The 288,358-nt window shown below is 37.7% G+C and overlaps 2 protein-coding genes across 2 annotated transcripts; both read left to right on the forward strand.

The window, feature by feature from the left end:
• Nucleotides 1-36,703: 36,703 nt before the first annotated feature.
• Nucleotides 36,704-110,443, forward strand: LOC103036871 (protoheme IX farnesyltransferase, mitochondrial). The gene is made up of 7 exons (XM_007248742.3): nt 36,704-36,840; nt 39,156-39,295; nt 40,066-40,354; nt 41,409-41,533; nt 93,782-93,852; nt 102,594-102,826; nt 107,696-110,443. The coding sequence occupies exons 1-7, from the start codon at nt 36,810-36,812 to the stop codon at nt 108,121-108,123; spliced, it is 1,317 nt and encodes a 438-aa protein (XP_007248804.3). The 5' UTR covers nt 36,704-36,809; the 3' UTR covers nt 108,124-110,443.
• A 12,277-nt stretch (nt 110,444-122,720) lies between these two features.
• LOC103037172 (heparan sulfate glucosamine 3-O-sulfotransferase 3B1) lies at nt 122,721-159,600 on the forward strand. Its single transcript, XM_022685450.2, has 2 exons — nt 122,721-123,539; nt 158,589-159,600. Exons 1-2 carry the CDS (start codon nt 123,046-123,048, stop codon nt 159,205-159,207), a joined length of 1,113 nt encoding a protein of 370 aa, XP_022541171.1. The 5' UTR covers nt 122,721-123,045; the 3' UTR covers nt 159,208-159,600.
• The last annotated feature ends 128,758 nt before the right edge of the window (nt 159,601-288,358 follow it).

Here is a 288,358-nt window from a genome sequence, read left to right on the forward strand (position 1 = left end):
TGTAGTTTATAGAATAAAACAACAATGTTAATTTTACTCAAACACAAACCTATAAAAACAATTCAGCAGTTAAAACAGGAATATAATACTCTTAATAGATAATAGACAATACTCTAAGTACTCTCAGCACAGCCTGGATGTTTCGTAACAGAAAGTCTGTAAATGAACTCATTATCAGGCACAATAAGAACAACATCTGCTTGAAGAACATTTAATATTTACAGCCAGCGAGTTTCTGAAATGTCTAAACAATCGCTGTCAATAATCAAAACCTGATTTATGTCACATTATTCCACCATAAATGCCACTTTAATAAATCTCTCCTCAGAGAAAGAGAATGTGGTTTTGGAACTCTAGTCTGTTTTGGTGAGTTTTTTCTCTTTTTTTGTTTTCAGTTCCTCTTTTTTAGGTCTTATAACACAGTAGACAGACAGACACATGCCCTGATCTCTTTTACTCCAGACGACATACGGCTGCTCAAAAATATAATCAATTAAAATGTAAAAGGAAGCAGAATTGTTATATTTTCCTGGAACTGATCATGTTTTGGACTTTAAATATATTCACAACTAAGATATATTTTCAAAAATGGTTAGACTAGAGTGTTTATGAGTTGAAAGCATAAGAATATTGATGATTTGAGTTCATTACATGGATTATTAATTATTACTTTGACAAAATACATGGAGAAACAGCATCAGGCGGATTTATTTTTCTGGATAATTAATAATCACACCTCTAGGAAACATGTAGATTAACTTATTAAAATTCTGACACTCAGAGCAGCCTATGCCTTTCGGTATTTTGAGGATAAGGACACACAAAGAAAACATATATATACAAAAATGTAAACTTTTTAGTCTAAATAAAAAAAAATGTTTAGTGCAAAAAAAAAATACTGCAAGTAAAGTAAAAACTATATAAAGTAGTGCGCACACCATACCTAGCTTTAGTTTGAGTAAAGCAGGTAGTTTCACACCTTTTCTGTGGACATTTTTGAGTCTTTATTTAACGATTTTATTTGGTTTTAGAAACATCATATAAATATTGGGTTTGAAGCACTAAAGGTAAATAATATTGGATGGGGAAGGAGATTTTTAACTTTTTTAGGTGTTTTTCTCAATGGGTTTATTGTAGATTTAGCTTTACAGCACTGGGATGTGATCACTATTTTTAGAAAGAGTAAGTTCCGCCCTTTCTAACCATATATGGATGATGTTTATGTGTGAAGGGGTTTTTGGGTAATTAAGCTGAGAACACAAGGTGAGATTTTGAATGGAAAATCCGTCTGTAGGGTTTTAAGGGTTTTTTTTCTTTGGGATGTTTTGAAGAATATCTGCAGGCATGTATTGATGTATTGTCCTACTTTGGCTACAGTTTTGATGAAAAAACACTATACAGACTATACACTACACGATCTCAGCTTACACACACTGTCACACATTTCATCCGACAAGCGGGGAGAAACAATTGGATAAAGTGCAGAAATTTAAGGCCTTTAAAAGCTTATTTTGCGCATGTAATTACCCTTCGCCCAAGTTTGAATTCCTACTGCTGGGGTTTGACCACACATGCCAGGCTGAGGAGACGGCTCATTTTCAGCTGCAAAAATGACAACTATGCGTGGGAAGCGGCGAAAGGGACGGACAGCCTGTTTTTCCAAAACAAAAAAAAAAATCTTACAACATAAACACGAGTGCACTCGGCTGCAGAGGAAGGTGGAGGGCGGGTGACGGGGGTCGGACCACATTCTAAATATTATGCTAAAGCATCTGTTTGCAATGCCTCTCTCACAGCGCTTTTTCTTCCTTTTTTTAAATGTTAAAGGGTGTTATGAAAACAATGGTCTCTTATGGGATTAGCTCGAGACGTAGCGCTGCTGTGGATCGTAGAGATGCACATGTGCTTTATGCTAGTAAGAAAAGCTATTTAAGCATTTGCTATTGTAAATTCAGATATTTTAACCCTTCTGTTATGTTCATTTGTCAGGAACAGCAATGGTGTTCCCGGGTCAGTTTGACCTGGTGCATGTTTAAATACTTTTCTAAAAAAAAAACAAACAAAAAAAATTAACTATTTTTCCTAGATCTTCAACCTTTAAAATGGGTCAATTTGACCCAGAACGTAACAAGAGGGTTAAGGTAGCTTGGGCTTGCATCCACACTTCCACCAGAGAACTCAAGAGGCAAGTATACAAAAGAAGATCTTTTTCATTTTAGATTAAAAAACTTCAGAATTTTATTGGAAATTGTATCGTGTTTAAAAGTAAAAGTTGTGGCTATGTTTCCTACACCTTTAAAATGCTCCTTTGGAACTGAAGAGAATTGGTTCAGAAAGACGTCTTGCTGACCCACATGGCAACAGCACCATTAGCTCAGATTAACGTTGGACTAAGATTCAGGAATGCTGTTCTCACAACACCTCAGCCTCAACACCACAGATCTGCGACAAAAGGAATGGCTACAATTTTTGTTACTTATTGTACAGTGCATTTATTTATAAAAGTTGACAAAAGTAGTGAGTAAATCAAATGTTTCAGAACAGCTAACACTTTTTACTAGAATGTATAATGATGAAAGCAGAATGATTTCTGAATGCTACCTGCTTAATCATGCTCATGTCCTTACAATGTTAAATCCATCCATCCATCCAGCTTTCTGGATGTTGGAAGAGTTTTAAAAAGTTATTTTACCATTACTGCAATTTAACAAGTGTCAATATTTCAATTGTTTAGAAAACTGTTGCTAAACATTCTTATAATGTTCTCTTGTAATGTTTTCGGCCATGTAAACCATTGATCTATTATTACATGTTAGCTACAGTAGCCTTGTAGCTTCAGCATACAGTTAAAGATAATGCAAACATCCCACAAAAAAATCACGCTTTTATTAGATTTTTTTAATATGGAAAAATTGTGTCATTTATTGTTTTACATGCATACCTTTATCCAATGATCTCTCAACTTCTCTCTGTGATGATCTCCTCTCTCTCTCTCTCTCCTGGCTCTTCAGATCCAGCAAATGATGATTAATGTGTTTGCTTTAATTAATATGTGCTGCCTGATTAGGAACAGGGTGCTACAGTCTTGTTCATGGGCAGGAGATCGAGGGAGAGGATAGAGTGTGTGTGTGTGTGTGTGTGTGTGTGTGTATGTGAGTGTGTGTGTAAGGAAGGCAGACAGGTGGTGTCGATGGGGATGCCTGATTCAGAGAGCACCTGATTTGCATACATATGACAACCATCTGTGCTAATAGTCTCTGAGATGTCTCTATTAGGCTCTGTGCCACATGGCAGTGCCAGGCAAGCCGTGCCCACCTTGTGCCAATGTTGAGCCAGCATTTCCTCCACCACTGTAAACACTGGAAGGTGCTATCTAGTGCACGATGGTGGGTGCACTGTAAAAAATAGCACCAAAATACAGCTCTGGAAAAAAATACGAGATCAGTTTTTGAATTTTGATTTTGCTATTTATAGGTTTATGTTTGAGTAAAATGAACATTGTTGTTTTATTCTATAAACTACAGACAACATTTCTCCCAAATTCCAAATAAAAATATTTACAGCATTTAGAGCATTTATTTACAGAAAATAAGAAATGGCTGAAAACAAAAACAAAAAAAAGATGCAGAGCTTTCAGACCTCAAATAATGCAAAGAAAACAAGTTCATATTCATAAAGATTTAAGAGTTCAGAAATCAATATTTGGTGGAATAATCCTGGTTGGTGTTTAATCACAGTTTTCATGCATCTTGACATCGTGTTCTCCTCCACCAGTCTTACACACTGCTTTTGGATAACTTTATGCTGCTTTACTCCTGGTGCAAAAATTCAAGCAGTTCAGTTAGGTTTGGTTTGATGGCTTGTGATCATCCATCTTCCTCTTGATTATATTCCAGAGCTTTTCAATTTGGTAAAATCAAAGAAACTCATCATTTTAAGTAGTCTCTTATTATTATTTTTTCCAGAGCTGTACATCTAGATATCTTCTTTAAATACACAGTAATTACATACATATTTAATAATATACAAATAAAGAACAATCTACTTTAACTTAGAAAACATGGAAACAATTTTTATTAAAAAAATATGTGAAACGTCATGTTTCTATAAACATGATGAATGAATGTCAGGCTTCCTTCTGCACTGCTCCCTCCGTCTCTCAGGCCAGACACATTACGCTCACTCTGTCCACATTTTTATACTCTCAGTTTTCACAGCTATGACTCCCTCCGGACGCTGGCGGCTCTCAGAGCAGCGCAATCCTGCAGATGGACAAGAATTCCTCTCAGAGACCAGCAGCAGCAGCAGCATCCAGACACCAGGAACACCAACTGACCTCAGATAAGACCAAGAGCAGCAGTGAGGAAGAGAATGTGCTCTTCACATTAAACTTTATGGACATAAAACTTAATTTGTATGCATTATTTTGGATAATGATCCAAACAATCCATGCTGTATTGATGTAGATGGCCCCTTCAATCCTGAAATATGAGTTAAATGTTTATTGGTCTGTATGTGTTACAGTTCCTTTGCACATCTCTGCTGGATTTCCTCAGTCAGTTTTATGAGGAAGAGTCTCCTGGAATTCAAGCTTTCAGTTAACAGCTGTGCTGAACTCATCAAGAGTTAATTGCTTGAATTTCTTGTCTCTTAATAAAGTGTTTGAGAAATCAGTTAAAGTAAAGTAGTGAAGAGGTAGAGTTACAGGTATACAGAGAATAGTGAATATTTGAGTAATGTTCTAATCCAGATTGTGGGAAGCAAGAACTACTCAACTAAATGAAGAAAAAAGGAACTTTAAGAGAAAAGTCAATCCGAATAAAAAACTTAATGAGGGTGGTTTAAAGCTCTCTTATACAAGGCGCCTTGTCTTCACTGACATCACCCCAGGAGTGATGAGTGATGAGTAGAGTGCCATCTATTCACTCAGAGAGAACAAGGCCAATTGTGCTCTCTCAGGGCTCTGGCAGCTGATGGCAAGCTGCATGACCAGGACCAGGAATCCCCCAATCATAGTAGCAGCACTTTAGGCCACTAAGTGCCCTGCTGGTGCTCCAATACTTTTGGAATGAGTTTAGTAGTTGCGGAATGGAGGTGAGGTGCAGCTAGGAGTGTCGTAAAATGTTATCCAAAAGCAGTGTGTAAGACTGGTGGAGGAGAACATGATGCCAAGATGCATAAAAACTGTGATTAAAAACCAGAGTTGTTCTCGTTTTCTTTGCAATATTTGAGTTCTGAGTGCTTTGCATCTTTATTTTGTTATTTCAGCCATTTCTCATTTTCTGCAAATAAATGCTCTAAATAAAAAATAAAAAAATATTTGGAATTTGTTAGAAATGTTGTCCTTAGTTTATAGAATAAAACAACAATGTTCATTTTACTCAAACATAAACCTATAAAGAGCAAAATCAGATAATTTGATTCAGAAACTGAAGTGCTCTCTCAACTTTTTTCTGTATTAGAAAATATTCTGAATTAGAAAATATTCGCAGATGTTTGATTTTAGTAAACTGAAACATAAGAGGAAAACCCCCAAACTTCTAACAGGAACTGCACTTGGAAAAGATGCCTGTTCACTCAGAGAGCCCACAAAGGGTGCACTGTTGCTTGTGGAAGAAAAAAAAAGCAACACAAAAAAGCGATTGAATGAATGAGTGAGTGTGTGAGTGTGTGTAAGAGTAAGAAAGAGAGAGTGGGAGATGGGCAAGGAAACAAAGCTCTAAAATGTATATCAGCGAGAGCTGCCAACATCAGCACACGCGCTGGCAGCCCGTCCTGCGCTATTGCTCACGGATTTCCATCAGCTTTATGAAGAAGTGCGTCTGTGCTGTAGATGTTGGAGCTACTTGAGAGGCCCTGCAGCCAGTAAATTGAGGAGGAATCTGCAATTGGGCTTGTCAGACCAGCTCCGTAAGTGCTGGGAGGTGCGGGCTGCGAGAAAAATGACTCAGCGGGACAGAAGCAGGATATCCAGGACAATCTCCCCTGCCCTGACTCCAATTCCTCCTTCTGAACCTTCAACAGGCTGTGAGATGACCACCAGAAGCTCACATGCTTTTAAGCATACGTTTTTTTTACTTTTTATTTTTTGAGGGGGCCACCATCTGTGTCTTTGGATGAGCTCCGATTATAAAAAAAAATCTAAAAGCTCAGGAAAACAGTAGCTGAATTAAACTGCAAGAAAAACAGATGAGAAAAATGGGACTGTGGTCACCTGTGGTCAGGAACTCTGGGTAACGACCAGAAGAACAATATTGTGGATGAATTTTCTCCACTGGGAAGCTCACTGGGCTCTGAGTGCTCCTTCTTCACGTCAAGATGGGGAACTTTGTAGCTGAGATTGGAGAACTTTCTGCTTTGTATTGAGAGGAATAAGCCGAGATGGTTGGGTGATGATAATGATAAGGTTTAGGATGCCCTCCTGGTACCTTCCTGTTGGAGATGTACCAAGCAAAACCAACTGGGATTGACCAATGCCTCTTTTTGAACTGCTGCTGATGCAGAGTAGCATCACAGCGCTAACGCTCGGAGGAAAGTGCAGCGACTCGGTTCCGATACATCAGCTCACAGACGCAGCCTTGTGCTGATCCTCATCACCCTAGGAGTGATAAAGGGAAAGAAAGAGCGCCATCTACTGTACCCACCCAGAGAGAGCAAGACCAACTGTGCTCTCTCAGGACTCCGGCAGCTGATGGCAAGCTGCATGACCGGGATTTGAACCAGCGATCTCTCGATCATAGTGGCAGTGCTTCAGATAAGCGAGGATTGTTTAACAAAACCTTCGAAGCATCCAGGTAAAACGCATTTTCTACAGGTGTATCTAAAAATATATAAATAACAGTCAATGAAAATGCAAAAGTCAGTATCTCAGAAAATTAGAATATTCTATAATATTCTACCAATTCTATAATTGGTACTTTTGGCAGTGTGGGCAGTGTGCTAAGTCCTGCTGGAAAATGAAATCCGCATCTCCATAAATGTTATCAGCAGAGAGAGGCATGAAGTGCTATTTGGACTTGATAATAAAACACAGTGGATCAACACCAGCAGATGACATGTCTCTCCATCAAACCATCACTGATTATCAGTAAATTTTACATTTCATTTAAAGGAAATCAAGGGTTTAGAGTCTGGAGGAAGAGTTTCCACCAATCAGTGATGGTTTGAAGAGACATGTCTGTCATCTGCTGGTGTTGATCCACTGTGTTTTATTATCAAGTCTAAAGTCAGTTGAGATGTGGATTTCATTTTCCAGCAGGACTTGGCACACTGCAAACACTGCCAAAAGTATCAATTGGTCTTATATATATTCCACCAGTTCCACCAATTACCGTTAGCATAGTGCTGCTAACTATATAATCTACTATACATGACTGCAGCCACACATCACCTTGCTTCATCTTCACTGTTGCTTCACTAAATTATAGTTTATTATATGTCTCCTGTGTTTTTATTATTATTTTTTTTTGTTAAAGCACGTCCCCTCCTTCTTCCTTGTCTTCCTTTTCATTTGCTCAGGAGACAGAATGAAAAATGAAGGCCCAGAGTGAGGAGGACACAGTCGAGACTGGCAGCTAAAAGCAATTTCCTGTCAAAATCTGCGTGTCACTTACAGTCAGCTGAAGGACAAGGAGACAATAAATCATTAACGTTAAGCAGGAGAGGGCGGACCCGATTAATCTGAGCAGAGCTCGTCCACTGCACTGCACTTCCTACCTCACCACCACCGCGACGGCGCTAACAGGCTAATGAGAAAGGCCAGGGTTCAGCTCTGCTTTAAACAGAGAACTAACAGATAATTTACACTTTATTGGGTCATAAATAGAGCTGCCAGAAATAATCAGCACCATCAGAAAAGTCAATAATAAAAAACTGCTGGCATCAGTCATATTATTGATTAGCTGGTTTGATTACATTTGCAACTACCTATTATATTTTCTTGCTTAGGAGAGAAAAAATACAGATGGCAGTGTTGTTTCTTCGGTGGTTTTACCTTCCTCTCAAAAATACAGTTTTCTGAAACGTATTCTTTATAGTAACGCTTTAAAAAAAAGTTAATTTTTATAGTGAAAATGGGAAACATTGACACTAAAGTTTCTGCATTTTTTTTCAATTGTTTATTTATTGTATGTTATTATACAATAATTACAATAGTTATTTTCTGTTACAATATACAACAAGAATAGACAGGATGGTTGTGTACACAATTTTTGGAATTTCTTGCATGATTTTTCTCTGTGAATTTGTTATAAAAAACAAAGATACCGACAAATAAAATGTGCCTAAAATAATAGCGCATAAAAATGATGATGATCATTCATCATGTCTTCATTGAAAACAAACTCATAGTGCTAGTGAAAAGAAAAAATATGTGGACCCTTTTTTTAAAGATCTCGAAAAGCTAATTAGAATCAAGTGTTAACATACCTGGAATCTTGCTAGTTTGGAGGTTTGGATTAGAGCTACAGTAATTTGACTACTAAAAATCACTTTAACTTTTTGATTTAAAAAGATATAAGCTTATGTAAGCCATTCCATGCCAAAAAGAGATTTCAAAGGATCTAAAATAAAAAAAGATGATGATTTACGTGAAGCTGAAAAGGTTACAAATTGATTTCAAGGACTTTAGAAATTCACAATAAGGCATTAAGGCAAACAATATACAAATAAAGACAATTTGGGATTATTAGTGGGCGTCCAGTCATAAAGAACATGATGGAGACTTATCAATGATGCAAAGAAAGCATCATTGGTAGAAGCTAACATCTGTGTTAATGAGTCTATAATCTGCAAACCATGAATGAGCAAGGCTAACTGTGCTCTCTCAGGGCTCTGGCAGCTGATGGCAAGCTGCATGACCAGGATTCAAACCAGTGATCTCCCGATCATAGTGGCAGCGCTTTAGACTGCTGGACCGTTTGGCACCCATGATGTGGAGGTCTGACCTGGTTGAGGTTTTTGCTGCCAGGAAGGGTCAACCTGCTGTTGATTCCTAGAGTTATTATGGTACCACTTTAAAATAAGACTACCTTTATAAAAGGTTTATAAATGGTTTACAATGAGTTTATTAAAGGTTACTAATTAGGTTGTAAATGCCTTAAAAATCATTAATAATCAGTTATAACACATATGTGGAAAGGGCAACAATATAGATGGCTGTGGGTTCACTATTTGGCAAACCACAGGTCATTGTTGCCCTTTTTACATATGTGTTATAACTGATTATTACTGATTAATAACCATTAATCATTAATAATCATTAATAATCATTAATAACCAGTAACCATTAATAAACTAATTGTAAACCATTTATAAACCCTTTATAAAGGTAGTCTTATTTTAAAGTGGTACTGTTATTATTTTAGGAACTTCATATCTGTCAATCTATTAACTTGGATGAAGATCACATCACATTTTATGACCAATTCATTCAGAAAAATAATTATTCACATATTTTTCTTGCTTTGTATTATGTAAAAATTATTATGGTATAGGTTGAAAGCACCCTAAAACTCAGACGACTCATTTTCAGTTTCAGCGTTGAGTTAGAAAAACGAATAAAATGGCTAAATTTGAGTTGCAGACATTGTGCTGCCTGGTTCCATTCACTATTTACCCATGTCAAACAAAGTCAGTGTGGGTAATTCTCTCTTTATTGAGTCACTTCACATCAAAATCAGACTGAATGACTTTGATTTTTCTTTTCTACGACTGAATCATTAAAAAAAAATAGTGAAATTCCTCTTTAAAGACTTTAATTCTGCTTTAATTCTGCTGCTCGTCGCAGATCGTGTTAAGCTCTTAATTGAGTTGTGCACTCCCAGTTTTGATCTCTGGGGAGGACGCAGAGGAGATACACACACTCAAATACACACACAAATACACAAATACACAGACACAGACACACACACAGTAAAGGGGAAGTTGAGCTCTTTCAAGGACAAAAATTATTGACAGTCATTTTTCATCCCGCTGTTTTATGCAGGAAGTTGTTAGAGATCATTAACAAATGGAGATGCTTTTTGTAGTTTTTAATTGGCTGTTGTTTTATAATGTCTTTTATATCACCACTTTACTTGGTCGGTGGTCTCGGACATTGTGTGAATGTGTGTAAGCATGTGTGTGTGTAACCATTTGTGGGTGTGTGTGTGTGTGTGTGTGTATAAGGAGGACAGGCTTGCCAAGTGTTTGGATTAATTAGATATATTCATCCCCCGGTGTCCTCCTGGAGGACACTCTGTCTATCTGAGCAGCTCTATCTGTTTATTAAAGCAGAGCAGAACAATCTGCTGTAGAGAATAAATGAGAATATATGAAGGATGTCTGTTTAACCCCCACTCCTCCCTCTCAGCCGCACAGGCCTCGCACCACAGTAATTCAGTTCAATTAAGAGTGATTGATTCATTAGGAAAAGAGAAAGAGAGAGAGAGAGAGAGAGAATGTGAGGGAGAGAGAGAGTCTGAGGATTTGAACAGAACTTGTACTGTAGCATAACAAAATTAACCCTATAAACTCTAGGCTGTTTTGGTGTGTTTTTTCTTCGTTTTTGTTTTCAGTACCTCTTTCAGGTCTTATAACACAGTAATTATATCAGACAGACACATGCCCTGATCTCTTTTACTCCAGAAGACATACGGTTGCTCAAAAATATAATCATTTAAAATGTAAAAGGAAGCAGAATTGTTATATTTTCCTGGAACTGATCATGTTTTGCTCAAAATTTTACCAAACAGCTGTTTTTTTTTACTTATTTTTGAATGTATAGACTTTAAATATATTCACACCTAAGAGATATTTTCAAAAATGGTTAGACTAGAGTGTTTATGAGTTGAAAGCATAAGAATATTGGTGATTTGAGTTCATTACATGGCTTATTAATTATTACTTTGACCAAATACATGGAGAAACAGCATCAGGTGGATTTATTGTTCTTGATAATCAATAATCACACCTCTAGGATACATGTAGATTACTAAATGTCTGTGCCTTTCAGTAGTTTCAGTATCAGGGCACACAAAGAAAACTATATACAAAAAAAAAATAACTTTTTAGTCTTAATAAATAAAAATGTTTAGTGCAAAATAACTACTATATATTTTACAGTAGCATATAAAATAGAGTCTCCTTTTCTGTGCTTTACAGACAGAAAAACAGCATTCTTACTTTTTTTTGTCATGTCTTGGCCTCGTCTCATGTCTCTGTGTGTCTTCCCCACGTGACCTGTGCTCCACCTGTGTCTCATTTGTAGCTCCGCCCCTTCTCCAGGTGTTTCTAATTATAGTGTGTTTCCTGTTTCTTTAAATAGCCCTCCTCTGCCACTTTGTCTCTGTCGGTCTTTGCACCTTCCACTGTTGTCTGTCTCTCTGCGTTTCTGTGTTGCTTAAGCCCTAGTTTCGTGTTTATTCCTAGTTTGTTTCCCTTGCTCCTTATTCTGTGTTTTTCTGTTTATTTCTAGTTTCCTGTTTTTTTCCATTGTTTTTCCTCCCTTGCCCTGCTTAGTTTAGTTTTACCTAGTTTAACTTCTTGTTTATTTCCTTGTTTAATTCTAGTCCTTCCCTTGTGTATATATATCCCTAGCCCTGTTAGTCTATTTCTTGTATCTCTTGTTTGTTTAGGTTTATGTTATTTGGTTTCACTGTTTATTTTGGTTATTGGTTTTTGGTTATTCTTTGTTTATTTACTCCCTGTTTATATATATATATATATATATATATATATATATATATATATATATATATATATATTTAGTACTTCTTGTTTGTTTAGTTTATGTTCACTAGTTCCTCTCGTTTGTTTTGGTTTATTATCTTTGTTACGTGTTTACTTGTTTCTTTGTTATTTATTTAATAAATTATTTATTTATTTCGCCCTACCTGCACTTATGTCCGCCTCCTCGTCTCCCTGCCTGGGTCTACGTGACATTTTTCCCCATCCCTATATATAAATCAGGTCTGAAAAATGGTTATTTTTATATATTTTTTATTTTACTGTTGACACTTAGGTGTGGGTTTTTCTTAATATTAGTGTAAATTGGGATTCCACTAACTTTATGATAAATTAGCTTTCAGTTGTCATACAGTTTTTTTTTTTTTTTTTTTTTTTAAGATTTAGGCTAAAGCAATATTTTTTAGTTTTTAAATGCATATAAACATACAGTACCAGTCAAACATTTGAAGACGCCTTAAATGCGGTGTTTTTTCATGATTTTGAATGTTCTTCATTGTATATCAATACAAAAGCTATGACATACTATGACAGAAATCATATGAAATCATTTAGAAAACTAAAAACAGTTTTATATTTTAGATCCTTCAAAGTGGCTCCTTTTGTTTAGATGGTCAGCTTTGCAAACCTTGGCTGGATTTTTTATAGTCAGTTTTATGAAGTAGAGTCACCTGGAATTCAGGCTTTCAGTTAACAGCTGTGCTGAACTCATCAAGAGTTAATTACTTGAATTTCTTGTCTCTTAATGTTAAAGTTTGAGAGCATCAGTTAAAGTAAAGTAGTGAAGAGGTAGAGTTACAGGTATACAGTGAATAGTGTATAGTAATGCAAATCTAATCCAGATTATGAGAAGCAACAACTACTCAACTAAATAAAGAAAAAAAATCACAAACTTTGACAGTATACTCTAGTGTCCATAAAAAATGTGTATTTTATCAGTAGCTACACTGTTTTTTACATAAGAGATTGTTAATGTGTAACTACACAGTTATTAGAGAACCTTATTATAAAGTGGGCCTTTATTTTTTCTGCATAGGGTTTAATATTATGATTTTAACTATTAAATGTTTAAATGTAAAATACAAGAATGAAGGCAAACGTTACAGTGGTGGTACAGGTATAGTGATGGGGTTCATAATTAAATATTCTTAATATTGTATATAGTGCATCCTCTCTCATGTCTCATGTTTACTGTGGGCTGGTTTTAGCCTTATTTTCTACAGGTAAAACGTTGAACCCTAATAAATGATTGAATTGACCTCATACTTTGCTCAAATGTCCGGTCAAGTAAAGGCATCTCCTTGCTGGTTTCCAGTTTTATAGAGGAGCAATTGAGCAGCAGAGGAGGGTCTTTTTTTAACCAGTACAATGACTGTCTGTCTGTGCCGCTTCCCCACCTCTCCCAGTCGCCCCATATGGTGCCCCTCCTCTATTCTCCTGTTCGCTTATTGATATATGGAGGATATTAAACATGACACCTGTGTCAAGCGGCTCCTCCCCATCCCCCTCTTTCCACTGGCGGTGTTTAACCAGCGTTTAACCAGCGTTTAGGCGGCGTTTTCTTTTATTCCCCCTCACGTCGGCGGCGGCGGCGACTGGCGTCAGCTGTGCTGCAGAGATTTCCGTCAGTTGCCGGCCACCCAGATGGAACAGTGTCTTTACATTAGCCCGGCTCAGCTCCTCCGTTCCTTATCAGTAATTACATTGGAGACTTCCTCGCATGGCGTACAGAGGAAGCGGGGCTAGGACCAGTCAGGAAAGGAGATTTCCAGTACAGAGCAGCAGCGGACGAGTTTAATTTAATTGGAACTGTTTTTCTAATTCATAAATCGTATTAACTCGCAGGTTTTAATGATGGTGTCCTGGGATTGCAGCTCTTGTGGACGCCATTAATGGATGTGTCTGGCATGGTCATGTGGTATGAGTGCAGAGAAGAACACTTAAGTTAGAAATTGTCACAGTATACAGTATACTATAGAGCTGTTGAGCTGTCCATGAGTTAATGTAAATAACTGGCTACATTAGGAATACATTGGTTTATATATGTACTTTCCTGTGTGCTAGGCATTATACCGAATGATTCCTCTAGATGGCAGCTCAGACATCGTCTGATTAGGGCATCTTTAGGAACATGAACTCCCACAAAATGGTTAAAAACAATAGTTTGGGAAAGAGTTAAAGAAGATATAGGCCCAAATATACTGTATTAATTAGAGTCCCGAGCCATTGAAGACGTTTGTGGCAAGGCTACGTTCACATTATAAGCTACTTTGCTCAAATCCGATTTTTTGGTCAGATTAGATTTGTCTATCTTGACGGTTCACATTCACAAATGTACAGTAAGTGATCTGTATCTGTGTGTAATGTGAACAAATCTGTCCCTGAAACGCATCACATGCTCACATTAATACGTGTATAAGCGTCTCCTTCTTTATCAAAAACAAAAAAAACTCATATTTTTGAAACGACTCATAGCTTTATAAAGGGAAATGAATGTGTGTATTTTACACACCAGCAATTTTTTTTAGACCCATCCCAAATCGCTCACTGCACCTTAAACTGCTCCTATAGAGTCTACTCTCTGGTGAAGTCAACAACACACACAGTGCTAACGGGTGAGAGTTCCGCAAGGGTATATGTTTTTAAAGAGGCACGCTTTCAAAAATACAGCCAATTTCTCTACACACAGTCCCCACCCCAGAAGAATACAACAGACCAAAGACATTTTAACCCCTCTTCACATTGACAATAAAATGTCATTTTCACTTATTTTGAGGGTTCCTCTTATCAGCTTATAATGTAGAAAAAAACTCACTGTACCCTGGTGGTTAATGTCTCATCTGAAAGTAGATACTTGGGCACCAAAAATGAACCCATTGTTTTTTAAAATTGGTAAATTAAATAACTTTTTATTGATTATATTTTTTGATAATTTTTCGAACAACTGAAAATCACATATTTTAGTCCAAAACAAATCGTCATACCTTGAAAGTACATGATGATATCAAATTAATTATTTTATATGAGCAGCCAAAATTTTCTTGAGCTATCCAAATGGTTTGAGTTTTATAAAGATTTCATTGATCTATAACCAACAATTATTTACGGAAAAAATGTATACTCTAGTTAATTGTCCACGTTTATTTTATCCAAGTTTAAGTTATCAACTTTTAAAATATAAGGAATTATGAAAAAATCATAATTGATGTTCTACAGCTTTCTTAATCATATTACCGTCATCTACAGATCCATTCATTGAGATTAATGCCAAGAAAACAAAGTACAGGTCTTGAAGAATAAGGCTAAACCAAATAACTGGTTTAAACTGGGCATAGATGACCCAATAATAAAATAAATAATAATTTCTTCACTGAATCAGTTCCACATTTCCCTCTCTTTGGCCGAGGCTGTGGGGGTTTCCATATAAGCTGTGGATGGAGGAAATCTGAGCATCAGACTCCAGGTTATGTCGTACCAGCAGAGGAGTTTCCCATCAGTTCCTGTCAGCAGGAACATCCAGCACTCTGCTCAATATCTCTCCAATATCTCCACTCACCTCTGAGCCTCCTCTGATATCTCCACCAAACCTGAGAAATCAAAATAACAGGTCCCAAACCAATCCCAATCACGCCGAGCGGATCTCACACCTTTTCCTCCTTCACACACAAACTCTTCTGCCAGATGTCTGTAGAGACGCTCATTCTTTTTCATTCCAGAAGCACAAAACATCTCAAAACAGTAAAAGATCTCAAGCATCTCAAAATAATAAAACTAAATACAAATAATAAAACTCAGTGTTTTAATATAATTAGATAAAATCTTAAAAAACACTTACTGTCTCAAGCATATCTCAAGATAATGACTTTGTATTTTAAAATAATCAGATAATATAATGTAACAATGACTGATAATCTTAAAATAACAAAAAAAAAAATAATAATGTAAATTCTTAAAATTCACAAAATTATAATTTGGTATGTTGCAATAATTATATAGTATCTCAAAATAAAAAGATGATGAAATAAGGATTTAAAGACTTTTAAAAACTTAGCAGTATAAAACAATGAGATGGTATCTCCATAATGGGATAACACAAAATAATTCATATTAAAGAATTTAGGACTTTTTCACACAGTTATGAGATACTATCTAAACATAATATGTCATTTTCTCAAGAATTATGAGATAGTATCCCAATAAACATATTATCCCAATAAACATATTAAATTACTTACAATATCTCAAAATAATGGTGTCTTAGTATGATGAATTAGCTTCTCAAAATAATGAGATAGCATCTCAAAATAATAAGATAGTACCTCAACATGAGTTAGCATCTTAAACAATGTCTTAGTGTCTCATAATAATGAAATAGTGTCTCAAAATACTGATAGTATCTCAACATTTTTCAAAGGTTTTTCAAATTAATGAGATAGCATCTCAAAATAATGCATTAGTGTCTGAATGTAATAAGAATAATTATCAAATTAATGACTTTGTAGCCTGAAATAATCAGACCACGTCTCAAAATAATGAGATGCTAAAATGAATATTAAAACAATGACTTGGTATCTGAATATACCATTATAACACTTTACAATACTTTAGAATGAAGAAAAAATGAAATAAAATGAATATAAGGAGCTGTATTTTATTATTATTCATTATTATTATATGTCAGCAGTGAGCTTTAATACTGCATAGTGTGCAGAAACAGTGTGAGAAAACAGTATCTGTGTGGGAAAATCCGCACTGTGGATCTTCATCAGCAGCAGTGTGATGGACGCTGACGTCTCTTTCGTGGTGCTGAAGGTTCAGCTCTGTTCTCTGGAATCGGCCATGCTCTTCAGAGAGAGTTTCAGTTACATGATGCAGTGCGGGCGACTTAAACCAGGCATAGGGTTTACTTAGGCTCTGTGCCACGCTCTCAGCCCATGCCCCGAGAAGTAGGTGCACATTGTCAGTGTTATCCACTCTGCCACTCTCCTGAAAGCCTCTCAGAAAGAAAGAGGCCTGGTTGGACGAGTGCCGGCCGGCACAATGCTGGGAGATTCCTTCTTCAGGCTCTGGAGGCCGGCAGTGGGGGTTCTTTAAGGGGAACATGCCCAAATGTGCACCAAAAAGTGCTGTATTTTATAGCAGCCAGGATAATACATGCAATATTTGCAATCTTTCATCGAACGTTAGCCATGCTAGCTAGCATTTTTGGAGGTCAAGCACTGCTTAACATAACAGCTTAACCTTTTAACAGACTCTAAAAACCATAAGATCCCCCTCTTGACCGTTCTCCATCACTGAATTCCAGTCCAGAGTTTTGGCACCAGTCTCTGGTAACCCAGCATAGGACGAGGTCCTCAGAAGCCTTTGGAACTCTAGAGGAGTTACAAGGCTACGTGGCCAATTAAAACGGCTAAGCTGCTAGCAGTAACAGTTTACACAAGGCCTGATGAGAGCCAATGCGTCCTCTGGTGTGATTCAGTTTCTCTTTGCAGTTTTAACCTTGAAATTAATAAGCTTCCACTAAATTTAACCCTTTAACTTCTGCTTTACTGTTGGAAAAAGCAAGTTTGAGTATCTATATATCTTATTAAAGAAGGTACTTAACTTAATCGAACTTGGTTGTGCCATCTGTTGTGACACCAATGGAAGGAAAGGCTTTTTAGATTAGTAAAAGAATGGGTCTTGGTTTAGCTTATTTACGTCTATTACTTTCCTGTTGCTATAACACTATGTGTACGTACAGTATACAGCTCTGAAAAAAAGTAAGAGACCACTTCAGTTTCTGATTATTTTAATTAGTTTCTCTGAACATTTCTCCCAAATTCCCCCCACAAAATATTGACATTTAGAGCATTTATTTGCAGAAAATGAGAAATGGCTAAAAAAAAAAAAAAAAGATGCAGAGCTTTCAGACCTCAAATAATGCAAAGAAAACAACAAGTTCATATTCATAAAGTTTTAAGAGTTCAGAAATCAATATTTGGTGGAATAACCCTGGTGGTTTTTAATCACAGTTTTCAGGCATCTTGGCATCATGTTCTCCTCCTCCACCAGTCTTACACACTGCTTTTGGATAACTGTATGCTACTTTACTCCTGGTGCAAACATCAATTCAAGCAGTTCAGTTTGGTGGGCTTGATGGCTTGTGATCATCCATCTTCCTCTTGATTATATTTTAGAGGTTTTTAAATTGGTAAAATCAAAGAAACTTGTAACTGTTAAGTATTCTCTTATTATCTCTTTTCCAGAGCTGTATTAAGTATATTTGTGTTTTATAATATCATTTACTGTTTCTACTGATCTTTTTCTCAATAAACTAAATGTTTTCCACAGAAATTAATTTACAAATTACCGGTAAAAAAGCCTTTTCCATTTTTCCCATCGTTTGGCTTCTACAGTAAAATGGTATTGAACTTTATGGAATATACTGTCCACCCCTATATACTTATACTTATATAAAAAAACACATTCCAGCATGAAGCTATGGAGTTCTTTTCTCTATTTAGTGTATTTGGCAGTCAGTCAATAGCATCTCCTCAGTATTTGTTCAGGTTTCTGACGTGCCTGTTTAGTTTCTGCTTGTTCTGCTTGTTTGTATGTGGGCTGACAGGTACGAATCCCACCTTCATTCAGTCGGAGCTCCAGAACAAAAAGGCCTTGGGTGGAAATGTCAGCCCATCATGCGTTCTCCGCTGCTGAACGGCTCGCCCGGAGTGATTGATACCATCAGTGAGAGTGAAAGCAAAGCTTCCAGGCCGAGGTGTTGTGAGAACAACATTCCTCAGGCCGGATAAATCAAACACGGAGACAGAAGCGTGACAGACAGCTCTCGCGCACTGAGCAAAGGTCAAAACATGCTCCAGAATGCTCCCAGCCCATCCTGTGAGGAGCTTTATCCCCCGGGAGAACATGAGGAACATGAGGAACATGAGGAACATCCTGAGAGACACCTACTCACATACCATCACCATGAAGTGTTTTAGTGCTGGACCACACAGGCTGCAGACCAGATATAAACATAAACTACAGTATATGGAAAAAAGGTCATTGAGACACCTGCTCATTTATTGTTTCGGTAACGCTTTATAAAACCAGCCCGCATTTTAGAGGGTAAGTACTGTGTAATTACAGTGTGGTAAAATGGTAAAACACTGTACACTACATAATACAGCCGTACACTCCCTGTTGCTTCTGAGTATTTACTGAGTAAATACTGAGTACTTATAGAGTAAGAACGGTAAAACACTGTACACTACATAATACAGCCCTACACTCCCTGTTGCTTCTGAGTATTTACTGAGTAAATACTGAGTACTTATAGAGTAAGAACGGTAAAACACTGTACACTACAAAATACAGCCCACTGCTCCATGTTGTTTCTGAGTATTTACTGAGTAAATACTGTGTACTTATAGAGTAAGAACAGTAAAACACTGTACACTACATAATAAAGCCCACTGCTCCATGTTGTTTCTGAGTAGTTACTGAGTAAATACTGAGTACCTATAGAGTAAGAACAGTAAAACACTGTACACTACATAATACAGCCCACTGCTCCATGTTGTTTCTGAGTAGTTACTGAGTAAATAATGTGTACCTATAGAGTAAGAACAGTAAAACACTGTACACTACATAATACAGCCCACTGTTCTCTGTTGTTTCTGAGTAATTACTGAGTAAATACTGTGTAATTATAGAGTAAGAACGGCAAAACACTGTACACTACATAATACAGCCCACTGCTCCATGTTGTTTCTGAGTAGTTACTGAGTAAATAATGTGTACCTATAGAGTAAGAACAGTAAAACACTGTACACTACATAATACAGCCCACTGTTCTCTGTTGTTTCTGAGTATTTACTGAGTAAATACTGTGTAATTATAGAGTAAGAATGGTAAAACACTGTACACTACATAATACAGCCCTACACTCCCTGTTATTTCTGAGTATTTACTGAGTAAAAACTGTGTACTGATAGAATAAGAACAGTTAAAAATCAGATAAGGTGTGGGTTTATTAATCATCAAGGAGAGTCAAGGGCAGGTAGGGTCAATAACAATGAGTTACTGACAACATTTCTCCTAAATTCCAAATATTTAGAGCATTTATTTGCAAAAAATGACTTCAGAGCATAAAAAAGATTCAGAGCTTTCAGACCTCAAATAATGCAAAAACAAGTTTATATTCATAAATATAAAGTTTTAGAAGTTCAGAAATCAATAATTGGTGGAATAACCCTGGTTGATTTTTAATCAAAGTTTTTTTCATGCATCTTGGCATCATATTCTCCTCCACCAGTCTTACACATTGCTTTTGGATAACTTGATGCTGCTTTACTCCTAATGCAAACTCCTTGGTTTGATGACTGTGATAATCCTCTTGATTATATTGCAGAGGGTTTGAATTTGGTAAAATCAAATAAAATTGTGCTCTCTTATTTTTTTCAGAGCTGTACTACTAATCTCTTTTCTTGCTTCCCTTCTATTCCACCCCTATCCCTCTATTCATTTTTTTTGGACTTTTTTAAGCCCTTCTAGGTCCCTTTATTGCTAATGTACTTCATTATTGGATAAAAGCGTCCTCTAAGTGCAATATAAAGTAAAGTAATGTAATGGATCTTTACTTTTTTAACTATTTAAGGTTTAAAACGTTAAAAGCTCCACTCCTGTCTTTGCAGGAGCGTTTAAACAAATGGTTTTCAGGCTCAGACAGGTGTGTACAATCAGCCAGAGCTTTCAGACAGCCACAGCGAGGAGCAGAAAATGAAACAAAGGCCTCTCGGCCCACAGCTGGAGAGCACAGGCTGCACGAAGAAAAGACAGATTTGCTGCTCAACCTGGCAACCTGGCCCGGCCGGCAGCCGCTGGTAATTTATGGGTCACAATATGTTTCCATTTCAGTTTCAATCAAATTAACCCTCAGCTATTTATAGCCTGCGTGTGTGTGTGTGTGTGTGTGCACATGGAACATATATGTGGCGTGGAACACCTGAGACAAGACAGATGGAGAAAGAAAGAGAGAGAAAGAGAGATGGAGAGAGAGAGAGAGAGAGAGAGAGAGAGAGAGAGAGAGAGAGAGAGACGCTAACTCAACACTCTTCCAAAACGCCAAAAACACGCCGCATTGGTCGACTTCAAAGCTTGATAATTTATTTCATTAGCAATCCAACAATTATACCTCACATCTCCACCACAGCTCCACCGTTCAGCACCTCCACAGCTCAACGATCTTCATCACGAGGATCAAAGTCCAAACCCTGAGCTGACAAAATTATTGAACTTCTTCAACAGCCAAATTGCACTGAAACACTTGCACAAATATTTTTACGTTTCACATCATGCTGTTCCTACGGTCTGCGAAGTGCTCTCACACATGCACATCATCAAACCTTCTTACATCAGTGTCTGGATCACAACTGCTCTGGTGAACATGCTGCAGTGTGTAACAAGAAGCCAGCTTTCTTTTTAACCCAACAAAGGCCTATACACTAACAATTCTTCTTTAAATTAGAATAATAAGTATCTGGAACAATAGGTTGAGTTGTTTGCTGAATGTATAGCTTATTGTGTATCTAGTGCATCTTAAAGAATTAGAATATCATTGAAAAATTAGTATTATTTCAGTAATTCAGTTCAAAATGTGAGACTCATATATTATATAGATGTATTAAATACACAGAGTGATCTATTTTAAATGTGTATTTATTATATTTTTGATGAGTATGGCTTACAGCCAATAAAAACCCAAAAATCAGTGTCTCAGAAAATTGTAATATTATATAAAAACAATTGGTACTTTTGGCAGTGTGGGCAGAGTGCCAAGTCCTGCTGGAAAATGAAATCTGCATCTCCATAAAAGTTTTCATCAGTGGATCAACACCAGCAGATATCAGACATGTCTCTCCAAACCATCACTGATCATCAGTAAATTTTACATTTCATTTAAAGGAAATCAAGGGATCAGAGTCTGGAGGAAGAGTGGAGAGACACACAGTCCAAACTGCTCGAGGTCTAGTGTGAAGTTTCCACCAATCAGTGATGGTTTGGAGAGACATGTCTGTCATCTGCTGGTGTTGATCCACTGTGTTTTATTATCAAGTCTAAAGTCAGTGCAGTTTTGTTTTCCCACTAAATCTTACAGCACTTCATATCTTACAGCTTCCCTCTGCTGAAAATAACTTTTATGTAGATGTCGATTTCATTTTCCAGCAGGACCAAAAGTATGCATTGTCGGTAATCACCAAAGTAAATATATTTACGAGAACAAGCTCAGGGTATTAGCTTCCGTTAACCCTGTTTTTTAATCACAGTTTTCTTTGCATCATGTTCTCCTCCAGCAGTCTTACACACTGCTTTTGGATAACTTTATGCTGCTTTACTACTGGTGCATTTTTTTCTTTTGGACAGAAAAAAAATGAAAATTTGACGAGCCCCAATTCACACCAAGCTTCCACCACACACACACACACACACCTTTGGTGTCTCTCACCGCAGCACACCCACTTTTCTCTGCAGGCTTGTTTAATATCTTAAGTAGTAAGTAAACACTTGGCATAAGGAAGCTTTTCACTCAGCTTGAGAAAGCAAACGGTAATTCGGAGTGGACAGAGCGCATGAAAAAGATCCTTCATGAGGATCCTAACAGGCTCCCTATCCACTTTCAAACGCTGACCTTTAACCCCCTCTACAGCACACACACACACACACACACACACACAGGGACCCACGTAACAGCGGGGGCACTGGAGCCACACATATGACGCCTGTCTCTTTTCAGAGGGCCGTCCTGCGCGAGGCTGGGAGTTTATTATAACAAGTGCTGGAATTCAGTCTAATGAAAGCTTTAATGATCTACAAATAAGGTCAGCTGGAGCCGGGAGTCGAGGCGCAGAGCGGCTGGGAGCAGCGAGGCCGGGATACAGATGATTGAGAACTGCTGTTGGCACTTCTGACTGTTGTTCTAAGCCGCTCACACTCCCATCAGCGTGACAGCAGCTCTCTGACACTTCACTCCAGCACCAGCCCGTGATTGGGATCGTAAATGTGAGCGTCTGTCACATCTGAATGATTTATTGTCCGTCATTCACATGAAGAAACACACTGGAGAGGAAAAGACCTGCTTTCATGAGACGTGTTGTAATAAACATGCGTATTAACCCTTCAGAAAACGTGACACTTAAAAAAAAATAGACCCAAATCAACAGTGAGGACTTAACGCTTCTTTTCTTGTTAACACTTCTATTATCTTTGGGGACAGTTTGATCTTACTCAATGTTTAAAGTCTCTAAAAAATTAAAATGTTGATATTAGTTTTGCAATTCATATTTATTGTGTCTTTTCTTAAATTGATGAAGACAATACGTAACAAATAAAATGTTTCAAATGTTTCAACTTCAATGTGTGTTTTATCGACATAAAACATAAGAAATATCAATATTTTACACGTATTTGCCTTTGAGTTTTATAATCTTTCTCTAAATGTCCCTTCACTTTAGGCCGTGACTTAAAAACACAATACTTATAATACTTATATAATACTAATAAAACACTTAGAATAATGTCAGATCCACTGACAATTCATCAAATAAACATAAAAAAAACTGGTGAGTAAACTTTTGTTTAAAAGTTTAATTTTTCGTCTTTAATTCTAATAATTTTCTAGAGGTTTAAATTGCTGGGATCATACTGACCCAGAGAATAAAGGGTGTTTCTAAATGTAAGGGTAGCAGGAAAGTTAACACTAACCTTAGTTAGTGTTAGAACACAGTTTTTATCCCACACTGAATGCATTCGATTTAACGGTGTACATAATGTCTTATTGGTCTTTCCATCATGCAAGAATCAAGCAGAATTTAGCCTTCTTACCATTAGAATTTTGAAAAATAAAATAAGCAGTAATTTAGTTTTAATTATGTCAGGACAGTGTGGGCAGTGTTGGCAGTGTGCCAAGTCCTGCTGGAAAATGAAATCCTCTTTGAAGGATTTTGGACTTTGAACTTTTTTTTTTTTTTTTCCAGAGCTGTATGTATACAGTAGTGCGTCTCAAAAAATTAGAATATCGTTACAAAGTTGCTTTTTTTCAGTAATTCAGTTCTTTTTTAAGCACTTTTTTTTTCTATTATATAAGAACAATTGGTACGTTTTGGCAGTGTGGGCAGTGTACCAAGTCCTGCTGGATAATGAAATCCGCATCTCCGTAAAAGTTGTGAGCAGAAGGAAGCATGCAGAGCTTTCAGACCTCAAATAATGCACAGAAAACAAGTTTACATTCATAAAATTTTAAGAGTTTAGAAATCAATATTTGGTGGTTTTTAATCACAGTTTTCATGCATCTTGGCATCATGTTCTCCTCCACCAGTCTTACACACTGCTTTTGGATAACTTTATGCTCAAGCAGTTCAGTTTGGTGGTTTGGTGGTTTGTGATCATCCATCTTGCTCTTGATAATTTTCCAGAGGTTTTTGATTTGATAAGTGGTCTCTTATTTTTTTCAAGACCTGTATATTGGGTTTCAATCTGAAACCTAATAGCAAACTTCATGGTTCTCAGTTTGGGAGTAAATTGGAATCATGTTATCTGTGTACCCTGATTCAGATGAAAGTTGAGTGTCGGCCAAAAGCTGTAAATGAAAAAGTGGATCAGAAACCACAGTGTATCACGTTTTTACTGCACAGAACCTCTGCAGTGCAATACTGAGGAGACATAGAGCCATAAATATTGGTTTCCTTTCTCAGACACTAAAGTAGAAGTGAGAGAATTGAGATCTTTGATTTGTACTGGGTAGTGAATCACTGGATGATGTACAAAGGAGATGGGAGACATTGGCTCCCTACATCCTAGGCCATTAAAACTGTACAATTCTGCCATCCATTACAACCAGACTGAGACAGAAAAAGAGAAAGAGGGAGAGAAAGAAAGAAAGAAATGGAGGGAGCGAGCTGGAGCAGCATATAAAGACTGATTTTCACCACCTGTGCTCCACCGGCCGAGCACATTCTTCCTGTGTGACACGCGGCGCTCAGATAATTCCCACTATGCAAATGTTTTTTGTTAAAACGAAATTATTGTGCTTGGTTCACAGAAATGTGGTGGAGAATGAACCCTAAAAAAAGGGGAAGTTTAAATGAGAAAAAGAGAAATGAATTATGGAGGTCTCTTGCATATCCACCTTTTCCCTATTATGTGTGACCGTGGGCCTGGTAATTAAAGTCATGCACTGATGGGATTGGCTCTTTCTCTGCCACCATATTCCTTTGTTGCACTCTGTCATTCTGGCACTTTTGCAAGTGTGTGTGTGTTTGTGTAATATGTGTGTTGGGAAGGAGGTAGTGCTAGTGGTGGTGGTAGAGTAGCGAAAAAAATAGTGAAAAAAATGGATAAATGGATGGAGGTAGGGATTTGTGGGGGTAGATAACCAAAGCAAGACTAATGGTGGTGCTTCATTGAGTTGGTACACAAAGTGCTGTAAAAAAGTATTTGTCCTGCTAAAAAGTTCCAGATTTTTTTCCCAAAGTCTTGTTTTTTGCCTTGGAACTCTCTCATGGAGCCCAATCTCTTATTATTTTTGAATCAAGAATACTGACATTAAATGAGGTTGATGTTGTTCTGGGTACTTTTGGGACCTCATGGATGAGTTGTTCATGCCCTCTTGGAGTAATTTCGGTAGGTCAGTCACTCCTTGGAAGGTTCACCAGTGTTTAACGGTTTCTCAATTTGTATATAATAATAGCGCTTACTGAGGTTCTCTGGAGTCCCAAAGCTTTAGAATTGTCTTTGTGACATTTTACAGACTAAAATAAGTCAATTAACATGTTTATTCATCTTTTTAAAATTTCTTTAGATTAGAGCATAACGCATTGCTTTTTGAGATCATTGATCCTGCTGCATGTTGTCAGACAAGTTTCTATTTAAGTGATTTCTTGACTGAAATGGCAGTAATGAAGTTGAGGCTAGTATTGAAATTGGGGCAATTATTTTTCACACAGTGCTAGGTTTGTTTAAATAGTTTTTATTTCCTGTAACAAATGAAATAACAATTGAGCAACTGCTTTTTTATATTTATTTAGGTTTCATCTGTCTGATATTTAAGTTTTAAGTTTGCTTGTTAATTTGAAAAAATATTAGTGTGAAAAAAAGGCAAAATAATTTTGTAAGGGGGCAAACACTTTTACACAGCACTGGATATTCATTTATTCATTTTTCAAAGCTGTGTCCGCCCTCCTTTGCTATCTCACACCACATCCCACCATCTCCCCCCAGAGTATAGAGTATCCCAGCTGTTGGGTTTGAGGCTGCAGACTGCAGACAGTGACCTTGAGTAAACTTTTAGTGGGTATCTGGGTGCACTGTACAGTAAAAGGCTGCTCTCAGGGCAGGCTGGATCTGTCCCTCCCCATTCTGTTACACAGCAAGATCCTCTTTTTTCCTCTTCATCTGGCTGAGTTAGAGCACTGTAAATCCTCAACTGGCCACAAACGCAAGCAGAAAAATATGCTATTGCTGCAGGATTTACAGCAGCCTGACTGACAAGTGTGGTGTCTTGCTCTAACCAGCAGAGACACATGCCGGTGTGTACGGAGATCTCGAGAGTGAGAGGACGCTGGTTTGATTTGTAGATTTGCGTGTAATGCGATGTGGGTTGTTAAGAATGAATTTCAGGAACGGTGCTTTGGTTTTATAGAGACGGCACTGCGACTTTTGCTCTTTTAAACCAGAGCGAGAGCATCTGCCTCACCACAACAGACATGTGGAAAATTCCAAGAGACAAAGGACTTTACGGCGACTGTACCACGGAACGAGGTTACGCAGCCCAAATCAATATTCTGCGCTTCGGATGAACAGGCTCAAGACGTATAAAAAGAGGTTATAGAGCGCCAGTAAATGGCTTGGGGGGATCCAGGCAAGAATAAGAGGGATTAGGTTCTGCTTGTCGGCTTTTATTGATCGGAAATTACCTCTCTTTCGAAGCAATAAATGTCAGAGAGATGTGGAGCAGGACTTCAATAAAGTCACTGGTTTGAAATGAAGGAATCTGTTTTTGACTACTTTTACTGTACTTTACTCTACGATTCAAGTTTAATTCATAGAGGACAACTGTAGTCTGTAATGGATAACCAGCAACATGTGTTTCCTGCTGAATCATTCCACTGATACTACGTGAAGTCACCACCTTGTGATCCTCCACCTTGTCTTGTGTTTTTGTGTCTCTGCAAATCCGTACAGAAAATAAGAGGTCGTTCTCAGGACAAGCTCTTCCCAGACTGATTATTCCGCATGGAGTTTCAGAACTTTAATAACCTAAAGTGATTCCTTAAGCTGCATTATAAAAACCTGATTTTATCTTAGAATACGGACACGGTCCACTTTGCAAAATTGGCTCTTTCAGAAGACCTCCGACTTGCAGTATACCTGGGTGCATCCGGCCCTTGCTGGGAGAAATATATATTTATATATATACAGCACAAGTACGATTCCGTAAAGATGCTCTAGGATTTATGGCGCTGAGACTTGTACACAGCGCCGCAGGAGCGTGTTTTTTCCGCCCGGGCCTTCGGCCACCGCGGAAACCCTGATTTACAGCCTCAATGACATAGCTGATTACTTTCGGACACTGAGGAGAATTGGACGTGGGATTTTTTTCCCCCTCTGCCTGTTCACCTTTTATGGCCGTAGATGAGTGGCCTTGTCTGCTCTCACGTAGGAGAACAGTGTCTGGGTCCCTGTACCTCGCTAAAGTGACTCCAACAAGCAAACTTGGACTCAAAACAAGTTCAGCGACGTAAATAATGTGGACTGGCTGATGAGAAAGCCACACAGAGGAGCTGGTATATTTTTGTGGTGGAGAAATCTTTCTAGAGACATTGCCGTGACCCCTGAATCGCTCAGAGGCCTGCGGAAGCCTCCTGACTCCTTCCCTCTTGTTATGACAAATTTGTGAGCCGTCCTGCTTAGACTGCTCAGACTGTTGCTGCCAAATCATGGACACGAAGAGTTCAGCCAAACCCAACGCACCCCGACGCACCCTCAACACAAGCTATCTGACCTCACGCTGAAATCTTGGTATGGATTTTTTATTTTTTTACATCATGGGGCATAGCATCGTTCCCCAGCATCTAGAGTATGATGGCTGGATGTTGTTTGAATTCGCAACAAACGAGATACTTTTCCCCCACATTACCCAACAGCGACTGGACGCCTCAAACATTAACCAAGTAAATAAAGCAAAATGAAAGACAACGCTGCCCAAGATTGTCAGTCAATAAATCAAGACGTATACTTGAGTAGAAACAGCAAAATGTGGGCTGAAGGAGTCAGGCAGCAGGTCATTTTTCCTCGAAACTGCGATTTCTCAAGATACTTTCGCTGTCGTGCAGAGAGAAGAAACCACGACGGAGAAATTTACATATGAGGGAGGGAAGAAAGTGTTTGATGATGGCGACAGGACTCCACCCAGACTTCTCCCTGTCTGTCTGCCACCCTTCCTTCAGGGAATGCATAGGATCTTCTATACTTTCGACACGAAGCACATTTCAGTGACATAAACCAGATGGACACTCTAGTAGGACTGCACATTGTGGTTTCTTTCTCACACACCACATGGCCACTCACTCTCTCTCACTCCACCCAGAGCTGCCTCCTGGCAACTGGAAGGCAACTTATTCCCATTTGTCTTCTCACAACTTGGATGGGTCTTTTAGAGAAAGGGGGTATAGCTTAGCGAGATTGATGATCCATGGCCAATTACTGGCTTAGCCTTCAAGTCTCCCCAAGAAAGAAGAAGGACTTTAGAGGTTTAGATGAAAAAAGTTCACTGAAGTATATTCCTTCAACGTCTTCCACAAGCTGTCTGGAGTGTCATGTACCTCTTGCACCACTTGCATGTATAGTACATACTGTAGCTTCTGAGGAGAAATACAGTTTAATTTCAATTTGACCCCATCAAATTCTTCAAACCAGAGCCAGACAGGGTTGTTGTTTTTCTTTTTTCTTTTCACCAAGTCTCTGAAGACGAGACCCCTAGACAATCCCTTTAACTAATTCCATTCAGTCGCTTGATCCTGGTATTCCAGGATGGTGCCATCCGGGTGCGAGGGGAGGGGTCCGCTGCACGTCCCGATGGTTGACGAGCTCTGGGCGCCAGCCTGGAGCTTGTTAGCCAAACTCTGACAACGAAGATACTGCCCTTGAAAATCAATTACAAACACAGGAACGTCATCGCCGCATCTGTTCCTGCTCGCCAGTGTGAGACACTGTCTGTCTCGGGCTTGTTTTTTACCCCCTCACTCAAAGCTGTTGCAGTTCAAATGACCATCCCTTCAAGGATTAAAGCTCCTGCTGAAACCCCACAAGACACGGCACATAAATCAGCAGGGCGACGACAGGTCGTGGTGTCTTTGCTCAATGCGTATGGTCAGTTTACAACAGCAGCAGAAGAAGCAGTTGTGTGTTTTTCATTGCAAATGCTTAGTGCTGACCCTTACCCCTAACCTACCCCCCCCCCCCCCCAAACCCCCAACAGTGCTGGACAACAGTAAAATATGACATTGCCTAGGAGGCTAGGAGGTCACAGGGGAAAGGGTTCACACTTAGCAGTGTCTATTAATGGCACTTCAGGCTACAGCTTGCACAACCTGGGGCCCAGAGTTACTCACAATTGTTTCAGCATGTCACCTTTACACCAGCGAGTGCCGGAGTCTGCTGTTTACATTATCAAGCAAGAGCGAATTCCCCGCTGCTTCGGCTCTCCCGTCAGACACTTTTTACTTTTTTATTTTGTGCACTACGCCAATTTCACAGTGACCCAGACAACTGTCGAGAATTTAAGCATGCACCCCAAACATCAGTCTTACTAATGAGCGCTTTTCACTTGCGCACGGCGCAGTATTTGTTCACCTTTAATCAAGGTGCAGCTCACTTGAAATTTTCAAACAAATGAAAGCAAATAAGGTAAAGTGGAGGAACTGCTGGAGTGTTTCACTGATTTCACGCGGCCAAGAAACAAAACAAGTATAATTTTATGTATAAATACATGCATACTAATGGCTGTAAGTAATCATTCATTGTCAAATGAGACACATGTGTGCTTCAGATCATTTTTAATACAAATGTTTTCTTTGACACCTTGCCACAACTTAATGTATTAAAGACTCAACAGGTTGATTATGAGGAAAACCAATTATCAATTATATGTACAATACACATATTTGTGTAATATAGCCATATTTGTGACAGTCCTACAGTGAAAATAACATCATACCCAAGACCTTATTGCTGTTTTTACATATTTACATATGTTCAAAATAAAAAAAAACATTCTTCAGCAAAACAGTTGCAAGAGTTTGCTTAGAATGATGTATATTTAATGAAATGTAATTGTAAAATTTATTTTTATTAAGTTTATTGTAAAAGAATACTGAAAGTCATCCTGACTAGGTTTCTTTAAGGACTATATAAGGAATCATATAGTAACTTTAAAGTGTAAAACAAACCAAAAATACTCTGTGAAGCATTTTGGTGGCTCTTAATCAATTAATGATGTCAGTAACGTGTTACCTGCTAATGTGGTACTCTAATCTGACCTTTTTTCCGTAAAGAGTAATCTAATGCATTTCTGTTTCCAATCCAGTAATCAGATTAAAGTTACTTATCCAAGTTACTGTACAATAGTTTGTCATTTTCCCTAGTAAAAAGATATATATATATATATATATATATATATATATATATATATATATATATATATATATATATATATTGCATCGGAATGAAAGGATAGAAGAGAAAGACGTTCACTGCGGGCGCTTTATTGCTGAAAGTGTCTGTCGTAACCATGCTAAAATAAAATAACAACAGGCTAATGAGCTAACAAGCTAACAGGCTAAAATTAGCACTCGGGCTGAACACACACACATACAAAAACACTTTCTCAAAATAACCATGCCATCTCTGCTCTTAATAGTTGGGCTGTTAACTTGTAAATTCTGAGGCTGGTAACTCTGATGAAATTATCAAGTACAACAGAGGGAACTCTTGCTTCTCCTTTCCTGGGGCGGTCCTGATGAGAGCCAGATCCATCATAATTATGTTTTTTTTTTTTTTGACACATTTGGGCTGCCTGTTCATACTAGACATTGAAAGCCATTTGATCATTTTTGCTGACCATGTGCATCCCTTCATAATCACAATTATTGTACCTTATTTTTCTAATGGCATGTTAGAAGCATGTTAACAATGTTAATAAGCAAAAGCTGCCCCAAACTGGCTTCATAAATGCTTTTCCACACTGTAAAAAACTAAACTTATGTTTTGTTAAACGTTTTGTGTAGTTGAGTGTGATTATATACTGGCTGGGTCCAGCTGGTTACATTTGCATTACTGTGAGCTTATATGACTGAGAATAAGACAGATATGTAATAGTCCTAAATTCCCAGTTGCTATATTTAACTAACAAAAATATAGTGTTGTACCCACTGGATGATTTAGATTTTTAAGTAAAACTTTTTCTTTTCTTTTTTTTTTGTTGTTGTTGATCCCAAAGGATAGTCAGCTAAATTTACAATAGACATTTTGAAGAAGTTAAATCAGACCAACCAAAGACACAAAGTTAATTTTTAATTTGGTGAGGTTTAATATTTGAAGTTTCAAAAGATATGAAAAATGAATTATTTGGGGAAAAGATTTATATTTAAAGATTTATAACTGCCTGTGGTTTTCTTTAAGTAAGTTGCCTTCGTGCAGTAAGTTGCCTTAAAAAAAATGTAAGAGTTTTTTTCAACTTGTTCATTTTTACAGTGTATGTTTTTAAAAAAATTAAAATTTTCAGCATGATGATGAACCGTGTCACAAACCAATATCAGCTACAAACTGCTCAGTTTAATCTCAGAGTTTTTTAGTGGTTGTTCTTTCCTGTCTCAGGACCTGTCTGAATCCAACAGAACACTTTTGGGGATTGGTGGCACACCAATTGCTCCGGTAAGATCTGCAGGTATTTGTAATGCAGTTATTTTAACATAAACCTGAGTTTCCAAGGAACTTTTCTGGTAACATTCTGATAAATCCATGTCATGAAGAACTGAACTGCTTTCAGAGCAAAGTCAAAGAAAAGTCCTGACATCCTGCAGGACTGCTGTGTAACATGAAGCTATAGTCATGCAAAAGTAATGCAGTAGCCCATAGCTGACTCCCCCCAACAAAGAGGATGTTTACAGTCTGTTTTCAAGATGCTCCGGCACGCCTTGATGAAAGAGCCGCTGGTACAGACCACCGCCGTGGATCAGCTCTCTGTGAGAGTGCACCGTTCTGAAGAACGCAGTATGTTGAACAGATCTTCTCCATGCACGGCCATTGTTCTACACTTCTGCATCCAACAATGCATCCATCTGCTGCCCAGGTTGTGTCCATTCTGGGGGGCTTTCGGGGGGCAGGATGTGGAGGCATGTCTGAGTTTATGACCTCTGCTCATCTTTAGTCCTCTTCCACTGGAGCATCTCATTCAATTATCCAAGTCCTTCATCAGACAATGGAGTCTATTGCCGCCCACTTCACTGAGCTGAGGACGGACTGGAGGTCCGGAACAGAGGGCCGCCGCATTCTCACTCAGTGTCCCTGGTAACTAAGTGGCTGTTTGAAAGACCAGAGCAGGGCATCTGGGGTATTGATGGTGTTGTTTTGTAGCCATATTGCTCAGCCATTCCACTGAAGGCCAACCTCGAGAGTTCTGTCCAACATTTAAAGCTTTAAGCTGCTTTGCGCAGTAAATTTTACTATTTAGTTTGAATAAATACTCATTAATCCGTACTTTCTCATCAAAAATGAAAGATATATAACAGGAAAGTCTGGGAAGTGTAGAAGAGTTAGATTGGAAAGTTTATAAAGGAGTTTATTAATGGTTATTAATTAAGTTCAAATACTTAAATTACTTGTTAATACATAATAAGCACATACAACACATGAATAGTTAGAGAACAACAGCAAGAATACAATTTTTAACATATTTAATATCATTTAAAGCTATAAGCTGCTTTACGCAGAAAATGTTACAATTTAGTTTGAATAAATGCTCATTAATGTTTACTTTCTCATTCAAAAACAATAAAGATACATAACAGAAACAACTTTATAATAAGGCTCTTTATAAAGGGTTTATAAATAATTAATTAAGTAGTTTATTAGTTATTAGTTTATTAGTTGTAAATTAAATTGGAAATACTTTAAATATATAAATGAGCACTTAAAAAAATAGTTTAAATAAATAATCATTCATCTATACTTTCTCACTCAAAAGCAACAAAGATACATAACAGGAAAGACTGGAGAGCAGATCTCCCTCTTATTAATGTGGAAGAATTAGATTGGAAAGTTATATGCAATAATGTTATTGTTTCTTTGGTACTACTTTAAAATAAGGCTCATTTATAAGGGGTTCCAAAATAGTTTATAAAGGAGTTTATAAATGGTTATACATTAAGTTGAAAATACTTTAAAAATAAAAATAAGCCAAAAAAAAAAACATGAATAGATAGAGAACAGTGACAATTACTTATCTACATATCTAATGTCATATAAAGCTATAAGCTGCTTCAGGCAGTAAATTTTATAATTTAGTTTGAATAAATACTCATTAATACTATGACTTCTCATCAAAAATTAAAGATATAAAACAGGAAAGGCTGGGAAGTGTAGAAGAGATAGATTGGAAAGTTTATAAAGGAGTTTATTAATGGTTATGCTTACTGAATATATATAAAATATAAAATAAAAAAACACAGTTGGAACAGAAACAGATGACGGGCAGATGAGTTATGTACCTTTCCCTGTGACAAGGTTTGAGGTGTGAGAGGTCACCCAGGTCAGAGAAGAAATCAAATCTCCTGGCTGAGCCAGTAATGGCATGCTGGGACAGCGCTGGAGCCTGTAGGCCCGGGCCGTTATTGCCCACCGCCGCTCTCTGTTGACATTTATCAGGCCTGCATCTGGATGGGAGGGAGATTACTGCATGTAATCTGCAGGAGAGGAGGGGCGGGCAGGAAGCCGCTGTAATGAATGAGATGAATCAGGGAAATGGGATGTCCGGACGGCCAAGCTTTTTACACTGAAGGAAGTCATCCAAGATCATAAAGGACTAACCGCACATATTTACTGATGAGAGGAAACACACTGGCCTCCCGCACACAACACACACACCCAGCACACAAACAGGAGAATGAAACTGAGAAACGGATTGAATGGCATCTAAAAATAGAACAGAAATTGTACTGTACGAAATTGATGCGAGAGGAAAATTGTTAAGATTTGATATTTACTGTAGGATGTGATGAACAACGTATTTAACCCTTAGAGAATCTCAGCTGAAACAGAAATATAGAGGAATCACAATATTTAAAATCCTTTACTTTTCCCAATTTTTCATCAGTGTGCCTTATAATTCCGGTGCTCCTTTTCTATGAATTCTACCAGTCAGGTATTAAGGAGCAGTAAAGCCATGTACACTGAAGTACAGCATTATAAGGGTGAGTTTTCAGTGAAGTTTCTCCAGCAACAAGGCTGGAGCATTATTAGCATTGCTAATAGCATTGCAGTGCTAGCTCTTTCTCTGTTTAGAAGTGAGTATATTGGACTGTAGTCTGCATGGTTACCATGTTAAAACAAGCTACAGGATGTGGGATGAAACACTAGCTGATAACACTTACTCACATGATTCCTCGGTCTAGTGCTAACAGGCAGCATTTACTAGTGCTAAGCACTGCTAACTGCGGCGATTGCTGATGCTAACTGCGCTAAAAGATTGGAAATCTAAGCTTACTGTAAATAAACGGAGTGTTATCATCTTCATTGGTCCTTTAAATACCTTTGATGTAGTGTAACTACTGTAGGGATGCATAGGTAGCATTTTCTACTGCATGTGAATATTCTCTTTTAAACAATGCTGGAAGATCTACTTTATCTATGTCTGTCCGTCTGTCCGCCCATCTGTCTATTTCTACTAATGAGAGGGATTGTTAATTAAGTTTTTATATTTATTTATTTATTTATTTGTTTGTGCTATTGGTTGAGATTGTTCACCATGTTAAGTTTAGTGCGAAATGCTCTGTTCCAGAAGTCAGAAAATGCACAGCCAAGAGAAGGTGGCTTTGGGTGACACACAACACACTCAATATACCAATGACAAAATGCAATGGTTCTTGGGGTATTGGATGTAATAAACTAAAAGTTGGCTTTTTTGCCTCAACAACCAATTTTTTATGTTTTAAACTCTTTGAGCTAATTTTAGATGATGTAGTTGTATTGGCTGGTAAGTTTACTCAACATGATGAAATTAGTTAATAAATCAGAGTGGCACACTAAATAATTTTTTTATTGTGTTTTTATGTGATTGTACTTTCTGACAGTAATCTGACAGTGAGGATATGGGATGCAGAAGAATGTATAATCTGTAGAAAACATATTGTGTGCTACATATCGTATGCTACATTACTCAGATGGTTATCTTGAGCTGAATTTATGCCAGCGCCTCTGAGCTCCTCCTGATTGTGTTGGGTTATCTGATCCCACACACACCTGCATTACACACACCTGCATTACACACACCTGCATTACACACTGCGTCAGAGCGGTCAGAGACGAGCCTGGCAACAAAAACTCCGAGCAGAATGAGGGACAGTAATCAGACAGCAGCCTATTGGCAGAGTCCCGGCCACCGACGCGATCAGGCACATAAATAACCGGCCACACGGAGCCCGAGCAGAGGACAGGCAAGGGCACAGAGGCATAGGGCCAGACATTGAATTAGATGCCAATTTAGAGTTAAACGAATCCTGTCTGCAACACAGATTTATTGGCAAGCGACAGGGGGTGTCTAGTGCCCCAGATATCAGATAACCACATGATAGGACAATGTAATATAGCAGCAGATCGTGGGCGGGATGGGGAAAAGGAAAATGAAATCGTTATGTAATCACACTTTCTGTTTACTGAATATCAGATACAGGGAGACAGAGACTGAACTTTGCAGAGACCCTGAGACGAGAGGACTCGTACTCTCATTCGATAACCACAGTAAAACCCTATATAGTATAATTTGTGCTGTATAAAATAGGTTTTAACCCTTAGAACCCCATTAACGCAAATGGCATTAAATAACGTGCATTGTATATACAGTTTAATAACTCAGAAATACGTCAACGCACCAACACGTTTCATGCATTGCGACAAACAGGGAACCCTATTGTTTCTAAAAAAAAAATAGCACTGACCTCTCACTGAAATGAACTGTTTTTGAGAAATCTTTTGTTAAATACACCTAAATAATAAGCTTACTTCTTTAATTATAATGTCATTCACTCAAAACACCATAATCCAGGCGTTTATTTTCACTCTGGGGTCTGCACAAAATTTCATGGCGTCATTGCTGGTGCTGATTTGTCAAAATAAATAAATAAATAAATAAATAAATACAAAATGTTAAATAAAAATGTGGACTATTTTCAGCTAATAATATTTACTTCTAGTGCTTCTAAATTTTTTAATATGAAGTATAAAATTAAATAATATTAAGAAAAATAAATGTTTAGGTTTGTTGTTTTATTTGGGTTTTTGTTTGGTTTTATTTGTGATATTGGTTGCATATGCTGTGAATTTCACCTAATATTGTGTCTTTTTCATTTGGTTGGAATGTATTGTATACACAAATAAAAAAAAAAAAACGAAAATATATATGGATTTATGACATTTCTTATTTTTAATTTGACGAAAATTAGTCAATAATTATATGAGTTGGAATAAACAAACGTTTTAAATAATGGTATCTTTTTTACTTATTTTTTTAGCACATTTCATTTTTGTATATAAAAATGTACTTCAAATTATAATACAGTGTGCTGTGTCCACTGGGCACAGAGCTATTTTACCTGTGAAAGCTGCAGATCTCGCGAGAACTCGTATCGTAACGCTCCTTGTGCTGCAGATCTCGCGAGAACTCGTGTCGTAACGGCCCCTGTGACAGGGGAAGCGGTTGCTGCGCGGGGTCAGTATGGCGGCCTGCGGTGTGTGAAGGAGACAGGGCGGAATCCGCTCCGCTGCGGGATAACATGTTAAAAACGCCGTGTTTCAGAGTGGCGGGTGGGTCCTTACCTTCTCCTCATATGGTGTTTATGAGTGTGTGAGTGTGATACAGCGGGGCGCGTTAGCTTGAGAGCTAGGCTAGGTTAGCTAAGCTAGCTTAGCCTCCATAGAAACACAGCGTGTAGCGAGCCGGGGTGCTCTGCCGAGATGCCGACCTGTCGAAACGGGCTACTTAGCTGCTATGCGCATTCGTTAATTCTCATGTATTACTTTTTTATGTGTTTTTGTTGTGATAATTTTGTTTTTCTTGGGTGCATTATACAAGCTGATCTCACTGACATGTTTTTTTGCTTGCGTGAGACATTTTTACAAACGTGTAAAAAAATAAAAATAAAAATATTTTAAATATAACTAAAAGTAACTATGCAACACCTTCTAATCCCTTATAATGCCTTAACATTACTCTAGTGCAGCGATTTAGACTATTCAAAAGTATTACCAAGACTTCTACCACGAGCATTTTCTGTGTTATTGTATTTTTTAACCTTTAAATACAAAAAGGTAGCACGGTTTGCCAGGGTGACACAAATTGACAGAACACCCCTGCGGGCTAACGGTGACCTTAGCCAGGCATTAGAGCAGCATTACAGCTGAAATTGGACATATTTATCTTAGTTATACAGCTCTTATTCATCTTTAACTCATTCATGAACGAATTTGGCGTGGTGTAGCCTTGTATTTAATCATATATGAGTAGTGTATGTAGTGTTAGGCTCCTCCTGTACATTACTGAGGGTTTATGCACAGATATTTTACTTGGTTTAGCTTGAAAGTTGTTTAACTAGCTATATTAAGTTGTTTTGGGTAGTTACTATTCACTCTGAGATTTTTAGATAAGTCCAGAACAGTGCAGAGGTTCTAATGAGAGATTCCTGATTATTTAAACCTCCTAACCATGAATATTTTAGCTAGGTTAAGTTAATGTTCACATTTATAGCATTAGAGCTGACACTCGTATCCAGAGTGTAGTATTAGAAGTCAAGCCCATGGACGCTTATTGGTGTAGTGCAGCATTCGGTCACCCAGGTCGGGAATTGAACCCCAGTCTCCCATATAATGTGATAGCTCACAGCATTCAGTGTTGTTATCCACTACACCACACCAACTACACTGTTTTAATACGACACCTAATGCAGCTAGGTTAATAAGCTAATACAATAAATAAATAAAATAAGCTAATCGTCTTCTGAGGCAGGAAGGAACCCAGGCATGTCTGAATCTCAGTTTAGTAATCCAGCTTTCTATTTTATTAGGCTTAAATGCTAACAGCCAATGACAACACAGCTAAACACTCATATCCAGCAGTCAGCTGGCATTACCATGGAAAAATCAGCACTTATTGTTAGATTCTGGTATAACTAAACTGAAGTAAGATATTAAATCAGCATTTTTATATGTTTCAAACTCAATCTATGTAAAAATAGAAATTTGTTTTAGGTAGATTGTTTATTTTCTTGTATCAGATAGTGCTGCAACTAATGACTTTTAATAGTTGACTAATCTGATAATTTTATTTTTTGCTTAGTCACGATTATTTGTTGCCGTGTCCTCTGTTTGCACTTCCTACTGGTGAGGCTCCCCAGGGTTCATACGGTCATTAAAAAAACTAGAAAAGTTATGGAATTTGAAAATAGCAATTTCCAGGCCTGGATAAGTTTTGGAAAATACAATTATCAAGAATTTTTTTGGAAAAGCCATTGAAAGTTGGTCTACAAATCATTGTGTTTCAGTTTATTGATAGAGAAAATCTGTTTTGAGCTACAAATACATAAGCTCAGATGTATTTTAGTTGATTTTTGTTTTTAAAAATCGTATGGTCATGAAAATTTGCCTTGAAGGCATGAAAAAAATCATGCAAATGTTTTGGTTAAAAAGTGTATGAATCCTGGCTGCACATTGACTGTTAAACATTTAGGGCCCTAGGATAATTGTGCCGTATACTATGATGCTTATATGTCTTCAATTGAGATGTAAATATTAGCAGAATATATATAGTAGTGAGCCCTGGTACCAGCATCTTCAAACTAAAGAGCAAGTTCCAATTAAAAGGGGATGTCAGAGACAGACTACAAAGTGGGTGTTTTGGAAGATGACAAACAAAGATGAAAAACTGAATTCTTACTCGTTATTAAATTTAGTAGACAGTAGTAACTTGCAGCTATGCAGCTATTTAAAACATTAACAAGCAATGTCATGTCAATTTTGTATTTTTTGACTATTCGTTTCTATTGGCATGTTAATAATGTAAACTCCATTACTCCAGCTGTGTTTAAATATAATAAATTTATGGCGTTTTTGTGTTGTGTCTGCAGGTCTGGTTGGTGCCAGTGTGAAGCATCAGAAGCTGTTGGTACCCAGAAGTCACCTGAGTGCAGGTAGCCTTATCCAGCTCTGCAGGAGTGATCCAGGACAGTGGGTCACATTCCAGCACCTGAGCTTCCTGAAGCGCCAGGTAAGATTTTCACAAGACGTACTGACCTCTTCAGGATCAGAAGCATTTTTCTGTAAGAGTTTCGCATTTTTTTTTACACTCGTCTGGGAAAATCAATCAAAGCATAAAATTAGCACAATCTCTTATACTGCCTAAAACTTTTTTAAGATATATCAAATAGGGCTGCAACTAATTACTATTTTAGTAGTCGACTAATCTACTGATTATTTGTTCAATTAGTAGATTATTCGTACTTCCTACTGGTGAGAACAGCTAAATATTAAGGCGCCAAGACCACTTTTGCAGTACATTTTGATAGTTGATGTACCTGTATTAAACTAAAAATAACAAAGTATAATTTAGGAAACATTCACACAGGCTGGAAATTTTAGGATACTTGTATGTTTTTTTTACTTCCTTTCTGAAGTGATTTTAAGAAAATAAAGTTTTCCTTTTTTTCATATATATATATATATATATATATATATATATATATATATATATATATATATATATATATATATATATATATATTGTTTATTTTAAGTCTGTAGTTACTATAACATATAGCTTAATATTAATGGAGTGGACAGAGTACCGTATCTTCCTAACACTTATCCAGCTAATGTTAGTGTAACTAATGTTAATGAAGGAGTGAAGCCTGTTTAAACTCGCCTCAGCAGCTCTCTGCAGTAATTTAACTAACCTAGGACCCTAATATTAACCCCTATATGAAATGTAAAAGGTGTTTTGTGTCTTTTACCCTGATCTCTCCCTTTTTCGTTTTTCAGTATGTAACGAAGAACATCGGTGCTCTGAGTCAGAGAGCGAAGCCTAGGCAGGAGCCTGTAACCGCAGTGCTGGATGACCAAGATGATTCAGTCATCCAGATCCAGCAGTTCCCAGCCATTAAGCCTGAGTCCGGCGTGGTGGTACCTGGCAGCGAGACCCCCAACCTGCAAGATGAACCCGAGGCGTGCAGGCAGGCCCGTCTGGAGGCCCGGCAGTGGAAGGAGCTGAGGGTGGAGTATTCAGAATTACCAGGAATTTACTCTCGTCTCTCCAAAATCAAACTCACAGGTACGATTAGGTTTACTGTAGATGTGAAATAGGCCTTTCAGGATAGTTACAATATGTGTTTCAACAAGCTTCTGCAATGTCACAAGATTTATTTAAATCCAGCGTTGCATTAATTTTAACCACAATGAGGTTAAGTTCTGGACTCTGTGGTGAACTCTCTCTCAATCCATGTGTGAAAATGATGATCTCATGCTCATGCTCATGCTCTCATGAACTCTGAACTCCTTCAAAATTCCAGCACCATGAATCCTGACATTGTCATCTTGGAATATGGCCGTGAATAACCTGGTCTATATTTAGTATATTCAGGTAGTCAGCTGACCTCCTTCTTTCAGCACATACTGTTGTTGAACCCTAACCTGCAGACCAACTGCATCATCATCCCCAGATCATAGCTCCGCCCCCACATGCTAGTACTGTAGGCACCAGGCATGATGAGAGCATCACTTCACCTGCCTTTCTTCTTACCCTGATGCTCCAACAAATCTGAACAGTGGTTTTCTTAAGACTACACAGCTGTTTAGTCCCAATCCCTTGAGTTCCCTTCACTGTTTTGTATGTGTGGAAATGCTCTTACTGTTTCTGTTAAACATCATAGCCCTGATTTCTACTGTTGTTTTTCTTCAATTTGTTTTCACCAAGCGTTTAAATTTACTTTTTTTATTTTGGCCAGGCAGTGTATTATTGTACAATAAATTAACATAACCGATTTGTTTAACACACTTTTGTTTACTAAATAATAATACTAAATACTAAATAATACTAAATATTGCTAAATAAAAAATAATCCCATGTGTTTTTCTTTACAGTTTGGGTGACTTTTAAAATATACTATGGGATAGTATATTCTAATGATATGTATGAAATAGTCACCATTGCACCTTTTTTAACTTCAACTTGTGTTTTTGTTTCATGTTGCTTTAGATACTGCAGTTAATTGTAGCTTTCAAAATTCAGCTCCATCAGTTAAATGTAGTCAAATTGCATTATACACTCAAATCTCTCACTACATTCATACAGAAAATGTTTTTCTGTCTCTCTTTTTTCCCCTCAGCTCTTGTAGTCACAACAGCAGCAGCGGGATACGCCATGGCTCCAGTTCCCTTTGACCCCGTGACCTTCGTGTTGGCCTCGGTTGGAACGGGACTCTCCTCCTGCATGGCGAACTCCATTAACCAGGTCAGTCATTCTCTATACAATCTCCATGATCTTATGAATACAGCAACCTACAAAGGTGCAAAAGTATCTACATTTATTACTCTGTAGGTAGAAGTATAGATACTAGGGTTTAAAATACTTCTGAAGAAGTTAAAGTATCAACTCAAGCTTTTTACTCTTTAATTAAAAGTGTTTAAAAAATAACTGGTTTCAAAACTACTTAAAAGTATGGAAATAAAAGTAATGTAAGGAGAAAAAAATAAAGCCATTAAGAACAGAAGCCTAGGCCACGCCCACACAGTCCTAATAACTATAATATATATATATATATATATATATATATAATAACAACACTGTCACTTTACCTGCACTGAGATGAGAAAAAAAACAATTTCCAGGCCTGGATATGTTTTGGAAAAATAAAAATACCCAGAAATGGAGGAAAAGTTATGAAAATTTGGTCTAATATTCATTGTGTTTTAGTTTATTGATGGAGAAAATTTATTTTGAGCTACAAATTACGTTAGTTAATTCAGTTAATTCAGTAATTTAGTAATTAATTCAGTAGTTTAGCCCTGCACACATTTTATTATTAAAGGTAGTGTGTTCATGTTTATCAGATTCGTTTTAGACCTATTATAATCAATTTTTGAGTTTTTGTTTATTTTGGTTTTATTGTCCATTTTGCACTGATGTTTTAAAAAAAAAATATATATATGGTCTTGAGAAAAAATCATGGGAATCTATTGGTTGAAAAAAGTGTATGAACTCTGCACTGCTCTTCATTCACACTATTATGTTGCTATAGCAAAACTTGCACTCTGGACACTCTGGCACTGCTGCTTGCCTACTTACCCTATTTTGTGTATTTATTTTGATATCTGTTTTATTTTATCTTATATTTATCCATTTTAACAATTGCTCTTGGCTGTAAACTTGACCGTGAGATGACGTTCCACCTCATTTCATTCCACCTCATGTACTTCATGTGATGTGAATGATAATAAAGTCTCCTTGAATCCTTGAATCTTTAAGTTGCAGCAGATTGAATCAGGCCGTGGCACGGTTAGTGAAAGCAAACGGTCTGTGTGAGAGTGCTGGATTACCACAAATGTGTCTGCTGCTCTGTGGGGGTAGCAGGCATTGTTTGGCAGAGGTCCGTTGTTTAGACTCAGAGCTCTGGGTGTACCGGACCTAATTACACACTTATTACTCAGTATGTTTTTCGTCTTTTTTTTTCTTTCCGAAAAACACAGTTGTTAACATCTCTCCTGCACTCAACCTCGACTGCACTGAAGCTCTCAAGCCACAGTAACGAGGGTTTGGCAGAGCTTTGATTTGGAGTATTGTTTTGATGGTTTTATTTAATTTTTTTTGCTGAGAGAAAAAGGATGAAGCCTGGTTTCAGCTGTTGGCGTGACTTCAGTGAACTTCAGTTTAGGAATGCCCAATAGAGTTTCATTGCGCTTTACACAAACACGAAACAAAGCTCTGGATGTGAACCATTCTGGTGCCATAGTTGGAAATGGAGATAGAATGAAAAGAAAAAGAGAGAGAGAGAAACGTGTTCATTGGAGCCGCCACATGCCGCGGTTGAACGCAGCCCCGCCCTCCGGCGAAAAAGTTAAGCAGCACACAACTTTTTCAAATGAATCCGACCACTGCACTGCGTCCAGCCAATCAGGAAAGAGAGACTTCACACTCACATTAAAATTCACACAATGTACCTGCACTGAGACACTTTATCAGAATGGGAATTTCAAAATAGCAATTTCCAGGCCTGGATAAGTTTTAGAAAAATAAAAATACCCAGAAAGTTTAGGAAAAGTCATGGACATTTGGTCTACTATTCTTTGTGTTTCAGTTTATTAGTTAGTTAGTTAATTCAGTAATCTAGCCCTACACACATTTTATTGTTAAAGATAGTGTGTACATTTTTATCACATTCATTTTAGACCTATTATAATTAATTTTAATGTGCATTGAAGAAAAGTGCCAGTGGACACGGACAGTTATGCCTTGGCTGTTTTACGTTTTTTTTTTTTTTTTTTCTGCTTGGAACTTAAGAAATGCTTTTGAGGGGCGACAGTTGTGTTAGCAGACGTCCTCTCACGCTGCTTAGATCGTGCTAAAAGCTTTTTACTGAGCTAAAAATAAACTCCTCTCGACTATAAAGCAGCTCATCTCCTGGCGCTGTAATCAGGCCGATTCCTCCGTGCAGGAATGCCGTCCGTGTCTTCAGAAATCGCCGGAATGGACGTCCCTCCCCTCAGCCCCGGCTTGAACTCCATTAAGGCGCAGTCCCGGCCTGTAATTGGGACGAGGCCGTGATTACGCCGCCGCATTCTGCCCTCAGGGCCGGCAGGCGGCTCACCTCAGTCCTCACACTGCACTGAGAGGCTTTCCGCATGCCGCCTCGCTCTTCCTGAACCTGAAACAGCATTTCAACAATGCAGCAGCAACCGCTTATTAGCGCTGTTAGCCTCTGGTGCACCTGATCATCATCATCCTCTGTGCTGTTGACAGTACAGGCTGCTGCTGTTGTCAAGAGAGACAGGTCATGCTACGTCTCTGAAGAAGAAATGTGGAGGAAATAAGATTGGAACAGAGTTAGTCATTGAACACAGGTTTTTATTCCACTTATAAATAGTTTATAAATAGATATAATAGTTTCTGGACACATTGATGATCTCTGATTGTCACAGTGGTTCATTATGAATGGGGTGTGGGTGATGTAGAAATATATGAATGAATGAAGTTACACTTATTCACACTTATGTAGCACCTTTCTAGAAACTACAGCTGCAACTAATGACTATTTTATTAGTCGACTAATCTGACTTACTTTTTCAATTAGTCACGATTATTTTCTGTCGTATATATGTCATGTGTCATATCTGTCATATAAATATATTTCTAGTTTCTTCAAAATAGCCACCCTTTGCTCTGATTACTGATTTGCTGATTTGCACACTCTTTTCTATATATATATATATATATATATATATATATATATATATATATATATATATACACACACACATACATACGCACATATATTTACACATACAATAATGTATGTCAGTAGCCAGCTTCTGACTGGTGAATATTAATGAAGGTGTTAACCCTGTTTAAACTTTATCATGCTTTCTCTACTAGTTTAACCACCACAGGTGATATAGAGGTCAGTGTTCAAACTGTGCATTACAACCATGTTTTACACAACCATTTAAACTCAGCACCCCTCCACACACGCAAATACACACACCAGAGAGAAGCGGCAGCCAATTGCATACAGCGTACTCTCAACCGAAAACTACCGTCCAAAAAAAAAAAAAAAATAGGTCAAAATATGCAGAGACAATTGTAACTTATAATTAATCAAGTGATTTATAATATAAATCAGGTAAAAGTATAGGTATAACAACGTTATTGAGTGGTTTAAACATCTGTACAGTATTCTGCGTCTCAGGTATGACAGAAATCTGATCAACAGAGGGGGGGATTTTAACTGTACCTGTATAGCTGTTGAAGTGTTGAAACATCTGCCGCCCCCTAAACAGGTGAGGTAGAGTGTGTGTGTGTGTCAGCCTGCTGTCGTCTACCTGAAGCTTTGATACGGATGATCACATGACGTAGTGCTGAGTCTCAGACAGAGCTTTATGCTTTCAGCGCCGCTGTATCCGGCTGAGCCGGGCCTCGGGGCTCGGGGTTAAAGCGAATTCAAATGAAGAGTACGGCTGGAAAGGTTGTTCCTGCTTGAACCGTAGCCAGCGCCGCGGGGAACGGATTGAAAAGCAGAGTTTGTTAGACGTGCAGAGCTCGTGGAATGACACACTACGACTAAATGGCTTCTATTTAGCTAATTAATTTGGCAGAGAGAAGGAAGTACATGAAAGCACTGCAGATCGCTGGAGTTCACATCGGTAATCCACTTTGATTTTCCTTGCGCAAACTAAAGCCATATTGGTGTTTTGACATTGGATTGGCTTTCATTACAGCTTGGCAGGGGCTGCTTTCTCTGCTGCGTTCAGAGGAATTTATTGGAGAGCATTTCAGCTATGCAGCGTGCGGACGGGAACCATCTGTTGTGTTGATCAACAGTTTTTGCTCACTAGGCACAAAACAACACCTGTCCTGCATGTTTAGTGTGACTGCAGCAGGAATCCAGTCCCAAATCTGAAAGATACAGCTTGATCTGTTATGATAACTGTTTTTAAATGCATTATAAAATCATATATTCCTTAGGATTGCATTGCAATACATACAGTCCCAGTCAAAAAGTTGGACACGCCTTAAAAATCCACCTTAAAAACAATACAAAATTATATAATCAACAAAAAAGTGTTAAACAGATTAGAATATGTTTTATACCTTTGATTCTTTAAAGTAGTACCTCTTGTTTAGAGCTTTAGGGCTTTCAGTTAACAGCTGTGCTGGACTCGTCAAGAGTTGATTGCTTGAATTTCTTGTCTCTTAATAAAGTGTTTGAGAGCATCAGTTAAAGTAAAGTAGTGAAGAGGTAGAGTTACAGGTATACAGTGAATAGTGAATATTTGAGTAATGTTCTAATCCAGATTATGAGAAGCAACAACTACTCAACTAAATAAAGAAAAAAAACTTGAGTCAATCTAAAAAAAAAAAAAAAAAATGAAGAATTTTGGAAGTATTCTCAAGTGCAGTCACTGCAAAGGCCATCAAGAGATTCAATTCAATTGATTTTCAAATGAAATGTAAAATTTACTGATGATCAGTGTTGGTTTGGAGAGACATGTCATCTGCTGGTGTTGATCCACTGTGTTTTATTATCAAGTGCAGATTTCATTTTCCAGCAGGACTTGGCACACTGCCCACACTGCCAAAAGTACCAATTGTTCTTTTATAATATTTAAGTTTCTGAGACATGATTTGGAGTTTTCATTGTTTTTCATGTTGGCAGCGATTTATACTTTTTATACATATTTTTTTTTTTACTTTTAATCTGTTGTGCACTTTGCAGCACTTAGTTTCATCTCCTCCAAAGTGCCTTCCTTTGTATTAAGTTTAAACACAGTGAATAGGATGAAAGTGTGAAAAGAAAGATGAATGCAAACATTGACAGACCAAAGAGAGGAAACACAGTGCTCTCAGGTTACAGTATGTGAGATGTAAAGAGAGAAAAGCAGTCATGCTGCTCAGTGCAGAAGTGCAGGAGGATGAATGGAGCTGCTGCTGCTGCTGTTTGATGTTCTCTTTGAAGTTGTAACTGAGCTACAACAGTGCTGCAGCATTAGGACGGTACTGTACACACACACACACACACACACACACACACACACACACACACACAGTAAGCCTGCATTTGTTTAATCAATCAATCAATCAACCTTTATTTTGATTTATGGAAATACATTGAGGGCATCCCTCATTTTCAGTGTAGCCGAGCAGGAAATGACAAAGAAAATAAGAACCAAATTGATACCACTTTAAAATAAGACTACCTTTATAAAGGGTTTATAAATGGTTTACAATTAGTTTATTAATGGTTACTAATTAAGTTAATAATAATAATAATAATAATAATAATAATAATAATAATAATAATAATCAGTTATAACACATATGTAGAAAAGACAACAATATAGATATATATATATATGGCTGTGGGTTCACTATTTGGCAAACAACAGGTTATTGTTGCCCTTTCTACGTATGTGTTTAAACTGATTATTAATGATTTTTAAGGCATTTACAACCTAATTAATAACCATTAATAAACTAATTCTAAATCATTTATAGACACTTTATAAAGGTATTCTTTTTTTTTAAGAGGTACCAGTAAATTTAATCATTTTAAAACAAACAGTAAATAAAATATAAAAATGGATAAAAATAAAAATAAAATTTGAATAATAAAAAATAATAATAAAACTTTGGTTTAATCAATAAGAAGTTAAGATAAAGAAGATAAGGTTAATACAACAAAAAGCTGTTAAAATTAAGCTAAAACTAACTTTTACATAGTACAATAAAAATACAAATAAATAAATTAATAAAAAGTAAAATAATAATAATAATAATAAGAAGAAGAAGAAGAAGAAAATCTAAATAAGTTCCCAATCCAACTTTATTTATATAGCACTGTAACACTTTCAAAGAAAGGACAAAGTGCTGTACATAAAAAATAAAAGAATAATTAACAGATAAATACAACAACCAATACAATTAAGAGGTAGGTTTTAAGAAGTTTTAAAACTCGGCAGCAGCTCGAAAAGAAGCGGTGGCTGACTTCACATGTATCGGAGGAAGCATGTGTTAGTCTTCACCCTCCTGGTGTGTTGAGGTATCACTAGTGATAGGGGGAGTCCTAATGAATGGGTTGGGTAATTGGCCGTGTACATTGGGGAGAAAATGGGAAAAATTAGAAATAAAATTATAAAAAAAAAAAAAAGAAAATAAAGAGCTAAGAAGAACTAAAATGAAAAATAAAGTTATAGTTAAAAATAAAATTTAAATAAGATTAATTAAAACAGGTAGAGGCTGTCTGGGAGGTGGTTAAATATTAATAAGGTGTAGCCGCTGCTGCTGGGAGTATGAGCGTCTGTAGTATACGCTGTAGTTTGGAGCGTGATGTGATGTTGAGCTGCTGTTTTGCTGTGTGTATGGATCTTCCTCTCCAGGCTGCTGGAGACTAATAGGCTGTCTGTGGCCTTTTGAAGAGCTGTGATCTGGGGGTAAAGGCCCAGGCTGTGGAGAGGCTTTCTTGTGGTTGGTAGTTGGCATTAACAGCAGAACTTCACTCCACACGTGGCAGAGCAGGACCTGAGCTCGTCTGCTCCTCCGTCTCACTTCCTGCTCACAGTGCCGCTCTGGCCCATGTGTACCAAACTCTTAAAACAGCACTGAACCCCCTGATTTTAGCTGACTCCACCCTCAGCTCATATTTAAAAAGGGCAAAAAATTGGGAGGGGTAGTTTGGGAGGGACACTGTTTGATGTATGGGTTTAGAGACAGAGCTGGTTGGCTGAGCTGATAGCTTCTGATAGCGGTGGGTGAGACGCAGATTGGATGTCAGCCGGGGGTGTCTTAAATTTTAACTTGTTTGCTTTACAGTATTGAACATTTGGAGTACTTCATCTCACTATGGAATAATTTGGTATTTCTCACAAATTGCCGATTGAATCTGAAATATTTTGATGATTTAAACTTGATACGCATTTTATTACCATATTTATGAATGTTTTACATCAAGACATTGGTGAGAAAAGCATTGATTAAAAAACGTGTTTTGCCAATATTTTGATAAGCATATTGGCAATTTTGCAAGCTGATTGGCTGAGAAATGTTCTATGAGTACCGTTATCAGCCGGTAATGCACTGTAATCGAAGCTCTCCGTGTATTACTCCTCCACATACAGATAACCTAGCAACAATGCAGCGCTTACAAACCAAACAGCGCAGTTACAAACAGAGCAGCAATGGAACTATTTTAACTGGCGGAGTTTTTATATCCAAACAGATCCTATTTTCTCCTCCTCTTTAACTCTTTAAAATCTTTTAATAAACAGCGATAATGGAACTGTGGTATATTGGCAATAATATAGTACAAAAGTAGGTGTATAGTTGTAAGAGTTAAAGTTCTGCTCTGGGTTGGTCAGGGATAAAAGCGGAGATGTAAAAGCTTGTGTTCTGCAGAGCAGTTTACATTCAGACGTGCTTACAGTGCAGTCTGAGAGATGTGCTAAGAGTTGTTTTTCTTTCTCTTTGTTTTGGCTAAGAGCGCAATTTTCCTGCTGCCATAATTACATACACACACACACACTCAGAGACGCGACGCCTGCCGAGTGACACCCAGTCACCTGCCGCCGGGTCGCCCTCGCCTCGCTTTGATCTTCTCCACACGTACAACACACTCCTCACCCAGATCCACCTTTACCTGGGTGTAGACTGAGGTGTCTCCGCACGCCACTCCACCTTTACTTCCGCAAATCCAGAGAGGAGAATAAAGAGGAGGAGGAGAGAGAGAGCAGCTCTGATATTCTGCCAGCTTGTTTTCTTTCTTCTTCTTCTTTAACCTCTTTTCTTTAAAGCTCTGTGCGGTTTTACACGATCAAAGGCGCCGCTCTTCATTTGAGGAACAGTACAGACATTAACCAAATCAAAGCAGAGGTGGATCCTGCTAAACACCGCCCTCTTTACGTTCAGCAGCAGCAGCAGTAGTGCTTAAGCTGCTAATTACTACATTGTTGAATTCGTAATAAATTACGAATAAAGTATATGTCTCTGTTAAAAAGTATTGAGACAGTATTGTAGTGCAGAAACCTGATGTAGTTACTGTATTAAGGATGAAACAAAATATCACTATTGATATACATTGTACATAGTATAGTTTTTATTTGTCTCTAGTATGAATGAATGAATGCTATGTGAGCTGTTTTTTGTGGAAAAAAAAAAATGCTCCGGTGATCTGGTATAACACTGCTTTTGTCCAGTAGTGGCGTGGATGGGGAGAAACTGTATAATTTTGGCTATTACTCATGAATATTCATACATGCAAACATCTCCTCTGACTGGCTAACAGAGCTGAGACACCAGGAAGCAGCGAGATGGACAACAGATGTTCCTTTACAACATGATTAATGCCCTGCAAAGTGCAGTTCAGCCCCTGAACTAGTCTTAGAGTCTTTGTAAAATGCAAAATCAACAGGAGATCCTATTTAAACCTATAGTTACTTACACACAGAGGTGGGTTTTTACTTATTATTACTTACTTATTTCATTAATTAGTTAATATACCCCTCTGTTTGCCCCTACCTATCTCTGATGTGTTATTCGCACAAATAACAAAGGAATGAACTGCATGCTGTTTCTAGCGCTGTTAGTTATCTCCTATCTGACGAGACGGCGTCACTGCCCGGCTTCAGCTCTGTCTGTGGGCGGTCCCGAGCCAAGGTGGGCGGGGCCATGTATACTAATTCACGGGTTGATGTAGACATGGTGCTTTTCCTGATTGACTCGTTTTTTGAATATTTTCTTTTACTAGCTGCTGCAGACTCAAATTCTGTAAAACTGACACCAATAAATCCCTAATTCCTTGTATTTACTTATTTAGGAGTACTTTATCCTCTTCAGTAACACAGATGCTGTGTAGAATCATAAAGAATTGTCTGATTTTTTTTATCGAAAACCATGATATTACAGTTATTGTAAGCCAGGTATCATGAGGGTAGTTTGGAAGGGGCACTGGGTGATGTATGGGTTTAGGGGTGGGGTTGGGTCAGGAGAGAGAGAGAATTGGGCTTGAGCAGTGTGCCTCTAAAAGCGGTGAGACGCAGATGGTATTACTGATTGATTGATTAATTGATTTATATGTATACATGTTTTGATTTGTCCGCATACCAAAGTTTATGGATGGACCTCATCCTTGCCTATTGCACAGTTAAACCTGAGAGGGTCCTATAGAGACGGAAATAACTGCAATAAAAGCTTCTTTTCAGGGAAATGTGTATAAAAAATTAGTTTAATTGCGTCAAAGGAACACATTTCAGCTATTATTTTAAAAATATATATATTGTTTAGGCTTTAGAGGCTCTTTAACTGCAAAAGGAATGGTTTAACTTTAATCTGTTGTGTTTACTTTGTGTTAAACCTCATTACTCACCCTGCTGCTCCACCCTGCACCGAGGTTGGAAGTGTTGAGTGTTTTCTGGTATCAGTCACCCTGTTCAGTTTTACCTGATGAGGTAAGCCTCCACAGGTGTTCCTGCTCCCTGATAAGCCTGGGTTTCCCTCCAGTGTTTCGTGACTGAGTAGCCTGTTATAATAATCACTGTAAATTACAGTATCGCTCTGGTTACATCAGCGTGCCGGCGAGCGGCGTGTGATTAGCTCGGAGGGACGGCGGAGAGCAGGCTGACGTGAGAAGCTGAGCGGAGGCCTGCTGAGGAAGCTGGAGATGCCCTGAGGGAACTGTCTGTAAACACAGAGTAGTGTTGTGGTTTCTTTTTTTAACCGTATCCGTGTTTGGAAGCGGCTGAGGATGGTGTAAGAAACCAGAGAAGAGGCTGAATCTCGGCCATCTCTCCTGCTGCTTTAGAAAGCAGAAAACTGAGAATATTCGTTTCTTTAGAGCACTGGATCACGCATCTCTTCATCTGTTGTCTTACTGTATTTTGTAGGATGACTGATTAAACTATTCGGTATTACAGCACAGAAAACTCAATTTATGCTTTCTTTCAGATTTGTTCTCCTGTTTCTGTGACTAATAGACGTCTGAAAGCCAGGTTAAAGGAGAAATCCAGCATTCTGAATTAAAGTGCTTTTATACTAGCTTACCATGCTAACAATAGAGGCATAGCATTTCCCATGCAAAAAAATCGCTGTTTTATAGCATTTCTATAAAATTTTATTGCAGATTGTTCTCTTATTCTACCTATTGCTTCGTGCTTGCCAGTCTTATCTAGGGATGGGTATTGAAATTCATTACCAAAAAGGCACCTACAGAAATGTCTCCATACTACCAAGTACCAACACTCCCCCTCTCTCACTCGCCTTGTCTCTTGCTTACCCATGCTGAGTGCATGGATACTGCTGAACATGTTCCAGTCTGGTTGTATTCTATTGTCTATTGTTGTTTTTTTCTGCATTGACCATCACAGAATTCAAGTTCATAGATGCTGAATTGCTTCCATGAATCAATATCTAATCAAATTGAATTGGGACCTTGTGAATCAAATCAATTCTATGAATCAGTGACGATACTGGCCCTAACTCAAATACACACAGCGTGTGTTCCGCATAGGTTTGCACACTATTGGAAAAATTTTGCATTGCAAATGTTTTTTTTTTTTTTTTTCGGTGATATATATCACAATATTAAACAGTGCATGGTCCATGACTCCACCAGCCCGCCCCCACCCGCACTCTGCTGTCTCGCATCCGGACCAATCGAGAGCTGAGTCAGCTCCGACCACTCAAAACCCGAGGAAAGCTGCAAAACAACAGTAATCGGCCCTTTAATCAGGCATTTAAAAGCGTGAATTCAGCTGTAACTGGAAATATCTGCACTGCAAAACTGTGCTGGACTGAGCTGCACAGCTTTCCACACGTGCTCACGTTTACAAGCACGTGCCCAACCATGTGGATGATGGAGGACATGTGGTTACCTCGTGTTTACTCCTGCCCCTCCCCTCTCACTCCTCCTCACGCTTCTCGGGCAGCAGCAGCCTGTCACTCACACAGACACAGAGATAGAGACAGCGCTGTGTATCCACAGGACTTCTTGTGTCAAGAATCAAAACTTGATGATGATGACGATGCTTAAACGATATATCGTGCAGCCCTAGTTCTGCAGTTCCAGAGGATGATTAGTGTGTCCTGTCTCCTGCAGTGACTGAAGGGTCTGAGGGATCCTTTGTGTCTGATTGGCGGTCTCGTGTCGGTGGGCTGTGTGAAGATGGCACGCACAAGCAAGCCTCCACAAGCTCCTCCGACCCAAAGCGCTGCGCCGTCGGTGCCCTGACCCCCGACACGCTCCCTCTGTAACACGTCTCTCTCCCTGCTTCAGTCTTTCACCCGCACTCAGCCGTTTGTTTGCCTGAAGACTGTTATTTTTATGTGTTCACACAGCCGTCACCAACAAACCGCTATTGATTGGCCGTGTCAACACTTTAGAATGTAATTGATGCTGAATGGTGTCTGCACAGCGAGCTTGGCTTACACGACTCTGAAAGGTTGTCCAATAACACACAGACTATCTGTCTGTCTGTCTGTCTGTCTGGCTTTGTTAAAGTTATTAATGACAAAAATGTTTCTTACTGAAAGTTTTTCAACTTTAACAAGAACTAAAATCCCCAAAATCCTCACAGTACAGTCTGTTCTATTGATGGCTTTTGTTTAGCAACAACACTGTTTTTTTCCAGTTCCATTAGATCAATATACAGGTCTGAAAAAAAAATAAAAATAAATAAAATAAAATAAGGGAGCACTTAAACATGATACATTTCTTTGATTTTGCCAAAGTCATCAAACCAAGCTGATCTGCTTGAATTTTTGCACCAGGAGTAAAGGCATAAAGTTATCCAAAAGCAGTGTGTAAGACTGGTGGAGGAGAACATGATGCCATAAAAAATGTGATTAAATACCAGGTATTATTCCACCAAATATTGGTTTCTGAAAGCTCTGCATCTTTTTGTTATTTCAGCCATTTCTCATTTTCTGCAAATAAATGCTCTAAATGACAATATTTTTATTTGTAATTTAGGAGAAATGTTGTTTGTAGTTTATAGAATAAAACAAAAATGTTCGTTTTACACAAATATAAACTTATAAATAGCAAAATCAGAAAAAAACTGATTCAGAGATGCTCTCTTTATTTTTTCCCAGAACGGTATTTTGTTAAAATCTCGTCGCGACCACCCCCATGCTTCACAGTTGGCAGGGTGTTCTTTTCATGAAATACTGATCCTTTTGTATTGAATTTGTTAGTATGCAGTGCTTGTTTCCAAAACTCATTTGGTAGCGAAAATCAACCTCTGTTTTGTGACAAGGTCATATATAAAGTTTTCTTTTTAAGCAAGCGATGCTGCACAATAGAAGAGTGCACCAACTCTTGTCGCTCACCACTTTTGTGTTTGATGTTATATGGTGATTTTGATTTGCCTTTCTTACCAGCATATGAGTAGTTTTTTTTCCGCCTTCCTGATTAAGCGCAATATAGTTTAATTGTGACTATTTCTTAATAAAACATACCACTGGGGTGCAATATTTATATGCATTCAGCACTTTATTCCTTACTTATATTGTACACATAACACTAATATGAGCATCTTGCTGTGTATATAATATATCTTGGATAAGAGCCAGAGTGTAGGCAGGAATTTCAAGAGCGACTCTTAAGCAACAGTGATAATAACAACATTTATATGCATTTTAACCTCAGATTATAATCAGAATCGTAGATCCAATAATTCACGATTGCATAAATTACTGTGACACATAATGTCTGAGTTATGATGCATACCAACGCAGTGGGTTGCCATGTTTATCTTATATCTTAATATAAATAAATCATTTCTGAGCTATAAGTTATTTTTAATGCCGTACATTTTTCAAGCTTTCAGCACCGCATACACACATACGGTATATATCTGTATTGTAATCATTTCATTAATCATATTCTTCAAACATCCCCAGTTTAAGTTGGAGCGTTTCCAGCTGAAATGGCTGTTAAACCAGACTGGATATTCCCTGCTGGGTTGAGATGTTTTGCCGCCCACCCCGACGACACCCCACCTTCCCCTTCTCCTTCTTTCTCTGAGTGCGACTCGAGAAGCACTCGAGAGCAACACTAATGCAAATGTGAAAGCGTGTCCTGGAGAAGAAGCATATCAAATCACCCTTTGATGTAATTTATGGGGCAATAAAACATAATTCCTGTTTTGTTTCATGTTGAGCAGGAGTTACATACAGAAACACCCCATATCCTGCGCAGTTCAGCCTGCCGCAGTGCTTTAACACTAACTGAATACTAAAACGTGATTGGATGATCGGTTGGAGAGGAGCGTACATTAACCTGAGGGTGTTGTTGTTTCATGTGCCTGTCACTGTGGCTTGTGTTTATGATTATGCTCATGGATTCAAGTTGCTGTAATGATGTCACCTATTAAATTTTAATGCAGAGTCTTTTAAAGAGAAAGAGCCATTTAGAGAACGTGTTACAGCTCGACGAGAGAAGACTGATGAGAACAAAATGTCTTTAAGTGAGAATTAAACAGTGACAGAGATATTATACATCTATATACAGTCCTATATTACACATATTGAAGTCATATATACTATATTATGTACATATATAGTCACTTGCATATAAAGATTGCATTGACTTGATTTATTGAGAAATAAGCCCTAGCCGGACGGGATTAGTTTCTCAGGGGACATCTGTAAAAATATTTCACACTTTTACTCGTGATAAAGTGATAAAACGCTTGCATCCAGACTGCAATTGAAAAAAAAAAAAAGAAACAGAAGGACCAGTGAGTATTTTGGTTTTCTTGGTCGCTTGACCTCGCATTAAGTAGTTCAGTAGTTCAGTAGCTCCTCCAGTTCCGCTCACTGTTTTTTTTTTTTTTATGTGGACCTCCCAAAGTGAAACAGTGATTGCGGTGCGCAGCAGTGGGCGAATAGCTATTTTATTAAACGCGAAGAGATGTAACTCAGAAATGTGCGTCCTGACTGGACTTAAATTACCGGCGGACCAGGGAGTTCAGCGAAAAGCAGTAGATAATTCAGCCTGTAATTTTCTTAGAGGACATCTGAAGAAAAAAACACATACGTGGTCGTTCTGGATGGGAATAAAATCACAGAGGACCCCCTATAAAAGAGAATTACCCCAGGAACCCCTGAAAAAGTAATCCCATCCAGATAGGGCTAAAGTCACAATTAAACATTGTCGCTACTCATATGCTGGTAAGAAAGGCAAATCAAAATCGCTGTATAACATCCAAAAGTGGTGGATAACTGTGCTGCAATGCTTACTTTGATAAAAGAGTCATAAAAACAAAGAAAACTGTACATATGACCAAAGTGTGTTTTGCTGATAAGGCATTGTTTAATCTGAAATATTAGCCAGATATCGCTAATTACGACCGCTATGAACAAACGCTCTGTCTGCTGCTCCATGCTGTTTACACATGCAGTCTGTACGCTTTACACTGCACAAATATACGCTATGGAACACAGAATCTTCTTCTCACTATTTTTACTTTCTTGCTCCCGTGCCAGACAGCTCTGACCAATCAAGAGGAGACAATGCGCTCACACGGTTTATTGTTGAGCATTTTGGTGCGTTTAGGTTTATGCCTGTGTGAAACCAAACCAAACAGAGGGAAAAACGCTTCAAATAACCAAACTCATCAACTGATCTGGACCATAGAAACTTTGACAACTACAGGTGAAAACGGCATGATACATTGTACATCCCAAGTGATATTATGTTAGGACCATATTGGTCACCTCTACCATTGATATATTTTCCTATTTCTTGGAAATACAGACCCTATTTTTATATATCTATTTTTTTTTTGAGATTCAAGAAGTCCTCCAGCATCCCACGAGGCTCCTGTCTCTGACGTCAAGCATCTCGCCCTTAATCTTGCCCGCTGTAGACAGGCAGACTGATTGTCGTCTCCATGTAACTCCCATGCATTTTTAAAATCCATATTTGCATGCATAAGAAAGCTGCATCAGCTTCATCAACATACAGAGCCGCCGAAAGAGCCTCGCCATGTCGGAACATAAACGAGGGCTGTGCCTCCAGAGTAAAGCACTTTTTTACATTTTCATGACCAGCATTTAAAAGCAGAAACGTGGGACTTTATTCTCAGCATGTTTGTATTGCAAATTATATTAAGCTCTTTCTAAATCGTGTCGGCCATTATAAAATTGTCAGTGGGGGGAGATTTATTTACAGCAGTGAATTAAAGCCTCAGTAAATCAGCTGAGGTACGGATACAGATTGCTGAGACAGCAGTACTGCATCTCTGCTGGCTCCCCGGTTTACTAACACAGCTGAATACAGTGGAGTATTACTGCGTGAGGATGTGGAATTTTAGTTTTAAGACCTATGCAATTTAACAGCAAAAAGAGGCCAACTAGCCGTAGCAAATTTCTGATGTTGGTTGTGGTCAAAGAGCATTTTTTTTATTTATTTATTTGTTACCAAACCCATCTGAGTCTGAAAGTTTTTTTATTAGGTTTTCTTCCAAAGAAGATTCCGCAAGGATTATGTGTGAGTAAGCAATGCTGCACAGTAGAACAGTGTGCCACCACTTTTTGTCAAGAACCTGCAGAAGGGTTACCTGAGTACTCGTAGGGGGGTTTGATTTGCCTGTTTTACCAGCATATGAGCAGTTTTCTAGGTCTGACCTTGCAATGTAGTAGATACAGTTTGCCATAATAAGAGCTACAGCAACCTTATCATGTTCATTAAAAGTGGTTCAAACCAAAAGTTTAACTTCACTTGACTTTAGGAACCCAGGAGCAAGGAAAGCAAATTCCCACATGATGATGCTTTTATTTGTCATTCGGGACATTGCACATCTTGCAATTTGACTACCGTATTTTTCTGACTATAAGGCGCACTTAAAAACTTTTAATTTTCACAAAAATTGACATTTTATAATACGGTGCGCCTTTTGTATGGATTTTACTCGTCAGGTTGTAAGGAGCAGTAAACACACACTCCGTGCAGCGTTATAGAGAGTTTCAGTGCTATACAGAGTCCAGAGCCGTGCAGCTCCGAGGCTGAGCAGCAATAGCATTAGCTAGATGCTAACCGCTAAGCTAGCTAGCTTATTCACTGAGATCAGTATTATCTAAATTTTACTCGTCAGGTTGTAAGGAGCAGTAAACACACACTCCGTGCAGCGTTATACAGAGTTTCAGTGCTATACAGAGTCCAGAGCCGTGCAGCTCCGAGGCTGGAGCAGCAAATAGCATTAGCTAGCTTATTCACTGTTCAGAGATCAGTATTATCAAAATTTTACCCGTCAGGTGTAAGGAGCAGTAAACACACACTCCGTGCAGAGCCGTGCCGCTCCGAGGCTGGAGCAGGCAATAGCATTAGCTAGATGCTAACCGCTTAGCTAGCTAGCTTTTTCACTGTTCAGAGATCAGTATTTTCTAAATTTAGCACTTTTAATGCTGCTGGAGCAGTATTATTAGAGTTAGATGCTAATCGCTAAGCGTTCACCGTTCAGAGGTGAGTTATCGGCCTGTAAGTCTGTGCTGCTTTGCCTGGCTAGCATTAGCTAGATGCTAAGCGCTAACTCTCTCAGAGGTGAGTTTTATCAGCCTGTAATCTGCTTGTTTACCGTGTTAAAACAAGCTACGTGGGACGAATCGCTAGCTAATATCTCACTGTCTTACCAGAACACGCAGGATTACTCAGTGTAACGCTGTCGTTTAAGTTTGGGTTAACTTTACTAGTTTAGGTGACTAGCTAGCGTGCTAGCGGATAGCTATGCTAACGCTGGTGCAGCAAGCCTTAGTGGACATCTGGAAATCTAAGCTTACTGTAAATAAACTGAAGCACGTTACTCACCCAAATAAACAGTTTTCAGGAGAGGAATCTGTGTAGATTAATATCCAGCACTCGTTTGACTTTGAAAGAGCTAGATTTGTATACTGAGACGCTCCACCGGCAAGAGACCACCCCCGGTGGGGGAAGGGAAACATGGAGCCACCCCTGTTCACTTTGATATAGGCACCCTTTCTAGTGTCACTTAACGCGCCTTATAATGCGATGCGCCCTATGTATGGAAAAATAGCAGAAAATAGGCGTTCTTTGATAGTGTGTCTTATAATACGGTGCGCCTTATAGTCCGAAAAATACGGTAATCTTGCAATTTTGCCTAAATTGCGAAACGATATGTGCAGCCCTAACTTGCATTACAGTTTTCTTAAAGTATTGTATCATAACACAACGTTCTGAAAATGATCTATCTCTAGAAGATCAGTTCATCACTTTTTGGACCTCACTCTTTTTTTTAAGTTCTTACTAGTAATCTCTCTGGATCCTCCTGGACTAGGCCTGCACAATATATCGCTTAAGCATCGTCATTGCAATGTGCGCATGCACAATATTCACATGTCAGGACGTGCAATGTCACTTAAGGCAATTAAATCAAACACATCATGTTGCAATGTTTTTGATTCTTGACACAAGAAGTAGATACACAGCGCTGTCTCTGTGTCTGTGTAAGTGACAGACTGCTGCTGCCTGAGAAGCGCAAGAAGCTGTGGAAAGCTGTGCACCTCAGTCTAGCACAGTTTTGCAGTGCAGATATTTCAAGTTACAGTTGAATTTATGCTTTTAATTCCAGAAAAAACAAACCTTTTAAAAAGCCATTTAAATGCCTGATTAAAGGGCCGATTACTGTTATTTTGCTGTTTTCCTCGAGTTTTGAGAGCTCGCCGCTGGACCCATCAGTCTCTGCCTCTGTCGGCAGCTCAGTGTGTTCCTCTGTGGGTGTGTTTCTCTGGTCTCTGCTGGCTCCGTTGTGGTGATGGTGACTCTGGAAGCACCATCAACTGTAACTAGACGCTCCTTCTCACCACAGAGCATCACCAGTCAGTCTCCTCTCGCCGCGGCGCAAGAGCTCTCCCCGTTCTGAAGCTCGGTCTGTTCCCCCGGAGCCGAGCAGAGGCTGGGGATTCGCTTTCAAACGCTGGGAGAATTCCACCGGCATGACAGCACAGCTCCTCAGCTTTACTGGAGCCTCGGCTTCAAAGCTCGGCTGGCAGGCGCTGCTCTGTTTGAAGAAGTTGTTACCGGCTGTGTGGTGCTGCGTGGTGTAGTTGTCGGACTTCTGATCAGTTTTCCTGCCAATTTGATGTTCCACGGCCGTGCGGAGAGATTAGAGATGAAATTTAATGCTACATAAATCATATATCTGTTTTTTGTACCCCCAAAATGAAAGAGATTCTGGCTGGATTTGCAGTAGGGGAGTCTGCAAGTGAAGTATTTTACAAATAAGAGTTGCTAGAAATAAACTACTCATTTTTATGAAATTATTTTATGAATTATGCAAATTTCAAAGTCTAATCATCACTCAGACATACATTTTCAAGCAGTGCGACTTGAAATGACATTACTTTATTAATTACATTACATCGCTACTGTAATTTCTGGGCTATAAGGCGCTACTTTTTTTCACATGCTTTGAACACTGCGGCTAATTTAACGGTGCTGCTAATATATCTTTTTTTGTCTTTGGTTTTACGTGCTAACGATCTTCAGGCTGCCAATTCAATCCAAACATTGGAAATCTAAGCTTACTGTAAATAAACAAACAAAGGTGCTTTACTCACCGAAATAAACTTTTTTAATAAAAACTAAGACATGTAGACTAAGTCTTGGCAGTGGATCCTGACAGCGTGGAGCACTGTCAAAAAAAAAATTGGAAAAAAAAAACAATTTTAAAAGGTGGTACTACTGCATGATGAAGAGTGTAGCACAAACTTCATGAAACCAAAGCGCAATATACAGTAGGCTAGGCTACTGTTAGCGATGCCTCCACTGTAAAATCTGGAAACTGTATTGTCTAACTGTAAAACTAGAGCATTAATAAGCAGCAGGTTATACGTGTAGATAACCGATGATAATCACAGCAGCCCTGTAACAGATCATGAACGGAAAATCTTTGTTTTCCTCTGAGCTTCTCTTAAACTTGCAGCCTAAGTAATTGATCTATGTTTCCCTTTTAATATTATGACTTTACTCTGTAAAGACTGTATTTGTTTTAAACCAGTCATTTTGCAGCACTGTTTGTGTAGCCTGTTTAATTAAAAGTTTCTGTGTAACATATTTCTGTGTAAATATATGTCATGTTTTATAACATGGACAACCAAGGCTTATAGTCGGGGTGGCCTGTATATGTACAGATTCTTTTTTCTAGTGGATTTGCCTTTTAATAGTCCAGAAATTACGGTAGTTTATTTTTTTATATAAACTTTGCATTCATATAATGTCACACCATAGGACCTTTAGCATATTTACATTATAATAAAATATATATATAAATGAATAACACCTTTTGTCTGAAAATAAACACTTGCATTAGTAATGCACTGTTTATTTGGAGTAAAAATGCATCAAATATATTTCGCGCCCACCCATGTACTCTCAATCATTTATGAACGCTTTATCTCTGGCAGTAATCACGTTAGTTCCACTTTGACGGCGTAATTGACTGTAGACGTCTGTTGCTTGTACCGCAACAAACATGTATTCCCTGACGGAGCGCACCATCCTTCACTTTGCAGACAGACGGAGGCGCCCGAGGTAGGACTTAACCCAGAGGTGATGCCGTACCTCCACGACTCTGTCCTCCACCCTCCCGCACGAACAATACGCAGAATTGACCTCCGCCAGGGCTGTTTTCAGTTCGGCTGCTTTCCTCCTCTTCCCGCTGAAGGCACTGAAAGCGATTGTGGACGGCGTGAACAGACAGGCTTTTAAACAGCGGGTTTCCTCTAATCGCCTGGCAGGGAGGCGCTCAGTCCCGCTTGATGGGACTCTTTCATAGCGCTGGGGATCAGAATGAATATTTAACCAGAAGGGCCTGTTTAATAGTTAATTTCCTTGAAGACTTTGTCTCAGCCGTCCTCAGGGTGCCAATCTATGTCAAACTGTACTCGATGGCACGCTACGCTGACGGCTCCATATGGACCAGCGTGCTTTGTCTGTGATACAGTTCAGAAGAAGCCGTGCTCTTTCAGATCTCTGTGTCTGAGTGCGTGAAAAACATCAGCTGACAACATGCAGTTGACATTGGATATTTATTAACTGTAAAACCAAATGACTGTTGGTTGAGTTTCTGAATTATTGTTAAAAAATAGAAAAAGAGTTGATCGATTAGGTCTGTGCAAAGTAATATAATCGTTATTGTTCCGATACTCATTGTACCTCTGCTGAGTGATGGACTCTTGAGAGGGATATCTTGTTAGTGTTCTGATACTCACTCAACCAGGGTGAGTGATGGGCTCTCAAGTGTTCTGGTACTTACTGGACTGGGCTGACTTGTTTGCTCTTGAGAGGGATAACCAGTTATTGTTCTGGTACACGCTGTACTGGGCTGAAAGATGGACTTTTAATAGGGATACTCATTGTACTGGGCTGATTGATGGAACCTTGAGAGTGATATCCAGTTAGTGTGCTCATACACGTGTAGACCTACGTTTTAAATATAAGTTTAAAGGTAAAATACCAATAAATTGACCTAGGTAATGCAGATTATTTTACTGAATGTTTGTAACTGTAATATTAAATAAAAATGTAATATGTTTACCAAATTGAAAACCTCTGGAATATAATCAAGAGGAAGATGGATGATCACAAGCCATCAAACCAAACTGAACTGCTTGAATTTTTGCACCAGGTTTAAAGACATAAAGTTATCCAAAAGCAGTGTGTAAGACTGGTGGAGGAGAACATGATGCCTGAAAGATGCATGAAAACTGTGATTAAAAACCAGGGTTATTCCACCAAGTATTGATTTCTGAACTCTTAAAATGTGAATATATGAATATTAACTTGTTTTCTTTGCATTATTTGAGGTCTGAAATTCCTGCATAATTTTTTTGCAAATAAATGCTTTAAAGGACAATATTTTTATTTGGAATTTGGGAGAAATGTTGTCTGTAGTTTATAGAATAAAACAACAATGTTCATTTTACTCAAACATACACCTGTAAATAGCAAAATCAGAATAGAGAAACTAATTCAGAAACTGGAGTGATCTCCTATTTTTTTTTTCCAGAGCTGAATATATACATATAATTCATTTATTTATTTATTTATTTATATATAGCCAAGAATATTATTTCAAAATACTCTCATATATCTTGATAGAATTTACGCCCATATCGCCCAAACCTATTTCAGGTTCAGCCTTTATTTAATGTTTAAAGGCACTGTAATATTCGCTGTATATTCCTTTTATTATTTTCCCCTTTAGTATTTTGCATATAAACTCTGGGCAGCAGTCCTTGACCTCTCCACCTCAGCACATATTGAAAACAAACACGCACTGCTGTCAGTTCTACATCCGATCATACGTTGGGTCTGTAGCTCTAAACAGGCTCCAGGAATAACATTTCTCCTGTGCTGTGCTACGCGGGCATGAATAAAATATCATGTATATTCCTAATGTGCAGAAAAATGTAGATTTGCTCGCGGCAGCATTGCCTCTGCCTCGGCACGAGCGGGTCGGCGGGTGGTTTAATTATAACATGGATCACGTCTGGGTAATATCACGTCTGTACGTCATGTATATTGCAGCCTGATTGTTTCCCTGATTAAAATCATTACGCAGTGCTTTGCGTGCACAGGGGTTGGGAAAAGGTCATCAGCTGATGAATGAACGCCGTGCCTCAGTTATACACTGTGGGCTTTTTGGAAAATGCCTTGACCTGCGTTTGCTTTTTGGAGGCTCAGTAAAGGAAAACCGCACTTTGGAAGTATCATATCATATTTTGATATTTTGTTTTGCAATACTTTACAATAAAAAAAAAAAAAAAAAAATCAGTATTAATTTTTAATTATTAGTTTGCATGTAAAGATTGATGGCAGTGGTTCATTTAGTGTTGTTTTTAAACCCCCACCCACTAGGGGGCAGTGTTGTGCTCTGTCCTTCTGTCCATAATGCTGTTTAGTATATCGTAAATCTATTGTGATACAGTTGTTTAAATTAGTACAATTTTGAAAAAAAAATATATATTATAGTATAAAAACTATCCTTAAAAAATAATAATAAAATAAAAGTTTTCACTGGGATCTTACAAAAGAGTACTAGTGGACGAAGTTTAAACACAATACAAAATGAACCACTGTCAACAAATTTTTACTAATATTTAAAAATTAATAGTGTTTTTTTTAATCAACATAGTATTGCTAAATGTATATCTCGGTGCCATATGATTAGAATTTTTACACCCCTAGTGGATGCTATGCTACAGGTACATCTCAAGAAATTTCAATATCATTGAAAAGTTACTTTTAGTAATTCAGTTCAAAATGTGAAACGCATGTATATTATATAGATGTATTACACACACACAGACACAATGAAAACCCCCCAAAAAATCAGTGTCTCAGAAAATTGGAAAATTATGGACCAATTGGTGCTTTTGCCAGTGTGGGCAGTGTGCCAAATCCTGCTGGAAAATGAAATCTGTATATCTAAATGTCAGTGCTTTCCACATTTAAAGAGCCACTAAACCCTAAACCATATATATATATATATATTTTTCATTAATAGCTAAATTGTGTTTCTTAAAAGTGATGAAACATAACTTGATTTCCTAACTTTTAAAAACACTTGTAGTGTTTCTACCTCTAGTGCCCTCTCAGATTCAACTGTGCTATGATGTACTTTGGTATATAGACACATCACAATATGCAGATCAGTCAATAATCAATATTACTACCTCCGTCCTGCCCTGCCCCTAAACCCATACATCACCCATACAGCCCCTCCAAACTACACCTTTAATTTTTTTTTGCCTTTTTCAAATTTAAGCTGAGGGTGAGTTTAGTGCCTCTTTAAATGCCATTTAAATCCCATGTTTAGCTGTTTATATCATTTTAAAGCAATAGAGAAAGCTAGAAATAGAGATTGAGGCCATAGAAGAAATAATCGTTTACTAATCAGAAAAATAATCAATTATCAAAAACGTAATAATTCCTAGCAGCTCTAATCGTGACTCCTGTATCGTGATACTGTACATGGTCATGCCAAGCCAAGTTCTTACCCATATACAGCCCAAAAGAACGTAGAACCAAGAATAAAATGAATAATAACTGCATATATATATTTTTTGTCTTAAGCTGTTTTACATTTCCACTCAAAATTCCCTGGATTCAGAGGGCCTGGCAGTCATGGCAGGTTTTGTTTCTTTGAGTGATGGACGATTTGTGGTCCTTAAGATCTCAAAGCCATTTTGGTCAGCTTTGGGCTACCTCATATTTTTACAGGGATTTCCACAGGCTGTGGTTTTCTCTCTCGAGCTTTTCATGTTCTCTCGGAGCACTCAGCTCCGGATCGGAGCGCCGGCCCTGCCGCCTCGCTGTGTGAGTTCGTGGTTTAGGAAATCACCCGTACCCTTGCCTTGTTTGCATGTCTCTGAAGCCTCGCTGCTTTGGTGCTTTCGTGTCACCAGCACACAGGTAGGTTAGACTCCAGACAGGTGAAGACAAAAGACGTGCGGCTCAGACACCTCCCCGTTCTCCCGGGTCTCGCTCTGCTTCGTCTCTCTGTTCGTGATCAAAGCTGTTTTCTTGCTGGGACGGTGCCCCGGCACGTGAAGTGTCTCCTGCCTCTCATCACTGAGCTCTGTTTACCCTGTAGACCCTGCAAAGAGCAGCTGTTAACAAGGCAGGGGTAGGGGGTTGAATGGGACACGCAGGCCTGAAGATAGAGCCGAAGGTAATTGGGTGCAGGGACTGTTGAAAATTAGTGTTGTGTACAGACCAAGAACGTGACCATGCAATACAAATTTCACAAAACAGAAATAACAATCCAATATATTGCAATAAAACACAAGTTTAAGGCAAAGTTCAACACTGCTAGCTAGTGATTTAAGTCAAGTGTATCTTAAAGTACCAGTCAAAGCTTTGGACACACCTTAAATTCAGTCTTTCTTTTCATTATTCAACATATGGAATTATTTAATAAACAAAAAAGTGTTAAACAGACCGGAATATGTTTCACATTATACGTTCTTCGAAGCACGGCTGGATTTTCTCAGTCAGTTTTATGAGGTAGAGTCACCAAGAATTCAGGCTTTCAGTTAACAGCTGTGCTGAACTCATCAAGAGTTAATTACTTGAATTTCTTGTCTCTTAATGTTAAAGTTTGAGAGCATCAGTTAAAGTAAAGTAGTGAAGAGGTAGATTTACAGGTATACAGTGAATAGTGAGTATTTGAGTAATGTTCTAAGATTCCAGATTATGAGAAGCTAAAAACTACTTAACTAAGTAAATAAATTAAGAAATAATAGAAATAAATGGAGTGGACCAACACCAGCAGATGACATGGCTCTCCATTCAAACCATCACTGACCATCAGTAAATTTTACATTTTATTTGAAGGAAATCAAGGGAGCAGAGTCCAGTCCAAGCTGCTTAAGGTCTAGGTCTAGATTTCATTTTCCAGCAGGACTTGGCACACTGCCAACACTGCCAAAAGTACCAATTGGTCTTGTATAATATTATAATTTTCCGAGACACAGATTTTTGGGTTTTCATTGGCTGTAAGCCCTAATCATCAACAATAAAAGAAAAAAAAAACAATTAAAATAGATCAGTCTGTGTGTTTAATACATCTATATAATATGTGAGTTTCACATTTTGAACTGAATTGCTGAAATAAAGTAACTTTTCAGAGGCGAAACAAATAAGTCGTCTTACCTATTTTTACTCAACCTGAACTACTCATACTTCACAACCATCATAGCCCCCTATAGATAAAAATCTGTAGCTCTCCAGAGGTGTTTAGATAGGAAAGGTTTCTGTAGTGCCGTTTTAAGGTTAATTTACTCTTTCCATCTGAGACTGAAGATTTTGAATAGCTTTATAGACTTCTTTTCTATAAGAAACTCATCCAAATGAAGAACTGTGGTCTCTCTATTTTCTGCGTGTGTTTTCTTTTCCTGGATTTCCATCTTTCTTCCATCTTAAGCAGAACTGTTGGCATTCTTTAAGTCACCTATATGTGGTTTAATTGCACTTTGTCAATTTCTGTTTGTTTTCCTTTTGTTGGCGTGATCAAACATCCCTCCCGGTCGCACTGCGTCTCTCTCTGGAGCAGGTAAACATGCACCCAGCCACCCCCGCTGATCTCAGGCCGAGCTCTTTGTTCTGCTGCTTGGCACGTTCTGCAGGGATCTGGCAGGGGCACAAAGAGCACCATGATCTATAAAAGAGTTAAATGTTACACAGTGACAGTGAAGCACAATACCTGCAGCTTTCTGATGCACCTTTCTGCTGCTGTTACTGTCTCATGAGGGTCTGTCAGACCTGGAGGAGGTTCATTAGTGGAATAAAGGGAAATGGAAGAGCACGATACATCGTTTAAGTATCTTCATCACAATGTGCACATACGCAATAGTCACATCGCAGGATGTTCGATGTCATTTAAGGCAATTAAATCAAACACGTCATGTTGCAATGTTTTTTGATTCTTGACACAAGAAGTAGATGCACAGCTCTGTCTCTGTGTCTGTGTAAGTGACAGACTGCTGCTGCCTGCATGAGAAGGTAACGAGGTAACCGCATGGCATTTACATGACTTGTAAACGTGAGCACGTGCTGAAAGCTGTGCATCTCAGTCCAGCACAGTTTTGCAGCACAGATATTTCCAGTTACAGCCGAATTCACGCTTTTAATGCCAGAAAAGCCTGAATAAAGGGCTGATTACTGTTGTTTTGCTGTTTTCCTTGGGTTTTGAGAGGTCTGCACTGACTCTGCTCTTGATTGGTGGAACAGGGTCTCTGTTCCATGTTGTTTGTCTGGCTGATAGAACATCGCTCTCCATCTGCTCTAGAGCTTCAACAGGAGAAGCTGCCGATATAAAATATATAATATTGTATAGAGATCATGATCTCCTGCAGTAGTTGGACATATTTTAACTTTTTACACTGTTTGGAATAGGTCTATGGGCTATACCAAATCACTATTACATATTGATAAAAATCTTACTAGCTCTATTCTTACCAGATTCAGTCCCTTTCTTTTAGAATGAGTCGTTTATTTGTTAGAAATAGCTAAATAAAAAGGGGAGGGGGAGCTCAGGAGGGGCACTGGGTGATGTATAGGTTTAGGGGCGGGGCAGGAGGGAGAGCTGATTGGCAGCTTGGAGTTGCAGCAGCTGCAGTGTGCCTCTGATAGCAGTGAGACGCAGATGATTGGACGTGATTGGCGTCAGCAGGGGGGGCGCTATTATTGATTGACTGATCTGCATATTGTAATGTGTCTGCATACCAAAGTACACGGCCACACCATCCTCGCCTATAGCACCGTTGAACTTGAGAGGGCGCTGCAGAGGCGGAATTTACTACAATAAAAGCATTTAGTGGCTCTTTAACCACACATCACTGTTAGCTTTAGTGCTAAATGGTAAAACACAACACAACACAAACAAACTAGTTCATGCTGAACTGTGATAAAAGCACAAAACTCATTATTTAAGTTCATTATTATATAAGTTCTTACACCTCCATCTTCATCTGTTGACTTGCCATGGATAGTAGGTACAGATCCCTCCCTCAGACAAAGTCCACTGGCTAATCCTGTTGTGTACTCTACTGAGGTTCGTAGCCAGCAGAAAGAAATGTCATTTATTCAACTGTGCATTCTTTTTATATTTCAGTATTTAATAAAAAAAAGGAGTGCATTATTAGTATCCAATGTCATGATATCCAAGGATTGAATTAAAATAAATGATAATGTGTGTTTTGGATGAGTGCGGGTGTGTATAAAGTGTGAATGTTATGGCAGGCAGCACAGTTTTCTTGCAAGTAAACACTCCGAGAATGTATTGTTTACCTTTTTCCCTCTCGCAGTATCTAAATATTGATTTTTACACTGCTTTATCTCATATGCTATTAATATTGTGTTCATAACCAGCACAGATTCAGTTCTGCCGGAGTGCAGTGCTGTCTTTGGAGTGCTGCACGGCTGGGAAAACAAGCGTTTTAACTCTCCTCGCTGTGATGATGCGGACAGTTTGGCGTTTGGAGTTTATTTGTTCGCTTGAATACGCGAGCAGTCTCTACAGCGCGGACAATAGCGGGCTATGAAAATAACTTATTCCCGAATTCCTGACCGTCAGCCGTTTTCAATAGAATCCTCCCGTTTGAGTCAGTTAAAGGTAGATGTTTACCGAGGCTCCTTTTGTGTGTACGCCCCCCCCCCCCCCCCATCTCCAGATGAAGGTTAACGGCCAATGGCAGTAGGAACACTCCATTTACCACTTAGATGCGTGGCTAATTAACAAAAGCTGCTCTGTTAGCACCGTCCCTGCAAACTAGCGCTGAATGCTAATTTTAACCTGGATGCTGGAGCTGTTTGTGGATAAGGTCTTTGCTATTGAAAAACAAAATGGAGGTCAGCAGTGAGCAGGAACGTCCTGTAAGCTTAGCGCCACATGGTTTTTGGACCCAAGCACTGAGAAAGCGAGTGTGGATGAGTTAACACAATGCTTCAAAACTCGCTTCAGGACTTAACTTTTGCTCACCCTTGTTGCATTGTTGTGATTGTAAAGAGCCAGTTGTTTTTAAAGCAAAGTTGTGCCAAATTTGCCCCCCCTGCCATAATTTGACTCCTTTTGCTATCAAATGCATCACTCAGAAGAATCAATGCAACTGATTCCACTCTGATTACTTTTACATGACTTGTAAACGTGAGCACGTGTGGTAAGCTGTGCATCTCAGTCCAGCACAGTTTTGCAGTGCAGATATTTCCAGTTACAGCTGAATTCACACTTTTAATGGCAGAAAAGCCTGATTAAAGGGGCGATTACTGTTGTTTTGCTGTTTTCCTTGGGTTTTGAGAGCTCTGCACTGACTCAGCTCTTGATTGGTCCAGAAGCGAGACAGCGCGCGGGTAGAGGGCGGGGCTGGTGACGTCACGGGCCCTGTATTGTTTAATATCGCAATATATATTTTGTTGAAAAAAGAACATTTGCAACGTAAAAATTTCCAATATTGTGCAGCCGTACTTTTTTACAAAATTTTTACCATTATGAAAATCATAATATACAGGATCTTCATAATGTGCAGGTTCCTGCCATTTCACAGCTGCTGCACTGCTATCACCTGTGTCTTCTTTACCTGTCCGAGTCTCAGCAGACTCTGGATCAGTCAGCTGGTCTGTTGGCGTGCTGGTGGTCAGGATGGTTGCTCTGGTATGTCCTCAGGCCTCTGGCTCCTTTTACAGTCTGTCAGCTCCATGAATGGCTAATTACTGATTACCGCCGGCGTGAGTTAGTCGTGACAGGTGGAGGTGTTGAGTGATGTCTCCCTGAAAAAAGCAGTTCAGCTTGTCTCCCTCAGGTGTGACTCACCTGTCTGCCTGAGTAACGTCTGCTTCATTTACACGCACAAGCAGCAGATCCTGACAGAGGAGGAAGCAGCACATTTAAATAGAGAAATTACAAAGATCACATTCTTTGATTATTGTGCAGAATTTGGACGTAATTTCATTATTACATTTATTTCTAGGATGATATACAGCTATTTATAGGTATATATTTGAGTAAAATGAACAATGTTGTTTAATTCTAAAAAATACAGACAAAATTTCTCCCAAATTCCAAATAAAAATAGTGATTGAGAGCAGTGTTAATTTCATTGACAAATAATTTTCCTCAGTTTTCATCAATTAAGCTTTTTTTCAAGATGAAAACGAGACGATAACTAAATAAAAACAGCATAAAAAATATATAAAAAACGAGACAAAAATGACTTTTTTTTTTTAACGAATTAAAACGAGACAAAAATGTTTATGTCAGGGACGACATCCAATCAGAACTGATTTAGTTTTGTGAAAGGTAGGGACCAGTTAGGAAGAGATTTAATTGTAAAATATTTATAGTCATATACCTACAATAATAATATACATTAAATCATATATTAATAAATAAATAAATATATTTCACATTTAAACATCAACAATATTACATATCAATGTTATTTATTTTGTGTAAAGTTAATAATTCAATTCAACTGATGAAAAAGCATTTAAATTTACACCCTTTACGTTTTATATTCTCTTTTTTTTCTTTATTATATTCTTATGATATTTAGTCGACTAAAACTAAAAACATAAAAGCTATAAACATTTAAGATTACTAAATTAGAGCTAAAACTAAATTTTCGAATTTTCGTCACAAGACTATGGGTAAAACTAAATCTATTTTTTTTTTGTCAAAATTAACGCTGATTTAGAGCATTTATTTGCAGAAAATGAGTAATGGCTAAAATAATAATAATAAAAAAACAAAAAAAGATGCAGAGCTTTCAGATCTCAAATAATGCAAAGAAAACAAGTTCATATTCATAAAGTGGCACCACTTTAAAATAAGACTAAGACTCAGAGGCCTTTATAAAGGGTTTATAAATGGTTTACAATGAGTTTATTAATGGTTAATAATTAGGTTGTAAATGCCTTAAAAATCATTAATAATCAGTTATAACACATACGTAGAAAGGGAAACAATATAGATGGCTGTGTAATATATTTGGCAAACAACAAGTCATTGTTGCCCTTTCTATGTATGTTTTATAACTGATTATAAATGATTTTTAAGGCATTTACAACCTAATTAGTAACCATTAATAAACTAATTGTAAAACATTTATAAACCCTTTATAAAGGTAGTCTTATTTTAAAGTGGTACCCATAAAGTTTTAAGAGTTCAGAAATCCATATTTGATGTATGGGTGTTTGTACTGTACGCTGAGTAACAGTGAGCGTCAGATCCATCACGGTTCTTATCAGCAGATCTGGGGTTAGATGTTTGCAGGGCCGTTTCCTCTCTTTGGAGTTCCTTTATGTTCCTCAGAAGCTGCACTCCTCCTCCTCACTCACTCGCTGGGATTAAACGACGCCTGGATCAAGAGCAGGCATCTACTTCCTGTGTAGGAAGAGGAAGCACTTTGTTAGCAGTGTGCCCTTTGTTGTGGAAGTGTGGGTGGCTGGGGGAGTGATCTGCAGGGGCTGTGATGTCCTTCTTCTCTGCTGCTGCTCTGAAGCTACTGGAGTTCAGCAGAGTGCAGATAGACTACTCGACTATTGACTGAGTTCTATTATATGTGAATATTCTGTTGGTTACCAGATTATGAGCAGATAATGCTGTCTGATGAAGCTCTGAGTTTCCATCTCTCCACGTCTTCTAACAGGTAAACACACCAGATAAGGGACAAGACAACACTCATACAGCAGCAGATGACATGTCTCTCAAATCAAACACTGATCATCAGTTAATTTTACATTTCATTTGATGGAAATCAAGGGAGCAGAGTCTGGAGGAAGAGTGGAGAGAAACACAGTCCAAACTGCTCGAGGTCTAGTGTGAAGTTTCCACCAATCAGTGATGGTTTGGAGAGACATGTCTGTCATCTGCTGGTGTTGATCCACTGTGTTTTATTATCAAGTTTAAAGTCAGTGCAGTTTTGTTTTTCCACAAAATCTTACAGCACTTCCTGCTTCCCTCTGCTACTGACAACTTTTATAGAGATGCAGATTTCATTTTCCAGCATGAGTTGGCACACTGCCCACACTGCCAAAAGTACCAATTGGTCTTATATAATATTATATATTTTGGATTTTTTTATTGGCTGCAAGCCAAAATCATCAACAATAAAATAAATACATCTTTAGATCAATATATAATATGAGTTTCATATTTGGACTGAGTTAGAAGTAATTTTTAATCTAAAACGTAAACACACCAGACAAGGGACAATACATCACCCATTTTCCCTGTACATTAACTTATTATACATTTAAACATACTCTCAGTGTTTAAACCCCAAATCTAGAGCTTATGTTGTCTTTGGAACAATTAAAGAGAAAGCAGACTCTTGGATGCTAACCTGAAACAGTGCTAAAAGTGGTAGCTAAAGTCAGAATTGCTCCCTGATTTGAATGGTTCAAGTTATTGTGTGTGTAAAACAAACCAATGATAAAGAAAGAGCCCTTTCCCCAATCAAGCTCAGAATCCATTTTGGGTGTGGACTTGTATTTTGGATAAGTATGAAAACACAAAGTTAAATTTAAGTCCAATACAAACACCCATACAGCTCCAGTAGCAGGATATCCATCCCTGGCGAAAAACAAAAAAATAATATATATACTTAATTGTACATTAAACATATTATGATTTGAACAGATTTACGTACTTACTTAAAATATATTAGAAGTACATTTAATATTATGCTTTTATTAAATGTTAAAAAGTACAATATATTGTATTTAAAAACGATAGACCACTATGAAGTACACTTTTAGTTCAGTGTTAATCAATATACTTCTAAAACACTTATTTCCAAATGTACATTTGTACATTTTTAGCGAAATGTGTTTAAAAAAAAAAAAACTGTTACAGTAGTTTACTTAAATTACAATGTATTATGTAACTTTTTAGAAAGTATATTAAATTACTACTACTACTACTACTAAAAAATAGTAGTACATTATATTAAATATATATTTTTATACTGAATGAAGTATACTAGAAATGTGCTACCTACAAAAGACAGGAACAGGAAGCATATTTGTACTCCAATGTAAATTTTGATCACATATATTTAACATCAATTATTAGTACATTTCTAATATACCTGGTGTATAATAATAGTGATGCAGTTGTAATACTCTACAAATTAAATGTATTATAATTTTACTGTAAGCATATTTAAAATATGGTGTTACATACATGAAGTAGTATATTTAAATGTTTAAACATTACTTAAATAAGTTTAAAATAGTTCAATTTTAGTACAGTTAAGTAGACTTTAAGTACGACTTTTCTTATACTATTGTTATGCAATTTAATTAATTACGTTCCATTTTTGCACTCTTTAAATATTCTGATTAATAATAATATGGCTACAAGAACATTTTAGTGCACTTAAGCATAATAATGCTTAATATACTTTAATCTACTTTTTTTATACTAAGGATATTAAACATTCCCTTTGGTTGAGTTTTGAGTGTCACCAGTGTCTAGTAGTATCTGCTCAGCAGGGCGACATCCTGCTGTGTGTTTTGTATAAAGGGCTGTTATATTCCCTCTGACTCTGTTTAAGATCTGAGGCTGATGTTCTTCACCTGTATGAAGCTCACCTCTCAGTTCTTCAGCTCACCTGTTGGCTTTTTTCTTTTGAAATCTTCGCGTCGTCGTCGACCGCGGTACAGAACAAAGCGTTGGAGCTGCGGTGTGCGGTAGCGCCGCCCGCGCCGTCTCGTCCTGCTGAAGGGTCTTTTTGTCTCGATGTGTTTTTTAGCAAATCTCTGGATCAAAAGGGTCTAAACATACGACTGTCACTGGATTCAGGATGCGGCTCTGATTGCTGGCTTTAGAGTAAAGTGTGCTGTTTTACCATCAGCTTACGCTTCATTGAGCAGCGCTTTTCCCATCTCCCATCTCTGCTGCATCTGTCTTTCTGAGAGCTTTTAGTATTAAAGCTGCTGCTGCTACTGTCACTGCATCAAAACACACACAATGATATACTTCTTACACACACCTTTAAAACGATCAGATTGCTTTGATTTTACTGTTTACAGGGTTTGTACGGTCATGAAAAACCTGGAAAAGTCATGGAATTTAATCATAGAAATTTCCAGGTTTAGATAAGTTTTGGAAAAATAAAAATACCCGGAAAATTTGGAAAAGTCATGCAAATTTGCTCTACAAATCTTCGTTTTTCAGTTTATCGACAAAGAAAATCTATTTTGAGCTAAAAAAAAAAAAAAGAAAAATACATCAGCTCAGAGTTAATTCAGTGATTTAAGCCCTTCACTTCAAAATGGAGCTCTCAGAGATCTGACACACATTTTATTATTAAAGATTGTGTGTCAGATTCATTTTAGGCCTACTTTAATCCATTTCAATTATAGTTTTAGTTGATTTTTGGTTTTATTGTCCATGTCTGTCTGCACTGATGTTGTATAGTCATGAAAATTAGCCTTAAAAGTGATGGAAAAATCATGTAAAAATCATGGAAATGTATTGGTATGAACTCTGTATTTATAGCTATATTTACAGAAAATGAGAAATAATCAAAATAAGAAAAAAGATGCAGCGCTTTCAGACCTCAAATAATACGAAGAAAATAAGTTAGAAATAAGACTTCATAAATCAATATTTGTTGGAATAACCCTGATTTTTAATCAGGAGTTTCATGTGTCTTAGCATGCTCTCCTCCACCAGTCCTACACACTGCTTTTGGGTGAAATGATGCATTTAAGCAACTGCCCATATAAACACATGAAAAGTTAGTCATAAAGTGGAGTAAAAAGAAAACACAAATGGTTATGGCTATGAAATAAAAAATATATAACTAGTTTTTATAGTTTTTAAGCACAACGTGTCAAAAGTAACACAGAAAGCAATAATTTGTTAAAAAAAAAAAAAAAAAATATATATATATATATATATATATATATATATATATATATATATATATATATTTTTTTTTTTTTTTAAACACCTGCCATTTTCATAGACCCAGAAACACAAGTTTAGTCTATTTGGTCAAGTGCAAACAAGGGATAGCAGATGACATGTCTCTCCAAACCATCACTGATTGGTGGAAACTTCACACTAGACCTCGAGCAGTTTGGACTGTGCGTCTCTCCACTCTTCCTCCAGACTCTGCGCCCTTGATTTCCTTTAAATGAAAATGTAAAATTTACTGATGCTAAAAGATGGATTTCATTTTCCAGCAGGACCTGGCACACTGCCCACATTGCCAAAAGTAATACATCTGTATAATATATGAGTTTCACATTTTGAACTGAACTACTGAAATAAAGTAACTTTTCAATGATATTCAGATTTTTTGAGATGCACTAGTATATATAATGCGTTTCCTGTTACTGGTCACTTCCACTCATTCCTTACTAGTATCTTTACTAGCCACACTTCACTGTGCTGTTAGCATCACTCTGCAGTTATATTTGTCCGCCGTGTTGTCCTCTCATCTCAGGCAGTTGGTAACCCGAAATGCTCTGACAGCAACCGTTTTGCTCCTTTTCACGGGGAGCTGGTTGTTGACTACTCACTCTGAGGGGCTAACAGGCTGACATGGCTCTCTCTGTGCAGAGGAACGAGCCGTACGAGTGCGGGGGTCTCTCTTGGGGCTCAGGGCACAGAGCGAGCAGGACGAAGGCTGACAGGAAGCCCTCAACACATCTTCAAGCTTCTCAGAGCCGGACTGACTCCATCTGTTAGCAGCAGGACCTCTGTTACTTAAAGCATGGATTATTCATCTCCGTCTTCTGCAGCCTCGGCTCCTTCACCGGTCCTCAGAGCCAGGCGGTAGCAGACGTGCCTCCTCTGGGTTCTCTGTGTAGGTTAATACCAAGGCCCCCACTCACACAGCTCACACAGCTCGGCCCATGCACCGTCCATTAGCATCAAGCTAATAATAGGGTAGGCTGCCGTGGCTTCAGCTTCCCCGCAGCCTGTTATATAGATTTGAGAAACCACAATTAGAGTCTGCTGTATAATTGCTGGCTTAATGCTGGACAGGATGGTAGTCAAGCTGAAGGGGTGTCTCCCTCTCTTTATTCCACACGGTCTTTTCTTCTTTTTGTCTGCGCAGGGTAATTGAAGCGCTGATGTATGACATTCTAATGGTGCTGCTGGGTTGTCGAAGCCCATATTTTACTCTATTTTACTCACAGTTTTGACATTCTTGCTAAAGTTAAGGAGTTCTGAAGGAATTGCAAATGTTGAGTTGTGAATTAACACGATGTGCTGTTTCATTACTTTTGCCATTAGATGCTTTTTTTTTCTTTAAAAACCTTACTTTAATTTACAGGCTATAAGGTGCATCGTCTATTTTTTGGTCTGTTTTTTAGTCTATTTTTTTTTTCATACCTAAGGCTCACCAGATACAAGACATATTTTAAGCAACAATAGTAAGGAACAGGGGTGTCGCCATGTTTCCCTTCTACTTCAGCAGGTCTCGTCCTTTTACCATTTATTTGGCTGAGTAAAGCGCTTCCGCTTACTTAGTGGTTAGCAGCAACTCTAGCCTCGATTAGCACTGCTTAGCGCTAGTAAATGATGCCCGATAGTGCGACACTAAGGAGTGTTCCTGTAACCCGGGGTGCTATCAGCTAGCAGTTCATCTCCACATAGCTTGTTTTAGCACAGTAAACATGCAGACTACAGTCAGGTATATTCACCTCTAAACAGGGCAAAAGAGCTAGCATTGTGGTTAGCAGCTAATGCTAATGTTGTTCCAGCCTCTGTGCTGAAGAAGCTTCATTGAAAACTCACCCTGTATAACTCTGTACTTCAGTGGAGTGGCTTTACTGCTCCTTAATACCTGACTGATAGAATTCATATATAAGGAGCACTGACGATTTTGTGGGAAAATGAAAGGCTTTTATGTGCCTTATATTCTGAAAAATACAGTAAAGGACAATTAAGCTCTTGTCAGCAGAGTTTCAAATTATTTTTGGCACTCCGTAAGAGCTGTTGTGTTTATGGAGTGAATGGAATGGAAACCTGCACAAAAACATATTTGATATTCTGTTCCCAGACAGATTTTGTTTTTATCTGGGCTTTATGTGGATTTGGACAAAATTTCTCATTTTGGTGCATTCTTACCGGTTTCACTATAATTCCAACTTTTGACCCTCTAAAGCAGTGTTTCTCAATGTTATAGCCACCACTAAAGAAACCACTTAAATGTGCAAGGCATGAAGTACTCTAGAACCGTGGGTTTGGAGCTACTGATACAATATAGTGTGTGTGTGTAAGAGAGATATGTCTATCGTGTGGAGCATGCAGGTGGGCTGTAGTGTGTGATGTTAAATGGTGGGCTGATTATGGAATGCTTACGTGCCGCAGGGTCGCAGCGCTGCAGAACTCTTTGTGATTCCAGAGGGAAATATTTTTTCAAGTTTTGGTTTTGGAGAGAAAACAGAATGTGGAAGCTCTTGACCCAAGTCTCAGCATGTCCAAGTGCTTCCCACAAACTGCAGATAAGACCCAGCGAGGAAACACAGCCATATTCCACAGTGAGAATCCAGATGTTTGTGTACAGTCCTGGTGGGGTGTGTGTGTGGGGGGCTGTGGTAAGGAGAACTTTTATATTATATAGATGTATTACACACAGAGAGATATTTTAAAAATGATTTTTAAAGTGATTATGGCTTACAGCCAATGAAAACTCAAAAATCAGTGCCTTAGAAAAATAGAATATTGTATATAAGGCCAATTGGTACTTTTGGCAGTGTGGGCAGTGTGCCAAGTCCTCTATAAAAGTTGCAGCCAGCAGAGGGAAGCTGTAAGATTTTGAAGTGCTGGAAGATTTTGTGGGAAAACAAAACTGCACTGATTTTAGACTTAATTGGATAGAACACAGTGGATCAACACCAGCAGATGACATGTCTCTTTATCCAAACCATCACTGATTGGTGGAAACTTCACACTAGACCTCAAGCAGTTTGGACTGTGTGTCTCTCCACTCCTCCTCCAGACTCTGCTCCCTTGATTTACAAATGAAATGCAAGATTTACTGGTTCTAAAAGATGGATTTCATTTTCCAGCAGGACTTGGCACAATGCCCACACTTCCTAAAGTACCAATTGGTCTTATATAATATATTTTAATTTTCTGAGACACTGATTGTTGGCCATAATCATCAACAATTCAAGAAATAAACGTTTAAAATAGTGATTCCAGAGGAATTTGGATTTTTTTTATTTATTTTTTTTTAAGTTAAAACCAAAAGAGAGAAAGCAGAATGTGGAAGCTCTTGACCAGAGTCTCAGCATGTCCAAGTGCTTCCCACAAACTGCAGATAAGACCCAGCGAGGAGAAACAGCCATATTCCACAGTGAGAAGCCAGACGTTTGTGTACAGCTCTGGTGGGGTATGTGTGTGTGGGGTGTGTGTGTGGGGGGCTGTGGTAAGGAGGAGAGAAGAACATGTGTTTTCTCTGAAAGGATGATTGAAAGATGAGTAGTACAGTGGTACAGTGGTTTGAATGAGGAGCCAGGACCTCTGTCTGTCTCTGCGCTCTCTCTCATTCTTTCTCTCGTTCTTTCTTTTTCTCTTTCTCTCACACAATTGTTTTCTTTTTAAAACGCTGCAATTTCCAACACGCCGGCCGTGTAGACGGAGTGGGTGCTGACGTGAAGTATTTGATAAGAAAACCAGACACTTGTGAGTAATCCACAGGGAAGCAGTGTACACACAGTCTGCTTCAGAAGCGCTGGGTTTATGGTTTCAGTTCTTGCGTTTTGACGCAGAGATGGAATGCAGGATTGCATAGATGTGGCGAGTGGACTGCACTTCACTAAACGTGCTCGCGCATTATTACCGTCTGCATGCAGAGTTATGTGTCTTCTATGTGCCGTTTGTACAATTTCAGTTAGAGATGCACCGGCTGGGGAATTGTGGGCTGGTTCTGGTGGTCTGTAATTTTCTTGTATATGTCTGTCAGCATATATATAAAAGATAGAAAGTGGAAAATTTAGGTTTAGTTTCATATATATATATTCATTTTGGTTTGTCAAAATCTTCAAATGCAGTAAAATATAGGGATGCAAGAAATGTTAGGAATCTGAAATAATGTGACAAAAGAACAGCAAAAAAAATCATCCACTCATTCCAAGAGTCCATAAACAATTTATTCGGAAAAAGACTTAAAGTGGATATAATTTACCAGCAGTGGCCATCTACCTTTCTCTCCTGTCTCCTTTACCTCTGTTCCTCCTGTATCCCTCATTTCAAATTAAAAGTCCTCTGTGTTTTTTTTTTTTTTTTTGAGTTTTGTAATTACGATTTTATTATGTACATAATGATCCTTTCAAAGCAGCAGTCAGCACCTGAAACAATTATGGCTATAATTGTATAGTGTAAATCTGGCATAAAATTGACTGAATGTGCCCTTTCTGTACATAGTAAAACTTACAAATGGCCCACAACCAAAATCTTTAGGTGTTTGAAGCGACTTTGAAAGAAAAGTCCAGACTCCATCCCAGACTTCTCTTCTCCCTTTTGTTTCCAAGCACAGCTGGAAGGTCCAGATATAATCTAAACTCTCGCGCTGCAGAGTAAACATGCATGCTTACTTATCGTTTCCTTCACACTTTACGCAGAGAGGCGTAGAACGAGGCTGAAACAGATCCCCACTGCCTTTTTACTGAGAAAACTCCCAGTTTCACCACTTATACTTACACAAACTCTGCACTTTAAGACCCCATGATCTCCATACACATCACCATTAACTATTTCCCTCTTTTTTTCTATTCCCTCTATTACTAGTGTACTACTGTCTTGTGCCCCTTGTATGTGCCTCTTGTATCTCTCATGTATGTTTATATCTGTGGCCTTTTTGTATTGTACATTTAGGGTGTCTTAATCATGTTTAATATGTATATTTTGATACTTTGGGAAGGAGAGTTAGGAAGTTAGGATTCAAGGAGATTTTATTGTCATTTGCATCACATGTGGTTCATGAGGTGGAACGAAATTGTGATCTCACGATCCAGTTTACACCCAAGAGCTGTTGTTAAAATAAAAAATATAGATAAAATAAGATTACAGAATAAACGCCTCTGTATGTCCTGTACATATGCAGTACTGGCAATAAAACTGCTTGGCTTGACTCTGGACCTGAGATAAACTCACGATGCATTTTTAGTGTATCCACTGACACGCCGGCGCTGAAAGGCAGATACTCGCCCAGTGAACGTAGCCTTAATGGTTATCTGGAACCAGTCCGGAATGTTCTCTCATTAAAAACGAGCTAACTTATCAGAGTTAGACACACATGGCTGCCTCTTTCTCCCAGAAAGGAACTTGTCCTATTAACACAATGGATGTGTTTACCTCTAGAGTGAAAATAATGGTATCACCTAATCGGCGTCTGTGTTTAGTTTGCCCGAGACTTAAACTGAGCTGTGATCAGTGGGGCGGTGATTTATGGGGCTGTTAGTGGAGATCTCAGTACACAGATTGACTTTACGTAGCAGATCCTGCAGTGGAGGCTCTCTGTTAAACTGTGAGAGGGACGAGTGAAGGATGAGGAAAATGCTGAAGCATTCTTTAGATGGGTGAAGTTGCAGTAGGTACAGTAGGTCTGTTGGTGGTTAAACTGGAGTGTAATGGATGACCAGTTATCATTCTTGAGCCATATTGCAAATCTGACATGGTCATGCAGATTTCTCCTGTACAACATCCGAAGAATTTGACCGTTTCTGTCTCAGGAAGCCACTCAGGTGCTTGTGCAGTCTTATGTCATCTCAAGACTTGACTACTGCAACTCTCAACTGGCTGGTCTTCCTCTGCGAGTCACCAAACCACTACAATTAATCCAGAATCAGCTGCAGCACAACTCTTCTTCAATCTTCCGAAGTTCAGTCATGTGACTCCTTCGCTGCTTTCCCTCCACTGGCTTCCTGTTGCTGCCCACATCCGATTTAAAACCCTGACTCTGGCCTACAAGGCAAAAAACGGACCAGGTCCTTCATACTTGATGGCAATGATGGTCAAAGCCAGATCTGCACCAAGAGCTCTTAGAGCTTCCAGTACGGCTCGCTCAGCTCGAACCTCCATCCCTCAAAACCCACAGAAAACAGACATCCAGACTCTTCTCTGTGCTGCAGGACCGAGGTGGTGGAATGAACTTCCACTGGTTGTCAGAATAGCAGAGTCACTCGCGGTCTTCAAACGTCGACTAAAGACACATCTTTTCAAAGAGTTCCTAAACTAACTAACTAAAAAAAAAAAAAAAGGTTCCTAGGGTTCTAAACATGATCAAGCTCTGTGTATCTCTTGATCCTAGTCTACAAACTAGCTATGGATATTTGAAGAAACATCGAAGCACTGTTGTAAGTCGCTCTGGATAAGAGCGTCTGCTAAATACTTTAAATGTATATGTAATGAATGGGCAATGCAACTCCTGATACTCAGAGTTTTTTGGGTAAAATCTAGTCTTGAGTAAGATGTGTTTTCACAGTTAAAACAGACTCTGTTTCGTTTGAACCTTTAGTGCGGTTCGATTGAGAAGGTGTGAAAACAGTTATTAAATACACTCATTTTATTTAAGCTAAACTGCTCATAAGGAGCTGTTTAATCTGATACGTATATATATATATATATATATATATATATATATATATATATATAGCCAGAAAACGCTATGATCAAACACTGTCTCTGCTGCTCCATGCTGTTTACACACTGAGTGCAGTCAGTGCAGCGTTTACTGCGCTTCACATTGAAAACACTGTGTTTGAAAGCACAGCTGCAAATTTTCAGTCAGAGGAGACGTTGTGCTTGCATGGTTTATTGATGCGCATTTTGGTGCATTTGCCTGTGTGAAAATAAACCAAACCAAGGGAGAAGCGCTTCAAATAAACAAACAATCTCATCAACTGATCCGGATCATAAAAACTTTCACAACTACAGGTGTGAAAACCCCTTCAGGACTAGAGCTGTTCTTCAGTGGTCAGGACCATTGACGTGGTGGTGGGTCATTATTGTCAGCAATGTGCAGTGTAAGGGTGGGCTTTATGGCTCTAAAATAATACCACAATATTTCAGGGTATTTTTATGATCATAATATTCTTGGTAATATGAAAAAAATACATTCTTTAGTAGGGATAGTCCCGATCACATTTAAAAAAATAAATAAATAATTTGATTTTGAGCATCTGCACGTCTTGATCTGATACATTGGCAGTAGTGCACACATTGCGATGATGATTCTGAGTACAGTATATTGTTCTGCTTTAATAAGAACTCTGAATAATGTTCCTTCATGTGTGCAGACGAGTGTGCTGTGATTTATTACTCTCTCGAGTATGCTCTTTACGGGGAGGTAACATATGCGAGTTGTTTTTGTAATGTAAAGTAATGAAAGTGTTCAATTTTATATCCATTATGGCTGTCATGTGCCGCCATCACCATTACACCCCCAATCGTTCTGGCGTTCCTAGGGAACCCGTAACCCAAACCCTCCCTCACAGTAGGAGGCGCTGTGATGTGGCTCCTCTGCGAGTGGAAAAAGAAGGCCACAGCTATGTCTAAGCAATGGGCCGAGTGATAGGAGCTGACATCCAGGTTAGAGATGATGAACTGGCTTCCCTCTCCTGCACGAGAATCCCAACCTCCTGCACCCTGCCCCACCGCGGCCGAGCCGCCGTCTCCAGCTCCCGACCAGCCCAGACTGCCATCATCCATCTTGCGTCGCCACTGCGACATGGCTCTGAATGTTGTCTTAACTGGAGCAAGTGCAGCGAAAACATCTGTGACCGTTAGAGCTGGAACCAGACCAAGAGGCACGATGGAGAAAATTGGACGTACTGAGGAATGTGCTATATGGCCACATTGGGGTATGGCGGAGGTATTAGTAGTATTAAGAAGTACAGTATGGAATATTCTATATTTCTGCATTTTTTCACTTCATGTTTTGTATTAAGTCTTAATAGTAGATAAAGGGATCATCATACCCCTATCATACAAAGGACAATAATTTAATATTACTCATCAATCAGTGGACAAAGTACCTTTGAACCATTAGAATTAATATATGGGTAAATTACAGTCAGGTGTTTGTTTAATCAATGTAAAATGAGAAGGCCTTCAGTTGCTTAGAAGTTACCTTGAGTTCTTTTGGGAACTTCTGGACTATTACACACCTCACTCTTGGCCTGATCTTTGTTGGTAAACCACTCCTTTAAATTTTCTTTGATTGCACACAGTCTATCTCAGAGTCTAGACTTGTTAGAGATTGTTTTCTAACATTTCTCTGCCTTAAGGGTATCCAAAAAAAAAAAAACGTTTTTTTTTTTTTTTTTTTTTTTTTTTTTTTTTTTTTTTTTTTTGTAAATATCATGGATCTATCAAAGTCTGCTCTTCAAACATACATATGTGTGGGAATGTTTTATGGCATGACCAAAGGAGCATTCTGAAGAGCTTAGAGATAGAGATGAAAAAAATAATTTTGAAAGAAAAATTAAAAGGTTATCTGTCTGTGAGATAAATCTTAAGAAAGCTTGGGCCATGCAGCAAGACAATGACCTTTAAAAACACAAGTCTGTCTACCAGACAATAAAGGTTAAAGGTTTTATACACTTTCAAGCATCACTATAAAACAGATCTAGACAAACACTTTCACGAAAGACTTAAAGAGCATGTTCTGATGATCGAACTTTTGGTCAAGTCTTTGGTCTTTGGTTTATTCGTTATAAGCTACAGTCCTCTTATTCAGATACGATCTCGCTTCCTCTGAAGCCGACCCAAGAGCTGTGTTTCTCCAGCCACTACATGCATTGATTAGCAATGAATCAGCGTGTAACAGGACATCAGTAATTGGCTTATTAGCATGTTGGCTGTTTAGCCCATCACTCTAGTCATTAATCAGGCTTGTCACGCTGCCAGCTGACCCTCTGCCAGCTTGTTTACAGCAGAGCGCTCACTCCCTTGGCGGGTGCAGGAGCAGAGCCCGAGTGATCAGGAGTTCATGAAGCTGAGCTGGGAGACGGGGACAGTCAGTCAATCTCTGGCTGTTTGTGTGTTTGTGTGAAGATAGTGAGAACTAGTGATAAAGTCGGTTTGTTTTTTCATAGTGTAAACCACGAAGGGGAAATAAGTTAGTTTAATAATGAACCGCTGTTGCAGCTCAGCACTTCCTTAAGGGATCACCCTTGTTCAGGTTGTCGCTGCAACCTTTATCCAGCCTCTCAGAAGCTAATTATTGACTCCTTCATTTGAGCACAGGAAGCTAATTATTGGGCTAGAGCCAGGTAGGGTCTTCTCATTCCAAGGAATTAACTGCTTCCATAATTACACTGCCGTGAAGTGTCCCCAAACAAGACCCTCTTCAGATACCTGACTCTGAAGAGGATAAAGTTTAGAGCTCTGCACTTTGGAAAAGTGACTTGGAAACTTCTTAAGGCCTTTCCTCGCAAAAAGAAATAAGGAAAATAATTTATGATATTCTGCTACTACTGTAAAATTACTACCAGCAGCACCAATATCAACCTGAAATCTGAAAAACGTGTATTTGGGTGAGTAAAGAGCTTCTGTTTAATTACACTAATTACACTTCGATGTTCAGATTTCCACTAAGGCTGGGTGCAGCAGCATTAGTATTAATGGATAACCATAAAACTGCAAAAAATCCCAAAAATCTAAATATAAAGGAACAAAACCATGTTCTGAGACCCCTCTTCTGGTGGAACTCTTTGAATTTACCACCAGTTTCGTCTGAGGGTGGGATCTGTATCTACTGTCCCTGGTTCAGTAGCAGTTAAGCATAAAATAGCTCTGTGTCTGTGTTTTGCCATTTAACACAAGCTAACACCCGTCTTTTTTGGCCCACATTTTGGTCCTTTAAGCCAGATATTGGACTATGGTCAGCAACACCGTTCACATCTGTAATGATGGATTAGACTAAACTGAGAAGTGTGGAGGTTCAAGCCGAACAAGGTTGATGTGAAGGAACCAACAAAAGCATCCTAAACAAATCAGCGAGTGACTAGAACTTATAAAACAGTTTTCTAAAGATTGAATGGACAAATGAGCCCAAAATAGAGCTTTTTAGTTTAAATGAGAAGCATTTTGTTTGGAGAAAGCAAAATACTGTATTTCAACATATTCTAAATCCATCTATGAAACATGGTGGTGGGAGTATCATGGTTTGGGCCTGATCATCTATAGGGTTGTGTATTATTTTAAAATGTTTGATATCGATACCAGTACATTACCTTGAATTCGATACCCACACCCAAACAATACTCTTTTTTTATACCTTTTTCTAAATTATAACAAAAAAATATATAAGTAATAATAATTCTCATACAACGAATTTATATAATAGCTGACACGAGCAATCTCATTCTCATTCACCATGAGAAGCTCCATCTTTTGATAAAAAAGGCATTGCTTTAATTGCTAAATATATATATATATATTTTCACAAAACATAATTTTTTTCTTTAGACCTTTCTATACTTTGTAGTATTAAGACATTTCCGTCTGTGTCTTTTTGGTATCGAATTTCGATACCAATGCCTAGTCATCTGTAAAAGAACCAACAGAAGCACCCTAAGCAAATTAGCAAGTGACTAAACCAGTTAAAATTCAGTAAAGGCTTACTACAAGCAAGTGGTCTGCAGTGCTCGATTACACATTTTATGCATTTATCGAGATTTCTCATTGCTGGTGGGCTAATAAAAGTATAAAAAGGGCTTTATGTGTTCTGCCACCCCACCTTTAGCTCCGTCTCAGAGGAAGCTGTGGTAACACCAGAGTAAAAATGCGACCACCACTGAAGTGGGGTAGCTCTGTAATGATCCAACACTCAGAGCTCCTACTGTTCTCCTCTTACCCACCGCACAGTGTGTGGAGCTCTGCTGTTCAGTGACTGACCTGCAGAGAGAAACCACAGCCCTGGGCACATGTGTGGAGTCATCAGTATTTCCGGAAGCTTCCTTCCTTAAGGACTTTCAGTTCTTTCTCCCAGCGTTTGCTTGCTGTGTTTCTCACGTCCAGATGAGCAGGATCATGCAATCCTGGGAATCACATCAGGAAAGCGTCCCTGACGGGAACTGATGAGATGTTACCTCTGCAGTTCCAGAAACTCCTCCCTGCACCTGGGTTTTGATTAGAGGCCGCTCCAGCTTGTTGATTTGTATTTTTTTTTTGTTGATTAGAAACTTGGCTGGATTCATGTCGGGGTTCAGATGACTGGAGAGGTGTCTCCACAGATGGTGTTTAGATCTTTAGATCCCTCTTGACAAATTGCTCATATATACAGGTGGTCTTGTGTACACAGTTGTTATTTAAGTTATTTATATTTGCTTACACCCATCCAAACTCTCTCAGGGTGGATATTACACTTCTAACCGAGAAGAAGTAAAGAACATGTGCAGTGATGCAGTGGATGCAGTGGATGCACTGCGCTGAACATTGGTATGTTCTGCTGGGATGCGACACAGTTTCAGTGGTTAAATATTTTGAATTTTGTTTAAATAAATACTTAATAGATACTTAAAAAAAAAAAAAAACATGATTTGTTTTATTTTACTGTGTTTGGTTATATATGTATTGGTTTAGAGCTGTTGGAACATAGGCAATTTCATTTTTTGCCACACAAAAGAGAAAGAATACATGTTTAAGAATGCACTTTTTTTGGCAAAACGTGAAATAAACCAATCAGTGTATCACTCACCATTCATTCCCTTTAAGAGGCAGGTGAGCTCTGACTTTGGCGCGTTCATATCTTAACAGCGTGGTGCTTGAGCACGTCTCAGCAGAGTCTGATCCTGAAATGGATGTGCACTTAAAATCTTAAAATTTTCACACAGGTCGTCAGTGCGCCTTTTAATCCAGTGTGCCTTGTGTAACACTGCTGAAGCAGTTTTAGCATTAGCCGCTAACCTCGTTAGATCTTTTTTTTTCATTCAGAGGGAAGTATATTGCACTGTAGCCTGTGCGATTAACGTGTTAAAACGAGCTATGTTCATTGATTGTGCCCTATAGTAAGGTGTGGAAAATAACATACGTTTCCTTGATATACTCAAGGTTTAACTAAAGTTGAAAAAGTAGAGGAACGTATAAAGATGCTTTGAGGAACCTTTAAGGAAGCTTAAGAAGCTTCAAGGAACATTTTCTTTTCTGAAGATTTCTCAAAGCACCTTAAGTGGTTTCCCACAGTTTAAAATTTACCCCCATCTTAAAGTTCCTCGAGTACACAGTAAATTTGCTAGTATTAAAACCACACTTTGTGTTAAAGTAAAACTTTGTTGGTTGTTAAATTTCAAGAATCACAGTGTTAATTTTACACTAAACGTGTTAACAGTGGCAGACTTGTAGGTAGTGATCTTCAAAAACAGTCGTAACATTTTCAGTGTTAAAAGTGCAGTTAATTTTGTTCCAAACCTACCAGAAATTAATTCACGTGTAATAAAAACGACGCACAATTGCCTGCCGCTGTACCTGAGTGTATGAACGGTCTGCACTAGAAAGCAGGACGCAGCCAGGCCTCCTCTCATGCTTATCAAATTTCTATCTCTCTGATCAGTCTTCTTTTAATCTGAGCAGCAGATAAGCAGTGCATGCAGATGCACATTTCCCTTCCAGCCCACAGGAAATGAACACCAACAGACTTTCCCTGCTTTCCTTTGTTTTCTGAGCGTATCTATCTCAAGCTTTCGTGAAGATCATTGTCACATGCTTCCCTGTGAAACATGCTGCGTGCGTGCAGGCTCTGAGACGGGGTGATTACTGTACGACGGTCCTGTAGCTGAAGGCCTCCAGTGTGAGTAGATGCAGCAGAATGAAGGAGGAAAGACTCGGAGAGTGATGATCTGAACCAGATGACTCCTGCTTTAAAGACTGAGCAGGAAAAGAGAAAAATGGAATCGGACAAACTGAAAGTCCAACACCAGAGCTGAGAGGTTTTGACAGGCACCAAAAAAAAAAAAAAAACTTTCTTCTCTGCTTCTGCCAGCTGTCATTTTGGTTTGAATGATGGGCATCATAAATATATTGTTTTCTGGAGTTTTAATGTGGTCTTTATTCGAGTCTGCCATCCTGCTTGCTTACTCACTCGCTAGCTGTCAGACCACAACATTGAAACTTTGCCTACATATTGACACACACTATGGGCTCAAATTTGTGATCTATAGAGTAACGGTCAATTGGGTATCGTGCAGCTGGATTTAGGGCGTGTCGGTGTGTCTTTGCTGTCGTTTGAGCATAAAAAGTACACTATGTGCAGCTCAAACTAACAAAAAGCATGTACTAATTCTCTTAATTAATCATGGGTGTGTTTTGGCCGTAACATGAAATGAACCAATCATTGTGTCACTCGCCATTCCCTTTAAGATGCAGATGAGCTACGACTTTGGCACGTTTATATCTTAACAGTGCAGTGCTTTTTCGTGTCTCAGCAGAGGATACTGACCTGCTCGTTCACACTGTAAAGCTACACCAGCAGCTCATTTAAGGGAACAGCAATGTTATTTTACAAGCTGGTACTAAATTTTGCAGTCAACTAATTTCTATAATCGACATTGTTGATAATTAAGGCTGCAACGATTAGTTGACGTATATGACATATAAGTGTTGACGTAGAATTTAATTGTTGATGTGTCGTCAAGTACCTGATGTGAGTTAAACTACTGCAGAAAGCATGATAAAATCAGTTTAAAGAAGTTTATCTCCTTCATTAACATGACTAACAGTAGTAAAAGTAGCTGGCTGTGTGTTAGGGAAATACTGTATTCTGTCCACTCCATTAAAATGATCTTTTAGTAACCGCACACACATATACAGCTCTGGAAAAAAATAAATAAAGAGTTTTCATGCTTCTTGGCATCATGTTCTCCTCCTCCACCAGTCTTACACACTGCTTTTGGATAACTTTATGCTGCTTTACTCCTGGTGCAAAAATTCAAGCAGTTCAGCTTGGTTTAATGGCTTCTGATCATCCACCTTCCTCTTTATTACAAAGAGATTTTCAATTTGGTAAAATCAATCATTATTTTTTTTCCTATCCTAAAATCTTTTGAAAATAACATCCAGCTTGTGTTTGAATGTTTACTATAAATGTTAAACTTTTAAAATGTACTGCTCAATTGGTCTAGGGCCCTAAACGTTGAACAGTCAGTGTGCAGTAAAACATGCATTGGACCGGGACCCTCAAATAAAGGCCATGTCAAAAAATAATTGTGACTAATTGACTAATCAAAAGTTTATTCATCAGATTAATTGACTACTAAACTAGTCATTAGTTGCAGCACTATCTGTTTTTTTGTCGACTATTCGTTGCTTAATAGTTTTCTGAGAAACAACTCTTTTATTCATACCCTTTAAGAAACACTCATCCATATATGATCCATATAGTCTCACCATCTCTTCTTGAGTCTTTGAGGTAATCTAAACCCTGAAACGTTTTGAGATCTGGTGATTCGCGTTCGCTCGGCCAGTGTGTTCAGATTTATAGCTTTTCTCAGGTCTTTCACAGGCAGCTCGTACACATGCTCACACGCCGCCTCGGCCAAGAGCCTCGTCCAAAACCGCCATGGTCACATCTGCATTCAAGCCCTGAGCTTTCTCTCCCTCAGAGCGGAGGCATTGTTAGCGCTTGGCCGGCGCTCTCGAGGACGAGGCCTGAGCCAGAACCCTTGCGCTGCTTCTTTCCCCAACCTTTTGACGCGCTTCCTGACCCAGGAAATAGAATTAACACCTCGCCCTTCAAGTTACGGCCCCTCGGCGGAGGCGGAGGCGCAGCTGCATCCTACCGGCCCCGGGCCCCGGCGGCACTCTATCCCTAACGGAAGAGTATAAAAGTGAGACTTCGCAGAGCTTCTGCTTAAGTTTTACGCGGCACATGTTGGGGTTTAACGTCTCCCTTCCCTCTCCTCGCCGCGGTGCGAGTCAGCCGTCTCGTATGTCATCGTTCTGCTCTGGACGGTGTTGCCAAAAACCGCTGAAAGAAAATGAAAAACCATCAATCTCCAGCGTCGCCTCTCAGACGCTGTCAGTTTGTCACAGCTCGTTTTTATGTATTTTTTTTGTTGAACTTTTCAAGGAGTTTTGTTTTGTTGACTTGTTAAGGCGTTCGCTCTCTACGCCGCTTGGTGTGGAGCCATTAGGCTAAGTGCTAAGCTATGTTTGATGCTCAAGCTCTATTGAAACAAATGAGCTGAAGGGAAGGACCTGGAATAAAGGGGTTATATAGGCCTACATGACACCTGATCAAACGCAGCCACTCACTGTATAAAAGGGTTCAGTTAATCCAGGAAGGTTCAGAGACGCCGAGCAAATGCTCGCCATAGATCACATGTATTCTTTCTCTTTTGTGTGGCAAAAAAATTTAATTGCCTCTGTTCCAACAGCTCTAACCCAAGACACATGTAAACACAGTAGGGGGTAAAACACAGTAAACACAGTAAAAACACGTTTTTTTGTGATTTAAAAGCCTAGCCTACAAGTATCGATTAAGTATTTATTCAAACAAAATTCAAAATATTTAAAGTATTTTAGTGCAGTGCAACTAAAATTAAATACAAGAATAATAAAAGAAGAAAAAGTAATATTGTAGTTCAAAAATGATCAACAATGTCAACGTTAGTTATTGTTAATGTTAATTAATTAATTATTTCAGTTTCTGAGTATTCAGTTAATCTTTACAAAAATAGCAAGAAATACAAGCAAATATAGAGTAAAATAATAACAAATAAATATTGATACTTGTAGACAATTCTTCTGTTGTCTTGTGTGTTCGTTGAGGAAGAAGTATCGAGACGACACGAGGAAATCAGATTGAACAGTGAATTGTTATTTTATTACAGAATTCTGGGGAGAAGTTACAAGCATGCAAAACAGTCTAACCCATTCGCTGCCCAAAGTTCTCCTACCTCTCATCTGACTCCATCATTTATACCCTGTTATGACGTATGTTGTGTTCTAAATAACATACCCTCGTTGCTCTAGCCAGGATATGTGACCTTTCCCGATTTACGTCTGCTAGTTCCAAATATGAGCCTACCTTGCATAAATGTGGTATTTTCGAAACTGCTGAGATCTTTTCTGCCTGCCATCAGCGCTCGGCTTCACCTGACAGGTGTCTTGTCAGCCCTCCGCTTCTTGGATACAGCGGAAGTTCTTGCACCATGTAACCTTTTGCTAAAAGTTCCTCTGTTCTTCTCTAATATTATTGTATTGCTGTCAAAGCATGATTATAGGCTGATGCATTGATATATATTGATGAATATATGCTTATATTGCTTAATGCATGATATATATTGATCAGTGCATGCTTTTATATGACTATTGCACTTCATCTAGATCTACAGCTGTATGTCTAGGGTTATGCAGACTTGAACTTTGTTTGACTTCTCAGTGCTTGTACAGCTTTTGCACTGACGAGTTCTTTGAGGCTGTGGTTATCATTTTAAAATCCCCTTGAGTTGATGTACAGTTCATAAAATCCCCTGAGATCTAGTTAACTTGTAGGTCATATGAAATGATTACATCACCAAATTAGTAACTCAATAAAAGCTGAAGCTTATATGTGTATATATGTATATGTGTACTTTTAGCTGTGTATTAATGCCTTGGTTATATTAATTAAGCTGCTGGCTATATTTTATATGTCTGAGACATTGATTATATAAAAGAATACCACAACATACTGCAAAATTAACTTTTTTGGCCTTTAGCTTTATACCTCTATATTTGCACTATTGTTATACCGGTTCTGTTTATGCCTGCTGTCATTTTCTTTTTAACCCGATCCGATGTCGAGCAGACAGACAGTAAATTAAAGAGGAGGAAAGAGAAGTGGATTATCTGTTTATTAGTTATTTTATGCCGGCTATATTTCAGAAAGTAATGGATCCCGGGATTCACTGGTTTAAAGAGCAGGGCTATCTGTTTTCTTCATTAGGTGCAGACTGGTGTGCACACACGCACAGAGATTAACCAGTTCCTGCCTTCAAGCTCCCCATGTGTTTGCGTTTTAGCCACACATTGTGGGTTCCCAGGAGCAGCTTTTAAGCCGACTCCCCAGGAGAAGAAGGCCATAAAATAGGAGAAGAAAAAAAAAAAAAAAAAACTTTTCTTTTTTATACTAGAGCCTATTGTCACTCCACTGTACCAGCATACTAGTGCATCTCAAAAAAAATATATAGAATATCATAGAAAAGTTAATTTATTTCAGTCATTCAGTTCAGTTTATTTCTTTTATCAGTAAATTTTACATTTCGTTTGAAGGAAATCAAGGGAGGAAGAGTGGAGAGACACACAGTCCACACTGCTCGAGGTCTAGTGTGAAGTTTCCACCAATCAGTGATGGTTTAATGGAGAGTTATGTCTGTCATCTGCTGGTGTTGATCCACTGTGTTTTATTATCAAGTCTAAAGTCAGTGCAGTTTTGTTTTCCCACAAAATCTTACAGCACTTCATATCTTACAGCTTCCCTCTGCTACTGACAACTTTTATGAAGATGTGGATTTCATTTTCCAGCAGGACTTGGCACACTGCCCACACTGCCACAAGTATTGATTGGCCTTTTATATAATATTCTAATTTTCTGAGACACTGATTGTTCTGTTTTTATTGGCTGTAAACCATAATCAAAAATCAACAATGAAAGAAAGAAATTATTAAAATAGATTGCTATGTGTGTAATACATCTATATAATATATGGGATTCACATTTTGTGAACTGAATTACTGATATGATAGTAACTTTTTAATGATATTCTATGTTTTTTGAGGTGCACTAGTATATATTTTTTCTGGAATAGCTCTTGAGTCTTGAGTTTTCATCAGATCTCTGTTTCTTTTAACCAAAAAAAAGCAGAGTATAGGCTTAACCATTCAAACATTCTGATTTATACATAAATATGTAGTTAATTCTAAAAAAAAAAAAAAAGGTTCCTAGGGTTCTTAACATGATTAAGTTCTATGTATCTCTTGATCCTAGTCTACAAACTAGCTTTGGATATCTTAAGTAACTTTGAAGCACTGTTGTAAGTCGCTCTGGATAAGTGCGTCTGCTAAATACTGTAAATGTAAATGTAATTCATATTATTGTGTACTCACATTATTGAATGGAATTGGTGGAAACGGGTGGATGTGCTTGGGTTGATGAACCTCTAAAAGGTCTGATTAGGTCTGATTTTCTAAGAAGTGTTGTAGCTTTTACTGCCATGACTTCTTAGAAGTTCTTACTTGAGTTTTTTTTTTTTTTTATCTTAACATTGGATTGGGGGAATTCTTTCTAGACTGAGATTTTATGATAAACTAAGGGACATCTCTAGTTTAGGTGGAATATGAGGGGATTTCTCTCATTGATTGTATATCAAATGCTTTAAGTATGCTTTAAGCTTTACGTATGAAAAGTCTGATTGTGTATTGCATATTTTGTATTATATGATATGGGATATTACTATCTGTGGTCGTTTGCTGGCCATTTTAATCACCAATTTATTTTTTCTCTCTTTTTCCTCCACAGTACTTTGAGGTTCCCTTCGATTCCAACATGAACCGTACGAAGAACAGGCCGCTTGTTCGAGGACAAATAAGGTAAATTTAACTACCTGCACGTTTTTTTATAACTGTAGACAAATCTGGTATATTTTAGTTTAATTGCACATCCAAAGCTAAGTCATTTTTAATATATTTGTTTAGTGGTTTTGCTTCAGTTTCATGCCTTTTAGAATCCAAGGTTCGAAAATCCGGGATTTAAAGAGATTTCTAAGTTTAATTTTAGGTAATTTTAAGTATCGACAGCAGGACTGTCACACCTGTCCTGTGGAACCTGATACAGGAGAGCGTTCAGAGGTGCGGCTGAGACCGGTGGAATTCCTCTGTTTACAGGAAGTCAGACGTGTCAGTCGAGTCCTGGCGTTATCACCGCTTGTGTAAAAGCCTGGGCACCGCCACATAAACACACACTCGCGTGTATACACACACTTGTGACTGACAGCTTAGCTGTAATCTGGTTTGTTAGTAGCCCCCCCCCCCCCCCCCCCCAGATCACTACTCTTTACTCTTTACAGAGAGCAGATCAGTCAGGAGGAGACGAAAAAGACTGACGATAAAAGACTAATGAATACAAACAGAGAGCTAATCCCACCACTGTGTGTTTACTCCATTACGCACACAAACACCAACACACACCCAGCACACTCCCTAACACCAGGATACTTTAGTGTTCAGTCTTACACACTGCTTTTGGATAACTTTATGTAAAAATTCAAGCAGTTCAGTTTGGTGGTTTGATGGTTTGTGATCATCCATCTTCCTCTTGATTATATTCCAGAGGTTTTCAATTTGATAAAATCAAAAACTCATCATTTTTAGTGGACTCTTTCTTTTCCAGAGCTGTATGTCTGACATACAAGTGCAACTAAAAAAAATAAAATAGAATTGAAAAGTTACTTTATTTCAATAATTCAGTTTAAATGTGAAACTCATATTATATAGATGTATTAAACACAAAAAAGTGTTTATTTTTTATTGTTGATGGTTATTTATGGCTGACAGACAATGAAAACCTAAAAATCAGTGTCTCAAAAATTTGAATATTATATAAGACCAGTTGGTACTTTTAGCAGTGTGGGCAGTTTGCCAAGTCCTGCTGGAAAATGAAATCCGCATCTCTATAAAAGTTGTCAGTAGCAGCTGTAAGATATGAAGTGCTGTAAGATTTTGTGGGAGAACAAAACTGTACTGACTTGGTCCCTCCACTCTTCCTCCAGACTCTGATCCCTTGATTTCCTTCAAATTAAATGCAAAATGTACCAATATAAAAAAAGGTATGTTTAGTTAGAGAACTAAATCAAGTTCATTTTGGGGTCTTTCTTCTGAAATCTGCTGATATTAATCCTTACTGATACTGATACTTGAATCTCTTTGGAGGTTCAGTAGTTGTATTTCAGATTCCAGATTCATCTCGCCAGTGTGATCTTAACCTGTTAAACTCCTGCAATCTCCTAAGTGCTGAAATTCCAGCTCTGTCCTTGATCTCCTCCAATTTTCCTTTTTTTCCTCAGTAAATGACTTTCTCAAAGGAAAGATAAAGAGGTGAGCTGATAACCGCCTGCAGTTAATCTCTGGGTTTTGTCAGGTTAAGCTTGGACACCTCTGGCATTTGGAGATATCTCTCTTCCGAGATGCTTAATTGTGGTTAAGATGAAGTTAAATCCACAGCTCAGTGAAGCGTAGGCTTAGCCGTAAGATTAGGAACTCTCAGAATAAGGGAAGTTCTGCAGTTTAGCTGTTTTTTACAGCTTTTTTTGACACTTTGCTCAGTCGGTGTGTGTGTGTTTGAGTGTGTGTTTGAGTGTGTGTTTGAGTGTGTGTGTATAATGACCTCAGGTAGAAGAACAGCTAACGCCCAAAAGCAAACAAAGCCACACGCAACTCTACAAACACAACCGTCGCCTTTAAAACGCATCATTAGATCCATTAGCAGTAGATACAGAGCAAACCTCTCACTCACACAAACACTTGAATTCCTCCTTTGGTTCGACAGACCCTGGACTCTTTTCCTCTGGAGCTGAACTTGTCTTTGATGTGCGCTCAAGATATGCTGTGTGTTCATACTCACTTTACCTCATGTTAGGTTAATCTGAGGCTCTTATCTAGAGCCGTGTTTGAGGTTGGATAAGAAGCTTTGTTCTGTTTAGGCCACTGAGTCTATATTAGATTTGTAAGATTTATGTATTACAAATTACACACAGTGTGATCTATTTTAGGCATTTATTTCTTTCTTTTATTGTTGATTATTATGCCTTACAGCCAATGAAAACCCAAAAAATCAGTGTCTCAGAAAATTAGAATGTTTTCCTTTGATGTTCTCTTGCATTAAAAGCAGATGGTGTTCCTGTAGGCAACACAGCATAGTAGAATAGTGCACCACTATAGTATTTTTGTTCTATAAAGTGAGCCATCAATGAGCATCTTATTTTCTGCTCTATTTTCATATATAAGGTGCACCAGAGTATAAGGTGCATTAATAAAGGGACACTAGTAAGGATGCCTACATTGAAGTGAGCAAGGGCGTCGCCATGTTTCCCTTCTCATGGTGAAGCAAAACTGACACAGATTTCTCTCCTAAAAAACTGTTTATTTGGGCGAGTAAAGTGCTTCCATTTATTTACAGTAAGCTTAGATTTCCAATATTTCATCTAAGGTTGAGTTTTCAGTGAAGTTTCTCCAGCACTAAGGCTGAGTGCAGCAGCTTTAACATTAGCCGCTATCCACAGCTCTAGTGGGATCTAAATGTCGCCTAATAGGGCTAGACTGAGGATCCCTGAATTTTCTGGTAACGCAGGGCGCTATCAGCTAGCGGTTTGTTCCATGTAGCTTGTTTTAACAGAGTAAACACAGACTACAGTTCTATATACTCACCTTTGAACGTTGAAAGAGCTAGGGCTGTGGTTAGCCACTAATGCACCCAGCCTTAGTGCTGGAGAAACTTCACTAAAACCTCACTCTTATAACTCTGTACTTCATCAGAGTGTCTTTACTGCTCTTTAATACCTGACTGGAAGAATTCATACATAAGGAGCACTGGATTATAAGGCACACAATCTATTTTTTTGTAAAGTTTAAGGATTTTAAGTGCACCTTGTAGTCTAAAGAATACTGTATTTTGCTTTGATATGTTTTATATGGCTTCTCTAGGGGCCACACAGGGTTTTGCTTTGCTTGTTTTGCCAGCATATGGGCAGTTGTAAGTATTCTTCTTCTTCTGGTCCTTGTGGAATCTCTACCCTTTACAGTTAGCTTGGTTCTATATAGCATACGTTAGCTTACGGATTCCCACAGATGCAGCTGGTCTTGTAGATGCCTCGTAGATTGCCAAATCTGCCATCCGAGATGATCCCATAAATTTTCGAATGCCAAAATTTCTTGTGACTTGGTAGGACAAGGAGGTGTTCCAATCTGTTGGACACATTCATGGGTAACCCTTGCTGTGTGTGGGTAAGCGTTATCCTGCTGAAAAATTGCATTTAATAAAAAATACACAGAAAAGCATTTAACATTTACATTTAACACTATTAAAAAAATTAAAAGATAAACAAAATACGTTGATATTGCCCACCCATAACTTTATTTTTTCTGCGTTACACACCTTAATTATGTTTTTGATACCCAACTAATGTTAGAATGTCCGATACAAATGAATAAAGTGTTAAGTAAGTTGCCTGTTCAAGCTCTTTCCAAACACAATGTTAAATGCCAGTCTTTTTTACTCTTTCTCCTCAGTAGGCAAGTTTTCCCAGTGTAGTTGACCAAAACCTGTACAGTACAGCCAATAAGTATAACAGGGCGGGGCTGACATGTCAGTAGGTTAGAGTTTTATTGATATTTGATGCTTGCGAGCTAATACTTCAGCTTTTAAGTGGTTTAGCTGTAGTCTAAAAGTAACCGAATATTCTTCTCCCACTGGGAGGGAAAATATTGCTGCCAGTTGTTTATATGAGTCGCATCATGATGAATCAGGAGCTTAACAGCCTAAATATTTAACAGCATATTGAAGACATTTGTGCCGTGTGATTTATAGGCTTTGTTAAAGTCGCTGAAGCTGTACCAAGACAGTGATTGAGGGCAGTTCATGATATTTAGTGCGGTACAAAGGAATACCAGTATAGAGCACAAATTGAATTACCACGTAACTTCTTTATGATTGTTGTGGCTGAAGGGGTAACTGGATCCGTATGCTGGGAACAGAGTTGTCTTGAGCTCTGGACATCACGGGCACCTCGATGACATCTGAAGACGAAGCGTTCTCGAGCTGGAGCCGGGTGCAGTTGGACCCTGATTGGTTCCAGGATTATTAAATTTGCTGTGGGATTTAGCCCCAATGTTTTTGATTGTAGTCAAAATCAAATTTGAGAAAAATCATATCTAAGTCACTTAGAGCAAGTTGCTTTCTGCTGACAAGGTTGTGGGTTGGAAAACCCGGGGTTAACAAGAATAAAGCCCAATCCCATTTCACCCCTTGGCCCTACTACTTACCCCTACTCCTTATTTTTGAGTGTAACTCAAGGCAAACTCCAAGGTAAAGGGGTGAAAGCCTCCCTCTAAGAATTGGGAAACCCTTCAAGCTCCAGATTCGTCATCAGGAGCGCTCAATAAAGTTCAGTAGCCTAGCTGCTGGTTAACTAGTTAACTTTAGTGCATATGTTATCGTATATCTTCAGAAAGGGACAGAAAATTAATATTTTTTTCATATTTCTTAATTCCTCTGAATTAAGAATTAATTCTGAAATTCCACTGAAATTAGCTTTGATTAGCTCTTATCTTGTTTTATTTTTCCGTTCCACCTTAAATGCTGCAGCCCTTGCCGCTTGTTGCACCATTTAAGGTGGAACGGGAAAGTTAGATAAGCTAGCTAGCTACTGAGACAAAGTACTAGCGATCTATTTTTATGCTTGTTATGAAGAATTAAGCCATAAAACATTGAAACTAGACTATGGCATTATAGTGCTAATCGCCACTTTTAACAAGGAAATATTCTCATTTGTGGGTTTCTTCGGTCACTTGTTCTGCCAACTTACCAGTGATTCTCATACCCCTCGGTTTGAAGTGTGCATCAACAAGCCCTATCCCTTCCCCCTATCCCTCGGGACACCCCTTGTCTTATCTTGTCTTGTCTTGTCTTGTGTTATGCCAAAGTTTGGACATCATATTAAGTCTGGCCTTGGGTCATTTTTGCATCTGCACTTTTATTCTGGTTAGATCAGACTCTGGTTCATTTTCCCTCTTGTTGTAAATACACTTATCACACAATGATACAGACCAAACCACCTCAGTGACACCCTTGGGAGCATCCCAAATATAAGACATATTCTGAAACAGCTATGAACAAAAAACGTCTCTCATGTTCCTCTAAAAATCTGCGCTAGTCCAGAACAAAGGATCTTTTTCTTGTATTTACTTTCCTGATCCCGCTTCAGACAGGTCTGACCAATTAGCTGAAATATTTTTTTTTTTTGTGTTGTTTGTTGGGACACCTTTTGGTGAGCCTGTTTTTTTTTACTCTGTGTGAAGTTTATAGACGTTTATAAACTCATTAACTGATTCAGACCCGAAACAAGCCATAGTAAAGGTGGAAAAATGCCTTCACTAACACCCCATTTTTCAATCGAAGTGTTCTAGTTCTGCAGAATTTCCTTGGACTGTCTTGAACGCACAGTGTATTTAAAAGCTCCTTACAGTTCATGAGTCAGTATGAGTCAGTGAGAGCAATTCCAAAAGCTTTAGCTTCTATTTTCCAGAAGATCTGGGTAGATTTTGGCATGTCTTGGATCTCCTCTCCTGGTGTTAAAGAGAGTTGTACCTCTTTGCAGATTTAATGTCTCAACTGACTCGTTTTGGGCTCATATTAAATACAATACATTTTTTATTTACTTGTTTAGACGGAAAGCGTGTCCAAACCTACTGGTTATTTTATCTCACAGGATAGTGGTTGAATTGTTCAGTATTTAAGTTGACCAGAAAACACTACAAAGTTTTTACCCTGATTTTATCAGCTACTGTTTTTGGAGATGTACTCGTTGCTATGGGTTTGACAAAATTTCGATATCATGATATATCGTATAGTTCTAAATACATTATCAATATGTGGCATTAAATATCAATATGGAAACAAATGCACTTTAAACTTTAAAAGACTCCCCAACCCCCATTTGACATACTAAAGTTACTGCTTCATTACTCCACATAGTCCCACCCACACATTCCCGCCTTTGCTGTTTAAATTGCAGAACGACGCAGAGCTGCTGATACGCGTACACAGAAGTATAAACACGCTCCGCAGTGTAGCACAACTCTCACTGGGTAAGCCAAGGCTACGGCATAGGTTCATAGTTGAAGTATTAACTGGCCTTAAGGTAAAGATGTGACTGGACGTTAATGCAATGACTAGCTACAGCCAATGAGATTGCAAGATGAGATTGGGTGAGAATAAAACCTTAAATTATCCAACGTTCTTATCCATATCCTTTTCTGCTGCATTTTAGAAGAAAACTAACTGGCTGCACTTTCGTATTGCATCAATTTGGGTTTTTATATAGCAATGGTTTTGGCATTGCATCCATTATCCCAGGTGTTCACGTAGCATAACATTCTTTTGGAGTGTGCTTCCTGGTGAAAATTTTTGTATTTTTTGACCCTATGTTGCTATGATCACTTGTGTAGTGTACAAATCACAACTGCTAAGGTTTGAGACAGTAAGTTGTATATTGTGATGACTATAACTGTCCAACTACCACGAAACTAGTGAAGTTTAAACCTGAAATAAGTTAAAATCTTTAACCATCTCTGCTCCAGGATTGCCTTTGCATGACTGATTCAGAGAGTAGCACTGTAACTGGGATGACGTTAGCCCCTCACTCTTCACTGATTGCCCCCTATTCAAGCATTTCTACACATAGCACTACAGGATCTCACACACTGAACAGCTCCCAACACCACATAAAACAGTCATAACCGCAGTAATCACATTAAAGTGGAATCTCCTGCAGTAGAGTGGAGCAGAACCAGCCCCCCGTCCTCATGCTATCTCCATCTCCCTTTAATTTATGGAGTATTTAGCTGCGAATGTGAACCAGGCGTGTGTGCCGGACGGCGCTGGCTGCTTTTAATAAAGGCCTAGCGGATATGCCTATCCAGTGGAAGCATGGTTAGGCATGGTTTGATCTACAGCACGCGCCCGAGCCCTTTGTTTCACTCGACACACTCGACACGCAGACACTTATCACAGCAGCTGCTCTCAATTTCTCTCCTCTGTTTCTTTATTCCCTCGCTCGCCCGCTCCCTCCATCCATCTCCATAAGGTGTGCATTAGGCTTGTATCAAGGTGTGCCTACGTGAACGTTTTCACTAGCTTAGTTCAGATGTGCAGTAGATTTGTGGTCTGAGTGTAGGTGTTGGGATGTGTGGGGTGGTGAGTCAGATCGTTCTGTGGTTTTGCACTTTTTGGATCTTCTGGGTCTTGTTTAGAAGGAATAACTGGAGTTGCTTTCAAAAAACTAAACCCATCAGTGATGAGAAACGGTAGTGCTTTCTATTACTATTGTTTTTGCATATTTAGATCGGGTACCACTTTACTCGGAAGCCTCATAGATGGTCAACTGACATTGAACTGAATGTCTGTTAAAAGCAACTTCACTCAACTTTAACACTCTACATTCAATAGAAATGATTCACAATACAGCCTTTAATTTATAACCATTAATCAACCCTAAAACTATAATATAATACTTAAATCTAACCCCAAACCAATTCTTAAAATCTTAAGATTAGGCTCCAGGTTAGAGTTGGATGTGTGTTTACATCCAATAGAACAGAGATTCTCAACTGGTGGGCCGGGACACCGACACTTTGTAAAAAAAATAAATAAATAAATACATTAAGGAATTAATAATAATAATAATAATAATAATAATAATAATAATAATAATAAATAATGCTCATCTGATTTTTTACTCGTCTTTTATATTTGGGGAAAAAAAATGTCCATCATCATTCCAAAGTTTTTTCATTCATTTTTAAAATCTAGTCTAGTTGTGTCTCTAGTAAGAATGAATGGCATGTGAACAGGTTGTTTTTTGTGAAAAAAAGAGGTCCGGTGATCCGGTGTAACACTGCTTAAGTCCGGTGGAGGAGTGGGGGTGTCGGGGGGGAAGATAAATTCATACATGCAAACATATCGCCTCCGATTGGCCAACAGCACTGCAACACCAGGAGGCAGCGAGACAAACAACATTTATAAACATTTTAAAATAGTCATTTTTACACTAATAACAGTCTTTGCAATGTCATATGTTACTTTACAACATGTGTATTAATGCCCTGCTAAGTGTAGTTCAGCCACTGACCTAGTCTTAGTCTCTGTAAAACACTAAATCAACCGGAGATCCTATTTAAACATATAGTAACTCTATTACTATTTGCACAAATAACACAGGAATGAACTTGTTCTGCTTTGTTGTTCCTAACACTGTTAGAACAAGAAAATGTGGATTTTAGCAGAAGGTCACCTTTAAGGATTTTGACACTTTATAAAGTTGACCCATTATGGGTAACATAACACATTTAATGTCCCTGTAACCTTTTTTTTTTCTCTCAGTCAAAATGTTTTGGCTATTTTTTTTCTTATATTTAAGTATATACCTTTAACAATATGTTGTGTTAAGTGGTATCCAGCTTTATTGATTTTGTGAAGTGTTTCTGTATTTATGATTTAATTCTCAAGCTTATAATAAACTCTCTCTCACTCTTTCTTTTCTCACTCTCTCTTTCTTCAGCCCCCTCCACGCCGTGTCTTTTGCTCTGGCGTGTGGCGTCCCTGGTGTGACCCTGCTGACCCTGGCTGTTAACCCCCTCACTGGTTTCCTGGGGGCGCTGAATATCTTCCTGTACACGTGTTGTTATACACCACTCAAGCGCCTCAGCATAACCAACACCTGGGTGGGCTCGGTGGTGGGGGCCATACCTCCGATCATGGGCTGGACAGCTGCCACTGGGATGCTCGAGCCAGGTTAGAGACCAAAACACGCATCACACACACACACACACACACACACACACACACACTGACACATTGCACCATTTGTGCAATAAATAGTGTCCTAATAATCCTGTATATATACAGGTGCATCTAGTAAGAATTAGAATGTCATTGATAAGTTACTTTATTTCAGTAGTTCAGTTCAAAATGTGAAACTCATATATTATATAGATGTATTAAACACACAGAGTGATCTTTTTTAAGCGTTTATTTCTTTAATTGTTGTTGATTATGGCTTACAGCCAATAAAAAAAAAATCAATAAAAAAATCAGTGTCTCAGACAATTAGAATATTATATAAAACTAATTGGTACTTTTATCAGTGTGGGCAGTGTGCTAAATCCTGCTGGAAAATGAAATCCACATCTTCATAAAAGTTGTCAGTAGCAGAGGGAAGCTGTAAGATATGAAGTGCTGTAAGATTTTGTGGGAAAACAAAACTGCACTGACTTTAGACTTGATAATAAAACACAGTGGATCAACAGCAGCAGATGTCAGACATGTCTCTCCAAACCATCACTGATTGGTGGAAACTTCACACTAGACCTCGAGCAGTTTGGACTGTGTCTCTCCACTCTTCCTCCAGACTCTGATCCCTTGATTTTCTTTAAATGAAATGTAAAATTTACTGATGATCAGTGATGGTTTGGAGAGATAGCATCCCTCACATTTTCAATCAAGGATAGATTTCATACATACATGCACTGATGATTTTTCGGGAAGATTAAAGGATTTTAAGTGTGCCTTATAGTCTGAAAAACTATGGAATACATTTCTTTGTAAAAGTAACAAAGCAAAAAAAACTAAACTATATCCTACATTTCTTGGACTGTGAATTTCTGATTCTCTGAGCTGAGGTCACTCTCCACTCCAGACCCATATTTATATACATTTATCCAGGCGGTCCACTTGGATTTAATGCTTCCTTCCTAAACACAAGTGTTCTGCTTGTCTCTTTGTTTGTTGATAGGGTCAAGTGTGTTGCTATGACGACTATAGTTTCAGGTCAGTCATCTAAAGTGTGTACGTGCAGAAAAAAATGGACATGGCCAGGACAACCACTTCCTGTCCTTTTCATGAGATGGATTGTCCCCTGTCGACTACTGTTAGATCATTAGATATTATATTAAAGTTATAATTAATTATTATAACAGCTACACACTTATACATTGGTCCTGGTCCTTTTCTCACACTTAATTGTGAATTAAACAGGAAGGAGTTGAGAGGTTGGAACAGTGTCCTTATTGTAGCCCTGCTAGTTTAATTTGACACATTTCTTTTATATATATATATATATATATATATATATATATATATATATATATATATATATATATATATATATATATATATATATATATACACACACCTGTGCATCTAAAAAAAACTAACTAACTCATCTAATTAGAAAATTAGAAATTATATAAAACCAATTGCTACTTTTTGCAACGTAGGCAGTGTGCCAAGTCCTGCTGGAAAATAAAATCTGCATCTCCATAAAAATTGTCAGTAGCAGAGGGAACGATCTTTTCCGGTTGAGAGTATGCTGTGCATGATTGACTGCCACTTTTCACCGGTATGTGAGGGTTGTGTGATTCTAAATGCGATTCCAAAGCGTCTTTTGGTTTCTAGAAAAGCGCTATACAAGTGTTTTTATTGGTCCAGTCATCTGAAGGAAAGAAGCATGTGGACCAAAGAGTTAGAATAACGTTACTAGATATGGATGCACTAATATAAGTCGGGTTACTCAACGGTATACAGTTTTTTCAAGCATTTTCTGGTCAGCTTTAGCAAAGTAATAGTGTTTTCTTCCCATTTTTTCCTTTGTGTGACTATTTTTGGCTTAATTGTGTGTTGTGCATTGTATAGTATACAATTGTATGGGCGCAAATGTTTGAAAACCTGGTTCTTTTGAGGATATTACACTGTTGAAGCAGTGCCACAAGCCGAATAGCTGACACTGTTATTTAAATAGTAAAAAAAAAATGATGCTATGTAGTACGCATTTAAATGCCATTTTTCTGTGTTTTTGCGCTGTATACTGTTATATATAAACTTTGTATATAGCTATGGATATTCTTTGGAATTATGTGATTTAAAAAAGACTTAATCACTTTAGATAAAGCATCTAATAAAAACTCTGTTCTGTGTTTATTTTACAGTTCTTGATACTGTACTGTACCCACCTTTACTAATCGCTGATCCTCAGCCACTGTATTATTATTTTTTTTTTTATATATATTTTTTACAGTATATATGTGTTTTTAAGAAATCCTTTTTTATCTCTAAAGGAAGGAAGTAATCTGTTAAACCGGAGTGAAAATGTTGACGCTGTTGGTCGAAGCAGCAGTTTTTTCATTTATGACAGGATAATCCCGTGATGACCAACAGGATGCTGAGCTCGCACATCCTAATCTCTCTCCTTTTTACTCTTCTGTCACCCTGAGACCACCCTGTATCCCCCCATTCTGCTTTCTTATTGTCTCTAGTTCATCTCTGAGGTGATATGGTTCTTCAACCATGCTGATATCTGACCGTCTTCCCCTCCCCTGCCCTGTGCTGAGCACACTGTACACTGCACGACCGGCTCTGTTAACTATAAAATCACTTTATCATCCAGTCTAGTACAGAAATAGTACATTATAGGAACATACAGCAATATTTGTTAAATGATCAGGGAAAGTTAAACTGTGACGTTACAGAAATAGTAATCGCAACAAAATGCATCACATTGTTAAAACATTTTTAAACAACATTTCCTTTTAAAGTAACATTTCCAATAATAAAAATACAATACAAAAAAACTTTGGGAAACAATTTTCAGATTTAAGAACAGGAGAATTAATTTATTTATATAGAATAGTATATTTTCTGAATTAAAATTTTGCTACACAATGTGGAAACACCATATAAAGTTTGTTGGACTACCTGAATGGATAAGCCATTAAGTTATCAAGTAAGGAGTGAAGAAAAGATAAGAAAGAAGAATATGAAGGAAAGAATGAAGGAAAGGAAAGGAGGAAAGGAAGGTAAAGACATGAAGAAAGAAAGAAAGAAAGAAAGAAAGAAAGAGAAAGAAAGAAAGAAAGAAAGAAAGAAAGAAACAGAAATAAAGGGAAATAAAGGTGAAGGAGAGAAGGAAAAAGGGAAAGGTAAGGCAAGTTTTATATAGCACCTTTCATACAATAATGGTCATTCAAAGTTCAATACAAATTAGAAAATACACAGAGAAGTCAAATTAAAAAACATGTAAGAGAATAACAATTAAAATGTTAATAAAAAATAAAATAAGGATTAAGCATGAATAAAACACGATTCAAACATGTTTTAACAAATTTTAACAAATGTTTTAGAATAAAAGTGTGCAGAGCTGCAGTGTTTTATAGCAGAAAAGGAGGAAATAAGGAAGAAAAAGAAATAAAATATAGAAGTAAAGGAAGGAATGAAGAATGATCTAAGGAGGACCTTCACATACTATAAGAATTTTCCTGCTAATTCTCATGAGTGTGTTCCCTTCCCTGACCCTGCGCTAAAATGTATCGTCTGTTTCCCGCGGCTGAACTGGTCTCAGGTCAGTGTGAGTGGCAGCAGCAGTCTGGACCCTGTGCTGTTTAACACGGTCTGTGGTGGAAAGATGAGCTTAGTGTTCGGATCCTTTGTTTTCCCAAAGGATTTCACTACAAGTGTGTTTACACAAGCAGAACACACACACACACACACACCACACACACACACACACACACAGAGAGAGACAGTGGTGTGTTATGCTCTGGTGCGCGGATGTTGCTCATGTGGTGGTGCCTTTCTCTACTGCGGAACTGAAACCCAAGAAAGCAGCATGTGAAGTTACTCTAACCCCCCCAACCCCCCCCCCCCCATCTCTCTCTCTCTCTTTCTCTGTCTCTGTTATTTCTAATTCTCTCTCTCTCTCTAGGAGTTCTTTAACATGCTAAAGAATAGCTGCCAATAAAAATGAGACAGATCTTGTTTAACTACTTTAGCAGCCTTTAGGAACATTAAGTAAGAGAAAAAAGAGCAAAAGTTAACTTTTACTACAAACTTACAGTGAATCTCCTTCACCTGTGGCGCTTCCCCCAGCTTCACCATTAGAATAGGAACATGGCGACACCCTTGCTTACTTCAATGCAGGCATCCTTACTGGTGTTGATTAATGCGCTTTATTTAAAATAGTCCAGAAAATAGACATTTATAATTGAGATTCTTTTGTGAGTACTGTTAATTAATGTCTTTTAACGTCTTTTAAGTGTACCCCATTGTTATGTTACAGACTGGAGTCAGGTGCACGCAGTAAACATGAGATGAGGCTTTAATATAAGGGACAAAAACAGAAAGCTCCATCGTTATGCCATCGAAGGTCGGAACCAGAGAGAGAGTTAGCTCAAGCATCAAAGCCAAATCACTGGACAAAAGAATAAACCAGACCCAGAAATAGAATGGGGGGAAAAGGGGGCAGAAAGTGTCAGGAACGAAAACAAACGCATCATACACTGAGATACGAACAGGAATAGAATGCTCGGTATGTCGCTGGATAGTATAAGGCAATACTTTGCCGAAAACACATGAAATAGACCGGCTTAAATGCACAAAGTTAATCACACACAGCTGAAAACAATCCTAGAATTCTGGGGATGATGAGGGGGAGAGAGCACACTAATTGGTTGAGTCGGAACATGGGATAGACAGATGCATGCTGGGAGTTGGAGTCCTAAGGCGGAGATTGTCTACTGACTGGAACCTTCTGTATTAGGCATAAATGAAAGGTACATTATCAGTATATTTGCTGATGCATGATTTTTCTCTGTGTCTCTTCTTCTCCAGGTGCTTTTCTGATGGGTGCGTTTCTCTACTGCTGGCAGTTTCCTCACTTTAACGCTCTGAGCTGGAACCTGAGGGAGGATTACTCTCGTGGCGGCTACCGCATGATGTCTGTGACTCACCCGGGACTGTGTAAGCGTGTAGCGCTGCGTCACAGCGTGGGTTTGATCGGCCTGTCCGCTCTCGCGCCTGTGCTGGACGTCACCATATGGACCTTCCCTCTGATCTCTCTCCCTATTAACCTGTACATCAGCTACCTGGCCTTCCGCTTCTACCGCAAGTCTGACCGGCAGAGCGCCCGCAAGCTGTTCTTCTGCAGCCTGTGGCACCTGCCCATGCTGCTGCTGCTCATGCTCACCTGCAAGAAGCCCCGCCCAGAACCGGAGAAAGCAGTGAAAACGGTGGATGCTCCTCTCGCTTTGCAGAGTTAACCACAAACCACGGACATAATACACGTAATAAATGTTCTTCATTATTTACCTGTAGTCTACAGCCATTAAACACGGGGGTCCTGGACGTATAGCCCTGTCACGGTCTCCTCCAAGATCTTATCACTCAATTTGATATAAAATTATGAAGTTATAAGTTATGGTGCTATATTGGTGTTTTCCTGCTCTTGTCGCACTTTGTACAACTTGTCCAATGATTTACGAATAGTGGACACAAGCATGATGGTAAATAGCAAAGGAACCACCACAAACACCATAGTGTGCAGGAACAGGACAGGGGTAGTCCAGGATCAGGAAAAGCTATGGAAACCACTGCTATAGAGACAGATACAGCATCTCTTTGCTGTATTTGAGGTTCTGGTAATGTGTGTTTTTTGTTCATTTGTAGGCATTTTATAAGGAAAGCCATCATTGTCAGAAGTCAGTGGTGCAAAAATAACAGGTGAAAAAAATTAACCAGCGTCTTTTATCATTTTAAGTGTGTAAATTAACTTCTCGTGAGCGCAAATGTAAAACTAGCTAGCAAAAAAAGGGAATTGTGAGCATGCTGAAAAACATGTTGCTCTCGAGCTTCATTTTTCTCCTCTCAGGTGCTTTTTTTATATCACTAAACCCGGGCTAACAGCGCTGGAGAGCAGGTTTTTGGATGTTAGCATAGCCAGTTAGCTAACTCTCCTTTTGTCCTTTTTCCTCCGCCCCCCTCCCGCTCGTGAAGGTTGGCGGTCCATCACAAACTCTGGAGATATCAGCCAATAGCGTTCACTGAGGGAGGTGATCCTGACCCTGCCCACAAACTTTCAAAACCGCCCCTTTCAAAACTCGAGTGCAAAAAATTGCTGAAAAAAAGATACTTTGGACCAACCTAAAAAAAAATGCTGTAATTTGTTACAGCTAAATATATTCGTTTTTTTCAACTTATATTTTATGATTTAGTTTTGATTTAAAATCAAGTACCGAAAAGTTTAAAACAAAGATAAAAGTTGATTTATAATAAATATCCTTTTTCACCCTTTTTTTTTCACTTTTTTTTTATCTGGAAGAACTAATTCTTTTCTGTTACAGCAATGTATAATTTTACCTTTAAATAGACTAATTAAATAATTTGAACTCTGTTAGTTTATTTCATATTTTTTTCCTTTTCAGCCAAAATGCATTATTTTTTTGCATTATATATTTACTGTAGCCAATAGCGTTCGCTGAGGGAGGTGACCCTGGCCCCGCCACCAAACTGTCAAAACCACCCCTTTCAAAACTCGAGCGCGGGAGAAAAAACTTTTTTGGCTCGCTAGTTTCCCATTTGTGCTCACAAGAAGTTCATTTACACACTTAAAATGTTAAAACATGCTGGTTATTATTTGTCACCTGATATTTTTTTTCCCACCTCGAATTTTGACATTGATGTGACGCCATAAGTTTGCTAAAAGATTGCCGTTGGTTTACAGCAGTACGGTCCTGGTGGACCAACAGCTCTGTTGTGGCCCGACTCCATGCGGTTCTAGAATGTTCTGAGAGAAAGAAAGGCAACCGAAACTGAAACAGCAAGCGGAAACACCTGGATTCATGGGAAAATAAAACTCACTCAGGTCAAATCAATGCAATGTATGTAAATGTGTTGAATATTTATTATTTTCCAAAGTTGCGTCGCTGTTCAATGAAATCGACATAATTTGGTCACACAAACTGTCCCTTAATATGTGTAAAAAAAAAAATAATTAAAAAGTGTACCAATAGAAATGATGCAAAATGGCCTGAAATTAAAGAAAAAAGAAGTTTAAAATGTTTTTTTCTCTCCTATAAACTTGTAAAGTTGCTGCTTTTTTTTTATTTTTTTATTTTTTTTTGGAGATTCTTGATTTTTCATTGGACAGCAACAATACCCCCCCTCCCTCATTGGATAAAATTCCAGATCTGATTTCACTGTAAAAGAAACTGTTCAGCCGGTGTCATAACAAATGTTGTACTCAACTGTTGAGCTGCATTTGTGGGGAAAAAGTTAACTGTAATAATCCAAAGTAAGAAAGTAAGAGAGCACCTGTGGCTTTATTTCACAAAGCAGGATTTCTTATTGCTAGATAACCCAGAGACCAGTTTATCTGAGGTGCGTTCCTATTGGACAGTCCTCATCTTTAGGCTTAAGTTATCTGGCTAACTGAGGAACCCTGCTTGTGGAAACACCTCTCTGGCTTGTTGGTTCATGGAGCCGACTCCACCACGCCTTCTATGGTTCGTACGCTTTGTCTTGTCATGGTTTGTCTACATCTGACCTCAGTATATAAATAAAGCTGTGAGAGACACAAAAGAACTGGAAGTAGAAATCTGACTGATGATGTGTGAAGTTATCAACAAAGATATTTAAATCATAGTAAAAATGCTTAAACTTAAACTTAAATATTTTGAAACAACCCTTGTCAAAGAAAATTAAAGTGTGTATTAAAGTATATTTTTTTAAAGTAAACGTAACATGGAAAAGTACATACGTTTATTTCAATTCAAATATGTAGTTAAATGCATAGTAAATTTACTATTTTGGAACAACTTAAGTAGGTTTAATTTTATAATTAAGCTATTATAGTGTTATTTTACCCTGTCGCTGTGGTTCCTAGTCTCTTCCACTGTGTTATAATATCACTGACAGTTGGCTGTGGAATATTTAGTAGTAAGTAGTGAGCTGCATCCACCCAATCACTGAGCTCCTGAGAACCTGAAACCCATTAATTTCACTAATGTTTGTTGAATCAGGCCCAGCATTCCTCTAGCTGCTGCTTTTATACATTTTTACACACCTGTTGAGCCATGAAAGTGATCCAGGAACCCAAAGATCACTATTTAAGCACTAGAACATGAGAGGGAGTGTGTTATTGTGAATAGATTATCACAGACGTGGTGTTATTTGCAATAAATGATGTTATGTAATAACAAAAGTTTCAACCACCCTATAAATTCCAGCGCTAACTAACTACCTCTCGTGACGAAAGTTTGCAACCCAACCTCCCTGAAATCAACTTTTGCAACTTGGGATGTCTGAGTTGATTCAACTCCAAGATCTCAGTTTAAGTGTATATGTGCCCACAAATGTTCAACTAACTCAAAATAGTTGAGTATTGTTTAGAAATATCCAATTTTATGTAAAAGACTTAATTTATTTAAGTTCAAACAGCTTCTGGGTTTACAGTGTAGTTATAAGAGAAGATACCCAGAGGGGAACAACTTCACAATGATGGTGAGGGAGGCCACGCCCTTTAAGTGTAATAGTCGTGACGGGAGCCAATGGGAAAAGAGTGAGACTGACTGACATGAAAAACTCCAGGAGGAATGATCTGATGTGATAATGTCATAATCTCTGAAATGAAGTAAAAAATATTAATTATTAGAGTTAAATAATTTATTAGGGCCCGAGCACCGAAGGCGCAGGCGAAGCCTGCACCGGAGGTGCAAAGCCCTATTGTTTTTGGTCCGTTTATTATTATTATTAGGGCCCGAGCACCGAAGGCGCAGGCGAAGCCTGCACCGGAGGTGCAAAGCCCTATTGTTTTTGGTCCGTTTATTATTATTATTATTATATTCAGGTTCGCCCATTTTTGAGGCCTTTCCGATACTCGAAAACTCATACAAATTGGCATAGGCCTAAAACTCAGCGAAAATGAAAAAGTTACATAAGGCATGGGCGTGGTCGTGGTTCAGGAGCTCTATAGCGCCCCCAAACGTAGGCAGTGGCCGGGATGAAGTTTGTCCAATGTGCACCAACTTTGGTACGCTCATTGACCTTCTCATAAAGAACAAGAATCACTTGGATTTATCTGACTCCACCCAACAGGAAGTCGGCCATTTTGGCAGGAAATCGCAAAATATAAAGTTTCCCGCTGGGTTTCGGAGGGGTTATGATGTTCGAAAACTCATAAAACTTGAAAAGCTTATTTGGCTCAGGATGTACTTTGATAGTGAACTCGAATTTCGCACTTTTGATTTTCATCAGCTCTCTAGCGCCACCAATTTTACATGACATTTATGGAAAGCGCTCAGCCTCTTGATAATTGGCAGATTCATTAAGGCCTCAAAATGATTTAGATATGTATTGTCATTTTTGTTGTGTGTAGCTAGATGACTCTACAGCGCCCCCTATTTGGTTGGGCTAATAAATTAGCCGTGACCTTCTCAAAAATTCTCAGATATTCTCGATTTTTGGCAGAAACATAGACAATATGATTCCGCACATATTAGCAATCGGCATGCATTGGCTCCGCCCAACAGGAAGTCGGCCATTTTGGAATTTGTGGAATTTTTACACATTTTTCACAAACTCATTCGAACTCCTCCTAGAGTTTTCGTCAGATTATCTCTAAATTGTCTGTGGATAGGCTTCAGACATACTTGGTGATAAATTGCGAAGGAATAGTTGATAGCTGAAACGACGACGTAACAGCGGGTAATTAATTTAATGGAGACGCAACACTAGCCCAAATAGAAACATTAGCATGGTCAGAACACAGGTGTTTGAAAAATCATGAAACTTTACAGAAACATAATAGACATCATTACGCACATTGTCACCATTGGTGTGATTGACTCCGCCCAACAGGAAGTCGGCCATTTTGAAACACGTGCATTTTACACACATTTTTTGCATACTTTGTCGAACTCCTCCTAGGGAATTTGTTAAATACTCTTGATATTTGTCAGCAATAAACAACTACCATCCGTGATGATAAATTGTGAAGGAATAGTCGATATCTTAAATGAGGACGAAATAGCGGACAGTTGAACTGCTTGAGATGCCCCATTAAAACAGGAAGTGAATACATTCTGGTGTTAGTAGGTGTTTGAGGAGGTTAAAAAGGTTGAAAACTCTCGAAAATTTACAGGCCTGCTTGATTTAAGCAGTACTTTGATCTGAAATTAAAATTTCATATATACGTATTATATTTGGCTCCATAGCGCCACCTAGGTTTCAATGCATATTAGACATTACGGGAATGCTCAAAACCTCTTGAAAATTGACAGATTGCATAAGACCTAAAAACACTTTACAAATATTTTGACAATTTTTTCATGTATAGCTAGCGGACTCTACAGCGCCCCCTAATTGGTTCGTTTAATAAATTAGCTGTGGATGTGTCAAAATTTGTCTAATCTTCTCAAATTTTGGTAGGATCGTAGGTAGTATGACCCTGCACATATTTGCAATTGGCTTGTATTAGCTCCGCCCAACAGGAAGTCGGCCATATTGGAATTTGTAATATTTTTACACATTTTTCACAAACTCATTTAAACTGCTTCTAAAGTCTTTGTCACATTACCTCTTATTTCGCTGTAAATGAACAACAGACACATTTGATGATAACTGCCAAAGGATAAGTCGATCGGTAAAACGGTGACCCAATGGCGAGCAATTGATTCACTAGAGACGCAACACTAAACCAAAGTGAAACAATGACACGGTCAGAACACAGATCATTGAAAATTCCTGAAACTTGGCAAAAACACAAAAGACATCATTACACACATTTTCAGCATTGGTAGGACTGACTCCGCCCAACAGGAAGTCGGCCATTTTGAAATATCTGCATTTTACACACATTTTTTGTGTATATTGTCAAACTACTCCTAGCAAATTTGTTGAATTCTCTTGGTATTTGGTAAAAATAAACATTGAACATATCTGATGATAAATTGTGAAGGAATAGTCGATATCTCAAACGAGGACGAAATGGCAGATGGTTGAATTTGTGAGATGCCACATCAAAACAGGACGTCAAAACCTAGGTAATGCCAGGTGTTTTGAGGAGGTTATAACGGAGAAAAACTCACAAAATTTGACCGGCCTGCTTATCTGAGGCTGTTGTTTGATGTAGAATTAGAATTTCAAATACATGTATTTTAACAGCGCTATAGCGCCACCGTTATTTTAAATGGATATTTCACGTTTAACATGATAGAAAACTCTTGAAAATTGGCACACTCAATAAGACCTTAAAATTACTTTCACCGGTTTCTCGGTTTGGCCCGGTACGATTTGCGCTGTTGTGCGAGGGCCCTACGTCCCCCTGTGACAGGGGGACAACTCGTTATTATTATTATTATTATTTTTATTTTTAAACTTCGCGCCCATTTTTGAGGCCTTTCTGATACTCGAAAACTCTTGAATTTTGGCACAGACATCAAAGCCGGTGAAAAATTTGAAATTTCACAGTTCCTGGGCTTGGGCGTTGATCAGGAGCTCTATAGCGCCCCCAAACGTTGCTAGTGGCCGGGATAAAGTTTGTCCAATGTGCACCAACTTTGGTACGCTCATTGACCTCATTATACCGATCAAGAATCACTTGGATTTATTTGACTCCGCCTAACAGGAAGTCTGCCATTTTGGCAGGAAGTCGCAAAATAAAAAGTTTCCCGTGGTGTTTTGGGTGGGTTACGATGTTCGAAAACTCATAAAATTTCACAGGCATATTGGGCATAGGCTGTACTTTGATGTAAAATTGGAATTTTTCATATTCATAATTTATCAGCTCTCTAGCGCCACCTATTTTATATGACATTTATAGAAAGCTCTTAGCCTCTTCTAAATAAGCAGACCCAATAATGCCTTTAAATGATTTCGAGAAATGTAATCGTTTTTCTAATGTGGAGCTAAATGACTCTACAGCGCCCCCTATTTGGTTTAGGCTAATAAATTAGCGGTAGCTGTCTCAAATTTTCCCCAATGTTCAAGATTTTTGGTAGAAAAATAGATATTACGATGCCACACATAATACCCATTGGCATGTATTAGCTCCGCCCAACAGGAAGTCGGCCATTTTGAAAAATGTTAAATTTTTACACATTTTTCACGAACTCATTCGAACTCCTCCTAGAGTCTTTGTCAGATTACAACTAAATGGTCTGTGGATTGTCTCCAGACATACGTGGTGCTAAATTGCGAAGGAATAGTCGATAGCTGAAACGATGACGTAATGGCGGGCAGTTGATTTAATACAGACACAACACTAAACCAAATAGAAACATTAGCATGGTCAGAACACAGCTGCTTGGAAATTCATGAAACTTGGCAAAAACATAAAAGACATCATTACACACGTTTTCAGTGTTGATATGATTGACTCCGCCCAACAGGAAGTCGGCCATTTTGAAAAACGTGCATTTTACACACATTTTTTGCATACTTTGTCGAACTCCTCCTAGGGAATTTGTTGAATACTCTTGATATTTGTCAGCAATAAACTACTACCATCCGTGATGATAAATTGCGAAGGAGTAGTCGATATCTTAAACGAGGACGAAATGGCGGACAGTTGAATTGCTGGAGATACCCCATTCAAATAGGAAGTAAATACATTCTGGTGTTGGTAGGTGTTTGAGGAGGTTAAACAGGTTGAACACTCACGAAACTTTACAGGCCTGCTTGATTTAAGCGGTCCTTTGATTAAAAATTTAAATTTCATATATACATATTTCATTGGCTCTATAGCGCCACCTAGGTTTCAATGCATATTTGACATTACGGAAATGCTCAAAAACTCTTGAAAATTGTCAGATTCCATAAGATCTAAAAACACTTTACAAATATTGTGATAATTTTTTCATGTGTAGCTAGCGGACTCTATAGCGCCCCCTAATTCATTCGTTTAATAAATTAGCTGTGGATGTGTCACAATTTGTCTAATCTTCTCAAATTTTGGTAGGAGCGTAGATACTATGACTCTGCACATATTTGCAATTGGTTTGTATTAGCTCCGCCCAACAGGAAGTCGGCCATATTGGATTTTGTCATTTTTTTACACTTTTTTTTCACAAACTCATTTAAACTGCTCCTAAAGTCTTTGTCAGATTACCTCTAAATTAGCTGAGAATGAACATCAGACACAGTTGATGAAAATTGCCAAAGGAATAGTTGATCGCTAAAACGGTGACGTAATGGCGAGCAATTGATTGAATAGAGACGCAACACTAAACCAAAGTGAAACCATGACACAGTCAGAACACAGATGATTAAAAATTCATGAAACTTGGCAAAAACACAAGAGACATCATTAGACACGTTTTCAGTATTGGTAGGACTGACTCCGCCCAACAGGAAGTCGGCCATTTTGAAATATCTGAATTTTGCATACATTTTTTGCGTATGTTGTCAAACTACTCCTAGAAATTTTGTTGAATTCTCTTGGTATTTGGTAAATATAAACATTGAACATATCTGATGATAAATTGTGAAGAAATAGTCGATATCTTAAACGAGCAGGGAATGGCGGACGGTTGAATGTTTGAGATGCCACATCAAAACTGGAGGTTGACACATAGGTAATGCTATGAGTTTTGAGGACGTTATAAGAGAGAAAAGCTCACAAACTTTGACCGGCCTGCTTATCTGAGGCTGTTGTTTGATCTAGAATTAGAATTTCAAATACATGTGTTTTAACAGCTCTATAGCGCCACCTGTATTTTAAAAGGGTATTTCACATTTTTGGCAGGATAGAAAACTCTTGAAAATTACCACACTTAATAAGACCTCAAAATTACTTTCACTGGTTTCTCGGTTTGGCCCGGTACGATTTGCGCTGTTGTGCGAGGGCCCTACGTCCCCCTGTGACAGGGGGACAACTCGTTAAAGTTGTTTTAATAGAGAATGGATTTGCTTTTAGGCAAAAACAGGTTTAAACCAGAAATCATAATTTTTCAGTAGACCAACATAAAAGTGCACTTTAAATCAGTGACACTTTTTTTTTCAGTGTACACTATATTCACTCGTTTTTTTTTTCTTTTTCCTCCCTCGCATTTGTGGTGGTAACAGTGTCCGGCTGCTCCGTCCACATTTGTCTAACGTGTCGCCCCGCGGGATCTGCGGAGGAGCGACCTCTGCACCTGTCTCACTGTAACACATGATCCCCTGTTCCGCAGTTTCTCCTCAGACCTTGTTTCCCGAGGTTCTCCCTCCATCATTCCATCAGCACCTCCTCTCTGTAGCCCTTCTCCTCCCACTGATCTCCTCAGCTGGAGGGATTTATTTGACCCGGATGGAGAGATGGAGGGATGAAGGAATGTGAGAGGGACGTCCCCTCGTAAAAAAAAAAAAAAAAAGACCCAGGTCCGGATATGGCCTTGTACCACCAGTGTGATTCACATGGAGGAGTGTTGGATGGAGAGAAAGAAAGAGAAAGAGAAAAAGAGAGATAGAGAGGGAGAGAGAGAGAGAGACAGCTGTTCCTGCTGTGACTGTAGATTGAATATCAGTGCCAGCCAGTCATTGTAGTCCTTTTACCATAGTTTTATGACCACTGGTGAGGTGCAAACAGTGAAGGCACTTTTCCACCAATTGCTCCAGACATACTCAACCTTCAGATACAAGGGAGATACGAGGCCTTAGTTTCAGTTCTCAGGCTTTTCTCAGTCTTTCTATCCATCTTTTACTCAGTGTCTCAACATTGAATCGCTTTCCTTCGTTTATTTGCTTTCTCTTCACCGAACAGTTTATCCAGAGATGAGAAACGCTTGAGATAAAAAAAATACAGCTCCTGTTATTAAAACTGTCTGACATGGATTTTTTTTTTTTATCAACTGGACTCATTTCCCTGGAGCTGAGTGAAGAGTGTGAAGGTAAGTCTCTGGATCTCTGGACGCTGACTGGGTGGTTTTCTCATTTCTGCCGGATTCTCCTCGCGGTTTTCTAGTCCAACGTGTTCTTTGATTTGTTGCAGTAACAACAGGTGGATTTCTCTTTATTGCCTCACCATTTCTCAGGCTGTGAGCTCTCTTAAAAATAGAGGTGCTACAAAGGGGTTTCTTTGAGTTATAGAAGCTATAGAAAAAATAATAATAATAAAATAATAGAATTATGCATATGTATAAAGTTTAAAGATAAATTTATATATTTTGTTAGAATAGTTCTCATTTTACAAAAGCTGACAAGTAGCTGTATGTATTGAGCTCCTATAGATAGGATATAGAGAGCCATTCACAATTAGGATTTCTATAGTCTTGGAAGGGTTCTTTAGACTGGATTCTTTTATAAAAAACTAAAGAATCTTAGTGGGAGGCAAACAACGAAGAATGAAAAACACAATGGTAAAATGATTAACTTTTACACTGACGTGTCTAGACGTAGATGTTGATGTAGAGTTCTTCACATATCTTTTCCCCCAGTATGAAACTTCTTCTGCCTTAATCAGTGTAATCTACGTATAATATGAATCTGGTTCAGATCTCACATATTTGCAACCACCCATCCCCTGCAAAAACTAAAACAATATTTAAATGTTCAAAGTTATGTAAAACTATTGTGTTTTATATGTTGGTCTTTTAAAAGTAGCATTAAAAAAAGTTTTAAAGAAGTTTTATTTATTTTTTTTTTTTGGGGGGGGGGGGGTAATTTTTTTTGGCTAGAATAATTAGCAATGAAGTTAGTAGTGAAATATTTACACTGCTTGTGTTTTTTTTTTTTTTTCTCCAGACATCTTTTGGATACTTAAACACACAGGGTCAAATTGACCCAGGAACACTATTGCTGTTCCTGACGAATTAACAAAACAGGAAGATTAAACTGAATATTGATTTGTAGGTTTAGATAATAGTGTTTTTACATTGTAAATTAATATTAAAGACATTAAAACAGTTAAGGAGCACATATGGCATTACATAGTATACCATTACATAGCACCTCCAGGAACTCCTTCCTTCAAGACGCTGAGAAAACTATTCCAGGTGACGCTCTCTCATGAAGACACTGATATTAAAATCATATTAAAACCAAGAGTGTGCAGATCTGTCTTCAAAGATAAATGTGCTACTTAGAAGAATCTAAAGTATAAAACGTATTCTGGTGTGTTTTATCACTTGCAAAATAATTCATCATGTGTTCCTGTATAGCTTTAATACAGTCTTCAATATTCAATTTATTATGTGAAAAATGTAACAAATTGTACTGTATATGGTAATATGTAGAACAACAAAATAGTGCAATGCCTTTTTTCCATTCCCATAGCTATGTTTAATCGCTTCTTTATGCATTTTTAAATGGTTTATTACATGTCTATGTAAGTCGTGTGTTTGAGCAACTTTAGCACTGGTAATATATTTTTACATTGACCTCTTTAAACACATAATGGTGTCTTAACATCTCGCATATATTTACGAAAAATAGTTCTAAAGTGCAATTTAAAACTCTTAAACCGTTCATTATACCGTTCAATATTCATTATACGTTTGGCTTTATTTCTGTTTTTTATACAATTCAGTGGTGCGCATTTATAAAAGTACTATATAAAAAAAGTTCTGCTTATGTATTTTAACAAAAAATATGCTCTAGCTCTCAGCTACTACAAGGTGCTTCCTTTGCTTTTATCAATGCGCAATTTCAGACATCCGCTAGAGAGCAAGCACGAGGCTTTGTAGCAATGGAACTGCAGGGTCCAATAGTTTTGCAATGAGCCAGAGTAGCAGAACTAATAATAACAAGCATCAGTTCCTGACCTTACAAAAAAAAATGTTTCTGAATGCAAGCAAATATGAATCTTCACAGTAATTTTGATTTATTTTTTAAATAATCTCTTATGATACCAGAGGAAAGCTTGAAATTTAGTCTTAAAATTGTCTACAAACGTAGGGATATTTCATATATAAATCAGATGTTAAAAAGCTGATCTAAATAATGTTAAAAAAGGCAATAATTAATATTTCATATATTTCATTTCATTTCTTTGCCATATCAGTGGTAACTAAGATTTTGAGAATTTGTTACAGTGCCGCTCAAAAACATACAATTACATAAATTACAAGAAGGACAAAGCTAATCTACAGAAGTGTACATCATTATGACAAAGCAGATGGATGAAACTAATTGTTATAGCGGATGGATACATGCTTTTACGAAGCCTTGTTCTATATAAAATGCATTTTTTTTTTTAAGTTTGAACAAGTGTTGACCTGGATGTGAATGATCTTTATAAACCTTCGACGCCTTCTTTTCCATTCTACTGAGGTCTATGATGGAGGCAACAGATGGAACGGATTTTTTTAAGCGGTATGCATTCCCTTATCTAATATAATAAGTGTTATAATTGTAATTGTATTTATTTATGTATTTCTGTACACAGTGGCTCTGTTTTAGGCCACAGACAAGCGAAGAAAAATGAGACCACCCCGCTATAGGCCAGCAGATCTGTACACAGTAAATTATTTTGATCTTAAACTGGCCTTCAAAAGTGTCGGAATGATGAACATTTAGTAGAACATTTTTTTTCTTTTCTTCTTTACAAAACTGCATGATGAATTCCTGGCCAAAGTCTAAGAAGTGCGAAAGGCAAATAGTTTCATTTATGGTTTTGTAATTGATTTACTCCCTCTCGAGCCCGGGCTGGGATGAATCATGCTGTAGACTGATGGCTCACGAGCAGAATATCGCTGTTGTTTTAATGGCAGGCTGATGGATGGATCTTCTGGGAGGTTCTCTCTCAGGACAACTCCATCACCCCCGCCTCTGAAGGCGCTTCACAGCTCAGGGTGCAGAAAGGCCATGTAGGAACTACACGTTCGCGCCAGACTCGCAATAACGACGGCAGAAATATGAGTTTGGACGCTGAAGGAGCTCTCTGTTCATAACTCAGTACTTCATACTTCATACTTCACACTTTTTAGACTGAAACAAACTCAACCTTCCAGCGTCTGGACTTTCATTGCTTGTTTTAAGTCATTATATAAGAGCCAGCACATTTAGTTCGGGTCCAGAAGACTATTATAAACTTTCTTTATAATTAAAAATTTAAAATTTATATATATTGATTCGGAAGCCTAATAGCCGTTCGTCACTGTGTGTCGTTTTTCACTTTTGACATTTTGTTTTACTTTAAAACTATAACTTTTTTTTATATTCAACACAAATGCAATGCTTCGCAAATGACTTGATTTCTTTTTACATTGACCTCTTTTTGTTAATTAATTATTTTTTAAGATATGACCTTTTTATAAACTCAAACTTGGAACTTTTAAAACCATATTTTTACTTTACATTTGATTAAAAAATAAGTTTTTTAACTCTGTCATATCGGCTTCAGTTCTGACAAATATCTTGCCGGTTCTTACGTCTTTAAACTCAGAACTCAAATCATGTAAACACACTCTGCTAATTTATGCACTTTGTGAAACTTGTGATTGAAAGTAAAATCACAGTCAGGGTGTATAGAGCAGAGAGGAGCCTTTAATGGCCCATAAAATTAAATATTATTTTTGTAATGTTATAGGTTTTAGCACATCTTGTAAGCCTATTTCGCCTTTATTGTGTTTATCACTTCCCTTCAGTTCAGTCGAGCTGTAATAACCTACATCTAACACATTTCGTCTTCATTTTTGCCGGTTTTAACATTTGCATTGAAATTATATATATTTTTTTACTTTTATTGAAATGCAGTACTTCTTATTTTGTAAAGTCGCCTTTAATAATATGTACCGTTTAAATTGACAAGGACAAGGATGATTAAAACTGCTTTTGTCGAATCTGATGTAATAATAAAATCCAAATACATCTGAAAACGATTTCTATTTGGAATTGAAATATGATTGTTTTTCTATATGATTGTTTTTGTATATAAATTATAAATAATTAATAATAACTGTTGTGAATGTGGACAGATCGGGCCATTTCTTTTGGGTCCCTATCTAAATGTTGAAGTGAAAAAATTAAAATCGATCAAAATTGAAAATTCGTCATTATTAATCCTCCAACACGATTTAAACTATAGTTAAACAGAAGTTGTTAAAAGTCTTTAAAAAGCAACAGTCCTTAGGTTTACTGCTTAATGGACACATACAATAATCTGGTATAAATTAACTGAATGGGAGATTAATGAAACGGTGTTATATTTTTTCTTTGATTAATTAAGAATCTGTCTATGAATCAGTCTGTTAATGATCATTTTGTTTTAATGTTTTAATACCTAATAAAAAATCTCTCTCTCCGTCTCTCTCTCTCTCTCTCTCTCTCTCTCTCTCTCTCTCTCTCTCTCTCTCTCTCTCTTTCTCGCTCGCTCGCTCGCTCGAGCCCTCGCTTCCTCGCTCGCCCCGCCTCCGCTAACGTTCATTGGCTTCTTTCGACCAATAAAGCCAAAGCATAATTCCTGATGACACACCCCCTGATCTTATAGTTTTCCTAAACTTCTTCTCTTTCTTCCCTGTTTCTCCTCCCTCTTTCTTTTACCTTCTTTTTTTTAGCTTCAAAGTAGCTATTTCATCTCCTCTCTATAATTGTCTAATCTTGTCTGTCTAATCATCAATTCATCCATCCATCCATCTATCGTATCTTATATTATCTTCTCTTTATATTAGCCTATATATAAATCCATATCTATCTATCTATCTATCTATCTATCTATCTATCTATCTATCTATCTATCTATCTATCTATCTATCTATCTATCTATCTTCTTCTTCTTCTTCTTCTTCTTCTTCTTCTTCTTCTTATTATTATTATTATTATTATTACTATTATTATTATTATAGCCTTCTAAGGACTTAGACACTGGTATGGGCAGGTTGTGAGCGTGAGCCACTGGCCAATCAGCGTCGAGGGGGCGGAGTTTGAGTTTAATAAATAAAAAAGTCAGCAGGCTGGCTGGACGCGGGGCTTAGGAACGCAGTGGAGGAGCAGAGGAGGAGCAGAGCGGAGCGCTCGAGCTTCAGGAGTAGCGCTCGCGTGCACCTTCCAGTTACCATCATCAACATCCAGTTAACATCATTGATCTCAGCGCGAGCCTCGCGCTCTTCTCTCGCGCAGCTGCAGCGGGGAGCAGCACGCGCTTCCACATCTGGGTGTTTTTTTCTTCTTTCTGATATTCGGGACTGATCTTTATCCTTTTGATGGCTCGCGCGTCTTGAGGCGCCCCGGCACGTGCATGCGGATGGAGTCCCGCCGGAGCTCGAGGGCTTATGGGATATAGTGGTAGCGGGGGTCCGACGGGCGCGGGCGCAGGCGCAGGTCCTGGGCGGCGCAAGCAGCTCGCGCTGGCGGGCAGCAGCATGCTCGCGCTGTGGCTGTACGCGCTCTACTCGTGCGCGGGACACTGCGCCACCGCGCCAGCTCACGAGCGCGCGGCACCTCCCGCCGTACCCGCCGCCGCCAGGTTGCGCGCGCGACCCGAGCACTACTACTACGACGGCGACGGGAGCGAGACCAACAACCACGACGAGTACCGCGCGGGGAACCCCGGCCCCGGAGAACCGGAGCGCGGCGCGAGCGCTCTGTCCAGCCTCGCGAGCGGAGCGGGGTTCAGGCGGCTGCCCCAGGCTCTCATTATCGGGGTGAAGAAGGGAGGCACGCGCGCGCTGCTTGAATTCTTGCGCGTGCATCCCGACGTGCGCGCGGTGGGAGCGGAGCCGCACTTTTTCGACCGGAACTACCAGAACGGTCTGCAGTGGTACAGGTACATACTGTTATTATTATTAATATATTATTAATATTAGTATATATATATATATATATATATATATATATATATATATATATATATATATATATATATATATATATATATATATATAATTGCTTTAGAACTGGATTGCATTAGTACATGTAATTAAAACCGATCTGCAGCTTAATTTATTATTTATGCCTCATTACGCGTTATTGCAGTTAATTAGTATTGCTGCAATTATTAGTTTAAAAAAATATTCTTATTATAATGTATACAGGCTCCAGAGATGACCGCTATTATAACCGCTATGGTATTGCGACTAATATCATTAGATAAAAAACAGCACAAATTAGGCCTAGCTTAATTTGAATAACCCGGTATGATGCATCTAGCTTCTTATTAAGCTATTATTATTATTATTATTATTATTATTATTATTATTATTATTATTATTATTATTATTATGGTCATTACTTATTTATTTACTTGCGTATTTGTTCATTAGTTGAATCCTGTTTATTTAATTAATTATTAACATGCTTTTGCTCATTTATTTATTTATTTTATTTTATATACGCTTATTTATTTGTTCGTTTATTTGTTTGATTAACTTTATTAACACTAAGTTAGAAGTTCAGGGTCAATAAAGAATAAAGTGAACACTAAAAACCGCTCAATAAACTCAATCGCACTGATGCCCGACAACGAGCCTAAACTTTTTTTACTCTTTATTTTCTTTTTAAGTCAAGGTTAAATAACGTTTTTACGTGTTGTCTTACAGTCACTAAACGCCTGCTTAGTTTTTCTTGTAATGAACATGAAACCTATTTAAACGTTGATCTTGATTCTGTAAGCAGCTTGTGATCTGCCTAAAACCACATCAGCGACCATCACGCGCTATTCCTATTCCAGGTACCTGATTTCCTCTTCTTTACTACTGCGCTTAACTCGGTCTGAACATCAATGTTTCACCCAACCTTCACAGATAAATTCTAATTCTAATTCTAGATAAAAACACAGAGTTTATTCATGTTTGGTTTGTAAACGCTACTTTTTAAATGTTAAAATACATTTTCTTTAATTTGACCCTATTCTGTCCATCTCTACTGTGGTAAATACCTGATCCTGAATTACACTTAAGTTTAAAATGATGAGAAAATTGCGCCTGAGTTTAGCCCTGTCCAGTGCAGTTTTTTTTTTTATCTCCGCCCTCTGTTGGTCACTTTGTGTCACTGCGGCCTAACTCTGAAACTACGAATCTAAAGTTTTCTTAAGTTTTAGGACTTCGGTAAAAAAGGTCATTTCTTAACAAGACAGATGTGGATTACAGACTACAGATCAGTATGCTATGTTTAAAGTCGTTTTATACACTTTGAGAAACTGCTATACATTTAAAAATAAGGCGCAGAATTAATTTTATTTTTTATTCAAATCGGACAGAAAGGCACTGTAATAGGCTGGATTACTGATGTGTGGAGTTTTACAGTACGGGACATGTTGGTACATTTGTTGGTAGAATTGCTTTGTGTTAAAAACACAGTGAACTATAGATTATTACATTGATTTATTTTATATTTAATTGTTTAACTTTTCTCCGGTTTATTTAAAGTGCAGATTGGCATTAAAAGGCTTTTTTTTGTAGCTAAATAAGTCACTATTCAGTCACTTTCCTTGCTCTTATCTACTTTCTCTCAAGTGTTCTAAATCTTGCCCATCATATTTTTGCTGTTTTTCTTCTATAAAAGTCTATTTTTATGTGTTTGTCTAACTGTTTAAGATCAAGATTCAAGATTAAAGTGGAACAAATTGACCATTGACCAGTTTTAGGTTTCCTATCCATATATCTTCACACACATACACATCTAACGTGAAATATATCTTTCTGTTTGCATTGTAGCGCAAGCATGAAAGCATGGTCAGTTTTTTTTACGTAGTGTGTGGGAGAAGTGTGTTATTGGAACGAAGCAGTTTTAAAGGAAACGAGACAGAGCCGTTCTCTCCCACATACTAAATCTAGTGTATTCTGTTGTCATCAAGGTTTGGGGAAGTTATATTTTTTATTGGGTTCTGAGTGAGAATGAGAACAAAAGGCAGAAAAAAAGAAGCAACAGTAATAATGAGAGTTTGAGGATATAGGGGAAGTTTGGATGGGCAGGAAGTGCCCAACAGTTGGGAAAACACCTGTAGATGAATCATGTAATTGTGTGTTAATTATAAAAACAAAATTCTATGCTCTCATTTCATGCTATCTTTGGATCAAATGTGCTGTGGAAGTGTTTAAAAGTAACAAAGCAGAGTTTCACACTTCTGAAAATACAGTGTACACTTGTTTCAATGGTCCACCATTGTAATTGAAGCCTGTTTTAACTTCTATTCCACTCTGAAGGACTATTATGCCATACAAGATTCCCCTTTATAAATTTTTTAAGGGGGTGGAAGGTAGAACTGCTTGCTACCCCCGTTGTCTTATAGTTAAGCGCTGTATAGATATGTGTGTGTGTGTGAGAGAGTGTGTGTGTGCATGTTAAGGCCTCTGGGCTTTATGCTGCTGCTGATCCACCGAAATCCTCCTTCTATCTCACCCTCAAGCTTTTCTTTTTTCTGTTATGTGTTGAATAACAATGCAGCTTTCAGCTATAATGGGCTTTTCTTTATGACAGCTTTGGGTTCAATGGTTGAACATCTCAATTCACAGTTACACTATAACTAACTGCAGGGTTGCCAGATTTTGGAGCAACTTGTGCACTTCTTTTCTCCTTTCGGAAGCGGCCAGATTTTGTGTAAACTTATAAAGAAAGGTGTCCACATACTGTATAAGATTGTTTAAGTTTACATTTCTCTCATTTCGTTGGCCTTCATCTTTGTACTGATGAGTTGGATGTTCTCTGATCAGATAAAACTTTTGTAACTCAATATTTTTTAGCATCCATTTTTTTTACTTTTTGACTTATAAAGTCTTTAAAGCACACAAAAAGAACAATTAAACGAGGAAACAAGTAATTCAAAGAAACACACAAATGCTTCTCTATGGAACCATTGACTTTACTGAAGAACCCTTAAAAAACAGCATTTTTAGAAGAGTAACGTTTTTGTTCATGCCTATTTTTCTCATGTTAAACAATGTTTTTTTCTGGCAAATTTGCTAATTTTTTCGGCCATTTTTAACAATACCAGATATCTGATGTAACTTTGGTATCTCTATTATCACCATCATTGTTTTTTTATATTGTACTTCTTGCGCTTTTTTTTATGTTGTGTCAAATTTCATAATGAATAGACCAGTTTTACTTTATGTAAAAAAAAAAAAATCTAAATATAATGTCTCAGATTTTTAAAATGTCAAACTTTTTTTGTTTATTTAAATCTGGCAATGTTTTTAAATCATGTCCAAATATTACGATGATTGGACCAATAGAAATGCTCCTAAATGACTTACAATTGAACAAATTCGGTCTTTTAACATTGGCTTCCATTAAAAAAAAAAGTTTGTTGAATTTTTTTTTATTTCTTCTGGAAAGTTCCAGTTTGAAGATTGGAGCTTTTTACATGCCATATTTTTACATGCCAATGCCGTTCTTTGCAAAAATTAGAAAATAAAATATGGATCTGCGTAGATTTAATATAGTTTATACGTGTAGAAAACATTAGAAAAAAAAGAAAAAATAGAGAAAAATAATCAAAAGCGCGTAAATGAAGTTGGTAAGGAAGGAGGACAGTTTGAGGAGTGAGGGATTTTTTTTGGGTGAGGGAGGGAACGACTCTTTTATGGATCTTTTCTTTGTAGAGAAAAATCACCAGCATGTGTGGAGTAATACATCCTACTGACACACAAACTGAGCAGTGAAAAATGCAGTGTAACACTGTAGTTTATTTAATTTGTAGAAGTGTAAGAATATGTCTGTTAAACGCTGCAGGACCTGCAGTAAAGATCAGTTTAATGTGCTGAAGAACTGAAGCAGTTCACTGTAACAGAGGACAGTAACTGATGGCTGTTTGAGGTCGGAGGAATATTGAGTTTGACGCTGCTGCTCCTGTTTCTCTGGAACTGATGAGGTTAATTACAGATAACACAGGATGATACAGTGCTGTGGGGAGTTTTGTGTGTGTTAGAAGTGAGTGTGTGTGAGTTTCTGCGTGTATTTGTGTGTTATATGTCTAGTGTGTTACAGTATATGTGTGTTTTATGTGTTGTGGACTCATATCTCCAGATTTTCAATGCAATTCTTTCAAATTTCAAAATTTCAAGATTTTATTTATCTGCCAGATGTGTAGTGTTTAGGAACTTTTTTACAAAACAGAGGTAACATTAATATTCACAATAATATCATCCTGAAAAAATCCCATGTTAATTTTTTTTTGTTGCCAGTTTTGTGTCCGACACTTATTCTTTGCATTGTGTGAAAATCGTATAATGATTGGACCAATCGAAATGCTCAGAAATAGTTTGTAATAAAAACGTTTTACATTGACTTTTTACTGAAAGTTAAGAAGGTTCTTGTAAAGTTGTGCAAAAGTTCTTGCAAATTACACGAAAGCTCAGAATTACATTTTTATTCTTTGCTTAAATTAACTTATTTGGTTGGTAAAATGAGTTTGTCCTATTCCTATTTTTTTTTTGTAAATAGAAATTGAGTAGAAATTGTGATCTGATATAAAATTTGCCTATTTTTTTTCCTTAAGTTTTCACTTTTACAAATCATGTAATTTAAACAAGAGCACCCAGCTCCAAGAATGACTCTCATACATTAACATCCTCTGGAAGTTAGGAAGAATTCTTCTATAGGTTCTTAAAAAGTAAAGTAGTTAATTAAGCAGTAAAATACTTTATTAAATTAATGGAAGATGCTGCTATTGCTGGTGGATATTTGGGACATTTTTATAACCAGCTAGAAATTAAGTAATTACATAAAAGAAAACATAAAGCAGTTCACATAAAGTTAGATTTTTACTATATTCATGTTTATTTATGCTTTTTTCTCTTATGTTAAACAAAGTTTTACTGGCAAAAACAGACATTTCTAATGAGATACGTGTTTTTTGCACGATTCCATATGTATGTGTGTGTATGTATGTATGCGTATATAGGTGTGTGTGTGTGTGTGTGTGTGTGTGTGCTGCAGCTGCTTTGAGTTGACCATGTGCTGTCATGCTGTAACTCTATACCTGCTGTTTGAGTTGAAGACGAGACTCACGCAAACAAAACACACGCTCCTGTCTCTCTCTCTCTCTCTCTCTCTCTCTCTCTCTCTCTCTCTCTCTTTCTGTCGCTCTCTCTCTCTCTTTGACCAACTTTTGCCAAAGCAATGAAACAAGTACTTAATATACAAAAGGTAAAGAAATCACAATAAATATAAAGAAACTATACATTAACATACCTTCTAATAAAAGCAAATCATATAGATAAATAAAAACAAAATAGATTAATGAATAAGATATTAATAACAGTGTTATTAGTTATTAGTAATTATTTTAAGAGTTGGGATTATCTCTCTCCATCTCTTCCTGTCTCTCTCTCTCTCTCTTTCTCTCTCTCTCTCTCTCTCTTTGTGAGTGTGAGAGTTTTTTGCTCACAGCTGCTGAAGACTAATCACAGCTTTTCCTTGTAAAAGAACAGATAAACTAATACAGAGCAGAGAGCGCCAGGCCTGAGACCCTGCTGAGTGTGTGTGTGCGTGTGTGTGTGTGTGTGTGTGTGTGTGTGTGTGTGTCACTGCACTGATTCCATATGTTGGTCCAGCAGCAGCGCAGTGTTACAGAACACACGTCTCTAATGAAGTGTTGGGTTTGATTTCTCGTATGAAGAGGAGAGAGTGAGGACAGAGACTGTTTATACAGAGAGCGTCGCTAATGAAGCCGTTGTAGAAGGTGTGTGTGTGTGTGTGTGTGTGTGTGTGTGTTAGTTGGGATAGCTGTTATTTGAGAGTGAAAGTTTGATTTTGAGCTGTTTTGAGCAGTTTTTAGGTGTCAGTAGGTGAATAGAATTGGTTGAACCTATTGAACCGAGCTGTTCTGGGGAAATATCACAGTCCTAAAAAAACACATCCAACATGCAAGCTAGTTTTTTTTTTTTATCACTGAAGCAAAACCTTGAATCTCTAAAACCAGCAACTGTACATGAGAAGGAACAAAACGTCTTAACATTTAATCAAAGTCAGTGTTTAAAAAATATATTTATTTACATAAAACATAAATTACGGAGCAAATAAAATAATATTCAAAAAGTATTTTCCATACTTTGCTCAAGTCTACACACAAAAAAAGGTGTTTTTATTACTATTTTATTTACTATCTTACTATGCACCCTGTGTAATATAGTGTAATAACCTATATATGTCATGCATAATGATAACTTACATTACATGATTTTTAGGTTGGAGAAAAAAAGTGACAAGTTTAATGGCGAGAGTATTCGCAAAAAATTAGAATATCATTGAAAAGTTACTTTATTCCAGTAAATCAGTTCAAAATGTGAAATACTATACATTATATAGATGTATTAAACACACAGAGTGATCTATTTTAGGAGTTTATTTCTTTGTTTATTGTTGATGATTATGAAGCTTACAGCCAATGAAAACCCAAACATCAGTGTCTCAGAAAATTAGAAAATTATATAAGGACCATTTAGTACTTTTGGCAGTGTGGGCAGTGTGCCAAGTCCTGCTGGAAAATGAAATCCACATCTCCATAAAAGTAAGATTGTAAGATTTTTTTGGGAAAACGAAACTGCACTGACTTTAGACTTGATAATAAAACACAGTGGATCAACACCAGCAGATGACAGACATGACTCTCCATTAAACCATCACTGATTGGTGGAAACTTCACACTAGACCTTGAGCAGTTTGGACTGTGTGTCTCTCCACTCTTCCTCCAGACTCTGCTCCCTTGATTTATAAATGAAATGTAAAGTTTGCTAATGGAAGTGGGCGTGTGTAAGATGGACTGTGTTTGGTGTGGTCTGAGGAAGGCCTTCATTCTGCTGCTCTCGCAGGTCTGCTCAGACTCTAATGATTTAATAAGCGGTTGAGTTCACCCCTCGGAGGTTCCGCCCAGGCTCAGACTGTGTGTATACGTGTGTGTGTGTGTGTGTTGGAGGAGATGAATGTTCTGGAAGCCCGGCTGCCGTGGATGACATAGTGTTAAGGAATGCTGAGATTTACTGAAGCAGTTTCTGGAGTTAAGGCGCCGCACCCTTTAACAGAACCGAGTTCCTTAAGGACTAATTTAATAATGATTATTGTAGTGTTAGATTTTATTACAGTTGATTTTTGGCTCAATAGATCTGCTTCTTTATTAGTTTCTCCTTTATAGAGTAGCCAGTTGGCAAAATAACATAACTAGCATTTCCTTATAGCATCAGCTATTTTCTTTTTGATATAAGTTTCAAGAAATGCCATCATGCACATTTCCTTCTGCACAAGAGAAGAAAAGTCAGTATCACTTCCTATGAACCCTGTATTCATAATGTATTATAAATGCATTTATAATGCATTATATGACGTGCATAATACCTTATAATGACTGTAATACGCCTGTATAAAAACTCATAAGTACTTACAGCATCATTCATAACACAGTATAAACTACAAGAATAAGGGTTTATAAAGAAAGCTTGTAAGAGGCTTGTAATGCCTTATAATATATGTTCATAAGAGCATTGTACGATGTAGTGTTGTAATGCACTATAACACAGATTTTGTATATTTTGGTATAATGCATTATAATATGCAGCTATGATTTCTCAAATTAAGCTTTTATATAAAGTGCGTAACACATTATAAAGCCTTATATACAGTCATTACTGTCAAGACATTATAGTGAGGCATAATAAAATTGACTTCATATTTAAAAAGCATATAAAAAAAATCACTTCACTTAAAGTCAGTAATGACTGTATATAAGGCTTTATAATGTGTTGCGTACTTATATAAAAGCTTAATTTGAGAAATCACAGCTGCATATTATAATGCATTATGCCAAAATGTACCAAATATGTGTTATAGTGCATTACAACACTACATTGTACAATGTTCTTATGAATATTATGATATGATATTATAAGGCATTACAAGCCCTTTCTTTATAAACCTTATTACAGTCATTATTATTAAGGTATTATGCATGTCAGATAATGCATTATAAATGCATTTATAATACGTTATGAATACAGGGTTCATAGGAAGTGTTACTGAAAAGTCTAATTCTAAATTCTGATGCCTCAGGACTAGAATAACCAGTATAATACAATAAAGCAATAAAGAAACAGCACCCTATGAAGCTCAGCACACTGTGCAGGGTGCACTATAAGTGCAGGTGCTAATTTGTGCAAAGCTTACACTCCTAAAAATAGAGGCGTCTATAAATAGCTCTGTGGAGCGATGCTGTAGAAGAAGTAAGAAGCTTTTTTAGTTCATTTAAAAGAACATTCTCTTTTGCTTCTTCTTTTTTTATTTATGGCTCTTTAAAAAAATCTTTGTAGAAACTTTTAGAGGTTAAAAAAACTCATTATATTATGTAGGATCATTTCATTTCTAATAAGAAGTTTCTTCTTCAAGAGCCACGCATCCAAAAGTCAATATCTATTTATTGTCATCTATTTTAACCCTTGTTGTTCTACTCTCTTGATGTTGATGTTTCTATCAATATGAGAATATCTACGAAAATGTAGCACAGAAATATGTCCTACAATATGGCTTGTCATGATAATTACATTGTCGTACAACTTATCGTACAATTAATGGACATGACTTCAATAATATTTGATAATCATGATATCTACCTATATGTCTATTGTGTTTATTTGTATGTTTGTTCACATATGTAACAGTAACAACAGTATAATAGCCAGTCTTGACATACCAGACCAGTGTTTCAATAACTTTCAGTGACTCCATACATACAGTGTGGACTAAAGTACAGTAGGTAAAGAAAAATATATATATTTTCCTTTTTTATAGTCTTAAAAAAGTATAATTGCTTTTTTATGCTTTAATATTACCATTATATCAGAGCTTTTAAAATAAAATCTTAAAATGACAATAATATTGTTTATCGCAATCACTTCTTGAATGGTATATCGTCCACAAAACATTCTTACTCAAAATATATTTCCTGAATCTGTATAATCTGCTCTTTTAAGTGAATGTTTTTGCAAGACCATTGATGATTCACATCTAGAGTTATGAGGCTATAAATAATAGTTGGGATTTCCATTTCCACACAGTGCCTCATTCTTTACTTCACTGAAGAAGCTTAAGTTAGCCATATGATGCATTTCTTAACTGCTGTGCTGAATTATCACAAACATATATTATTAATAGAAAATAGGAAGCATCAAATATGGTGCGCCATTGAGTTCACGGACCCCAAAGGGTTAAAAAAAAGTGAGACTGTTGTGACTTTGACTGTGGAAACTGTGATTGAAACTGGTGGTCATGGTTCTGATACTCTGATGGCTGAACAGATTGTTTCCAACGTCCCAAAATACAGCAGCAGCTGAGATACATCCGGGAGGTGAACTCAACCATTTATTAAATCAATAAAATCTGTGCTGAGCTCCAAAAGCAGCAACCCCCCCCCCCCCCAAAAAAAAAAAAAACCCGGCTTCAGACAGACTACACAAAACAAGACCTGAATGTTGATACTGCTACAATTGCCATAACACTCGTTCTATCTTAAACTAAATATAATACAGTCTTAAAGAAAGATTAAATCAGATTTATGATGTGTTTTTGAACTGCGAAGCCGTTCACAGCTCTGATTTTATGATGATGAATCCAATTATTCTCAAATCTCAAATAAGAAAACATTATTCAATGCTAGAATCTTTGTGAAACGTGTATTAAGTTAACTGAGATTAATGAAGATTATTTTCCTTCTTTCTTAACAATGGTTGGATCATTGAGGCCCAGTGCAAAGATCTAACTAATCTAATACTAACAATAGTTCAGGTAAAAATTAGGGCAATATACTGTCAAGAACTTTAAGGTTTAAGGTTTAAGATTAACTTAAGACAATATATTCAGTATTAAATCTGTCATGGCATAGAAACACCACAATATGCATAAAATCTGAGTAAAAGAAACATTTTCCGCAGATAAATGGTTAGTCAAGGTGGCCACCCTAACTATAAAATGCTGCAGGAAACCTTGGATAGTGTGTTTTTGAGAATTTATTAAAAAAAGCTGCATTTAGAGTTCATAAAGTGTTTTATGCCACTTTTTAAGTGTTATACTTTAAATTATGGTTTGCTGTAGATGCTGTAGATGTCTGTTGGATGTTCCTGCAGAAAGAGAAGGTTTGAGATGTTTCCATCATGAAACACCTCTAAAGTTCCTTTGGGCAGCGATAAGTTTGTGATACAAAAGTCCAGTCCAGTCCAGTCTGGTAATACCATATAACTATCTATCTAGCCTTTTTCAGCCTTCAAATTCGGATTATTGCCAGCGTCAGTCTTGCTTCCAACATACGATCAAAGGTCAGCTTTCTGCTAAAGCGTTAAAAAAGAAATCTCTGGCACGGAACAGTGTTTCTAGTGTGCACTTCTAAGTGCGCACTCCCCGAGTCCGTCTTGTGATTAAGGGGGAGTTAGCAGAACGCCAGACTTTGGTGTTACCGTCGGTTAGACTTGGCTGACAAAAGGGACAAGCGAAGCTTTGTCCCCCCAGGTTGTGGGCTGGGTAAGGGGGGAGTTTTTGGTTGGGGGAGCTTTGGAGAAAATCCCGTTCCGCTATCTGACTCAGGAAGCGTTTGGAAGTCTGTTACTTGAAAGTTCTTATCTGCAGAGTTCCCCCCGGCCCCCCACCACCTTGTCCACCAAGTCCAGACGAGGACCCCCATCCGTGGCAGGGCCAATTCTGGACCAATGCCCACGCTTTTATCCTCGCGCTCCAGGGATGCTGGGTCTCCGTGCAGGTGACCCGTACACATGCTGTCGCCAACGACCCCCCGCTTTCCACTTCCTGCCTCTTTAAAAGCATGGGGCCAGTAAATGGGCTACGTCATGCTAACTGGCGAACAAGCTAAGCTGAAAAAAAAAACAAAAAAAAAAACGAACAGACAGAACCGAGAGAAGCGTCAGATTTAAGTTTTAAGATTGTTCCGGCAAGGGGCAGTGCTAGGACAAAGCCCGAAACAGCTAGGCTAAGCTGTTTTAATGCTAACTGGAAAAATGAAGGTGTAAAGGGCTAACAGGATGTAGCCTAGCCTAGCATAGAGAGTTTAGCCTGCTAAAACTCTCACATGACTCTCCTCACATGTTTTTCAGGACTCATCTCGTTTCTGGAACTTAGCTTTTTTAGCTTTTTTTTAATCAAGATTAGGTTAAGCATTGGGACTCCTGCTCATTCATGCTCATTTATTGTTGGAAAGAAATTAAGAGCCACTGCAGTTTCTGAATCAGTTTCTCTGACTTTGTTATTTATAGGTTTATGTTTGAGCAAAATGAACATCGTTGTTTTATTCTATAAACTACAGACAATATTTCTCCCAAATTCTCAATACAAATATTGTCATTTAGAGCTTTTACTGTATTTGCAGAAAAGGAGAAATGGCTGAAATAACAAAAAAAGATGAAGAGCTTTTAGAACAAGTTCATATTCATAAAGTTTTAAGAGTTCAGAAATCAATGTTTGGTGGAATAACCCTGGGTTTTAATCACAGTTGTCTTCATGCATCTTGGCATCATGTTCTCCTCCACCAGTCTTACACACTGCTTTTGGATAACTTTATGCTGCTTTACTCCTGGTGCAAAAATTCAAGCAGTTCAACTTGGTTTGATGGCTTGTCAAAGAAACTCATCATTTTTAAGTGCTCTCTTATTTTTTTCCAGAGCTGTATATTATAGTGTACATTGATTAGTGTTTGTAATGTGTTTTTTAAGATATCTGTCTAGAAGACGATGATTACTCTTCACGGCCACACTCACGCAGTAATGACCGAAGCCTGGGAGGATCCTCAGGGAGTCTAATGTATTGATTAGCTTGGGCTGTGGTAGATGGTGTTTGTTGGCCGGTCAAATGCTCTTTGGCCGAGGGTCAACCGAGGGTCCGCTGTGCAGCGCTGCCTCTGTAAAGACCATCTGTAGAGCAGGTGAGGCTTGTCAGAAGCCCATTACACATGTGTTTGTGTACCCACCCACAATCCCACCCACATGGGAAGAGGATGTCGTAATTGTGTTTTTTTATCTATGTATTTTTTTTTCTCATTAATTTGTGATTTCATGAGAATAAGAAACTGTATATCTAATCCTTAATCTCAATTTATATCCCTGAAATTACAATACTGCATAAATAGACCCAGACTACAGCAGTTTTATTAGCTAGTAATAATGAGTTTAACTTACTTTAACTGAGTTTAACATAATATTTAACTTCTTATCTCTCTGGCCACTGAATTTAAGAAACTAATATGCTGTATTTCTTTCAGTTCTTGCCCTTTTTTATGGATAACCGTAATGAATAAGATTTTGGTCTCATTCCTATATAATAAATATAATGAATATAATGAATATAATGGATTTCCATCCCATATAACCTCTTATCTCCCCTACAATAATAATTACAATAACTATACACCAGAAATACCAATGACCCAAACTGGGACTGGACATTTCCAGCGTTTCGCAGCTTTAAAGGCCTAATCATAATGAGAATTGGGTCTCATTTCCATGTAACAATTCAGCATCAGCGGTTCCAAGCAGCCGTATCCAGTTTTTTCAATGCTAAATGGACTTCCTCTCCCCAGCTGGAGCTGAACCCTGACCGCTCAGCCATTGCAGTGGTCAGCAGGTTGACATCCTCCATTGAAAGGCTGGTTTCGGTGCTCGCTGGGCACATTCAAAGCACTGCTTCCCAACCACGCTTTAGTGTTGGCTAAACTGCTCAGCACCTTTCTGACCAGTGGATTATTCTCCTTTGTCCAGGGCCTCGGCCCCGTCGCCGCCCCTCTCCACCCCCAAGCAGCCCATCCCCAACTCCTCTTTTATCCGGCAGCTCCTCTCCTCTTTAGTCTCTGCTATTGCTTTCTCTCTCCCTTTCTTTCCATCTCCTCCCACTATCTTCTTGTTCTCCATTCCTTTCTTTCCCACACACATATAGGGCTTCATACATGGCGAACGTTTAGTCACAAAAACGAGGCGCGAGCTCATTTTTCCAGTGGTTATAGAGGAATATATATATAAATTAGAGTTTTGTCCAAAATCAATTGAAACATTTGTCCGAAGCACCAGTTGTCTGGAGGTTTTCATTAAAACTTGTCATCTTTTCATCATTGCAAGATTTTTGACTCTTGTATAAATGTACTGTCTTTTTGTATTTTTTGAGTTATACAGAATGAAAATGTGTCTTGAACTTTATATATATTACATATATATAATATTATTAATATTATTCCATTCATAATTCACTTCTTCTGCGTGTTTTATCGCTTTTTTTATCTCTTGTATCGCTTGTTTTCTACGGATATTTTGTTTTGAAACAAACAAAAGACATTGCATCAGTTCTAGTTTGTGTTTTGGAGATTTTGGAGAGCAGACAAACTTCCTGGTGAACGATTGTGTAGTTACCATATTTTTTTTGCACCATAATGTGCACCTAAAATCCTTTACTTTTCCCAAAAATCATCAGTGTGCCTGACAATGTAAGAATTTTACCCATCAGGTTGTGAGGAGCAGTAAAGCCACTCCCTGGCTAGCACAGCTGGAGCAGCATTAGCATTAGCTATTCTATCAACTTGTGTAAGTCATGCAGTGTTATCATGGTATAATTGTCAAATTTTGCTGGATATTTTCATGATAAAGGACTGATAAAGCAATTAACTTTATTTTTGCTTGTTACATTTACATTTACACTCTCTGCATTTATCTGATGCTCTTATCCAGAGCGATTTATAAGGTTATTCCTATTAAAGCAAATGTTATCCTAGTGATGTGCTTTTTTTTAAAGCTACCTGAAAGAGAAGCTCGGTCCTCCTTAGTCCTCATTAATGAGGAAGATCATTAGTGGTGTTTAAGGTAGGGATGGCCTAAAAGTTTTTTGGGGAAAAAAAACTTTTTAAATAGTTTCCTAGTTTTGAAGCCTTTGTTTTTTTTTCATAACAGTTTAAAAAGTCTTAAAAGTCTGAGAAGTTAATGTTTTCCAGCACAGCCTAAAGGACCAGAAGCAAGACATTTATCCTGTATATCAATGAATCCAGTAAATGTAATGCTAAAGCAGTCAAGGTTTAAAAATGTGATATAGGTGGTGCCACAGTATAGTACAGTGTAGAACCAAATACTAAAGCTGTTCCATCATGGAGAAGAACTTTTTAAACATCAAATTGTCCCAAAAGTTGTTTTTTAACAGTTTAAAAAAGTCAAAAAAGTCTAAAAGCTGATGTTTTTCCCACTTTTTTCATCCTGCAAAGAAATCTGCATTGGTCATGTGCTTGTTTCTTTCTCCATCATGAGGAGACAGGCTGGTGGCTTTTTTTAAGACCTCAGTGTCTGAAAGTGTCCCTGCTAATGGACGCTTGCTGTGATGGTCAGCACAAAGAGAGATGGAGAGAGCCCCTCAATTTCCCCTGCCTAAGCTGGCATGACCTTTCCACAGGGGTGGACGGAGCAGGGACAGAGCAGGGGCTGGAGAAAAGCAGCTTTCAGCCCCCAAATTACTGCCGGCTAATTGTGAAATGGGGCGGCCTGCGGAGAGCAGAGCGGCGGAGAGCTGCTGAGGTGGTCAACCATTCAGGAGCTGCAGGCTTTTTCTCAGAGGGGGACGAGAGAAGATGGTCACTGCAGGCCTTTCTTTACCTCCTACTGGAGGAAGAGATAAAGAACGACGGGACGGGATGGGACAGAATGTCTCTGTCTGGTCCTCGTGTTTCTTTTACCCCCCGGCGATGAACGTTTTTCTAACCAGACCAATGCACAATGTTCGAGACGAAATTGTGACAAAAAATATGACAATACTTTCCACTGTTCTCCATTCATTCCTTCTTTCCTGGAAGAAGACAGAATTCAGTTTATTCAGTCCGTGCTCTCGGTCTCTGTCCTGCTTTAGAAAGCTGTTTATGTATTTCCTGAGGGAGGACAATGAGGAAGGAGAAGGGACGAAAGTGAAGGAAAGGGCAGCTCGCTTGCCCCCCGTCTGGTTTTTGGTTTTCTTTTATTGGTCTTTGTCCAGATTCCTGTGGAGAGGAGAGCTCAGACTCGGCTCCCACTGAATCAGCCTCTTTCAGAGAGATTAGGTGGACTAGGTGTCCACAGTTCTTTCTAGCCGGTGGTTCCTGTCTGATTTCGTTTGATTTTGCCTGATTTTGTCTGATATTGAGAAAGTTTTTCAATGGAAACTAATAATGTATCGGCAGGTTTTTCTATTGGTATCTGAATCAGAATTACTTCATTGTCCAAAAAGACTTAATAAAGAGATAAAATGACACTGTATAGGGATGTCTTAGTCTTTGTCCTCAATGGTTTGATTCATTTACTGTTCTTATAAACAGTAAAATAATAATAAAAACCACATTCACATGAGAGAATGATCAGATGTTACAATTATATCAAAATATCTAGATAAAAACTTCAATCTCAACATTTAAAACAAGTCAAGACAAGTAGTTTTAAAAAAGGTCTTAACTTTAGGTAAGTATGTCAATGTAAAAACAGTATATATATATATATATATATATATATATATATATATATATATATATATATATATATATATTTACCATTGTATAAATGAGCTGTGTGTCAGCTGTGGTACAGCAGTGGCCATGGACCCATGTTGGGGTGTGTGTGTGTGTGTGTGTGTGTGTGTGTGTGTGTGTAATGAAGAGAGAAAGCAAGCGAAAAAAGAAAAGTGAAAGGTAGAGCATTGGGGAGAAGGGGAGACCCCCTAAGGTTTCCATTAACCCCTGCAAGAAAAGAACAGACAATTAAGGGAACACACACACACACACACACACACACACACAGTGTTGATGTGCTTGCAGTAGCACAGCATGAATGAAGCTCCAAGGCAACAGAGCGTGTGTGTGTGTGTGTGTGTGTGTGTAGCCCAGGGCCTGTTACCCCCTTTGTGTCTTCACTCACTCTTTTCTCTCCTTTCATGTGGGTTCATCTTTTTTTTCTCACCCTCTGTTATCAAAAGCAGCGGATTTTAGAGTCTATAAATACTGGGACATTTCTGCACCTTTGTGTCCTTTTTGAAACTTGGCCTTTTGAGAGAGAAAAAGAAGACAAAAAAGTTTTTTTTCTCGCTTTTCTCAGAAGAATCTATGATCTGTTTTTGTAAAAAAAAGTAAAGTTTGACTTTAGATGCTCACTAGTGCACTTTTACTGTGGCACTGTGACTAAAAGAGGTCTTGATAGAAACTTAAAAATGGGTTTATAACAATTTTAGTGCACTGTGTCTTATTATGTCTTAGTTAAAAGGTTGTAGGAAGGTTAGTCTTTAATAATGACTGTAGAAAATTATGTACACTGTGGTTCTATTCCTTTATCTGTTGTATAGAAACAATGGAGACACCTTTGTCTAATCATTGTGTCTCAAAAAATGTGCGTCTCAGACTGCCTTCATTGAGTTTTTAGCGCAGCCTAACGAATCACAAGCAAAGCATTTTTTCCTGTATATCAGGGTTCAGCATTTAAGTTTGGCCACAGGCAAGATATTTTCCGAGCCAAACAAACTCTGTTTTGGAAAATGAAGTGTAATGGGATGGAGTGCTACAGACTAGTAGCTCTCCAGCCCAGAGGGTTGTTGAACCCAATTGCAGAACAGCTGATCTCAAAGCAGGTAAACCCAAGAAGAAAGAATAAAAATAAAGTCACGCAGAGAGAGAGAGAGACAGGGGAGGAATGTAAACAAAAGCTCACCAGATAAGTATTTTATTTTATATATATATATATATATATATATATATATATATATATATATATATATACATTTTAAAGCATTTCTATTTGTTTGAACAACATTCAGATTCACATTTCCTCAAAAAGTGACAATGGAAAATTAAAGTGCTTTTCTGAAGTGCTAAAATGATTAGCTATTCTAGTTCCATACAAAAAAGGTCATTGCTTTGCTGAAAGCATTGAATTGCTGCTGCTTCTTGCTGTTTTACTGATTTTTTTTACTGAACAGTGGATATTGCCATTAGCATGTAGCATTAGCATTTGTAGGCACATTTTGGACTCATATTGTGTGTTAAAATCATTAAAGGCCCAATTATAAACATTATAGAGCAGCTTTAGTGGCTTACTCTACTCTCAGGTCTTCTCCAGTCTTTTCTGTAGACGAAATCGAAGCGAGCCAAGTGGTAGTTTAGTTCTCCATCTCTCCGTAGCAGAGCTCATTTCTCAGATGTCTCTTCACATCCACAGTTTGTGGTTTTCGAACAGCTTGTCTTCCTGGCGAATGCTGGGCGGATCTCGTTTCCAGTGGAACCGTGAGGCCTTTTGGAAGCTGGAGAGTGAAGAGAGAGAAAGAGTGAAAGGAGAAGAAAGGGAGTGATGGAGAGAAGCGAAAACATTTGTCATTGGGCGTTCAATACTTTTGACATCTTTTCCGAAATAACACAGACTGGAAATTCAACCCAGGCTTTTATTATATGTGTGTTGGATGGGAGACTCCTGGCAGAAACGGTTAACAGTGCAGTGAACTCTCAATATCACGTCTCTCTGCTCGTCTGCTGCAATTATCTTGTCTCTGATAGGTTCAGAGCTTCTTGAGAATCTAGGTGATGCATTTATTTCATCTACTGCATCTACTGCATCTATTTCATCTATTTGATGCAGCTACAACCCCTGTTTTAAAAAAAATCCAAGGCAAAATCCAATCCAGACAAATGAATGATTTTGTTATTCTAGTAATAAAAAAGGCCAATTTTACAACACACTGGACTACAATACCCAGCATGCACTGCAACGTAATGGGCAAATGGGCCCTCCTCCCAATCATCCTCACCTCAACTATAGCACTGTGTAGAAAAAAAAATGTAGAAAAGTGATTTTAGTGATATGAGTTATTTCCAAAAAAAGGGAGTGGGAAGAAATCTAATGTCTTTTAGTACAAAACTACAGATACATCCAACAGAGGAGAATCACCCAAACTGCTCAGCATGCATACTCTCTCTCTCTCTTTCTGTCTCTTTTTCTCTTTTTCTCTTTTCGTCTGTCTCTCTATTTCCCTCTCTCTTTTCTCTGTATTTTTCTCTTTTCTCTGTCTCATGTTTTGTCTCTCTGTTTTCTCTGTATCTCTCTCTGTCTCTCTCTTTCTCTTTTCTGACTCTTTTCTCTCTCAATTTGTGTCTCTTTTCTCTATATCTTTGTCTGTTTCTCTCTCTCTCTTTCTGTCTCTTCTCTCTCTCCCTCTCTCTCTCTCTCTCTCTCTCTCTCTCTTCTCTGCCACTCTTCTGTCTCCTTTCTCTGTCTCTCTATTTCTCTCTCTGTTGCTTTTTTGTCTCTTTTTCCTCTTTCTTGCTCTGTGTCTCACTTTCTAACTATTTTTTTCTTTATCTCTCTCTCTATTTGTCATCCAAAAAGATGTCAGGTGTCTTGTTCAATCAAATCGATTTGACTAAAAGATTAAAAACCTTCTAAACACATTTAACATTTAACAAGTATAGCTAATGTATCTAGATGTATTGTTAAATACATATATAGGGTGAAATGAGGGTGATAAACCTTGTATATCTTAACTACTTAAAAAAAAAAAAAAGACAAACATTCTCTGGTCCTGGTTATGCTGAGATTTTTGAGTTTGTCTCTTTATGTACCAGAATTTGCCCCCCCTGATGTAGACTATCATCCAGACCAACATAGCAGAGCATCAGGATGTGTCCTGAGGAGATGCTGACTGCTGCTGTCAGTCTTCCTGCATTATCTGAGCAGGTTAATCATCATAGCTTTTGCTCTGTGTGTGAAGAAGTTTAGTTAATTACAGGCTGGTGGAGGAGCGAGAGGACGAGTGGCAGGAGGAATTCAGGAAAAAGCATCAGTTCAGAGGAGATACGACTGCTGTGCTCAGATCAGCTCCTCTCAGTTCCTCTCAGCTCCGCCACGTTTCAGCTCAGGAAATCCCCCCGTGCTTAAAGCTCACCTGTCTTCAAACGCACTTCAGCTGGGCAGGAATGTGTGCCAATAATAACAGGATGCTTTTTATGTGTGTGTGTGTGTGTGTGTGTGTGTGTTTGGGTGCAGAAGTCGGGGATTTGTGTCCCGGCTTTGAAAACGTGACTTTGAAATTTGCAGATCACGCACAAATCTTTGTGTCATGTTATATTACAGCTGAAATATATGAATAAAAATCTGGATATGCTTAAGAAATTGAGAAATAAGGATTTATGATATTATACAATATGATGAAATCCTTAAAAAAGTATAATGTCAAAGTATTTTTAGTATTATTTATTTCTAACACAACATGCAGGTGATTGAAATATTAAATATCTAACTTTGTATCAGAGTTATATTAAATTGCTATATATTAAAACCATAAATCAAATATATCATTATATCAGAGAGTCATTGGGCATAAAGGTAAAACTTGGTACTTTGCAACACTATTAACAGAACTTACAACAGTAATAAACATTGTTAAGTGGTTATGTAATGTCTCAACAAATAATAAGCATGTACAATAAGTTAAAAACATGTAAAAATTAATAATGTATCAACTGAAGTTATTTAATAATAATAATAAATGGTTGAATCTAAAATATAAAACATATTCTGGTTTAATAATTAAAAAAAAAAATGTTCGCAATTCCAATTCTGTGTTCATGTATGGCTTTAATATATTTAATAGTCTTCAATATTAAATTTACAATGTTAAAAAACATCATAAAAAGGAAGAAAACCCACTTTTAATATCAATGGTGTTGTACAGTATTTTAGTTTCTTTTTTCTTTTTGGCACCAGGCCTTTTGTCTTTTATCTTTTTTTTCCTCCCTCCCTCGTTTCTTCTTCCCTCGTTCTCCGGTTGCCTGATATAGTGCCGGCACTCTGGAGGCCTGTTCAGTCCGTGGCTCTATTGGAATGTGAATGGAGTCTGTTAACACCCTGCACAAACACTCAGGGCAAACAGGCTTATCAGTAAGCCGAGGATTACTCCAGCAGGACAAACACAGGACCACAGGCCTGATGACCGCTAAGAACCGCGGGGCCAGATTAGCGTGAATGGCCATTATCTGCCGGCTCGTTTTAGTCAGGTAATTAATGGACAGAGTGAGTGAGGACTGTACTGAGATCAGAGTTGAGAAACTTGCTGGAAAGTCAAGTGTGCGCGGCTGCATTCCTGAGGTGAACTTGTTTCGGGAAAGTTGACGTTCCGCACGCAGTCGGCCCGGCTGGTTCTGCGACTTGGGCACAAGCGCTTTGCTGTCAGTGTCGCTGAGGCATTATTTTTTTCACTGTTTTCTTTTCTCACTGTTTAAACACGGCCATTATCTGAGGTCTCTTTTAATCCCTTTGTGGGCGAACGTTTATTTGAACTGTTCTGCATCATTTAGGCGTAGAGCTGTGACTTGTGCCTGGCACGGTTCGTCCATGCGGTTCACTTTTAGGAAAAGTTGCATTGGCCATGCTTTAAAACACTGTAGAAATGAGAAAAAAAAAAAAATTAAAAGTTGAGAAAACTCAAAATTTTAAAAAAGTTTTAAGGAAAACCACCACCAGTTGTACCAACTAGAAATCTCAAACTTCATTTGAGTGGGAAACTAAACTTATCACTAAATATAATTATCACTATAACATAACCTATATATATCTGTAATAAATCTGTAAAAAAATGCATACTTCACCAGTAGTTACACTGTTATTACATGATTGTTAATGTGTAACTACACAGTACTACACAGAAGAGACACGTATTATAAAGTGGGACCAAATATTAAAAATTGACAATATAGTCAATACATGCCTTTAATGCATTTAATTGCCTTTTTCATTATATATAGCATTATTTGTAACTTAATAAGCACAATGCCATTTGCACTGCCATTTAAAGCATCATTAATAGTGTGGTGTTTTGCAGGTGCAAGCATTATAAAAGCATTGCTTCATAAATACAGCATATTACTCACTGTTTCAGTATAAGTTATGAGTTATGAAGTCTCTATTCTCTATGTGCAATCAAACAGTTTCAACTTCTGGCCATAAAAAGCAAACAAAGAGCCACTTTACCTCCACCCCGCCTTCATGTATGCATCTTTTATTTAGAGCACATGGCAGGTTCCTCGCAGTGCTCGCCATCCGGCCTGTGCCCAGTAATTCCACTCAGCTGGCACGCCGCCCCTCGGGCTGAAACTCGATGTGGCCGCTTGGACACTGAACAGCGGGCTGCTGTTTTATATATTTATATGTATATATATATATTTATTTATTTTTTTTTGCCAGGTGTTGAATAGCAGCAAATAAACCTGACGTAGCCTCTGGTGCAGATGCATTGAAGTTATTGAAGATGAGCGCTCTGTGATTTATGCACGCTGTTATATACTTCTCACACAGACCACTGTGGTGTGGTTATGAGCGAGTTTGTAAATGCATGCGTATGTGTGCATGTGTATATATGTGTGTGTATATGTCGGAATGCGAGTGTGTGTATGCTTAAAAGAGAGAGAGAAAGGAAAATGTGGTTGGAACTGTGGCTGGCAGAGTTCACTACAGCACTGCAGCACTACAGCACCACAGCATGAAGCGTGAAACCGTGATCCTCTTTCAGATATCATCTGTCGCTATACACACGTTTCATACAACCATACAGTCTTTCTACAGTATATTTATATATGTTTGTTGAGTTCTGTCTGTTCACTTTGAGCTTTGATACACTTTAACCAGTACTCGCTCTCCTATATAGTAATATAGAGCTTCTATACTGAATATAGTGGTTAAATCCATGCATTGACAGCATTCTGTCATTTCATTCAGTTTAATAGAAATGAAGCCAAAAAATGTCTGATCTCAGAACAAGTGTCCCAGACTGCCTGCATTGATTTACCATTTGGATGGCTAGTTTGTTTAAGTAAGTAATAATCAGTAATAATTCAACAGTAAATGTAATTCTCCGTGAGGAATGACTACACACTGATGTTAAGAGAGAGGTGGAAGGGCATGCCCAATATGCAAATAGCATGACCAACAAAAAAATCAAACTGAGCATGTGCAGTAGTGTAGAGTAGTTGGCTTGGCCTCAGCTAGGGTTCCCGTTCTTGGGCTCTCTATCTCCTTATAAGGGTGTTGTTTTGTCCCCGGCCGTGTCCCAATTCACTAGCCGAGGCAGCAGTAGTGTATTGGACGGCGACCCTGACGACACGGGTTCGATCACACGTGAGGAGTGGTGTGATGTGATTATTGATTTATTTAATTATTTTCCTTCTTCCTCTGTTTCCCTGCTCAGATCAGCTGTTGTGCAGTTGGGTTCAACAACCCTCTGGGCTGGAGAGCTACTAGTCTACAGCCCTCCATCCCATTACACTTCATTACCTACATCAATTTGTTAATTCTGCCAACACAGATTATTCAGTTAGACCAACTTTTAACAACAACAACAAAAAAAAAACGTTAACGTTAAAAGTTAGTTAAGTGCAATTCTTTTTTTTAGCTGATTTTTTAAAGTTTTGTTTTATTCGGTGCATTGATCACTGAAGTACTGACTCTTAAAGATTAACATTCTTCAAAAAGGTTCTTTAAGCAATGCTTCAACCCAGAATCCTAAGTAGAAGGTTTTGTATTAGAGCTATTAATAAAAAACACACTACCACATCTGCTCGACAAGGGTCTTCGAGGACCCAGGCTGGGAACCGCTGACCTTGAGGGCAGATCGTGGCTCTCGTTTGCCTCGGCCGGCACTGACGCAGGTTCATCAGGCTCTAATCGTCTCCAGAGGCACGACCGTCTGTCTGTCTGTCAGAAGTGTATGAGTCAGTGTTAGATCTAGGACAAAGACAGGTCAGAGCCTCTGATCCTCCACATTCCTCCATTATTCATCCCCACAGAACAAACTCTCCTAAAGAGCCTGTCTGAGTGTGCTACAGATAGGGTGACTGAACCTGTCAGAGACACACACACACACACACACACACACGCTGCAGCCAGAGATTACACACACCTGAGAACGACTCTAAAGAGGAAACCTATTACGTGTCTTTTACTGTATGTCAGGGTGAGGTTTACATAGCAAGGGTGAGAGAGAGAGAGAGAGAGAGAGAGAGAGAGAGAGAGAGAGAGAGAGAATTTGTAATTCTGTCCAAAACATTATGACCAATTCTAAATCAGTTTCTCTGAAAATATTGTCATTTAGAGCATTTATTTGCAGAACATGAGAAATGGCTGAAATAACAAAAAAAAAAAAAAATAGAAAAAAGATGCAAAGCTTTCAGACCTCAAATAATGCAAAGAAAACAAGTTCATATTCACAAAGAAGTTTTAACCCTGGTTTTTAATCACAGTTTTTATGCATCTTGGCATCATGTTCTTTCTCCTCCACCAGTCTTACACACTGCTTTTGGATAACTTTATGCTGCTTTACTACTGGTGCAAAAAATCAAGCAGTTCAGTTTGGTGGTTTGATGGCTTGTTCATCCATCTTCCTCTTGATTATATTCCAGAGGTTTTTCAGTTTGGTGAAATCAAAGAAACTCATCATTTTTAAGTGCGCTCCTATTATTTTTTTCCAGAGCTGATTGTTCAAAGATGTATCTAAAACCACATTGAAATGTGAAATGAATGAACTAGTTCTCTGTTATTATTCAAATTCAAGCCAATTTTGGATATAAAAGAGGTTTTTAGGTCTTCCACTAAAGTTTGAAAACACTTGCGAGAGAGAGAGAGCTGTAGAGAGAGAGCTGTAAAGAGATGTAGACGAGCACATTAACAGGACACACACACTGATACACACTGCAGTAGCTTGGCCGCTGATGCAGGTTAAGAGGAGATGTCTGGCTTTCCTCACTCAGGAAATGAAGTGTCAGGAGGCAGTAAGTGGCCGCATGCTGCCGCTTCCATCTACTCCCAGCCCTACATTAACCCCCGGCTCATACAGCCAGCACCAAAGTGCTCACCACCACCCCCTTTACCTCCACCTCCACATCCACCACCATCTCCACCATCACCCGACCCCCCACCTGCCTTCTCTCTCTTACAGAAACACGTCATAATCTGTACTCTGCCCTTTAAAAACAGTTGGGAACACCTTGACTTAAACTTTTACTTTTACAACTCTGAATGCATTTAAAACAATTCTAAGGACTAAAACTCTGAAAAAAACAAGAGAGCACTTAAAAATGATGAGTTTCTTTGATTTTACCAAATTAAAAACCTCTGGAATACAATCAAGAGGAAGATGGATGATCACAAGCCATCAAACCACCAAACTGAACTGCTTGAATTTTTGCACCAAGAGTAAAGCAGCATAAAGTTATCAAAAAGCAGTGTGAAATTAAGCTGTAAATAAAACCCAGGGTTATTCCACTAAATATTAATTTCATTGTCTGAACTCTTAAAACTTTATGAATTTATTTTTTTTGTTTTCTTTGTATTATTTGAGGTCTGAAAGCTCTGCATCTTTTTATTTCTCATTTTCTGCAAATTAATGCTTTAAATGACAATATGTTTATTTGGAATTTGGGAGAAATGTTGTCTGTAGTTTATAGAATAAAACAATAATGTTCATTTTACTCAAACATAAACCTATAAATAGCAAAATCAGAGAAACTGATTCAGAAACTGAAGTGAACTCTTAAGTTTTTCCGAAGCTGTATGTGGTATTAATTTTTTTCCTCTGGAAAATTTTATGAAAATACAAAAATCAAGAACACACTGGTCATTAAACAGCTGTAATATGCCAATTTTAACAAATAGTAATAGTAAAAAATTAAACACATACTGAACAGTGAATCTGACTTATTTTTCTTTACTTCTGATTTGGGCCACTTTTACTTTAAAATCTGAAACATATCAGTGGTGGGAAAGTAAGTAACAAGACCTTCCAGTCGTCAAGAGAAGTTGTTTTCTTTATCTTTAATAAAATGTGCAAAGCATGTCAAAGTGTAAAAAGAAATATAAATAAGCCTAAGAACAAAGTAAAAAAAAAAAAAAAATCAAGTTTCAAAGCAAACAAGTGGACATAGCCGAATTTAAAATATGTCCTCTATACACAATTTGGATAAAATTAGCTGTCAGATGCTGGAACTCCTTGATAGCTTTTGTAATATTTGTGAAAACGAAACCGAAACTTCACGTGAAGCTCTGAGAAATGTTCAGATAAATGTGAATTAAAAAAATGGATTTAAGCCACTTTTACCTGCTGTTTAAACTTACCCTGAGACTAATGCTCTTCTCTATTCTCAGTGCTGTAATTAGCAGAGTGGCTATGCTAGCTAAATGGAGAAACACAATTAAACTAAGTGTAAAGCTTCACTCTGTGGTTCAAACCAAAGTGAGCTGATTGTCATTTGTTGACCTGATCCTGCAGTAATGGGGCATCTTGCTTTAATGAGACCTTCCCATGTTTCCTTCCATCTTATCAAACAAAGTGGGGTTTCTTCCACCAGTGGAGGAATGAATGACGTTTGTATGATTTTTGTCCTCCCTTTTATGCCCTCAGCCCCTTCACTTCGGCGAGTGGGAGGGGTGGGAGAAGGGAAGTGTTTCAGTGTGCCCTGCCTGGCCGGGTGAAGTGTCAATCAAACCCTTTAGATCTCCATGTCTGTGCTAGCCTGAGGGTTAAGGCACTGTAATCAATAGCCTGATTATTGGAGAGAGGCCAGAGTGTGGGACCAGAGGGTAAGCATGCGGAGAACTCTATCTGGCTTTGAAAGTATCAGTCACACACCCCATCACTTCCCTCACACACTGCAGTGTCGACTGGATGAATGCGCTTTTAGAGCACCTGAGAGCTTTCTGCGGTTCTGGACTTTGTCTTCTTGGCCTTCCAGACACTGAACACAAGCATGGTTAAAGACTCCTGGTGTGATTTTGGGTCTGTTTGACAGGTTTGACCAGCATTAGCTTATACAGCACTTAAAAAAAATAAAAAATAATGAGTTTCTTTGATTTTGACCAAATTGAAACGTCTGGAATATAATCAAGAGGAAGATGGATGATCACAAGCCACCAAACTGAACTGCTTGATTTTTTGCACAAGGAGTTGCATAAAGTAAATCCAAAAGCATTGTGTAAGACTGGTGGAGGAGAACATGCCAAGATGCATGTTTAAAAACCACCAAATATTGATTTCTGAACTCTTAAAATTTTATGAATTTAAACTTGTTTTTGACTGTTATTAAAGAGTTTCATTTCAAATTCAACCATAGCAATAAGTGATTAGCATGGAATGGGCACAGGGTTTTGGTCCTTCTAGTCATCAAGAGCAAGAGTAATGCTGGAGAAGGCCTTTAAACTAGGGATTCATTTAATCTGAACACAAAAATGCTTTTTTTTGGTTGCCAAGTATTCACTACATTCCTAAATGAGATATCCAACATTGCACTGGATTGGTCCTTTTATTGAAAGACCCAAGACCACTGGTATCTATTATGTGCTAAACGTTAGTAGTTGATTTTACTGAAATCGATTGCTGTGTCTGCATCCCTTGTGTCAAAATAAAAGCCCTTTGCATGGTTTGACTGGAAACCACTGCTAAAAAAACATATGTAGTAGAAACATAGTATTGTGGTTTGTTGGTTGGTACGTCAGTTGGAAGGTTAAAAATATTAGTAAAATTAGTTTAGAAATTGCTTTTTATTTGAAAAGGAAGACAAAAATACATTTAGACTGTTTTAATTAATGCAATGGTGAAAACGTGGCAAAATAAATCATAAAAACCTGAAAACCTTCTTTAAATGTTTTCTTTATGTATAAAGATATTCAAAGTATTTCTAGTCTCAGCCACTATATCTTGAAAGCTCAGTATGAAATATAAAATATAACTTATAACAGAAGGTCGCTGCGGTAGTGCTGTGTCTTATTTAAGACATAAAGCATCAAATCATTGAATCAAACAGGACAAGAAATGGAAAACATGAGGAAAAATAAAGACCATAACAGCTTTCTCATCCTCTCTGTGTCTCTCTTTTTCTCTCTCTCTCTTTCTCTTTATCTCTGCTGCATTCTCAAAAGACGCTCTGGAAAGGCAAACCTCTGGAGTGTTTTATTGCTGTATTTGAAGTTGCCATGTGAGGCAGGGGAGCCTGTTTTCTGTCTTATCTCTCTTTCTGGCATCTCTTTCAACTCAGAAGGGCTCTCGACTGAGAAAGAGCTGTCCAAGCTGCTACTGAAACGAAAGAGCAATCTGCTAGCGAAGCTTTTCAGCAGTTGTGAGAAAAAGTCAACACAGGAAAACAAATGATTCAATGGATTCATGCCGTAGCTGCGGGATGTGATGGGCTGTGTGGTGCTTGGTTGTAATTGGAGGTAATAGAACTGTAATAGGACTGTTGTTATAGGTGGTTGGAGGGGCTTCATTGGTGTGGGACAGTGGATAACACCACTGCATGCTTATGAGCATCACCATCATGTGGTAGACTGGGGTTCAATTCCCGGTCTGGGCGACTATACTGTGATACACCAATTAGAGACCATGGGCAAGACTCCAAACACTACATTGGGCCAAATCTGTAATAGGAACAACTGGATAAGATTGTCAGCTAAATGTCGTAAATGTAAATGTAGAAGAAGTAGTAGCAGTAGGTGTAGCAAAACTGGTACATCCAACTTCTGCTGACTTTTACTTTTTACTTTAGCTAATTAAACTTTCTAATCTTTCCAAAGCAGTGATCCTGGGGTCTTCCTCCCTCTGCATTTCTGGTGATTTCTTGCCTTTAGACTTTAGATTGAGTTTTATCTAAATTTATAACCAATTATAACACACTTGAGGTGCTTATTATGTTGAGGAAACACTTGTAAAGCATGCTCCGACTTTTTCCAGTTCCTTGCGTAAGAGGAGCGTATAAGAGAATATTGATCTTTTAGTTTCACAATGCCTTGCTTTGCAATATTATTGCAATCAATTGTTTCAGAGATGATATCAATGGGATAAATAATTGCAATATACTGTATCGTCTTGCTTACAGTATCCCAAAATCTCGATCTTGATCAAGTGAATCCTAAGACTTTGTCAACCGGAGATATCGTCAAATTATTGCCAATACAAAGCCTTAGTCCCTTTTTTTAGGAAGAGTAGAGTACAGACTTGTTGATGCAGATTAAAGTGACTAAAGTAGGCAAAACCAAAGGTAAAGAATAAGCCTTCATTCTTCTTTATCCTGCAGAAAATCTAGAATCAAGCTAAAATACAGTACCTCTGCATGAACAGATCAGAAAACATTTCTGCATCTACATCGTGGCATGTTCTCTGACCTTGCCTCATCATTTGAGAAGAGTGTCCCCTCTTTTATCAGGTGAATCTTTCTCGAGCGTGCCTATCCACTTTCTAATCCCGTGGTGAATAATTGATCGGGAGAGTATCTTAGCCCGCGATATTGGCAGCGAGCGCCGGCCGGCTGTGTGGAGTGGAAGCCCTCCCCCAGAGCCACTCCAGCCACACACTCCACTTCAGGCTCAAGGGCTCTCCACAGCCTCTCTGGCTTTTTTTCTTCTTCTGGTCCTCAGCCTTCCCCCTTTCCCCCGGCCCTGCCATGGCCTCCATTCTCTCAGATCACTACAGGACAATGCTCCGCTTGAAAGGAAGGAGTGGGGGATGAAGAAAAGAGGGCGCCGTGTCAGAGCATCGCCTGTTTGCTGATAGAACGTCTGAAAAAGAACCACCTCATAAATCAAAATGGGCCAGAATGGGCATTGTTCCTGCGAGAGCTCACCCACTTGTCCTTCTCAACCCCCTTTCCTCTCGGAACTCTTTTTCTTCTTCTTTTTTTTCTTTTTCTTTTCTTTTATTTGCTTGTTTTCTCCCCAAAAAAGAAAGAAAGAAAGAAAGAAAGAGAAAACTCCTGCCCTTGTAATATCTTCATCAAGTGGCGCCAAAGTGGTGAACATGTCTTTTTAGTCATTTTAGTGCTCTTCAGAACTTCAGAACTTTAGGACTTTCAAAAAGTAACACTTCACTTGGATGGTCCTCATTTGATGATGCTTGACGGACATTCAACCAACATTTAGTTAACATTCAACTGCATGTCTATTAAATGCAATTGAACTGAAAGGTGAAAGTAGGGAAATGAATTCTCTATTGAGTGTAACCCAGCATCCAACTCTAACCCAAACTCTAATCTTAACATTTTAGCATTGAGTTTAGAGTTAGATTTAAAGTTTAGAGTTAAGCTTAGGGTAGGGTGTAGGGTTAGATTTTAGGGTTGATTAAGGGTTAAGGTTAGGGTTACGTGTATGGTTTGATTTTATGGTTGATTAAGGTTAGGGTTAGGGTTAGGTGTAGGGTTGGATTTTAGGGTTGATTAAGGGTTAAGGTTAGGATTAGGTGTAGGGTTAGATTTTAGGGTTGATTAAGGGTTAAGGTTAGGTTTAAGTGTAGAGTTAGATTTTAGGATTGATTAAGGGTTAAGGTTAGGGTTGGATTTTAGGATTGATTAAGGGTTAAGGTTTAGGGTTATGTGTAGGGTTAGATTAATGGTTAAAGTTAGGGTTATGTTCTATGTTTCTATTTACATTCAACATATGTTTATGTGTTTAATTAATATGCATTTAATAGACATTCGGTTGAATGTTAGTTGAATATCAGTTGAGCATCAATGAGGCCATCAAACGCACCATCCAAGCAAAGATTTAGCCAGAAGATCTTCCATAGCTTCTTACTCAGTAGAATTAGAGGTTACATTAGAGGTTAAATTTGAATAGATTCCGTTTTTTTTACTCATTTACATCATTAAGTTTGGGTCAAGTGTGAGTGACTGTGCATGTGTATAAGTGTGTGTTGGTTTTGCTGGAAGTAGAATAGAAAGGAATAGAGGGAGGGATAATTTAACAATAAAACAGCAAACGTTGGCACTATCTCTCTCTCTTTCTTTTTCTTTCTCTCTGTCGCGCCTCATTAGCAACTTCCATACACACATTCAGTTCACACACAAACCCAGCACAAAGCCAGCTGTTTTCCTCTTCCCCTGATAATTAGTAATTAATAGTAAGTGTTCCCCTCAAAACCGCAAGCTTACGAGCTGAGCGCTAGCCATGCAACAAGTTTATGTTTCCTGCAGACTTCTTTGCGAGAGCTCTATAAACAAATAAAGCATTATTCTGCTTTGGGACAAAATTAGGAAATTAAAGAGCGTCTCATCCGGAGTGCTAAACCACTCTCCAACAACAGCACAAGCCTGGGGTGCGATCTGACACGTTGCGTAAGATAGCGCTAAGCTAATCTGTTCATTTCGCCGGGCAATTAATGAGGTTTCTCTCCCGTTTCTCTTCTCTTCTCTTCACTTCCCTTGTGAGACAGCAGGAATCAAGCTGATATTATCATAATTGGATCAGTGGCTTCCTCTTTTAAAGAAGCTGTGTATGCATATCTGCCAACAGATTCCCATTAAACACACTGTATCATCGCTCCACCTCGCTCTGCCTTTCGGCTCTTCTGTCATCGGATGAGTCGCTTTGTGAGTTGGATCTTCAACGTGGGATTTTTTTTTTTCACCTCGGGTTCTTTTCGGGATTTCTCTATCTTTGATAATCTCTATCTTAGAGTAAAAAAAACAAACAAACGATTATCCACTCTTATCCTGGAGAGCAGCATCCTTTACAGTACAACTGCAGTGCTAATGCTAATCCTAATGCTAATGATGCCATAGGACAGGGGTCGGCAGAAGGCGATCGGTAGTTTCTGCCTGATCTCATTTTTCCGCTTGTTTATTGTCCCAACGGACAGTTCTGGTGGAAACAGGAGAGTTGAGGTGCACATTGAATTCTGCGTGATTTGATCAGCCGTGGTTTTATGTTTTTTGGATACAATCCGGGTTAGCACCTGAACATCCCTTTCAGACAGCTTCCTCTTACAGTGTCCACAGTTAATCCTGTTGGATGTGGTTGGTCCTTCTTGGTGGTGTGCTGACATTACCCTGGATACCGTGGCTCTTGATGCATCACAAAGACTTGCTGTCTTGGTCACAGATGCTCCAGCAAGACGTGCACCAACAATTTGTCCTCTTTTGAACTCTGGTATGTCACCCATAATGTTGTGTGCATTGCAATATTTTGAGCAAAACTGTGCAAAACTCTTACCCTGCTAATTGAACCTTTACACTCTGCTCTTACTGGTGCAATGTGCAATTAATGAAGATTGAACACCAGGCTGCTCCAATTTAGCCATGATGAAACCTCCCACGCTAAAGTAATGACAGGTGTTTTAGTTTCTTTGTTCAACCCCTGTATCTGTTTCTGCTCAGTTCAGTTCTGTTCTACAAAGTCTCAAACTAAGTCTCTAATCATCCGACTCTTGCTCCTCACAACTCGTACAAATAGCCAGCCATTTACAAAGAGATTGCTGAGCCAGATAAATGGAATTGCGGGCTAGTGAAGTGGGGAAAGCAGATACCACTCACGCATTGTTTGCGGCCTCTTGAAGCGGAGTGTAGTGTTGCTTTCACAGGGTGTAAACACGCAAAGCAGGATTACACCAGACGCTGACAGCCCTTTCCACAATGAGGTGGTAACTTAGCCCGGCCACTGACAACACCGCCTGATACCCTCAGGACAATAGGCCGACAAGCCTTATCTGTGTGTGTGTGTGTGTGTGTTTGTGTGCTTGTATGGGTGTGTTTGCATGTGTGTGTGTGTGTACGTAAGTGTGTGTTTGCCGATACCCTAAGGGGGCTTATTGTCGTAGCGTAGATGTCTGAGTGAAATCAGCTACTTCAACACTGAAGTGAACACAGGATCAAAGGGAACCGGAGACTTCCTAGACCTGTCAGACCTTTTTCAGCCCGAAAGAGTCACGCATTCCCTTCACTGAGTGTTTAGTGTGAACAGTGTGTGCAGTTGTGGGAATGCTGGGAATGTTGCATTTCGTACATTTCGAGTAGATGTTGATCTGTCAGTTCAGCTTAGAAATTACTGCTTAGATGATCGCTTTGTTTAAATAATCAAATTTGACTTGATAAAAGAAGAAAAAATGATTATGGCTGAAAAAAATGTTGCTGTCATTGGAAACTAAGAGAAAAAGTGATGTTTATTGTCTATACAACACTATAGAAAAAACAGTTCTTTACAATGGGATATTTTGGCGTGGTTTTGTGATATATATTTTTTAATATTTTGCTAAGGTTTTTGTTTTACCAGTTTTCTCCAAAAGTCTATTGTCTGTTACTCACCTTATGATATAATAATTATATAACAATGCAATCTGTTCATAGAAGTTTAGAGTGAAATAGATTAGATTAGATATAACCTATAATTATATTTTTCTTTGGTATCAAACAAAAAAAAGTAAAAAGAGATAATAACAATTAGTATAGAATAGAATAGAAACATGCCTTGATATATACATTACATTACATTACATTACATTACATTACATTACATTACATTTGGCAGACGCTTTTGTCCAAAGCGACTTACAATAATGAAGTACAATGTAAAATAAGTTTAAAGGTAAAACATCTTTGGATAGGGATAAAAGGAGGTCAAAGGGGAATAATAGGATAGAGGAGTGAAGGAGGGGAAGAAGGAAATGAGGTTAGAAGTAGTTAGTTAGTTAGAGGTGTTAGGAGAGTAAGTGCTCTTTGAAGAGCTCTGTCTTCAGGAGTTTCTTAAAGATAGCGAGAGATTCTCCTGATCTGGTAGTGGAAGGTAGTTTGTTCCACCATTGGGGAACTCTGTATGAGAACAGTCTGGATTGCTTTGTGTGAGTGTTTGGCAAAGCGAGGCGACGTTCATTGGAGGAGCGCAGCGGCCGGGAGGTAGCGTAAGCCTTCAGTAGTGAGTGCAGGTAGGAAGGAGCCTGTTCTGTCATCACCTTGTAGGCGATAGTAAGAGCTTTGAATTTGGAAACTGGTAGCCAATGGAGCTCAATGAGCAGCGGGGTGACATGTGCCCGTTTTGGTTGGTTGAAGACCAGACGTGCTGCTGCATTCTGGATCATCTGGAGTGGTTTTACTACACAGGCCGGGAGGCCAGTTAGCAGGGCATTGCAGTAGTCGATATAATATGTTAAAATCCTTAAAATTAAGTCCATAATGTTAAAGCATCAGTGTGTACGTGCAAGAACAGCATGCTATATGTTTAAATAGTAATACTAACAAATGTATAAAACAGCAAACCCCACTAGATTATTTTTATGTTTATATTTACATGTTGGAATAAAATTGTCATGCTGTTTCTTTAATTACGATGTTTCTGCAACTCAATTTAAGCATAAGTTAGCATTCTGTTGAGTTTCATTTCTCTGGAAACCAATCAGTTTTTACAAAAATGTAATTATTTGGGAATTAACTCACATGCAGTTGGTAACTTGTATATTGTAACTGGTATATGTAACTGGTAACTTGTATAGTTACATAGTTACTACATAGTTATAGGTTGCCACCCTACAATTATAAAATTTTTCTATATCTAGCTAAAAAAGTTTTAAATATAACAATATCTATATATCTATGTATGTCTATATATTGGTCAGCACTACCTAGAATATATGTTTACTCGTGGAAAGGTCTGTCACAGTCACTCCCTTATCACTCCACTACTGCATGAATCCCCCAGATCTTCAGGATCTGGCCTCGTCTGAAACCCGACTCTACTTGGCACCATGCTTCATGTTCACTTTTCATTCAAAAAGACTTGTTCTCAAATACCCGTTGATTATAGGGCTGCATGTAACATATCCCGTTCACCCGCTCCCCGCCTCGAGTCTGTTAGCGGTGGGTTTCTTTCCCCGAGAACAGGGCTGATAGACTTTCATCTGTAAAGTGTGTGATTATGAAAGGGCACAACAAGAGCGTAGCGGGCTCTCTCAGCCTCCCTGCTGGAAGAGCCAATTAGCCTTTGCTCTGCTCTTAAGTGGTTAATAGTGTAAATAGCTCTGGCAGGGTTTAGACTTGAGGGTCTGAACGCACTAAGCAATCAGACATAACACTTACAGTGCTGACCTAAGAGGACGGCATGTCGTTTCTATTTGTGTCAGCAAATAATTGTCTCGTTAAGTGCAAGTCACGTTGTGTTAGCTTTGTTTGAGCAGTGCTTCCAAGAGTGTGTTTTTTTTCCATAAGAATAGTTTCGAGCCCCCCATCACTTTTACAAACATGTACGTCCTTTGCTTCCAAACTCCAATTGTAGGATTGGTTTATACAAGGCGAGTTGAGCATTTGTAGAACTTTAGGAAAGGCTATATAGAGTTACATTTTTTATGTTTCAAGACTTGTGCTTGTGTTTGAGATGGGTTAGCTCTAACTGAGGTCTTAACTTGTTTGGTTTCAAACTGTTGAGTTGTGGCTGTATCCTAGGTAAACAGAATTTCTTGGCTACTATGCCATTAATGGTTGTTCCAAAGTGAAGGATCCTTTGTATACTGTACAATCAAGAATGTCAAGCCAATGTTTGGAGAGATTTGAAGGACGCAGCTGAGGTATCCTTCGAAGCCCTTGGTTGCCCACAGTTCATGGTGCATGTATTGTAAGTCACTTTGGACAAAAGCGCCTGCCAAATGTAATGTAATGTAATGTAGTGTCCAATACAAGTGAGCCAAGTTTGTTTTATACATATTTTTTTTGTGAAGAAATTAAAAATTACATTTTTTGAGTTTCAAACCTCAATATAGACCCCTAATTTTCTAAATTCTAGTGAAGACCCATCCTACCTCGTCTGCAGCCCAGACTTTGGAATACAGCTACTGTTTTCTCTTTGTCAGCCACCATTCTGGTTGAAGCCAAGAGTATTATATGCTTCTTGTCTTTGCTTTAGAAGTTATTCTTTGAGCTGTAGTAGTTCTGAAACAGAACAGTAGTTTTGGGACCCACTGGATTAGGGTATCAGTGTATAATGTGCAGTGCTACTTCTTATCATCTCTGATGTCTGGCTTCAAACGTTCTCGCTTTTTCCCATAGAGTCCAGCATATTCCATGTATGTGACGTAATCAGATACCTGTCTTAACCTACCATTCTTTCTCTCTTCTTCTTCTCTCTTTCAGAGACCTGATGCCCAAAACACTAGAAGGTCAGATCACCATGGAGAAAACTCCCAGCTACTTCGTGACCCGCGAGGCTCCAGCCCGAATCTACGCCATGTCCCGGGAAACCAAGCTCATCGTGGTGGTGAGGGACCCGGTCACTCGGGCCATCTCGGACTACACCCAGACTCTCTCCAAGAGGCCGGACATTCCCTCTTTCGAGAGCCTGACCTTCAAAAACAGGACTACGGGTCTGATCGACACCTCGTGGAGCGCCATCCAGATCGGCATCTACGCCAAGCACCTGGACAACTGGCTCCAGTACTTCCCCATGAGCCAGATCCTGTTCGTCAGCGGAGAGCGGCTGATCAGCGACCCGGCCGGAGAGCTGGGCCGGGTGCAGGACTTCCTGGGGCTCAAGAGGATCATCACGGACAAACACTTCTACTTCAACCAGACCAAGGGCTTCCCCTGCCTCAAGAAGGCTGAGGGCAGCAGTAAGCCCCACTGCCTGGGCAAAACCAAAGGGCGGACCCACCCCAACATAGACCCTGAGGTCGTGCAGAGACTCAGAGACTTCTACAGACCCTTCAACATGAAGTTCTACCAGATGACTGGACATAACTTTGGTTGGGATTGAAAGTAAAAAAAAGACTACAAGAACACTCAAACCTATTTTTTTCTCTGTATTTCTATCGGCGAAAGATGTGATAATTGCTATATATATGTTAAATGTACAGAGATCTATTTTATAATAATTTATTTTTAATTTGTAAGCAATTAATTCACTAAGCTGCCTAACCATATTTGTACAGAGCATCTGGCCCACATTTACATTTATGTTCTTTTTTTTGTTTGTTTTCCCAACATTCCACAGTTTTATTTTTCTGTTATTTGTTTTTTTGTTTTTACCCTTATGATAGGCAACTCATTTTGAATAAATGGTGCTTCCAAATGTTACTAACTGAATTACAATGACTGAATTTTGAGTTGGTTGGACGAGGAAAAGTAAAAAAAAAAAAAAAAAAGAAAATCGAAACAAAAAAAACACTGTGTTACGGGTACAGAGCGTTCACAGACCAATAGCAACAAACATCTTTTCCTCCTTTATTTTTGATTTTATTAAATTTTTTTGAGAAGGTTAGTTATCTCTGGTTGGAGTTTAAAAAAGATTGTGTTTCTCCATCGTTTTTCAGTTGCTAGCAGGTCATTTTTGCACTGCGGAGGTTGCCTTTTTGCTTCTGAATGATCCGTGTCTCAATCCTGATTGACAGGTTGTCTACTTAGTAGTGCTTTCAGGCTGTTCAGCTGATCAGATGTTCCTTTCACTCAATAGATGATGGATCAATAGGTGGAGCTGCTGCTCATGGTGTCATTCATGCTTAGGGTTTGCCACTGACCTTTTACTGGCAGCAGGCAACAATGAATGGGCATTTCATCGATGAGGAGGAATCGCTTTGTGGACATCAGTGAGGCGACGTAGTGACGTTATGCTAATTGTTTAACGCACTTGATAAAATTGATTGGATCTGACGAGTGCATCCGTTAAAATCTCCTTCAAAAATTGCAGAATTTGCAGCCGAATTGCTGCTGGCACGCCATTGGCCAACCTCAAGGGAGCCCAAAGATTGAAAAGATTAAAGAGTAGGTGTTTCAGATTTGTGGTAGATTTTTTCCCCTCTAAAAGAGTTTAGATCCTATGTCATCAGTCCTGTATTGTATAATTATTGAAAATTAAGGGAACAGCTGATGTAAATGATTGGATATGTAGTATTACATCAACCTAAGATCACAAATTTCAGGAACGGAAGCTGGATTTAACCTCTTTATAGATATATAGATATAACTGGTAGACATTGTGGTCTATCTTTATAAAGAACACCATATAGACAGCTCTGGAAAAAAATAAAAAATAAGACACCACTTAAAAATGATAAGTTTCTTTGATTTTACCAAATTGAAAACCTCTGGGATATAATCAAGAGGAAGATGGATGATCAAAAGCCATCAAACCAAACTGCATGAACTGCTTGAATTTTTTGAAACAAGAGTGTAAAGCATAAAGTTATCCAAAAGCAGTGTGCAAAACTGGTGGAGGAGAACATGATGCCAAGATGCATGAAAACTATGATTCTGGTCTGAAAGCTCTTCATCTTTTTTGTTATTTCAGCAATTTCTCATTTTCTGCAAATACAGTAAATGCTGTAAATAACTGTATTTTTATTGGAATTTGAATTTGGGAGAAATATTGTCTGTAATTTATAGAATAAAACAGCATGTTAATTTTACTCAAATATATACCTATAAATAGCAATCAGATAAACTGATTCAAAAAATGAATTGGTCTCTTAATTTTTCCAGAGCTGTATATATATATATAAAGACCATATAGATTCAAAAACTCAAGACTTAAAGTTGAATTGGCCCAATTACCACCTCCATTTCAAACCTCCATTGATTGAGATCCCCAGATCTTTTGTTCAGCACCAGCAGTAGACTCTGGGTAACACAATCTATGTTATAGATATGGATAATCACACTCTATTTTGATCCATCCTCTTAGATCTTCTTCATTTTTTTACTGTTGTTTTTCTCGTCAGCTTTGATCTCAGTCCTTATCTCGTTGCCAAATTATCTCATATATGTAAAAACGTTCAATGCGATGCCTCAAAAAGCTTCTGTCTTTGTTCGTGTTGCCTTTGTTTTCGGGGTTTTTGTTTGTCTTTCTACTTGAATTCTTGATATGCAAGAGAGAGAGACGTTCTCTCTTATCTGTTGTACATCTCACAGCCTCAGAGATGGCGGCCACCTCAAAGACAAGATAAACGACTGGCTGAGTGCAGCCCTGTTACTGTCAGTCTGTTACTGTAAAGCTGATTCGGGATCAGCTCCTAACATCTCAACGTTGTGTTTTCTTCTCTAATGCAAAATGCGATACATTAAGACGAAGAATAGCAGTACTGTGATATAATTGGGATGGATCGGGTTGGAGGAGGAGATAGAAAGAGTTTAGTTTGACCCTGTTTATACCTGATCACTTTATTATTGGGTTTTAAGTATCTGGATTATATCTGGATTAAGCCAAACTGCATAAAAATGTAAGTGTAAATGCATTAACGACTCATTTAAAACAGATTAAAAGTAGAGATAAAAAAAATAAATATGTAAATTTCTGACTGAAACCAAACAAAATTAAACAGCCGAACCTGGCTTTAGGCAGATTTTTTCCCATTGATTAAAATAATTAATTAAATTGACTAAATAAAGATTTGTAATAACTGTATTTTTATTTTTTTTTAACTGTATCATCAAAAACTTTTTGTTTGGTATAAATTATTCAGTCTTTTTACTTGATTAAGATTGAGAGGGTTTTGTTTGACCCTGTTTATACCTGGCCACTTTATTATTTGGATTTAAATATCTGGATTATATCTAGATTAGGCCAAACCACATAAAATGCAAGTGTGAACGCACCAACAACTAATTTAAAACAGATTAAAAACAGATTAAAAATAAAGATGCCCCAAAATAAAAATAAAAAAATATATTAATTGTTTGGTATAAATTATTCTATAAAGTTTTTTTACTTGATTAAGACTGAGAGGGTTTTGTTTGACCCTGTTTGACACTTTACGGGTTTTGAGTATCTAGATTATATCTGGATTAGGCCAAACCACATAAAATTCAAGTGTAAACGCATTAATGACTCATTTAAAACAGATTAAAAAGTAGAGATGCACCAAAATGAAAAAAAAGTTAAACAGCTGAACTTTTTTATCTTTTACGTTTTTAAATTAAATAGCTTAAATGAAGCTTTGTAATAAATATATTTTACAATTTTTAAATCATTTATTGAAAAATGAATTGGATCATCAAAAACTTTATTGTTTGCTATACATTATTCAATCTTTTTGCTTATTCAGTTTAACAAAGGACATTTTACCTGTTTTTTGACATTTTTAAGAAGAATACTGTAATTCTGGTCATTGAATACATGTACATACAATACAATATATACATCAAGATACAATCCAGATACAACATGCCCATGTAAGGCCTGTATGGGTACCCCAACTATAAACCAGAGCATTATGTCAATGAGTTGGCCCCATGCTGGCCCTACATATGGGGATCAGTCAAGGTGGGATGTAATAATGGGCCCTTATTAAGGAGCCCAACTGGTCCCAATAAAAAATAAGAAACAATTGGCCAGCACAATATCACTTGGAGCTCATTTAACCCATATTCCACCCAACTGAGCCCTACATCATGATAATGTTGGCTGGTAATCCAGATATTAATCACAAAACAAAGATCCATGATCAGGTGTAAATAGGGTTAATAGGATATTTTTGGGTTCTTCTCAAGATTATTGAAATAACTAGAGATCTGATTGTACTGTAACACTGAGCAAAAATAGTCTGGCTGATCCAGTTGCTGATCTCAGCTTCTAAAAAAACTCAAGAACGACTTCGACATTGTGGTTTTTATAGGATACGCTATTGCGACAGATTGAGAAAGGGTGTTAGGAGTGGTTGTGAATGTACCAGAGCCTTCATTCGCTTCAGTGTCACGAACAAAAAAAATGGAATGGTGAAGAAGACAGTAAGTGCTTGAGTGATTTAAAAGAGACTTGTTGGGAAAGGATGTGTGAGGAAGAACATGAGTAAAAGTGGTTGATTTTAGCAGCTTTTCGATGATTTTGTGCCTCTAAACAGTCCTGTGAGACGTTGAAGCCCACATCCTTCCTTTCTTTTGGAGAGGAGATTATTATAATACTATGAATCAGCTGTGAGGACAAAGCCATGAGCGGCGTCTGCTCGACGTGGATGCTGGAAATGAGCAAGGGAGATTTTTTAGGGGGAAATTTCATAGACATTCCTCTTATTTTCTATGTTTCTATGTTGTTTTCTACTCAGAAACATCGCTTAGATAAGACGCTGATACTATGATACTATGATACTATGATCTAGAGTTCAAATCCCATATCGTGCTGCTCTGGCATCAGCAGCCAGAGTCAGAGAGAGAGCTCTCATCTCATATCACTCCCATTGTAATGCTGGCCAGCACAGGCTTCTGTTGACAGAGCTGGGGATCTGGTGCTTTCCTTATGGCGCATTGGCTAGTGTCTAGTGATGCATTGCTGCATGCATTGGTGGCCATAATAAAAGAGGTGGTGCCTTCTTATTGTTGGGAGCATTACAAGTGATAAAGGGAGCCCTGATAAGTGGATGGGGTATAATTGGTGCAGCTAAATTAAGAAAAGTGAGAAAAGTGATTAAAAATAACAAAAGAATGGTAAAAAAAAAAAAAAAAACACTGAAAACCTCCCTGTCTGACCGTAATCATCAAATAAACCAAATTTTATTATCTCCAAGATTCACATTCAATCTGATATTAAGTGATTTGTACTCTGGTTTCTTCTGTCATGCTCTCAAAAACATCCTCACAATTCCACAAAGGCTTCAAATAGCAGATTTATTTTTTTCAGACGTTTATTCAGTCTGAAAAATAACTGTGAAATTGCAAATTTCTGATTCTGATTCTGACATGATTTCAGAACGGTTGACGTTGAACTGACCCAAGAGAACCTCTTCAAAACCTTTGCTCTCAGTCAAGCAGTCCATGCTGATGCATCTGTTTATGGTTGAGTTTTATTCAACCTCCTAGAAACATTCAGATAGTGATGTTTGTCTTACCCCACATACTGTATAACATTATAAATAGGCTAGCAAATCCTGTATGTATGAACACGCCATAAAAAAAGACATGTAAAACAAGTATTTTGTGGTATCTATCAAAAATAATTAATTTTACACTACGAAAGAGCAAAAACGGAACAGATGTTTCTAGACAGTTAAATACTGAACATTCATATTTCTTTGTATGAAGAAATAAATAAAATATATATTTTACCAAAAGCAACTTGTACTGTCGTAACTTTATTGCACATAAAGGGGAATTTTTACAGACCTAAGTTTATTGAATTGTTTGTTTTATTGCATACTGATTATTTCATACATTTACTAAGTTTAGGTTTCACACTGCTGTTTATTGAATGAGTGTTTTAAAAAACTACACCACTGTAAAAATAAAAATACAAAAATTTAATTTTTAAGTCAACTGAACAAAAATATTGAATTGCACTGTAAACAGAGTAATTTATTGTCAAAAGTGAATAATCTGTGTTGGCAATCTACATGAATTTGATTCATGTAAAATGTGTCGTAGACACAACTTAATTTTTTTAGTCGATCTAAAATAAGGCCAACTAAAAGCATAAAGTGAATTTTTAAGCTGGTGATACCTAAGATTTAAAGTTTTTGTACATATGAAAAATGTATTTTCTGTACTAAATGTTTGTAGTTGGCACAAATGGTGGTGGTTTTCTTCGAAACTTAAAAGTTTGAGTTAGCCTCAATTTTTTTTTTGAGTTTTCTCAACTTTTTCCATTTTTACAGTGACTATTATCGTCATCATCACCTACATGGGCTGTGTCTCCCTATTCTTGACTTTATCGACTGGTTTTTAGTAAGATGTGTATGTTGAATGGTGGCATGTTGTCAGTTTGGCAAGTTGAGAAGCAGTAAAACAGTAACAGTAAAAGCTGTGAAAGCTATTCTCACAGGAGTCTCACCTAAAGTCCTAATTAGCCTTTTAAATGTGGCACAGTGAGATCATTAGCTGTGCTTTCATGCCAGCTTGTCCCCATGCTAATAATTTCTAGTAAACAGAATTTACATAAACCAACACTTTCTTGGCGGCAAAGTGGGTCCGCCATGACAGGAGGTCTGTTCACAGCCAAATCCACGGCGTTCGTAGGTGGTTGTAGGGTTGGTTTGGTGGATGTTTGGGATCTAATGGTTGAGGATGGCTCTCAGCAGCCTGGGAGGTCAAGGTGCTTACAGTAGACAATAGATGCTAACTTCTGATTGGACATCAGCTTAAGCAGTCCAGCCTCAAACTGAAAAAAATGATGAGTAAAATGTATTTAAAAAAACGTTTTGCAACTTTCTGCATTTGCTTTTTTTAAATAAATTTAATTTCAGACAAATTTAAGTAACTTCAACTCAGTTTCAACACAAATGTTACATAGAGTAAATAAGTGAACTGAACTTCAGTCAATCCTTTCTTTTAGTAAACTTTACTTCATTTATTTTTACTGAATCAATCATTTCTTTTTTTAGTAAACTTTACTTCATTTATTTTTACTGAATCAATCCTTTCTGCAGTACTACAATACTAGAAGTTACAAAACATTATCTGAAATTGAATTTACTTAAAAAGAAAAGCAAATGCAGAAAGTTGAGAAACGTTTTTAAGTGAATTTTACTCATAATGTTTTTTTCAGTGCAGGTAGAGGATAAGATGTGTATTGTAAGAGAATCTCTCTTGAGTAGTTTTGAGTACATCTTGTGGGTATGCAGATACTGTAATTGACGTACGAGTCGGAGGCGGCCCACCCACTCTCTGCCTCCACGCTGAAAAGCAGTGGCTGTGTGAATCCGATGAGCTCCAGTCCTCCTACCTGTTTACCGCTGGGCAGACAGAGCCGGAGCTGTTCTGTTTTTCCCCAGGGGACTTCATTTGCACCTGGGTTATGTAGAGTAGAGCTGTGGAACAGTGTCTTCTGGAAAAACACAGTATATAAGTGAACTGAACTGAAGTCCAACATAATGTGCTCTATGTGGGTCATCCAGGACCTTCAGCATCCTGCAGGTTGTGTAGGAAAGTGTGGTACAGTAGCTCACAGTTTCTTTAAAATACCTGCCCTGAAAGTAAGTTTGTGGACTAAATATATACAGCTCTGGAAAATTTATCCCAAATTCCGAATAAAAATATTGTAATTTAGAGCATTTCTTTGCAGAAAAAAAAAAGATGCAGAGCTTTCAGACCTCTAATAATGCAAAGAAAACGAGTTCATATTCGTAAAGTTTTAAGAATTCAGAAATCAATATTTGGTGGAATAACCCTGGTGGTTTTTAATAACAGTTTTTTCATGCATTGTGGCATCATGTTCTCCTCCACCAGTCTTACACACTGCTTTTGGATAACTTTATGCTGATTTACTCCTGGTGCAAAAATTCAAGCAGTTCAGTTTGGTGGTTTGATGGCTTGTGATCATCCATCTTCCTCTTGATTGTATTCCAGAGGTTTTCAATTTAGTAAAATCAAAGAAACTCATCATTTTTAAGTGGTCTTTTATTTTTTTCTTCCAGAGTTGTACATTGCTGTGAAAAGGTAAAAATTATAATCTGATTTATGAGAATACATTATTTAGCAACCACCTAGCAACTGCTTAGCAACAGCATAGCAACCACCATGGATTCCATAGCAACCACTTAAAAAACACTTAGAATCAACATAGGAACAAGAAAACTATAGCAAAAACTTAGCAACCACCTGGGAACCACTTAGAAACAACATAGCAACTAACACAAATATTATAGCAACACCTTAGCAAACCACCTAGCAACACATTAGCAACCACCTAGCAACACATTAGCAACCACCTAGCAATCACTTAAAAACAACATAGAAACCACTTAGAAACTGCATAGCAGCCAACACAAATACCATATAACCACCTTAGCAACCACCTAGCAACCACTTACAAACAACATAGCAACCAACACAAGTACCATTGCAGGGAAACTTTAGGAAACCACCTAGCAAACACTTACCAACACCTTAGCAATTAGAAACAACAACATGAATACCATAGCAACACCTTAGCAAGCCACAAATCAATCACACTCACAGTTTCTGCAGAAACTGAAGTCTAGCTGTATTTGGCTTCTTATTTTGTATTGGAGAACTTCTCTCAGACAGCAGAGTTAACACTCTATAAAAGATTAATCCCGAGTACGAGCTGTGCTCACTCTCTGCACTCATTTTAGTGGCTCCTGATATAAAAAAAAATAATAATAATATGCAGTATCAGAGCCCAAACCCAGACCTTCTGGCCACCCATATCATATCAAGCATCTCGGCATTTATGGCTGTTGAAACGTTCCCACAATGTTGAGTCAGATTCCTCCAAACAAACAGTAAGGCAGAGGCCAAGATCAGCGCTCTTGCATAATTCCCAGTGTGAAGCCCAATTCCGAGAGTGTCGGAATATTGAGAAACACAAACAGAGGCACTGGGTTGTCTATTTCTATGGAAACTGCTGTCTGGTGTGGTGGAGCCGAGGCTTCTTTTTCCACTCGGAGAGCGAGCTGACGCTCGGCGGAGCTGACACCAGCCGAAAACACAGCTGGCTCGGGGGACCGCCTGTGGGGGTGAGGTGTTACCCGATCCCGGTGCTCCTCGGCTGGGATAGAGCAGAGCAGAGCTCAGCCCTCGGTGACTTTCTGCTCCAGCAGAGATCCTACAGAGCCTTAATATCACCCAGGAGAGTAGAGACAGGACAGGGGGACATATGGTCTACAATAAACAACAGAGAGTCTGGGAATTGGAACGGCTCAGCCGAGACTCAATCTTCCCTGCATTCACTCATTAGAGTAAACGCCAAGATCCCTTAATAAACCAGATCTGTTCTTATAGTCACACTTATTTCCACACCTGAAGCATCATCTCCAATGTACAGTAAATAGAAATAGCCTAGGTCACAAAAACAGCATGCAATTAACTGTAAGTGCAATCAACACTTTCACACCTTCTGATCATTACCTGTATTTATAGTATATGCTTAGAAGGATTGCACACAATGATGCAACAAGTAAGTCATTACCACCTTTCTGTTTCTATATCTATTTTACAACCTCTTTTATTAGCTCCCCAGAGCTTATACAGTATTAAACAAACTAAAGTAACAAGTACACCCCTCACACTTTTATAGATATTTTATTATTATATATTTTCATAAGTCAACACTAAAGATATGACCCTTTGATACAATACAAAATAAAAATAAAGTAGTCAGTGTACAGCTACAGTATAACAGTGTATAAAAATAGAGTATAAAAATAACTCACAATAACACACAGCCATTAATGAGAATGTGAAGGTGAAAATTAAAGAGTGATTTTTTTTGTGCCAAAAGGTTTTTTACGCAAAAAAAATAAAAATAAAAATAAAAATCCACAATAATAATTTTAAGAATCAAAAAGGAAAAAGTGTATGTTGCAAATACATTAAAGAAAAAAATATATACAGCCAATATATATTTTAAACATACATGGTAAATGTATTATTCTTTGCAGTTTAGGGAGCATGAGATCATCATTTTTACACATGGATTGAGAGAGTTCACCACAGAGTCCAGATCTTAATCTCATTGAGAATCTGCTTTGTGCAGTGGTTAGACTCTACCATCATCAATGCTGCTGCAAGATCTTGGTGAAAAATTAATGCAACACTGGATTTAAATAAATAAATAAATAAATAAATAAATCTTGTGACATTGCAGAAGCTTATTAAAACAATGTCACAGCGAATGCACAGAGCTGCAATCAAAGCTAAAGATGGTCCAACCTAATTTTAGAGCGTGGTCATAATGTAATGCATGATCTGTGTATGTAGGCTATTCCAGAAGCATCAGAATCATCACACGTTTCAAGTTTTCAAAGCAGGGCAAGTTTCAACCTCCCATCTTCCCCAGGAGATCTCTCACGTCTCACACCGCAGTTGTTTTGCCTTTCATCAAGATTACCATCAACACTAGCAAGTCTGGAGCTGGATAATTTCACACTGCGAGCGACGGCGGCACTGACAGACACAGCAACGCCGCCGCTGCCAAGTAGGATGCGGTCTGAGCAACGCACCTCAGCTATTTAAACACTTCTGGCACGTCTCCATCCAAAACCCCACGATGTGTTAGCATAGTGTTTATTGATGATTAAGCTGATTAAGCCGTTCACAGGTAAGTCTTCCCAAAACTCACGACTCAAGCATCAATCCCGAGCATCTCCCGAGGAAACCATTCCACTGCTACAATTAAGCTTTGGGCACAGAATGGCATTCGTTAATTGCTAGCTTTACGCTCTGCTGTCGTCAGCGCCTCCCCCGGGGCTGTTGTGGGCACGGCAGCTGTTGTTTTGGGGAGTTTAGAGTTTAGAGGGACGCATGCACCTGGCTTTCCTTAACACGCGAAGCCCCCATGCCCCGCCAATCGACCTGCGCCCTTCTCAGCTATGCAGCACGTTTGATCTGATTAGCTTCAAGCGGCTAAGCAATTGAAGAAGACCCAAACAAACTTGTCATAATGGAAGGGAACCTGTCTGCCGGACCAGAGGGGGCGATCAATAATTTATACCTCTGGACCTCCCTCTCGAGCTCTTTAATGCACAACAACATGGGGCTGTCCTCTATTAACTGGAGGGAAACCATGGGTGGTAGATGGTCTCCCCTGCAAATGAGTTCAAGTCAAATATCTGTGGTTTGGTTATTACCTGAGGAAGACTTCTATAACTTTGGGAACACGAACAGTTTATAGCATTGATATCCAATATACAGCTATGAAAAAAATAAGAGATCACTTAAAAATTCCAAAGTTCCTTTGATTTTGCCAAATTGAAAACCTCTGGAATATAATCAAGAGGAAGATGGATGATCACAAGACATCGAACCAAACTGAACTGCTTGAATTTTTGCACCAGGAGTAAAACAGCATAAAGTTATCCAAAAGCAGTGTGTAAGACTGGTGGAGGAGAACATGCCAAAAAAAACTGTGGTTAAAATGATATGAACTTTTTTTGTTGCATTATTTGCGGTCTGAAAGCTCTGCATCATTTTTGTTATTTTAGCCATTTTAGTTATTTCTCAATTTCTGCAAATAAATGCTCTAAATGACAATATTTTCATTTGGAATTTGGTAGAAATGTTGTCTGTAGTTTATAGAATAAAACTAAAATGTTCATTTTACTCAAACATAAACCTTTAAATAGCAAAATCACAGAAACCGATTCAGAAGCTAAAGTGGTGTCTTATTTTTTTCCAGATCTGTATTTTTTAACCCTGTTTTTCAATGGTCAGGACCCTACCGAATAGACCACAGTTATTAGTTATTAAAGTTATTATTTGAGTGGTCATTGTTCTCAGCACCTTCAAGTCCTTCATACCTACAAACACTTTCTCTGAATGTCATGTCAAGGCATTTATAAGGCATTATAAACATTTTATGCATATTTATAAACACATATAACATCATAATGTGATTATAATGCATCATCAGCTGTGCCATATGTAACATATTACACATCTAGATTAACTAGAAATGACACTGATAGAAAGTGTTACCCATGGTTCTCCTACAGTATTCCTCAAAGAACCCTCTTGTAGCACCTTTATTTATTATTTATTTTTGCTGCTATGCATTCACACAAGTAAAAGGGTAATAAACCATCCAGAGTCACAGGTGTGAGTATCTGCAGGAAGCGGGTCAGTCAGGGTCTCTGCAGATCCGGTTGAGGTCTGTCTTATCGCTGCAGATTAGCCAGTGCCCAGTCCGGTAGTTTACCCAAGATAAAGTCTTATTAAGTCAGGGTTAAGGGATTTATTAACACTGTCTATGCTGCTTGGCTTCCTTCCTCAAGTCCTGTAATTACTGTTAGTCTCCAGTTCATTCAGGTTTGTCTGTAGAGGAAATTTACAATATGGGTACTTATATCTCTTAAAAAATCTAAGACAGAAAAATAAATAATGCATCAAGAAGGAGTTGTTGGAACAGAAGGAAAATTATATGTGTAAAAGTAATGAATATATATGTAACTGATTACAATGTTGGACTGAAACATTTATTGAGGATAAGGAAGCCCTAGAACCCTGTTGAGCCACTTCTAGCCTAGATACAAGATACAAGAGATAGATTTGGTTGTAGCGCCATATAAGCTCAGCATGGCATCCTGTATCTCATATATATTTACTGTATTTTATTAATTATTAGGTGCATCATATTATAAGGAAAACTATCAATGAACGTCTATTTTCTGGTCTATTTCCATACATAAGGCACTACTCCGGATTATAAGACACTATTTTATTGCAATAAAGCAATATTTTACTGAATGTACTCTAAATCGATGTGTATTTGTAGGTATAGTATAGGTATGTGTATTGTATATGATGGTGTGTGTATTATAAATGTATGTATGACTGTGTGACCAGATATGGATTGGCGCTCTGTCCTCTGTAAATGCTGTAGTGGTGGATGCAGTCCTCCTCCAGGTGGACGGTTGTTTCCGGTTGAGAGTATGCTGTGCGCTATTGGCTGCTGCTTTTTCACTAGTGTGTGGATGAGTGCTGAGTATGAATGGTTGTGTGTACAACATGGAAATTGAAAAAGTAGCCTTGGGTTTCTATAAAGGTGTTATATAAGTGTAACTTCATTCATTCATTCATTTCTTCTTGACACTCTTTCAAAAAGCTGTGGATTTGATGTGAAAATCTGCATTGTTTAACCCATAGAACCCTATGGACATCCAAAATCGCACCTTGTGTTCTCAGCTTAATTACTCAGGAATCCCTTCACACATAATCATAATCCATATATGGTTAGAAAGGGCGGAGCTTACTCTTTCTAAAAATAGTGATCACATCCCAGTGCGGTAAGGCTAAATCTACAAGAAAACCATTGAGAAAAACACCTAAAAAAGTGAGATCTCCTTCCCCAACCAATATTATTTACCTTTAGAGCTTCAAACATATTTATATGATGTTTCAAACCAAATAATATCAGTAAATAAAGACTCAAAAGTGTACACAAAAAAGTGTGAAACTACCTGCTTTACTCAAACTAAAGCTAGGTATGGTGTGAGCACTACTTAATATAGTTTTTATTTATTTTACCTGCACATTTTTACTAAGTAGATATTTTGCACTTAACTAAATTTTTATATTTATTTAGACTAAAAAAAAAAGTTTACATTTTTGTGTATAGTTTTCTTTGTGTGTCCTGATCCTCAAAATACTGAAAGGCATAGGCTGCTCTGAGTGTCAGGTGTTTTTTAGTATCTACATGTATCCTAGAGGTGTGATTATTGATTATCAAGAACAATAACTCTGCCTGATGCTGTTTCTCCATGTATTTTGTCAAAGTAATAATTAATAATCCATGTAATGAACTATATATCATCAATATTCTTATGTTTCAACTCATAAACACTCTAGTCTAACCATTTTTGAAAAGATATCTTAGGTGTGAATATATTTAAAGTCTATACAAAATTTGGAGCAAAACATAATCAGTTCCAGGAAAATATAACAATTCTGCTTCCTTTTACATTTTAAATGATTATATTTTTGAGCAACCGTATGTCTTCTGGAGTAAAAGAGATCAGGGCATGTGTCTGTCTGATATAATTACTGTGTTATAAGACCTGAAAAAGAGGAACTGAAAACAAAAACGGAGAAAAAACACACCAAAACAGCCTAGAGTTCAAAGGGTAAATTAGTGTACTTTATTATACAAGCTATGTTTTTACACGCAGGCCTTAAAGCAGGTCCTGACAACCTCAGAGCAAGTTCTATACGTTCTTCAGTGGTGATCCAATATGGGTAAGCAGTTTTAATCTGAATCAGAGTGGCCGTGATGTGACACTGGCAGGATGTGCTTCTGTTGAGGCTGCAGGAATCAGCGTGCCAGGTCATGCAGCTGCCATTGACATGGAGGCAGGTCCCTGAGAGAGGCAGGGGAGTGTAAATACTGGGGCAGGCAGGTGGGAACACAGGAACAAAAGACAGGATCTGCCTGAAAAAAGCTTGTTTTAGAGCGCATGCATGTGGAGGTGTGCTGTTTAAAAGGCAGGATAAGACCTGACCTCTATGGGATGGATGTTGATACACCTGCCCTTGCTGTCCTCAGCTTTGCATGCGTGTGTGTGCATGTGTTTGGATATGTGTGTGTGTGTGTGTGTAAAAGGGGAATGCTTTGGGCTTATCACTTTGGTGTAGAATAAGGTAGAACATGCATAAAATGTAGCTTTACTTGCTTAGCATGTGTTATAATGCATCCCAAAACTATATTATATAGAAATATTACACACAGAGCGATCTACTGTATTTTAAGCGTTTATTTCCTTTATTGTTGATGATCATTATGGATTACAGCCAATGAAAAACAGTCTCAAAAACAGTGTCTCAATTTTTTTTTTTGAATATTATATAAGACCAATTGGTACTTTTGGCAGTGTGGGCAGTGTGCCAAGTCCTGCTGGAAAATGAAATCCGCATCTGCATAAAAGTTGTCAGCAAAGGCAAGCATAAAGTGACTTTAGACTTGATAATAAAACACAGTGGATCAACACCAGCAGATGACACGTCTCTCCAAACCATCACTGATCATCAGTAAATTTTACATTTCATTTAAAGGAAATGAAGGGAGCAGAGTCTGGAGGAAGAGTACAGAGGTCTAGTGTGAAGTTTCTACCAATCAGTGATGAAAATAAAGTAACTTTTCAATGATATTCAATTTTTTTGAGATTCACTACTATAGCATAGACTAACAAAAATAAAAAATAAAATGACAATTTTTATCTACACAGCAAAAAAAAAGTAGAGTTAAAACACGTGAAGTGTTATTTTCTGATTTAAAAATATATTTTTAATTAACAATAATACAACTTTATAAAAATTTGCCACCTTATATTACACTTTTTTGGTTTGAGACAAATGAAACATCCAGACTGAACTTTCTAAGAATGTTAACCGTAACATTTAGAAAATGTTCTACTAACCAATTTTTTTAGCTGCATATACATTAAAGTTACTGTAGATCTGTAGTCTCCTGACTTTCAAGTTGATAATATCTATTGACATTGTTGGGTAGCTGGGGTGGTTGGTGTGGCACAGTGGATAACACCACTGCACACCAGTAACCTATCACATCAAGTGGGGGACTGGGGTTCAATTCCCAATTAGGGTGATTGAATGCTGCTCTAGACCAGTAAGAGTCCTAATACTACATTGGTCCACCTCTGTAATAGGTCGCTCTAGATAAATGCCATAAATGTAAATGTAAATTACATGTTTGGGTTGATTATACATTAAATAAATTACATTCTTGTAACATTCTCATTGAAATACTGTCAAACATGCAGTTATTAAAATGGCACTTTATGATAAATTCCCTAATGACAATCCATGCATGTATTAGTAGGGTTAGCAATGATGCTAGAACCTGCCGGAAGCTTTAGACAGGTGTGGAAAGGTGTTTTACTCACTGACAAACTCATTCAGACGGCAAGCCAGAGCAGAGCTCCCGGAATACCTCCTCAGCTCTACTTCCTAATGTCCTCTTTATATCGCTCATGATGGGATAATGCTGTAATGCCTGATGACAGTGGGAACACTATTAGTGTGAGAGAGAGAGAGAGAGAGAGAGAGAGAGATGCAGTGAGGCTGAAATGGAGTCACAACTGGAGTTACTCTAATAACTGAGGAGGATATACGACTCGCCTGGGCTTCTCTAAACAGCTCCACAATATATTCACTTCTGATGTTTTTCAGTAGTGGTTCTGTAGTTGTTCCATGAGTCTGCCTTTGCTTCTAATGAAGGAATTCAATGGAAGTTATTAAATTATAAAAAAACTGACATTTTGAAAAGTATGTTCATTAAAGGTCTCCTTCTGCTAAAATCCACTTGTTCTTGTTCTTTGTAAAATACAGCAGGTCTCTCTGAGTTGTTTATGATGCTGCACATGATGAAACTCTCCCTCAACTTCTTCCTCATTGTCTGCAGCAGCTAGTAAAAGAAAATATTGAGAAAAACGAGTCGATCGGGAAAAGCACCGTGTCTACATCAACCTGTGAATTAGTATTCATGGCCCCGCTCACCTCGGCTCAGGACCGCCCACAGGAAGAGCTGGAGCCAGGCAGTGACGTCATCTCGTCAGATAGGAGCTAACAGCGCTAGGAACAGCATGCAGTTCATTCTTGTGTTATTTGTGTGAATAACACATCAGTGTTTATATGCTTTACCCAGTAATCCAGAGCTCAAAAGGAACAAATGGTTAGAATTAGTCTGTGGAGGAACAACACCACCAAGTACAATTCAGATAGGTAGGTGTTTAGATGTTTAGAACAGTTCTGTTTACACTAGTTAAAAGTAAAAATCCACACCAGGGTGTTGTTCCAACTGCCTGGGCAGTGGATTTTTCCTTTCTGGACCTGGACCACCCAATTTTGTATGTAAATAACTATAGGTTTAAATAGGATCTCCGGTGGATTTTGTGTTTTACAAAGACTCTAAGACTAGGTCAGTGGCAGTTAGCAGCTCATATGTGGAGCATCTTTTGCTGGAGTGGAGAGTAAACAGCTGCTCTGAAGTTCATGCTCAGGTCCAGGAGGTGAAGAAAAAAGGACAGGCGGTTTGCTTTTGCTGTTTTTTTGCAGCTATAGCTGCACAGCTGCACCAAGAGATGGAGTGTGGGTATGAGAGAGAAGCACGTAGCGCTAATGCTAATGCGTAAAAGCAAAAAGACTTGCAAGGCATGAATTCTGATTTGACCATCGTTCACATTCATGTTGCATGTTCTTGGATTAAATTCGTATCCTATTTAGGACCACATATGAAAGTAACTTAAATCTGATTTGAACAAATCTGATTTGAAAAAAATCACTTTAGCCTGGTAATGTGAATGTAGTCTTAAATGTCCTCTGCTTTAGCGTAAAACAGAAAAACGCAATATATATGCACTTATACACACTTATACACACTTATACACACACTGCACACTTAAATGCTTCAGTGCAAAATAATGTGCTCAACAGGCCGGCCTCTTATTCTTTGCACACAATTTTATTGCACACACACACACATATATAGACACACACACACACACACACACACACACACACACATCTCTAACTGGTCATAATCGCACACTAACTGCTGTGAACCCCTCATTAGGCAATGGCTGAGCCTGCGGTCCCTTCAAAACATCCAGTTTCTCATCAGACGCTAAATTAGACTCATCCATCCATCTATGCTGGAGAAGACTTCCTGCAGGGCCAGCCAATTGTTCCTCTCTCACTTTCTCTCCCTCACACACTCACACACACACACACACACACATACACACACACTCAAACACAACCTCTCTGCTCCCTGCATTATTGATAGTTGTCAGTCAGTGTATCAGACCACATTTAAGTGACTCTGCAGGAGGTCCTGCATTGATCAAAACACACCAGCACACACACACACACACTTGTAGGTGATCATTTTGCCTCATACCCTTCTTTTGTGGTGGCGCCAACACTGCTGATGACCTGTGGTTCAGGCTCATATACTGATAAAAGCAAAGGATGAGCTACAATCACAATAAATGCATTATAATAATACGATATAATAGCTATATATATATATATATATATATATATATATATATATATATATATATATATATATATATATATATATGTAACTAAACTCATATATTTTATAGCTGTATTAAACACAGAGTGATCTATTTTAAGCGTTCATTTCTTTGATTGTTGATAAGTATGGCTTACAGCCAATGAAAACCCAAACACCAGTGTTTCAGAATGAAAATTAGAATATTATATAAGATCAATTGGTACTTTTGGAAGTGTGGGCAGTGTGCCAAGTCCTGCTGGAAAATGAAATCCAGCAGAGGGAAGCATGAAGTTCTGTAAGATTTTCCAGGAAAACACTGCACTGATTTATTTTTTTTACTGATGATCAGTGATGGTTTGGAGAGACATGTCATCTGCTGGTGTCGATCCACTGTGTTTTATTATCAAGTCTAAAGTCAGTGCAGTTTTGTTTTCCCACAAAATCTTACAGCACTTCATGCTGAACCTCTGCTACTGACAACTTGGATTTCATTTTCCAGCAGGACTTGGCACACTGCCCACACTGCCAAAAGTATCAATTGGTCTTATATAATATTCTAATTTTCTGAGACACTGATTGTCTAAATTTTTGTTTGAGTGTCATATTTTTAAACTGAATTAGTGAAATAAAATAACATTTCAACTTTTTCTTTTTTCGATTAATTGCACTAATAATAATAATAATAATAATAATAATAATAATAATAATAATAATAATACAATACTTCACTCTCAGTAAAGGCTTAAAGCATGTTCATTTGTGTAAAAGTGTCTAATTTGCCAATTTCAATCCTTAACTTCATTGTAATCTGTAACCAAAGACATGTATGCTGTTTATGTTTATTTAGTTTTGCATCAGAGGTTCACTATACATCCAAATGTTTGTGGACACACCATAGTAAATAGTGCATTAAGCTACTTTAGGTTGCACCAATTACTGAAACAGATGCACACCAACAAAGAACAAAAGCATTAGCACTAGCATTAGCAATTGGTCTTAGTAGACCAATGAGGTTTCTATGTGGGTGGGGCTTTGCAGATTGGTTTGATCCAGCACGAAAGAGCTTGAAAGTGCCATAAAAAGTGCAGTAAATATCGAGAAAGACTCTTCAGGAAATGATATATCCTAAACTGTAGAACATTGCTGTGTGCATTTAATAGCTTAATCAGCAACTACAGTGTTAGTGTGGTCCACCCCAATGACCCAACTAATGCAGCTCTACAGCTTAATGCTGGAGACTTTATACCAATCTAGCTCTCGTGGGCTTGGTGGGTTCCAGGTTTGTACATATACTATATGTTTTGTTTCTGCGACTCAGTTCTGTTGCTGGGCTTCTCAAATGGGCCCCATCATTACAGCCAAATTTATTCTCACGTGGGCCCCATCTAGGCCCATTATGCACTGTAAAACCCAGATGGGGCCCATGTTTAACCCCTACTGGTTCCAATACTCCCTTTGATGGGGCCCGTTGCATGTGTTGGGGCAACATTTTTGGGAACCAGTTGGGCATGGGTTATTTCTAATGTTTTCCCATTTTTTTCCCACAACACAAGGAGGGTGAAGACTACAGCATTGCCAAGTAGCATCACAGCGCTAACACTCTGAGGAAAGTGCAGTGACATGGTTCTGATACATCAGCTCACAGATGCAACCTTGTGCTGATCCACATCACCCTAGGAGTGATGAGGAGAAAGAAAGATTGCCATCTACTGTACTGTACCCACCCAGAGAAAGAAAGCAAGACCAATTGTGTTCTCTCGAGGCTCTGCTGCTGCTTGTTAGCTGCATGACCGGGATTCGAACTAGTATGCTCACTTTTTGTATAGAGTGTATGAATGTATTATCTGACTTTGCTTCTTCTTCAGTTTTGCGCTAAGGGCTATACATGAGTCTAATGGAGCCAAGTCCAGGAGGCTTATACCTGCCAGGCTGGCAATTCTGTCCAAACCGTCCCTTTAATTCACTTTAAGTCGTTATGGCTGTGCTTTACTGAAGAGGTTCACAACTTTACCTTATAGATACATTACCTTATTTTATGTAGTGGAAAACTCGCCCCATCCCACACACATTCACACACACACACCGAGAAGAGACTATTACATCAATTGGCCGCCTCACTTCACCGTGTGAATGGCACTTACAGTTTTAAGGTCAATGCATTAGTGTAATAAATTTATTCATAGGCTCTGTGGTGCTCCAGGGGCTGGTCGCCGTCTCCTCTAATAAGCTGCTGACATCTGTCTACTGAGGCTGCCAGTAGAAAAGCATCACTGCTAAGTGTGTGTGTGTGTGTGTTGAGGGTGGCAGGACCTGTGTGTCTTCTTCTTCTTCCTTCCTCGCTATTCAAGAGACGCAGCGTGGCAGCGCGCCACCGGGCCGTCATCAAGGACGGAGCGAAATGAATACATCACCTCCAGCCATATCATGCTTACCTGCAGATCAGAACAGCGCCGGCTTGTTCTCCGCTGCACGGAACAGCACTTCCTCTCATGTGACAGGCGACGGTTACCAAATATGTCCGATCAGCATCCGCTCAGCCATGCGTCGATTCGTACCTGCTGGAACTGCAGAGCGCACAGGAGTGTGACCATCAGAAAAAAAAAAAAATACTGGAATGGGTGACGAAGCCAGTTTATGATGAACGTTCTCGTGTTGAGGAGGGAGGGGCTTAATCTGTAAGCATTCAAGCGTTTCTAGAAGATTGAGTTGTAGCTGGAGAGATAGAGTTGGAGTCTGGCAGGTTGAGGAGGAAATGGTTGGGACTTATGAAGGAAAGAATATACAGTATGTTTAAAAATGTGTATCAGATATGAAATGCATTGAGCCGTATTTTTGCCTTATCTATAGGTGAGTCATCAATGGTGCACCATGTTACAGTTATATTTTAATAACACTAATGAGAAATGAGAAGGGTACAATCATATATATATATATATATATACAAATATACAAGAGCAGATGAAGGTTTTGCTAAACCCCAAATTCACCAAACACAAAAACTACCGAAATGAATATCTACAACTCATTAATTGATAAATGCACAAAAGACACCCAAAGAAATATGTTTCTGCAGTCTTTTAAATTCTTTTAAAAGGATCTTCCAAAAAGAATTGGATAATTCTCACCACGTCTGGTTGAAATAGTCCTTAGAAGTCCTTAGAAATCCTGAGAAATGTAGTGAAACAGCGAAGAAATAATCCCACATTGTTTTGGCCGTGAAGAAGCTTAAGTGACATTGTTGTTGCTGGTTGCAAGATTTGTCATAAGTACAAATAAGTACCAATATTTTTTAACACAAAAATAAATAAACCACTTACATAGAGCTTTGACCTTAAAGTTACTCAAACAAAGGTTCATTAGTCAAAGGAATGAAGCAACAGCTTCCTCCGAGTCTGCATTGTTACCACATGGCTTCCATTTTTGGCTGGCTTGTAATCTGGGGTAAAAAAAAACAAAACAGTACTGGCCGCCAAAGGTCAGGGGTAGGAATTACAGCTAACAAAAAACTATGTGACTGCTGTTACAACCGTGCAGCTTGATTTAGGGTGTGTCGGTGTGTCTTTGCTATCATAACAACAGGAAAAGTACACCTTGCATGGCTCGAAGCTCGCAAAAGGCATGTACGAACTCTCTTAATCTCTTAATCATTGGTGTGTTTTGGGTGTAATATGAAATAAACCAATCAGCATGCCATTTGCCATTCCCATTAAGAGCCAGGTGCACTCTGACTCTGACGGATTGCTATTTTAACGGCGTAGATCCATCCCAAATCTTCTCAGCCAAAATGATGGACCATTCATACGTATATTACCGAAAAACACAGATGATATTTGGAGTGTTTTTCAAGGACGCAACTGATGTCCTCTTTCAGGCTCTTGGTTACCCAAAATTTCTAAACAAATAGGAAAAGGCTCTTGGCAACATCTATTTGCATATTGGGCATGCCTGTATTTTAGTTCATTCAACAATTTTATGGTTTTAGTGAAGTTAAGGTTTCGCGCATTCTGCTAATCAAACATTTTTTATTTAACAATTATTTACTGGTGATGCCACAACACAAGGAGGGTGAAGCCTAGCACACGCCTCCTCCAAAACATGTGAAGCCAGACTCCGCCTCTTTCTGAACTGCTGCTGATGCTGTAGCATTGCCGAGTAACATTACATCGCTAATGCTCGGAGGAAAGCACAGCGACTCGGTTCTGATACATCAGCTCACAGACACAGCCTTGTGCTGATCCACATCACCCTATGAGTGATGAGGGGAAAGAAAGAGCACCATCTACTGTACTGTACTCACCCAGAGAGAGAGCAAGGCCAATTGTGCTCTCTCGGGGCTCCGGCAGCTGATGGCAAGCTGCATGACTGGGATTCTAACCAGCAAACATCTCTTGATTATAGTGGCAGCACTTTAGACCACTGGACCACTCGATGCCCAAACAGTAAAAAACATCACTAAGTGAAAAAGCTAATATAAGTTGGCTAAACAGATAAATCTGATAAATAGGATGTTTTTTTTTACAGTGTTTAAAAGTAAAAACAGTGAGTGAAACATTGCCTCATCCTCCAGCATCCTCCTTTCGTTCTCTCCATCAGTTCAAACGTTCAGTTCCCTCATCAGGCTCTGCTTCTCTCATCACATTAAAATCAGAGCGTAATGCAGTGCAGGGTGAAAGATAAAATCAGCGCAGTGGAGAGGCTAATGCTGGTCATGCAGTGGTTATATAGCTTAGCTGATTTTACACTCCAGTTACTGCAGGACTGTCCTGTATGAGCCGTGTGCCCCAGTGCAAATTTGGGTTTGGTGGGTCAGTGTAGGTGCTGGGTGGTCCGTCATCATAGATTCTGTCTCAGTAATGAACTGTGGGCTTACAATCCAAAAGTCTGTTTATTTGTGTGTGTGTGTGTTTGAGCTGTGTGTGTGTGTGTGTGTGTTTGAGCTGTGTGTGTGTTGGCAAAGCTGTGTATTCTGACAGCTGGGCTCATGCAGAAGTGAAATTACACACACTCTATGTGGGAGATCCACAAGCAGGCAAAACACAACAAACTGTAAATCACTGAGAGCAGCGTTCCCCTACTTTTTCATTACCAATGTTTTTTCTCAACTTATCTTCTGTAGTTTGAGAAAAAAAAAAAAAAACATTCCAGTGGTGTGTTGTGTGTTTGCAGTCTTTAGTGCTTTGTTTCATCAAAACCTCATTCAAAGTTCGAACTCAACAAACACCAATAAATTAGTTCTGTTAGGTTAGTAAAACATACATGAACGCCTCTTAATATTTTTCAATGTCTCTCAACGTCTTCTTGGGCTAGAGGTAAAATATGGCCTTTTCATTCTTTATTTTGATCCAGAAAGTGCGAGAAATACATCCCTCTTTTGTGCATGCACAGTAGTTTCACTGTTGCTAATGCTCACCCAACAGAGTTTTTTTTTTCTTGTTATTTTTGACTTAACAGCTTGACTGAAAACTTTAATGTTCGTTCACTGAATATAAAATTGTATGTTGCATGGAAATGCTGTATGATGCATGCTGTACCTTTATTTTTGCTTTAGGGGTTACTATTTTTCTATGTTTTATATTGTGCATATGTTTATTTTTATACTTAAAGAACATAAGTGAACAAATGTTTTTTTTTTTTCTTTTTTTTTTTTACAGTTTACAGATCATTGTTAACAAAAAAGTTAACAAAAATAGTTGGTGGGAGCTCCTAATAAGCTGACACCTTTAACTATGCTATATGTTTCTTATAATTAAATATTGAGGGTCTGATATATATATATATATATATATATATATATATATATATATATATATATATATATATATATATATATATATATATATATATATATATATATAAAACAGGGATAGTGTGATCAGGAAACCCTGTTGTGTCTTTAGTAAAAATAAAATATGTTTTAGCCAAAATAGAGCTGTAATAATGCTGCATCTGCATCTCAAACAATTAGAATATAATCGAAAAGTTATTATTTTTTTTCTTTATTTAGATTAACATCATGTTCATGTTCCAATAGTTTTACGGTTTTAGTGTTTTTGAGGTTAGATTGGTAGTGGCGGGTAACTTTAGTTATACTCAGCTTGTCTGTGCTGAATGTAGATCTGGTTGGATAGCTGGAGCTATCCAGACCAACAGCATACAGTAGAGAGTTTAAACGCAAATTCTTTATTTCTTTTTCTCTCTTTTTTCTTTGTAAAATGAAATAAACATGGTACTAAACCAATAAATGTATACATTGGCTCAGCTTAACATCACTGAGACAGCTACTACAATATTAACAACATTCACTGATATCAGATACATGAACAAGTAAAAAAATGCTATATTGGATTCAGATATCTAGACATTTAATATACATACTGGAACTCTGCCATATAAAAAATCACACACACAACATTCCTTTAGACATTCATAGATTTTCAAATTCTTTTTCTTTGCCTAAACAATGTTAGATACAACAATAACTTTTTTTAAATAATGTAAAATCATAAAATGTTAAATAGTAAAACATCTTATTGAACAAACTTTAGAATCTTTCCTTTTTAACATAACTTCTCTGCATGTTTTAGTGACCTACGACTACAGAGTGTTGAAGCCAAGGGTGTTCCAGCCATTTGTGCGGCTATAGGAGACCTGGAGGGGTTGTAAGAGTCGCCACTGATGGAGATACTTATCAAAACGTCTTAACATAATTCAGAGTCATGAGCTGACGAGGCATCGTCAATTAATTATAATTATAATCACAATCGCCGTGGATCTCAAGGTCTCTAGCTGTGGAGACTGCAAATGCCCGGTTAATACTGTGCCCACGTCAGAGGACGTACTGGAAAGGACATGATGAGATGAGATGTGTAGTTGAAACATCCTGTTTTGGCAGCTATAATGTCGGGAATATGTATTTTTAAAAATATGTAAAGCGATTCTGCATTTTGATGAACTTGTACGGGAAGAGAAGAGTATATGTGTGTGTCTACATATGCATGTACATATATATATATATGTGTGTATATATGTATGTGTGTGTGTGTAGTGATAGAGAAGCCAGAGAGAGGATGATGGCTTTCCTGAGGGTCGGAGAAATGCAATAAGAACCTGTATAAAAGTCGGCCCATAAAACCGGCCGTAAGTGGAGATGCTCTGCCATGCATACTTAACACGCACTGCGGAGGAGGAGGGGCATCCAGGGAGCAGGATAGAGCCTTCACGGCCTCAGTAAAGAGAGATAGGGGACTTTATTGCCCCATACAACCACCCCCCACCCTTACCCAGCCCATTCCACCCACCACAGCCGAGCTCCTGGAGAGGCTTTTGCTCTAAAAGCATGGACGAGTGCACAAATGCACTGCTTCACCCTCCTGCTTTAACGGCACTCAGATCTTTAATTTGGCTCTGTATATTTCATGCTATTAAAAAAAAGACCATTCGTGAGTCATTTAAGAAGAGGTGATGCAGTGCTGGAAACTGGAAAAAGGAAATTGGTTGGTTTCTAATAGTGAATTGCTGGTGCATTGCTGGAGAAGAAGAAACCTACTGCCATTACTTTGATACTGACATAATCTTATAACAACTCACCAACCCACTATTATAATCCCTTATAAGATGAGGTCTTTTTTAGATGTAAACCTGTTGCTTTAATTTTTAAAGTAATATTTACTAAAAACTTAATTTAATTAAACTTGTAACTGACCCTTGTTTGTATACCTAAGAGCAAATTTGGTAAAGAATACTAAAAAGTACACTTTCTATTTAATATACTTTGTAAAAATACACATTCAATATACTTTCTGTGTATTTCCACAATTTTCTTTTTTTTTCCGAGCAATATGCTTTAAATTATATGTTGTTTTGATAGAATATATATGTAATATATGTGCTTAAAGTGCACCAGTTGTTCCAGTAGCATTAAGGTATACACAATATGTACATCAATACGCAAAGTAGCACATTTATATTATATTTCAAGTGTATTTAAAATACATAATTTAAATCTAAAGTTTGCAAAAGTTATATGAAAAAAGCACTCAAAAGCACAATCAAATGCTTTTATGTTGTATTTAAAAATGGTTTAATAAAAATGTAAATATGCTTACGTTACCATAACTACCATAACATAACCATAGTTGTACAATTTAGTATGATTTTAGCACATATTCAAATTTAAAAAATGTATGTACTTTACCATGTTAAGCATACTTTTAAAAATATACTTAAATGCACTTTTCTTTCACAAGAGAAGTTATTATGCCTAAATTTTAAGATTGTAAAATGTTTGTGTGTGTGTGTGTGTGCATTTTTTTATTATTTATTAACCGTGTGCAACAAGTAACTTCAAATTTTATGGTGAATTTAAAGATTGTATTTAGTCTTTTTTGTGATTTTATTTAACTAAATATATAGATAATATATAATATACACCTACACACTCCCACTTACTGTAGTCTCGTTTTTAAAGTAGTAGCACCCATCCTGGTCCTGAAGGCCCATAACTACGTTATTGTGTTTTCCATTATGTTTTTGGACATAACAGATTAGAAAACATTACAAAAATTCAGTTATCTACACTTTGTGAGTGTCTCTCTATTAAACTATAGAATCTACATGTCTCTGTTTTCCAAGATAAAGTCTTTCTGAAGCTCTTCTACACATATACTGACTTTCTCTAGTTCTCTCTTTCTGCATCTACGAAGAGCTCGTCATTGCCAGATCTCTCCATGGCACGGAGAAGAGGAGCGTTAGAAGAAGAGAGATTTGTAGCAGAGGCACGCTTTACTGCCATCCTTCCATCACAGCAATAAAAGATAAAGACTACATAGCCAAATCATAATCATACCCTGCATGCAAATTCTAACTTTGATGCATCTGGAGTGATGGAGGGGCTGTGAGGTGTTTATGTGTTTACTGGAGGTGTGAAGAGAATTTTCTCTCTCTCTTTCTCTCTTTTCTCAGTCCAGAATAGAGTAAGATAACAGATTATGGGTTGGGGCAAGGCAGTGCATGCAGTAAAAAAGTATTTGTATGTTCTACTGTCATGTAAGTTTTGGGATTTTATGAAGTTTTATAAGTTCTACACAATATACAAAACATTCAATAAATAAATCAATTAATAAATAATTAATTAACTACAAAAATCAATGCGTGTGTGCTCTGTGGGCACCCAGCTGGCCAACGTTAATATGGCAACCTTTAAGTTCAACCTTAAATAAACCATAGCTCACTAAAAGTAGAAATTCTATGGTTAACAGATAGTTAACAATACAATAAACTCACATCACTGTAGTAAATCTACAGATTATAAAGAAAGTTACCCATCACCACTACCAATCTGATCACTGAACAACTGATCTCAAAAACACTAAAACAGTAAAACTATTAGAACATGAACATGGTGTTAAATTAAAAAGCATTTACTGCAAATACAAGTAAAACACTTTTTCATTCCTCCATCCAACCGTTTTTAGAAATTTTTATTTACGGACCAATGAAGTTTCTCTGGAGAAACTTTAGTTGCAGAAGTTACAGCCACATCATTTTTTTTTCTCAGTCTTTCATTTAAATGAAATTGCATCGATTGCCACTTCATTTCCTTTGCTAAAGTCCTGCACTCAATCAAAATCATTCTGAAGTTGTCTCTGAATCTGAAGTGTTTAATCAGCTTTCTCTGGTGAATGTTACTGAACAACTGTTGTATTGGTTTAAATCTACATATTTGCATCTGCAGTCAGTGGAAAGGCTCATTAATTTAAACCTCTTTTTAAACCCATTTTCACATTTGTAGGCAATTACAAACTGTCACAGATGTTGAGGGATGTGAAAGTTGACATAAATGCTTGTATCTATCTATCTATCTATCTATCTATCTATCTATCTATCTATCTATCTATCTATCTATCTATCTATCTATCTATCTATCTATCTATCTATCTATCTATCATTTTGCTACTCCTCTATACCTTCTTCCTTCTGCTCCTCTCCTACTACTGAAGACGGAGGAGAAATGGAGGAGAGAAGGAGGAGCAGAAGGAATGGAGGGAAGGAACAGTTGTAATTGGGGAAATGGGACAGCCAATCACAGCTGCTACAAACAGCCATTCTTTTAATTGAGTTAATTGTAGATGTTTAAAATCAAATTTCTAATAAAATTCCTGGGTAGGATACTCTAGTGTATCTAGTGCAAGATTCTTTTGTCTCCTTCAATATTCAGAGAGGTGGCAAAATGGCCAAAATTTTTGGGACTTTGGGGGTTTCTGGATGCAGTAAAACCAACTAAACTAAATAAATGTCTTGGGTTTAAATAAGACAGGCTTCTCCAAAACTTCTTCCCAAACCATGAATTAATCATCTGCAGCTGATGTGCTCCTCCTGATTTTAATTGTACACATTCAAAGCAGTAGTACATAAAGGTGGTACTGTTCTAACTCTCTCTTTACATGAAAATAAAGGTAATTTCTTTAGTGTTTTTTGCTTAGTTTATTACATTACCGTTATCTCTTAATACAGTTCAAATGAAGCCAGTGGATCTGTGAATGAAGCTTCAAACATAAACCTTGACCAATTTGACCATTAAACCCATTACCCTCATTTAAACACCATAATTCCAGAATCCCTCCACAATCAGTTCTTTAAGATACTTCCCCCACTTTCAAGTGGTTCACCAGCATGTTTATTGACTTGTAGCTTTTATTAGGTGCATCTTATCAAATTCTTTAATGGAATCCCCCAAGAAATATGTTCTATACCCAGTTGGGCAAAGTCCACATTACAGAAAACCAATGTTGATGAGTTTGCTTAGAGTTGGGTTGCTGAACAGCTGGTCATTCACATTCAACATCCTGAAGATGTGAAGCTGAGGTTCCTCAACAAAGTTGAGATGATGGTGGACTAGATGGTTGTTAATACTCTTAATGATCGTTTGCACATTAGATTAAGGGAGTTCTCACGTTAGCGTTTCTTCCGGCCCCAGAAGCACTTGCTTTGAGGACATTTTCACACGTGCACTTTTCAGTCCAGTTAAATCGAACTCTGGTTCGTTTTCACCTTTGGTGTGATTAATTTAGGCGAGTGTGTACACAGTAATTGCATTAATTGCATTCGCTTGCTGACCCAAAACAATCACACTGAGATCCTTGAGGAAAGGTGTGAGAGGAAAATTATGTTTTAAATTGTGCAATTAACCAACAGCTTGAATGGAATTATTCTCTGTGTGAAAGTAAATCTGCGCTAATTTGCCCCTCCCCAAAACTAGCCCAGAATCACAGAATCGCTTCTTTGTGGATAACCTTTAGCTTCCTCTGCAAGGCAGTTGTCATCTCAGAGGTGTGTTTGGGATGGTTATTGTATTGAAAAACTGCTATATAGCCCAGTTCCTGGAGGTAGGGGATCATTCTCTTCTCTTCCCTAGTATTGGATGCTACCGCCACCATGTTTGAATGTAAAAAAAATCTAATAACAAAATACTGGCTCAAGCTCTGCTAACAAGAGCTGTCAGTGCTTAAACTTAAACAATTTCTTAATATTTAAAGATATACCTTGATCATTCTATGCACTTCAACAAGAAAATATAATCCTTTATGGTCTTTTAAGAGATTTGGGCAATGCTCTTTGCTATCTTACACCCCGTCGACAGTCTATGTTTACGCCTTGCAACCGTGCCCTTAAAATAGTATCATAGTTTAGGAATAAATCTGCAATGAAGGTTTGTCGTGGTGGATTGGAAGTGAGGTGTGTTCAGGTAAATTTCTGCTATGTTTCTATATATTTTGGTGAAAGAAAACACAGGAGTTCCACTGACTGATTAAAACCCTGTCAACAGTCAATTGTCAGAGTCCATTCCTTTGCAGAGCACAAACCCGACATTTATCTCAACAATAAACAGAATAAAGAATAAAATAACATTGCTGTTCCCTTAAATGCGTTCAGTATCCTCTGCTGAGACACATAAAGCACCACGCTGTTAAGTTAAGAACGTGCCAAAGTCAGAGCTCATTTGGCTCTTAAAGGCAAGGAATGGCAAGTGACACCCTGTTTTATTTCCTGTTATTATGTCAAAACTAATCACAATCATGATTAATTAAGAGAATTAGTACATGCTTTTTGGGCATCTTGAGATGCACAAGGCATATTTTTGGCGCCCTCACAATACCAAAGATACCTTGACACACCATAAATACAGCTGCGTAATCCGCAATTGACCGGTGTGCTATAGGTATAGAGTTACCTGATTGGGATTGTCTTATTATAAACATATTTTGCCTAAAGGAACAAAACACAGGCCGGTTATTTCTCATAGAGAGAAAGAAATAGAGAGAGAAAGAGTGATAGGATGAGAGAGTGAGAGAAAACTGATACATTATCTTCATTAATCTCTCCTGGAAAGGTGAAAAGATTCATTCCCCTCGCGCTCGTCCCCCTGGCTTTGACACGTCTCCCTAAGTAGGGGTAACTAAACAAGCCCAGATGTGTTACACTGACCTGAACTGCTCCAGGCCTTGTCCATCATCAGCTGAGAGACAGAGGTGTGAGGGTGTCGGTGTGTGTGTTCAGAGAAGAGGTAGAAAGTGTGTGTGTGAGAGTGGAGTGTGTAAAAGGAGTCCTACATGCAGTGTGTTTTATATACTCATACTAAGAGAGAGAGAGAAAGAGAAGATAGGGGTGCAGCTTCTCTCTTTTTACCCATGAAAATTTCATGATTCTAAATCTAGCCAGACTTTTAGTGTCGGTCAGAATTACAGCACACGCTGCAGCACACGTGAATTATTCAGCTGCCAGGCGAACCCCCGGCCACGTGTGCGAGAGGCCGGACCGAACGCACGGGAGACGGGCAGAGCCGGCAACGATATAGTGAAATAAAATGATAAACAAGCTCATCAATATTAGAACTGAAACACAATGAGCCGAGCAAACAGATGATGATCTGCAGTTTGGGCCTGACCAAGGTGAGGCACACAAGACAAAGGAGTGTACAAGTGTGTGTGTGTGTGTGCTACTCATTTCAGCAGCAGCATGCAGTAAGGAAACAGAGTATACATTAATGATAAAATGATAAGGATGTGTCATCAGATAAATAGATATTAAGAAAGCATGCAAAGTTCAAGTGTTGTCATCTCGTGTCTGCAGAGCTTCAGCCAGCATTTTCTTACTAGAACTGTGCAGTATGTCACAGAAATCCGTGTGGGTGGTTGCCAGGTTTAAAAACAAAACAGAGGTGCTGTAGCGATGGAAACTAGTAAGGTGCTGGTTTAGCTCGAATTTTAGCTACTACACAGTCAAGAAAGCCTCAGCAATCATTGAAAACATTAATGTGAACCCAGAAGGACTACAAGACAAATGCAGGGTAATTTATCACAACTACTAATGTCTTCCATCTACTAGATTAACTTACTGAGTATACAAGGCTCAGGGTACCTGAGATAGCTAGCTAGGTAAGCTAAAGTATTATGGACTATGCTTGCTGATCATAGAATCATGCTACACATGCTAATGTGAATTGCAATCAGTCACAATGGATATATGTCAAAAACCAAAAGTCTCTATATTGACTCTAAAGTCTGTTTTAATCTCGATATCTCAATAAAGACACTTTGATTGATTATATCTAGCTCAAATTGTTTGTGATTATACATTGAGCTGTAAGATGGCTATTCCTGTATTTCATTAAAATAAAGTCGTTAAAATTAAAGAAGGGATTGAACTCGTCTTGCACTCGTTCGTGTAGGTTCAGTGTCCTCAGCTTGGCAACCCGAGTGAGCTTCAGGTCTGTGGAGGTCTTGCTCTCATTTCTTACTGATTACTCCTTTAATCCTATTTTCTGGAAAGACAATAAGCGTATAAATATTTACAATAAACATTCACCGACAAATTAAATAGCATAACCTGGATTGCAGCAAAACTACATGCAGTTATGTCTCAGGTACATACAAATACATCTAAATGATTACAGGTGGGGAATTAAGTGTACCACTCAGTTTTAAGAGTCTACACATAGGCATGCCCACAAAAAAAAACTAAGTAGTTAGGGTAGGGCTTAGTGGTAATGCCAAGGAGTGAATGGGATTTGGCCTAATCTAAGTCTACTTAAATTGCGTTGGTCTAAAAATGCGACTTAATAAAATATCTAAACCAATTTTCTTAGTAATCAATGCAGATTCACATATATATTCCTGTATATTGAATGTAAACACACTGTTTTATTGATTGGATGCTCAATTGAGTAACAGGTGGATAAACTGAAGGTGGGTATATTTGTTTGGCTAACAGCTAAACAAATATTTAACATGCCTCAGATCACATCTTACAGTAACTGTTGACCATGTAGCCTACAGATGAGGTGATCACACACACACACACACACACACACACACAGAAACATTCTTGTGTTGTCTGAAACATGAGGGTGTGTTGACCCAGCCGTAGCCGTCATTTAGGGTTTAGAGTTCCACTGGCTTTTCCCAGCCTGCCCAGACCCATTCCCAACACCACCAGCCTGATCTCCAGCAGTGTGTGAGAACAGGTGCAAACACACACACACACACACACACACAGACACACACACAGACACACACACTCCTCTTCCCCTCTGTTTCAAAGGCATTCCGGCAGTGTCTCGCCTCCCTCTGGCCTTGTAGATAGCGTTCCCTCCCCTCCATATCAGAACAGCGGAAATCTTCCTGAGAAAGAAATAAAATAACGGAGAGGAGGATGACTCTGATTTCACAACAAGTCCCTCACTCTGTGTATGTATGGACCCGAGGTATTCTGTATAAACATGTGTGAAAGTGTAAATCTGAAAAATACAATTCTGAAAAGTGTGACGTCCAAAAGTATTCAGACCTCTTTACTTGGAACCCCCTAAATATAGTAATGTCAATTAGTTTCACTATAAATACCAAGGAAGTCACCAGACAGGTCAGAGATCATCCCAAGCTTTGAGTTTCACCAATCCATCATCCAAAAATGAGAAAAAGGATTCTATAACTGCACACCTACCAAGACGTGGCCATGGTGCACCCAAACTGACATATTGAGCAAGAAGAACATTGATAAAGAAGCAGCCAATAGGCCAATGGTCACTCTGGAGGAGCTGAAGAGATTTATAGCTCAGCTGGATCAAACACTCTAACCTTTCTAAGATGCTCTTTTCCTTTGCATTATACATAGAAGTCTCAAAATTCAAACTGCATCTTTTTTGTTATTTCAGCCATTTCTCATTTCTCAAATAAATGCTCTAAATGACAATATTTTAGTTTGGAATTTGGGAGAAATGTTGTCTGTAGTTTATAGAATAAAACAACAATGTTCATTTTACTTAAACAGAGGCACGTAGACTGATGATGTACCTGCTGTGACTTTGGTTGTAATTATCAGCAGTAATTCTCCTTACATTGTGTTTTTGTGTGTTACTTGTGTGTATGTGTGTGTGTGTGTGTGTGTGTGTGTGTGTATAGGTCTTTGTCTAGTGCCATATGCCTCTGGAACTCTGAGTTATCCTCTACGCTCTCTGACAGCAGTACAGGGACCTCCTCCTCCTCGCCTCCCATCTCTCCTGTTGTTGTTTGTCTTCAGTGTTAATTTCACAGTCGGTATGAGACTCATTGAGACGCTTTTGTTTTCCTGCCCGAGGGCGTGGCCCCTGAGGATGGCAGAGGCGTTGTGATAGGCCCCTGGGGCCGGCGGGGGTCAGATGGCGCTGGTTTGCGTAGATGGGCGCATGTTCTCGCCATGCGTTTGAGGGCGTGTGTGCTTTTTCATTCTTTCTTTTTCTTATTTGCATGTAATTGACTTCTTTCCCAGTTTGTTGTCATATGCATGAAATGCGTCCCATAATTCCAGAGATCATTACATGCAGGAGTCCAGCGCTGCACTGGGGGAGTCCGTCCCCCCCATCCAACTCTGTAATGACTCACCAGAGTGGAAATCAATTACTCCACACTCGCAAAACAAATACACTGAGTTTAATTTAGCATTTCCCAGCGTTGAGAGAAAGAGAGAGAGAGCGTGCACTATTAATTAATCCATTCATTTATTGATTTATTCATGAATTTGTGTTGTCTGTAGATCTAAAAAACACAACAATTAAAAGAGAAAAAGCCAAGAATCTGTTGGAATAATGTAATAAAAATGTTAAACAACATGAAATAAAATGTGTTATTAAATTATTGTATTTGCTGATTGTATTTAAACATATAAAGAAAAATACTATTCATTATATACTATGCATTTTTATTATTATAAACCTGCAGCTCTTAACTTACAAAAATATAAGTTTCTTTGATTTTACCTGATTGAAAACCTCTGGAATATAATTAAGAGGAAGATGGATGATCACTAACCATCAAACCAAACTGAACTGCTTGCATTTTTGCACCAGGAGTAAAGCAGCATAAAGTTATCCAAAAGCAGTGTGTAAGACTGGTGGAGGAGAACATGATGCCAAGATGCACGAAAAAACTGTGATTAAAAACCAACCAGTGTTATTCCACCAAATATTGATTATATAAATATAAACTTGTTTTCTTTGCATTACCTGAGTTCTGAAAGCTCTGCGACCTTAAATAATAAAAATGTTTTAAGAGTTCTGAAGTCATCATTATCATATTTGGTGGAATAACCCTGGTTTTTAATCACAGTTTTCTCCACCAGTCTTACACACTGCTTTTGGATAACTTTATGCTGCTTTACTCCTGGTGCAAAAATTCAAGCAGGTCAGTTTGGTGGTTTGATGGTTTGTGATCATCCATCTTCCTCTTGATTATATTCCAGAGGTTTTTGATTTGGTAAAATCAAATAACCTTTTTTCCATTGCTGTGTATTAATAAAAAGTGAACACACAAACATAACAAAAATTGACGGTATGATATATTAAAACAATGGTAACTAAAACTTAAGAAAGTCATAGAAAATGTTAACTAGAAACAAATAAAACTTTCACAGGGCTGAATGAAGGTGGTCAGACACCAAACTAAACCTTAAATGTTCTTTAAATGTTGTTACCAGTAATTAACACCTGCCTATTCAATCACCTCGACAAAAACAAATACAGCAAAATCACACACGAGTAAACCAGTATCCACACAGTAGGCTGAATAAACGTTACGGAGACGTCTCGGGGCCTGAAGACGCTCTGTCAACACGTCGTCTCCTGCATGGTGTCGTCCCCTGCAGCCTCCTGCTGGCTTTATTGGTGTTTAGTGATCAATTCTCAATGAGAACGCTACTGTCTGCCAGACACACTTCATCACTTAAACACAACCTCAACAAACACACACACACACAAACACACACACCACCCATAGACCTTCACACTGATCCTCACACTGCGTATACCCAATCCACCATTAGTCCATCCATTGAGATCTCAGGGGAAACAGAACTCATGTGGTGGGAACAGCTTCAGCTCTGTGAACAGCTTGGAACAGCTTGGAAACAACCAATCACTGGATGATGATGATTCATCATTAGCATATGACATGAATACAATGCCAATGGATGCCGTGTGCTTGGAGATGCATTAGCATAGTAAATTATGCCTGATAAGGTCATACATTTAAAATGTCCAATTACCATTTATTTAATTACATATTTAAGTCAGAATTACAGAATTTACAGTTTGCCATCAGCTGCTGGAGCCCTGAGAGAGCACACCCAATTGGCCTTGCTCTCTCTGGGTGGGTACCCTTTCCCCTCATCACTCCTAGGGTGATGTGGATCAGCACAAGAAGAGCTGCGTCTGTGAGCTGATATATCAGAACTGAGTCGCTGCGCTTTCTTCCGAGTGTTAGCGTTGTGATGCTATTCGGTAATGCTGCATCAGCAGCAGCTCAAAAAGAGGCAGAGTCTGACTTCACATGTTTCGGAGGAGGCGTGGGATAGTCTTTACTTCACCCTCCTGGTTTTGTAGCATCACTAGTGATAAAGGATATAAACCTGATTAGCAGCTGAATGGGTAGAACAATTGCTAAATTGGGAGAAAATTGGAACAAATTGGAAAAAAAATTATTTTACTAGATTATATTAGATTATATTGACCCTTAACAGGTCAGGCTTTTTGTCAAACATCTGCCTGACATTGTAATAGAAAATATAAAAATATATATTTAAGTAAATCTGTTAATGTCATTATAATATAATGAATAAAATCATAAAATTGTCTCTTTCCTGAACTTCATTTTAAAATCAATATATTCCTGAATACAAATCAAACAGTTCTTCAAACTTTTAGTTTCGTCATGTTTGTCTAGTTTTTACATCTATTTTTTTAAACATAATTCCTGTTACTGATCTGGAATTATTAAGTAAAGTAGAGAGAATGTGAACAGGCAGCTTCTCCAAGTGTCCTGTAGGAGATTTCAAACCCTCAAATTTTCAGAATGTATATTCTATTTTAATGCAAAAAAAGGGTTTTGTATCACCCATACACATACCTGTAGCCTGTATACAGGTCAAGCCATTTAAAGGGGTTAAAAAGTCTGCATTTCTTGTGGAGAAATTACAAATTACCTGTATTGCATCAATAGAAAGTTTAGAATCTATACTCTATCAAACTGCTCCACGTCTTTTATCTTAGTTTTCTTAAGAAAATGCCTTTTTCCAAACTTCTTCTAAAAGTCAGTCTCACAGGATTGAGTGCACAGATCCCAGAAATCCCAAAGATTTCAGATCATTTCAGATCATCTCAGAGATCCGAGTTCTCTCCAGGCTGGATAACACTCTCTGTGGTGTAGGTGAAAGCTGTCAGGAGCTGCAGATCATCATCACTAACTGTTGATGTTTCTCACTGAGCTTTTGGTGTTCTCCAGCCCCACGCCAGAGTCAATAAATCACTCAGACCCTTCAACCACCAGAACCAGAACTGAGACCTCCCTGCTTGAGTTCAGCCTAAATCAATCAGTTCCTTTGAAGTCTGCTGAACGCAGTGCTGTTATTACATGTGTTACACGCTGTATTTCAGTTATCTTAAACAACCTGCGCAAGTGTTTAGCTTGGAATATTGTAATAAATTACATCAACCATAATCCAGCAGCAGTAGACCTACAGTAGATGCTATAAAGGTTCCTCTGAGTAAAGCCACTGAAAAAAAAAAAACACTTTTGCTTGCCTTAGTTTGAGTATAAAGAACCAGTAGAAGGTTATTAGAACATTGGCTTATGGTTCTACAATGCTAAAAGTGTAATAGAGCTTCTGAACCCTTTAAGGTGCTTTGAGGAACCTTCAGAAAAATTGTTTTGGGAAGAAAAAGCTCCACAAAGAACCTTAAGAGGTTCTTAAACAGTTTTAAACTAAAGAACCCTACATTTACAGAAAGCAGATGAGTAACCTTGTGCAAATGTGTAAAAAAAAGGGTTACAATAAAGTGCACTGCCAGTATCTGGATAGATAGATAGATAGATAGATAGATAGATAGATAGATAGATAGATAGATAGATAGATAGATAGATAGATAGATAGATAGATAGATAGATAGATAGATAGATAGATAGATAGATAGATAGATAGATAGATAGATTTTTGATATGATTATTTACACACTTTCTTTACTCTGTCTCTGCTCATGGAGCTTTATAGATGAATACGAAGGCTGAAGCTATTGTGTCACATACCTGGCAAACTGGGGTGTGCAAGTAGGGCTGGTGAATGGGCAGCTAGGAAAAAAAAAAGAAAAATAATTGCAGTCTGTAGTGAACAGTTTAAAGAAGATTATAATACCCACATAAGTAATGCTGTCAAGAGATGCCAGTGCTTAAACTTAGCATGTTTCCTAATAACTGATTTTACACCCTGATCTTTTAATAAGATGCCACAGAAATGATCGAAAAAAAACGATGAAAAAAAACCTACTGGTCCTTTATTTCAATAACCTTCGTGTAATCCTATGGAGATGCAGATTTCATTTTCCAGCAGTACTTGGTACACTACCCACACTGCCAAAAGTAACAATTGATTTTGTATAATATTCTAATTTTCTGAGACACTGATTTTTGTGTTTTCATTGTTTGTAAACCATAAACAATCATCAACAATAAAATAAATAAACGCTTAAAATAGATCACTCTGTGTGTAATACATCTATATAATATATGAGTTTCACATTTTGAACCGAATTACTGAAGTAAAGTAACTTATCCATGATATTCTATTCTCTTTTTGAGATGCACCTGTATCACTGCACCCTGATCATTTAATACGATGGCACATAAATGATAAAAAACCTACTGGTCCTTTATTTCAATAATCTCTCTATTATCTTATGGAGATGCAGATTTCATTTTCCAGCAGTACTTGGTACACTGCCCACAGTGAAAAAAAAAAAGCCAATTGGTCTTATATAATATTCTAATTTTATGAGACAATGATTTTTGGGATTAATAAAATAAATACACACCTAAAATAGATCACTCTGTGTGTAATACATGTATATAATATATGAGTTTCATATTTTGAACTGAATTACTGAAATAAAGTAACTTTTCAATGATATTCTATTCTCTTTTTTAGATGCACCTGTATCACTGCACCCTGATTATTTAATAAGCGAGCACAGACATTATAAAAACCTACTGGTCCTTTATTTCAATAATCTCCCTGCAGATATTCAACCAAACTATTGTTGTTGTTTTTTTCTGTTGTTATGCTAAATTCTCATTCATATTCGTTAGAAATGGCTTGATGAATGTAGCTAAAGAACTACAGTCTAGTTAGTCATTCTGTCCTCCATTGTTTTCTCACTAATACTCTTCTTCTTTGTCTCAGTAGAAAGCACTGCTTTGTTCTTTGAAGAGAGACAAAGCAGGAAAAGAGGATTTGGAGTCACTTTTACTGAAGTGTCTGTTTTTGGGCAGCACTCTGTAGATGATGGTGTGAGAGATAGAGAGAGAGAGAGGAGGAGGAGGTGGTGGTGAGAGGAAGAGCTCTCGCGTGCTGTCGTGCTCCCCCACCTCGTCAGAAGAGCCCGCGACACCCGGGGAGCCGCCCGGCCCTCCGCCGAGACGCAGGAAGAGAAAGCTGCTATCACTCTGCTAACACAGTGGGAGTGCTGCCTAATGGAGGGAGGAGAGGAGTGAGGGATGAGGACGAGTGTGAAGTGTCTCTCAGGGACAGAGCTGGAAGAGGAATTACAGGACTGGCTGAAAGTTCTAGGGCTGGTGTTGGTAGACCGGAGTGAAGGAGCCAAATCATCAACTTACTTTATAGTTTAACTCAGTCCTAATTGCTTCTCTTGGTTGTGAAATATTTTTCTGGGCTAAGAAAACTAAGAGCCAATTACTCTACTTAGTATCTTCCAAAGATATTCTTCCATTCCTCCATTTCTAATGCCATCATTTTAAACATTGAGTCCATTGAGATTAATCATTAACAGGTACATCTCAAATAAAAAAAAATATATATATAATTGAAAAGTTACTTTATTTCAGTAACTCTGTTCAAAATGTGAAACTTATATATTATATAGATTTCTTTTATTGTTGATGATTGAATGAAAACCCAAAAATCAGTGTCTCAGAAAATAAGAATATTACATAAGACCAATCTGTACTTTTGGCAGTGTGGGCAGGGTACCAAATCCTGCTGGAAAATGAAATCCGCATCTCCATGAAAGTTGTCAGTAGCATAGGGAAGCTGTAAGATATGAAGTGCTGTAAGATTTCCCGGGAAAACAAAACTGCACTGACTTTAGACTTGATAATAAAACACAGTGGATCAACAGCAGCAGATGACATGTCTCTCCATTAAACCATCACTGATCATCAGTAAATTTTACATTTCATTTAAAGGAAATCAAGGGAGCAGAGTCTGGAGGAAGAGTGGAGAGACACACAGTCCAAACTGCTCGAGGTCTAGTGTGAAGTTTCCACCAATCAGTGATGGTTTGGAGAGACATGTCTGTCATCTGCTGGTGTTGATCCACTGTGTTTTATTATCAGGTCTAAAGTCAGTGCAGTTTTGTTTTCCCACAAAATCTTACAGCACTTCATGCTTCTAGTGCTGAAAACGCTAGATCAATCTGTGTTTAATACATCTATATAATATATGAGTTTCACATTTTGAACTGAATTACTGAAATAAAGTAACTTTTCAATGATATTCTAATTCTTTGAGTTGCACCTGTAAACCATCTAGAGCCACACTTTTCCATATTACAGCGCAAAAAAACAACCAACACCTACACTAAATAGTACAGGCAAGTGGATTTCATCTGTTTCTAAATAAAAGCTGACAAGCCAAATGAACTACTTGTGAAAGGAGAAGAACATTCAAGAATAGAAACATCAAACTTGGTTCCTACTGGTTTCCCTCCAAGCCACAGAGTTTAGCACGGAGATGGAATCTGGAAGCTGTGTTGAAGCTGCAGAGTTCAGCATGAAGCCTGAATAAACACACCAAAATCAAATCGACAGCTCTTTAGAAAGGCCTTCAGAAACTGAACTGAGAAAATGAATGAAGCTCACAGAAGAAGGAGGAACCAAGTTTTTTACGCCCAGACTAGAACGTTCAAGAGGTCTGGAGAGAATGTTTTAGAAGAGTCACAATTAACAGGAAGGTAATTACAGCACTATAAACAAAGAGACAGTTTAAGAACAATGTGAGTGAATAAAAACAGGAATGCATGTAGGTGGATTTTTGGGAACAGAATAAATGAAAGGAGGGAATTAAGGGGTTTAATTAAAGTGGCAGTTTGTATCATTTTGTTTTTAAACTGAAAGCAGAAGCATTTCTGAGTGGAGAAATATTATGGATAAAATATAGTGTTTAATGGTAACAGTGTGCTGAAACGACCATCCCTGCTAATCCTAATATATTTTTTCTAAAAACCGGGGTGTTGGGTTTTTGCTTTTCGCGGGAGTTCTTCTACGTCACGCGTCTTTACATACTTATGTCACACATACAGTCTGTAAAAGAGGATCCGGCTCAGTTTTACTGAACGCGAGCGGCTGGTGGAGCAACGGAGACTTCAGAAGGGGAAACTCAAAACTCACAGACATCAGCTTTAATTTTTTACAGCTCTGGAAAAAAGGTATATTTTTAAATAAAGTTAACAGTGCTATTTTGTTCAATAAACTTCTGACTTGATCTGGTTGTCCTTCATCCACAACTTGATAGATCTAGCTGCGTGAAATGGAACATTGTTCTGCTGGGGAAGATTGAAGATTCCCAGAGCAGAAGGAAGCAAGTTTTTTTATTTTTCCGGGATAGCATTGTATGTGGCATCCACAGGTCATCACCAATCCTCCACCTAATTTCACAGTTTGTGCAAGACACTGTGGCTTGTAGATCTCTACAGTCTTTCATTTAACCATTACACAACCAGTTGTTGGCAAAGCTAAAAACTGGACTCATCAGAGTCATAAAGCAGTCACTTACCTTTACATGACGTGCCCTGCCTTTAGAAGCATGTTTTAAAATGTTATTTCCGCACACTTCACCTCAGCTGCCATTTGCCATTCTTTTTGTAGGTCACTTGATGTCATCCTACAGTTGCTGACTGACATTTGAGTAGGTTGACAGTCAATCTCAATTTATCTAGAACATTTGGAGAGAACAGAGTAAATGGGCAGAACACTAAATGATAATTGGAAAATAATTGGAATATTGGACAATTGAATATTGTGTACAATATTACAGAACACTTCTAGAGATTTCCATTTACAATCACAAACAGGTACAATACATCAGACATTGGGAAACATTGGGCCACTAATGATCAAAAAGTTGGGAAAACTCTGAAATCAGAATTACACTGTTAAAATTTGAATTTCAACACAAAAATGCAAAGTTTATTATATTTTAAGTCTGTATCACGTCATATAAAACTAAATTCTTGGTTGAAATCGATTTTTGGGTTCCGTTTGTTTGCTTCCTCTCTTCCGAGAACCACTTTTTTTTTTACTTTTTTACTTTTATACAAAGTTCTAGTAACTGTGGTCATTGTGCAGATTGAGAACATATATTTGAGACAACAAAACAAAGGAAAACAATACATTAACGTTGACACTGGTTTTTAAAAATTGGGGAGTTGTATAGTGTTCTTCTACAAGCCTTAAATGTCTACTTTTCTTGATTTATGCTTGGTTTAGTCAGAGCTTTATCTGGCATACCAGCATACGATAATCCAGCAGTAAAATATATATCATAATGTCCTTCTGCTGCAGGAATAATGGCGTGTAGGGCATGGGAGGGCCACGGCTTTGGGGCAGAACGGGACAGATCCAGGCTAATTACTGCGTGAGCTCCGGCGTTAGGGCTCAGGGTGCATCACACAGGTCATCACAACATCAATCACCGTTCAGCCACATAAAGCCTGATGCTCCTCACAAACTAAACACAAAGAACGCCTCAGCGGACCAAACACAGCCCACCAGGAGCAGCGGGGGGTCAAAGGTCACACAAATCACAAGTCATCTGAGAGAGAAGGGCATTGTGGGATATATATATATATTTTTTTTACAATGCTGTGGTTTAGGTAGATAACATGCAGTTGTTTCTTTACATGAGTAGAGAGATGATGAGCCGAATTATCAGAAACTGAAAGTGGAAATCTCTAAAAGACTAAAGTGTTGGTAGGCAGGGGTCAGGGGTAAGGTTAGCCACAGAAGCTAAACTACACAGTGTAAAGAGATAGTTTAGCTTCTATGGCTAACCTTAATTTTCTAATTACCTTAATGGGCCTTTATTATATATATTATATATATATATATTTTTTTTTTACTTACTTCATACATTTGTTTCCATTTGAGGTTGATTTCTATTGTGTATGTGAGTTTATTTACCAAAAACAGCTTCTTATTTTTAGATAATAATTTCCCAGCTATACTTTTTCCCTTTGAATGAAACTGTAGGTTATTTTTGTCACGTTGAGTTTAAGACTGGTATACAGATTATTATCAGTTTGACATGAAACACTCCTTATTACTTCAAAAGTAATAGGCAAGACTAATCATAAATTTACTACACAATGTTTTAGCATCTTAAAATTTCACACAAATTTATGCCAGATGCATTGCTGTGCTCAGGGTCACTTTAAATTCAGTTTTTTTTTTCATTATTTTAAATATGCTGCAATGTAGATTGATATTTAAGTCATCCAAACTTTGAAATGAAACATATGGAAATATTTAGCAAACAAAAGAGTGTTAAACAAACCTGTCAAGTCAAGTTTTAATAGATATTTATAGACAAGGAATTTAAATAGTTTTGTTAATAATTAATTTCCTACCTACCTTAATTTAAATAATGTCCTACCTATATCTACCTACCTACCTACCTACCTATCTGATTATCATTCCATTGAATTGCAAACACCTGACTCTAATTTTGCCTTCAAGCTAACTGGTAATCCTAGAGATTTACAACTATATTATTTTTGTCTCATGTGTTTAATGTTAAAGTTATTTTTATCTACTTTTATCTATGAAAATATCATGGGGTTTTAGGTCAAATTTGTGCAGAAATACAGAACCTTTTTAAGGGGTTCACAAACTTTCAAGCACCACTATACCTGCATAAGATGATTCCAATGCAAATTGCCCTGGATCAGTGCATCAACCCTATGCTGTAAATGTAAGCGCAACAGTTTTATGTTAAGTTTCCTCTTGAGCGCAATACAGAGGAGGCGTGACCTTCACAATTCACAATTACAGAGAGTTATTAAGGGTTAATTAACCTTTCAAGATTCAGCTTCCCTTTACAAAACTCCTACTACTATCTGCTACTATCATCTTATACTACATTAAGTTCAGGCATCTCCATATTTTAACACAGGGGATGGAAAAGTGCTTTTCTTCAGTTTTCTTCAGGCTTCAGTTTTACATTAGCAGCAGTGAAAGTCTGGAGAAGAAACAGAGAGAGAAAAAGCAGAGAGAGAGAAAGTAGAGAGAGAAATGAGTCTTTCAGCACGATTCCAGAGAGAACATTAGAAAAATGTTCCACTATTTCTTTCCCTAATGTCTCCAGCAGACCATGTAGAATTTGTGCTATAGTTTAAACACTGGGATGCATGTATTCATGTACACAGTATTATCTAGATGTTGAATTATGGGTAACACTTTAAAATAAGACTTCTTTTATAAAGGGTTTATAAATGGTTTACAATTAGTTTATTAATGGTTACTAATTAGGTTGTATTATAATGCAATCATAAGGCATTATAAACATGGCTATAAATATTTATAAAAATTCATAACCCATTATAGCCATGTTCGTAATGCATTATAAGCTGTGCTTATAATATATAGAGCGCACAAGACCTGTTATAATACATTATAATTGACTATAATTAATATTATGTTCAAGGCAAGAATAATTCATGAGTGGTTAAATATATATTTATAGGATTATTGAGGGTGTGTTTATAAGTTGGAAGCTTTTTTAGTCATGATAAAGTTTCTTGGTAATAAAGTCTCATGAAAAAGTTTCTTGGTATTGATGTCTATAATGTTATAAACACAGCTATTAATGCATTAAAATCACAGGTCATGATGCATAATAAACATGGCTATGATGAATTATACATTTTTATAAATATGTATAACCATGTTTATAATGCTTTATGAATGCATTATAATGTGTTATGAGTATGTTTATAGAGTCTTATAGAGATGACATTCATAGCAATTGTTACCTATATTTCTGATTATTAATGATTTTTAAGGCATTTACAACCTAATTAGTAACCATTAATAAACTAATTGTAAACCATTTATAAACCCTTTATAAAGGTATTCTTATTTTAAAGTGGTACTGAATTATGTAAAAATGTATACAATTATTTTTAGCATTAGTTTTAGGATTAAAATCCTTTTTATAAGAAAACCAACTCATACGCAGCATCATTTTTTTTAATGTTATATTTTTGTCCATCTGTCCATCTCTGCCTCTCTCTCTCCGTCTCTATCTCTCTCTGAGCTGTGTAATGTCTAAAACAACTGTGCTGCTGCTCCGTGTGTCCGGTTAGTTCTGGTTCTGGTTCAGTTCAGCAGCACAGACCGGTGTTCATCTCTCCTGTGTGTGTTTGACTCAGCTCATCTCCCGTATCCTACAATCATTTCCTGAACTGAAAGCACAGATTTCCACCAGCATTCCTCACATTTCACTGCAGTTCCTCAGACGTTCATCTGCTCTGTCTTTCCTCGCTTCATTTCCCTCTTTTCTCTTCCATTTATTCTCTATACTTTTCCCTCTATCCAATTTTCTTCGATTCTCGTAAATGTTTACTTCATCCATTCTGTTTGCATCTCTTCTCTTCTTCTCATTCATTCATTCATTCATTTTTTTCATATTTCACATTTCATCTCTTTTCTTTACCACTATGTTCATTTCTTTGCCTTAGACTTTCCCTCACTTCTCTTTAGCTTTCTGTTCTTTCTTCTCTTTTCCTTTCTTCCATTCTTATTGCCTATTTTCCTTTCCGTTCTGTTCTTTCAGGCTCAATTAAATTGTGTCTTGTTTGTCTTATTATTCCCTCATTACATTTCTCTTTCCCTTTAACCCCTTTGCTTTATCCCCTCCCTTCTCACTGCCTATTTTCTCTTCTCTTCTCTTCTCTTTTTCATCTTTCATTTCTAACCTTTCCCTCCTTTCCCGTCCCTTCTCTTCTCTTCTCTTCTCTTATCCTCTTTTCTTTGTCGTTGCTTCATATTCCTTTTCTTGCTCTATCTCTTTGGTTTAGTTTCTCTTTCTCTTCTTTTACTCTTGCTTCCTTCTCATTTTTTTGTCACCTCACTTCTCTTCTTATTTCTTAAACTCTGTTAATTTCCCTTCTCTTCTCTTCTCTTCTCTTCTCTTCTCTTCTCTTCTCTGTCTCACTTTCCATCACTTTGCCTCCTTGCCTCCTTCGCTTTCTCTTCACATTAATTCCTTTCTCTCCATCTTTTATTTCCCATTCTCTACTCATTGCCACTCTTCTCTTTGCTTCTCTTTTCTTTCTCTCCTTGCTTCCTCTCCTCATCTATTCTCTTCTCTTTCTCTTTAATTATTTTTTCATCTCTTCTCCTTCATTCTTTTTGCCTCTTTCTCATTTTTCTTGCCACCTCTCTTATTTTTTACTTTGATGATTTTCCTCACTTTCCTTTATTGATTTACTTTTGTTCATCTCTCACCATGGCCTCCTTTCCCTTCTCTTCTCCTCTCCTCCTTTCTTTCTCCTTGCCTCAAATTCAATTTCTTCCTTTTCACAATTGTTCCATTCTCTTTATTCCATTGTCTGCCCTTCTATTTGCTTCTTTTCTCTTACTTTGCGTGCAGCCTGTCTTCTCTTCATTTCTCTCCTTTATTCTATTTGCCTCTTTTTGCCACCTCATCATGTTGCCTCTCTTCTAATAACCTCTCTTCTTTTTTTCACTTATCTTTGTATTTCTTTTCATTTCCCTTCTATAAATCTCTTAATCTCAATTTCTTATTCTTTTAACCTATTCTTGTATTGTCTTTTTCCTTCTCTTCTCTTTTTTATGTCCCTTCTCTGATTATCTTCTCATTCTTTTGCCACATTTTCTTTTCTTTTTGTATCCAATTATCTACACCTCTCTTACTACACCTTTACATTTATATATATATATTTTTTGCTTTTTGTCTCACATTTTCTTTAGTATTCTTTTCTATTTTCCTCTCTGTTCACGGTTCTCCATTCTGGGAACTTTATTGACATTTGTGAACATATAAATGTGCCGTAGCTCCAGTTTGGCTCAGGCTGTTACAGTGAAGGATGTATAGGCATTCTGTGCTAATAAATATTTCTAATGGGTGTAAAAATGTGAGTAAAGTACAAATACTTGGAATTTATGATCATGAGGGGGAAAAAGAAGCTGTAAATGTTTATCTTGCAGATTTTCAATCTCAATTACAGCAGCCCTCTGTGGGAAGTTTCCTCTCAAACAAATGCTTTATTCAGAGAGGACCACTGAACTGAACGTACTGTAGACTGGATTTGTGAAAGAGTCTTAAATTCACAAAATTAACATCTGAAAGTATTATTTGATGAAAAGGCATCTTGAGTTTAATCCTAATCCATCTACAATCCAAGAGATTAGCAATAGTTTTACCAAGATAAGCTTTTATTTATAGGCTTTGATAAAAGCGTCTCTAACCTGGTGTGAAAGTGAACAGGACGAATAATCAAAAGTACATTTATTTGCCAGATTCTGTCGCAGATCATTTCCAGTAAATTGTGCAGATCACTTTTACAGTGTCTGTCAAATGACCAGTTTACAAACCCAGTAATTTGGAATTGTCTCCATTGCTGCCCACAAGAATGCACAATTTTACAACGCGTAATTGCTTCTTTTTCTTCCTGCTAATGCGACTATGCCTCATCTTTTCATTTGCTCGTTGCTTGAGAAGCATATTTTCTCTCATATTTTCCAGAGCACTCGGATGTGGCCGGGATTAAAGTGGTATCAGTTAAGCTTTTTCCCACTGTGAGGAACGGCTCACTTGCTCTCCAGTAACTGGCCAGCTTCATTCCAGTGTTGAAGGGAGTCTAAAGCTGGTCTGTATAAAGTCACTGGGCTTTTTCTGGTGGGTTTTGTGGTCTATCAGCTCATTGGGGAGAGATGAGTCTCTGTCAACTGTGGATTAAAGAGATTTAGTTCTTCTTATGTCGAATCTTCTTTCAGGAAAATCCTAAATAACTTTATTTACTGGGAACTGTTGTTCTAATTTGGAAACTGGCGGCAGCTGTAGGCCTACTGGAAGTCATAAGATGTTCCACTTCTTTCTCTCTGTCTCTTTCTCTCTCTCTCTCTTTTTCTCTTTTTCTTTTGAACAAATGAAAATGAGGAGCATACAGCTTTGGTTTATGTTTAAGTAAAATGAACATTGTTGTTTTATTCTGTAAACTACAGACACAATTTCTCCCAAATTCCAAATAAAAATATAGTAATTTAGAACATTATTTGCAGGAAATGAGAAATGGCCAAAAGTTCATATTCATAAAGTTTTAAGAGTTCAGAAATCAATATTTGGTGGAATAACTCTGGTATTTAATCACAGTTTTTTTTTTGTTCATGCATCTTGGCATCATGTTTTCCTCCACCAGTCTTACACACTGCTTTTGGATAACTTTATGCTGCTTTACTCCTGGTGCAAAAATGCAAGCAGTTCATCTTGATTTGATGGCTTGTGATAATCCAGTACAACAGAGGAAACCCTTACTCTTCCTTCCTAGGCTGATGAGTGCCAGTTTCATCTTCATGATGATTTTATTATTCATTTTTTTTTTTTTTGCAGCTGCACTTGAGGATAATTTCTACGGTTTTGCAATGTTTTTTATTGACTGATCTTCATTTCTTAAAGTATTTTTTTTTTCTTTATTTAGTTGAGTAGTTGTTGCTTCTCATAATCTGGATTAGAACTTTACTCAAATATTCACTATTCACTGTATACCTGTAACTCTACCTCTTCACTACTTTACTTTAACTGATGCTCTTAAACTTTAACATTAAGAGACAAGAAATTCAAGTAATTAACTCTTGACGAATTCAGCACAGCTGTTAACTGAAAGCCGTTGACTCCATTGACAAGTGACTCTATACTAAATAATTTGTTACTGCTTTAAAATTAGGCTACTTTATAAATGGTTTTATAAATAGTTTATGAAGGAGTTTATTAATGGTTATATAATAAATAGGTTATAAACCATTAATAAGCAGTTACAACACAAAAATAGAAAGGGCAACAGTGGTCTGCCATGTACCACATAGTGATTCCACATTCATTTATACTGTTAAACATCCGATCTTACAGTACCACTTTAAAATAAGACTACCGTTATAAAGGGTTTACAAATGGTTTACGATTAGTTTATTAATGGTTTCTAATTAGGTTGTAAATGCCTTAAAAATCATTAATAATTAATTTGTTTGTATCTTTGTCTATCGGACCCCAGGAAGAGTAGCAGCTATTGCGATAGCAGCTCATAGGGATCCAAATAAAACAATAAAACAATAAATAATCAGTTATAACACATACGTAGAAAGGGCAACAATAGATGTCTGTGGGTTTACTATTTGGCAAACAACAGGTTCTTGTTGCACTTTCTACATATGTGTTATAACTGATTATTAATGATTTTTAAGGCATTTACAACCTAATTAGTAACCATTAATAAACTAATTGTAAACCCTTTATAAACCCATTATAAAGGTAGTCTTATTTTAAAGTGATACCAATAATTCCAGATGTTTTTCTAGTGTACTGTATTTGAACTACTTTACTTTGCAAGGCTATTTTACTACTTTTAATAGACACAACTGGGCTTGAAGGATAATGATGTACTGTATTTCTGAGGGCCTATTTCCACTGTTTCTACTTTGGAGAATGGAAAAATACCTGTACAGTATTTTTTTTTTTTCAGACAGTGTATGGTCTACAGTCTTGGGTTGGTAAAGCAGTTTTGTTCACCTAATGTAAAACACCAGTACCGTAGCCCTTTCTGCCTCAGGCTCTTTCAAACAAAGCATTACTGGCCTTCACATACGGCCCCTAATCCCCTGGATTTAAACAGCAGTTAAGATGTTTCTCCTAATGTTTCTCCCATTTCTGTCTTGATAGAGCTGTAATAGGCAAACACGAGCTTATTAGTAGGAGATAAGTCTGTACAGCCTGCAGTGTGTTTTATGTCTTTAGAGCTTATCGGCCACAGCGAACAGTCAAACATCTGCAGTAGATTTGCCAACACTGTGAGCTGGATTGATACAAGAGCAAACATCCCATGAAATGTTTAAACTCTCTCTCTCTCTTTCATACAGTCTCTCTATCCTTCTTTCTATCTAGAAACTCATTCTTTCCATTCAAACACTCACTCACTCACTTGCAATGAGCAGGTGGTTTCCAGGCTTTGCCACGTTCTTGCTCTCTATATTAACTTAAACTCACCAGCAGCAGTTTGAAAAGAGGTGAAGTCTGACTGGGTGGGACAATTGGTCTAGCTAAAATTGAAAGAAAATGGGAAAAAATTTATCACATTATCACAATAAATATGGCTATGATATCTAAAGGGGATGGAAGCATATATTTTTTTTTTATGTGCAATTGTACATAACATTCACAAGATGTCTGAATGGAAACCTGCTGAAAATCACAGTAAATAAAATTATATCTTAATCCATTAATAATTGGGAAAAACAAACAAAAAATCTGCCCAAACCTGACAATAACCAGCCAAATTTCTCCAGTCTTGATTTTTAATAAGAAATCTATTCTAAGCCCAACAAGCACAACTGTAGCTCAAATATCAAATATATATATATATATATAGTTTAAACTAATTTTTCCTCAAACAAAACAAAATTTAACTCAAATAAATAAAGAAACAAAAACATAGACTAGTAAAAACTTATATACAATAACTTTCAAAAGATTATTTCTGAACATAATTTTAACTTGTAGACCATATTATTCACATATGATTATTAACTGTATTAAGTCAGTGTAAAATGGTAGCCATAAAAATGTGGCTTTCAGATTTTCATCCTCACAAATTCCCAATAAATATCTGTTTAAACTTGAGGATCACCAAGCAGATACCTAACATCAACCTCCTGTAATAACACTGTAATAACATTGTAATAACACTGTAATAACACTGTAATAACACTGTAATAACACTGTAATAACCTGGTATTATCTGGTAGCTTACCAATGGCAACCAGCATCATGCTCTTAGTAAGTTGTAAGCTATTTATAAATTGAGGTTAACCTCATTATCCTGCTGTTAACTGACTGAAGGACTGCTACAAATCATGCAAAACATACAGACAAGTGTTCTGATACGGACAAATTCTTTAAGTCCTCCTCCCCGGTCCTCAGCCTCCCTTTTCCAGGGTTTTCTTCATCTTCACAGCCCTGCAGCCGACCCCCGGTCCTCACTATCAGCTCTCCAGCTCATTAGCTCAGCGGCTCTGCAGTCTAGCCTGAAGCAGTGTGTCATTAGTGCTTCTTGTGCTATTAGTGCCTCGTGGAAAAAAATGATCCAGTTGGTCTTTTTGATCTGGTTTGTGATGCTCCAGGTCTCTTATATATCTTATATAAGGGTGCCAGAAAAGGACATTCTATGTTTTGTATTACCTTTTGTTTTCCATTTTATTGTTCTGACCAGAGCCCATGTTCCTTGACCACATGCCCATTCAGTTTTTCCATTTTCACATTTGTTTTAATTAAGTCGAACATTTGCTCCATTTCACAACTTGCTAATTCTGAAATCAGTTCCTGATTTAGCAACACAGCAAATAATAATAAAAAAAAAAGAAACTATAACCAGTCTACCAGGTCCTCTCTGGTTTGGAGTGGTACAGCACTTCTTTGGTATTCATTTGACCCTGTGGTGGAAAAGAAGACCAACCAACAGAGTACAAGATACTTCGTATAAACACTCATTACTATCTTACACCCCTTTAACAGTCTATTTTCATGCCTTTATGGCCGCACCATTCTGGAAGTGAGGTGTGTTCTGGTAAATATCTGTCTAAAATGATTTATTTACTACAAACACATGGACACACTGCAGAGCACAAACCCAACTTTTAACTAAAATAAAATAAAATAATAATAAAAAAATAACATTGCTGTTCCCTTAAATGCTGTTGTATCTTCAACTCGTGAACGAGCAGCTCAGTATCTGAGTATCTGCTGAGACATGAAAAGTGCTGCACTGTTAAAATATGAACATGCCAAAGTCAGAGCTCATCTGGCTCTTAAATGGATGAATGACTGGCACTCTGATTGGTTTATTTCACATTATGCCCAACGTGAGCTGAGCAAGGCATATTTTTTGCACCTTATGATACCAAAGACACACCAACGTGCCCTAAATCCATCTGCGCAATTCGCATTTGATGTCTCTTCTATAGATCTCTAAATAAGGGTCCTGTATTTAAAATCTCTGGTCTGAACCACATTGTTTACTCTTTTCCTGCAGGACATGCTGACGGTCAATGGGCAGTTTCTCATTAAGAAATAAATGACGATGACACATGCAGCCAGCAGTGACTAGCTCCAGAGCTGCACGCGAACACCAGCTTCCAGGACATGTGGGTGTGAGCTGACGGAGAGCACTTCCTGGCTACAGGCGACCACTTCCTCTTTCTGATGGCTGCGGAGGAGAGAGGGAGCCATCTGTGGAGGCCTCTGGGCACGAAGGGACAAATCTGTCCGTAAATGAGACACATACCCACCCAGAGACCTGCGCTCACTCGCTCGCTCTGAATAATTCCTGTCGACGTCTGAATGATGTTTAATAGGATATTTGAATGAAAACCAATGAGCAGCTTTCCAGGAACGTGTTTCTAGGAACAGAATGCCTGTACACTAAATGACTGTACAGATATTGATGGACAGATGGACAAAACAGATGGATTCATGTCTCCTCATGTCATTCCCTATGCACACGCATAGGCATGCACAGCATCCTGCCAACACATGGAATAACACTTCCTATGAAGCCTGTATTACTCAATGTATTATTAATGCTTTTAAAATGCATTATATGACATGCATAATACCTTATAATGACTTTAACAAGCCTGTACAACAGCTCATAAGCACTTACAGTGGCATTCATAACTTAATTCATAACATAATTATAAACTACAAGTATAAGGGTTTATAAAGAAATGGCTTGTAATGCCTTATAATATCTGTCCATAAGAACATTGTACAAGGTAGTGTTGCAATGCACTATAACACAGATTTGGTATGTTTTGGTATAATGCATTATAATATGCAGTTATGATTTCTCAAATTAATCTTTTATATCAGTGCATAACACATTATAAAGCCTTATTAACAGTCATTAACAGAGAGTGAGGCATAATAAAATTCACTTCATGTTTAAAAAACATATGGAAATTCACTTCACTTAAAGTCAGTAATGACTGTATATAAGGCTTTATAATGTGTTACACACTTATATAAAAGCTTCATTTGAGACATCATAGCTGCATATTATAATGCATTATACCAAAACCAAATATGTTATAGTGCATTACAACACTACATTGTACAATGTTCTCATGAACAGATATTATAAGGCATCACAAGCCCTTTCTTAACAAGTATAAACCCTTATACTTGTAGTTCATAATGTGTTGTGAATGTCGCTTTAAGTAATTATGAGTTATTATACGAACTTATTACAGTCATTATAACATATAATGCATGTCATAAAATGCATTATAAATGAATACAGGGTTCATAGGAAGTGTTACCACACATGGCTGTGTTTTAACATGTGTCTACCCAACAGCACTGGTTTCTAGGGAAGGAAATGAACCATCTTCTCCATCTCCTTTAGCTCATGGCATTGCTTTGATAGTTCCCACATCCCACCGCTTCATCCCAACTGGTCAGCTTGAAATAGAATTCCCCAAAACACTCCCCTTCCCAATCCATCTCGGTTTCCATCTCCTTAATCTTGATAAAAATCTGAAACATGCTATTACTCTTGCTGTCACCACAAAACTCTTAAAAATTCATCCACATCAGATCTTTAAGGTTTCAGACCTGGTCTTCTGTACATTCCACCCTCAAAATTACCCCCCTGAAATTAGCCAGGCCATTAGTGTCCGGATTGAATAATCTCAGATTGTGCCTGCTTTCCAGAAAATCTATAATCCTTTAATTACACTAAGTGTCAGATTAAGATTAGGTTAAAACCTTAGTTAAGTCTTTTAAAGCATGTGTTCTTTCTCTTAAACGCAAAGGTTGGATGAACATTACTTTACATTTATCTTATATACAGTACAACTTTACCTTAGTCAGTTAGACATGACAAGAGTTTAGTGACTGAAGTTTACTTAATTGTTTTGCATGTTCATTTAAGATAAGATAAGATAAGATAAGATCACAGTACTGTACATATTGCACACATGATCAAACATACATTAAAAGTATAAATACAACAAAAGTTAAAGAGCTATTAACACACAAAATGAGATGACAAATAAAAATAAGTATGGCTAATAAGGGTATTTTAAAGTATATACAGAAGCAGCATATATACTTTTGCAATTGGAAAATAGATAAATGTTAGTACTAGGAGCAACAGTAACATGAGAGTGAAACTGTATCAAAAACAGCAGGTCAGATTAAAAGAATAACAGTATAATAATAGTTAAATGAGTGCCTTAGATAATAATAAAACACTTTATTAGTCTCTTTTCACCCTGTTCTTCAATGGCGATCCATCACACCTGCACTCACTCCCGTTGCAAGTGGTGTGCATAAAAATAAAGTAGAGGATTAGATAACTGTGTTAAATATATATATATATAAAATAACAACGGTAACCCTTTCCATGAATGTCCTCTCTATTAGACTCTATAACCACATTTATAACATATTATAATGCATTCATAAGGCATTATAAACATGGCTATAGATATTTCTAAAAATGCTTAACCCGTTATAGCCATGTTTATTAAGCATTATGACTTCTGATCATAATACATTATAAGCTGTGCTTATAATATATATGTTAAAATAGTGTATATCTATCGTTAATAATCTAGTCCCACAATGAAAGTCTGTCCCTTTACTTAGAGTGCACAAAGACCTGTTATAATAGATATACATATATAATTGACTATAACTATTATTATATTCAAGGCAAGTATAATTCATAAGTTGTTAAAAATATATTCATAGGATTACTGAGGGTGTGTTATAAGTTGGAAACCTTTTTAGTCATAATACAGTCTGCAAGCTGGGACTGAGTTTCTTGGTATTGACGTATAACATGTTACAAAGACAGCTATTAATGCATTATAATCACAGTTCATAATGCATAAGAAACATGGCTATGATGAATTATCATTTTTCATAAGTATGTATGCCAATTTTATAATGCCTTATGAATGCATTATAATGTGTTATGAGCATGTTTATATAGTCTTATAAAGATGACATTCATAGAAAGTGTTACCATAACAACTAGTAAAATGCTGAAATTGCACAACTTTTCTCTAAACATGTTTTATAGTCTCTATGGTTGGTATGCCATGGTGTGGTTACCCATTGAAGGAATCAATCTGCATTTTTTGTCCACTCTGTCAAATGCATTCACTGGCTGATTTAAAACATTTGGGGAAAATGTTATCTTATATTTGTACATTTCCAAAACTACCTCTTTAACTGAAGGTCTGTCTGTCTGCTGCTCTTCTCCACTCATGTACCCAAAGATAATTTTCTCTAGAGCTCTTCTGCCTGTCTCATTAACCACGGCGGCCCGTCTGTCTCTCCTCTAAAACCTTTTAACCCCTGAGTAACTTTCCGTAACTCTCGTCGTCTGCACTCACTCTTGTCTAATCTCTGGCTGTGGACCACCGTCCAACAGATTACAGTACCAGCAGTCTGTCGTCTGGCTGTCGCCCTCTCCTCCTGCCCTCAGCGCCCCCTAAGAAATTTGCACATATGCAACTAAATTAGAGTTTCTGTATTCATACAATGTATGAACATACTAAATACTGTATACTGTAGCTCAACCCTCCAGCACATGCACAAAATTACTGACTCATCCCAGTAAAAACAACAGAAGAATTAAACAGAGAATGTTACAGAGCAATTTAATCTGTAATTTTATTACCAGAACCTACTCCTACTCAGTCTAAACCTAAATTTAAGCCTTTAACTTTTACCCAACAATTTGGAAGAGCACATTTGAGTCACTATATCTCATTAAAGAAGGTGTTAAACATAACCCAACCTAATTATACCATCTCTATAAATCCTTACCCTAAACTTTACAATAAGCTTAACCATAACCTAAACTTAACCTAACTATTATTCTAAACCTTACCCAACATTAACATTAAAATAAACTTAATCTAAACCTCTCCTTAACCCTTACCCAAACTTAACCATAACCTAAACCTAACCTAACCATAACCAATTGCTAACTTTAACTATAATCTAAACTTAACCTTACTGTAACTTATCGCTAACTTTAACCATAACTGTACCTTATTGCTAACCGTAACCTTCCCAAAACCTTAATCATAACCATAAGATAAACTTTACCTAAACTTAATTTATCTCTTACCTTAATGTAACCTTTATCATGATCCAAACTTAACCTGACCCTTACCCAACCTTAACCAAAACCTAACCGAAGCTAACCTAAGCTTTACCATAACCTAAAGTTAATTTATCCCTTACCTTAATGTAACCTTTATCATGATCCAAACTTAACCTGACCCTTACCCAACCTTAACCAAAACCTAACCGAAGCTAACCTAAGCTTTACCATAACCTAAACTTAATTTATCCCTTACCCAACCTTAACCATAATCAAAACTAAACCTAACCACTATCTCTTTTCCATAACCTAACCTTAACCATAAAACATTTCATCTATCCTTACCCAACATAAATTGACCTAAATTTAACCTTAACCTTAACCTAAACTAAACCTAACCTTGCCTAAAACTGTAGTAGCATGTGAAAGTCTTACTGGTTCTGCGCAATTTTTTGTTTTAGAAGCTGCAACATTAGCAACTAGCATTGAGTTTCCACACTCTTATTATTATTTTATAGGTTGTGTGTATTTGGCCAAATAAGCACCTCCAGTGGATGGGAGCTCCATGTCAATCATAACATGTTTATGACATGTATCAAATATATTATCAAATGTATTAAGTGTGAGCATTTTTGGGGGTCTCTTTTAATTGTGAATACATGTATTTTATAAGACTTTTTAAGACACACCCGGGACCCTTCCTCTGCAGCAGTGGGACAGATATTATTCTGTGCTCAACTCAAAGGCTGATTAAAGATGACGCACATTTGTGTTCTGTGATACTCCGTGAGACATGCCGGCTCTTGGCTGGTTATATTTATCCTCTCTGTGCCATTAACAGTTTTAGGAGCGGAGACGCTGTCCATTCCCTGGCTTCTTATGAAAGGGCACGCTATGAGCATCCCGGAGTTACAAGGTGCTACTGATCTTAGTGCACTCCCTGTCACTGAGCACAGGCTAAAGAGCTGTTAGCACGTTATCAATTCTCATTAATATTGAAATGTGGGAATTAGTTTGTAGATGCCAATGCTGTTTTTATGCAGCTTTGTTAATTACACAATATTTTTTTTTAGAGATATAAATTTTAGAGATAATTTAATAATTTAATACTGAGATTTTTATTTCAGCTAATGTTGCCAAAGAATGGATGTACTGATTGTGTTTAGTTGTTGTTTCATGTTTAAGTGACAGATTTTTTTTTTTTTTTGAGGGCTATTTTGGGAGGGGCACTGGGTGATATATGGGTTTAGGGGCGGGGCAGGAGGAAGAGATGATTGGCTAAGCTGGAGGGGGGTGGTATTATTAATTGACTGGTCTGCATATTGTGATGTATCTATGTACCAAAGTACATGGAAACATCATTCTCATCTATAGCACAGTTAAAACTTAGAGGGCACTGCAGAGGTAGAAATTACCACAATGGTTAGGAAATGTTTAAAAAAAAATCAGAACTGGTATATTTTGTTACTTAAAATTATCACATTTCAGCTATTAATGGAAAAACAAATGGGTTAGGCTCTTTAAAAAAAAAACATTTGAGGATGTTTTTCAACACAATTTTTAATAATAATAATTTGTTCCAATAAATAATAATACGTTTTCATAATTTTTCAATCGCTGAATTTAAATACAGCTCTGAAAAAAATGAAGGGAACACTTCAGTTTCTGAATCAGTTTCTCTGATTTTGCTATTTATAGGTTTATGTTTGAGTAAAATGAACATTGTTGTTTTATTCTATAAACTACAGACAACATTTCTCCCAAATTCCAAATAAAAATATTCTCATTTAGAGCATTTATTTACAGAAAATGAGAAATGACTGAAATAACAAAAGAAGATGCAAATATACAGTGATGACAATCTGAAAAAAGGAAAATATTATGATTATTAAAAGCGCATTGAAGAGGTATATTAAATGACACCACATCGCTGACAGCTGCTGTATGATAGATTGGTATAAAGCGTACTCTTTGTTTGGACTATCTGCTCGCTAACTTCCTATCCACACTCAGCCCATTAAGAGCAGATCTGTTATGTGGTTTTGAGATTGGATTTGGCTAAAATAAAAAAATAAAAATCTCTCAGTTCTGCCAGGAGACAGAGGTGGATCCATCCATCAATCATCAGTCAGGAAAAGGAAGGGGTGGGGCTGGGAATGTGGGGAATTCCACACGTCGTCTTAAACGGAGTATTGATGTCTTTATATCAAAGACCGTAAAGGAAAAGTAAACTTCCTAAATGACAGCTTGGGCTCGTGAAGAGAGGTATTATTATCCTGCGCTGAGCAAAATCTCCAAACCATCCGTTCTACTTATCGTACCTCCATACGCTTCGCTATAATACCAGGGGACGCCATGATGAACGAGCTCAGACATTTAACACTTCTGCTTGTATTTCTTGCGTAAATCCAGCATAAATGAAACTCGAGACGTGAATCTCAGAGGCAGCTTGTGTTTAATTCAGCCTCGTTTAATCAGATCCAAGCTTTGACCCAAAGTCTTGAGCCCGAAGCGGCCGAATCCAGCGGCGTGGAAAGGTGCTGAACAAGACGGATGCCTCCGTAATGAAACATCTGTTAAATTTTCAGCAACCAATGAATCACATTGATCGTGCATCACCAGCACGCTATTGGCTCACCCACTGGGAAATTCCTACCTTTCATGGGAAACGGCGTGGCGAATGAGATGAATTGAAAGCCGTTCATCTGTACCTTCTTTTCTCTGCTTCCCAACATGCCTGTTTTTCATGTGCAGAAGCCAAAAGAGCTGAGCTCACTGATCAGAGGAAATCTACCACTGATTACTGCCCTGATTAAAGTCTCCACTGTCAGAACGTAGAGAATTAATGGAGCTCGGGCCGCTACTACACTGTAATAAATACACAATTAAATAGGAACATTTCTGTTGTTGTAACATGTTTGTGCCAAACTTTTGGTCTGATGAACTGATATAGATGATTGATTACTTGATAGATTGCATTTGGCATGTTAAAATAAAATATATAGTGTTGTGAATGTAGAGTGGTGTGTGTTGATTTGTGCATTGGGGACCTGGAGTAACTATGGACTGTTACATCTGCCTACATTCATTAAACTAGCAAAATTAGATGCAAAAGAAATGCAAAACAGACCTCTATGATAGCTTTTTTGACTTATGACTTTGTTAAAACTCTCCTACAGCATTTTAGAATGTGTCATTCTAAAAGAAAATAAAGAAAGAAATAAATATATATATATATGTATATATATATATATATATATACATATATATATATATATATACATATATATATATATATATATGTATATATATATATATATATATATACATATATATATGTATATATATATATATATATATATATATATATATATATATAGTAATGTAGCCAAATAGGGATATAGCTAATATTTTTATCTGAACAATATCTTGAAAAAAAAGAAAGACATAGACACTCATAATATTTTAACCCTTTCAGACTCTGTGTCCACTACAGTGGAAATAATGGGCCCTATCTTACACCTAGTGAAGCTTATGTGTTTGCATTGTGTAAATTGCAACAGTGCTTCTGAATGTACGTATGCTTCTGGTGTATTGCTATCTTGGCAACGGAAAACACAGGTGCACCACTGACTGAATACAACCTAGACAGACGTCAACAGTCAGATGTTTGTTGTTGTCAATTCTTATTTATTTTTTATGTAAATGTTGCAGCTTAATATCAATTCAATAATGGCTGAATTTCAGCTGTAGTTGTCCAATATGCAATTTCTGTATTGCAAGTGTTTTCTGATGAAGTTAATATAAGCAGTGTTTTTTTTAGTTGAGTTGCTTGTTTAGTAACATTATCTATAAGAGTAAGGTCAGTAAGATATGAGTAAGATATGCTATTGTATATTATACAGTATTATTTTTTTTATTTACATGCATAGCCCTTTAAGCTGTTTATGTGCACAAACTAAGAGTTACACTTTAAAAATAGAGAAAAGAACCCAAGTTTGCATGCAAATGGATTTTACATTTTACATGCCTTTTACATAGAAACTTTGATAGAAACATTTTTTGTATTAATAGTATCTGGTTGCAAACAGCATGCAAGAAGCATGCAAGTAAAAAAAAGAGAAAAATGTGAAAAATAAAAAAGTTATTTTTTTAAAGAGCAATACATTGACCAAATTATGGTTAAATTCGAAATAAATTACAAGGAACTTATCTGTGCAATGCCATTACATTGAGCTTTGCAATAGAAGCAAACAGAACAGACTACAAACAGAATACTATGGAGAAGCTCATTGACCGAAATCAGTGTGTTTCTCTTTGTAGTTGTCTTTAATTGTGCATTCCTTCCTTCTGGCCCATTAACAGAGTCCTAATTAAGACCTGCTTAATAATGCACTCGATTGATTGATTTACTAATTTATGAGCTGTCAATAGAGCTAACGGGCCAGCGGTGTGCACAAGCACTTCAAACACTGGCGAGTGAATGAGTGAATGAGAATAAATGCCCTTTAGCCAGCTGTGTTTCATCACTGTCGGTCTGACAGTCCAGAACACAATCAAAACCCCATCCCTGGGTCTGAGCGGCCGTGCTCAAGGAAAAGTCTGGTGTTAAAAGGACTTTTGTTGTAGTAAAACATGATAAAAAGTTCTTATCTTTGATGAAGAGCACACCTCCGCTCTCCCACAGCTTTCAGAGATACAGAAATTTTAACAGTTTATCCAAAACACCCTTGAGACTGGGAGACACGGGGCATAATTTCCCACGATAAATCACTTTTTCCAGCGATTTATCCAGCTCAAAGTAGCTGCACGCCTCCTTACTAGAATCTGGAGAGCCCTGACATTTAAAACAAGACATTAATAACTTAAAAACAGTGCACAATAAGCTTTGTACTGATAATAACATAGACACATTTACATAGACTTTACATAGACTCCACATAGCCTGCCTCCTGGCTCCAGCTGCTACACTATGTGTAGTCTATGTATCTACAGTATGGGTCTATGTCATTATCAGTACAGTGATGGCGGCACTTGGAGCTGAAGCTGAAGCGTTATGGGATGTAAACAGTGTTTTTTTAATAACCTTTTTTTGTGCACTTTTTAAGTTATTAATGCCTCGTTTTAAATGTCAGGGCTCTCGAAACTCTAGCAATCAGGTGTGGAGCTACTTTGAGCTGGATAACAGTAGAAAAAGAGATTTATCGGGGTAAATTATGCCCCGTGTCGCCCAGTATGAAGGGTGTTTTGGACAAACTGTTAAAATTTCTGTATCTCTGAACGCTGTGGGAGAACGGAGGTGTGCTATTCATCAAAGATAAGAACTTTTTTATCATGTTTTACTACAACAAAAGTCCATTTTAGTGTACAGGAGACGTACGCAGGGCTGTTTCTAACGGAGGCTCAGGCCAGCGGTATTCAGCGAGGAGATCAATCACGGCTGTCGTTGCCTCCTGTGCCCTCTTCCCTTCACTTACCGCGTTCACATCTGCACAAAATGCAGCGTGAAATTGTGTGGCTCCTGCTTTACCAGGGCCATCTGCCACCCCCTCACCCCAGACACCTCAACCCCCTTCAGCCCGCCCGACTCAGTGTCCTCCTGACTCTACAGTTACTCCATGACTTTATAAAAACGAGACGTTTTTTGGTTGCTAGAAATAAATTTTACTGTTAAACATTCCTTGAAGAACTTTTAGGGGGTTCTTTATTGTAAAACGATGGAAGAACAACACCTTCAGTGCATTAAGAAAAGACTTTTATAAGAAAATATTCTTTAAAGTATCTTAAGCTTTCTTGGAGGTTCCTTAAAGCATTTTAATAAGGCACCAAAATACCCAAAAAGACATATGTGTCACAAACTCTTTAAAAGCTGAGTAAAGTTTCTTACAGAACATTGTCTGTCATTTTATCTCATTAAGTCTCTACATCCACCTTTTACAGGTGTATTTTTTATTCTATAGGTCTGTTCCAACTATACTAACAATTCAAATGATTTTTTGCACTTTTTTTGCACTATCATTGCACTTTACTCTGTTAATTATTTAATTATTTATGACCATTAGCAACATCTACTGCACTGCTCCGTTTACAGATAGATCCTTACCTTGTATAGTTAGTTTTTTTTTTATATAGCCTTATATATGTTCTATTCTTCTGTGTTTTGATTTGTCTGAGTATGTTTCTTATTGTATTGTGTTGTTGCTGCTGGATGCCTAAATTTCCTTCGGGATAAATAAAGTATCTATCTATCTATCTATCTATCTATCTATCTATCTATCTATCTATCTATCTATCTATCTATCTATCTATCTATCTATCTATCTATCTATCTATCTATCTATCTATCTATCTACACTGTAAAAAGTGTAGCCCTGCTCAAATTAAAAAAATTGATGTCCATTTGTTGCATCTAAACTATTTGACTTCACTCAATCTAAATAAAGTCAATTGTTACAACCTGATTATTTTATTTTGACATAAACCATATTACTTCACTCGACCCAATATTAATTATTCACCTTGATCCAAGTTAAATTCTTTACATTTCAGTTTCGGAACCAAACTAATACATTTAAATTGAACCCAACTTAAAAAAAAAAACATGGCAGCATATTCAGAAGTTCCAGAAGTTACTGTGGCGTGGAAGAGGACGGATTACCAGCGAGCTTCGTTTCAGTGCTCTCTTGCTCTTTTTATTTTGCTCTGAGAAGGACACTAAGAGCTGGATTTACATGGGATTCCACTTTTGAAAGTAAAACTAACTACAGCTCCAACGCAGCTAACCCCACTCCCACACACAGAAAACACACAAAGGGTGAGGCACTTACACAAAACAACCACATAACTGATAACTACATGAATAATACTAGAACAGTGATAATAAAACATGACATGAAACTCTGGGATAAACAGTAACATAAACACGCAGAAAAACACCCACTTCCCCCAACAGGGTGAGCTCCCATAATTCCTTCCGCCCCCCCTCCAGTCCCGACGCCACAATACCATAAGCATGCGTTGCTATCTCGCGAGCGCGTTCAGGCACTTTCTCCCTCTCTCCCTCAGTGCTCTGAAGCACTTCTCTACAACTTCTCCCGTGCTCCACAGTGCGCATGCGCAATTCATGTTTGATTCAAATTAAAAATATTACATCCTTATCTCTTTTCTTCGAGTATGATTTCAGTGGAACCAAAACATTTGGTTTATTTCCTTCAGAATTGTAATTAATTTAGTCTGAATCAAAATTGACACATCAAAATTCAAAAAGGTTGAGTTTCACAATAAAGTCAATAATTGTACTATGTGTTCAATCATATTTATTAGCTTGAATGAACAGCTCCATGCTTCACTTTTTACAGTGTATCTATCTAAATCATGGTAACAGCGCACCAAATCCTCAACCTATCTTTTATTTTTGACAATATTTGACTAACTTTACAGGTCCTTACTCACCTTAAGTTGATTTAACTGAACTGGGTTTTATATCTGTAGCCTATCTGAAGCCTTTTTTTTGTATTAATATATTTTATATTTTAATAAATGTGACCTGGTGTTAAAAAAAATAATGTTAACATATAGCTTTGTAGTTTTGAATAATTAAAGGGAGGCATGAAACGTGTGGTGACAATGTTTTTTTTTTATATAAAAAATATAAAAGTGAATTTCAGTTAAATAATAGCAAAGTGAAATAAAATTAATTTATGTTCAGTCAAAGTGATTTTCTCTTTACTTATTTTTGCAGGATGCAAAAGAGAATGAGTAAGAATGAGCATCTGTCAAAGAATACCTATATCTGCTATAGGTACCACTTTAAAATAAGACTACCTTTATAAAGCGTTTATAAATAATTTACAATTAGTTTATTAATGGTTACTAATTAGGTTGTAAATGCCTTAAAAATCATTAATAATCAGTTATAACACATATGTAGAAAGGGCAACAATGACCTGTTGTTTGCCAAATAGTGAACCCACAGCCATCTATATTGTTGCCCTTTCTACGTATGTGTTATAACTGATTATTAATGATTTTTAAGGCATTTACAACCTAGTTATTAACCATTAATAAACTAATTGTAAACCATTTATAAAGGTAGTCTTATTTTAAAGTGGCACCCTGCTATATTAAGCTACAATTATTAAGTCTGTGTACTAAACATAAATATAAATCCTTATAAATGTATAACTAATCTATAACTCTTAAAATCTTATAGTTACAGTGCACATTTTTAAGCATATTTTATTTTATATTTGACTGCTGACTGTGACTTTTGACTGTTGTCCTGGTTTTAATCAGTCAGTACTGCACCTGTGTTTCCTGCCACCAAGGAAGAAACCATAGGGACCTTAATTTGAAGAACCCCCAAAAGTTACTGGATTAAATAACTTATATTTTTCTGCATTCCAAGTCCTTATAGCCACACTATGAGCACCATTTGTAAAAATGTGTTTATAATCAGGGGTCGTGCTGCTCTTAAATCAATAAATCTGGTCTTGGTTAAGCTGTGGTGTGCAGGAGGTGGCAGGAGTTTGGATTGGGGAACACTGGGCTGTTCTTAAAGCTTATTAACAGTTCAGGAATAGACTAATGCACTGTGCTCTGACCCCAGGACTGCTTTCTGCTTTCCTTAGACACAGGAACAGTTATTATACAGCATAAATACTAATGATATAAGGAAGAGAAAGCAACTCTGAGAGGTTCTAAATGCCTAAAGGAGGCAGAAAGTGAAGGAGGCTAATAGAGAAAGGTGTAAAAAAGGAACGCTGGGGCTTTTTGGGAGGCTTGGAGGGTCTCAAAAGGCTAGAGACTGGAGGGAAAGAAGGCGGGAGGAATGAAAACGAAACAATCCTGTCTTCATGTCAAATCAGATTGGAACATTCCTGCCATTTCACACCACCTACATTACAGACTCAGGTGGGAGAGCTAATCTTCGCTACGCTAGCACAGCCTGCAGCTATGCAGCTATCAAGTTCTCCTCATCGCACTTAAAAAAGGGCTTCCAGCAACTCTCCACACACTGGCTTTTTAAGGGGCTGAAGGCACTGTTATTATTCAGGGCTTAAACAGTCTGTGTTTGAGCAGGAACTGGAGAATCTCAGGAGGATCCAGCTTTCTTCGCTTAGCTTTCCTCGGTTAGCGTCGCTCTGAAGGAACAGGTTCCGCCGGCCTCCGGAGCCTCAGGCTAAAGCTCTCCACATATTTGAGGTTCTGCTGCTGGATCCAGTTTACTGTTCACACCGTGGAGGTGTGTGAATTGGCGACTTTGACTATTGTATTTTGCAGTTTAATGCAGAGACGATTTAGGGATTAGACAGAATGCTTACAGAGTCAAAAATCATTAGAGTCTGTCATTAAACGAGTTTCCTATATCTGCTGATACCTGTTATCTCATATACTTAATTTATTTAATACCTCAGATCTACGACTGATTACTTCCACACTTTGTATAGTTTTTGTATTTATAAATTTATGTATATATTTATTTTGAATCTTAGTTTAGACTTTCATAGTCTACAGTCTTATATTTCTTACTTTGCTCTCTTATTATACTACCACTATTGTTTGTTTCTACTGTGTCTACTACTGTTTCTATCTATCTATCTATCTATCTATCTATCTATCTATCTATCTATCTATCTATCTATCTATCTATCTATCTATCTATCTATATTATAAAATATTACTGAAGTCATCCACTAAAATAAAGGTTTGGAATCAATCAAAATACCTAAACTTAAAGCAAAATTGTGTTAAACTGTGGTTTCTGAGACTGGTAAATCTGATGAACTCATCCTATTCATTTCCTGGTGGAAAGTCCTGATAAATGCCAGTTCCATCATAACATTTTTGATGGTCTTTGCAGTGACTGCACTTAAAGGAAACTTCTTTAAAGCTCTTGAAATTTTTCTTAAAATGACTGACCTTCATCACTTAAAAATAATGAATTTCTTTGATTTTATCAATTTGAGTTTTTGCACCAGGAATAAAGACTTAAAGTTATCCAAAAGCAGTGTGCAAGACTGGTGGAGGAGAACATGATGCCAAGATGCATGAAAACTGTGATTAAAAACCAGGGATATTCCACCAAATATTTGTAAATATTTCTGAACTCTTAAAACTTAATAACCATGAACTTGTTTGGTATGAAAGCTCTGAATCTTTTTGGTATTTCAGTCATTTCTCATTTTCTGCACATAAATGCCCTGAATGACATTTTTTTTATTTAAAATTCGGATGAAATGTTGTCTGTAGTTTATAGAATAAAATAACAATGTTCATTTTACTCAAACATAAACCTATAAATAGCAAAATCAGAGAAACTAATTCAGAAACTGAAGAGGTCTCTTCATTTTTTTCAGAGCTGTATTTTTTCATAACTGGAAGATACATTTGTTCTGAAAAGGATATACTTTAGGATGTTTTTCAATCATATGCTGTTTAAAATGATTCTTTTTGTCTTGCTGTTGTATTTTTATTGTTTTTTTGTATTGTATTGTTTGTTTTCCCAGTAACATTTACACACTAACGGTAGAATAACACACTCTCATACACCTAAAGAATTTACTATTTTGAGACATTTTTTCCTCAGAACAACCACATACAGCAGCCCCACAATTCATCATAGCCTGTGTTTTTCCCTCAGTGGGTTTAGAGGTAAAACCGACGGGGAAGCAATGTGCTTATTTCACAAGCTCTATTCTTCCTTTACTCCTTTACTCCTTTACTTCCTGTGAATCATCTTCAGATCCTTCATCCCCCCCCCCCCCCCCCCCCCCCCCTTTCACTCCTCTAACCACCACCCCTCCACTGTTTGTACATGTTTTGTACTTTTCTTGTAGTCTCGAAACCTTTGCTTGCCACTCCGGCAGATGCTAAACACTCTTTATGGTTCCCGGGAGAGCAGTAGGGCCTTTTAAAGACACTGTGATTCCCTCCAGATGAGACACTAGAATATAATGGAACATAAAGCTGGATTCCAACAGGCCTGAGAGCGTCACTGGATGGCTTCACATTAAGCAAAGCCCACAAACCTGCGCCACAAAAGTAATGAAAAATGAAGTGGTCTGCTGAGTCCCACTAAACATCCACTTTCCAAATCACGCAGCCGAGCGGAGAGGGACTGTCCAGGCCTTTTTTATCCCAGTAGCTACTCAGAAAGCAGAATTTGTGCTGCTTGGCAAGTGCATCATAAAAATGCCAAGTGATGCCAGTGAAAGAGTTGGGTTTCCCGCCTTTCTTTATGGCTCGAAAAATGCCAAACTATAAAAAACATGCTTGTTCACCTCTGGCACTTTGTAAACTGAGACGAATATTCCGGTTTAGAGTCTGGCAGACTCAATCCTCCAACAAACAACAACAAAAACATGAAAAAGGAGCTTTGGGAGTTTTACAGCCTTTTTTAAAGCTGTGAGAGCTATTATTCACAATACATTAAAAGTGGTGAATCTTTTACCACAGGAATTACCAAAAAAAAAGGGCATGGACAACTCATTCAGGAGGTCACAAAAAAACCCAGAACAATATTTGACCAACATCTGGAAATCAGTGTTAATGATTCAATGATACAGTAAGAAAGAGACTGGACAGAGTCTTGCAGGCACCGGACTCCAACCAATCAACAAATAACAACAAAAACATGTGATCCTACTAGAAAAAGAGCTACAGTGAGAGCTATTATTCACAAATGGAGAAAATTTTGAATAGCGGCCAACCTTTCCAGGAGTGACCAATGGTATTGCCCCAAAAGGGCATGGACATCCCATCCAGGAGGTCACAAAAGAAGCCAGAACAACAATAATGCAACATTTGAAAATCAGTGTTAATGATTCAATAATACGAAAGAAAATGGTTTCCATGGGAGATTTACACGATAAAAAACACTGCTGGCCAAAAACAACACAACCATCCTTCTCACATTTACCAACATAGCGAAAAACATCTTGATGATGACCAGAACTTTGGGAAAATATTCTGTGTATTGACGAGACAAAAATGGAACTTGTATAAGCTTTGTTTGTTGAGCTCTATCCAGACAGGATTGTTTTCGTTGGGTGTTCTTGTGTAATTTCTTCTTTTATGTTTTTTTTTAATCCTCTGTGATTTTATTCCCATCCAGAACGACCATGTACATGTTTTTCTCAGATGTCCTCTGAGAAAATTACAGGCTGAATTATCTACTGTTTTTCTCTGAACTCCGTGGTCCTCCGGTAATTTTAGTCCCGTTCGGACGCACATCTCTGAGTTTCGTCTCCTCGCGTTTAATAAAATAGCTATTTGCACACCGTAATTACACTTTGGGCGCTGCATTTCCACGGAGATCCACTTAAAAAACACAACAGTGAGTGAAAATGGAGGAGCTACTGAATGCGATGTCACGTGACTGAGAAAGCCAAAAACAAAACAAAAAAAAAAACTCACTGGTCCTCCTGTTTTTTTTTTTTTTTATTGCAGTCGGGATGCAGGAGTTTTATCACTGAGTAGAATTGTAAAACATTTTTCACAGACGCCCCCCTGAAAAACTAATCCTGTCCGGATAGGGCTTTTGTCTGAAAAATGGAAGCATGGTAAAAAAAGCAAAAACAAAAGAAACCTGTAGGGGGGAAATATTTTTCACAGCACTGTGTAGCAGTCAGTACTTACGTATATTACATTATATTATAAACAATGCTTATTTTACGTGATTTCAGTAAACCAAATTTCTTTTTTTGATTTCTTTTAAGAATATCTTCCTTATGCAATATATATATTCATATTTTTTTATTTGTTTGAGTCTTCATTCCTCTTAATGTTTCTTCCTTACACTTTGTTACTAGATTATTTTTGTTTTATAATTAACCCAGATTAAAAGGTAAAAGGCGTTAAATAACATGGTTTACTGTAAAATTGGTCAAAATGTTTAAATGTTTAAATATGTTGGAACTGAATTACGCGTGAAATCTCTCTATTTACATCACAGCTCGAATGACCTTAGCCTTTCTTGGACGGGACTGGACTTCAGAGACTGAGGGGGCGAGATGGAGAGGATCCACCTGGCCGGCCTTGAGTCAACCTGATACTGGACAGCAGGACGAGATAACACACTCTCTCTCTTTTTGTCTTTCTTTCTTTCACTGTCCATCCCTCCCTCCCTCCCTCTCTTCCACCGGCTGTTGTTGAAGCGATAAAATGAGCAGGAAGCTGAGCTCCAGGTTTTACACTGCTGAAAAAGTAGATTTGCTGCGGAGAAAGAAACCAGTAGAGCTTTCTGCTTCTACAGAGTCCTCAGAGACCTGTACCAGAGAACTACCAGACAAGGATGTATTATCTTTCACCCCCAAACAATAATTTTGTTGCATCATCTGTACTGCAGGAACTGGAGTTATAAATAGTTGGGCCTGTAGTGGAGCCTCGTCCCCAGTTTAGAACAAGTGATTATCTTGTTGTCAGACAGCATTGTAAACTGTGCTGACTAATGGAGTTCGCTCGGAGACGGTCATTAATAACAAGCTGTCCAAAGTGTCTCCATCCTTCCTTCAGGTTCCCTCTGTGTTTATGGGTTTAGGCGTGAAGTGAGACCAGAGGGTGTCTGAGAAGGACTCTGATTAGCTGCAGGTTTGCTGGTCTAGAGAATTGGTGGGGGGTTGGTGTAGGAATCTGCACTAAGGCCAATTTTATTTTTAAAAATGTCCATTATTTATCTTAATTACATTTTCCAGGTTAACAAACTTCCCAACGAAAACCCAACAATCAATGTCTCACAAAATAAGAATATTATATAAGACCAATTGGTACTTTTGGCAGTGTGGGCAGTGTGCCAATTCCTGCTGGAAAATGAAACCCAGCAGAGGGAAGCTGTAAGATATGAAGTGCTGTAAGATTTTGTGGGAAAACAAAACTGCACTGACTTTAGACTTGATAATAAAACACAGTGGATCAACACCAGCAGATGACATGTCTCTCCAAACCATCACTGATTGGTGGAAACTTCACACTAGACCTCAAGCAGCTCTTTCCACTCTTCCTCCGGACTCTGCTCCCTTGATTTCCTTTAAATAAAATGTAAAATTTGCTGATGATCAGTGATGGTTTGGAGAGACATGTCATCTGCTGGTGTTGATCCACTGTGTTTTATTATCAAGTCTAAAGTCAGTGCAGTTTTGTTTTTCCATAAAATCTTACAGCACTTCATGCTTCCCTCTGCTGATAACCTTTCTTTTATGGAGATGCGGATTTCATTTTCCAGCAGGACTTGGCACCTTGCCTACACTGCCAAAAGTACCAATTGGTCTTATATAGTATTCTAATTTTCTGAGACACTGATTTCTGGGCAGGGTCAGTACCAAAATGGCAGTGATAACAAACCACATAGCAGAGTGAGCAGGCAAAAAGGACCATAGATGAGGCAAAAGGGGGAAGTCTAAATACAAAAATAGGTCAGCAACAGAAATATACTGTGAAAAGTACAAGGCAAGAGGGCGGTCAAAAAAAGGAAAAAAAAAAGAAACGCTTAATAGAAGATCTAGCAAGCTATATTTAATACCTGGCGAGGGAAAAAAAGGAAACAGGGGGGTATTTATACAAGGCAGACAAGGTGTGTGCAATCAGAAGCATGGCGAGCATGAACACCGTAGAGTCACATGATCAGCTGAGTCAGGGTAGTCCGGTAAGTGAGCATGCTGGGAATTGGAGTTCTCGCTGTACAGTAAATATAAAAGTATAAATTACTTAAAAGACCAATACTACTAAAAAAAAACAACAAAACCTTTCTAATTGTAGTCTTTTTTTGTTATATTCATTTTTTGATGTAGACGTTGTAAAGTCTAGGAGAATAATGTGTTTTTTCTTCATTTCTTCACTTTCTACTCCAACACAGCAGTATCAGTCCTGAGGGGCAAAACCAAAAAAGCCTCGGTCTCCCCATGCCTCCATCCTGCTGTCTACACTGTTCTGCACAGCACTGCACTATTACAAAAACAGAGGCTACAACAGAGCCCCCAAACACACACACACACATAGACACACACACACACACACACATAGACACACAAGGAAGACAAACAGAGTTATCTGTAACAGAGAACAGCCATGAGACCCATAAACAGCCCTTATCTGATCTACACCGGCCTCTAGCGACTTCAGAGCTGGACCTGTTTTTAATCTGATGATCTCTGTGAAATGATGTAATCTCCACAGACCCGTCCGTTTCCTTTCTTCTCCCCGCTCTCTTCATCCTCTAAACGTCCTCGTGTTTGGATTACGGAGCACTCAAGCGGCTCGTCTTCTGTATTCTTAAGGTTTCAGCAGACATTACCTCAAAATCATACAGATATAGAGACGTACAGTGAGTGACGACTATTGCTTCTTTCTTTCTTTCTTTCTTTCTTTCTTTCTTTCTTTCTTTCTTTCTTTCTTTCTTTCTTTCTTTCTTTCTTTCCCAAACACAATGTCACACACTGGATTTCCAGTATTGTGCAAATGTTTTAGGCACCTGTGTGAATTACAGTAAAGAAAATGCTTCTTATCTGTGAAGTAAGAGGGTAACATTTTTTAATTATAACTTTCATTAAAATACCATTAATTAATGATTAATAACTGTTATTTTTTTGAAACACCTGGTCATCAAAGTCAAGGGTATTTACAAATCATTTATTTATAATAATCTTTTATATATTCATTAAGAACAACCATTAAAAGGCTTCAAGTGGTCCAGCAGTCTAAAGCGCTTCCACTATGAACAGGAGATCGCTGGTTCGAATCCCAGTCATGCAGCTTGCCATCAGCTGCCGGAGCCCTGAGAGTGCACAATTGGCATTGCTCTCTCTCTGGGTGGGTACAGTAGATGGCACTCTTTCTTTCCCCTCATCACTGCTAGGGTGATGTGGATCAACACAAGGCTGCGTCTGTGAGCTGATGTATCAGAACCGAGTCGCTGTGCTTTCCTCCGAGCGTTAGCACTGTGATGCTACTCGGCAATGCTATAGCATCAGCAGCAGTTCAAAAAGAGGTGGAGTCTGACACATGTGTCGGAGGAGGTGTGTGCTAGTTTTTACCCTCCTGGTATATATATGTAAGCAAGACAGTGGAAACTTTGGAAAAAGGAATATATTTATTTGGTAATCAGTCCTGCCATTGGTTCTTAGCTAAAATAGAACAAGTACAATAGAAAGATGAACAATAGCAGATTTCTGTGGACTTCTGGTATAGCTTGGAGAGTTCCAGGGGTGACAGATCCAGCAAAAATCTCCCAAACCGACTGATGATTTTAGTTGCCAGTGTAGACTTACTGAGTTCTCCTCCTCGTGACTCCATGCACATCTTCAGGACGTGGACCAAAGAAATCAAGTCCATAAAACAAATTAAACAAAAGCCTCCAGCTCCTCTTTCAGCTGTCTTCTACTGTACCTGCCTGAATGTTTCCAACTCTTAAAACCAGGATCAATATAAACTCAAATAAATTCAAATGCAATTCATTTTCATTTTCTTGTGGTCTTACATTTTGGCGGTCGTGGTACGTTTTCAGAGAGGCCCAAAAAACACACCCTGTAACTCGACAGTTTTTATCCCTGACTGCATTTTGAAACCGGCCCAATTTACTGGGAAAACTGCAAACCTGGCAACTCTGCAGTGGTGAGAATACAGCTGGTCTTACCCATTTAATCCCTCTGGACACACTTAAATTTGTAAGATATTTTGTTTTGAGTGTGTGAAGCTCTGGAACAAATATTAATAACCCCTGCCCTGCACATTTTAGTTATTTCCCTGCTTCCAATGCACCTTATTTAACTCATCATTAACAATCATCATTAACAATCTTTTTCAGGGGGTTGGATGGTCCATTATAGATGTCTCATAGCTACTCAGCTCTCAACCAAATTACAAGTTTCTTTGATTTTATCAAATTGAAAACAAACAATATAATCAAGAGGAAGATGGATGATCACAAGCCATCAAACCAAACTGAACTGCTTGAATTTGTGCACCAGGAGTGAATAGCATAAATTATCCAAAAGCAGTGTGTAAGACTGGTGGAGGAGAACATGATGCCAAGATGCCTGAAAACTGATTAAAAACCAGGGTTATTCCATCAAAGATTGATTTCTGAACTCTTAAAACTTCATGAATATGAACTTGTTTTATTTGTTGCATTATTGGAGGTCTGAAAGCTCTGGATCTTTTTTTTTTGCTATTTCAGCCATTTCTCATTTTCTGCAAATAAATGCTCTATGTGACAATATTTTTATTTGGAATTTGTGAGAAATGTTGTCCGTAGTTTATAGAATAAAACAACAATGTTCATTTTACTCAAACATAAACCTATAAATAGCAAAATCAGAGAAACTGATTCAGAAGCTGAAGTGATCTCATTATTTTTTCCAGAGTTATAATATACTCATTGGGTTTTACAGTAAAGCTGGGCTTTTGTTGGTCTGAGGTTGAGATTGAGCTAAAAAAGCCGTCGTCAGACGTATCAGAGGAGTGCTCAGATTTATAACTCCCTCTAGAGGAACCTGGAATGGCAGGAATTCAGCATTGCTGTGAAGGCAACGCTGATATAAAATAGACCACTGTGTGTGTGGGTATATGTGTGTGTATATGAGTGTGTGTATGTGTTTGTAGAAAGTTAGCAGGGTCTCGTGCTGTAGTCACTGTCTGCTCATCCGCTGCTTTAGTTATGTCTCCTATCATAAATCATCCACTTCCCTTACAATCAGCCTTTCATACTGTCTGGCTAATGTCTAACACAGACAGTGCATCGCTCTGTAGCTCCTCTGTTCACGTCCAGACCGGAGAGGGGTCACTGATGACAGCAGCGTAAAAGAATCTGGACCCAATAAATCCTGCAATAAATTGGTAAGACGACCCTGATCAAAACTTATATTTCATGCGCCAAGCCATTAAAAATATATGGGATGTGATATAAATGAAATAATGCCATGTTTTGTAAAAGTAATTATTATAAATGTGGATTTCGGGAAGGTATCGGTTTGGGAACATACAGTGCTCCTCTGCTTCTGTCGTTTCAGAGCTGGAGATTCTCATAGGCCTGTTTTTCACTGCAGAGCTGGACGATTCTGTGATACAGTTTAGCATTAATCATTTAGAAATTATTTAGGATTGGCTCCATATTTGCATCACTTTAATCCCAAACGAGCTGGAAAGATTGTGTTTGTATATTGGTGTGAGGGACAGAGTAGCTCCTTTTGCCAACATAGTTTTTATATATACAGGGGTTGGACAATGAAACTGAAACACCTGGTTTTAGAGCACAATAATTTGTTGTGGTGACGGACAGTTCTGGTGGAAACAGGAGAGTTGAGGTGCACATTGAATTCTGCCGTGATTTTTTGGATACAATCCGGATTAGCACCCGAACATCCCTTTCAGACAGCTTCCTCTTACAGCGTCCACAGTTAATCCTGTTGGATGTAGTTCTGTGGTTGGTCCTTCTTGGTGGTATGCTGACATTACCCTGGATACCGTGGCTCTTGATGCATCACAAAGACTTGCTGTCTTGATCACAGACGCTCCAGCAAGACGTGCACCAACTATTTGTCCTCTTTTGAACTCTGGTATGTCACCCCTAATGTTGTGTGCATTGCAATATTTAGAGCAGAACTGTGCTCTTACCCTGCTAATTGAACTTAAGATACATTCAGGGAGGCCCTCATTTACAATGTAGCCGAGCCAATACATAAGGAAGAGATTGTCAAAAAAATAAAATAAAAATAAACAGAAACAAAAAAGAATCAGCTAATATATTTTAAAATAAGATATAAAATAAATAAGATAAAAAAATAATTTAGTAAGTATCATAGAATCATAGGTATCAAAAACAATACGAAATCAACTACAGATGAATAAATAACTTTAGATTGTTGTTTTAGTCTATTAGCTACAGAAAACATTTCTCCCAAATTCTAAATACAAATATTGTCAATTAGAGCATTTATTTGCAAAAAATGAGAAATGGCTGAAATAACAACAACAACAACAAAAAAGATGCAGAGCTTTCAGACCTCAAATAATGCAAAGAAAACCAACAAGTTCATATTCATAAAGTTTTAAGAGTTCAGAATTCAATATTTGGTGGAATAACCCTGATTTTTAATCACTTTTTTCCATGCATCTTGGCATCATGTTCTCCTCCACCAGTCTTACACACTGCTTTTGGATACCTTTATGCTGCTTTACCCCTGGTGCAAAAATCCAAGCAGTTCAGTTTGGTTTGATGGCTTGTGATCATCCATCTTCCTCTTGATTATATTCCAGAGGTTTTCAATTTGGTAAAAAAAAAAGAAAAAATAATAAATTATGCTATTTTAACAGTGTGGGCACAAAGCATGAAAATAGACATAGAAATGTTGACAGGGTGTAAGATATCAATGAGCATCACAACGCGCCTTGCACTGTGTCTACAATAGGACCCAATGTGAACAATCACTTATAAAAGAATGTGGAGGTGAAAATAGAACATCTGCACACTTGCATGCGACTTTAAATGATTTTTGGTTTCACATCATCTGTCAAAAAATACAGAAATGCTGTTTGGTAAAGCAACAATGCAGCAACAAATTAAAAATACTGAACAAAAGACAAAACAACACAATGAAAGTAATGATTGGGTTGATGACACAGCTTGCATGTGCGCTGCGAGGGTGGTTTTACTAGGCTGGTTCAGGTTCACATATTTCCAGGCAGATCGTAGTCAAAACACAGTCTGTGGTTAAAAACTCAAAGGCAATGAAACATCAGAGGAAAAGCTAAATTCCAAAAACACACGAGATGCAGCCACGGGGTCAAAAACTGTGAGGAGCAAACTGATAAAGATAAGCTTCAGTAACCAGAGATACACATAAAGAGTCTTCATAAAGTGTGAGCGTTTCTGCTGAGCAGATGTATTCAGTCAGTTATCACTCTCAGAGGCTAGGTTTTCCGCTAAAAGGAGTGGCTGGGGTTAGCACAAAGGCGAGTCAGACTGACACAGTGTGAGAGTGGGTGTAGAGGAGGGCGTGGCCATGGTAAAATAGCCAAAAATATGTGATAAAGATCAATATCAGTGTGATATTAAAAATAACTTTTGTAAATTTCTGGTATATTGTTATCTAGGCAATGAAAAACACAGGCGCAGTGAGCAGTGGCCAGAATTAAAGAGGTGTTCAAACTTTTGATATATACATATATAGTTACAACCTTTGCAATGATTAATAACATCTTACCTAAGATACATGTATAGTTAGTTGAGACATTCTGTTGTAAATACTGTTAGTTAATGTAACTTTATTGTAATGTGTGGTAATACTTTACTTGGGTGGCCTCATTGATACCTAAATGAAACTCAACTAGCATATAACAGCATGTCTATTAAATGCAATTAAACTGAAAGGTGAAAGTAAATGATTCTCTATTAAGTTTAAAAGCAGAGTAATGAATTAAAAGGTCTTGGAAAAATAAATAATAAAAGAAAACAAACAACCAAAATCCTCTGAAAGATTGAAAAAGATTGAATTTAAGTACATAGTTAAGTATAGTAGTAACATATGTATTTCTTCATGTTCCATCACAGGACTTCACAAAAGACCATCCTAATGATTAAAATCAATTGCTAGCTTTGATCAAAAGTAGGTAGAGAAGGTCAGATACATTAACTGGCTATTCCTATACAGCACCTCCACGAAACTCTGATGCCCTGAGAGGAGATTGCATTATTCCAGCTTAAACATTGCAAACTCACAAACAAACTGTTTACAGAAGGAGTTCAAAGCCCATGCTAACGGGACTTAGCAGAGACAGACTGCACTGAATCAACACTAACCGCTGTTTGCTGGGCTGATGGTGAGCAGGTCCATTATAAAAGCAGTTCTGCTCACAAACTACATCAAACAAGCCACTATCAGAACAAACCGAGAGGCATGTATGTGTACAAACATACACAGACCCGTTCAAAGAGGGTCATCCCCGAGGAACCCAGATCTTCAAAGAAAAGAGAGAAAGAGAAACACAGTGAAGTGAAGTGTAGGGAAGCGTAGCGTGGCGCAGCCGTGCTGTCATCTCTGGACATGGTGGAGTGGGCAGCCCTTAGCATGAGGACACATTCTGTGTCCGTCACCATCACACGATGCAGGTAGAGTGTGTAGATATAGTGTGTAGGAAATAGTGGTGTGCATTGTTCTAGTGAGCAGAGACACGTGCACAAGTCTGACCTTCGTGGAAGAGTCAAATTCCAGTAAAATGCTCCTGCATCAGCCTCATGCACGCATAAATGGAGTTAAAGAAGCAATAAGTTCAAAAAGCAGCAGAAGAAGAAGAAGAAGAAGAAGAAGAAGAAGAAGAAGAAGAAGAAGAAGAAGAAGAAGAAGGGTGCAAAAGTTCATGAAAAGAACGCCTCTAGAATTGTTAAACATGGGGGTGGGAGCAATCATATTTTGAGCTTGTGTTCAAGAAAAAATAGATGATATTTTAAGGTAATGTTTATGCAGAAATATAGAAAATTCTATGATCAACTTAACCCCAATAATATAATGCAGAAGACTACAAAGCAAAGTTGTACTGTTTCTGCATAAGTGTTTGTCCATTGACTGATAATATTTACGCATATATATATATATATATATATATATATATATATATATATATATATATATATATATATATATATATATACTGTATATATATATTCTTTTTTTTTTTTTGGAATGTCACTGTAGCAACACTGTTTTCTCAATTCTTCTTCAAGTGTTGATGCCCAGTCTTGTGTGGCACAAGAACCATTTCACTAATAGAGAAAAAGACCAAAATGATTAAACATGTTTTAGCTGAACACCTAAGATAGCTAAAACATAACGAGTTAGATTTTTTTCCCACATAGTCTAATAATCTCAATAATCCCGTTAATCCTACATATTTCTAAAAGTATTTTCCAAGAGTAATGAAAACAAAATGTTTCAAAAATGCTTTTAAAAACTTGTATTTTACCTTTTTTTTAAGACTTTAAGACCAATGGGGGTGTTACTAAGAACTAACCCAGCAAGGAACTTGGGCATCAAAATTAAAACAGAATTTTCCTCTAAACATTACGACTCGACCTTAACTTCACCAATTTAATACCTCAAAACCTACAGTGGTGCTTGAACGTTTATGAACCCTTTAAAACGGTTAGTATTTCTGCAAAAAAAAATATGATCCAAAGCATCATTAGAAGAAAAATGATCGAATATTACGTATGTGTGAGTGGCAAAAGTATGCAAATTTCTAGGGTAAGGACTAAAACCTTTAACCTTTTAAAATGAAAAGCATTATGTTTAGAGAAAGGAGAAAAAAAACTGTGAAACAAGGTGGTGGAAGTATTGTGATTTTGACCTCTTTTCCTCTATCTAGGCCACAAAGATTGTTGTAGTCTAAGTTTACCTGTTGCCCTTTCATGCTAAAGCTCTGATTGCTAATTGTAAATTTTTGTGGCAGGGATTTTCTTTGTGAAAATTGTCTGTAGTGTGTTTTAGAACAGCAGTTTAAGTGTAAAGCAAGATTTGTTCTTAAGGTTTAACAGGATTGGTTCAGGAAGTCGAAGTGCCTCAGTTACATGTTGTGGCCATTGGTCTCAAATACCAGTTTTTGTGTGTAAAAAATTGAGAAAAACTATAATAAGTATCTATGAAAAATATGAATACTATGAGGATGAAAGTTACAAGATGGATAAAGTTACAATTAAATTTAAGTATTAAACTACTATCATTTCTCCTTATATTAAAACCAGCAAGAGCATGGCCTTGGAATAATTTTGTTGTTAGGATAAAGGCTCTGGCAAAAAAAAAAAAAAAAAAAAAAAAAAAAGTTGGAGCCATAAAAACGAACCATTGACTATTCTTCTCATTTCAGTCCTCAGATTCCACCCGCAGAACTCCTCTGGAATCCGTTTCCGTCCTTGAGTTTAATGGCAGGAGAATAGAAAGGATGGAAACAGACTATGTTGAATTCCAAATGTGGAATGTGGAGCTCCTTCCTCCTGTAAGTGGGATCATGAAGCCGGAGAAGCCTGCTGAGTTTACTCCTCTCTCAGGACTCCATACGCTGAGACCCATATCTCTGATTGGAGGAGTTTAGGAGCGTCAGGAGAGATTTCCTTTTGAACATTAGTCAAGTGAGACAGTCTAAACAGTTTTTATGAGCTGGGTGTGTGACTTAGCTTGAGATTGAGCTCCAGCTGGTGTTTAGTGTGTAATTTTTTCAATATTCAACTTTCCGAGGTGGTCAGTCTCTTGTAGCATCTGCTTCTCTAGCTTTATGTAGGCTGAACTACCATGAGTTTGGACACATTTAAGCTTCATTTAATGTAGATCTTCTTAAAATCAAAAACATGGGTTATCACACCCTTATTACTGTGTAGATAAGTAAACTGTGGACACCAGATTCAAACTGTGTGGTTGTCCAGATACCCCCTCTTCTTATATTTATATATTTTTTACATAAAAATATATATATTTTTTTTACTTTTTATTTCATTTGTTATTCTTAAAGGTACTGACAGTCCACTGCAAATTTTTATACACTGGATTTTGTACCATTTGTGGTTATTAACTGGACCTGAAGAGACTAAACAGCAAAAATAATGAGAAGTCAATCAATCAATTAAATAAAAAAATGAGTAAACATTTTATTAGAAATCGAAGGTAATAATGATAATAATGCAACTGCAGAGGAATAAATAAAAGTAACAGAACATAAGGAGTAAAATAATAATAATAATAATAATAATAATAATAATAATAATAATAATAATAATAATAATAATAATAAGCCATAACTAAGAACTAAAATAAAAGAACAAAAAAAACATAATTGAAAGAAACTATAAAAAAGGTTAAAAGACAGCTAAATCTAATATATATATAAAAAAAAAGTTAACAAACAATTAAATAAGAGCAAAAACAACTCAAACACATACCAAAAAAAATAATAAATTAAATAAAATTCCAAAAAAACTATAACAGTGGCAGGTGTTTAGAGACTAGGAGTTTAGAATTAATTTATTCAAATTAAGAAAAGACAGATAAAACCAAAATAAAAAAAAATCAAAAGCTAACAAAAAATAGACCAAAAACAAAAATGATAAAAATCTTTAACTTAAAATGACTTCTGATCTGATTATGTACTGTAAGTAAATAAGTAATCTGCAGTGCTTCCACACGCTGGTTGGAGTGGTGTGAGGGAAGCTGGCGTTGAGTAACGACACTGTGGTTAAATGGGCTGTGAAACATATGCTCTCAGGGCACACACACACACACACACACACACACACACAGACACACACAAACACACACACACACTGCCCAGCTTATGGAGTATGGCTCTGTCAGCTGTTGACGGACTCCTCTGACCTCCTACCATCCATCCATCTCCCTCACGCTTTCACTTCACTGATTTACAAATAAATAAATAAATAAATAAATTACTACTGTATAAAACTGTATATTAATTATGCAATTCTTACTAAATGTAGTAAATGTACCAATGTATTATACAGTACAGTACATGAGTAGATAAAATATAAATACGTTTAGGGAAATCTTACTTTTAAATATATATGCATTTGTATTTGTTAAGTTCACTGTACTTTCTTTTTTTTTCTATTACTTAAGTAAGTTAGGATGCAATTACCTCTTTTCCACACTAGTGATTAACATGTGCAGCACATCAATGTAAATCATGTTATGTTATTTGTTATATGTGTTATATATTACTTCTATCTATGATAGATAGATAGATAGATAGATAGATAGATAGATAGATAGATAGATAGATAGATAGATAGATAGATAGATAGATAGATAGATAGATAGATAGATAGATGCTTCATAAATAGAAGTACATTCCTTTTTTAGGATTCTTATACATTTTCTTTATTTATGCCTTGCTATAATATTCACTTTCACAAAATTGTGTTGTGAAGATCAGATTTTGATATATACCTGTAATTTATTTAAATCAGGCTCTGCCCACTCACACCTGATTTTCATCCCATTGATCATATACTGTAATATAATTACTGTATAATAATTATGTAATTCTTACTGAAACCAATGTGGAATACAGTACTTGAGTAAATAAAATATATACACTCAGGATATCAATCTTACTTTTAAATGTATATATATATATATATATGTATTTGTCAAGTTCACTGTATTTAAAAATTATATTATTATAAATTATATGTTACAACAAAAGTTGAGTTTAGTCAACTCGAGTTTGGGTTTTACAGTGTATCTTACCAAAGCAAGCCTGTGTCTACAGCCAGACGATCCCTATCAATGGATCTCTGCACGTATAGCAACAGAAGATTTATTTCAATTCAGAAGTTTTTGAAGAATGGATCCAGAACCGGTGAGATTGAAGGGGTGATGAATGGCGCGGCTCTTTGGATGTGTGGTAGAGTTTGTTGACACATAAAGAATGGATTAGTCTGGCCTTCTTTGCAAGTGATGGATAACGTGACACTTCAGATAAATAAAAATCCACTGTGAGCTGGAGATCTGATATTTATTTGGGCAGATGTGGACCACAACACATATATAGAACTCTTAGACACGCACCATTAACAATAGAGGAAGGTTCTGCTGGCAAGTATAGGACTTTGTCTCGGTTATATAGCCTGTGAGATGAGGTTTCGTTTTTTATGTATATATATATATATATATATATATATATATATATATATATATATATATATATATATATATATATATATATATATATATATAATGGATCGTCTCCATTGATTAATACTGTGGTTCTTCATTCATCCCTGTCAGAACCTCGTGGTCTCTCCAGAACTATTATTAAATACTTTTTTCTTGTCAAATTCCACCTACAGTATTTGGTGGAAAGAAGCGTGGCATTTAAATGTAACGTGAATGGGGCATATTATTAAAACTCTTTCTAGAATAAAAGTTAAAATCAGTTCTTTGCACAGAATCACTCTCACTTAAAAATATAGATCTCACATCCTCTATTCTTACCAGTTTCTGCCCCTTTCAGAATAAGCCATTTAAGGGCTTTTATGTGTCATTTTTATGCAAATAAGCTGTTGCTGGTCACGCCCCATGTCTACGCTGGGCTTTTACCAGACATTAGTCATCTCTCTCATCTGCTGACTTGCCACAGACAGTAGGTCTAGATCCCTCCCTCAGAAGAAGTCTGCTGGCTAATCCTGCTGTGTACTTTTTTGTGGTTCTCCACCAGCAGACTTCTACCACTGCAGCAATGTACTGTAGATTAGGCACAAAGTATAGGACGTTGGTATCGAAGCCTCGTTTGTGAGTACAATTCCAAAAAAAATGTCTGATACTAGTATATAAAATTTTCTGACTGTTTAGACATGAGCACTTGACGAAAGTTTCTTGGTTGCTCTACTGGAAGCTTTGGAAAGTACGTGGAGGACATTTTGAGAGGCCAGGTACTCTCATAAAGATTCTCAGATTTTTAAAGGGCTCTTAAATTAAAAACAATAGCTCTTATTGTAAGTGATTTAAATATTAGATTTTTTTTTATTTCTCTACCTGCGATCTCCAGCTTCTGGACTACGTTGCCCAGAATGCACATGACAAGAACAGCCATGACAATTGAATTTATTACTTAAGTAAGTAAGGATGCAATTACCTCTTTTCCAAACATGTGCAGCACATCAATGTAAATCGTGTTATGTTATATAATTACTAAGATAGATAGATAGATAGATAGATAGACAGATAGATAGATAGATCGATAGATAGATAGATAGATAGATAGATAGATAGATAGATAGATAGACAGATAGATAGATAGATCGATAGATAGACAGATACTTCATAAATAGAAATACATTCCTTTTCAGATTCTTATAAATTTTCTTTATTCATGCCATGCTATAATATTCACGTGTTGTGAACATCAGACTTTGATCGATACCTATAATTGATTTAAATTAGGCTCCGCCCACTCACACCTGATTTTCATCCCATTGATGATTAAAAACACCAGACTCTAATTCATCTTTTAATTGTCTACTAATCCTAATGGTTACTGTACTTTTCTCACTCACAGTACGTTTGTTTGATTTGGTCCTCTTTATCTACTTTTAGGACTGATATAAAGTTTATAGTAAATTTGAGTGGGGAAAAAAAGCTTGTTTATATTTTTTGGTAGAAACTTTGTGCTGTTTCTAAGCTCCTGGCCTGTAAAGTGTGTTTGTGGCAGTGAGGCACGGACCCTCCTCAGCATCAGGAGTCCATTCCCAGCACAGTGTCCGCTCTTTCTCCTCAGGACTGATGTGATTAATGAGCTTTCAGGCTGTAATGAAAGCAGGGGAAGAGGGGGGAAGGATTTCAGTGTGACGCAAAGTTGGCAGGAAGTGGAGTAACACTCCAAACTGACTTCAAACCAACACGCATCCATCAATCGCTCTCTGTCTCGCCCACGTTTCTCCGGGTTTGACCTACTCACTGCCCTTTCTGAATCATGCAGAGCCTCTTCTCATGATTGGCATTGTGCTCAGCATCATTCGTCATTCTCCTCATCAGGTCTGGACTTAAATATGCATAAAAACCTCTTCTATTTGGTGAAATGCTGAAATATAATGTATCTAAATGGTTATTTGAGAGATACAGGTAAAGGTTGTCCAAGTGAAGCTACTATACTAAACTATATTGGATTACTGTCAATTAAAATCAAATTGAAATGGTAATTAATACTAGGGGTTGGACAGAATATCAATATTGTGAATTTCCTTTGCAAAACATTTTCGATAATCGCAGTCAAATATCAATATTTTTATAAAGATAAGGCGCTCAGGCTCCAAGTGGTCCAGGGGTCTAAGCACTGCCACTATGTTTGGGAGATCGCTGGTTTGAATCCTGGTCATGCAGCTTGCCATCAGCTACCAGAGCCCTGAGAGAACACAATTAGCCTTATTCTCTGGGAGGGTACAGTAGATGGCGCTCTTTTTTTCCCCTCATCACTCCTAGGGTGATGTGGATCAGCACAAGGCTGCGTCTGTGAGCTGATGTATCAGAACCGAGTCGCTGTGCTTTCCTCTGAGCGTTAGCGCTGTGATGCTACCTGACAACGTTCAAAAAGAGGCAGAGTCTGACTTCACATGTTTCGCAGGAGGCGTGTGCTATTCTTTATCCTCCTGGTGTTGGGCCATCACTAGTGATAGGGGGAGTGGGTTGGGTATTTGGCCTTATAAACTCTCTAAGACTCACCCCCAAATCTGACTTACTATTGGTCACCAAATTCTTGTAAAACTGTCAGAAACAAATTCATAATTTCTAAAATATTTACGTATTAAGGTGCACTTTCTAGAGAACAATATACAGATTCAAGTTCTTTCAAAAATGAAAAGCAGACAATTTTTTTTTGACAATTATAATGTGTTATTCCATTCAGGTACAGTAAGGTATTGTTAAGTTGTTAGGTATGTCCAAAAACATGCATAGTTTTAATTTAGTCTTTTTTGTCTTTCCTTCTCCAGATGTTTACAATTATGGAATCAGTCATGGAAAGCAGAAGTTGGTCGTTCTGTAGAGCTTTTGTCTCGGTCATTTGTCATTTATTTTCCTGACCACTCCTTTCGCTCCCTCTCTCCATTCTGATTCTCCTAGAGATGGCCTCCCACTATATTACAACCTGGAGACATTCTGCATAATAACTCATGCATCTCCGCTGGAGTAACGTGACCTTTGAGAGCTCGGCTCTGGATGTATCTTGTGAGTTTGGTACTTCGTAAATAGCAGGACTCGGTCCAGTGAAAGCCAAAGCTCTGCTCTCCGGAGAGAGAGAGGAACAGATTGTGGGGACAGGGGGAAAGGGGCTGGACTGGAAGTGTGGTTTATGGGTCTTTGTAGATGTATTATAGAGAGAGGTTTTGATGGGCACGGAATCAAAGTTGAGGTGGGTGGTGTAATTGGTACAGATTGTGATTGTTGGCACGGTGCACTCATCGTTGGGCATAAGAGGGGCAGCATATGGGCCTCTTAGCGAGAGTTTTTGGCCCTCCTTTGCTAAGGAGACTCCCCCTGGCGCTCCCCTAAAGATATGCAAGCGCGAAGGTTACGCCAAGAACCGCAGGCCGGGTACCTTTGCCAAGGGCTTCACCGCGACCAGACGAATGCTTGGGGTTAAAAGCAGCCCAAGATTAAGAGCTGTGCGTCTTCAAACGATACCCATTGGGTTCTGACATACGACTATGAAACACTTTATAGAACATCCATTGTTTGAAAGAGCATAATGCACAAAATGAGTTGGCAATTGGACGTAAATTTGATTGATGATGTTTTGGGATGTAGTATTTTCACTTTTCTAACAATGCCTACATAAAAACGTCATCAATTATCATCAATTTGTGGACATTGATATACTGTGCTTGTCTGCCACAGTTTACCACAGATTTACAGTATGTAAGAACAGAAGCAAAAGAAAAAAGAAAAGAAGTAAAAAATAAAAATCCAACAGCAAACAACGAAATGAATAATCTGCTGGGTAAATTTCCCAAGCCTTTGCTGGCATTTCTATAGAAGCTTCTCTGACATCATGATCCAGTGATGGATCTTTTTTTCTGGTCCATCTGACAAAATGCTGCTTTTCCCTACCTGTAGAGCATAGAACCGGAGGCTGAAGGAAGAGCCTGTTCTGGATCAGCTAGAACAGTTCTAGCAGACTGCCCCGCCCAGCCGGAAAGGGATGGATCTCACAGGCCAGGTCTGTATATCGTCTTTGTGAAACACAACCTGGTATCTCTGGAAATCTAGTTCACGTTTAGGGAAGAGTGAAAAAAACAGACCAGATTTAGTTTTACAGTATTGCACCAGTTTGGAAACCATAAGATAAGGATTGTACCACTTCAGAACTTTAGAACCCTGAAAAACTGGATTATGTCAGTTTAAGAACATGAAAAACAGTATTGAGCCAGTTTAGGAAACTAAAGAAGAGTATTGTGCCAATTTAGGAACCCAAGAAACAGTATTGTGCCAGTTTAAGAACCCGAGGAACAGTTTTGTGCCAGTTTAAGGACCTGAATAACATTATTTTGCCAGTTTAAGAACCTGCGAAACAGTATTGTGCCAGTTTAAGAACCTGAGGAACAGTATTTTGCCAATTTAAGAACCTGAGGATCAGTAGGGTGCCAGTTTAATAACCCGAGGAACAGTATTTGGCCATTTTAAAAGCCTAAGAAACAGTGTTGTGCCAGTTTAAGAGCCTGAGGAACAGTATTGAACCAGTTTAAGAACCTTTTTTATTTAATGCTTGTAAAAGATATTATAATTGGGTACCACTTTAAAATAAGACTACCTTTATAAAGGGTTTATAAATGGTTTACAATTAGTTTATTAATGGTTACTAATTAGGTTGTAAATGCCTTAAAAATCATTAATAATCAGATATAACACATACATAGAAGGGGCAACAATATAGATGGCTGTGGGTTCACTATTTGACAAACAACAGGTCATTGTTGCACCTTCTACGTATGTGTTATAACTGATAATTAATGATTTTTAAGGCATTTACAACCTAATTAGTGAACTAATTAATGAACTAATTGTAAACCATTTATAAACCCTTTATAAAGGTAGTCTTATTTTAAAGTGGCACCATAAAGGTTACCACACTTTATAAATCTCTATTACAGACCTGGTTGAGTACTGAACCAAAACCAAGAGTCTTTTAAAGAGCCATGTAAAAGGCCAGTAGTGTACAACTTTTCTTACTTTTAGAACTGTGTGCTTAAATAAGGCAAAAATAAGAACATTATTCAATAAATTTGGTCCAATTCCATTTGATCCATTTGTTGGACAATGTTCACACAATCTTAAGGCCATCTGGAATGATTAAACTGCTTAAAAAATGGATTTTCAAGGTTTTGTTATGACAGTGACGATATGGAATGGCTTATAATCTGAAGGAATGCAGTCAGATAAACTGTTGTAGACACTTTCCAGTGCATTTCCATATCAAAGAACTACAGAAATGCTGCCAGATAACTGATATGTCGGGATTCCATCTTCATCACTGATGAACCACAGTTGGGAATTTTTCAGATAATGTGCAGACGCTTTTATTTAAACACTCTTAATAATAAAGATTCCTAAGTAAGTCTTGGTTTGAACTTTAAAAAGGTCTTAATTTGACTTATTAAACTTTTCATTTGCAGGATGGAAGCTGCAAAAAAAGGATTAATTGAAATGTTCCTTAGAGAATCGAAAGTGGTTATTCTGAAAACTCTTTCTTTCTCCTTTATTTTTTAAGTGTGTGTCCAGTGCAGTTTCCTCTCGACGAGGCTTTTTTCATTAGAAGTCTGGTGTGGTGGTGAGTCTGACGAACATTTACTGAATGTTTAATGCCAGCCTGTCTGAGTGAGTGGTTGGAGAGGGGAGCATGACTCATATATGAGGGCAGAATTAAGAGCATTTCTAACATTTTGACAGAGTGAAGAGCTTTAGAGAGTGACTGCTATGTCAGGTAGTTGTGAAGTACACTGTGATTTGCTGTTTTTTAAAGCATTATATAATGAGCTGACATTTTGAATATACAGCCTTTGAATATACAAAACTCTCCATCGCTTTGTTTCTATCCTGTTTCAATCTCTCAGTATGTTTGGGGTCATTGTCATGCCGGAAGACCCCTGACCTAGGCCACAAATACTGCTTTCTGACATTGGTTTCTTCATTGCGAGCCAAAATATAGGTACACTATATGGAATTATAAAAAAATTACTGTATATAAAATGATTTGTGTGAGAATTTTACTGCGTTCAGTGGCGAATAAAAGCATTAGTGAGGTCAGGATGTAGACCAGTGGACCAGTAGAGCATTGTTCTTTGCAGAAAACAACCTATTCTTTTTAATTATTTTGGATTTTTCTGTACATCACATAAAAAAGTTTGGTTTCAGGAATCATAGCCTCCTACAAGCCATTTGGATGCTCCCTTGCCACCCTGGCTCTAGCCCTCACCTGTCAATCCCCACCAGAGCCCAACCCAATAGACCATATCGGTCTGCTGGTAAAAAAAAACCTCAGGCAGTACACAGCAGGATTAGCCAGCAGACTTTGTCTGGAGGAGGGATCTATAAATACTTTTATATAGCGTTACATGTAAAGACTGTTTATTTAACATTGCATGTTAATCTGAGATCATAGTTCTCTGAGCTTCTGATCTTCACACAGTCAAACCAACTCCAGATTCCGTCCCATTCAGAATGAGCCGTTTAAGAGCTCTGTCACTTTGATGCAAATAAGCTGTTGCTGGCTTTGCCTCATGTGTATGCTGAGCATTTGCTACTCATTGTGCTAAATGGCAAAACACAAATAAGCTAGAACAAGCATAAAACTCATTATTTGAAAGTTTTCACATCTCGATTATTTGCTGACTTGACATGGACAGTAGGTACAGATCCCACCCTCAGACGACGTCTGCTGACTAATCCTGTTTGAGGTTCTCAGTCAAAAAATGCATTCATTAGAAGAAGTGTCCAAAAACATTTGGACATCTCTCATTTCTTCCTCTCTCTCTTTTTCCAAACCAGCCTCTGAGTTGGGTCACATGATCTCCACGTGAGGAGACCCTGTGGTTTCATTATGTATTCACCGAATTCTGCAGCCCGGAGCTCCACCGCTGCCTGGGCTCTGCTCGGGTTCTGATCCACTTCTCGCTGGAACAGAACCACAACAAGGAGCTGAGCTGCTGCTCGAATACAGCGGCTTCTAATCCAGCGTCAGTGGAGCGAGCAGACTTATCACATATCAAACAGCACACAGGATTAAACTTAAACATGTGGCCCATCCTTACTGAGCCTGAGCCAAGAACAGAGACGAGGAGAAGAACATTTTCAAGAGGAAAAAGTACAAACAATAAAAACATTAACTTTATTTATACAGCACTTACCCTGTATTTATTCATATAAAGAGTGCAGCTCAAAGTGCTTCCCAACATATAGTCAAATAAGGCGATAAAACTATTAATCAACTATAAAAACAGCAAAACAAAGAGGAAATAATCTATATAAAACTAAAATTTTATAAAAAAAAAAGAAATATGATAATAGTTGTAATGACATTAGTACTATGTAGCAAAATATGAAATATAAAACCTATGGAAATAGACAAAAAAAAAACAAATATATGAATAAAGAATCAATACAACTTAATACAAACAGTTGCAAAAAATTTGTAACACCCCAAAAGTAGGTATTAGATTAAAGTGCTAATCATAAAGAAGATAAGTGCTTCCCAACATATCATACAATAAGACGAAAACCTATAAATCACCTACAAAAACAGCAAAACAAAGATAAAATAATTTTTTAAAAAAGTAAAAAAAAAAAAGTTAAATAAAAACAAAAAATAAAAACTAAATTTGGAAAACTTTTCAATAGTAGTAATGACATTAATATAATATAATAAAATATGAAATATAAAACCTATGGAAATAGACAAAATAGATATGAATAAAACATTCATAAAACTAAATACAAACAGTTGCAGAAAAAAGTAACACCCTAAAGGGAAGTGTTAAATTAAAGTGCCAATCAGAAGGAAGATAAAATATACAAAAATATATGTAATTCTTTTTTTTCTTTTCTTAGACAACAAAATATTTCATCAGAATTTGACCAGGGCTGCCTTAACCTTTTAAATGCATTTAAAACAAATAAACTACATACTGCTTGTTAATGGTTTATAAAGTATTCACAACCTAATTAACAACATTAATAAGTTCCTTTATAAACTCCTTTATAAACTCTTTATAAATGAGCCTTATTTTAAAGTGGTATTAATAAAATATAGCACAAATAAATAAACCATTTCTAAAAAAAAATAGCAATCAAAATAATTATCATTATTATTGTGATAAATATCTTTTAGCTGCTTTTTAAAGCTGTAAAGGGTGAACAGATGCTAAAGTGTTACACAGCTGTGGTGCAAATTGGGAAAAAATGATTTCACAATTTTTTTTCACTAAAGATATTCATGTTGAGTATCTTCTAGTGATACTGCACAATTTATACTGCACATACTGCACTGTGTAGAGAAGTGTTTGAAAGCTCTCTGGGCAGTGCCAGAAGGCTCGCACGAGGACACAAGCGGAACACACTCCTCCGCTGAAACGCATGTGTTTCATGTTAGCGTTCAGACCCGTCTCTTCCCGTCAGCCGGTGTGTTTTACCAGAGGCAGGGGGCTACTGCACGCTGACCCTAACAAGACTGATTAGAGTTAGGGGGAATTGAGGTTCCCCAGCCCTTATACACACACACACACACACACACACACACACACACACACACACACATATATATACACACACACACATATATACACACACACACACTCGTGAACGCATACGCAGACACTAGCACAGCACATCTGGTCTGCCTGCCCAGCAGTAAGCACAGTAACCTGGGGCTGATCTGTCATTAGTGCCAAAGATGCAGCTTATAAACACTTACAGATGAGTTTCATACCCCCCAACGTGTGTCAGTGTGTGTGTGTGTGTGTGTGTGTGTGTGTGTGTTTGAGTGTGTGTGTGGCAAAATATTTTGTGTGTTGGGAAGTGGGCACAGTGTTTTCAGTCAGAGCCTGAGCTGAATGTTTATATTGCTGCATGTTCCCGTCAATAAGTGGGAAGTGTGTCATTGTAAACAGGGATTTATGGGTAATTATGTGTGAATAAGAGCTTGAGAAACTTGTTTGCTACTCTTTTCCTCGTTCTACCTTTTTTTGGCGCATTTAACTCCTGTGAGGTAATTTGTGAGGATTTTATAGTGGTGAGAATTGCATTTGTTGTAAACGCCTTGCTCCTATGTTATAGTATTAATAATGAATGTAATAACTGTGTAATTACATGTTAACAACCCGTGTAATAACATTAGAATGAATGGTGAAGTGTGCTTTGTTACAGATCAGAGTAATTTCCTAATTGAACTTGTATTAATGTCTATTTTGACTTGTGTTCACACATTGTTTTGACACATGAGGCAAATTTACAGTGCAAAACAAAAAAATATTACAGTACATATTTACAATTATAGCAATGATGCTAATCTATTAATGCTAAATTATTCCTTAAGATCATCTCCTCAATATATTGTCATCCTTTAAACCTGTCAAACCATGTTTTGTGTCCTAATCAGATCAAAATTATATGTTTCTAAGATATTGAGTACATTTTAGCATTAGTTTTAATGTACCTTTATAGGGGACCCAAATGGCTAGCACCGGACCTTTGTGTTGATAGGTAGTGTATGCAGAGTGATGAGTACCGCTATCAGCCGGTAATGCACTGTAACTGAAGCTCTCTGTGTATTACTCCGCCACATACAGGTAACCTAGCAACGATGCAGCGCTTACAAGCCAAACAGCGCAGCTACAAACAAACAGAGCAGCAATTGAACTATTTTAACTGGCGTAGTTTTATAACCAAACAGATCCTATTTTCTTTTCCTCTTTAACTCTATAAAATCTTTCAATAAACAGTGATGATGGAACTGTGGTGCTGTATAATCGCAATAATACACTCAAGGCTCGTGCTATAATGTGTAATATTGGCACTGCTGTGCTTATCTATGATCTACGCAGCACAGCAGTGCCAATATTACATGTTATAGCACAAACCTCAAATATATTATTAATAAGATTGTTAATCATTGGGCATAAGGCAAGATGCATTTATTCGGGTGGTGGGCTATTCTCCAACACTTCAGTGACACTGATTAGCATGGTGGTGGTGTATGAGGTGTGAGTCGGTTGGATACAGCAGTGCTGCTGGAGTTTTTAAACACTGTGTTCTCTAATCACTCACTGTTCTCCACTCCATTACACAGTGAATTTGGATATCTTATATAACTTTTTTGTACTTTTTCAGTGTGGTCTCGGACTGTTGGACCCCACCATATGACTTAATCCAATTTAATGACCCTTTCCATACCTATCTTTCCCCATTTCTGTCCCCCTACTCATCAGTCTACTTCTCCAGACTCTGCCAAATGAGCTCAGTGCTCTTCTACTTGAGCTCCATCTCCTCCAGCTCCTCCATCTCCTTCTTCTCCAGGCTCTGTGGCTGCAGGGATGCTGTTCGCCCAGCCGAAGGGTGCTGTCAGCAGGCCTCCCCGTGACTCAGGCGAGGCGAGCAGCATCTGATGAATGGCTTTTAAATGGTCACATTTCTTCAGCTTTCCTCCCCGGCAGGCCTGTGTGGAGTCCGGCTCCACAGCCGCTTAGGCCTGATTGATGGGCGAGCGCGAGGCGCAGGAGCAAACGTTTGGACGGGCGTTTACTCAGGAAAGACAAACAGTGCAGTGTATCACAGGACTCCGTGCACTTTGTCCACTCTGGCATCAGCATGAGTTAGCGCCTGGAGAGCACTGGAGCGAGGGATGGAGCGAGGGATGAGCAGGGAGAGATAAAACCGCATCTGCATGCTCAGATGGAAGTGCAGCAACTGGTTATCAACACTACTGTATCTTTTATACAACAGTTTTTATAAGTAAAAACCTAGGAAAAATGTCCATTCGGTTTTGCATAAACCAGATTTTGGAGTCCTGTAAAAAAACAGCAAATTAAATGATTGTGTACTGACACTACTGAATTCTTGAAGAAACCTTTCTATACTGTTGATGACAGGAACTAGGAAGTCAAACCTAAGATAAGTGTACATTCAGTTTTGCATAAACCAGAATTTGGAGTCCTATAAAACCTATAAAAAAATAAAAGACCTTTAAAAAATTAATAAGGAATGTGCTGTAATACGGACTGTGCCTTCTGCCTAAAAAAGTAGTTCCACAACAAGTGAAATGAACTGTAACAGAACTGTATCTACAAAACCGGGTCTGGATTATTCAATTCAATTAAATGTAATTCAATTCAAGTTTATTTATATAGCGTTTTCTACAACAAAGGTTGTCACAAAGCAACTTTACAGGAAAAAACACGTCCACGCCTCCTATTTATAAAGGCTAACACCACCAACGTTAGCTAGAAATCAAAATTGGGGGACAAAGGTTAAGAGAAATAACTCTAAGTCATCTTTATGTGAAAACTGTGCGTTTGTGAGCATTTCTGCCTGTTTGCTGGATGGTGTTGGAAAGCGAATCAGTGTGTCACTCGCCATTCCCTTTAAGAGGCAGGTGTGCTCTGACTTTGGCACATTCATATCTTAATGGCGCGCCGCTTTTTGTGCATCTCAGCTCATTTAAGGGAACAGCAATTTTATTTTATTCCTTATTTTGTTTATTGTTCAATTAAAAGTCGTGTTTGTGCTCTGCAGCGTGTCCATGTGTTTGTTTAACAAGTGGGCAGGTAACTTAAAACTGTTGACTGTTGTCAGGGTTTTAATCAGTCAGTGGAGCTCCTGTGTTTTCAGCCGCCAAAGTATATAGAAACACGCCAGAAATTTCCCTGAACTCACCTCACTTCCAGACCACCACACCAGACCATCAGTGTAGATTTATTCCTAAACTAAAATAGACTGTTGACGGGGGCGTAAGGTAGCAATGAGCATCACATTGCCTACTTACAGATTTCTTTCCAAAATACTTTACTTTCATTCTTTGAGAGAGCCAGAGAAAGCGAGAGACAGAGAGCAAAAGAGAGAGAGAGAGAGAGAGAGAGAGAGAGAGAGAGAGAGAGTGACATGATCTGGTTTTCTGAATCTGGATGCTTCTTTTTTTTTTTCTCGTTCCTGATGAAATATATGATTGTGGTTTGGGTTAAAGCTGTATTTGAGGGCCCAGAACAAGCGGTGAGGGGAATCCACATGAAGGCCTGCCTAGAATTGCATGTTAAAAGCAACAAATAAGACGAAACCTCAACAAACTTGGGCACGTCGCCTTGTTCTGTTTTACTGTTTTAGTGCATGTAAAAAAAAAAAAAAAACAACGGGATCAATAATCAGTAGTAAAACAGTAGTAGTGAACATGAGCTAGAGTATGAATCAAGGACTACTAACCACATAAACATCTCTTTATATCTCTCTTTCTTTTTCACTCTCTCTCTCTTTCTATTTCTCTTAGCTGTCTCGCTCCCTCGCTCGCACTGCATTTAACGAACACCCTAAAATAAACTGACTGCGCTGACCTACATTAAGAACTTCCAGTCTGCAACAATTAATCTTTCATAAAGCTCCTTAAAGCAGCGAGATGAATCTTCACTCATTTAACTGTGGGACTGATGTGGTGGTGCTGGGTTTCCATGACGCAGTCTGTCTCTCTCTCTCTCCGCTGCTAGAACACCGCCTGTCTGTCTGCCGCTGCCAAAAGGCCTCCGGTCCTTCCCCCTCTGCAATTAACCAATTACCACAAATTAACCTTCTCCCACTTTAAAGGACGACTCTTCAGAGTGAAGGGCTCTTTTTTCCTCTAGTTCTGTCTCTTCCTCTCTCTCTCACTCTCTTTCTCTCTTTTTCTTTCTCTCTTTTTCTGTAAGCCTCTCTGTCAGTGTACAATCTAATTTTCCTGCACGTGCCACAACATGAACTCATAGGCAGCCGAGCGAGGCAGGGGGGATTTTGAGCTAATCGTTGCGCTTCGTTTCTTCTCAGATGGATCAGCAGTGCTAGCCCTCTCTGTGAGTGTGTATCTACTGTATGTGTGTGTGTGTGTGTTAGGTTCGTGTGTATTCTTGGCTGGTGTATATATATATGTGTGTGTGTGTGTGTGATGCACACTCCTCCTGATTGGAATATATGGCTCAGGCTGCGAGCTCTGGGCAGTAGAAAGGCTCATCAGGCTCGTGTAAATGTTTACCCAACGTGCAGTTTCCATTTCTCGAGACGCCCCGGCTTCACCTCACCTCTCCACAGCTCACCAAGCCTGGATTGTCAACACCGGGCACGGCAGCCCAGCCGTACGTGACTGACTGCAGAGACCAGGGCTGCCCTGAGCTTTTACACCTGAGAACCATGAGAACCATCGCCTCCTTTACACGTTGTTTTAAGAGGTGTAGAGCTGGGATCTGGCCCGTTGCAACGAGGCAAGCAAACCAATCAGTCAGGCGTAAGATGAATTTTGTGCCAAAAGTTTTACAAAAAAATAAAAAAAAATCCGCAGTCAAAATGTTAAGAATCAAAAGCAAAAATTGTATGTTGCTAATCTAAGCCCCACCCACCCGTGAAAACTGTGCCAAAACTCAGAAGCAAAAAAAAAACGAAGCAGAAGCGAACGAGAGATTCCAGAAGCAAAAGTCTTCAACAGAAAAACTCAAAACAATACATGGAAAATTTACAAAAACACACAAATAAAAGCAAAGATTGACCAAATTCAAACTGAAATAATTTTGAAATAATTGCAAAAGATAATAAAGAAACCAAGTATATTTAAAAATATATGTTTGCTATATTTTTTTTTTCTCTTTTGAATTTGCAACATACAAATCTTCCTTTCGATTCTTTACATTTTGATTGCGTATTTTATTTTTTTGTGTAGAACTTTTGGCACAAAATTCACTCCATAGTAAGGTATCGAACCAATGACTATTGGTTATGAATTAAGTGCAATGGTAAACAGTGTGATGGATGCATTAAAATATAATGACACTGTTATCATAATCATATCATATACAGTATCATAAGCGAGCTGAGCTTCAACGTTTCCTGTAGAGAAATTAAGCATTGGTAGTTATGGATTAACTTTTAATTAATAAATAAAATTAAAAAAACACACCTAGAAGTTACATTTTAGAGAAATAGAAATAATCTGAAACTAACCACTTCCACTATTTATTTTAAACTTTTTTTACTCTTGGTGTCATAAACATAACACTCGGACTGCAACCATATTATCTATAGAAAAAATATATATATAAATCTCCACACCTCCAAAACTCTAATTTTCTTATTCTCACCCTCAAAATCATCCCAACCATTTTCAATAACATTGAGGTCTGACCTATAGAGCTATCACTTCACTTTCTGGGAAAACACCAGCAGCTTCTTTATTTGTTTTACTCCAATGCTCTTCTGTTTTATCTGTTTTTTTTTCTAAGTAAGATCTTCCTGATCATCTCCTCATCCTCCCAGACCCACACTGTTGAGCTGATGTCTCACAGTGGAAGAATAAACAGAAACAAATGTGGATATTTTCAGATCTGCAGCAAGAGGGATGAAAGTTTTAAGTGCTGATTATCTGATGAGAGCAGCTTAGGTGGTCTACCAGGTCTTGAGCAGTAGGAGGGCCACTGCTTGCCCTGTCTGACAACATTAAAATATTGTAAATGTAAATGTAAAGGTGATGTTTAATGCTAATCAATGCTAGCTTAATTTTCTTAACTGTAGTGAATAGAAACATGACTTATTTCACATTGTTTTTTGGAACGAATGTTGCAAACCTTTTCTCTTGTGAAATTAAATATAAATTCACCACTGCAAATCTGTACATTACATTAAAGCTGATGTCTGTAAGTTTTGGGGAATTTAGTTCCCTCTCTGGTGAGAATGGGTAATTGCACCGAGCATGCGGAATAGTCATTTTAAACTGGGGGTCTGATGCGGTCTCCTTTCAGAGCATGTTCAGTCAGAGAGAGAGAGAGAGAGAGAGAGAGAGAGAGAGAGAGAGCGTCTCAGTCGGAAACTTCTCTTCAACTAGACACTTTGGTTCTACTATGGGTGAATGAGCCCTTCTGAAGTCTCCATTGCTCCACCAGCCACTGTGCATTTGTAGTGCAGAAAACGAGCCAAAGAGATGAAAAACGTCCAGATTTTACAGTTGTAGTGCAGAAAATGGTCCAAATAGTTAATAAGCGGCAAGAGTGTACGGTTGTAGGGCAGAAAACAAGTCAAAGAGTTGAAAAGTGGGGAGAGTGTGCTCACATTAAAACAGTCGGATCCTCTTTTAAAGGCTGTACATGTGACATAAGTACGTAAAGACGTGTGACGTGGCCAGAAGAAGAACTCCCCCCAAAAAAAGCGAGCCGACACCCCAGTTTTTAGAATGAATATATTAGTATTAGCAGAGAAGTTTGTTTTTAGCACACTGGTACCATTAAACCCTATATTCTGTCACTTCTCCAGACTGCCGCTTTAAATTTAAAATATATATAAATGCTTCACTGTTAATCTGTGCAATCGAACAAGAAGTGAAAAACATTAGGACCATAAATATGCTCCTTACCATTACATGAAATTTTATGAAATTGTTCTTTCTCATTAGACTTACTACAAACTGTAAATTGTGCATGGGATCAGGTTGCAAACTTCAGTCCAAATGATACATGCAGACAGTCACGGATAAATGGAAGTCATTAGTGGTCCCTCACTTTCAGCTCTGTTAAATATAGACGCATGCTAGCCTGACCGTGCTCACACTGGCCTTGTTTGTTAGCGCTCTCTTAAGTCGAACCATATTTCGGCTTATTTGGGGACGTGAAGACGAGCTCCATTTACCATGCTTCAGATGTGGAGCACTCGTGCATGCTCAGACCTCAAAGCCTCTGCAGAACAGATGGACAGCTTGATCATTTGTTTGTGTGTTGTGTGTGTTTGTGTGTTGTGTGTGTTTGTCAGTTCTGTCTTGTGGGTTTGGACTTCTCTACGTTCCAGGGCTGCAGTATTCTCTTGGTGATGATATACAGCATGTACAGTATAAATCATATACGAGTGTATAGACGTTCTTCAAAAGTCACCACAATTCAGAATACAATAAACAAAGAGACAGATGATGAGATTGACATGTGCTTGGTGATATGTCACATTTGATTTTTTTTCTTTGTATTCTTTGTATTACATTCCTACCTTATAAAAGAGAAATTCTGTCAAAAATAAGTTTTTGGCTTCTAAGCAATGTCGGTTTTAATTAGCTGGGTAACAATATTAGACTTAGTGTACTCCTCCAAGCGTGTTGAGTCATGCTGTTATGTTGCATTAATGGCAGTTTGGAAAGATTTGGCAAGAAACGTACTGGAAGCAAATCATCCAGTACCTTCCAGTACACCATTCCATTATGGATGTCCTAATGGGGAAGGAAACATATCATCTTTAGAGACAAATCCAAAATCTGCATAGAGACCTCATTGTGAGCACTTCAGTCCTGTGAAAACACTAGTGATGCCACAAAACACCAGGAGGGTGAAGACTAGCACACACCTCCTCCAATACATGTTAAGTCAGACTCCGCCTCTTTCTGAACTGCTGCTGATGCTGCAGCATTGCCGAGTAGCATCACAGCGCTAACGCTCGGAGGAAAGCGCAGCGACTCGGTTCTGATACATCAGCTCACAGATGCAGCCTTCTGCTGATCCACATCACCCTAGGAGTGATGAGAGGAAAAAGTGCCATGTACCCACCCAGAGAGAGCAAGCTGCATGACCAGGATTTAAACCATCGATCTTCTGATCATAGTAGCAGCACTTTAGACCACTGGACCACTCTGCACCCATGTTTTACATGATTTATGTGATGATCTGTACAATATTGTACAAATCTTTTACATCTTTTATATTTCCACGTTTGTACTGCTGTTGGATACCAACAAAAATAAATGGAAAAGCATTTAAAGAGCAGATTTTTACCTGTTAATAAGATTTAATTACATAATAAGACCTGTACAGTATTGGACGATAACAGAACAGCTTATCTATCAGCCTAAAGTATGACCAATGCAAATGTATTATTTTTTCCTTTTATCTGCAGGGAAGTGTAAAAAAGTTGTGACACTAAAAGATTTATGCAATTGATGCCTCTCATAGCAGAGTTTCCAAATGGCAAATTTTCAGCAGGATAATGCTCACCCATAAACATCAAGAGTTCCCCAGGAGTCTCGCCATCAGATTGAAACACTTCCTTGGTCTGAGAGATCAACCTAGAAGTGATGAGGAGAAAAAGTGCCATGCACCCACCCAGAGAGAGCAAGCTGCATGACCGGGATTTAAACCAGCGATCTTCTGATCATAGTGGCAGCACTTTAGACCACTGGACCACTCTGCAACCATGTTTTACACGATTTAATGAAATAAAAATGTAAATAGTCTAAAACACTCTACAATTAAGCGACGATCTTATTTTTGCACAAGCAAATCTGTTTTATTTCCACGTTTGTACTGCTGTTGGATACCAAAAATAAATGTAAAAGCGTTTAACAACCTGTCAATAACAATTTCAATGTAATTACATAATAAGACTGGTACAGTATTGGAAAATTACAGAACAGCTTATCTATCAGCTTAATGTATGATCAATGAAAATTAATTATTATTTCCTTTAATCTGCAGGGAAGTGTAGAAAAGTTGTGTTTTAAACAGAATAGGGTCATAAATGTTCTAAAAGCTGCATGCATCTATTTGAATGACTGTACGCCAGGCCAGGATGGAGTGTGTGTGTGTGTGTGTGTGTGTGTGTGTGAATGGCCTGATGGCTCACACATGGCTGGGCGTCCCGCTGCTGGAGTGCTCCTGTTTCTGTGCAGGTTGGATTCCAGAGGTTGGAATGTTGGCACCACTTTCACCATCTTCTCCGGGTGGCCATCACTGCCTGACGAAAAATGCCCATAAAACAGTTTCCACACACACACACACACACACACACTAACACACAGACACACACACACACACTCCACACACTCATTTATTCACTCACACAGATGCCCTCTATAGCCCAGAGACATTCCGTAGGTAAAACCCCAAATCTGTGTGGGCCAAAAGGACCTCAGTGAAAACACTCTTTTCCCATCTTTCCCAGCAGGAAGCGAGGTTTTAACTGCCTCTTCCCCAAAACCATTACACAAAGTGCTGATCATGCACTGGTTAGGCAGTTTATCTAGTGATAATAAGTCTCCAAATGCTGGAGTTTAATTGTTTATTTTCCATTAAGAAATGCTTATTTTTCCTTCATTACTGAACAGTCAGTTATAGTCAGTCACATTATAGAATCCCCTGCTGGTGATGGAAGGTAAGTATCAGCCGTGAATAAAGTATTAGAGAACCAGACTTGAGTAAAAGTACTTTAAAAGTGCTCTATCAAAAAAGTGACCTGAGTAGAAGTTGATCCTTAAGTGGACGTATTAAAGTATCCAACATTATTTTGTACTTAGGTATTGCCTAAGTAGTTAATAGTACAATGTAGTACTGTGTTATTAGTGTGTTTATTACAGAAAGCAGTGGAAAGTTAGCAGTGCTAAAGGCAGAACGGGAGCAGTGAGATCTTCTTATAAGACCAGCTTGATCTCTTGATTCACTTTAGTGATAATGTGTGTTTAGAATAATTCCCTACCAGCAGTACATAACCAATATACCAGAGTAAAAAGTATTAAACTCATCCAAAATATGTAGTAAACTATAAATAGTACTCCAGTAGATACAGATACAGTATTTTAGTACTTAAGTACAACAGTGACGTAAAAGTAATACTGCAGTAGAGTACAGATACAGCATTATTATCTTTACATCACTATTATACTTAAGTACTAAGTGATATGGGTAAAAGGAAACATTCCCTAGTACTCTACTCTCAATACTCTCAAGAACTTACATTTAAAAGCCTAACCTAATAAAACCCTTCATACTAACGTATGTCCAATTATTTGTGGACAACCCACAAACCACATAAACAGGTCATCTAATCCCTTTAGAAAATTACTGCTAAAAGAATAGTGCCCTTCAGAGTAGATACATATGAACCCATTGGTACCATGTGTACACTTAGCATTGAGCTGTGGAACGGTGGGTCTGTGTTTTGGATGGTGTTTTAGTATCCAATCCGCACAACAATGCACAAAAATCTAATAGGAATCCTAATTTGTAAAGGAGAGGGTTACTCCAACAAAGGCAGGATGATGAAACTCTTTTAATACCCTTGATTTTTGAAGAAACTACGAATGACTAGGTGCCTCAATACTTTTGTGCTGCAAAACAGCACAAGATCATCACAAGAATAATGTTAGTACCTTTCTAAAAAACAAAGATACACAAAAAAAATGGTTCAAATAACCAATGACATTATAAACAATGAATCACCACTTTTGTGAAGCAACTACGTGTGAGGAACCTACAAATTGTCAAAGAACCTCTACATTTACTTCTTTTACCTTTAAAAAATTCTTCACCCACATACCTCTGATACAAACATGCATTTTTATGGGAACAAAAAGGGTTCAGAGACAGGTGTGCACCCATGTGGCTCCATCAAATGGTCCCAGCTTTACAATCAGATCATATATCAATATCAATATCAATCCTATTGTATCTCTCTGAGCTCCAGACACAGAAAAGCTTTGTGGTCTGAAGTCGGAAATATCGAGTAGGAACAATATGACTGGGTTTGGAATGTAATATAATGCTTGCCTTATTGCCTTGTGATTGCTGGCTCGGGTCTGGCCTGATCTCTGCATGAAGTTCTGCTCAGTTGGAGATCGGCTCTGGCTCAGCTGATGCTGTGTAGTCTTTGGAAGGTGGATGGGGAAGCTGTAGGGTTGGAGGTGAAAAGGTGAGACAGGCGAGATTCAGCAGTGCTAGTGGGTCATACACTCTTGAAAATAGTTGCTACAAACTTTTAAAGGTGACCTTCTGCTAAAATCCTCTTGTTCTTGTTCTTTGTGAAATACAGTAGGTCTCTCTGAGTTGTTTATTATGCTGCAAATGATGAAACTCTTTCTCAACCTCCATCGTCAGATAGGACCTAAAAAACAGCGCTAGGAACAGCATGCAGTTCATTCCTGTGTTATTTGTGCGAATAACACATCAGTGTTTATATACTTTACCCAGTAATTCAGAGCTAAGAAACAAATGGTTAGAATTAGTCTATGGATGAAAAACACCACCAACCAAGTACAATTGAGATAGGTAGGTGTGTGTTTAGAACAGTTCTGTTCACACTAGTTAAAAGTAAAAATTCACCCCGGGGCGGATTTTTACTTTCTGGACCTGTACTACCCACCTCTGTGTGTAATTATCTATAGGTTTAAATAGGATCTCCGGTGGATTTGGTGTTTTATAGAGACTCTAAGACTAGGTCAGTGGCTAAACTGCACTTAGCAGGGCATTATTACACATGCACTTTGTGCATCTCAGCAGAGGAAAGTGACTATGGGACATGGCAAAAGTCATGGGATACGTTGCTAGTTCTTGTCCCATATCATGTCACGGTAATCATAGCTTTTTACCTCATAAACTCTACAAAATAATGCTTTTAGATCTGTATTCCCCACTCTTACAGCAGGCAAGTTAAGCCATGCTGCTTCTGAATAGTACTGTAATAAAACTCTCTAGAGTTCAAGAAGTTAATTGGTTATTTAACATGATTATAAAAGCTCACGGCCTAAAATTTCATAAACATTACCTCCTAATTCCCAAGGTCACTCCAACAATGTTAAACCCGCCACAAACTGCTTAAAGGCTTGACTGGGATTTTATGAAAGAAGCCCTTTATTACTGCCGTATAGCGATGCATGGATCAGGTAACTAAGCTATATGACCTCAACAGAGGCTGTTTTTAAACAGCTGACCTTGTCTTGGACTAATAATGTCCCTCTTGGTGTGAATCGAATCAAACAATAAAGTCGTCCGAAGCTGAAAACTGAAACCCTGCATGTTTTAGTTTTAGAAAGGTAAGTTGATGAACAAATACAGTGCCGTGAAAAAGTATTTTCCCCTTGTTTTTGCTTTTTTGTCACTGGTTGTTTTCTCATTTTTCTGCCCGTTCTTGGGCTCCTTATCACCTTATAAGTTTTTTTTCCCCGGCCGTGTCCCAATTCACTAGCCGGGGCAGTGGTAGTGTATTGGAGCGCGACCTTGGTGACATGGGTTCGATCCTGCGTGAGGAACTGTGTGATTAATTATTAATTATTTATTTTTCTCCTGTCTTCTTGGATTTACCTGCATTGAGATCAACTGCTCTGCAGTTGATCTCAATCTCAAGCCCAGAGGGTTCAACAACCCTCTGGGCTTGAGAGTTACTAGTCTGTAGCACTCTATCCCATTACACTTCATTTTCCAAAACATATATATATATATATATATATATATATATATATATATATATATATATATATATATATATACTTTTTTTTGTTTTTGTTTTTTTTGTGGCATTTTATGGCTTGGAAAATATCTGACCCAAGGCCAAACTTGATTGCCGACCTCTCACCAGGAGGTACACTACCCAAACTGTGCTTTATAGGGCAGCATTTTTTATATATATTTTGTTTCTTTTAAGGTTTTCTTACTGAAGCAGGACAGTAATTGTTGGCACAACTTCAGCCGCTACATACACATATATATATATATATATATATATATATATATATATATATGTTTTGGAAAATGAAATGTAATGGGATAGAGTGCTACAGACTAGTAACTCTCAAGCCCAGAGGGTTGTTGAAATGTGTGTGTGTGTGTGTGTGTGTGTAGTTCTTTAGTTCTCTCCACAACGTCTGTGATGAAAGCAAACCAACTAGCAAGTCCACAAGGATAAAACATACAAGATGAACCTCTCCACAGTAAAACATCTATTACAGCTTCTGTTATTGGAACACTGTAACTACTAGTGCCCTTATTACACACACACACTCACACACACACACACACACACGCGCACACACTCGCCTCTTTCTCTGCTCTTTTATTTCTGCGCTGAAATGAAATGAAATTTCAGGGAACAGTATGAAGTGGAAGAAAGAGGTAATAATGGAATATATTGTGGGGGGGGGGGGCTGCAGGACCTGCACACTTTGTACTTAACCAATTCCCTGTAAAGAGACAGGCCGCGCTCGCCGCAGCGCCGCAGGCTCTCTGCTTGATTACTTTTGTTCTTCAGCGCGTCCGTTTCTGCTGGAGAATAATCTGAGTTTAAAAACAGCCTCTAGAGGTCATGGTGACAGCGGTGCTGAAATACAGGAGGCTTTTACAGTGTTTATGGAGCTCTTGAGGAAATTCAACGTGATATTTTGCAAAATATCAAGCACTACCACTACCTCACAAGATCTTAACAGGGCTCATCTGGTAGGCACCGCACTTCCTCACTTTTTAGCCTCCCCAGACAGTTTTGAACAGTCTCCATGCTCACCATCACCTGAGTACTAAACTAATTTCACTCGTTAGTAAACAACCTGTTTGTTTATACTGTATACCCCTTACAGTTTGTCTATATATTGACTTTGCAAAGTATTGCCAACCTACCACAGCTGCATGCTAAGTGTTTCTCTTGTTTGATTGGTCTTTCGTTTTGGTTGCTTGCTCTGATTTTGGATTTGAACCTGCTTTCTGATCTGTGTTTATGCCTTTGTCCAGTCTTTGTCTGCCTTGTTATCTTTAGTATTATTGCTTATTGCTCTGTTTAATATCTAGTTGCCTTTACTCTCCCTTATTCAACATTTCAAACTGAGTGTCTTCTTACTTAAATACTTAAATACAGGAGACTTTTAAAGTGATATTTTTGAGCTCTAGAGGAATTTCAACATAATACAGGGAGGACATTCAGTCTATTTGGCAAAATATCAAGTAGTACTTAATGATCTAGTCCATTCCATTATTCCTAAATTCAAAGATCCCTAGAAATCCACTACCCCACAGGATCTTGACAGGAGTCATCAGGTAGGTATCTTGCTTCCTTGTTGTTTTTATGATTTTTTTTTAAATATTTTTTAGCCTCTCCAGCCAGTTTTGAACAGTCTTAAAACTCACCATCACCTGAGTACTAAACTAGTTTCACTTGTTAGTAATTAACCTATTTGTTAATACTGTATACCCCTCACAGTTTGTCTATATATTGACTTTGCAAAGTATTGCCAACCTACCCCAGCTGCATGCTAAGTGTTTCTCTTGTTTGATTGCTCTTTCGTTTCTGAATTTAAATACAGGAGGCTTTTACAGTGTTTATAGAGCAAATTTAGCGTACTACAGGGCATTCAGTCTACTTTGGAAAATATCAAACAGTATTTAAGGATCTTACCTGTATTTTTTTTAGAATGGCAATCTTGAGCATCTACCCAGTATGTTTCTGTAAATTATTTTACATTTGCCCCGCCCTCCCTCTTCAGAGAACTACAGAGTATCTGTATCTATATAACATTGTGTTTTAATAATATATAAGCAAATAATAAAATAAGCAAATAATAAAATAAGCAAAATAACAAAGTAAAAAAGAGGGGGGGGGGTTGTTTAGTTTAGTCAGTTCACAAAATCTTTGTAATGTGACCCGTTATCTTGCGTTTTGTAACTGAAGTGAATGCACGACAGAGCAATGCTTCACATTAAGTTTCACTTTAATCCTTGTCAGAATCTTTTTTTTACTTTTTTTTTCCAGAGCTGTATATCTGATTTCAATACCACATATTAAAATGGTCCAAATTACTGTCAATTAATTTTTTGCAGTTTACAGAGGCACACAAACAACACACTTGTGTTATATTTGATGTAAAAGATTGTATTTCGCCTATAGTTCTGGTCCTTTCTCAGCAAGTGTGCCAAGACTGTGAATCCACAAGTAAAAAACAAAAAACCCATAACAGAGACTCAATCCAATTTATATTTTAGTTACAGAATTATTTCAGATGATGGAAACCCTGGTGCATTTACAAACTTCATGTCCTTGTATAAACCAAATGTTTTTGGAGTCCTATGTTCAAATAAAGCAATAAAAAACATCTCCAGAGGTCAGAGAGGTCTGTGCATGTGGAAGAAGGCCAGGAACCGCGAGTGCAGATAAGAAGTCGTATCCGCTAAGCCAAAAAAGGCCTGATGAACTGCAGTTTTGAGCTCTGCTAGATTGTCCAGAGCATGGAGTTGTGATTTGACCTGGTTTTAATGAATGGCGAACAGGAACGGTTCACTAATGACGGAGAGTTTCGGTCCAGGCTTCATTTATCTCCAGACATCATGTCCTGAGCGGACGTGTCCTATCCACACTGCCCGTGATAGGGATCTCGCCGCATTCTGGACAAGCTGAACCAGCCTGAGAGCTACACAATCAAACCTGCCAGCTGTGCTGCTGTCTATCAGAGTCTAGACTCGTGGAAAACCTAGAAAGTCATGGAAATACACTGGATAAAATCCAACACTGACATATCCTTCATAATCTATCATGACTCATGGAAAACCTACGTTAAAATCTTTTAAAATCTCTCTTTTTTAATTATTTCAGAAAATTTAAGGAAATAGATTACAGTAGCCTAATTTTATTTGATGACCCATTACCTCATCATGTATTTCACATGACCTCGTGTTTTCTTATCTGTGGGAACAAGCAGTTTCTGAAGGAATGAAATTAAACAGGACATTAAAACCCCATTGGGGTTACACTTAAAGTCTGGTCCATTCCCTTTTACCCAAATTCTAACATCCCTAGACCTCACATCCAATATCTCACAAGCACTTGACAGGGGTCATCAAGTAGGCACCTCACTTTTTAGCCTTTATCTGTCACCTTACACTACATTTCCCATAATGCACCTCTTATAGAGGACGGACAATTATGAACCCCTCTAATGCTCACCATCACCTGAGTATTAAACCAGTTTCACTCGTTACTAATCAACCTTTGTTTGTTCATACTGTTTACCCCTTATAGTTTGTCTACATATTGACTTTGCAAAGTATTGCCAACTTAACACAGTTGCATGTTGAGTGTTTCTCTTGTTTGATTGCTCTTTCGATTTGGTTGCCTGCTCTGATTGTTGTTTTGGATTCAAACCTGTTTTCTGATCTGCCTTTTTAGCTTTAGAATTATTGTTCTGTTTAATATCTAGATGCCTTTATGCTTCTTTATTAAACAATAAGCAAGACAAACACTTTTATAATAAAAAACGTAACTAATCTAATACTCTTCGGTGAGTTAGTGAGTGAATGAAGTGGAGGGGTATATACAGTATAGTGAGGTGTGCAGGTGAAATCAATATTCAGGTGATTGCAACCAGGAAGATGTCATGTAATCCGTCATGTGGGGGGGTAAATGAGTGATGTCAACATGTGGTGCATGGATTATGGGAAATGGAGTCCAGAGCTGGGAGATCACTGGTAGACATTGGTGCAGAAGCAATAGATGCACCAATGACACCATTTGGGCGTGACCAAAACTTTTCCAGTCATTGGTTTTATATCCAAACACTTTGATGATATCTTAGATATCATAGATCTACATTCTTCTATTCTTCTACATACACTTCTATTTCAGCAGCTCAAATGACAATTGAGCTACCTAACCTCACCTAACCTCACCTCACCTCACCTGACCCTGGAGTACTGTGGAGTGGAATACTGTGATTCCAGTGGATACGAGCATGTTTATGAGGTAGCCTTCGCCAGTTCTACTCAGGTTATACAGTATGCTGTTTATAACAATGTAATGCAGACCTTCTTCAGTTTAATCCCAAATGAACGATGAACTGATGCTATGCTCGCTAATGCACTGTTGGAGGAGAAATGCGACTGATAAGGTCTCTGAGGAAGCTTTGAAAGAGTCAGCTGGTACACTTTACCTTTTACATCCTGGAACGATTTCCCAACATTCCTCGTTATATTTTAGGGGCGTACAAAGCTCCCTGGAAATAGCAGAGGAATGATAATTGACCTTGTGCTGTTTGGGTGGTGGCAGTAAAAGTGTCGCCGAAAGCCGGACGGACCCATTTACAGTAAGGCTGATCACAAAGAGTTTAAGGTCACTGCCAACGTCTCATCCCGGGAATGAGGAGAACATATGGAAGCAATACCACTAAGTGCGTTTTGTGAAATACAGCCTGATGGACAGCAGCCCAAGGACATCCTTTGGAAAGGTCAGGAATTAGGAATCGCACTGGGATTTGCAGAATGAAAAATAAAGAAGAATTGTTTGAATGTGCCAAAGAAAGGGAATGAGGGGATGAAGGGGGGAAAAAAGGGCTTATTGGAAAACCACCTCAAAGACAACAGTCCTGTTTTTCATCATTTGCCAGTGAATATTGCCGACAACTGTAAAGTATTAAAGCGCGGTCTAAATCCACATTGCTAATAAAGCAAATAAAGCATCCACAGCGCACATCCTTCTTCTATATAGCCCACACGTCCATCCAGCCTGCACATATTTCTGTCTGTAGCTAAAAATCAAGCTGAAAATTCCAGAAGCTAAATTCGGAAAGTGGTCTCCCAAGACGTGAAGCTGTCGCTGGAAAATGATTTCATTACTTTCTGGATTGGAGCGCGCTCACCATCACTGCAGATTCATCATCTACTTAACAAACTCCAGAGGAACAGTTTGTGTTATTATATTAGCGTGAGCTGGCAATCACACTGGGAATTTCTGTAAAGGAATAAAAAAAAAGGAAAAGAAAAAGCATGAGCTGGTCAAGGCCTGGCCGCAAACAAAAAATAAAAGTAATTAGGTCCAAACACAGCATGTGACTGAATGAGTGAGTCAGTAAGTGAGTGAGTGAAATGTGTTGCTGTAAATCGTCCACATATCCAAGTTTCTGACAGGGGGAGTTGGGGGGATTCGCTCGGATATCCCCCTTGCCTGCAAGGTTTCAGGAAAATCATCTCAATTTAAGCTGAATGTAAAGAAAGCTGGGCGTGGCTATGGGGAGAAACCTCACTGCGAGTGTGTCTGCAAGCCGGGGAACATCTGTGTGGTTTAATTGTGTGTATTGTGGTTGTAGGAGGTTGTGTTTATGTATGTGTAAAGTGTGTGGTATGTATGTAACTTTGTGTGTTTGTGTGTAAATGTATGTATGACTGTGCCCAGTTATTAATTGGCACTCTGTCCTGGGTAATAGTAGTAGTGGCTAGTAGTGATGCAGTTCTCCAGGTGGAGGTTGTTTCCGGTTGAGAGTACGCTGCGTGTGATTGGCTGCCGCTTCTCATCGGTGTGTGGATGAGTGCTGAGTATAAATGGTTGTTTGTAAAAAAGTTTAAATTGTAAATCATCCTTCATATAATAAGTTGAACTTGTAGCCAAACACTGAGCAACTATCATATAATAGTGGAAAAGAATATGGGATATGTTATACTGGTAACACTTTAAAATACTGTTCCTTAGTTAATAGGTAACTAAGCAAGTAAGCAGTAACTAAGTAATAGTTCTGCATTAACACCTAAATCTCTTCTAATAACTACCAGGGAGTACTAAGTAATTAGTCAGTAGATAGTACTGAACTAATGATTATAGTAGTTCACTATTAACTCCACATTAATTACTGAGACTTACACATATCTCCTGGAGAACTACTTACTTATTATGTCTTCTTTATAGTAACTACTCATTAATTACTGCTCAAATCAACATTAACTACTCAGCTGAAAACCATTACATGCCACCTGGGGAACTATAGATCTAAATCAGTTTACCTGAACAATTATTTGATCAGTGGTGATATTAAAGGCATATTTGAATAAAGCCAGTAGTGACACTATTTGTAGTAGAAGTAATCTTAATGACCTTATTATCCTCATTATCTTTCAAATGTTAGCAACATATAGTAAAATACTACAGTGTGTATTAGCCTGCTTAACCCTCATTTTTGGAAGAAAAACATTATAATGCAATATTATTACATAGAAGACATTTATTAATGTTCTCCAGAAGACATATTAAACCATTGCCATATTAAGATTGACTCTAAGAATGTAATATTTTTTTGTTTTAAGGCGGGCAGCCTCCGCACACCCCATGGCATTAATAGCAGTGGTGCCGAGAGTCTGACGTTAAGTGAAGTTTAAGGGTTAACTTTACCTACCACTCAGTGCTGTATATTTATAACTAAGGCTGTATCTTTGAGTTTTAGAGCTGCAAAATTGACTGTGGGGGGAAGGCAGGTAGGCGTTCTCTGCTGTAGTGCTGTCTTTCTTTAGAAACCACTAATTCAGTGATCTAAAGCAGGGCTAAACAGAAACAGCGGAGACATTTTTAAATGAATGAAAAAACAATGGAATGAGACATTTAATATACACTGATTTCATGTTACACCCAAAACACACCTATAATTGATTAAGAGAGAACAACCATATGTCTTTTGCTCGTTTTGACACAACCTAAATCCAACTACACAATCCGCAATTGACCGCAATTTTCAACCCTAAAATAGGGCCAATAAGATCCTACGATGGTGAGCTAGTATGCCTGTACATGGCATGGCAATCACAAAGCAATGAAATGGAATTCCTGTTGGGAAAAACATCAATGCTGAAGAGTCATAAGGCAGATTGAGAGAATGACAGTCTTTCCTACTCCTTTTTCTTTCTTCCATCTTCAATCGGAATGGCCTCCCCCACCACCACCACCATCACCACCACCACCACCACCGCCACTGCTGCTGCCTGCAGGCGATTAGAAACCCCAACCCAATGCCTCACTGTCGCTAAGCATCCGGATTCATTCAGCCTCCACATCCCAACGACCTGTTTGTGCTTCTACTAACCAATCAAGTCTCTGAAGGCCTCCAATATAAGAGCCGACGCTTGTTCTGCAATCACCCACATGCTCTGATTGGAGGGGCCCCGGTGCTTTTGGGTGTAATCAGCGCTCAGGTGGGGGGCCGGAGGACAGGATGGAGGTGGGCTGTGGGTCTGAAGCTTTGAAGGACCTCTCAGATCTGGTGGTGGGGCCCTGCTGATGGAGGCTTTGATCCAGACGGCTCAGATCCTTCATCTGAAAGCTCTCGTCAGGGTTTCTAGTATAAATACCTCCAACATCATCACCCCGCCCAAACGGTGCCTCAAACGCTTCTGTCAGCATCTCCTGAAGAGCTTGTGTACTTCTCGTGGATTTCTTCCACACTCTAAAAAGTGATTTTGAACTAATATTATCAAGATTGAACCAAGCAGTACAACTCAATAAAATGAGTTCAGAGAACTTTAACCTAAAAACTTAAAAATGCTTACTGAGCCAATGAAAAAATGTGATTTAAACAAACTTTTACTACTGTATACTACACACGTCAATGCTCTTTCTACACTGTAAACCCAGATTGAATCAAGTTGAATTTACTTATAAAAATTTGAGGAAACCGCTTGCCTTCAAAACGTTAAGCAATGAGTAATGAAAAATTAAGTTAGCATAACTTAGAACATCAAGTTATTTCAACTTATTTTTGTTATACTGTAAGACCTGATAAGTTGAGTTTACTTTTTTAAGGCAGCTGGTTTGCTCAATTTTTTAAGCAATGAGTAACGAAAACCTGAGTTAGCATAAATTAAAACATCAAGTTATTACAACTAAAGGGGAAGTTTTAGATTTATTTGTAAGGTAGCCCAGGGGGAATCACTACACACTGATGGTGAGTGTTAGTCAGAAACAGTTGGACACAGCCAGTATGCAAATAGATTGTGACAGAAGCCAATGGAAAAGAAGCTGTTAATGGAAACAGACTAAACTCATTATATTAAGTTGGTTCAACTCAAAGATCTCAGCTTGAATAGTACAGAATATGTGCACACAAACGTTCAACTAACTCAAAATAGTTGAGAATGGTTTAGAAATATCCAATTTTATGTGAAACAGACGGAAATCATTTGAGTTATTTAATACTCTAATAAAATGTTATATATTTATATCATAGTTTATTTTAATATAAATGTTATATTTGTTTCCATATTTTTTTTAGAAAAAAATGTTCAGTTTACAACAAACATTTCTGAGTTTGTTAATCTAACTAAAAATGTGTTAGCAACTCATTTCTTAATTTCATTATTGTTTAGTTGGCAAGTCTAGCATACATTTTTTTATTATCTCAACTAAATATATTAAGTTCAGCTAACTTAAAATATTAGATAATGATAAAACAACTATGATAAATTCTAGTGATTTAATAATTTAAGCTTAGCTAATATTTAAGACTCTTTAGGTCAACATAATTTTGTAAGTGCAGAGAACACACAGAATAAATGAGCTATTAAGTTGTACTAACTAAAAAAAAGCATGAAATTAGTTGCTGAATGATTTTAAGTTGAAGTGACTTATTTTAAATTTAAAAGTGATGATTTCCTGATGATGGGCTACTAATCCTTAATGTCCCAGTTCACTCCATCCCTTTCCCTTCCTTCACTAAGGCCTGGTCTGGAGTTTTAATGGAGTTTCTGGACAAACTGTACTTTATCTAACGACTTGGCGCTGGTCTAAATGAGTCATTGATTTTGGTAGAATTGCCGTACATCAGAAAAATGAGAAAAGGATCTGAGGATTGTTAGATTAATTCCCGCCCTGCTTCCAGGCCTGCGGAGCTTCAGATGTGTCCTCAGCCTGGACGAGATGCTCATAAATAAGACTATTACCACTTTCTGAAGGAAATATTAAAAGGTGGACTTTCATCTGCGAGACGTTAGTGCAGGAAAATTTTCATTAAGCGGCAGAATGAATCTCCAGCGAGAGGGTCTTTCACCAGCCCAGTGATCCCACGTGCACTGTAGATCAATCTGAATATCCGCTGGTGTCACAGCCAAGCTAATGGTTATAGAGGAGCAGAGGGAATGGAAATGGAAACGTTTTTCTTTTTCTTCTTCTTTTTCTTTTTCTGTTAGTTATCCTGAGCTTCATTTCTCTCCCTACATCTCCACACTGCTTCTGTAAAGGTCGGACCAGAAAGATTGACCCTGATTTTCAAAGCAAAAGAGTTTGTCATTACTCTGCTGTTCTAAACGCTTTTTTCAGCTCATAATGTCATAAAGTTAAAAATCCAGATATTTAAATATATTTATCTGGCTTTATCTTGCTAAGATATATATATATATGTATATATATATATATATATATATATATATATATATATATATATATATATATATATATATATATATATATATATATATATCTTAGCAAATTCAGACTAATCCTCTGGATTACAGAATTATCAGAATTAAAAGAATTACATTACATACATACATACTTTTGTAATGTGAGGCATATGTCCAGTTTATTTTGCTTCCTAGTTTGGTAAATCTCCTGCTGTCTAAAGTATGCTGTCTAAATGGGGAGGTCATGAACAGTGTATTCTGCAGATAAAAGCTTGGATTATTTTTTATTAAATATGTTGATCACAAGCCATCAAACCAAACTGAACTGCTTAGATCTTTGCATCAAAATCAGTGTGTAAGACTGGTGGAGGACACAACTGAGATTAAAACCAGGGTTATACCACCAAATATTGATTTCTTAAAATTGAACTTTTAAAATACTCTCAAATATTGAACTGTTAAAACTTTATGAATATGAACCTGTTTTCTTTTCATTATTTGAGGTCTGAAAGCTCTGCATCTTTTTTTTAATTCCAGCCATTTCCCTTTTTTTTGCTAATAAAGGTTCTAAATGACAATATTTTGTATTTGGAATGTTGTCTGTAGTTTATAGAATAAAACGTCAATGTTCATTTTACTCAAACATAAACCTATAAATAGCAAAATCAGAGAAACTGATACTGACTTTTGTTAGTAATTATGAAATTATTACTAGAGTTATCATTTTAAAAATGTCCTTGAGGACAGTAAGTATTATCCAAATGCAATGAAAAGATGTTTTAAACACCAACCATACTGTAAATTCAGACTAATCCTCTGGATTACAGAATTATCAGCTTCTACAGAGTGAATGGAGTGTAAAGACACATTAAAAAGGTCGATTCTGTTTACACTCAACAGCGCTTTATTGATCCGTTCTCTTATCATGCCACCTGCAGACAATATGCACTCGCAAACCCTTTACATCTAAGAGCTTACAAGACCTGCACCAAACCAGAAGAGCAGAGGATAAGATTAGAAAAGGCTGTTATAGCATCATTTTCATAGCGTTTTAACAGTACAATTAAATATTATTCACTTGTTTTAACCATTCTTGGTTTACTTGCCATGCTTGATGTGTTTCTTATGTTGCCATCAGTGAATAAATAGGCTTATACATTAAATATGGCATTATTTATCATTTATTGCCTTGGGATTAAATTATAATTTGTATTGGTTTAATAGAATGTACAGGAAAATGGAATATTGTCTCATTAGGTGGGAGGAGACTGGCGAAAGACATAACAGCAGGCAAATAAAACAAAAAATAGATAAATAGAAAGAACCACAATCTGACTTAAAGGTCTATTTCCATCGTTTTTTCATTCATTTTAAAATCTAGTCTAGTTGTGGTCTCTAGTATGAAGGTAACCGGTGATCCAGTTTAACACTGCTTTAGTTCTGTGGAGGAGTGGCCAGAAAGAAACGATAGGATTTCGGCTTTTGCTCATGAATATTCATACATGCAAACATATCGCATCTGATTGGCTAACAGCACTGTGAAGAACAATTAGAAACTTTTTAAAATAAAGACATTTTTATACTTAAAAATTATACAGTCTTTGCAATGTCATATGTTACTTTACAACATGTGTAATAATACCCTGCTAAGTGCAGTTCAGCCACTGACCTTAGAGCCTTAGAGTCTCTGTAAAACACTAAATCCACCGGAGATCCTATTTAAACTTATAGTTACTTATACACAGAGGTGGGTAGTCCAGGTCAAGAAAGTAAAAATCCACATGCCGTTTTGTCAACTGAGACGCAGCACAGCCACCAAGGAAAAACTACATTTTGGGAGAAAATAGCTATTTTTTCCTTTTAAACCTTTTTTTTTTACATTAAAATGAAATAAAGTAACTTTTTCCAAGAAATACCCTCACAATAATAAAGAAAATAAATATTTGTCCCCAAAATAGACATAGTTAGTATATGGTTTGTTTGAAGGTCTTGTTAGTTTCCAGCTTTTACGTATTTTCATTTCTTGAATCTTTCTCTGATTGATTGTCCTGCTAAACCAACTGCAATCAAATTTTCCGCTGATTTATTACCATCTAAATGAGAATGTTCCTCAATCTCACAAAAATTTATATTTATTTCAGAGTAGAGGTAATCACACCATCACACCACAGCCCAGACTTATGCTTTTTTTTATCTGCATGCATTGTAAAGTTCCAGTAAAAGCTTATTTTGTGTCTGCTTTGCTAAAATATTGATTTTCTTTAAAATGCATGAGTGGCTGATTTTTTTTAAGTATTTATTTATTTATAATTTTTTCTGCCACTGACCTTTAACCTCCAAATCATAAAAATACGTTTTCCTTCTACAACATAGGAACCAGCATATGAAGATGCATCTCTGAGGGACCACGGCAAGGTGACGTCCCTGTAGACCCCGGAGCTGGATTGACCACTGAGGGACCCCGTGTTTTATGAGCATGTGCTGATGGAGAAAGGTCAGAGGTCAAATGCAGCTGACCCCACTGGGAGAGAGAGGAGCGGTGGAATGGTGGATTCAGGTCAAACTGAGCAATTTGGAATCGGCCTCCAGGATGGGCTCTGAGGCGTGTGATTGGATCAGCTGAGGGTGATTTGGGGGGAGCATTAAGGATCAGTGTGGACATTAATCCAACAAGAACTGGCTACATATGTTAGCTGTAATCATCTGGGGTTTCTGGATTCTCTACAGTGACACTGAAACCCTATTTTAGTCATTTATAGTGCACTGTTTGAATGTGGATTTTAAAAAAGCTAGATTAAGGGCGTGTCGGTGTGTCCTTTGGTATCATGAATACACAAAAAAATACGCTCTGCATGGCTCAAAAAGCAAAGCAAAAGGCATTAACTAATTCTTTGAATTAATTTTGGGAGCGTGTTTTAGCCCAGATATTATTGGGCGGCTGACTGTTGAGTGTTGACAGGGTTTAATCAGTCAGTGGCGCACCTATATTTTCAGGTGTTTAGGTATTCAGGTTATTCAGACCTTAAAAAGGTTCTTAATTCGTAATACTCTATGTTAAAATCATCCAGCCCAATACCAGCTTTTGTTGGGAGCTGGTTTTGGATGGTCAAAGATGGACTATGATGGTCAAAAATGGTTAAAATCTGGTCATTCTGACAAAAAAAAACATACCCTATAATGTAAGATAGCTGGTTTTGAAGATTTTGAGATTTATCACTGAACAATGAAAACCATTATTATAAGACAAGAGCTGGAAAATATTCTGCACTTTTAGAATTACAGAATACATCTAACTTTTTGTTGGGATTTTCTACACTTTTCCTGCATAGAACCACATGGTTCTTTTCCTTCTCATTCCTAAATTTGAAGCACCAAAGCTGAGCAGTAACAGAGTGATCTATTTTAAATGTTTATTTCTTTTATTAAAACATTTAAATATTATTTTAGACCAATTGGTAATATTGGCAGTGTGGGCAAAGTGCCAAATCCTGCTGGAAAATGAAATCCGCATCTCCATAGAAAATATACCTTAAAGAACCATTTGAAAATGAGCTGTAATTTAGCATTAGTGCACGATTATATAAACAGCTGTGTCATTCTGCCATCACTCTATTGGCCTTACATTCCCAATGATGGCTGGATTAGCTGTCAATCAAGTGTCTGTTAAACATGGATGACTGTAGTGTGTATGTAGGGGTGTGTGTGTGTATGTGTGTGTGTGTGTCTGTGTGTGTGTGTGCTCACATACATGTCAAATGAACATCTCATAATCTTTAGTCATCCCTCTCTTTACCTGTCACCTGTCAGTCTGTTGCCATGGGCGACAGACTCCTCACCCCGCCGGGTCGGGGTCTGTGGTGAGACAGTGACTGACAGTAACATCACTGTGATCTTCACTTACACACACTGAGCTTCTGGGCTGGAGATAAAACCTGAATGAAAGTGTGAGGTGGTTTCTTATTTGCATTTATACAAATCCAAAAAAATATCTCGCAAAAATATGCGGGAATTGTTGGAAAACCAAAGAAAATTGGATATATGGACCAAGAAATATTGTATGGTTTTTAATTACCTTGTTTAAAATATGTCACTGGATTTAAGATTACAGTTCTTTAAAATTTACATTTTTTTTTTTTTTTTGGATAAAACAAATCTAAAATAGTTTTATATAATAGCAAAAACAAGGCTCCACAACAACAATGATACCAGTTTTTGTGGTTGAGCTGTATAATGTCTTTAATGGATCATTTGCCACAGGCCTTGCAGGTCTTATAATTCAATGTAACTTAATTAAATTTAATTTATTTAGTCTTTTTACAATAAATGTAGGCATGGCCAGCACTATAGAGACACAGGTCTAAACCAATGGGAACAGTGGAAAGTACAAGTTTCATTCAAATGTCGAGGAAGAAATTCTTAAAGTAACTAAGACTCAAATGGAGAACCCACCATGTTCTGGTCAATAAAGTAAACTAGAATAAACAAGAATAACTAAATATATATATAAAAAAAAAAAAAATATATATATATATATATATATATATATATATATATATATATATATATATATATATATATATATATATACCTTCCTAAAAATCGCCTAACTTTTTTATTTGTTCAGAAAACACAGAAAATGTGACATATGACATAAACTAGCAATGGTTAAAGATTAGTTAAAGAACAGTTAACATTTTAATATTTTACCTGCCACAAACTGTAGAGCAGTTCTAGCTGGCAGTGTGGACTATTTTTTGACTAATATACAAACAAAAAATGCAGACTGAAATAAAAATCAAAAATATTTTCAAATCTATAATAAGACTAAACAACTTAAATGTAACATTCATAGCCTATAACCTTTATTAATAAGAGGTAAACTTCATGTTATAGAACAATCTACTTAGAAATAAAAGCTGAATTATGATGTTTTATGTTGTACTTTTAGAGGGGATTGTATAACAGGTGTGTGTCTCTCTGTGTGTGTGTGTGTGTGTGTGTGTGTGTGTGTGTGTGTGTGTGTCTCTGTGTGTGTGGCTGGCTCAGTGTCAGTATAAGTGACAGAACTCACTCTTGTTACTGTCTCCAATAATATGTCACCTTACCCAGAACCCCCAGCGTCCTGCAGGCCATATAACAATAAACCCCCCCAAGCACACACACACACACACACACACACACACACACACACACACACACAGCCCATCATCCAGACTCCCTAACCACGGCTCCAACCTAAACACACATCTCCACACTGAATATAAACGACTCCTTTATGGCCGTTATCAGCCTCACACCGCTTCTTTTGTCTTTTTCTGAGGTTTTCGTGAGCGTCTACAGTCTACAGTCAACAGTCTACAGTCTACAGTATCATCAAAGCTGCTTTCAGTATCACAATGATCTTCACACAGACAGTGACGATGTCCTCCTGTCTCTTCTCCTGCCCGTCTGTCTCCTCTTCCTCCTCCCAGTCTAACCATCACTTTAAATCAGGACTAATAATCTCTTCATCTTCCTCAAACAGCAGAAGTGATTCAGTGTTTCCCTCCAACTAATTTGTTCCCCAAATTATAGATATTAAAAGTGACACTAAGTATTTACTGCAGCCTCATCTGAGACTTCACTGCACATTAGCGCTGTTATTCTGTTGTGACGTCTCATTAGTCTTTAGGCCTCTGGCTTGAAACGGATCCAAAACTAGGGCTGAGAGATTTCTGGGACATTTAGGAAAAAAACAACTGTCCTACTGTGAATGTGTGAGGGTGTGTATCTCTCTTTGTTTTTCTATCCTTTTGGGCTAAAAAAAAAAAAAAAAAAGATTCTAACCGGCAAAAAAAAACAAAGGCACGTTTTTTTTTTAGAGTTTATTTTAGCATGTAGCCTTATTTTTAGTTGCCAAAATTAGGATTACAATAGATTTAAGGCTAGGCATATCATTTGTTTTACATTAATGGTCAGAAAAAGTATGTTACACACTATAAAAAGCTCATTTAAAAGCAATTCTAAATAGAATAGTTAATGGGCATAAATTAGACATTAAACATGTATTTAAATGGAAATGTTAATACTTATGTAAAGCAATAACATCTGTCAATGGACTAATTAAATCTTACTTAGTAATATTTTTTAAACTAAGCAATCCAAAGTCTCAAAAATAGTGAGTAAGATTTACATTTGGACACAGATTCAGAATAACTTGACTGGTTTGTTTTTGTTCTTAAAATAAAGTAAAAATTCTAAGTAAGGTAACTTATTTTTTTAAATTATTCTAAAATGAATTCTACTGCCTTGATCATTTCACTCATTGAGAAGTTTTTTGTAGTGCATTGAAAGTCAACAAGCGTATATGTTTTTTTTTTTTGTTTTTTTTTTACTTGATTTGTAGATATTTACAGCAAGAAATGTGGGTGAAACAAACAAACAAAAAACTGTAAGTAACAATAATATAGAACACATATGTATAATTCAGATTCAAATTGTTTGCAGTATTTTAAATCTTACATTACTCTCACACACTTTTACGACCCCAAGCCCTTTTTATTATTTACTCTGTTCTTGTTTTTTCTCTTGGAAGGTGAATGTAATGAAGTCTATACATTGACAAGAGTTCATGAAGAAGTCAGAAACTGAACTTAAGCTCAAAAACCTGAATCTCAAAGACTGTACTGACCAACACCACATTCTGACTACTGACTATTGACCGCTCAAAAGTCTATTTTCACGTCTTTTCACATCTATATTAACAGCGTGAACACAGTATCATCTGCTGAGATGCACAAAGCACTGTTAAGCACTGTTAAGATACGTACATGCCAAAGTCAGAGCTCACCTGGCTCTTAAAAGTATTGATAACTGGCACTCTGATTGTTTTTTTTTTTTTTTTTACTTTACGCCCAAAATTAACCATAGCCATGATTAATTAAGAGAATTAGTTCATGTCTTTTGCATGTTTCGAGACTCAAAAGCTGTATTTTTTGCCCTAAATCCAAATGCATGATACACAATTGACGTAATTGACCGATGCTCTTTAGATCACTAAAACAGGGCTCAGTATAGTATCTTCCAAAAGTTTATTGCAGTAATGAAAGCTGTTTAAAACTATATATGTGTGTTTATATGAACATCATATGGGACATATATGTATGAGCATATTGCCTGACAGGAAATATAAACAGACAGCTATGTGTTATGGTAATTAGGGGTAATGGTAATGGGAAACCCCACATTGCTCAGTGAGTAGCTGAGTGTTGTTAGCTAAACTCCGCCTGCCAGCTCTTCTCTTTACCAGAGCATGTGAACGTGAATGCAAATGAGCTCCAGCGATGCCCAGACGATGAGGCAGATATTGGGGGAGTGATGGAGGGATGGAGCGACGGAGAGATGGAAGGATTGCTTTCCACTATCTGTCCTCCCCTCCGGCTCTGGCAAAAGCAATCAAAGCCACGATGAGCTGTGTCTCTTCTAGAAGAGCAATGAGCCCCAAGAGACCGGTCAGGCCATCACTAGACCATCATCACGTCTGAGAGAGAGAGAGAGAGAGAGAGAGAGAGAGAGATAGAGAGAGGGAGGGAGAGAGAGAGAGAATCACCCTCCACAGGCGCTCCTTTAGCAGGGTCATTTAAACTGGCTCCATTTAGTCAGACACTCAGATCTCAGCATCAATATTTATTTTACAGGCCCTCATCACCCCATACTCTCTCTGTCTACCTCTCTCTCTCTCTCTCTCTCTCTCTCTCTTTCGTGCTCTCTCGCTCTCTAATTCACACACACTGAACTCATCCTCGGCTGAAAGTTTATTTTTTGGTCTGTCTGTCGCACTAAAGACTAAAGTCTTTTTTTTTTTAAAGGCAGTGGTTCTAAACAGAAATGACAAAAAAGATGATTGGCAAAAACTAGACAAAAGATATGTAGCCGATAAACTTATGTTAAGCAATAAAATCTGTCAATGGGCTAATTAAATTATTTCTTTCTAAAGATTCTTTCAAATAAGCTATCACAAAGTCTTAAAAATAAGTGGAGTAAAACTAAAATAAAAAATAAAAAAAATCACTGATTTGTTTTAGATTAAAATTGAACACAGAATCAGACACAGATTCTTATAATTCTAAAATAAGCAAAACAATCTTACATTTACAATGCTGAGTAAGAAAAACAATCATATAATTTGCTAATTTCATTGCATTAAATTGAAAAAGTCTGTTGCATTAAAGACACTGTGACTAAAGTCTTTAAACAGCTTTTTTAAAGACAGTGGTTCTAAACAGAAAAGACAGAAAGATTATTGGCATAAACTAGACAAAAGATATTTAAATGGAGCCAATAAACTTATGTTAAGCTAAAAATCTGTCAATGGGCAAATTCAATTCTTTCATTTTAAAGATTATTTTTTAAATAAGTAAGCGCAAAGTCTTAATCAAACAAAAATCACAGATTTGTTTGCTTAAAATTGGACACAGAATCAGAATAACTTGACTGGTGACTATTTGTGCTTAATTTGAATAATTCGGATTACTTAAAATACGGTGAAGATTCTAAATTCAAGCAATTCTAAAATAAGCAAATCTTATTTAATCTTACATTTACAATAGTGAGTAAGAAAAAAAATCTATATTAGATAATTGACTAATTTTATTGCCTTAAAATGAAATCATTTCACTCATCCCATACTCTCTCTCTCTCTCTCTCTCTCTCTCTCTCTCTCTCTCTCTCTCACACACACACACTGAACTCATCCTCGGCTGAAAGTTTATTTTTTGGTCTGTTTGCTGCATTAGAGACTCTGTGACTGAAGTCTTTTAACGGCTCCCATAAAAAGACACTCTGTTTACAGAGTTTCCATTATAATGGCCTATATGGAAAACCAGGAACATGCGCAACGAAACCGCAGGAAAAAAACACATTCCGCTAAATTGGATTTGTGTTAACTTTCCAGATCCGAACGCAGCCCACCGGCGCAATACGTTCCACTAATTAAAAGATAAAACTTTTAATCCGCGCCGCGACAGCTCGATAAGAGAGAGGCATGACCTCATACATGTTATCAGATGGTCTTTAATTGTGAGGTGTTGAGTTTGGATTAAAAGGTGCCATGGTAAGTTCAGTGTGCTCGGGTTGATAGAAAGGTAACAGAGGGAACAGAGGAGGTCTATATGTGTGGATTTGTTGCAGTGATTTATTTCTGTATAGGCTACAAAAAAAAGAAACATCATCATCATCACATCACCACTGATTTGGACTTATTTAAGTTTTTTAGTGTATTATATTGTAATTTATCTCATTTTTACTTCACGCTCTAAAACTGCAGCTCATCCCAAATCCCAAACCATCTCAGCTGTTCAGGTTTACTATAGAACAGGGGATGTGGAGGGTGATGTGGATCAGCACAAGGCTGCGTCTGTGAGCTGATGTATCAGAACCAAATCGTTTTTTAATAAAAAAAAACACTTTTTTACTGGTCACTCCGTAATTCCATGTGTTCCACAATCGTTTTTATTTATTTAACCGTTTTGTTATTATTGTTTATTATTGACCCGTTTTAAAGTTTAAAGATCAATAGTTTTAAGTGTACAGTATTTTTTTTTTCAGTATGGAACTTCTGCTTGACTTAGTTAGGTAATCCACAAATTATATGAAAATGGTTCATGTGAAAATGTTTTAGTGTTATGTATGTCATGCCTTCCTCTCCTGACAACTTTTATGGAGATGCGGATTTTATTTTCCAGCAGGACTTGGCACACTGTCCACACTGCTAAAAGCACCAATTGGTGTTTTTAAATAATATTCTAATTTTATAAGACACTGATACTGATGTTTGGGTTTTTATTGGCTGTAAACCATAATCAACATCAACAATAAAAGAGAGAAACACTTATTCATATTAAGATAAGTATAAATTATTAGAAAATCTACAGTTTTAAGATTCCCATATTACAGCGATACTTTGGGGAAATATCTACGTCTACACTTCCTTTCACTGGAACACAAATTCATGATCTTTAACACACAAACACATTCACATTGCAATGGTCCCCAGCGGTACTGGTGCTGGAACACAGACAGGAAGTGCTGGTGATGAGGACGTGTGCTGCCTGCTGGTCATTATGGGATGTTTACCTGGGGACACGCTGTAGTCCTGCAGGGCTTCCATTGATGAGACTGGAGGACTGGAGTCTCTGAGCTCCATCCTGAATCCATATCCAACAACACACACACACACACACACACACACACACACACACACACACACTGTCTGCAAACACTGTGCCCCATTGTTGCATCACTCTGTTGCACACTACACCTAGACTGGTGTCTTTGTCTGATGTTCAAATGAGAGTCAAATAACACTCACTCTTACAATTTTACAGCATGTACAAGTTGTGTTACAATGCTCATTGCTATCCTACACCCTGCCAACTATCTATTTTCATACCTCCCGTCTTGTGGATATATCTATTAAACTAGCTAGGCATGGTGTCTGGAAATTCAGGAATGTTCAGGTAAATTTTACAACACCGGTGCACCACTGATTAAATACAACAACCTAGACAACAGTCATCAGTCAGACGTTCATTGCTATCTTGGCAACACCAGCACAAGAAAGCATGTAGCAGTGCACAAACCCAACTTTTACATCGTAAAAATAAACAGAATACAGAATAAAATAGCATCACTGTTTCCTTTGCTGAGAAGCGTTTGTTGGACACGTCCAGGTAGCTGTGTTGTTAAAATAGCAATCTGCCAAAGTCAGAGCTCACCTGGCTCTTAAAGGAAACAGCAAGAGACACTCTGATTGGTTTATTTTACATTACGCCCAAAATTAGCCACACTCATGATTAATTAAGAGGATTATTACCTGCCTTTTTATTTATTTTATATTTTAAATTTGTTTTGACAATATCTCAGGCCTACAACATTTGACCATTTGTAGCAAGGAAACAAACCTGAAATGTCTATGCTTTTGTACTAAAAAAAAGTCTAAAAAAAAAAAAAGTTTGCAAGTGAGGGTAAGACTAAAAGAAAGAGCTGAGCATTTTCTGCTTGACGTTTCTGTAGTGCAGAGTGTAAATGAGAGTGTAAAAGTTCAGGGGAACTGTGGAGGCCAACATAAGATCTGGAAGTTCAAAAACACTTGCTATATGCTGGTAAGACAGGCAAATCAGTATTCTAACACCTGCAGGATGGCATTGTTTTAACAAACTTTAACATAAATGGGTTTTGCTAGCAAAGTGCTCCTGACACAATCTGAAATGTTACTGTATATAAAAAGGACCTATACAGTATGCCACCTGTGAAGCATGGGGGTGGATCACTCTTGCTTTGAGGTTGTGTTGTTAACAGTGGTTTGAACGTATCGCACATGTGAGGGGACAAATGGTTTGTAAAATAAATAAATAAATAAATCAATTTAATAGCTGTTATAAAACCAGTGTGTTTACTGATATCTATCTATACAGATTAAACCCCTTAAAAAAAAGCAAGGTAGTTTAAAAGGTTGTTTGAGTGATAGCATGGGAGAAGTAACTTTTGTATGCATGTATTTAAAAATTATATTTATATTTATTTATTTTTTCACATGCAATAAAAAAAACTACTATAATTATCTAAAAAAAGATCAATTGTGTTTTATTTATTTTTTTTGACAGTTAATGTATTAATCCATGCATATAAGTGTGGTCACATATACTGCATGTGAGTGTAGGTGTGTGTGTGCGTGTGTGTGTGTGTGTGTGTGTGTGTTATGTATAATCTGATCTGAGACCCCGTGCTGGGTGTCAGACAGACTTTACCCCACAAAGAGCCCCGACTGCAGCGGGTTATCAATAGAGTAATAGAGCTCAGTGGGGGGCATAGTGGGATCCAGCTCTACCACACACACTCTCTCTCTCTCTCACACACACACACGCACGCACACTCACACAGTAGAGATATGAGGGGGCACAGGGGGAGATAACCCAACCTGACTGAGCCCCAACCACCTCCCCCATCCTACATATAGACGATACAGAGCTTATCAGCTGCTCCTATAGTCCCTAGATTATTCCCCTCTCAGACCCCCACATACTTCTCCCAACATTAAACATCCATAGAAGCTTTTTATATTGAAATGACAACATTATTACTAAAGCATTACAAAAATGAAGAGAGCACTTTAGTTTCTGAACCAGTTTCTCTGATTTTTCTATTTATAGGTTTATGTTTGAGTAAAATGAACATTGTTGTTTTATTCTATAAACTACAGACAACATTTCTCCCAAATTACAAATAAAAATATTCTCATTTAGAGCATTCATTTACAGAAAATGAGAAATGGCTGAGGTACCACTTTAAAATAAGACTAGCTTTATGAAGGGTTTATTAATGATTTACAATTAGTTTATTAATTGTTACTAATTAGGTTGTAAATGCCTTAAAAATCATTAATAATAAGTTATAACACATAGGTAGAAAGGGCAACAATGTAGATGGCTGTGGGTTCACTATTTGGCAAACAACAGGTCATTGTTGCCCTTTCTACGTATGTGTTACAACTGATTATTAATGCATTTACAACCTAATTAGTAACCATTAATAAACTAATTGTAAACCATTTATAAACCCTTTATAAAGGTAGTCTTATTTTAAAGTGGTACCCATGAAGTTTTCATAAAGCATTCAGAAATCAATATTTGGTGATTTTTTAATCACAGTTTTCATGCATCTTGGCATCATGTTCTCCTCCTCCACCAGTCTTACACACTGCTTTTGGACAACTTCATGCCACTCAGGTTTTCGGAGGTTTTCAATTTGGTCGAATCAAAGAAACTCATCATTTTGAAGTGGTCTCTTTTTCTAGAGCTGTATATACAGCAGTATATTCACTATAAAAAGGTAATAATTTCAGTTTGAATAAACAGTGAGGTATGGATATACTGGACCCCTCTCCCAGAATTATCCATAAGTGTTTTATAATTTGGGATCAGCAGTTTAAACCTTTCTCTCTCTCTCTTTTTCTCCCTACATTTCTCCCTACATTTTGTATTCACTGTCTGCTGTCTCTCTTTCCAACTCTCTCTTTCTCTCACTTTCTATCTCTCTCTCTCTGTCAGATTAGTATGATTAGCTGAAGAATACAGTTGAGATCTTTTTGTTATGCTCTTTTCTGTTGGACAATCTTCTATCTCGGACTGAATTAGAAGAAAACGTGAAGAAAACTTAAGGAATGTAAAGAAAACGTCCTGTGTATTTTGCTGTACTGAAAGACTCCAGTTCTCCCCTCAGGACTCGTGTCTTGACTCTTGTTCTCCTGGTCAACATCTCCCTTCCTGGTCTTCAGGGATTGGCCGCCGCCTCCTCGTTCTCTGTGTTTCTTTGTTCTGTCTCTGTGTTCTGGAGAAAAATAGAGTCTCATATGTAGGTCAGCAGTATTTTACAGAGTGAGAGATATTTTTGTGTTCAGCTGAATCATTTAGTTGGAGCGTCTCTCTCTGTAGAAAGGCGAGGTAAATGGGTTCTGGCAGATCTGTCCCGTCAAAATCTGTTTTCACCTCCGTTTTCACCCCGTCTTCTTTTCCATGGCCTGCTGAATCTGCAGAGCTGATTATTAAGCAGATGAGCAGCGCTGTCCTTTTTTAAGGTAACGGTTTTGGGGGAAATGTAGAGAATAATAGAAAGACGAGGTGAAGAAATGAACTGAATTAAATGGAAAAGGAAGGACATGGCTGTGAGATATGTTGGTAATTTGTAACGATTGTCTAAATGATGTATTGATTAAGCGTAGCTCATCACGCCTGATATTATGAGACAAGTATATTAAATGATTAATAATTTGCAGGATTGATTCTGGGTGATGAGGTGAGGAGGTTTGAGTGGCCTGAGGGCTTCAGTCAGGTATGAGATGAGCTGTGGATTATTACTGCACACTGCAAAAAAAAAAAAAAATAACAATCCACTGGCAAGAACTAGACAAAATATATGTAAATTAAGACGTACATGCTTATATTAAATATATATTTAAAAAATACATGAATAAATATGTATGCCAATGGGGTAGGCTTTTTTTTTAAATCAGCTAAATTAGACCTAAATCAAGCAGAAATGACTGATTTTTCCCCCTAAATTTTGACACTAGAATCAGAAAACTTGATTGACTTCTTGTTGTGCTAATGTTGAGTCAAATTACTTAAAATGAGGTCAAAATCCAAATAAGGCAGATTAAGATTATTGAATTATTCCTTAAATAAGCAAAATAATCCAACACTTACATAATGATTAGTTAGACAAAAAGTCTAATGAGAGATAAATTGCCTTAAAATTACACTTTTAAGTTTATACATAGTTCCTTATGTGTTTCTTAATAGTCTGATAGATCACTTCACTATTCATTAACAGTGTAAGAAAAAATAAATATGAGAAGGCGTGTCCAAACTTACTTATATACTTACTTACTTACTTGTACTGTAAATGTACTATAATTTTTTTGTATTATTGGTACACAAACCGACAATTTTTTTGTCATTTTTAGAACATTTCTATTAGTCCATTCATTAAACAACTGCCATTGTCACATTGGTATATTGCTGCATAGATACCATAGATACCACCACCATATTTGGTTGATGTTCCCTACCATTTGTCACATTTTTACAATTTTTAGTACTTATTTCAATTGATCTGTTTACTGTATCCAATTTTTGTTTACATATATAACAATGCAATTATCATGTTATAACCATGCATAATCATATTTAAACAGTATATAGCCAAACAGCATTATAAAAAAGCAGATATATTTGATTATAGCATTTCAGAACAGTTGTTCAGCTCTATTCAGCAGCGCTCCTCTGTGGGTTTTTTCAGTGAGGAACATGTGTCAGGACTGGGGGGTGCCGTGCCGGGACGGCTCTGGGTTAAATACACAGAGTCAGAGGTGGAACAGCAGCGTGCCACCTGGGTCCTGAACCCCCGGCGCCCCTCTGTCGGCTCTGATTTCCTGTCCGGCAGCCTGAGCGGGGTCCTCAGTGACCGGAGCTGTCCGTCTGCTGCCCGGCTCTCCAGCCACCCCTCGCTGGCCGCTCTGCACTGGTGAGGGATCATTAGCTGCCTGACCTGGGGCTGTATGAATAAATCATGTTAGATAACCAGCGCTGATCTGGGATCAGGTTTGGACTGGTTTGAATGGGGGTCTGGACAACATATTGGATGTTCAATCCATGGGTAGCATTTATTGGTGCACTGTACTGTGTAGTTCCACACTGCTTATCTAGTGCCTGTAGAAATATATCATACATAGAATAGGTGTCACAGACTGTGAGGGACATACTGCTCTGGATATATATTTGAGTAAAATGAACATTGTTGTTTTATTCTATAAACTACAGACAACATTTCTCCCAAATTCCTAATAAAAATATTGTTATTTAGAGCATTTATTTGCAGAAAATGAGAAATGGCTGAAATAACAAAAAAAAAAAAAGATGCAGAGCTTTCAGACCTCGAATAATGCAAAGAAAACATATTTATAAAGTTTTAAGAATTCAGAAATCAGAAATATATTGTTGAATATCCCTGGTTTTTAAATCACACTTTTCATGCATCTTGGCAACATGTTCTCCTCCACCAGTCTTACACACTGCTTTTGGATAACTTTATGCTGCTTTACTCCTGGTGCAAAAAATTCAAGCAGTTCAGTTTGGTGGTTTGATGGCTTGTGATCATCCATCTTCCTCTTGATTATATTCCAGAGGTTTTCAATTTGGTAAAATCAAAAAATCTCATCATTTTTAAGTGGCCTCTTATTTTATTTTTTTTCCAGAGCTGTACACTCAGGTAACATCCATGGGAGGTAACGTAAAACTAAATAAACAGGGCTAAGAAAACTCAACTAGTAAAAACTAGACAGAAGTAACATGACAAGACAAGAAAACAAGAAACTAGTGATGGCAAACTCGAAATTCAGATTCCAACTGAATCGATTAATTTGAATCACACTGTTTTGATACACTGATTTGAAGTCTGTATCAATTTTTGTTATGCCACACAGATTCAAAAGGTTTCAAATCATTTTGTGCATTTTGGTACTAAAAAGTGAAAGCAGGAATATTGTGGGCAAGAGCATTTTGGGTAAAATTGAGGGTAGTTCTGATTGGGGGCAATAGTGGCTCAATGGTTAGAGCAACGATCCATGAACGATAAGGTTGTAGGTTCTATATCCGGGTCCTCCCTTGTCTTGTCTTGTCTTGTCCTGTCCTGTCCTGTCCTGTTTTGTCTTGTCATGTCTTTCGCTGTTTTGTCCTGTCTTGTCTTGTCCTGTCCTGTCCTGTCTTGTCTTGTCTTCCTCCCTGTGTCCTCCAAATATGCACTAAAGTGCAAAAATATAACAGTAAATGTACTATAAACTAACAACCAAAATGACCCAGGACATGAGACTGTTATAACGTCCTTGGACGTTTGTCTTGCCCTATGGATGTTAAAACAGCATTCTATTGGACAATTTATCAAGATACTGACATAGTGTAAGCGACAGATTTGTGTTTAAATTCTGCAGTTAACAAAAATCAACAGAAATGAAGATACCTGTCCCTGTTTTTGATTGGAAAGCAATGATATACAGTAACAATGCATGGTATATAAATATAGCCAATATTGTGTGTGTTTGTGTCATTGTAAAATATTTCAAACTAAAGAAATTTGCTTTATGTTGTAAGCAGATAAAATACAAAACACACACACACACACACACACACATTAACCACACTGCACACCTCTTGCCCTCGGTGACAGGTCTGTCAGTAGGGAAAGATCTGAACTGATGATGATATTGAAGAATGTCTCCCTGTCCGCTTGATGACCCCGAGCATGTGTGTGTGTGTGTGTGTGTGTGT

The sequence above is a fragment of the Astyanax mexicanus genome, chromosome 15, assembly GCF_023375975.1.
Source record: "Astyanax mexicanus isolate ESR-SI-001 chromosome 15, AstMex3_surface, whole genome shotgun sequence".
NCBI classification, from domain to species: domain Eukaryota; kingdom Metazoa; phylum Chordata; class Actinopteri; order Characiformes; family Acestrorhamphidae; genus Astyanax; species Astyanax mexicanus.

What these genes read in the sequence shown, in the direction of transcription:
- LOC103036871 (XM_007248742.3), top strand. Translation starts at nt 36,810, where the DNA reads ATGTTAAAAACGCCGTGTTTCAGAGTGGCGG. An exon ending in GCCGTGTTTCAGAGTGGCGG is followed by an intron (nt 36,841 to 39,155) that starts GTGGGTCCTTAC and finishes TTGTGTCTGCAG; the next exon opens with GTCTGGTTGGTGCCAGTGTG. An exon ending in TGGCGAACTCCATTAACCAG is followed by an intron (nt 41,534 to 93,781) that starts GTCAGTCATTCT and finishes TTTCCTCCACAG; the next exon opens with TACTTTGAGGTTCCCTTCGA.
- LOC103037172 (XM_022685450.2), top strand. Translation starts at nt 123,046, where the DNA reads ATGGGATATAGTGGTAGCGGGGGTCCGACGGGCGCGGGCGCAGGCGCA. An exon ending in AACGGTCTGCAGTGGTACAG is followed by an intron (nt 123,540 to 158,588) that starts GTACATACTGTT and finishes TCTCTCTTTCAG; the next exon opens with AGACCTGATGCCCAAAACAC.